General features: G+C 41.4%; 2 protein-coding genes and 2 long non-coding RNA genes across 8 annotated transcripts; 3 read left to right on the top strand and 1 right to left on the bottom strand.

Moving 5' to 3' along the window:
* The first annotated feature begins 10,321 nt into the window (after positions 1-10,321).
* si:dkey-81h8.1 (uncharacterized) lies at positions 10,322-33,127 on the top strand. Of its 4 annotated transcripts, XR_003694264.1 has the most exons (10): positions 10,322-10,642; positions 14,527-14,629; positions 15,301-15,414; positions 15,566-15,622; positions 19,962-20,099; positions 29,300-29,347; positions 29,541-29,654; positions 32,096-32,188; positions 32,445-32,640; positions 33,101-33,127. XR_003694264.1 is itself a non-coding variant. In XM_028597846.1 (9 exons), the coding sequence occupies exons 2-9, from the start codon at positions 14,534-14,536 to the stop codon at positions 32,550-32,552; spliced, it is 768 nt and encodes a 255-aa protein (XP_028453647.1). In that variant the 5' UTR covers positions 10,322-10,642; positions 14,530-14,533; the 3' UTR covers positions 32,553-33,017. The 4 variants fall into 4 exon arrangements, 3 of the variants coding, with proteins under 3 accessions (XP_028453647.1, XP_028453646.1, XP_028453648.1); XM_028597846.1 differs by lacking the exon at positions 33,101-33,127 and having other exon boundaries at positions 14,530-14,629; positions 32,445-33,017; XM_028597845.1 differs by lacking the exon at positions 33,101-33,127 and having other exon boundaries at positions 32,445-33,017.
* Positions 33,128-35,884: 2,757 nt separating this feature from the next.
* Positions 35,885-38,038, top strand: LOC114568656 (uncharacterized). 2 transcript variants are annotated; one of them, XR_003694300.1, is made up of 5 exons: positions 35,885-36,143; positions 37,057-37,121; positions 37,230-37,408; positions 37,492-37,679; positions 37,786-38,038. It is a non-coding gene; the product is annotated as an uncharacterized LOC114568656 (long non-coding RNA). The 2 variants fall into 2 exon arrangements; XR_003694301.1 differs by lacking the exon at positions 35,885-36,143 and adding an exon at positions 36,777-36,852.
* Positions 38,039-63,412: 25,374 nt separating this feature from the next.
* LOC114568244 (gamma-aminobutyric acid type B receptor subunit 1) lies at positions 63,413-166,548 on the bottom strand. The gene is made up of 18 exons (XM_028597723.1): positions 166,408-166,548; positions 143,641-143,775; positions 139,285-139,455; positions 138,452-138,553; positions 137,958-138,023; positions 137,280-137,471; positions 128,609-128,854; positions 128,437-128,500; positions 114,479-114,556; positions 102,445-102,595; positions 98,665-98,797; positions 95,228-95,344; positions 93,061-93,168; positions 86,745-86,838; positions 84,604-84,731; positions 68,850-68,978; positions 66,806-66,949; positions 63,413-64,115 (listed from the first exon to the last, which is right to left on the bottom strand). Exons 1-18 carry the CDS (start codon positions 166,531-166,533, stop codon positions 63,828-63,830), a joined length of 2,472 nt encoding a protein of 823 aa, XP_028453524.1. The 5' UTR covers positions 166,534-166,548; the 3' UTR covers positions 63,413-63,827.
* Positions 98,599-103,497, top strand: LOC114568248 (uncharacterized). The gene is made up of 3 exons (XR_003694259.1): positions 98,599-98,772; positions 102,144-102,262; positions 102,463-103,497. It is a non-coding gene; the product is annotated as an uncharacterized LOC114568248 (long non-coding RNA).
* Positions 166,549-218,011: the final 51,463 nt, after the last annotated feature.

Genomic DNA, 218,011 nt, shown 5'->3' with positions numbered 1-218,011 from the left:
GAGCACAAAGAAACAGTTTTCATCAATGTCCTTGCTGTAGTGAAAGATGCAGACTTGTGATAAAAGTCTGAAATCCAGATTTTGACAGTTCCTTGTTCAATATTGTCCAATCTGAAAATTTGGACAAAATCTCAGACTAAATCGACAATATGAAGTTTGTACTAGAGCTGCTGTGTTTGTGTCTTCTGTTTGGAAACACGTTTTGTGATGAAGAAGGGCGTGCGCCTGGGAGCACCTACGGAGACAGAGTATTACATAGATACATGGGTATGATTCCAGACAACACAGGACCAGATGGCATTGTCACCAAGGGCCTTGGGTGGGCTGTCTGGAGAATTCGCCCAAAACTCTGGAGTCAACAATCCTTTTGGTGACAGATCAGAGGGGAGCCCAGGATCTCATTTACCGCTGGCCCAATTCTCCTCACTCCCCTTGTTGGCGTTGGTGTCCTTTGCACGCCCTCTCAGAGACCTTTAGAGCAGCCACAGTTTCTCTCTCCCTCCTGTTTCTGAAACATGAAGATGGGCCGGCTGTGTGTGCTGCCTGCTCCAGCACCTGTAGGAAAAAGCCATCCTTAGCTTTTTGGTGTGTCAGCAGGGACTCCAGTCTCCCTGCTCTGTCAGAAAACCACCGCAGGAATTCAGCAGCAGTGATGCTCCATGCTCTCCGTCAGTGTCTGGTCAGATGAACTGGGTTCCTGTAGGCACTCTGCTGTAGAGCCCTGCACCGGCCAAAAACTCCAGCCCTAACCCGGCCCTGGCCCGTGGTGTTCAAGCCCTACCCGACCCCAGCCCGACAACGCCTGCAATTTTTTCAGCCCGAACCCGGCCCGACCCTAGACCAACATCAATCACTTTAAGCTCTCTCTGACGCGCGTTCTCTGACGCGCTCTGTCTCTGCTACACACGCAAACACACACACGTCACACCTTCTCCATAAACAACATGAAATCAAGGAGAGGGCCAACTTTTCCTGCTACAGATTCCCCACCGTGGTCAGAAAACACAGGGGAGACACTTTGTTTCTGTCACTATGACTCTAGAGTCACTACTCGCTCCGATCGACGGCACTCTCTCACTTCTCACTCTACCACACATTCCCCACACACACACACATGCGGCTCGACGCACACACCAGCGCAGAAGTATAAACATCAGGCCACTTACATAGGCTACGGCGAGAGCTCTGCGTGGAGCCTCCGCACAACTGTAAAACGGCCTTAAGATGGGCACAATGAGGAGAGAAGCTAAAATAAGCCCGAGTCCGACCCAAGCCCGATCTGTAAAAAAAAAAAACGGCCCGAGCCTGGCCCGAATGGGCTTAGCCTGTCGGGCTCCGTCGGGCCCCGACGGGCTTGCAGGTCTCTACTTTGCTGGGCTTGAAGTTGAAGTGTGCACATGGATCCTTGTTAGAGGTCGACCGATATGGGGTTTCCCTGGGCGATGCCGATCTGGACCTGGACCCCTTAAACAGATGAAGTCATCAGGCTGAATGACTTCATCAGCAGGAATCTGGAGGCTGCTTTCATCTGTGAATAAAATGGCTGTGACAAGCCGACGCACTGCCTTGCGAAAAGTCATATTATTGTTTTCGTTGTTGGGAAATGTCTAGGTGTGAAAATAAGGAAGAAGAAAAAATTTGATAGTTTGTCTTTGATTTGTCCATTAATTTCTCATAGAGTAGAAATGTTTCCGCTGTCATCTGTGTTTTCCAAAGTCCTTAAGACAATGGGCAAAAAGCTTTAGTCCATAACACAATAAATGATCCCAAAAAGTCATGAGTCCATTGTAAACATACAGTACAGATCATCAATTACAAAAACACAAAAAACAAAAAGAAAAAAGAAAAACTCCACAATTTTCTTTCTCAATGGGGGAATGGGCTGCGTGATTGATCTTTTACTATTACGTTAAACATTTTGCAAATTGCTATTTTTTTTTAGCAAATCAATGTCAGTCATGTGTCATTCTTTGTGCTCCATTCAACACTGAGAAGAAGATCTGTGTAGTACTCTGTGTGGCCAGCACAGAAAACTATTCAAATCCTCAACTCTCCCCCCATTCTTTTTATTTTTTAACAAAATATTTATAAACTAGGGAATAAAAATAATAAAAAAAAATAAAATCAACAAACCATAAAGAAATATCAATGGAAAAACTACTACCTTGACTCTCTCAACCCTATGATTTCTCAGAGACATCATCAGAAACACGAAAAAGAATAAAAACCAACAAAACAAAAAATAGTGGAAGAAGATTAGCTATAGTAAGATCAGAATGCTTAAAAATACAATTAATTTATCTCCATGTGCCTGTTATATATCATTTTTAGTGAAAAACAAACCAATTTTGAGTCAAGATACACAAAAATGCCAAATATATCTACCAAATTATCCATTGAAAAACCCCCTAAGAATCTTAAATTAATTTTGGTCCAATTTTAGCTAATGTTAAATTGCTTAAAGTAGCTCCATTTATTTCTCCATACTGCTAAATTTATCACCACCCCCCATTGAACTCTCTTCCCAGGTAGAATGGGGCATTCACATCGGTGAGAGTGTAACTTCAAACAAAGGCACCTTTTGTCTTGGTTTTGTGTGACTTAAAAGAATGTGTGAAAAAATTCTAACAGCTGCTGTTTTGACTTGCAATGGGCTTATCAATCACTCAGACACAATTCTACTCAATGCAAAAAAAAAAAAAAATTACAGATGATTCAAAACAAAATCTTATCACTTATCTCAACTACCTGAAACATTGGAGCAACAAACATTAATTCACAAAGACTGAGTAAATTTACATGCAATCTGTCTGCTTGTGTTAAAATGAGGTGTGAAAACCCCCATGTCTCCTAAACGGTCCTCCATTAACACAGGAGACAATCCTGTAAGAGTTTGTTTGTTGGAAGAATAACTGAGGTTTAGGAACAGGAAAATGGATTTAAAGTTAAACAAGACTAAAACTGTAAGGTATTATCCATTTCTGTCCCTATAGAACAACACTAAACATGAACAAAAAATTTAATCAAATGAAACCAATCATTTCCAATAGTCAACGTTTTAGCAGGCATCTTTGCCCCCTTGAAACACATTTTCATACATTTTTAACTGCTTAGCACATACATTCACTGCGAAACTCCATTCAAACTTTAAAATGTTCCTCGTCTTTCATACCTTCAGGGTTGGCGCCCAACTCTTCAAAGACATTCATACAGATTAATCCATTTTCTCACTGCTCCACCCTTTTCCACAAAAATCCAAACAGCCATCCAGTTAACCTTTCAATCATAAAGCATTCACAATGCAATCTCTTCAGAAATGAGCTACCTTGACGATCATGATTATCCATTATCTAGATTGTGTCTAGAATATTAATGCATTGATGCATCTGACAGCCAGCAATCACAGCATTTGCATGTTTGTTTATATAAATCACAGTATATTATGAACCATAAATAATCAATATCATAGTGTAGCCTCCCCGGCTGAAAGATGGTCTGGCTCTCTTTAACTAATGGTTCACCAAGACTTCATTTTTCCTTTGCAGTTTCAAACATGCCTTGAACACACGGCATCTAACCACTGTAAGAGCTGAGAAAACAACGAAAACTAAATACTTTTATTTTAAATCTATCCATCTTTTTTATTTTAACCACTTTTACACATATATTATTCTAAATGACCCTTTGAGTGCTTACATTGAGGGTTACTTCCCAATATTATTCACTTGTTTTTCAGAAATCAACCTTAATTATAATGAAATATTCAATTACATATAAAATGGTTCTCCTTTGAACCTTCTGTTACATCCAATATACTGTAGTAATGCATTTCTATCTCTGAACACTCTTTTATGTATACAGGCTCATTAGCCTGGTAATATTAACTGCAGGCTAATATGTTGACATGCTAGCTTTACTTACTCATCTCCAAGTCCGTAAAACTCTTAAACAGCATATCATAAAGTTACTTAAAATAAAAACAATATTAGAGGAAACAATGACCAACATTATCCCCTTATCAACCAGGTGCTAAACAAGTTAAACATAAAACGTTTTGCTTGTATGAGCTGCACACTTTGCCCGCTTGTAGGAACAAATATATACTTCCGGTTTCGATCTTTTCAAAATAAAAACGCTAATGCTGGAAATTGCTATAGACCCTTTGCACGTGACGTCACACTCTACTCCCGCGAATTATGAACGCCATGATGGACGGCGGAAGAGCTATTCTGTAGACGGACGGCAAGTCAAACCTATGAGTCAAACGAGTGTGTTCGCTGTTCTTGTTCTCACATACACAATCTGCAGAGTAATCCTCACCAACACAAGCATGTATATGTATTGCCTTTCTGTTTTAAATGACTGATAAATAATAATAATACAACTTCCTCACCCAGCTAGCTGCCGTGCTAATCAGCTGTTCCTGCTAACAGGTCCCACATAACTATCGTCGGTTATTCAGTGACCTACATATCCCAAAAAGTAAGCCGTTCCCTTGATCATTTAACTTAACACACATACAAAAAATATTGCTTAAATTAAAGACATGGCACGGAAACTAGCTTCAAAAGGGCCAAACAACTGAATTAAATGCGGGTCTGCGGAGCTCCTACCCCGGTTAGCCGACCAGCTAGCTGCAGCCAGAGCCATATCACTCTGCTAGCTTTGGACTGCTCGCTAGCTGCTGCCCATCGTGTCGAAATATCCACCGGTCAGCAGCGAATATAATCACAGGTAAGACGATGGCTAGATGTTACATTATGTGTGGTTAATTCTGATCATAGACACTCCGTGATTTACTGCATGGATTAACGTGTGATGAATTATTTCCCAGAGCTGGGATGCGTTCAGGCATCCATTAGAAAGATGCATTGGCTCAGCCAGTGAACAACGGTACGTGCCTGTAGCTAGCTTGCCCTGCTAGCTGATAGCTCTTAGCTGCTGTCCTGTGAGTGTATTCAGACAGGCTTCTGTGATAATCATCCCAATAACAATCCATGGTGGTGTGGCTATGTCCTCCAGAGGACAGGTCATGTCAGGTCTGGAAGTGAATTCCCCCCCCAAAAAAAACAGTAGTGCGGTAGTAGCTGCTAGTTGTAGCAGGAAAAGGTAAACAGTAGTGTGCCGATCGGAGCGTAGTGTGTGAAGAGGGGGAGAGAAAGGCTCTGTCTTTTAAGGTGGTGATTGTGTTAACCAGATCAGTCTGGACCTATTCTTTTCAGTCAAATACATTCATTCCTATTTTCATAACCTGGTTACAGCATACAATTTATTACTTAAAACATAAAACTTATTTTATTATTAATATCAGCACTGTTACAACTTTATTTTACTCAACAAAAATCATGATCGTCAAGGTAGCTCACCACTCACTAGGTAGAGTGTGTACCATTAAGGCTGCCCTATCATGTTTTGTTGTCATTTGTACAATATGTGTAAAGATCTGATGTTGATAGTGAACAATCAATTCTTGCATCCGTAGCTTTTGCATGCATTTAAAAGAAATTAATGTATCCCACTTGGTTTGTTAGGTTTCAAGAGAGGAAAACTATCCAGAAGACATGACAGTGAAGATGACGAGAGCGGGACAATTTCCAGTGTAATCTCCATACAGGATTTAAACTGTTATAGCTCTGAGTCTCAGTGGAAAGAAAGATGAGAACTGACTCAGAATCAAATGAAAACCTTGTTTACATTTTGAAAATGTGTGCATAACAGAAGGTTGTCATGAAGATTTGATTTCACATTGAAAATGTTTCACTAATGTTTAAAAGCTGTGTGAACGTTTAAGTCAAAGAGTATTAATAAACTATGCATTGTTTAGTAATGCTTATTCAGTACTCTTATGCATTCATCAAGTGTAAGTTAAGGTGCATATGTTCTTAACTTTACAATAAGTCTATCAAAGAGCATTCATAACTGTTTAGTTATGGTTTAGTAAGGCTTGTTCAGTATTGTTATACATTAAGTGTTATTTAAGGTGTACATGTTCTCTACTTTACAATAAGTCTACCAAAGAGCATTAATAAATGTTTATTGATAGTTAGGTAAGGCTTATTCAGTATTGTTACACATTAATTAAGTATTAGTTAAGGTGCATATGTTCTCTACTTTACAATAAGTCTACCAGAGCATTAATAACTGTTTATTGATGGTTTATTAAGGCTTATTCAGTATTGTTATTTTAATTGATGTTTACTTATTTAATTCAATTTAAATCGTTTTTTATTGCATTTATTTTATAGTGGGTACCTCTGCTTTTATTGTGTTATCTATTTACTTTGTTTTATCTTTTGTGCAGCACTTTGGAAACCTTGTGTTTGTTAAAATTGTGCTATATAAATAAAGTGGATTGGATTGGATTGTTACACATTAATTAAGTGACCATTTAAGGTTAAGTAATGCTTATATAGCATGCACAATAATGTATATAGGTTAATGTCTATATGAAGACAACGGAAGAAGCATGGAGACTATGGAGTCTTTTCCCTGATCTCACCCTCTACCAAAAGTAAGTCATATGTTGGAGGATGGACAAATAAAGTGGACAAAGGTATGTGGACAACCATGACCCGTAAATAAACAATAAAAAAAGTTTTCTCATAAATAGATGGCTTGGCCGTGAACCTCAAGACATACATGCTATCAAACATCTTTATCAACCACCTAGTAATATTAGGAAATACCTTCATCAAAATCAACTAAGGCTTTACTTAGACACTTTAGTTAGCTTTTATTTCCAGTTCAGGCTTTTTAGTACATTACCTAATGTTAAAATAGACACCTTAATTAACTGTTTTTAATAGTTAGTGAGGGCTTATTACTGCATTTACTAATGGTAAAATAGACACCTTAGTTAACTGTGATTAACAGTTAGTTAAGGCATCAACTAATGCATCAATTAATACCTTAGTTAACATGAGCATTGTTAATAAATGTTTATTAGACAATTTATTCAACCCTTAATAACGGTTAGTTAATGCTTATTAATGCATTAACTAATGCTAATTAATGTACCCTTATTGTAAAGTGTTACCTATTTAGGATATAAAAAGTCATGTAGGGTTATTTTCACCATTCTAGCCGTTGTCATGAAGTAGTTCAGATGTATTGTTCCAGTAGGTTAAATGAAATATGTAGCCATGGTAAAGCCAATGCATTTCACAATCACAACAATTACAGTGGGGCAATTTTTTGTTATATACCCTTTGTTGGCAATGACAGAGGTCAAACGTTTTTTGTAAGTCTTCACAAGGTTTTCACACACTGTTGCTGGTATTTTGGCCTATTCCTCCATGCAGATCTCCTCTAGAGCAGTGATGTTTTGGGGCTGTCGCTGGGCAACACGGACTTTCAACTCCCTCCAAAGATTTTCTATGGGGTTGAGATCTGGAGACTGGCTAGGCCACTCTAGGACCTTGAAATGCTTCTTACGAAGACACTCCTTCGTTGCCCGGGCGGTGTGTTTGGGATCATTGTCATGCTGAAAGACCCAGCCACGTTTCATCTTCAATGCCCTTGCTGATGGAAGGAGGTTTTCACTCAAAGTCTCACGATACATGGCCCCATTCATTCTTTTCTTTACACGGATCAGTCGTCCTGGTCCCTTTGCAGAAAAACAGCCCCAAAGCATGATGTTTCCACCCCCATGCTTCACAGTAGGTATGGTGTTCTTTGGATGCAACTCAGCATTCTTTCTCCTCCAAACACGACGAGTTGAGTTTTTACCAAAAAGTTCTGTTTTGGTTTCATCTGACCATATGACATTCTCCCAATCCTCTTCTGGAGCATCCAAATGCTTTCTAGCAAACTTCAGATTGGCCTGGACATGTACTGGCTTAAGCAGGGGGACACGTCTGGCACTGCAGGATTTGAGTCTACGGCAGCGTAGTGTGTTACTGATGGTAGCCTTTGTTACTTTGTTCCCAGCTCTCTGCAGGTCATTCACTAGGTCGCCCCGTGTGGTTCTGGGATTTTTGCTCACCGTTCTTGTGATCATTTTGACCCCACGGGGTGAGATCTTGCATGGATCCCCAGATTGAGGGAGATTATCAATGGTCTTGTATGTCTTCCATTTCTTAATAATTGCTCCCACAGTTGATTTCTTCACACCAAGCTGCTTACCTATTGCAGATTCAGTCTTCCCAGCCTGATGCAGGTCTACAATTTTGTTTCTGGTGTCCTTTGACAGGTCTTTGGTCTTGGCCATAGTGGCGTTTGGAGTGTGACTGTTTGAGGTTGTGGACAGGTGTCTTTTATACTGATAACAAGTTCAAACAGGTGCCATTAATACAGGTAACGAGTGGAGGACAGAGGAGCCTCTTTAAGAAGAAGTTGCAGGTCTGTGAGAGCCAGAAATCTTGCTTGTTTGTAGGTGACCAAATACTTATTTTACCGAGGAATTTACCAATTAATTCATTAAAAATCCTACAATGTGATTTTATGGATTTTTTTTTCCTCATTTTGTCTTTCATAGTTGAAGTGTACCTATGATGGAAATTACTGGTCTCTCTCATCTTTTTAAGTGGGAGAACTTGCTCAATTGGTGGCTGACTAAATACTTTTTTGCCCCACTGTATAAAAACAGAACAGTACAAATCAGACAAGACATTACAAGATCTCGTTAAAAAGAACTTCCTATCAGGATACTGTAAGTGCAGTAATAAATAAATCAATGGGTCATATAGTGCAGAAACAACAGATTATTTACTTATGAGTAGATCTTCAGTACAATGATCATTTGTGCAAGAATGTGCATGCGTGAGTCATTTTATTTATTAACTTGGGGAAGGCAATGTCAATGTAAAGGTGTCTATGTCACCCGGGCAGCGCTATTCTTTAATAGAGAAATGAATGCAATGATATATTCCTAAAAGAGGAATATATCATTGCATCCAACAATAATACAGGATGATATCCAAAAATCTATCTATATATCTAGTTGGCCTTTATGAAAATCCCTCACTGGAATGTGATGTTATTAAATGTGGATAGACTCCCTGTAAAAAACAACAACAATGCATTGATTTCCTAGTTCCACAACATGACACTGAACACAGCTGTCACAACAAGACAAAAGAAGTGCTGCTGCTGGGTCGGCACAGCGAGCTCAGTAGAGAGGCCACCCCAACACATACATGTAAGGTATGTTAGGAACCTTTAACAATGACTTTGTCCAAGGCACCACTGCTTTCCCATGAAGTAGGCTACTCTAGAGTTGAAATGTTAATATTCTGTTAAAATGTGAGTAAGCACTAGCAGCTCCCCTCCCAAGTTTAATATGTGGAAGAGTGAGGGACAGTGGTGCATTTGCCTGCATTTCACATTGCTTAGACTTTATGTCAAATGAGCTCAATCACAGTGGATAACTGACACAAAACATCACAATGTGGCTCCTTGTCCCCAATGTTCAGTACCTTCAGACAGCTTCAATATTGGTCAGTATTTGAAGGTTTCATTGTATGTCTTGTTTTAGACTCCACACTACTGCTAGACCCATGCTGTATTTGCATACACTATGATAGCCACAGCAAACCTGGTTGTCTTTTAGTGCCACCTCATGGCCAAAATCTATTTCATCAATCCCAAACGTACGACATTCAATCAAAAAGGCAGGACCCTCTGTGTGTGTGTGTGTGTTTGTGTGTGTGCATGTGAGAGTGTGTGCATGTCTGCCTACGTGTCCGGTTGTCATAAAATTTCTCAATAACATTTCATCCGATATACTTCACACTTGGCGGGTGTATTTCTGGGTACTCAATGAACTTGAAATTTGGAATTTAGAGCAGTTTGGACAGCGTTAGATATTAATAAACTGTGAATAAAACTAAGTGACCATTTTATGTTTTTTTGCTCTATTTTCCACCTGCTGAATTTTACAAAACAAGTATTGGCCACTAAAAATAAAACAACACAAAAACAACAATAATTTATATTTATAAATTATTATTAACATAATCCTGAGGGATGATTTAAAGCCTGAGTGGAGAGAACTTTACAAACCACCCTGAATAATACAAAAAGAGGAGATCTACAGTGGAGAATTCTGCATGGAATTGTTACTGGGAATGCTTTTGTTTCTCTCATCAGATCCAAATGTTAATGGGTTTTGGGTTCATGTTTCAACTATTGAGACAAACGTTCTGTCACTTTCTCTCTCTCCATAGATTATCCTCCTTGTCTTCTCTCTTCACTTAGGCTTTCTGTGTAACCCCCCCCCCACACACACACACACACACACCTCTCTCTCTGGTTGGGGCGTGTGCCAGTGTATTGAGGTCCCAAAAACCATCTGCTACTTCCCTCTGTGTGTCCTGTCACAATTCGCTGAGACTAAACTTGTATTAATAAAGCATCATTCAGTGCTAGCTGTATTAGCCTACACTTTTTTGCGAAGGTACAGTCTACGTAATAGAGCCCACCAGCCCGTTGGCTCCCCTGTCTGCAGTCGTGCATGTGAACTGCATCAGACAGCAAGTCTGCAGAACAAGTCGCAGCATCAGTGTGCTGCAGTGAAATCCAGCTCCTGAACACACCCTGCTGCAGCAGAGCACCTACACAACACCGACAGCACACCCGGCTGTAGGCGACACCGTGACCGAGCAGATCCAAAGAGACGGCTAGCTGCTAGAACACAGCGGAGGTAAGATCATCTGTTCACGGCATTTTGTCCCGCAGGAGGAATAAGGACAAGTAGCCTAACCTGGGACAGGACGAAGTGTCATTGAAAACAGCGCCGAAGAAGCGATACGTCAGCTTTCATCACAATAGTTTGTGAACTCAGTGCTGAGGAAAGAACATCATTGGAGGGCTATCCAAAAATATTCAGTTGTCCTGCACGGAACGGCCCGATCTGTTTTGCCGAGACTCCTGGAGCTGTGCCAAATCCCACTGCGGTCCCATCAGTCTGTGCTGCGGACGACAGCATGAACTGTTCTCAGTGTTCGCGATTTTAACTAGCCTACACGAAGCACTGAATGCTCTGTGTCTTTATAGAGTTTATAGAAATTGATTTAAAAAAAAAAAACAGTGTTTTTGGATGCTGCTGTCTATAGGCTATATAAAAAAGATCTGGAATACTCTCCCATACGTATACAATACTCAGCCGATAAAAATGATGGAGGCCAACACTGTAATTTTGTAGTCTCCTCAGAAATAGCAGAAGCCCTTAGTTTTGCTGACTCATGGCTGTTAATGAAATTTTCAATGAAATTGAAAGTCAGCCTTCAGGCTTTGTTCAGGAGGACATTACTTCTAGATCAGTATTGATACAATTCGATTTTATTTATAGTGTCAAATCATAATAGAAGTTCTCAGGACACTTTTCATATATACTAGACCACACTATAATTTAGACACCCAACATTCCCCCATGAGCAAGCCCTTACTTTGCAGCAACCACAATAATATACTATAAAAATAATAGAAATAAGACTACTAATAATAAGATTAGCAGTATATTTAGTATAATAATACAACCCCAAATCAGAAAAAGTTGGGACAGTATGGAAAACACAAATAAAAAAAGAAAGTAGTGATTTCTAAATGTACTTTGACTTGTATTTCATTGCAGACAATACAACAGCACATAATTTAATGTGTTCCTCATGATTTTTATTGTTTTATTTTTCAAAAAACAAAATTTCTATTTTGGTTCTTGCAACACATTTCAAAAAAAGTTGGACCAGTAAAATATTTACCACTTTGTAATGTTGCCATTCCTTTTCACAACACTTAAAAGACGTTTAGGGACTCAAGACACCAAGTGTTTCAGGTGTAATTTTGTCCCATTCTTGCTGCAAACAAGTCTTAAGGTGGGCAACAGTACGGGGTCTTCGTTGTCACATTTTGCGCTTCAAAATGCACCACACATTCTCTATTGGAGACAGGTCGGGACTGCAGGCAGGCCAGTCAAATACCCGTATCCTCTTCCTCCGCAGCCAGGACTTTGTAATGTGTGCAGAATGTGGTTTTGCATTATTTTGTTGAAATATGCATGGACGTCCCTGGAAAAGATGTCTTCTTGAAGGCAGCATATTGTGCTCCAAAATCTCTATGTACTTTTCAGCATTAATGGTGCCATCACAGAAGTGCAAGTTACCTTTGCCAAGGGCACTGACACAACCCCATACCATGACAGACCCTGGCTTTTGGACTTGTTGCTGGTAACAGTCTGGATGATCCTTTTCTTCTTTGGACCGGAGCACACGGCGTCCATTTCTCCCAAAAAATACCTGAAATACTGATTCATCTGACCACAGTACACGTTTCCACTGTGTGATGGTCCATCCCAGATGCCTCCGAGCCCAGAGAAGTTGACGGCGCTTCTGGACACTCTTAACATAGGGCTTCCTTTTGGCACAGTACAGTTTTAACTGGCATTTGTGGATGTAACTACGTATTGTGGTACTTGACAAAGGTTTGCCAAAGTAGTCCTGAGCCCATGTGGTGATATCGCTTATAGATGAATGACGATTCTTGATGCAGTGCCGCCTGAGGGATCGGAGATCACGGTTGTTCAGCTTTGGCTTGCGCCCTTTACGCACTGAAATTCCTCCACATTCCTTGAATCTTTTAATTATGTTATGCACTATTGAAGGTGAAATAAGCAAATGTCTTCCTATCTTTCTTTGAGGAACATTGTTTTTAAACATTTCAATAATTTTCTCATATATTTGTTGGCAAACTGGCGATCCTCGGCCCATCTTTGCTGCTAAAGGACTAGACCTTTCTTGAATGCTGCTTTTGTACCAAATCATAATTACAATCACCTGTTGACATCACCTGTTTCAAATCACATCATTATTTAACCAATTTACCTGATAACTAGCCCTAAATTGCTCCTGTCCCAACCTTTTTTGGAATGTGTTGCAGGTCTGAATGACAGGAAAGGATGTATATTTACAAATGAAATTAAGTTGACCAGACAAAATATGAAATATTTTGTGTTCACATTGTCTGCAATGAAATACAAGTCAAAGTACATTTAGAAAGCACTACTTTCTTTTTTTATTTGTGTTTTCCATACTGTCCCAACTTTTTCTGATTTGGGGTTGTATTAATAGAAGCAATAATAGCAGTAATTATAATAGAAACATATCTAAAAATAATAGAAGCGGAGTGGGCGTCAAGCAGGACCACGGCAGCAGGCGCAACCACGATCCAGGTGTCACCATGATCCAAGGAAACCTGCGAGGTGAGAAAGCACAAGGACTCTGGGGAAGAAGCTTAATTAGTACAGAAAAAATACCAGTGAATAATGTTGAAGCATCAATGTGACAGCTAAGCCAACTACCTGTCTCTTAGACCCTTCCCAACTAGGTTACTTAAAGAAGCTTTACCCTTGGTTAACATGATTATACTTATAGAGCATTATAGGATTATAACACGCTTTTAACTGTGTTTATTATGCATTATAGAGACAGGCTTCATAGAAAGCGTTACCATGGATTTAATCTCTAATTGTTATAATTTTATCATTAAAGAAGCTCATGAAGTCGTCACTACTCAGAGTTATAGGAATAGATGGCTCACTAGAGCTGTGACTTTCTGTCAGCCTGGCTACAGTGCTGAAAAGAAACCTGGGGTTGTTCTTATTTTCTTCTATTAATGATGCGTAAAAAGCTGCTCTGGCATTTCTGAGGGCGTTTCTATGTTTTCAGACTGTCTAGCCAGTCCAAACGAGATTCTTCCAGATTGGTGGAACGCCATTTACTTTCAAGTTTTCATGAGGTTTGTTTTAATTTATGGGTTTGGGAGTTATACCAAGGTGCTAATTTCCTTTGTTTCATCCCCTTCTTTTTGAGAGGAGGAACAGAGTCTAAAGTCGTCCGTAGCAAGGCCGCATCACCGTCTACAAAATGATCAATTTGGGAGGGACTAAAGTTAACAGGAATCCTCTGTTATATTAAGGCATGGTACTGAATTAAATGCTGTTAGAATTACTTCCATAAATGTTGCTATAGCACTATCAGATAGACATCTAGTGTAGAAACTTTTATCTAATCAATCCCCTTTAATGGCCTGAGAGCTGGAACATAGGAATTGGTCTTTTTCACAGGCCTTGGATGAAACATGTGAGCGAACATCAAGGATGACTACAACAAGCTTTTCAGTACATAATACATAGCTTATGTAAAATCCCACACTTTAAAAGAGAGTCATACAGTGACCTAATACTTCATTAAATGATATAAGAGATTTAAAATGATGTACACTTTAAGAGTGTAATATTCTAAAGAAATCAGTTACATATTCAAGGCAATGCAAATACTAAAAATAATAATTAAATGTTTAACACAAATCCCACATTAAACTAACTAGAAAAAAATGAAATAGAATAAAAACTGAAACAAAAGATGATACTTTTGTTTCACTTTTTTGCCCTACGCCATTTAAAAATTGCATTTCAATAATTTTTTTTAATCTTAACTGGTTGCAATCTTTACACAGATTTTTATCCAATTCACGATGCATCGTTACATCCCTACTCAATCCTTTTCTACATAATGTTAATTTCTCCATCAGCAGCAGGATGGCTCTTAATGACAAAGACCCGGTGGTTGCAGTGGGCACACTCTCCCCAGGCCAACTGCAGTCCCACCTCAAGATGGAGCCCAAGACTCTGGGGGTGAGCGGGAGCATTCAGAGTTTGTTAACCAAATTATTTACGATATGTCCTGTCAGTAGTGATTCAAACTCACATATGCATGCATGCATCCCTGACTTTGTATGGGACATATCATACTATAATTATGATCTCATGTGTTCAACACAGAAAAAAGTATCAGCCTGGTTTTGGGATTTGATTTAAAGGGATATTTTCGTGCATTTCTTTCAAATATTGCCATTAGGGTTGCAACGGTATGAGATTTTTAAAGTACAATAACCATCTTAGAAAATGTCACGGTCTCACGGTATACTGTATTACACAATAATAATAATAATAATAATAATAATAATAATAATTATTATTATTATTATTATTATTATCAGTTACAATGACCCTCAAAAGAAATTAAAATAAAAAGCCTTTTTTTGGTTGAACACCTTATCATAATTGAAACTTGAAACCATTTCTTTGAATGGAAGTATGCAAAATAAGTTTCCCTTTTGAATTTAATACTAAACGTTTTTCAATACCTTAAATAAGCAAATTGTATGATAACTGTACGTTTTTTTTGGCACGTTATATCCTGAAACCGGTAAATTGCTACAACCCTATTTGCCATATTTTGTATACATCTGTAGGACTTAACATGCTGATCAGCTTGTCTACCTGCTCTTTACCCCACCTCTCAGGCCATCCAGATCGTTATCGGGGCTTTGATTCTCTGTCTGAGTGCCTCTGTGCTCCAGATCCATGAGGTCCACTTTACGGGAGATGTGGCCCTCTTCCTGATTGTTGTCATACAGGTAAGTTAGAGGCCACTGAATGGGACGTTTTGCTTTCATATTTTTGTCAGCACTTTATTAAGATATAACTTGTGGGCTTAATACTTCATATTCAAATCCAACCCACAATTCCTCCTGCTTTGTCTAAGCAAGTTGTATTGTAACCCACTAGGTGACTTTGTCTGGGTCAGTGTTGGTCCACAGTGGAAGGAAACCTACTCTTTTTTGGGTAAGTATACACATCACACACAATCAGATAGATTCATACAACAAACTATAACACGTAGGCCAGGGGTCATCAACTGCATTTTTCCAAAGGCCAGAATTTTTCAAAGCAGACACTCCGGGGGCCGGACTTTTAAAAAAAAATATATACCTAATACGCCTATTCTGGTTCAATATTTTCACTTTCTTACTGAATTAATGCTATATTTTTTACATGTGAGCAAACCCCTAAAAATATGGAAACTCCATAATTATAACTGGCTCTTTAACTAGAAAAAGATCTCAGACTAGGAGGCAGTTCACTGAGGAGTGATGGTTAAAGCAGAGCCCGTCTACGGAGAGCCTGTTCACTCCCTATTAAGCCCCATTGTACCGAATTTGGTTGCAGTTCCACCAGAGCTCCACTGGGGGTGATCGCGGGCGAGTGCAAAATGAATGGGAATCTATGGAGCTAGACAGCAAAATTTGTCTCTTTTTGCCTGATTGTCTAAAGTTGAATGAACGAGAACTGATGTCCTTTTGATTTCTTACAGGTTGAGTCGTTGTTGCCCATAATACGCTAGCATTCTGCTAATGAATGCTGATTAGTCAGTGAAGGACTGTTTACGACCAGAGATCCCGCTTGATGGCATCCGAAGCGGAACCAGAATGTCAGAGCCCCTCTACGGGCATTCTCTAAAAATGTTAAAGGTGCAATATGTAATATTGTGTGTAATACTGGCAGCTAGCGGTTAAAATAGTTACTGCACTACCAATTCAAAATACTGGAGAGTCGTCTCCCCCGCCCCCTCCTGCCCAGACTCGAAGTTCACGGGGGTTGCCAGGCTGAGACCGCAGCATTCACAACAATGTAGCTGGACGCTTTTCTCACATAGCCAGACATTACTCCACAACACAGCCGAGTAGCTAACGTTAGATGCTGGCTATATTGACAGTCATAAAAGCCCGTGCTCACGTGGAGCTCTATAACCAACTAACAAACACACTTTTTCGGCTTAAAATTACAGTATGAACCGCTAAAAACACAACAACCTCACTGTCCTCTCCACACGCCAGTCAGGCACACTTCCTCGGCTTAGAATTACAATACGAAACGCTAAAAATACCACTACCTTGCCGACGGAACACACTTCATTGGCTTAGAATTACGGCAACAATCACTAAACACACTGCAAACTCATAGTCCCCTCTTTCCGATTTACAGCCCCCCTCTCGTGGCTTAAAATAACTCACCGTTGTCGGCTCCAGACGCTCAAGAGGCTACACGCTGTAAACAGCCATGGGCTTCCCGGTAACGTTAACAGTTAGCAGGGTTAGCATGGCGGCGTTAGCCAGGACCAGTCGGGATCACTTTACTGGATATGTCTCACTTGTTTTTGCGAGTAACCAACTCTGTTACTCTAGCTATATAATTCAATGTGAGTACACAAATGTTGAAATGACAAAAAATGCCCATCCCTAGTAGCTGTGATAAATTAGCGTGGAGCTAATGCTTACCGGTTCAGGAGAAAATAAGCCAACTCTGCGTCCTTTTGGGCTCTAAGCTGTCTCCATCTTTCAAATACATCTCCAATATTTACCAGGGGGTTGTTACGTCTCTGGTCACGCAACTGTTAGAAACATGCTGTTTTCTTTTTTTTTATGTCATGTAGAATCTATCTCCGTTGATCCTGTTCGTTTGAGTGTTTTACGTTTACGTTTTTACAGGTATATCTGGCAACCCGGCCTGGCTGTCAAACTGGGCCGTTGATAACAACACACAGATCAAAACATAAACATAAATTCCGTCACGGAATGTAAATTTCAAAAAGAAAAAATACTGAAATTAGCATTGTTGTCAGAAAAGATAGTATTTCAGTTTAACATGTTTCCTTAATATCTGATGAGGCATTGGTGTCATTTTTGGATTTATTACAGTACAAATATTACATATTGGACCTTTAAGGTGGACTTTTTCGCCCAAGTTCTTTTTTTGTCCATAGCAATTTTTTTTTTGGTTACTGGCACTTTTATTTGCCTAACCTGTCAGCTGTGTTGTCGATGCCTCGAGAGAAAAAAAGCAAGTGACTCAGAGTTTGCTGTAAAGCAGTATATCTGGCCGTACGATGTGTATTACGTCATTGACATTTTAAAAGGCTTTTTAGATCAAAAAAGCAACTTATCAAAAAAATCTAACACCCAGCAGTGTTATTTTCTTTGCCTTCTTTGAATGCAACATTCAAATTACTAGACAAAAAATTATATCCTGAGAAAAGTGGATTTTGAGGGGTATTGCTCCATAGACCTCAATTCATTCTGCACTTGCCCGTGAGCACCCTCATATGGAACCAGAGTGGAACTGCAACCAGTTCAGAAGCCGGAAGTTTCCAGAGAGTGGAAGTTCTCTCCTTATTAGACATTCTCTGGTTAAAGTCTGTGATTATGGAAACATGGTTGTTGTAATATGCAGTGTCCTGATTGTTGGAAAATGCTTGCAGAAAGAAAGAAAAAAAGAGGCCGAAGTGAAAAGTTGACAGGGAAAACAACAGCTTTAATAATAATATTGCTAACTGCTAGACTGCTGATAAGCAGGCTCTGCATTTGCCATGTATGCTTCATTTGCAATGAAACGATGCTGTTATAAAATAATATAACCAGTATCATCATCAAGAATGAAGAACACGAACATAACGATTGCATCATTCACGTGCATATTAAGTAGCCACATGCATCTCTTTTAGTCTTATAACGCATCCATACATTGATTGCTCCAGCAGACTGGTGTGTTTAACCAGCAGTTAAGTTCATAATAATTTGTCAAAATTTCAAGATTCAAGATAAACAGTTAGACTACAAACCGACAGCTTTTGTTTTAGCTTGTTCGTAAAAATTTGCTATTTGCAGAGTAGGCTAGAGCTGTGTTTGCATAAAACAGTGCGGGGGACAAGAGTGGACAGCCCAGACAGAGCAGATTGAAATATTGCTTCCTACATGTTTATGCCTGTAGAACAGGTGAGTGGGTATTGATATTGTACTGCGTGTTGTGTACACACACCTCTCGGGTCAGCTGTGTGTGTGGAGCATGGGCATCGCTTACAGAATCCTGGCATGTGAATAAGATGTAAATACAGGGGGCTGGGTTTGTGCTCTACCTGTGTAATGTTACCTGCTTGAAATGCTAAATACCAGAAGGGATTTTTTCCTCTTCACATTTTCTGAATTCATGATTATTCTGCGGGCGGACTGAAATCTTTGGTGGACCGGATGTGGTCCGTGGGCCGCCAGTTGACGTAGGCCTTTAGTTTTTTTTTCAACCTGGACCCTATTTTCCTATGTTTTTGTGTCCAAGTGACTGATGGGAACAACAATCTTTGAAAGTGGTTCAGTAATAAGCAAGATTGCTGGAGTCCCGAGCGGCGAAACAAGCTGCAATGTGAGTCATTGGGCAATTGTGCACCTTCAGTTTACTTCCAAAAAAGTGCTTGTATTGCCATTGACATGCTGAAATTGCTGAAACATTATGGAAAGGATCCCTGCAGAGGTTCATCTTTTTGTAAAAGAGTAAAATCCTTTTTGTTTAACATGAAACTGTGAACCCACCAGACTCTATTTAATTATATAGATTACAATTTTTATCATCGTAAAAACACAATTCATTCAAAGTCAACAGAAACAAAATCTCTGTAGGGATGCCTAGGGGCGTCGGACTGGGGGGGTGGAAAGGGGACTGAGTACCCAGGGCCCTCATGTGAGGAGGGCCCAAAAAGAGGCTAGAATGAATAGCTTTCTACAGGGCCCAAAATATTGGTAGTGTATGGTCTGGGGGTATGCTCCCCGGAGATTTTTTTTAGCCTTAATAGCCCAAATTTGGTTGCCTCTGGCACATTCTAATGCCACTATTCCATCACACACACTGATCTTAATTATTGCATTTAATGAGTTTTTCTCCCTATTTTATTTTCAGTTATTGTTAGTTTTCAGAATGCCTTTGCTAGTTTTAGTTTAGTTTCAGTTTTTCAGAAAGGTATAAACTAAGGTTTTTTAGTTTATATATATTTAATTTTAGTTTGTTTTTGTTAGGGCCGGGTATAATGTCTCAGACGTGTGTAGCTATATACACATACAAAATACATGGTTGGAGAATAGCCATGATGTTTAATGTTTCATTCATTTTTATTTTATTTTTATTAGTTTTTAACCTAGCAAAAACGTTTCAGTTTAATTTGTTTTTCTTGAAGGTTTTGTTTTTATTTAGTTTCAGTTCACTAAAAATATTTCTCACTGCTTATTTTTGTTTTAGTTTACTACAATAACCCTGGTGTTATTACATTATTCTATATGAACACCTCTGTTATCATGTGCAGGTTAAATGTGTCCTGGTTCTGCACCTCATCAGTGCTGCATTTGCCACTGCTGCCCTGGGTCTGATGTCCAAACACCTGCCCTACCGCCAGGACTCTTACCACTGTGAACACTGCCGCAGACTGGAGCTACATGCTGTGGTATTCTCTTCAAAACCTACACACTAAGGCCAGAGCTTTATATAAAATGCTATAGATAAGGGGTTAAATTGTCTTAAAAAAAATCTGTGGAGAAAGCTTTTCTGCTGTAAAAATGTAGTAAAGTCATGTTACAGTCTGATTAGGACTGACTTCCACAGCACATGACTGAATTACATCTCCAAGATAAACTTGGGTGACTATTAATAATTAGTAATATAAATTAACTAGCCTGTGATCAGTATTTAGGTTTGCTATCTGCATTGTTTATCTTTGGAAGATATGAGTCTTGCCTGGTGCAAGACTGAAACAATGTTTGCATTACAGTAATATATCCTGAACAAAAGAAACCCTCTCAGGTTATACTGTCACTTTGTTTTATCAAACTAGAAACAAGTCAGTTGAAAACAGTGTAAGTATGAAAAATATATTTCCAGTCCAGAAGTGGCTACTGTAGAGCTGCTGTCACATCATCACAGATATTTACTGGCCACTGTGATGTTGATAAAGGTAAAGGTGTAGCTCCTAACTTGCCAAGTTAGCAAAAACTCCTGAAACTAGTGTGGTCATTCTGATCTTTTGGTAATTCACAAAGCATTTGCGGCAGAACAAAAAAGGTCATCAGTCTGGGACAAGTTAGGGACACTGGCTGCTGCTTGTTACATTCACAGCTCTGAGCCCATAGTAATAACTGAAGTTAATAACTGAAGAAGACAAGGTTTTGTCAGCTAGGCAGTGACACTGTTCATAGAGATGATTTGTTCAACCACAGTACTGCTGTGCATTCAGAACGTAAGTTATGACTACAACTATGGATCTATGAGACCGAGCAATGACCGTCACCATAGTCTTACCTTGAATACTGCAATCCTTCAACCTATCCGCGAGACCTTATGTCAACAAAGTCATGTGACTGACCTTGGAAGGCTTGGCCACCATCCATAAGAGCATCCAGGTGGCTGTGCCTCTTCCTCTGGCCTAGGATGCCTCAGCCCGTTCTAAACGACAATCTTTCGGTCTCACAGATCCATAGTTATAGTCTATTTCGACCTTATCAGACCTAGTCTTATCTTACCTTGATGACTAGTACCATCAGGGTAGCGAGGAACAGAGGTCCCCATCACAACCTCGCCCCGCAGCTGGGGGTAGAACCACGTAACCCAATGGTGCAGGGGATGCCACATTCAATCTGTAGAACCTGGAAAAAGTACAGGGAGCATTTCATGTTGCTGGTGCACTGGGAACTCCTCCAAGAGCAGCCCAGGAAGCAACCTTGCCTCTGGTTCAGAGGAGGTTCTGCCCAGAATAGGCTGCAGAGATAGTATTTACAATCCAATAGGATAAACTCTGTTTAGAAACAGGGAGTCCCAACTTTTTGCCATCAAAACAAACAAATAGCTGGTTGTGAGAGTTTCTCAGAGCCTGAGTGTGTGCAATATAAGCCTTATTACCCTCACAGGACAGAGCATGTAACTTGCTAACTCTCTTGGCAGAGCACATAGCCAAGAGGAAAGCCGTTTTGTGAGACAGAAACCTAAGGTTGGCCTGTTCTACAGGTTCGTAAGGAGCTTGAGTCAAGGACTTTAGCACCAAAGGTAAATCCCATGATGGAGATATGAGAGATCTGTACGGTTGCAGTCGTTATGCTTCCTTAATGAACCAAGGGATGTCTCCCCACTGGGACACCTCCTACTGCCTAATAGAAGAGAGCTATAGCATAAGTGTACGCCTTAATAGTGTGAAGTGTTGCTATCTTCATATAATATATATTTATGAGGAGACGGTAAATCGTCTTTAGTTTGACTTTATTCCCACACGTCGTAACTTAACACACGTGAAAAACTGTTCATTTGACTTTCTGTATTACCGTACGTATGCGTACGCACTGACGTATGCTCAATCACAGATCGTAACAGGTTTATGTGACATCTCCCCCTTTTAGTTTGGGGTTTCATACATTATTAAACAAAACAACTGTATATAAGAAACATACTCTGAAATTGCCTTTTGTATGAAAATATAATATTTTCCGTATTCTCCCTTTTAAGAAACCCATGTATCAAATAAGCATAATTTATCTTATTCTACTTATCAATATTATTCTTTTCAAACTTACTGTTCAAGTAGACATTAACAGTAATACAAATGAACAAGCAAATATAAACAAAAAAACATTCTGCTCAGACCTTTCTCTTTTCCTTTAACATAACTGGTCTGTAATCATTTGTAAATGATCTCAGCTGATGGTAGAGCTTGAGGACTGTGGTCTCCTTCCCATGAGGAGTCTGGCTGGGCTTTCTTTTGCCGGCTCCGTGGCTATGTCCCTGTATGCTGGATGTCGTACTTGGATGTGAAGACCTGGAACTGCCGTGAGGCCGTTATCTGTAATCAGCTCTTCAGGTATCCCAAACCGTGTGAATATGCTCATCAGCTTACTTATAACTGCTTCACTTGTGTTCTGGGTGAGACTTAATACTTCAAGCCATCTTGAATAATAGTCAATAACAACCAGGAAATGCTTTCGTTTAAACTCACAAAGATCTGCAGCTAGTTTTTGCCAAGGGAGCTCCGGCAAAGGCGTTGTGATGAGTGGTTCCCGGCTTTGGCTTGGTTTGTGCTCATTACAGTGTGGGCATGAGGAGACTTTCTCCTTTACCGCAAGGCTAATCTTTGGCCACCAGACGGCATCATTGTATCTCTCTCTGGATTTGTTTAGGCCTTGATGCCCATGGTGGATCCTCTCCAGCATCTCAGTTCTCATTGTTTGTGGGATCACTATTTGGTTTCCCTTTTTTACCAGTCCATTATGCTCGCTAAGACTACTTCTCTCCATAAAATAGTCTAAAACTGGTTTGACAACATCTCTTTTATATCGCGGCCAGCCAGACTTAATGTATTGTCTGACCTTCTGCAGGGTTTCATCCTTCTCTCTCTCTGCCTTTATAAGCTCCAGCACTGTTTTAGGCCTTTCCAGCTCTTCGATGGCATCCACGTATGCCTGGATGTCCTCGCTCAGTTTTGTGTCGTCCACTTTTGACTCCAGGTGCCTCGACAGCACGGCAGATACTATCAGGTTCTTACTTGGGATGTACTCAGCGACAGGGTTGAACTTCATTAGGCGGATTAGAAGTCGCTGACACCTCAGTGGAGTTTTGTCTAGGACTCTGTGGTTGATGAGAGTTACCAGTGGTTTATGGTCGGTAAGTAATTTGTAGCTTTCCAGACCACACAGATATAGATAGAACTTTTCTGAAGCCCATACACTAGCAAGACACTCCTTTTCTTTTCTGCTTCATTTAGTGTACGAGAGCAGTAGGCTACTGGTTTGAGTGTGCCTCCATGATTTTACAGCAGTACTCCTCCCAATCCATAACTGGATGCATCAGCACCTACTACAGTGGGCAGTTTTGGATCAAAGTACTGAAGAACAGGTGCAGGTACCTTCTTGAAGGCTGCTTCTTGCTGCGAATCCCACACCCATGCTCCTGTTTTCTTCAACAGCTCGTTAAGGGGATGAAGGATTTGTGACAAGTCGAGTATGTATCTGCCAACATAATTCACCATACCGAGTACTCTTTTTAACTCATTCAGATTTGTAGGTGTCTCCAGGGCGGTGATGGCGGACACTCTTTCTGGGCTTTGAGTTATGCCCTCCTGACTTATAACCTGGCCCAAGAAGTGAAGGGAAGGCTGCCTGAACGTACACATCTGGTGGTTGAGTTTTAGGCCAGATGCGCGGATTGTCTCCATCACCCTTTTCAGTCGGCGGTCGTGCTCTTCCAGAGTGGCTCCGAACACAAGTATGTTGTCCATGTAAACTACCATGCCCTTGTGATCCTGCAGGAGTTCTTGCATCCTTCTTTGGAATATCTCTGGTGCGGAAATTATTCCGAATGGGAGCCGATTAAGGCATTAGTGACCATTTGGTGTTATGAAAGTTTGAACTTTCTTTGTCTAGGGCCATCTGCCAAAATCCACTGGCAGCATCCAGAGTTGTGTACACCTTACTTCCGGCCAGTTTGTGCAAGATGCTGTCTGTGGTGGCAAGATCAACTTTTCCGTTTTCAAGTTCTCATTCAGTTTAATAAGACCTACACAGATTCTTACTCTTCCAGTCGGCTTAATCACAGGCACCATTGGCGCTACCCATTCTGTGGGCTCCATCACGCGCTCTATTATCCCATTTTCTTCCATTAGCTTCAGCTCTTCTTCTACTTTAGATAGCAGTGGAATGGGTATGTGGCGAGCGGCTGCGACGCTGTATGGCTTAGCATTTTCTTTTAGGACTATTTTTATGGGGTCTCCTTTAAAGGAGAACTCTGGGCATAGTCATCTAAGATCTAAGATAAAGAGTGCCTTTGTGCCTCTTAACAGACACAAAATGCAATTAAAATGAACAGGGCCCTTACATGACAACAAGATGCATTTAGCAACTTAGCTATTGTTTAAATTCCCCTACCCTCTTATCTGCTAGCTGCCGTCTGGGATGAGTGAGTGTGTTCAGCCAGGCTCCGGTAATAATCATCACGCAGCAGTTCCATGTGTATTTGGAGCATATATATCCATTTTTGTGCTGTCGTTGGTGAATACAGTGGCGAATTGTGTGGTAGTTTCCTTAGCCAGGCTAGCAGTCCTGACCGGCATCCAGCTTCTACTCCACCCCGCCTCCCTCGCCTGCCGCACCGACAACAATCCACAGGCGCCCGCTGGTCTGGTGGAGGTCCTCCAGAGGACAGTTCATGCTTTCGCGGCGAAATTTTGAAGTTTATTCCCCCCTCAAAAATAGGTAATTGAGCACTGTAGTGGTTATGATCATATCAGTGACTATGTATCTACATGGAAACAGACCAAATTATGCTGTTTCTTGTAGCATTACAGAAGGCTGTATAGCCTTGCGCTGAAGTCCCGTGGGAATTCAGTTGTAGCAGGAAAAGGTAAACAGCAGTGTGCAGATCGGAGCGTAGTGTGTGAAAAGCGGAGGTGTTCACAAGGGAAGAAGCTTGGGGTAACGTAACTATGGCGCTAGAGCTAGCCTTCAGTAACGCTATTATACTGTACAAGAAACAGGCATCATTTGGTCTGTTTCCATGTAGTTACATAGTCACTGATGGAACCACTACAGTGCTCAATTACCTATTTTTGAGGGGGGAATAAACTTCAAAATTTCGCCGCAAAAGCATGAACTGTCCTCTGGAGGACCTCCACCAGACCAGCGGGCGCCTGTGGATTGTTGTTGCCGCGGCAGGCGAGGGAGGCGGGGTGGAGTAGAAGCTGGATGCTGGTCAGGGCTGCTAGCCTGGCTAAGGAAACTACAACACAATTCGCCACTGCAGAGATTCATATTCACCAACGACAGCACACAAAATGGATATATATGCTACAAATACACATGGAACTGCTGCGTGATGATTATTACCGGAGCCTGGCTGAACACACTCACTCATCCCAGACAGCAGCTAGCCATTAAGAGGGTAGGTGAATTTAAACAATGGCTAAGTTGCTAAATGCATGTTGTTGTCATGTAAGGGCCCTGTTCATGTTGCACAGACATTTTAATTGCATTTTGTGTCTTTTAAGAGGCACAAAGGCACTCTTTATCTTATGCCCCCATAACTGCCGTTTTAGCTGAGTGGGAGCTCTCGGCATTAGCTGCAGCATCTCCGTGTTGCTAGCACCGATTCGGCTCGTTTTTTTTTGCTATCGGCAGTACTCCTATACATATAGCAATCAAGATTAACGGAAAACTTGCCCGGAGTTCTCCTTTAAGCAGTCCTAACTCCCCAAACACACCGACTTCTTCGATGTGTTATATCAGAGCCAGGCGAACACCGACAGATCTGCTCAGTAGGTTGTCACATGTAGACTTTGCCACTATTACCCTAAAGTAACAGTCTGTTATTTTTCTCACTTTTGACTCTTGTATCTTGGCTAGGAATTGCCCCAAATGGACCACTTTTCCTTCCGGACTTTCCAGTTTAGAGGTAACTGGACTAAGTTTTGGCTCCACACTGAGGCGGCTATATGTAGCCTCATTTATTATTGTTGTGTCAGCACCAGAATCTATCTTGAAGCTAACTGGAGTAGCGGCATATCACTAGAGTTGTGTGCCATGGTGGCTCTGTATCGGTGATGACTTCATCCACTGTAGCCTCATTCTTGGTTGTAGTCTCATCTATTGAGCCTAAGAATAAGCTATCAACTTCTTCAGTCACTTCTTGTATCATTCAGGTTTTGCATTTGTTTGCAAAGTGACCAATTTTGTGGCATTTATTACATTCTCTGTCTTTAGCCGGGCATTTGTCTCCTGCATGCCTGCGCCCACATTTTCCACAGTTTTGCCTTTCATTTTCTTTTCATCCTCCTGTTGCCTCGTACTGTGTGTTTAGCCACTTACACTGGCCCAGATGTCGCTGTTCTGTTGCTTCAATAGCTAAAGTGCCTGGCCATGTCGACTGCCTTTTTTCTAAGGTTGTCATTTGTAGCTTCAATGAAAGATCTTTGTCTTTAATCCCTATGACAAGTCTATCTCTTATTTCCTCCTCCTTCTCATGAAAGTCACAGTGAGTTGCGAGTTCATACAGGTGCCTTATGTACTGTTCAACGGACTCACCCGCCTCTTGCATCCGCGAGTGGAAACGTGCTCTCTCGAAAATCACGTTCCTTTTCGGCACAAAGTGCTCGTCAAACAGCCTCAGCACATAGTCAAAATCCTGTTCCTCATCATCCTCCAAGACGAACAATTTGTACACTTGTTCAGCCTCCGGGCCCATTGAATAAATCAATGCGCTGACCTGGACATCGGCTGGCTCTTTGTTAAGCTTTGTTGCTAGTCGGTACCTGGAGAAGCGTTGTTTACAATTGGGCCAGCCCTCCGGTTTAGCGAAGTTAAGCTGCTCCGGCGCCAAATACTTTGCCCTCCTGGGCGGTTTCCTCCAGTGAAACTACGTTCCAGAGTCAGCGTGCCGTGTCGGTTCACTTCTGACACCATGTGAAGTGTTGCTATCTTCATATAATATATATATATATATATTTATGAGGAGACGGTAAATCGTCTTTAGCTCAACTTTATTCCCACACGTCGTAACTTAACACACGTGAAAAACTGTTCATTTGACTTCCTGTATTACCGTACGTACAGCAGGGAGAACCACATCCTGCAGTGGGTAGTCCTAAGGGAGGACCAGTCCGGGACTGCTGCCTGGTTTACTCCCGGAATGTAAAGTGCCCTGAGCAAAGCCGGATGCTGAAAGGCCCAAAACAGGAGTTTCTGTGCGACCTGGAGACAGAGCAGAGATCTGGTGCCTCCCTGGTGATTTATGTTATACAGACATGTCTGTCCTGAATAGAGTGGTGGAGAGCTTTTAGAGAAAGATGAACCGCCCTCAAGTCTAAAACATTGATGTGTTCGCCCCCCGCTCCAAGGGCCTTCCCAGACTGCTACCCAACCTGTTGTTACCACAGTCCTTCGGGGGAAAGTTCCTGAGGGGGAGTCCATAGAACAAAAGCGCCCTGTCCCTCTATTGACGCAAAGCTTGAAGGTTTGTAAGTTATACAAAAAGTTTCACATGCCTGTCCTGTCTGCAATGGCCAAGCCCTAAGAATTCCAAAGGAAACAACAGCTACTGTAGCTGAAATCATGCCCAGCAGCCTCTGAAACTGAATCAACCCCACCTGCCTGCCCATCTGTAATCGGTCCGGGAGGGTCAGAATGTTCATCACCCTCTGAGCAGTATGAGATGCTGACATGACATTGTGATGGAATTCAGGCAAAGACCCACAAAAACTGCTTGCTGCCTTGGCTCGAGGTTGCTTTTCTTCACATTCACTTTGAAACCTGTCCTCTGCGACTTTTTATTTTTATCACCGCAGTACGGCAGTTAACCGCAACCCCCCTACATGAGTAGCGTAAATTAGAGCGAGAATGGCAGGGTACCTTAAGTGAGTGACATCAGATGAGCTAGCGGTAATTGAGAGTAGCGTATTAGTGCAGCTGTGAGAAAAAGCGAGAGGAAAAAGAGATAGCAAAGATGATGATGTCAATATCATAGAGGTCTAGCAGCTGAGCAGAGAGAGAGCCAAAAGGGCAACTTGTGTCTCTCTCTACCAATATTTTAGGCTACAAAACGTGCATGCAGGCTGAAATTTAATTATGCGGTTTTGTCAGGGATTAAGCTATAAGCAGAAGGAAACTTTGCTAGCTGCTAGGCTAAAGTGCAATGGTAAACACTGCAGCATTAACGTTAATGTGTCCATCTCAGCTGAGAACTGAGAAATATTTTTGCCTTCTCTACCGTGCATTATATTAAACATTACCTGTAGAAATTATTCATAATAATCTGACACACAAAAGAAATCCCCCTGTCAAACTACCCACCTCATGCCAAGGTCGATGAGGTGGTGGGGCGTTTTGAGGAAGCTGGACAGGAAGCTTTCAAAGTGCAAAAACGGTGGTGTTTTTGTGGTGTACCAAAGGTAAACTAGGAGGACTTGCAGATTACATTTACACAGAATCATTAGCACAGATTTAATTTAGGATGGTACATAAAAACACATTAAAGCAGAGGAATGTAAGCATCAGCGATATTACACACCAAGTTTATTCTTCTACCGCTTCTTTTAATTTTGCTTAGTGATGCTGTTTTGACAAAAACGAATAAGTTAATAATTTGACAAAACCTCTTGTCTACTGTGAGCCTGGAAGACATTCAGGATGAATTTTGAGTGACATGAGGGCTCCTAGTGATAGATATGGTACTTTATGAATATGGCCCCAGATTTCAACATGTTGAAGATGTCTGAGATACAAAGAAAGAATGATATACATTTGGACTTGGAGGAATAATTTGAGATTTTTCTTTACAGTAGATCAGTAGACCACAGATATAGCAGTACAAAGTAGTTCTAGAAAGAAATCTGAATTATTATTAATGAGGGGAGCTAACAAATGCTTGACCTACATTATAGTTGTATATGTGGGATTAAAAAACTGATTTAACAATCTTTAATTGAATCAAGTCCCACATGCATGGGGATTATTTTCATGCAATAGAGGAGGCAGGCAATGTAGCACACCCTTAACTACCTAATCACTGATCCCTAAGTAGAACCATGTACTGTAAAAATAATTACATGAAGTCATAGTTGACACTACATGTTGTGAAAAAGCAGACTCCTTGTTTCTTTGTCTTTACTGTCCACTGCAGCAACATTGTTTCAGGAAATGCACCGGGCTGATCGAGCAAAAGTGTAAAGTAAGTGATTGACTACTGTTACAACACAATACTTTGGTCAGACAGGTTATGTTGTCTTGTTTTGTAGAGTGCATGTAGAAGACAGAAATGTCTTTAAGTGATAGACAAGATGTCTTGAGTCTTTTACACTTTTTAATTGACATATTCTTGCTGTGTTCTCATGTTATATGCTCTTGGATTTCTCTGGCCATAGCTGTTGATTGACGGGATCCTGGGGACGCTGGTGATCTTTCTGGTGCTGGAGCTGTTGATCTGCATCACTGCCATGCTGTTTGGACTCAGTGTCCTAGCTGCAGGTGGAACCCAGGTGAGTTCTGATAAAAAGTACCCAAATAATGCAGGGATAAAGCATATAAGCGTATAACTTATTTCTTACAGCTAGGGCTGGGCGATATATCGATATAAAAAATATATCGATATATTTTTAAATGAGATATGGAATTAGACCATATCGCATATATCGATATAGTTCAAATGTGATCCTTGCTCCCATAGATATATACACAGATGTCGCCTTGAGGTTCTAAACATACGTCAAAACCGCCGCCATCTTGGAACAGGGGTCCGAAGCATTCAGATCAACGCTAAAGATGCCGGACTTTTGTACTGCTTAATTATGTTCGATAGAGGAAATGAAAAGAACAAACCGCAATGAATAACATTTAACAGGTGACAATGTGTTTTATGATTATGTATGCCGCCTTCGACCAGCAATCTGAGCTCCGGCGGCAGCGGGAGGCGGAGAGCTCCGTGGCGGCCGCAGCGTCTCTTCCCGGGAAAAACACAGCTTTGCCTCGCTGCTGCAAGGGTCCCCGCTGATCCAAATCGGACCAGCCAAAGACAGAGTGGTGATCGGTAGGATCTTACACGTAGTCCAGGACGACCTGTATGTCGATATCGGCGGAAAGTTCCACTAAGTTTGCCGGCGGCAGGCGGACGGAGAGAAGCTACAGCGGGGCAGCAGAGACCGTCTGCGGCTGCAGGATCTGGAGCTCAGTGCCCGTTAAAATTACATGTAACGCATAAATACATACAGAAATAAATAGTGGAGGAATGAGCCTGGACATTTCAGTCTGTTTTAAACTTCACCTTGAAGCAGAAACTCTTAGTTCAGAAGGGTGAAGTTTCCGTTTGGACTCAGATCTGTGAACCGATCATAATAAATATTCTTTGTATTAACACATTAATTAGTTTCTTTGTTTTGTAGTCGATAGTTCATCTTTTAGTTTACTTAAGTGGAAGCAGTATCAAGTGGAAGAATGGGACTATAAACCTAGGCTTACAGGCATGAGGCATTACATTTTGAACAAAGTAGATTATATTAATATCAAAAGCTTAATTGACCTTTGGAACGAATCACAAATATGGAGCTTTGATTTCAAAAAAGGTACTCCTGTTATACAGTATTTAGGTTTACATTTTATTGTTATTTGAACAGCTGAGCATTTAATCATGAACCAGGTGAAGAAACCGGTTTATTATTTATTTGATTTTGCAACTGTTTCTATGAAACTACATGTGACATGTCATATTTGATTTTGGCTTTGACTGAACATTTGCTCTCACTTTGCGGAAAAAATATCGGGATATATATCGTATATCGATATTCAGCCAAAATATATCGGGATATGACTTTTGGTCCATATCGCCCAGCCCTACTTACAGTGTGTGTTAAGCGGCACTGAAGCAGCACAGTGTTAAAAATAACAGATTCACATTTCCTTTTTGTTTTAATGTAGCACATTCATTTAGAACAGTAAACAGTCAGTTTTCACCAGAACTCCTTTAGTACACTGTGTATGTAAGTATACTTGGCCAATTTAACTGATTCTGATTCTGATATGCGTTGTCAGACATGTTACTGTAATATGAATGGAGATTAGTTCTACTGGAGCTAAAACTCTTGTGCTGATGGAGATTGTTTTTATCTCAAAAAGCCGCATAAAAATAAAAACTTATTAGTGTTAATGAAGCTTAAGGTAAATAGGATAAGCAATGCCAGAATCAGGTTTATTGCCAAGTAGGTTGGCACATACAATTGCCTTGCTATGTGTATTTATGTTATGATGATTATATTACATGTTTTCTAGGCTTGACGATACAAGTTAATTAACTTTTTGGTCCACCAGCCAAATGGCTAGTGAATGTTTAAGTTTTACCAGCCAATAGATAACCATCATTTTGTGGCTGGTGAGTGAAGCAAATCTACCAGCTATATGCATATTTTACCAGCATTTGGCTGATAGATGGTGCTAATTTTGGACCCTGTTATAAAGTTCTAATAATTTACTGTGATTGAACGTTTTTACAATTCAATAGCTAAATAAAGATATGTTATTCATATCAATTCATGCATCACTGCATCTTGGTGATGAATGAGGTGGTTAAATACATTTCCTCAGTTCTCCTTATTCCCCAACAAATGTGTGGTGAAGTTTTTACTTACTTTACAGCCTCCATCTTCATCACTACTGAGGTGCCCCTGAGCAAGTCCCCCGAAGGCTTACAGCTCAGACTGTGCAACTCCCAGCTTTCCTTGAGTCTTTGTGCTCACTTAAATAAAAATGTAATAGAGCCAGTAAAAGTGTGTCCTGTTACTGTCAGTACTGCCGATATTGTAGTTTGACAGAAGGCTGAGATGAAACTACTACTTACCAAACATAGCAGTAAGAGCTGTGTGTGTGTGTCTGTCTGTCTGTATGTGTGTGTGTGTGTGTGTGTGTGTGTGTGTCTGTGTGTGTCATACAGGCTTCCAGCCAGAGACCTGTCTATCCACAAACGCGCCCCCCACCTGTTCCAGCCGTGCAGCAGGCTGCTCCAGCTGTAGCTGAGCCTTCTCAGGTACCACAAACACAGTCTTTGTTAGGGCCCCATTTTTATGCAGGGACATGATGCAGGGTGCTGCCTCTCACCATAACTGAGGTTATTTCCTTAGTTGCCTCATAGTTGCCTTAGTTTGCTGATTCACTGTGTGCCAAAGTAAGAGGAATCAAGAATAAATTGGCATATCTTAGCGCATCTTTTTTTTTGTTTATTACCAGGTTGATGTTTTCTGCAAAGGCATGTTCACATTTTACTGCTGTCTTTGTGTCAACAGGTGGCTGTAGTTGTGACTGAACCAGATTCAGAGCAGGTGGAGGACATCTCTACCCCACCTACTGAACCCCAGGTGGAGCCAATAGAAGCTGTGACCACAGAGCCATGAACTCAACACACACTGCTTCCTGTAGTGTAATGTCATGTCAGTCAGAGTGTAAAAACTGAAAAACTATTCCTCCAACAAGTTATCAAAGGTAGTCATCCTGTCCTTTCACTTCTGGCATACATGAACACAGGGTTAGGATTAGCACTGCAATACATACAGTGTGTTGGGGTTATGATATGGATTAATGTTACAAGCAATGTTGATGTATTCTTCAAATACTAAGATCACTAAAATAAGTATAGAGTAGAGAGAATAAGTATAGAGAAATAAAAATAACTACTAGTTATACTAGTACTAGTATACTAGGTACTCAGCTTGGATATTGTGGGGAAAGCACCGATCTTGTTCGCCTTCAAGAGTATATATTCACTTCACTAAAAGTCTGTGCACATGTTGTGTGTTGATTAGAGTGAAGACTGATTCAATATGTAACCATGTACTATTAAAGTTGTCTTGACCAAAACATATTTGACTGTTGAAATAAGATTATTTAATAAGATTTATTGTTATTGTCTGGTTATAAAAATTGTAAAGGTGCACCATTTCAGAGTGAAGCAGCGCATCCTCCAGCTGGCCAGGGAGAAGGGTCCGCTCACCTTCCGTGGACACTTCCCTGATTTTACTGCCAAGACCATAGTCCCGACTCTCCAGGTGGATCGGGTGAACGAGGCTAATGGATAACGTCTCACCAGCCTCTTGATGTCGGTCTCTTTATAGCTGCACACAGGCTAACCAATCTGGATGGTGGAGGACCGTTTCCTCTTTTTTCTTTTCTTTCTCAGATACTTATTATGTAGGCTCCTCTGTTATACATGGCTTCTCTATATGTGTCTGACGGTGGTGAGTCAGAATATTATTTATGCCCTGTCCTGTTTAAATGTGATTTTATAACGTGTTTTTAAGACGTTTATAACTATATATGGTTACTTGTAGAGCACTGGTTTGATGCACAGATAGGATGCATAATGTAGGGTGTTCAGAGAAGCGTTTTGAGAACGAGGGCTGGGTTGGTTTGTTTTTCTTTTTTTCTCTTCCTTTTCTCCACATTGTTTTTTAGTTATGTTAATATGTTTATCAGAAGGTCTTGTACACAGAGTCTTATACTGCACAGGTATCTAAGCAAATCTATGGTACGCACAATTTGGGATCATTGATATTACAGAAATTAAATTGTGCTCTTGGAATGTCCACGTGATTCAGAACCCCATTAAACATAAAAAGATTCTGAATTACTTAAAAAAAGAGAAAGTACAGATTGCATTGCTACAAGACACCCATCTAGATGACAATAAACATGTAAAGTTAAAAAGACAGAGGTGGAAGTTAGGGCTGACACATCGGGCAGATATGTAATGAATAAAGGGACACTCTTTGGTAAATGTGTATGCCCCCGGTTCGTCCCTCTGATTTCTACACCAAGGTATTTTGTTTGTTCTCTGAGTGGATTGTTACTGGACTCATAACTGTTGCCCAAAACCGTGCTTAGATCTATTAAAACTGTGCAGTCTAATATGGGGCAAGGTCGATCTCTACTTGGCTGCTGCATGGTGTGTATACTATACACTGACACTTGGAGGACCCTTCACCCTACCGATCAACAGTATACATTTTACTCAAAAGTACATAAATCATCCTTCAGGATTTACAATTTTTTTACCTCTAAAAATGCCCTTCAGAGGGTCCTTTCTTGCTCTATAGGCAATATAATTATTAGTGATCACGCACCGGTATTTTTAGTCATGTCCGGCAGGACTCAAAGCATTAGGGGCCAATGGCGCTTTCCAAACCACCTGCTTAAAAATCCCAATTTTAAAACATATCTTATTGAACAGTTTAATTATTTCATTACTGAAACAGTACCCCAGATGTACCTCCTAGTTTACTTTGGGAAACTGCTAAGGCTGTTATTCGGGTCTCTACTATATCTTTTTCAGTCAATCTTAAGAAAAAACAGAAAGCGGAACAACAGCTTCTTGAGCGGCAACTAAACAAATTGCAGAAAGAATTTAACCTTGAAGGTGCCCTGCCACACGTATTTCATTACTTTGTGGTAATGTCTGAAGTTCTACCATGGACTCTGTAACATTTTTTGTGGAAAATGTATATACCTTGTTTCAAGCCATTCTAGCGTGGTATAGAAAGCCTACAGGAAGACTCAGCTCGATTTCTGCCAGTTCTCATTAATATTCAATAAGCTAAGCTGTTTGAATCTGATTGGCTAACAGCTAGCCAATGAAAGCCTGGCTGTCAGAATCCTTGAATAGTAATGAGCTCAGGCAATATGATGTCAGACTGACCAGCTTTTGTAATTGGCCTGATTTCTCTGCTTATTTCTTTTCAGTGGCTAGAGCTGACAAAGGAGGTAGCAGTTTATTTTCACATTCACAACATAACACAAACACATATGGACCTAACATATTTCAAAAAGTAAAAATGGTTTTGTATGGCTAGCTTACTGCTCTGAATAAGTGACAAAATAACGCCAACGTGTTCCTATTTACATGTTGTGATTTGTATAGTCACAGTGTGTACAAATAACAAGGTCACATGAGACACAGCCTCATTCATATAACCGTATATAAACTGGGAACTATATTCTCAGAAAGGCGAAGCACTGCTACTTCTGCTACTTCTGTCACTTGGGCACAGTGATACGCTTGCAGCACCTGAGAAGCCCAGAGCAGCTTCGCCTTTCTGAGACTACAGTTCCCATTATGTATACGGTTAGAAGATGGCTGTATCTCATGTGACGTTGTTATCCTGTGACTATACAAATCACAACATGTAAATAGCCACCCTATGGTGTCTGACCCAATGGTCCAATGGAGGTGGAGAAATAGACACATTGACCCTGACGTGATTTGAAGGCGCAACCTTCTGATCTAAAGTCAGACGCGCTACCGTTGCGCCACAGAGTCTTAAAACCAATTAACTAAACTGGTGACAAGTCCAACACTGGTGGGGAGACATTGATCAAAAACATTGTAGCAAACAATTTGAAGATGAGTAATAATGGCCATTTTCAGGTTCATGCTTGTGTTTTGTAATATTTTTACATGTTTTAATATTCGGAAAACACTTTATTTTTCAAATATGGCTCATGGCTGCGGCAACGGTACTCTCTGTTGTAGAGCTGTAGTCTTAACATCCTTCCAAAAAAGCCCAGTCTGCTCTCATTGGTCAGTGTTTCCGGGTCTCTTCACCATTGACATCTGAAGCTTTTAAACCAAAAACTACACAACCAAGATACCCTATGCCGTCTGACCATTGTCCATTGACCATTGTCCAACGTAGCTAGAGAAACATAAATATTGACCCTGCACCCTAAAAAATGCTGGGTTATTTCATCTACCCAACCGCTGGGTTATGAAATGTTTTACCCATTATGGGTTATTTATATGGAAGTTGGGTTATTTTGTGCAACTCATGTGTTGAGTCAAAATCCATCAACCCAACATACATCGGTTGACCCAGCACTTGGGTTGTTTGTGCTTCGAACGTCATCAGATCATCACCAGAGTCCACACACCGAGCGCTTGTCACAGCAGAGAACCAGTCTGGTCATCCAACGAGGCAAATACATAATAAAAGGTTTGTGTACACTAGCTACATGTCTAATTCACATTGTCTGTGTTGCGTTACCTATTAAAGTACTATCTTTATATTGTGAGGCTAGTTGGTTAGTTTGGCTAACAACGTAGCTAGCTAACGTTAGCCATTTAGCCTTTATCATGGAAGCATGTATAGCCTACAGCTTATCCGTTTGGTCTGAATTATATTAATGAATTAATGAAACAAATTCATAATGCCCATGGGCATATGGTCATGTTTATTGAGTTCACCAGGCTAATTTGCCAGCTAGTTTCAAGCTAGCCAGGTAATTCGGCAGTTAACAAACTATCTAGCTAGCTAGCTAGCTAGATAGTTTACTAGCCAACTGGCTGTCAGTTAGTTGCTTTGCTAGCTATATTATTTTAACTGGCTGTAAATGAACGCTTTTTGTTTTTCCTTGAAGCTTTTAATGTGAAATGTGAAGGCATAACAGTGTATGACTGATTAAAGTATGTTAAAACAGTGAGATAACCTGATATGTCTGACTAAATGCATTTATGTGCATTTATTTAAGTAATGTGGTGACCCACAATAGATAAAATGGCGGCCTGGCAAACGACAAGGGCCACTTGAGTTAAGGGTTAAGAAATATATAATAAAAAGTTTGGGAACCACTGCTGTACTGTTGTACTGACACTTGTGCCCTGAAGGCTATGCTTTGAGCAGCCACAAATATTCTTGTAAAAAGGTAAAAACAATTTACATGCATGCAATTTGTCATATGAATTGTATAGGTAGAGAGGGAGGATTGTGATGCTAAATAAAATGGCTGTTATCTTCACATTGGATTACATTCTGCTATTAGTCTGCATTGCTTTTACATGGTGATATCTGAATAGTTAATACAACAGCAATTGTATCTTTGCTTAAGCTCTTTTTGTGTTTGTTTCAGATCAACGGATAGCTTTGTCATTAACACTATGACAGAGTGCCAGACCTTGTCGAAAGATTTAAAAGGTAAGAAATATGTTTTCCCATCCACAGCATATCAAGTCTGCATTGCTACTAAAGCCCTTTTCAGACATGAATTCTTATGAAATATAATTTCCTCTTTTTTTTCAATAGCTTCCACGTAATATGTCAAAGTGACTCCAATAGATGAATAGAGCCGGCCACTGGATTCCTGGAGGAAAGGCTGCGGAACGTCAGGAAGCGGCTGAGATCAACCAGCAGGTCGCAGAGCATGGCACAGACACCACCACAAACGCCAGATGATGGCGCTCTAGCAAGGGCTCTCATACCAGGTAATTATTAAACTGAAAAATGATTTGATGAAGCAAAACATCCATATTTCAGTGAATGACAACTTTCTTGTTCTTCTTTACAGACTGTACCATATCAGACGAACGTGGGTCACAGCTTAAAGAATGGTTGAGAAATAATTCTCAGCCCCTCAGCCAGATAGAGACCTACATGCCGAACACAGCAGTCTACAGGGCCAAGTGGATTAGGGACAACAATTGGACCATCGATCAGATCCTCGAAGAGTTCCCTCACCTAATGACCAAAGGCATGGTAGGTATAGGGAAATATGATCTTACATATAAGGATGCATTGTTTATAATGTTTTATTAGTGTGCCACATTGAATTGGTTTTAAAAATGTGTTTTCCATTTTATAGATTGCACAGGCATGTCCTGCATGGGGATGCTGCATCAAAGTTGTTTGAAACTTGGTCACGTGAAATGCCAGGAGGGGAGTCTAAAATGGTAAAGTTTATTCAAAGTAGAATACTTGCTTGCAAGTAGAGCTAATGGCTCTTAATAGCAGCTTTTTAATAGGAATTTGAATTTGTTCACTATAGACCTGTTGAATGTTCAGCCAGTTCATTCGTAATTGTTGTTTTGCTCTGAATTTTTTCCTACCTGAGTGATATGAACTGCACCAGTTCCACTATATTGTTGATATAATAATTTTTTTCAAAGATTCCATTATGTTGTTTTGTTTTTGTATTGTTTAAGTGTTTATTAAATAATATATGCATACATCTAGCATGTATTCTGTTCTAGGTTTGTAGTTTAACAGTTTTATTGCAATTTATTTTCTTAAATTGTACTGTAATGTGTTAGAATTAATCTGGCATATAGGTTAATTTTGCCCAGCATTCGGGTACACTATATAACAAATATGTAGTTGAATCAACCCAGAATTGTAATTAATTTGACCCAGCATTTGGGTACACTATATAACAAATATGTAGTTGAATCAACCCAAAATTATAATAAATTTTGCCCAGCATTTGGGTACACTATATAACAAATATGTAGTTGAATCAACCCAGAATTGTAATTAATTTGACCCAGCATTTGGGTACACTATATAACAAATATGTAGTTGAATCAACCCAAAATTATAATAAATTTGACCCAGCATTTGGGTACACTATATAACAAATATGTAGTTGAATCAACCCAAAATTATAATAAATTTTGCCCAGCATTTGGGTACACTATATAACAAATATGTAGTTGAATCAACCCAGAATTGTAATTAATTTGACCCAGCATTTGGGTAGAATATTTAACTCATCTGTTGGGTTAAAAATCAGCAACCCATCTTGCTGGGTCAAATTAACTACTGTTGGTCCGGTGCAATAGTGATCCAGCGGTTGGGTTATAAAACAAACCAAGTTGGGTTATTTTTAACCCATCATTTTTAAGTGTGTGACATGATTTGAACACACAACCTTCAGATCTGGAATCCTTGTGCCACAGAGTCTGAAAACCAGTTTACCAAACTGGTGACAAGTCCAACACTCTTATTTTTCATATATGGCCCATGGCTGTGGCACCTGTACTCTCTGTTGTAGAGCTGTCTCTTTAAAATCATTCTGAAAAAGCCCATTCTGCTTTCATTTGTCAGATTTTCCCGGTCTCCGTGCATTAAACGGATATTTCACTGCTGGAAAGATGAATATGTATTTAAATTAGGTCATTTATGTAGTAGAAATGTGATTTAAATTAAATTGGTGCCTTCTAGACTGAGAAAATGTGTTTTTGGCTCATGTGGATGAAAGACAACAACTCCCAGAATGCACTTGCTTCGCTTCCATATGAGGCTACGCCTACTTGTTACAGAGGGCAGTCAAGTCAAGTGGGTTTTATTGTCATTTCAACCATATACACTGTATATAGTGAAACGAAATAACGTTTCAACGTGTTTTAAAATATATAAAAATTACATTTTATAAAAACAACATTATATAAAAACGACATACGAGACAGGCTACATTTAGTGCACACACATTATAGTAATTGCACATAAAGTGCAATTACTACTTAAAGTAGAGCATTGAAGACAGACAAGGGACAGGACAGACAACAGACAACAAAGGACAGGGCATAAGTAGACTTGTAACAGAGCACTGATTGAAAGTTAGGTTCACTGTGAGGTGAAGGTAGAATATAAGATTTGTGTGGTTGAAATCACCAGCAACAATAAATAGTCCATCCAGATGTGCGCTTTGGAGCTCACTGATAGCTCCGTAAAGTTCAGCATTGGTAGTGTCAAATGTGAAAAGGCTCAGTGTATATAGTTATACTCCTGTGCGCCATTGAGTTTAACTTTTGAATGTGAATTGCTGTGCCTGTGTGTGTTAACTGATTTTGGTGTTTGCATGTTTATTTTGAGGGATTAAATATATACACCACTAGGCATTGCTGCACCCCGCCCCCTTTGTCTTACTTTGGACAGCATGGCCTGGACTAATAAGCTGATCAAAGACAGGTGCGCAAAACCATGCCTAAAGTAATGAACTGATGAAAGACAGATGTGGCAGGAACTTGGGAGCAGTGAAAAAGGGACAAACGAGAACACAGGGAAGAACACGATGAGAGAGCAGTAAAAGAGGGAGGAAGCGAACACATTTCATTGTGTGTGCGTGTGTCAGTAGCATTAGCGCTACAAGCACCACATTTCTGCACCAGTCCGTGTTAACATATGCAGCCCACCTCCATGTGTCTTACCCTACAGCGCAGCATCTGTATCTGTTCGGAAGGCTACAAGGCCTGGTAGCTGGATAGCGGAGTCCGGTACGCTGTTGTTCAGCCATGTTTCCACAAAAACAAAAACACAGCGACTGTGAACTCGCGTTGGGAGTTTCGTTGAAGTTGGATGTAGTCCAGTCTGTTTTCTAATGAGTGGACATTTGCAAGCAGGATAGATGGGACAGGTGGCCGGCTAGTGTTAGATTTCCACCTAGCTCGAACTCCTGCCCTCGTTCCGCGTTTCCGCTTTCTCGCACACCGCTTTTGATGTCTCCTTCCCCGGCTAGCTGTCTGCTAGCAGGTCAAGCTTGCATAGTGTGTCGAGCATTCCATCTGTAATAAAGTTTCCTGAATATTCTCCAATCTGTACCAATGTATCCCAGGGGTACACATGTGCAGTAGTTTGAATGCACATAATTGCAAGGTTGCTACTGAGAAAGTCTTTGCCAGACAAACATTTTACATTCTACTGCAGCAACTGCTCCGTCCGCCTCTTGTTCCTCCATCATCCACAACTGTTCCTCGCTGTATTGCAGCTCGTACAGGTAGCCACGAGCATCGGATTTGCGCACCAGATCTTCAAAATCCCCTTCTGCCATATGATCTTCAAAACTACCTTCCGTCATTATGGTTAAAGTATGAATTAATTACTCAGCTTTCTCCACACAGAGCCTGTTAGCTTAGCTTCAAGATGGCTGATTGAATTCTGGGAGTGAGGTCCCACCCCCTATGGGCGGATTGAAAACATGCATAACTAGCTGGCTGTACTATGGCTGTTGTCCATAGCCTTAGGCCAAAAATGTCATCAGACTCCGACACACAGTCGGACAAAATTTGCAATTAGCCATCAATTTTCGGAAAACGGCCCATATTTGAGCTTTTTCATAGTTGATTTCTTGCATAAAAAAGTTTCAGAAGTGAATTTTGTAATGGAATAGCAAGATCTGCGCAACCTAGATTCAGAAGACTACTTGATCTCAGGTCACTTGTTTAGCCTGTAATTTAGCATGTAAATGTTGGGGCGTGACCGTTCTCTTAATACATCCATGGACGTGACAAAGGTACAGGTCCTGGGATGCTGACATCAACTTCTAGCGTTGTTGAGATTTGCCCGGTTTCAGCGTCAGTTTCAAAATATGAGATTTTCATAGTAAAGGGGTGTCAATGGGATTTTGAGGTTTTACCTACCGTCGTTATTCAACTATGACAACGTAAAATTGGTTTTGCATTCTATCACCCCTTTAAACAAACCGTTTTGAAATAATAACTATGCTGAAAGGTTGCTGAGTAGTTTGTTGCACCAACAATACATCCAAAAACCCCGGTCTTCGATTTGTCCTCTTGCCATGTCCTAAAATAGATCCTGATAGCTGGGCTTTGGCTACAGGCTATAGACCAGACCAGCATCACTGAGGTTCTCTATGAGAGGGAAGAATCGCGCTGTCACATCAGGAGAGAAACAGCTGTTGTGTAGCGGGTTAATCAAGACTTTCACACTGATATATGAGGCTCATAAGAAACGTGAATATTCTCAGTCGGTGTGGTAAATGATGCTGGTGACAGGGTCATTGATCTACTGATAAAGGGGAAGACAGGGGACATGACGGCAATCAACCTTAGTTTATTAAGGTATCGTGAATGCTCAGGTTCAGGCAAGGTTATACAATAAACATTAGACATGTGTATAAAACAAACCATCTGTTTAACAAGAAAAAAATCCACACACATTTGTCAAAATTATGATCCAAACACACGTCAAATTGTATTGACTTCTATGGGACCGTCTGTTTTCTATCCCCCAAAAGGGGGCGTGGCCTTAAGTTTAAGTGAAGTACCCGTATGTGCCGGTTGTGCGTATGTTATCTCCTTACGCTCTCCGTCTCTGCAAAATTCGGAATGATTGAGATTTCTCTTAGCACAGCTACCAGAAGACTTACTTTCAGACAGGTTGCCCACGTCACATCTACGTCGTCAAGCTCAGTTTGCAGCTGCGCAGTAACGCTCAGCCATCACCGGAAAAGTGCTTCTAATAGCCTACTCTGGCTCCGTCCAGAGCAACGGGATCTGTTGGTCCATTTATTTTACTGTCTATGGCTACAACACACACTAGTTCACCATAATCTACAAAAGAACTACTCACATGTACCTGTTCTGCAGGTATTCCACACACCCGCCCGGCGCCTCACACCCTGGGCAACTCCGGAGAAGAAAAGAGTCCCTATCCAGGAGTATGGTTCCAGAACCGAGACTGTGCCCCACCAGATCTAACCGGTAGCGCTCCACCTCCCGCACCATTTACGGCTCCTTGGGCCTGGCTCCAGACGGGGGCCCCGGGCTTCCTCCGGGCAGGATCACTCTATCTCTTCATCGGTCACTCATAGCCTTATATTACAGCCCGGTCTCATGGCAGTTCGTGAAATGGTCACATAATTTAATCTATTGATTTGTGTACATGGACACGTTTATCTCCTTTTTTTCGTGATGGTCCACACATTTTTTTTAAAGTAATGTATTTCATTGGGAAGCACCTTTCGTGATCACAGCACGATTCATTAAGAGTGACTACAGTAACGGGTAGTATGTAAGCCCGAAAATCCGCGTAGGCATAGGGAGGGTGGTTGGGGTGGTGTTTGTGGTGGTGGATGGGTCAAACAACACAGGACTTTCACCCAGGAGACCGGGGATCATGTCCCACGTGTCACGTTTCCTAAACCCAACCTTCGCTTTCTTCTTTTCCTAAACTCAGCCGTCCCGTTGTTGTTTTCCTAAAAATTAAAAACACAATTTCATTGTTGAAGACAATACACTGAATAAAAGTTATTAAATTAATATGTACTACTACACTACTCAAGCTTATGGATTGTCAATGCCACTATAAGCATGTGGTTGTTGTTACACGTTCTGTCCACTAGAGGGACTTCTAACATTAGCCTGGCCTTTAAGGGTACCTATGTCATGGCGCATTGCATTTCTTGCACGCCACTTTGTTTACATTCATATTCCATCACGAGCACACAGCGACAAACAAAAATCAATATTGAACTCTATTCGGCTCTGTTGTAAAGGCTAATGGTGCTAGGTTAGCACAATGACATTGTGTTAAAAACCACAGCCGAAACTGATTTGTCATAAACTAAGTAAGAATATTGTTAGCCACGATGCTAATGTCACGGGGCGGAAGTGGATGTTTTTATTTGAGCATGCTTTTATTGTATTGCTGTGTTTTTATTGTTTGCTGTGGTTTTGTCTTTATATTGCATGCTTTTATTCTGAAATGTGTAGTGTTTTTAATGTTGACTTCCGCCAGTGAACATTTTAGCAGGCCTAATCAGGCTAATGACTTTCACCTGGGGGTGAGAGGGGGTTGATTGGCCCTTGTATAAAAAGGGCAGGACCTTTAGAGGAGAGAGAGGCACATGGGAAAAGGAGAGGCCATGGTGAACATGAGAGAGGCCTGAGAGCACACCAGTGAAGACGCTGAGATACAGCACTTGGAACAGGCGGTGAAGCAGACAGGAGATCAGACGAAGACACAAAGAAAAACAACCTTAGAGCGGCCTGAAGCTACAGAGACGAAACACAAACCCCGACCGCTAGCAGAAAAAAGTCTCTCCCACACACGGAAAGGACACGGAAAGGAAACTGGTTGCCAGCAGAACCCTGTGGACATTTTAAAGTCAAGACTTCCGTTCTGTTTGGACTGTCTTACTTTGATTTTTAGTTACTTGTTTTTTAAAACCTTTTTTTTTTTTTTTTAAGTAATTTTTATTGTTTTATCCTTTTGTTAAAATAAATGTGTTACTCCTCTTGTTTTGTTTTTACTCATTGTTTTGAATACACCATTTTTACTGCTCTCCCCCGGCACAAATTACCTGGTTAAATCTTTGACCTTTTAGTTTTTAATTGTTTGTAGTTTTAAAGAGGTCCTAGGCTTCCGTAGCAAAACCTAGGTGGTGTTGTCGGCCCTCTTTTACATCATTTTTATATTGGATATTTTAGCTTGAAAGTGCCTACCCCCTTTTTTTTTTTTTTACACTAATGGCATTAATAACTAAGCCAAACCCTGCTGTCACTATTTTATTGATTTATAAGCAACCTGTGTCTTGCAGATTGTCACATCACTGAGAATACAGCTAATAGAAGGTAATAAAAGGAGGCAAAGCTAACCTCTGACAGCTGTAGGGCAGCTAACATTAACTTTAGCTGTCTCCATGAAGCTCCCAGCTAAGCTCCTAGAACTCACGACGCAGTTAGGAAACAAGAACAAGCTAACTAATGATAACAAGCATTTTGGCTCGGTGGATGATGATATTAAAGTAATGTTAAAACAATTTCCCACCTTTCTTCCAATTTCCAGCTGCAGCCTGTCATTCCTCCCTGTATGTACTAATGTTACTCGGTATGTAACGTTAGCTCCGTGATGCCTTGTGTTTCTCACTCAGGCCACCAGACATGGTTCCATGCTGTGTTTAGGTTACCTCTTAATGAATGGGAAGGCTCTGAATTCTTGAAGGTGCGAACACCTTCCTATGGCCATTTTGTGACTCTTCTCTTCCTAGTAGTTTGGTGAAGAGGGCTGTGGGTTTTCCATCTAGGCCCAGATCTCTTTGTCTGTGTCCACATGTGCCACATGTGTGTCTTGTCTCCAGAGGTCAGTTTAATCTGAGGCCTTTTTGGTTAAAATCAAGTTTAACACAACTGCTGGTCCCAACACTTTCAACATGGGCCTTCCAGCCAAAGGTGTTGTCCATATATGAACACCAAGGTATATAGAAGCCGACCTGATTGATTGGTTCAGCATTTACGACCTCTGATACCCTCTGACCCATTTCACGACCCTTTTCCTCAGTTTGTGAAATGGTTGAATATGATTCAGCAAAGTATGCAAAAGTACTTGTGTCTGTGTGCAGTAGGTAGAAGTGTGCCAAAAAGGCCAAAACACATGTATGTACACATACCCATACAAAGCTATATACATCTTACTCTGTGAACAAAAACCTTGCCAACAATCCTTTTAATTTCCTGAAAAAATTCCTAAAACTAGTCAGTTCAATCCGATTCAATTCAATTTTATTTATAGTATCAAATCATAACAAGAGTTATTTCAAGACACTTTACAGATAGAGTAGGTCTAGACCACACTCTTATATACAAGACCCAACAATTCTAGTAATTCCCCCAAGAGAAAGCATTTAGTGCGACAGTGGCGAGGAAAAACTCCCTTTTAGGATGAAACCTCAGTGGTGAGAAAAACTTCCTTTAAGGGAGAAACCTCGGACAGACCCAGGCTCTTGGTAGGCAGTGTTTGACTGTGCCGGTTGGGTGTGTGATCAAGGTGGCAATACAAGTCACAATAAGCATAGCAGGGCACTGCAGGGCGTAGAGTGTACACCCTAATAGTCGAGCTTCGCGAAATTTGGTACAAACCCTCAGAGCGACATGCCGATCACAAGTTTCATGTTGATTGCTTTTACTGTGGCAGAGATATTGCAATTGCAAATTTCCCATTGAAATGCATTGAGTTATTGGCCAAAACAAATAAACGTTGCTTATAGCGCACCCTAAAGGCTGATATACGGCAAATTTGGTACAGAGCATTGTAGTGGGATGTTGAACAAGGATCTCAAGTCCTTTGCTGATAACATTTAATTCAGCAGAGATATGATAAAGTTAGTGTTTAGTAGCTAGCTAGGAAAATTTGTTTGGTCGTCAAATGCGCATATTTTAACGTGGCAAAATTCCTTGAGTAACTTTTGGTCAGGTCCATCTGGAGATGCTATCTACCAGGTTTCATGCAGATCGGTTGCACGGCCTAGGACAAGTTCGAAAAAGTTTGTTTTGCGCATTGTGAATACTGTTTTATTTTTCGTTTTTGTGGCTAATATAAATCACGATAAACGTAATTATTGTAAAGTGCAGTAATTAGTGTCTTTGTGTTCCTTTTTTATTTAAATATATATGTCTGTTCCGTCACTTTCACTGGAGGAGATAAAACTACTGAAATTGAACATAAGGCTCCATTGTAATATTTGTATATTTGCCATTCATGTTTGGGATCAGCCAATCAGCACCTTGTGTGGGTGTGCATAGAGGACATGGTAGATATTGTAAAGTGTAGTAGTTGCCATCTGTGAGTCATCATCCATGCACGTTCAGAAACACGAGTAGACTGGTGTAAATATATCTAGATATGTATTTTAGTGTGTTAAGTTTAAATTGACGATGTCCTAACATGTTTGGTTGAAATACAATAAACTAGATTAAAAGTCCGTTAGCCGCATGCTAATGCTCGTAAACAGTATTATTGTGCATAAGCATTATTGTGTTCTCACGTAATACTATTTATTATGTTTTATATTATTAGCATTTAGTAGGTTTGCTGATTGTATCCTGACAGCACTGCTGTTTAACTTGTGCATAGGCTCGGGAAGCAGGGGTGCTGGAGGTGCTGCAGCACCCCCTGTTGGTGCGGCAGCACCCCCTGTTGGCAAACTGCGATCAAGCCTGGATTACCCAATGGGATTATGGTGATAATTATCCAATCAGAATAAAATAAAAGTCTCTTGATTGTGTGTTTTATAAGTCAGTATGATGACTGTACAGGTAATGATTGGGAGAAGGCTGCATGCACTGTGTAGATTGGCTAATGATAAAGGTGGGTGGGCATAGAGCAGGTTGTTTACATCGTACTGTTTCAAAATAATTTTTCTAAAAACGAGTTGAGATTGAAAGAGTGGAATTAATTTGTAACTGATCCCCGGTCAGATTGGGTTGCATCAGCAAGTGAAAGTGTGGAAAAGGGAGAGAAAGAAGTGGCTGCTATATGTAAAATGAGAATACCGGAGGCCTAATACTCTTTTAGCCGGAGCGCCACTTTTATTGAACACATGCCGTTAGCCTGTATATTCATACAAAAACTCGCAATAATATTTGAGACTATAGATCTCACTCATGCACTGTTACCGTAAAACCCCTACTAATGAACAGGCACATAACTCAAAATTACCACATTAATTTCAGTAACCAGAATTTACCGTAAACAACATTATCAACATTAGTGAGAACATTCATTCTCCCACTGTCCCTAAACCCCTCCTTGACCGTTACTTGTCTACAGGTTAAGCCTGATGACTGGTTTGCAAACTCGTCCCGACCTGGTCACAGTCTGATTGGGAACAGGGTTTAAGGATGCTGCCTCACTCTGACTGACAGAAGCAGTCTCTAACATGGTAGCACTATCAGAGTGGGTGCCTGTCTCTGTCACCTCACAGGGCACTGCTGATGTCGGCTGCAGAACTGGCCTAGGTTGAAGGTGGCGGCCGCAGCACAGCTCCCTGTTGCGTCTTGATGACGAACGATCTTGGGGTGCTGCTGTTACCCAAGATCACTGCAGGTGAAGACCACAACTTTTTGTGATCCAACTTGGAGAATACAACATCTCCTGGCTGCAGGGCAGGCAAGGGCCTGGTTCGATTGAAGTAGTGGGCCTGTTTTGCCTTTTCCTGCCGGTCCTTTTCTTTCACAGCTGCTAAGCTAGGCCATTTTGGAGTAAGATTCTTCTCCAAAGAGGGGAGTGTGGTCCTTATACACCTCCCCATCAGCAACTCGGCTGGACTAAAGCCTGTGGTGGAGCAGGGAGTGGACCTATAGCTCATTAGAGCCATCACAGGATCTTCCTGTTTGAGGATTTTCTTAGCGATCTGCACAGCTCTCTCTGCGTCCATTACCTTGCGGGTGATGGGCGCTAAAAGTGCAATGTTTGAAGTCTAGCTGCCTGGCTAATTCTTGGAACTCTGCACTAGAGAACTGGGGACCATTATCACTCACTACTTCGTCAGAAATGCCAAACCTTGCGAAGACTTTTTAGCTTTTGGATGACTTGTCCAGCCATCGTCGAGGTCAGATGCAAAATCTCGATGAATCTGGAGTAGTAATCTGAAATCACCAGGTAGTTTTTGCGTTCCTGCTCACAGATATCAATTGCAATTCTCTTCCAGGGTCGCTCAGGCAGTGGTGTGGAGAGGAGAGGTTGTTTTTGTTGTGTTTTTTTTAGCTCACCACACTGCTGGCATGATGTCACAAGTTTATTTATCTCTGAAGAAAGTCCAGGCCACCACACAGATGAGGATGCTCGCTCTCTGCATTTAATCAGGCCCTGGTGTCCTTCATGGATTTTGAGAAGAATCTCACCTCTCATTGACTTAGGCACAACGATCCTGCTTCCTCTTAGGGCCGGGACACATCAGGCCGATTATCTGCCGTGGGACAGTCTGTCGAGGTCAGTGACTCAAATCTGTTCGGTGTGTCCCGTGTCGTCGTCCGTCTGGGAGGCTGTCGGCGTTCATTTTGGCCGACCTGACATGTTCAGTCGGCGGCAGGGCCGTCGGGACTCACCCGGAAATGACGAGCGGAATGAGGTGACTAGAGTCTCTCAAAATCTGACAAAAATCTTTTAAACTGACCTTTGTTGAGCTGATATGAAGACAGATTCAGCAACTGCATGGCCTATTTCTCGCTTAAAATGTTTCCAGAAACACGTTTCAGTGAACTATATTAGTACAATATGAGATCGGATTCTGAACGGCCGCCATGACAGTCCAGGTCGGAATTTCCGGAGAAAACAAACCCATGTGACGCGTTCGTCCAATCAGCTGCCGGCAACATTACAGATTAGCGCCGCCTGCTGTTACAGAGATGTATTACGTCTCGTCTCCTCTCGTCTTTTAGGTCTGTTCTGTGGCAGTTTTTTGGACCTCGGGGACGCAACTGATCATATCGACGGGGTTTTCTGTCAACGGTCAGCCGTCGGCTATATGTGTCTACACCATTAGAAGCAGCCCGTTGTATTCAGACAACTCTGATTTAACTTGGACATCCAACTTGCATCCATAGCCACTTTGCTTATGTGTTCAGGCCATCCTCTCCTTACGAGCGTCATGACCGACAGCAGTTCTTTGTCAGCTGCTGTTGCTGTTCTGATTTCTTCCATTTTGCTAGTAGATGCAGGAATCCCTTCCACCACACTAGCCATGTAGCACGCCACGTCATTGTGCGTGTCAGTCTCTACACCTGTGCTGGCCAGTGGGCTGCGTGACAGTGTGTCAGCAACGATGAGGGTTTTCCCTGGAGCGTACTCCGCGACTGGGTTGAATCTCATGAGCCTCATTAGCATACGCTGGCAACGCAGAGGTACGTTGTCCAGGCTGCGGCTGTTGATGAGGGGTACGATCGGCTTGTGATTCGTTACAAGTTTGAACCGCTCTAGTCCATTTAGGTATCTGTCAAACTTTTCGCACGCCCAAACGCCCGCCAGAGCTTCCTTTTCAATCTGGGCGTGGCGGGTTTCAGCATTGGTCAGACATCTGGAGCAATATGCTACAGGTTGCCACTGCTTCTCATGGAGTTGTAGTAGCACATCCCCTAGTCCATAACTGCTTGCATCAGCCGATACAGCAGTCGGTTTAGTCACGTTGTAGTAGGCAAGTACTGGTGCAGTTGTTAACAGTTCTTTAATGTGTTCAAATGCTGTTTCTTGAGCATGACTCCAGTTCCATGTATTTTTGTTCTTCAGAAGTCCCACAGTTGAGAGATTGGGGATGTATCTACCCAAGTAGTTAACCATTCCCAGTATCCTCTTCAACTCCTGCACATCTGCTGGTGGTGACAGCTGGCAGATAGCCTCCACCTTGTCAAGTCCTTAGTTAACTGCAGCTTACGTGAGACATCTTAGTCCAATATGCCGACGACAATCCTGTCGCGGATATTCTCTTCTCTGGTTGCGCCGAAGTCACAATGGTCAGAAAGCTCGTACAGAGCTCTGATAAAAGTCTCTACTTTCTCTCCTGCCCTCTGCACACGCTGGTGGAACAGTGCTCGTTCGTGAATAACATTCCGTCTTGGCACGAAATATTCATCGAACTTTGCTAGCACACAGTCAAAGTCATCTCCGCTGCCTTCCTCCTCAAACGATCTGTAGATGTTTTCCGACTCGTTTCCCATGGCGTATATGAGCTTGGTGACGGTCCTAAACCTCACAAAACGCTGCTTCCAATCCGGCCACTCTCCCGGTTAGGGAGAAGCTTGTCGGGGGATTAAATTTGGCCATAGCTCCTTCCGTTCACTTCTGACACCATGTATAATGAGAATACCGGAGGCCTAATACTCTTTTAGCCGGAGCTCCACTTTTATTGAACACATGCCGTTAGCCCGTATATTCACACGAAAACTTGCAATAACATTTGAGACTATAGCGAGATCTCACTCATGCACTGTGTTACCATAAAACCCCTACTAATGAACAGGTACATAACACATATGACACTATAAAAAATATCCCGCGAATAAATAGCTTTTTTAAAAGAGCTGAGAATGACGAAGAGGAGGATATCGAGGAGCTAGCCAACGTTAGCTTGGAAGAATCGCTGCCTTCTACCAGCTACACTCAGCCACAGCTAACGGTAGCTAACGTTAACTTTAGCATTACAGAAAAAGGTAATGGCACCTCAGGTACTATCATCTCTGAAGACGCTGCACCATGGGGACCGATTACAGAGACCGTCTGGGAGGAAATTATACCCAGAGGGATATTAGCCTTTCAGAATTGGGCGGCTAAATATCCAGCATCTCGGAGGGGGAACGAGGCTGGCGGCAGAAAGACACGCTCTCTTGAGGCACTGACCTGACACCTTCACAACGGTAAAACTGTACCACGGGAGTGGATTCTATATTGACTGTCCACCGGAGACATTTATTGCGTTGCCTGTAAAGTGCTACCAACACACAGCAACGCATTTGTAGTAGGGTTTAGCAAGCTGCGGGGCCTTGACGCTTGAAGCTTAGGGAGCTTGACTTTGAGGATTTGATCAAAGTTTGCCGGGGATGATTTCGTTTTTTAAGATCTCATCAATCACCTTTGAGTTTAGTAGGAGCTGTTTATGAAATGCCAATACATAAATAAGGAAGATAGATAGAATGTGAAATTATTATTCTTCTATTCTGTTACTGTTCTGCTTTAGTCCAACACTGTCTCGAAAAGTAAGTCTTTCACCAACCGAGATAATTATCTGCCTTTTTGCAAAGAAAAAGACAAGAAATTAGAACTTCTAAAGGTAAGAGTTATTATGCTAACTGTAAATTGACTAGGCTAATATAATTTGTTGTGACCGTGTGACCAGATAATGTATATATTTAGTTTAGTTTATTGAAATGCCATGCATATCAGACATATTGCATCATAATTTTGTGATGCTGCTATAGGCCTGCTATAGGCTTGTAGTTGTCAAGTGCAGTATATGTTGGCTTTTGCAGTTTGTGAAGTTGCCAATTGACTAAGTGACCGTTATTTTGCAACCTGCGCTCAACTGTGTTGTGTGATGGCATTGTTGTATCTTCAGTCAATCACGTTTCAGAATTACTATTGTGCTTTCTGCTTGGGTGATTTTTAGTGAATACTATATTGCCATGGTCTTGAGCCATACAATGCTTTGGTATGATTTAATTCATTGTAACATTGTCTTGTGATGTGTGAGTCAGATGGAAGTACTTGGTTTATTGAACTGGAAAGGCATACTTGATGCCTGCTCAGCTGGACTAGTCATTCATCTTCTACTTTTTTTTATTTTTTTTTTATAATTTTTTATTCAATCGTGACAGTGCATAGACAGGAAAGGGGGAGAGAAAGAGAGGGAATGATACTCAGCAAAGGGCAGCAAGAATTTGTCACATACTTTGCTGTTGGTTGTTCTGAGTTCGCTGTGCAGTACGCACCGTACAATGTAGCCTACTTCATGGAGGGGGGGAGAAGCAGAGGTAGAGTGGTCTGCGCACCCCCTGCAGAAAATGACTTCCCGCTACATTGAACTTGTGTGCTGATATTTTCGGTTCATCTGTTTTTATTGTAGAACCACACACAAAGACAATCATCTGCCTGCTGTTAATAAAAACAGCTATTTTGTATATGGGCTGGCTATGGGCGGGCTAACACTGAGGCGGACAATAGTTTGGGAAAAACAACCAGTTTTATTTTCATTCTTGCATTTCAAATAATCTGTAATATCAGATATTACAGCATATAGAAATATATTTTGAATACTGTACCACATGAAATACTGCTTGCTAATGTCAACATTATTTACAAAATTATTTACAGTCAGTGTGCATATTCTCATGTGTATGAACATCACTTACATCTTCACTGCTTAAAGACCCGACAGTTAAAATACATCATTACAGACAAACATACAGTCAGTATTTACAATTTAAAAAAAAACATAGCAGGAGCACTGCACAATGTTCTCATGGTTTATACATCTGTGCCTCATACTATAGTTATTAGTCAATTCAGAATTGCTTATGACAGCCCAAGCTTATCAAACTTATCAAACTGTGCTACCACACAGAACATGATACTGAAGTAGAAGTCAAGACAAACTCTATACCTCAGCTAGAGATTACACAATATAAGAGTTTAAGACAGTGCTTATTAAAAGGTGCTTGTGAGCATGTATTGCACACAAAGAAACATTAAAGTCACACAGCTGGACCCTCACTGAAAATGAGGAGCGACAGAAAACCCCATGCAGTTACAGGGAAATCTGATGGCAGCTTGTCGGTTTTATTCTCAAGAATAGCTAGAAACTGTGTTTATTTATAGCTGTGGAGAAGGCACAAATGATGGCCTCTGTTACTAACTAACCATGGGGGATTTGAATTCGAACACTTTTGGTCAGACATGTAAAAACAAAAATCAATGACACACTGCTGTCCTTGTAGGTCATGTGCGGTTTTAGTTCATATTGTGGTGCTGCTCATATTTGAATTTCTATTGAATTTACTTTTTTAATCTAAATTTATCTTTCAGAAATTGAAAGACTGGCCATTGGCAATCTCACTTCTATGAGAGTTCGCATGACTTGTGGAGTACCACAAGAATCAACACGTCCCCCTTCTAATCAATCTAAACATGCTCTTGATAGGGCAGATTTGATTAATAAGAACATGATAACTATATTTAATACTTAAATCTACATCTCTTTTTCATTGGCTGACTATGGTCCCCTTGACTCACATTCTCAGTGCATGCCAGAATTATCTCTTGCTGAATAAATACAAAACTGAGGTGACTGGTTTAGTGACCAAAATAAAAATCACAAAGGTTTTGATTGTTCAAAACGTTTGAGACTGTAGGTTGAAACAGTGCTGCTTTGTTTTACCTCAGTCCCCTAAAAGTACTGTCACAGAAAGAAAAGAACAGAATTGTAAATGCATTGTGTAACTTCTGTTAAATCTGTATCTATTTAAAAAAAGAAGACAAAACCTACTAAGAAAATTATTACAATTTTAAAACCTTAGACTACTCGCTGATTCACTTGGACATGAAAATAATTCAGCTCCTGGAAAACAACTTCAAACATCTTAAATATTGCATACCAACAAAATCTGACTGTATTAGCTTTTAAGTTTAAGCGTTGACAGCAGTTGACAGCTGGTCCATTGAATTTAATTTCTGGTATTTATCTGTCTTGTCCACAGAGAACGAGTAGCCTACAACCAGACACAACTGCAGCATAACATTAAACAAACCCATAAGGCGGGCGGGATAAATTAGTCTTGCGCCGGACGCAAATCTAAAATGGGTTGGTCTGAAGTAGCTAGGTGTGGTTTGGGCGTAACGTGCAATAAACCGATCAGAGTGTCATCTCACATTCCCTTTAAGAGCAGGCACGCTTGTTCCATGGCGGATTGCTATTATGACGGCGGATTTGCCTGGCGCACGTCAGCGGGAGCTGTCCGGAATGCGGCAAAGTAATAAATACCTGTCTTGACCGGGTGGCGATGTTGCTGCGGCCTCTTGGGCGCATCTCCTCAAGTCTGGAGAGGATTGCTGCAGCCATGGCTTCCAAACGCACCACCTGCTCCTGTTGTGCCCCTTCCTCCTCTCCCCACTCCATCTCCATCCACCCGCTCCACCAGGAGCACATCGCGCATTGCCACAAGTGTCCAATCCCGCCATAGTTCAACATCACGTCTCCTTAAGTCCTCTAATATTTCCTCATTTATGTCATCAACACATCCATGATTCATGGAAATGTTGTGTAAAAGACAACAAGCCACAAAGAATGCTGCGACTTTTTGAGGGCTGTACTGTAAAGTGCCTCCTGATCTATCCAAACACCTGAAGCGCATTTTCCGTAATATTTTCCTTGTAATTATGTATGTTTTGCAAAAATGGGAACTGCTGCGTCCGTGTAGATGAGAGAAGCAAAGTGTATCCGCGTTGTGCACACGCTACATTGTGGCAAAGCATGCACCCCTAAAATAGCATCTGAATAATGCGCCACTGACTTTAGACTAGGTTTTTCTTGGTCTGTGGTGTAATTGTTTTCTGAAACCTTTTTTCATCTTCGTAACATTGCCAAAATTAGGAATAACCTGTCTCAAAACGATGCTGAAAAACTAGTCCATGCATTTGTTACGTCCAGACTGGACTATTGTAATTCCCTACTGTCAGGTTGCTCAAATAAGTCTCTTAAGACTCTCCAGCTGATCTAGAATGCTGCAGCACGTGATCTCACAAGAACTAAGAAAAGAGAGCATATTTCTCCTGTATTATCTTCTCTGCACTGGCTTCCTGTTGAATCCAGGATTGAGTTTAAAATCCTTCTCTTGACCTACAAAGCTCTAAATGGTCTAGCACCATCTTATCTAGAAGAGCTCCTAATACCCTATTGTCCCACTAGAGCACTGCGCTCCCAGAATGCAGAGTTACTGGTGGTACCTAGAGTCTCTAAAAGTAGAATGGGAGCCAGAGCCTTCAGTTATCAGGCTCCTCTCCTATGGAACCAGCTCCCAATCTGGGTTCGGGGGGCAGAAACTGTAATCGCTTTCAAGAATGAACTTAAAACTCTTCTATTTGATAAAGCTTATAGTTAGGGAGTGAGGAGTTGCAGTGTTCACCTAACTGGCCCACATGCTTCTCTTCATAATTGTTAGATTAATAATACATAACAAAGTAGAGGGAGGCAGGCCAGCCAAGCCCGATCCAGCAGGGGGAGAGTTCTAAGCCCGAAAAAGCTACCTCTCCTTATGACCTGTCTCTCTTAGTTACGCTGTTATAGTTACGCTGTTATAGTTCTAGACTGCCGGGGGACTTCCTTCCTTCCTTCCTTTGACACACTGAGCTGCTCTCTCCTCTCCCTTTCTATAACTATTACTATTTGTGTGTATCCCGTCCCAGAAATGCTTGTTACTAATCCTAGCTTCTGGGGAGTTTACTCCCTGGAGTCCTTATGTTTTTTTCCCCCAGCGTATTTCCTTGGAGAACGTTGGCACCAAGATCCTGGTTCCAGCTGTCGCCGTGGTCCTGCTGCACTCCCTGCTGAGCTCAGCGGTGCCCTGCAATGTCATGCAGCTTCCTGCTGAACCCTGCAGCTTCCCGCTACATCCAGTCACTGTTCCATTATTAATGTGACTATTGACTGATTCACTGACTGTTCATCACACCCCCAACCGGCCCGTCAGACACCGCCTACCAAGAGCCTGGGTCTGTCCAAGGTTTCTTCCCAAGAGGGAGTTTTTCCTCGCCACTGTCGCACTGCTTGCTCTTGAGGGAATTACTGTAATTGTTGGGGCTTTGTAAATTATAGAGGGTGGTCTAGACCTACTCTATCTGTAAAGTGTCTCGAGATAACCTATGTTATGATTTGATACTATAAATAAAATTGAATTGAATTTAAACTGCAAAATAGCACCAGGGAACGTTTGCACCGGAACACGCCTCTTCTTTTCTCTGAACAGCCCCCTGGAGCGCAAATTCATTCCCTAATTTACCGACGTGCGTCTGTGGAGGGAAAAGTCTGCTGTGCGTCGGGTGCAATATGCGTCGGTGTACAAAGTCAATTGTGCTGGGTGCAAGATAGGGCCCAAGGTGTTTGAATTGATGCTTTTAGCATCATGTAATGCTCCTTCAGCTTTTGAGTGTGCCAGTCAAAACTCTTAATACCTGACAGATGACAGCAGTGTCCTCATCTTACTTTTCTTTTCAGCCCTATATCAAGAGGACTAAGTTCATCCACAGTGAGGGGTTTAACATGAACACACACAACTATGTACAATGACTGAGCGGTCTCTTTGAACAGAGACTAATAATGTAAAAAACCACCATCAAACATTTAACAAGAGAAGCCAAAATGACAAAACCTATTATGTTTTGGATACAGCCAGTTACTTTGTCACAAAACTGACATCATCATGTCCTTTTGACCAGCCTCTTAATACAGTACATAGCACTATCTAAACACATTAGGAGGCAATATTTTAAGGTACAGATATAATAAATGCTTAACATCTTGGTCTCCAATGGAGCCTGTAGGACCACACCCCCTATTAGCTACTGTTGCTATCTGTCAAACCTTTTTATTCTAGAACTTTAGTTTTCAATGATAACGTTAGCAGATTTACCATCACAATTCATAGTCATTTTTAAACAATGAGACTTTGATTTCACACAAGTAACCAAAAGCAGTCTTCTCAGGTTAGGTGTCTCTTTTGTCAGCTGAAATGACAACGGTCACTATCAGATTTTATGGTCGCTAGCATATTTTATTAGCCGTAAGTTGCTAAGTAACACCAACACAGTTATGGCAGAGATTCATTTTGCTTCTAGCTGACTCATTTTAAAATGAGAGCCATGTTTAAAGGGGTCCTAAATATGCACTTGAAGGCTACAGACATATCATGCTAAAAGACTGAGGCTAAAAGCTACACAATACAATAACAATCAATATTAAATTCCTTGCGCTTTCGCTCTTGTGTTTTTGGTTTTGGAAGGGAGATAAAGAAAGACACCACCCTCCAAATGATTTGCATACCAAGTATCACTCTTAATAGAGCCCAAAAAACACATGTTTATCTGTTCTAACTTAAGCAGAAAAGGTAAGCATGTTGGCTTATTACATACAGTTGTGACCTAGCCTTACATCAAGAGCAAAGAGTCATTAGTTAACTTTATTATTTGGAGGGTTTACAAGGTCATTAAAAGTCCCTGACTGGACTGGGACATCCACAGCATGGCAGCCAGACTTGGATGCAACAATATTAGAGTTTAGGCAACGTTAGCAGCTCTCTTGTGCTGTTTTAAGGAGGTTTACGCTCTAGCCCTAAAAGGTGCTTTACTTGAAATACTGAATAAAAGAGGACTTGGATTGTCTCCACATGGCTCTAACAGACCATGACCTCACTGGCTTGTTTACTTCATAGATGAGATGATGATCTATATGAACAACATACGAGAAACTCAAACATTTATTGCGTCTTGGAGTAAAACATACGACTGGAGAAGGATATGTTGATATGTAGTTGTTTAGGAACCAAAAACAGAACCAAAATTAAAATGTTGTAATGATTCCTTTGGAATCGGAATTTTGGAACTGGTTCTCGATACACAACACTAGTTATAACAAAATAACAGTAACAATAATTACATTATTATTACATGTCATTTAGCTGACACTTATATCCAAAGCGACTTACAATTAAGTGCATTCAACTGAGAAGGTCCAAACTCTAGACAACAAGTAGTAAGTGCAAGTACATTAGCTTTAAATAAGCAAAGCTACAAAGAAACGTATAAAAGTGCAGGTTCAAGAGTTTTTTTTTTGTTTTGTTTTTTATATTTTATCCGAGGTGTAGTCGGAAGAGATGTGTTTTTAGCCTTTGTCGGAAGATGGGTAGGCTTTCAGCCATCCTGATGTCGATGGGGAGCTCGTTCCACCATTTAGGAGCTAGGACAGTGAACAGTCGGGATTTGGTTGAGTGATTAGTTCTCCCTCGCTGTGAGGGGGCAGCAAGCAGTTTGGCTGATGCAGAGCGAAGTGAGCGGGTTGGGGTATATGGTTTGACCATGTCCTGGATGTAAGCTGGGGCTGATCCGTTCGTGGCCCTGTATGTAAGTACTAGTGTCTTGAAGCGGATGCGGGCAGCCACTGGTAACCAGTGAAGAGAGCGGAGGAGCGGTGTAGTGTGAGAGAATTTGGGGAGGTTGAAGACAAGTCGAGCTGCTGCGTTCTGAATGAGCTGCAGGGGTCGGAGGGCACATGCAGGCAGGCCAATCAGGAGGGAGTTGCAGTAGTCTAGACGTGAGATGACTAGAGTTGCAGTAGTCTAGACGTGAGATGACTAGAGCCTGAACCAGAACCTGAGCCGCCTTCTGCGTTAGAAGGGGACGTATCCTTCTGATGTTATGCAGCATGTATCTGCACGATCAGGTGGTTGCAGCAATGTTGGCAGTGAAGGAGAGTTGGTCGTCAAGTGTCACACCCAGGTTTCTAGCAGTCTGGGTGGGGACTACCACAGAGTTGTCGATTGTTATAGTCAGGTCCTGGGTAGGAAAGCCCTTCCCTGGAAGGAAAAGGAGCTCAGTCTTGTCAAGGTTGAGTTTCAGATGGTTAGTGGACATCCAAGAAGAGATGTCAGTTAGACAGGCCGAGATACGTGCTGCTACTTGAGTGTCAGACTCAGGAAAGGAAATAATTAGTTGGGTGTCATCTGCCTAGCTGTGATAAGAAAAGCCGTATGACTGAATGACAGACCCGAGGGAGTTGGTATACAGAGAGAAGAAGAGGGGACCCAGGACTGATCCCTGAGGAACCCCAGTTTTGAGTGGACAAGGCTCTGAGCTAGATCCTCTCCAAGTTACCCGGTAGGTTCGGTCTGACAGGTAAGATGTGAGCAATGAGAGCGCAGAGCCTGAGACACCCAGATTCTGGAGTGTCGAAATGAGGATCTAGTGGTTCACTGTGTCGAAGGCAGCAGAAAGGTCCAGAAGGATGATAATGGAAGAGAGAGAGGTTGTTTTAGCGATGGGAAGCTGCTCAGTGACAGCAAGGAGGGCGGTTTCTGTTGAGTGACCAGCCTTGAAGCCAGACTGGTGGGGATTGAGAAGGTTGTTCTGGTTGAGATAAGTAGAGAGTTGATTACAAATGGCACGCTCAAGAGTTTTAGATAGAAAGGGAAGAAGGGAGACGGGTCTATAGTTATTTACATCGAACGAGTCGAGTGTTTTTTGAGTAGTGGGGTCACTCTTGCCTCTTTGAGGGCAGTGGGAAACAGCCAGTTGACAAGGAGATGTTAATGAGTTGGGTGAGGAAAGGAAAAAGGTCAGGAGCAATGGACTGGAGAAGGTGAGAAGGGATAGGATCCAGGGGGCAGGTGGTTGAGGGGTGAAAGAGGAAAGAGTACTAGATGTGATGGATGGTAAGGTGATTTCAGAAGGTGTGGTGGAGAATGAAGAGCGTATGTCATCTATCTTTTTTACAAAGTAGTTGACAAAGTGGATTGGTAGAAGGGAGGAGGGAGGAGGTGGACTGGGGGAATCTAGCAGGTTAGAGAAGATGGAGAAAAGTTTTTTGGGGTTTGAGTAAGAGGACTCAATTTTGGTTTGATAAAATGAGCTTTTTGCTGCAGAAATAGAGGCAGCGAAGGAGGAAAGAAGAGACTGATAAGTAAGCAGATCATGTGGGTGTTTAGATTTCCGCCATTTCCTTTCCGCTGCCCATATAGTTGATCTTTCAGCACGTATCAAGTCAGATAACCACGGAGCTGGGAAGGACTTATGAGCCGGTCGTGAAGTAAGAGGGCAGAGAGAGTCGAGAGAGGAGGATAGAGTAGAGAGTACAGTGTCTGCGGCAGCGTTGGGAGGCATGAGTAAGAAAGAGTCAGATGGAGGGAGGGTAGATAGAGCACATGCCGCCAGAGAAGAAGGAGAGAGTGAACGAATATTACGGCGGACAGGTACGGTGTCTCTTGAGATATGGTTGTGAGCTTGGGAGAGTGGGAGAGAGTATGAGATGAAGAAATGGTCTGAGATATGGAGTGGAGTAACAGTGAGGTTGGATGTAGAGCAGTTTCTAGTGAATATGAGATCTAGGTGGTTACCAACTTTGTGAGTGGGTGGTGAAAGAGAGAGTGAGAGGGCAAAAGAAGAGAGAAGGTGATGTCTGGATGTTGAAGTCTCCCAGAAGTACCAGCGGAGGACCAGTTTCAGGGATGTTTAACAGAAGGACATCCAGCTCCTCCAAAAACTCCCCCAGAGGACCTGGTGGGCGGTAGATAACAATGATGTCTAGTTGTACCGGATGAGTTATGGTGACAGCATGAAGTTCAAAAGAGAGAGGAGTGAACTCTGGCAGTTGGTAGAGAGAAAATCTCCACTTGGTGTTAATGAGTAGGCCTGTACCTCCACCTCTCCCAGTGGGTCTGGGTGTGTGGGTGAAAGAGTAGGCAGAAGAGAGAGCAGCAGGGGTGGATGTGTTGGTTGGTGTAATCCAGGTCTCTGTGAGAGCAAGGAAGTCAAGGGATTGCAGAGTTGCAAAGTCAGAGATGAACTCAGTCTTGCAAGTGGCAGACTGGCAGTTCCACAGGCCACCTGCAACAAGGTGTTGTGTGTGTGTGGAACGGGTGGGATAGGTAAGAGTGGTGGGGTTGCGGAAGTCTTGCGTGGTTTGTAGTATCTCCGAGAGGACACGCGGACAGGAATGGAGAAGCAGCACATTTCCGGATAAAGACACCAAGCAATGTAAGTTGGATATGAGGTATCAGCCTACTTAACTTTCCACTTAGCCTCCCGCGAGGACTCCTGCGTAGACTCCTTTGTCTTTGTCCTCCGAGTCTTCGTCCGCTGAAGCTGCCGCTTCACGCAAATACCAATATTAAATACAAAGAGGGGACTGGTGTTGGCTAACGGTGGGAGGCCACACCCTCGCTAATCAGTCAAAGCACCTGGGAGTCGTTAGGCCCCACTCCCAAAGTCACACTTCACAATAACTAGTTTCACTTTAACAAAAACCACTAACTTTGCTCAACAACAAAACCAATTACAGCAAGAAACACAGCAGCAGCAATAGAAAGTAGAACAGTAGAAGAAGTAGCAAAAAACCCAAATAAAGTAAGTACTTAACTTAATAGCTAGCTGTCCAGTAGTCAATTCCTTCAGCAATCAAAAGCACTCTGACTTTTGGTCTGACTTTAGCTTGCTTATGTTGTCAAATCCAGGTGGGAGGCCACACCCTCGCTAATCATAGGGTGACCAGATTTCCGGGAGCTGAAACCGGGACACTTTGCGTGTGACCGTAGTGCTTGTGCACGCACACACGCTTTTTAACGTGAACATGTGCCAGCCAAGGTCAGACATAGACAGTAACTTCATTATTTTGATCATAGGCTCCTCATCTAATAATAAATGTTTTTTTTCGGTAAAATTAACAAAATTGCAGCAACAGCCTTTTTCAGTTCAGAATGAGATTTAGGTTGAGACTGTTCTAAAAAAGAACAACATAAAGAAGTGTTATTTATTGCAATAACACCAAAAGAATTAAAATGATTGAACATTTTGAGCATTAAACACTTCATTTCCTGCATTCGGGTGAATTTTTATGCACCTATTTCTACCTTTTTCTGAATCAATGTATGCTGCAAATATCGTTATGTAAAGAGAAAAATAGATTACAATCCAAATATAAAAACATAATGGAATATATTGAAGTAAGGCTAACAGGCATTATGTATTGCTTTCAAATATGTATTCTCCTTTGGATGGACTTTTCTAATTATAGCTGAGTCAGCACACATGTAGCCTAGGCATCCTTTACTCCTCCCCTCTGTTTTGCTCTTTTGTTGTTAATGTAGGCCTATTAATAAACCCCTGGACTGTAATATTTCAGATGTGTTTGAGCAATGTCCAAAACTTTGTGCACATTCAAAATACAGTATATCTGTGTTATCTGTGATTTGGAGGAGTCGTGATTTTGAGAAAAATAAAGTTATAATAGGCTATTACAAGAATAAAGTCAATATTTCAGAAATCTACCTGCACCATAGTCTGTAGTTTTACGTGTAACCTGTAGCATAGTTTTACGTGATTGCTGTAGCTCTCAGACCTTCTGACAGACACAGAGCCCTGTTTGGGTGTCTGAATGAGACAAAGAGTTTAGCTAGGGAAGTGGCCGTATGCTGCTCTACATCGGAGGTGGAAAACCGAATCTACTGCAGAAATACACGGAGCACAAACGCAACACATCTACCGCAGCATGTCGACAGCAGAGCGCATCCGTTATAACCTGAGGCTGTGCTGCATTTTACAGAGAGTGGACACTAAAAGACGCACAGGTCTTCTTCAGAGCTCCGTGTGGTTGAGTCTGAACAACAGACTGTAAACATCACGTCACAGGAACTTCAAACTAAATCATTAGTATTGCGCTCCTTAACTTTGTGTTGATGGCATCAATGTATTACACTGATTTGGCTACGATTCCTCCGAAAACTTCACCCGGCTTTCACAGCTTTTCCTCCACGTAGAGACGGTTGCTAGGTGATAGCAACAAACACAACATGGTCGGACCCTGCATGTAGCTGCCCGTTCTATTAGCCTCGGAAAAATAATCTGGAAAAAGTTACATTTGGGACTACACTCAAAACATTCTGGGCTCAAGCCCCAGCAAAATCGTCTGACGCCGCTCCTCCTAAAACCGGGACATTTTAGCGTCCCGACAGGCTTTTGTCGGGACTCGGGACATTAACTTCAAAATCGGGACTGTCCCGGTCAAACCGGGACGTATGGTCACCCTAGCGAATCAGTCAAAGCACCTGGGAGTCGTTAGGCCCCACTCCCAAAGTCACACTTCACACTAACTAGTTTCACTTTAACAAAAACCACTAACTTTGCTCAACAACAAAACCAATTACAGCAAGAAACACAGCAGCAGCAATAGAAAGTAGAACAGTACAAGAAGTAGCAAAAAACCCAAATAAAGTAAGTACTTAACTTAATAGCTAGCTGTCCAGTAGTCAATTCCTTCAGCAATCAAAAGCACTACATTTTCATTTTCACACTGCACTATAATCATAGGGCTAACTACCTTTCAGTACAAGAACAGTTCTGCTCCTTTATTTCAGTGTCTTCTCTATCAACTGATGCTAGTCTACCAACTGTGGATGCTGACTTTTTCCCAGATACCTAGCTTTAGGCTGTTAGCACAATGCCATGTAGCTAGCCGATTACATTATATATTAATGTACATTTTTATCTATATCAAAGACCCTTCTAATTGGTTTTCATTTTAAAATGAGTCAGTTGGAGTTTACAGCAAGCTAATAGATTGAATGTTAATTAGCAAAAAAATAAAATAAATAAGTCTCCCAGCGACAGTTGTGATTTCAGACGACATATTCAACAGTTGCCACAAAGGAGAAGCTGCTTTTGTCTTCTTTAATCTATAGACAAGGATTTTTTTAATTCAGAAATTAACACAAATTCCGGTGGTAAATCTGTAGTAAACTGCATTACGAGCAGTGTTACAATGGAAAGCTCGACAGGTTAGCAACTGTAGCTAAAGGGGCTAGTGCTTAGCGAACATTGTGACAGCACTTTTTTTTTCAAAATGTAGATGGCACATGATAAATCAGTGGCAGATTAGAGTCAAAATTGTACGATTACCAAGATGTGGGCGTATGTACATCCATTTTCTGAGAGAAAAGAAAAATAACATATTGATTGATCAGCTCCAAAACTGGTTATCCACCAGCCTCTGCTGATTGGTGGAATGAGTTTTGGAGTCAGCCCCTCCAACAGGTAATGATCTGGTTCTTTTTCAAATCTTTATGTAGTTATTGCTGTCCTCGCCCCTCACTTGTAGAGCAGCTGCAGCCGGCTGGTGTGGCAGTTATTTCGGCTGATCTTGCTGTCCGGCTGGTAGAGGCTGGATGAGTTGCCGAAGGACGGAGGGATGGGGTGGAGGTCAGAGATGGGGACGGGGTACCCTGGAGGAGGGGCCAGGGACCTGGGGTCACTCTGTGGAATGGCAGGAGATGAGGAGCTGTGATTCTGATTAGAGACAGTGGACCCTCTTCTCCTGGACCGCAGGGCCTGCCGCTCAGACAGCTGGTTTCTTAGCTCAGACACACGCTCTTCTTTCTGAGGGGACAAATGGGAACAACAACTTAATCTTCTCTAGGCACAAGTCCTCTAAGACTGCTGTATGGCAGGCTTATGTTTGAACTTTTTTTCAATAGTTCACAGGAGTTGTCTGGAAAAACTAGAAAAGGGGGATGAGCAAAGTCCCAGGCTAGTTTCAGACTGATTTCTAAACAAAAAAAAAATATTTGCTCACATCCAACAATTTATTTTCGAGATTTCTGCCTTCACACAATACAATAGAAGTAAATGGAATTGAATGTGTATTAACAAGAAAGTATTAACAAATTGAGTGTTTAACCCTTTGAGCTGTTCAATAAAAAAAATGGTCTGCCAGTGCTTATATTGGTATTTTTGCTTATCATGATGTAATTTCTAGGAGTATCTTCAAATGATTAATTTCCCTAAAAAAATGAATGCTAGCCGTTATATGTTTATTTTACATCGATTTAAGCAGCCACCAGTGGGAGGTCCTTTCTCTAAGGATTTAAGATCATTCTTGACCTCTGATGTAGTAGTTTGACCAAAGAACCAGATAAGTCACAGATTTGCCTCAATTGTCATCACGTGACGCAAATATGTACAGATGTGATAAGAGCTGAGCCACCTTCATCTGCTGCAAGGCTGTGAGAAGACGTTGAAAACTCTGGAAAAAGCAAGTTAGTTGTTTTTTTGCAAAAAACAACTACTTGCTTATAAACTTATCCTGCTTTTACAAACTCAGGCCAGATCAATATCTTTATTTTATGTTCTTGATAGTTTTAATGTAATCCCAATAAGAATTTACCTGTTAAAGCTATAGTGCGTGGTTTCTGTCTCCCCCATGAGCAATTCTAAGATTACAACACTGTCAGCACATTCACATAATATAAACCTTCCGTGATCGCGCACCACCCCTACCCCTTCTCCATGCAGTAAGCTAGTAGACAAGGAAGACATGGAGGATTGAAAAAACATGATGGACTCTTCAAAACAGGTACTTATGTTCACTCGAGTTTCTGTACGCAAAAGTCCCCTGACTACATTTTCTAAACATAACCATACTGAGAAATACAGAGTGAGCTGATAGTCTTAATTAGCTTTGTATCAACTCATTTGGCAATGGCTTGAATGTAATGGACATTCATTAAAGGTCCCATGGCATGAAAATTTCCCTTTATGAGGTTTTTTAAAATTAATATGAGTTCCCCCAGCCTGCCTATGGTCCCCCAGTGGCTAGAAATGGTGATAGGTATAAACCGAGCCCTGGGTATCCTGCTCTGCCTTTGAGAAAATGTAAGCTCAGATGGGCCGATCTGGAATCTTGCTCTTTATGAGGTCATAAGGAGCAAGGTTACCGCCCCTTTCTCAGCTTTTCCCGCCCAGAGAAGTTGGCCCACCCATGAGAGAGAGACATCATGGCTTTCAAATGAGAAAGTGGCAGTTGGTCCAGGCCCCACCCCCACTCTCCACCTCCATTAAAATCACGATTATTTAACACGATTACTCATTAACATTTGGATATAATGGATAGTGTCCAGGGTATAATCTGTTAGTGTCCTTTATCTCACTGAAAGAGTCTTTGGATCAGAATAAAATCTGTTTTACTACTGTGAGTTGGTTCAGCTTTAGAGATATCACACATAACGTTACGCAGCTAATCTACAGTTCCACAGACATAACACAACGTGCATCTCACATCACATGTTCACTCACTATGACCACTACTTCTGTCATTACAAAACGTGCCAAAATATCAACAATAATGTCGCGTCAGTGGGCTTATTTGCTAGCTAATCCAGCACATAGACGGCACCTTAGAGTAACGTTACGTGATTTAACGTCCCTGCTCATTTACATACAGTTTAACAACAAAACTAAATGCTGAGGGAACATTACTATGTTTTTTCATGTTGTTTTTGAGCATTATGCCTATGCACCCCCACTAAGCTGGAAAACGTTTTAAACAGTAAGTGAATACAGCGTGTCAGGAGAATACAACGTCTATAGACAGTATACTACAGGGGGGGTCAAAAGCAGAGGGACCGCAGGGTTAGCTAACGTTAGCTGTTCCTAGACAACTGAGTTAGTTTGGCCTTTTTTTGCTCACCAAACGCTGCTGCCATCTTTACTCACGCTGAATTTTTAAATTCCAGCAGATGATATGCACAGCACACGACTTGCCTCCCTGACTGGCTTCGGGAGGGGCGGATGTGCGCATGTGCGTGTCATTCAGAACACAAGACAAAATAAGAGTGTTCTTGCAAAACAGAACATGGCAAAATAATCATTTTTTCCCGATTGTACTATTTTGGTGATCGATGGGAGCCAAAATCGAAATTAAAATCGAAATTCAATTAATTGCACAGCCCTACTGGCTCTAGTGGCTGTAATTTTGCACCAAGGCAGAATTTCAGGGGAAAGAGACTTCAGATACAGTATTAGGGGAATTAGGGATTAAAAAAAACATGATGGACTCTTCAGAAGACGTAATTATCTTTGGTCAATTTTCTGTGCACGAAAGTCACCGGATGACACCATTTTAGAGTTTTGTGGAGCTGATAGGCTTAATTAGCTTTGTAACAACTTATCTGGCAATGGCTTGAATGTAACGGACATTCGTTAATATAAAACGTTATGCACTACTGCTTTAAATATAAGGAAAACAAAGAATTAAGAATCCTGTGAAAAAGAGAAAGGGCCTGGCTGACCTCCTGGATGATCTTCTGGAGCTCCTTGTTCTCTCTCTCCAGCTGTCTAGACTTCTCCTCATCATTATTATTGGTAGACGAGCCAGTCTTCATGGTCTCCTGGGCATCTGACTGCCACTCACCCCGTGTGACCAGACGCCGCATCTGAAAATCATGCACAGGTTTCCCTTACTATACCTGTCCAGAATGTTCACTAAAGGAGTTCATGATGGGTCATTTTGGATTGTGTCCTGTCAGGCTGTTCTCATGAACCATTCGTACATATAGCTCTGAAAAGTAAAGCACTGTGTATGTATTCCATGTATTTATTGCTGTATGCAACACAGTGACTGCTGCCTGCTCCACATGGGGGAAGAAGACAGGGTGGATGGCTGGGTCATAAAACACAGGGCATTCAAGCAGGGGAGTGTAGTTCCTGTCCCTTAATATGTGTGTAATACAAATATTCTGCAAACAGTGTGCAGTTGGACTACTACAGAGCGTCAAAAAGTGATATATTATTTATTTTTTTATATTCGAATAATATTTGAATATTTAATGCTCAAATGCAGTTGATGTTATAAATATGTACTATACTCCTCTTATGTATTGTCAATGCCACTACAAGCAAGTGGTTGTTGTTACACATTTTGTCCACTAGAGGGACTTATAACATTAGCCAAGAGTCCCGACCACGCGCGTCTAATGGCAGTTACACACCAAACAGATGGCCAACCGTCGGCAGAAAAGCCAGTCGGACTGATCAGTCTCCCGGAGTTGGTCCAAAAACTACCACAGAACACACCAAAGAGATGAGACGTAATACATCTCCATAACGCTAATCTGTATTGTTGCCCAAAAAATGAAAACCGGCAGCTAATTAGACGAACACGTCACATGGGTTTGTTTTCTCCGGAAATTCAAAGCCAGACTGTCATGGAGGCTTGTTCAGAATACGATCTCATATTGCACTAAAATAGTTCACTGAAACATGTTTCTGAAAACATTTTAAGTGAGAAATAGGCCAATGCAGTTGCTGAATCTGTCTTAATTTCAGATCAACAAAGGTCAGCTTAAAAGATTTTCGTCAGATTTTGAGAGACTCTAGTCACGCTCATTCCGCTTGCCATTTCTGGGTGAGTCCCAACTGCCCTGCCTCCGACTGAACATGTCAGGTCGGCCAAAATAAAGGTCGACAGCTCCTCAGATGGACGACGGCACAGAACACACTGAACAGATTTGAGTCACTGACCTCGCCAGACTGTCCAACGGCCGATTATCGGGTTAGTGTGTCAGCGCATTAAATGTGATGCTAAAGGAGACCTTTTGCGTCAATTGCAAATGCCAAAGGCACCTGACCTAATGTTGCTATTTGACAGGATGGGATTGAGTATGTGTTGCAGCTGCTCCAAGCTCCGTGCACTGTGGCCACAGAGGGAAGGCAAGCCACACAGTGCACACACTACCCACCCAAATCATAAAAATATTAGTTTAAGTTTAGAAGTGTATCTGTGGGTTACAGGGCTGTACTCAGCATGTGGTTAGCCTAGCTGAGTTTAAAGACTGGAAGCAGCATAGAAAATTCTAAAATTCTAAAATACACTTAATAAGTTGACTAATTAAAACATTGTATCTTGTTTGTTTTGCATGTCAGTGATGAACGTAAACGCAGCCAACGTATTAGGCCTCATCAGTGTTGGACCTGAGTGTGGCTGCAGCCAGGTTTAACATCTGGTTAAAGCCTGAAACCAGTGGAGGCTGTTATAGCAATACATTAACTGCCCATGGTGACAAAATGTTGAGGTGTCACATGCCGTAAAGTGTATGACCATGAACTCTCTCCTCTCTGTAAAATATTTAAAAATCAAACTGGTCTAGAGAAGAGTAAATTATTACACACAGAGTATTGATGCTGATACAGCAAGGCAGGGCCAATCTGCAATTCATTATGGGATATATCATACCAGCCTAGATTACTCAAATCCCTGATGAAAGGCAAGCCATAACATCTGAAACTTGGAGTGTTGCTGTAATCTGTAGGGAGGAGACAGTGGTTTGCTGTTACCTTGGGGACGAACAGAACCACCAGGGTGATGTAGACTGAGAAGACTATGGCCAAGGAAGCAAAGGCGAAGGAGGCGTCCTGCTGAGAGGACAGGATCATGGTGACTGGAGCTGTTATCATACACAGTACCTGAGGGAAACAGTGGAGAGAAACAACATGTTCACTTCTTTTATTACAGAAAAAGACTTGTCAGGTCTGTATGTGCTTGCACGTCAAAAAGGCAAAGCAGGTTTTTTTTTTATTTCGCCTTTATTCTTAAAATAGATGAATAATTAATGTTCCTAACAGAGTGAACTGACAGGTATCTGAGGAAAGAGCATTCTCCTCCTATTTTTATCCATTTTTCAGTTAAAGAAGGTGAATACTTATCTACAGATAACAGCTTTTAGGGTTGATAATAAATTTGACAGACAGCTTCTGGGATAAAGTGCTGGAACATTCAGAGCCTGTAAGGTGTCATTCAAATCATTTGTGTGTCAATCCATTTCTGACAGATAGTAACACGGAGACGTTGATTGCTTTCAGTTTTGACCTCCAAATAAAGTTGTAGTGGCACCTAGTTGCTTCTAATTCTTCTGTGCCACCTTTTGAAGTCAGTCTAACTACAACCAGTATTTGAAACATGAGCAAACCAAACGGTCTTCTTTTTAAATGTTTACTTATAAAACACAACATGATAGATAATTATAGAGAGCCAAATGTCCATAAACTATCAACTTGTGTCTTCTCTCTTCACTCTTCTGACGTCGCCTCTACCAACAAGCACAGTTTGTTTACAGGCCTTTCCAGAGCGTTGGTCTTGGTCTTTATCTTCACTCTTCGTACCGTTCCATTGGAGTCCGGTAACGTTTCAACTATTTTTCCCATGAGCCAGGAGTTCCGTGGGGAAGGACTGTCCACTACTAGCACATCTCCTATCATGAAGTTTTTTCTTTTTCTTCTTTCTATTTCTGGCACTCCTGAAGAAGTGGAAGGTATTCATGCGTCCAAAATAAATCCACAAGATATTGGACTTGCTTCCTTCTCTTTCTTCTGTACATGTCATCTACACTCAAAACCCCTGGAGGCATGTTCAACAGCAATAAGGTGTGTTAGAGGTTCTACGTCGTTCACATCATCTGAAACAGTTGTAAGCGGCCTACCGTTGATGATGCTTTCGTCCTCGCACATTATTGTCAGAAGACAATCATCGTTCACTGCTTGTTCTTTCAAAAGGGAGTTATGGATTTTTCGCACCTTCGAAATTTGTCTCTTCCAAACTCTCTTGATGCGAAGTGGCTGGGCTGTTGAATATCCACTTTATTCCCTTTGGCTGCAAGGCTTTTTCAATCTTGTCATTATCTAGCTGTCGAATGGCTTCTCTCAACTCTCTTTCAGCGGCCACAAAATTTGTGCCGTTGTCAGATGGTGACTTGACCTCTCCTGCACATAAAGCGACGAATTACATTAATGCAGGAGTATGTGTCGAGGCTATCTTCAACTTCGATGCAAATAAAAGTGAAACAAGTTAACATCACGGCGTACCTTTTGACTGTACCCCGGTCCCCGAGGAGGCATATCTGGTAATAGCCTATCTTCAGGCAGGTTTGCCATCTTTTGCTCACCAACCTTTCCATTAATCATGCAGCACACTGTACATTTGTTGATGTTCTGGCATGGCAGACTTGTTGAGTCTTCTGCCAACCCTTAACGTGCCATCTTGAAGAATCAGATCAAATTTGAACAGCTGACTGCTTCAACTGAGCTGTTTTGATTTATTCTCCAAACTGTTGTCTTTGACTGAATTGGATTGTTTCAGATTCTGCAGCAACCAGATTGTCCAAGGTAAGTGATTTATTTTCTGTTGTTTTGAATTTCTTCATTTGTAGTTATAACTTTGATCTTTCCTTTTCAGGGTCCTTTTCAGTTTGCCTGATCGTTCTTGATATTTCCTTTCTTTCCTATTTCAGTTTCCACAGATATTCCTTCACCTTTAAAATCCAGGCCACTGATCTTTTTAGTTTATGCCAGTCTGAGTATAGTTGATCAGTTTGTTAATTGGTTCCATTTTTTCTTCAACTTTAATCATGTTAACTGTCGGTCCCTTTTTGACTTCCGGATAATTTTGAAGGCTTTCTTTCCTTCGCACAGGCTGTTCCGACCAGTCACATTCATTGTTCAGCAAGAAGTCCGGCCCATTAATCCATGTTCCTCCTTGCAACAAACTCTTAGCTTTCAGGCCCCTGCTGGAATGATCGGCAGGATTTTCCGTTGTTCTGACGTACTTCCATTGCGATGGCTTGGTTGCTTCTTGAATCAATGAGACTCTGTCCGCAACAAAGGTTGTGAAACAAGCAGTTTTGAAACGAGCAGTTTCACTGTCAACACAGCCTAATACAATAAGCCTGTATTAGGGAAATTCATTCAACATAATTCACAGGCAAATAACAATTAAAAGTATTTTATTTGAACATTTATAACCTAACCTAACCTGGCACTGCCTCCGTTTTGGTGTCTGCTGCGGTGCACAGCGCTGTTCGGACCGTGCGGCGCTGCCTTTATTTCCTCCATAAACTCCGCTCTCAGCTACTCTGACAGTTTCTGCATGAACTTCCTCCGGGACATTTTACAGCTGGTGCACTCCTTGGAGAGGATGTGTGCAATGATTCCAGCCAGTTGTAGCATGTATAAAGTTATATGAACACGTAGACAGCTACCGGCCATCTACATGTTTCACAGAGCGAGCACCCGGTGCTTTTCTTCTGATTCAGAACAGAGTCCATCCACGCCGTAGCCTACGTTACCGACTCTGGCTTTGGCTTCGGCCCATCGGTGATGCCCACACTTGTTACTCGAGACCGCTAGTTACGTTTCTCTGACAGAGACTATGATTATTACTAAGCAACCAAGATGCATCAACCACGCAAAAGATTAAAAACAAAACCGCGAAAATCTGAGCGGTCAATACCGTGTATGGCCAAAATAGGTAAAAGTGATTGTATTTTCTTTGCCTTTTGTGTAATGTATATAGCCTAAAAAAAATTTTTAAATGAAAATACAGACTCTTTTAGGAAAAGTCAGGTACCAGCAGGATTGTATTTTTTTATTTAGCAAAGTTAGTACACACATAAATTTCAAAACGGTCAAAATGACCGTCCTGGCCGTTCTAGTGTTAAGGAACAGGCCACAGAGGGACCATCTAGCAGCATGTACACTACCGGTCAAAAGTTTGGGGTCACTTAGAAATTTCCATTCCACTCCATTCCAGACACAATACCTGCTGAGATCAGTTGTATTGTTTTTTTTAACCAGGGCAGCAGTTTTCAGATTACATTATTTGCTTACATAATTGCAAAAGGGTTCTCGACTGTTGTAGAAAGAAGTGGCTGAAGAAACACTTGAAATTCATGCTTTTTGGTCTAAACGTCATACCCAAATTAAAAGTGGTACAGCTCCCATATACTTTGACACTCAGGGGTGTGCCTGATATCATTGGAAAGGTGATTGATGTGGGTTTGTTTGTGTATTTGAGAAGTGTTGTATTTTGTAGTTTTTGGCTTTTTATTTGCACTTTTCAAATAGACATAAAAACGCACAGACATATTTGTAGAAAAGAATTCATATAAAATCCATTTTTGAGTCTTTTAGCTTCTGAATTTTTTTCTGTAGTAAGCTGAGACGTGGCTAATGCTGTGTTGTCTGTCACCTGTCAGATGTGTTTACAGCAGTGTATTTTAATAATTTTACAGATTTATAACTTGGACAGAAATAAAAAATCTCCATTCTAGCCTCTGTAACTCTGTCAGTAAGGCCTAGAATCGCCCTGACACTTGTAACAAAAACTTGAGAATGTTTCCTTTCCAATGATATCAGGCACACCCCTGAGTGTCAAAGTATATGGGAGCTGTACCACTTTTAATTTGGGTATGACGTTTAGACCAAAAAGCATGAATTTCAAGTGTTTCTTCCACCACTTCTTTCTACAACAGTCGAGAACCCTTTTGCAATTATGTAAGCACATAATGTAATCTGAAAACTGCTGCCCTGGTTAAAAAAAACAATACAACTGATCTCAGCAGGTATTGTGTCTGGAATGGAGTGGAATGGAAATTTCTAAGTGACCCCAAACTTTTGACCGGTAGTGTATGCTACTCAGCATTAATGGGCCACCTCTTTCTGAATTCCCCTATAACCGAGCCTTTGAGTTATTTTTCCAAAAGCCAAGAAAAATCAAATGCACACAGCAAGGCTGCCAACTTTGCCACTGAGGCAAATATGCAATTAGTTTCATTATGAATGGTACACTCAGGAGGAGGCCTCGGGGAAGACCCAGGACTAGAAGGAGGGATTATATCTCCAACCTGGCCTGGGAACGCGTCGGGATCCCCCAGTCGGAGCTGGTTAATGTTGCTCGGGAAAGGGAAGTTTGGGGTCCACCTGCTGGAGCTGCTCCCCCCGCGACCCGACACCCGATAAGCGGACGAAGATGGATGGATGGATGATTGGTTTCATACTATAGCCTACCTTGGTTTTTTTTCCCTATGAAGAATTTCTTGTAAAATTCATTTTCTAGACCTACAGTTCCTCAAAAATACAGTTCAATCAAAACAAAATGAAAATATGCCTCATTGTGTGTGAATATAGGTGAATAAATATATTTGTTTGTGTTGCAGCGAAGTGTCAGTTCCGTTTAATACGTAAAACATTTGGCGGCAGGGCACGGGACTGGGGGGGGGTGTTCCGACAGATCTGCCCCCACTGATGGAAAAATCCTAGAGGAAACACTGAACATTCTTAAGTGTTATGATGGTATGATGGTCTTGCTTCCATTGTTAATTGCCTTTTTCCTGCCATTTTTATGACAACACACTACTTTCTGCAGTACAATACTGTTCAAATAATGCTCATGAGGGTACGGTACCACAGTGTGTTCCAGGAATACTTTTATACAAACAGAGGGGGTTGTAAGTAATCCAGACAAGTTGGAACACCTGTGGGAATTGGTAGCACCAACTTTCAAAGCTTGATCAACCTCCATTGCTGCAGAACAGCTTGACGTTGTTAACCCATTTCTTGTTCCCTGAAAAAGGCCTTTTTGTAAAATACTGTAATGTACATTATTTTTCAGTTTTGGGTAACCTTACTGTTATTTTAACCTCAGGCAGTTTACCAATTACCTTTGTACCATTTCAAGCTATTCATTGGACTTGAACTGCTAAAATTTCAATAAAAACTAAAAAGATTGGGGTGTTCTAAAACTTTTGACCGGTAGTGCATATATCTCTGAGAAAGCTCCTTCACTTGTTTTCACAATAACAGACTGATTAAAAGAGAAAGAGGACGCCCGGATAGCTCAGTTGGTAAATATAGAGGTTTGACTCTGACCTGCGGCCCTTTCCTACATGTACCCCCTCTATCTCCCCTTTCATGTCTTCAGCTTTCCTATCAAAATAAAAATAAAAACAGACTGAAAGACATAGGGAGACAGAGGGAGAGAGGGGGAGTGTGATGGACTGAAGCGTATGCTACTCAGAGAGTGCTGGCTGACTCATTATGAATGGGTCCAGCACGGGTCGAATGCGCTTTGGCGGGTCAGCGGCGTACACCCGTTTTGTGTAGGCTATGAAATGTCTGTATCGTCACTGCGCTGCATTTTTATGAAGTATGATCCAGCTATCCAGCGATCCAGGCGTCTTACACGCTATTACTCAACGAACTGAAGTTCGTTGCATTTAATAACTTCTAATGTGTTTTTCGCCGTGGCGGCCACAATAACAGAGAGTTACCAGCAGAAACATTGGTACTAATACAGGTTTCCCTTTTCATATTTAACAATATACAGCTGTGTTAATAAGAATTAAAACTGTAGACAAATGTCAGCAGTTTGGACCGGCTGGCTTTACAGAAGGAATGGGTCATGTAACGCAACATTAAACCATATCAATATAAACAACATTGCTTCGTTCATGGAGAGGCAGCGGATGCGAGGACGTTAGGTGCACCGGTGCGACCTAGGAAATACTTAGTCGCACCCTTACAAATTTTGGTCGCATTTGCAACCAAATTGGTCCCAATCTAGAGCCCTGCAATGTATCTGAGCACTGTAATAAATAAATGTCAAGAAAATAGATCGTTGCAGTGGAACTTGAAGCTCTTGATGTAACATCTTGTCTATTTAACAGCAACAACTGCTGCGGTCATTCAAATCTGGGGATGGTGACCAGTTTGAGTGGGGCCACTCTTGACTTCCCCATGAGGAATGCACAACACTTCTCACCTTGGCTATTCTCTAGCAGCAGATAAGACAGTGCCGTATGCAACACATGCTCACATGGAAGGTAGAGAGATGACTGACATCTTTGATCCATCTTTTCCTATCTTCAGGGGGTTTTCTGCCAATGTTCTCGTCCTATCCGTAGTGTTCTTTACAAAGACCTTTCAGCAGGAGTTTAGCGGGCAAGATGACCGGAGCCAGAAAGCCAAGGGGGTGGTAGATGGAATTCACTACTGATAAATGCCTCTTCTGGTCATCAGCTTGTCTTGCAGCTTCATACTGTAGGTGAAAGTATCCGTTTCTGTGTCCCATTGTACACCGAGGGTCCTCTCGACTGGCAAAGCGTCATGCCTTATATCCAGGTCTTTCACTTCGCTGGCTCTGTGTACTTCAGGGATTGACATTAATACCTTCCTGCTATTGCTCATCCACTTTGTTAAAGCAAAGCCTCTGCTGGCACACAAAGATCTCTAGCTAAGGTCACCGCATCTTCTTCTTTAGCTACACTCTTCAGACAGTCATCTACGTAGAAGTTGTGCAGGACTGTCTGGACAGCTTCTGGAGATGCATCAGCCTTGTGATCTTCGACAGTTATTTTCAGTGCATATGAGGCAACACTTGGTGAAGAAGGGGCTCCGAAGAGGTGCACGGTCATTCGGAATTTCTCCATAGGCTCGTTCAACTTGTCGTTGGGCCACCAAAGAAAACGGAGTAGGTCTGCGTCATGTTCTGGCACCTTGACCTGATAAAACATTGACTCGATGTCCGCCATCATAGCTACTGGCTCCTCACGAAATCTTAAATGTACACCAGGTGTTGGTCAAGTCGGGTCCTTGGAGCAGCTCACTATTCAGAGACCTATCCTGAAATGAAGCTGTGCAGTCAAAGACCACACACAAATGTCTTTATTTTGGGTGATAGAATTCAGGATTCTTTGAATAAGCAAACAGGCTATGCGCTGTTCCGCCACACAACGGTTAATAGGCATTTGGAGCTTCTCATTTCTGAGTGTCAGTCCAATGCTGTAATGCCTGTTCTCAAAAATTGTCGTTTGTCTTCATGAGACATCTCCTCTCGGTCATCGTAGTTACGCTCTGGAAAATCAGTGTTATACTGTTGTTCACAATCTCCATCACAGAAATTCTGTTTACTGAAAAAGTAGGTGTTTCATTCATTGCATCATCCAGTTCCTTTCTTACAGGCCCATTCACAACCCAGCCAATGGCAGTCTTCACGGCATAATGGCCTCCATTCTCAGCATTGATAACGTGCAATGGCTCCATTGCTCTTGAACACTCCAATAAGCAGGCCTACATCCGCTTATATCCCTGGCAAACGTACTTCATTGAGAGAAGGCCACTTCTGGATATCTTACTGTTTAGGTATGTTCTCGGTGTGAACAGGTATGTTGCTATGAGTGAACACCTTAGGAACCTCTATGAACTTGGTGTCTTCCAGCCCGCACAGTTCCAGGTCTGATAGGACGAAACTGTTCATGAGCTTATGTTCACCAGGTTTGTCTTGACCCATGGTGCTAAGAAGTATTCGTGTCGGTTTCCCTTTAATGTTCAGTTTCTTTTGCACAGAAGTGCAGAACGTTGCTGTGCTTCCCGGGTTCAGAAAGGCGTATGTTTCAACACACTTGACAGCACACGTTCTGCTTCTCCGGCCCCCGTGAGGCTACCTCTTTTATTATGTGCAGAATGTCTGGATGCTCTAAAGCACATTCTTTACACTCAATTCTTCTTTTGCAGAGTTTGCCAAGATGACCTGGAACTAAGCATCCAAAACATAAGCCCTTCAGTTTTAGGAAATCCACACACTCCTTATGTGGTTGGTCTTTGATTTTGCTACATGAGGCAAGGGTGTGAAATTGCTGGCAGGACAAAAACACGGCTTCTCAAAGGCACTCACAATTTTACTTGAGTTCGCTGGATAACCTGCATTTATTGAGGCCCTTTAGTTTCAGTGGAAACATTGGTCGCGAAACTGCTTCCACAGACCTCTTTCCTTCCATGATGTTTTTCTTTTTCTTACCACTTGGGGTTGGGTGGCTGTCTGAGATATTACCAAAGAGTTTTGCTCTTTCATGTCATAAGCTTCAGCATGCTAACGTTCCTTCATTTTGTACGGTAGCTTAGACACCACTGTCCGTAGGTTGGTTGGGTTGTCCATCTCCTCTAAGAATGCAATGTCTTCCATAGTATTGCGACATCCAATCAAAAACACTGCATATGTGCTCAATGCTTTCCCATCATCAGACTTCACTTGAGGCCATTTGAGTGCTTTGTCAATGTATGCGCTGGCAATCCGTAATTCATTCCCATTGTGCTTATGAAGTAGTTGCTTCACCTCACAGTAGCCTTTGTTAGGTGTCATATGAGCACAGCTGCGAACAAGCTCTTGAGGTTCACCAGCCGTAAATTGTTCCAAGAAGTACAATTTATCTTGATGATTGTTGGTTTTCTGCTCTATTGCGTGCTCAAATGCCCTCATGAAAGATTTGTATCTTAGCGCATCACCCTTAAACACAGGAATGTCTTTTGTTGGTAGATGAGATAGCTGCTGTTGTTTTCAAGTAGCTCAGTGATTACATTGTTTTTACATAACCGCTAGTATGTCATCACCTCTGTTAGTTGAGCATTATTAGGCATAGCATTAGGCACATATTTGGAGACTGGTTGAGACTGTTTTTGTTTTCGGGAGTGTCGCGTTTGTGGTTGAACATGAATGTTCGTATTAGCTTGTTGTGGGTGCATAATGCTAGTTCTTTCCTTCACGTGTCCACCTTGTGGCTTTTGTGCTGTCGCGTAGCTACCCAAACCTTCTTCAGATCTATCATATTCTTTAAGCACCCTTAATTTGGCTTTGCTCTCAGCTAATGCAGTTTCCAGCTCTAACTCTTCCTTTTCAGCTTTGATTCTAGCTGCTTTAAACTCAAGCTGTTGCATTTTCTTTAAGGCTGCAGCACGTTCGAGCAGGGCTGCATGTTCCGCTTCCTGTTTAGCTCTTGTTGATGATACTCGTGACGCAGTTGATGTGCGACTTACTTGTGATCCACATGGGCTAGCATGTGCAACATCGCTGACCCCCACCTGTGAAACGCTGTCATTTGGCTTAACAGTTTCTTGCAAATAATCAACCACATTATTTTCTTCTTGCATACATACATTTTCCACTGGCAGTATAGGTTGCAATCCACTTTTTAGTTGTGTGTGTGTGTGTGTGTGTGTGTGTGTGTGCAGCAACTATTTTAAGAGTCAAGTCATTGTTTGATTGTCTGAGCAGTTTCCCAGAATTACTTTGGTGAGCACGTTATAACAAAACAACACAAATAAGAACCACATTCTAATAACCCACAATTATATTTCAAAACTTTTTGTTGAATGATCATTGTTAAAGGGTACCAGTTAAAGCTTTAGACAGAACCCAAGAATTATGAAAACCAAATATACAAATGACCTCCCCATTCTTCTAAAGGGTAAGCTGAATAATTTCTTGAATTAAATTTACTGTATGTATCTCATATGATTGTGGTATGTACGGGTATGGTCCATTTGGCAATGCAAGATTCATTTCTGGCATACTAACAAAGTTTTCTCCACAAGGAGAATGGGAGTGAGAGAGAGGTGGCAGGGAGAGAAGAGACAGAGAACGACATCAAATGAAACATGAGAGAGATGGATGCAAGGCTGGAAATCAATACATATTGATCAACAGTCAGTCATCTCCGTGCAAAAGATGGAAAATCGCATCCAGACTGGCAAATGGAAGCAGCAGTCTGACACCTGCAGCAGCCATGTTTTCTTTGCTGTGTCATTACTCACACACAGCAATGCGCAAACACAATCCTGCCCTCCCCTCACACATAATCTGTCCAATTCATTACACCAACCTCACTGGCACAAATGGCATTTCTGTGCACTGTGGGATTCTTGGGGGAGAGCTAACTTTTGTTTTCTACAGTTTGCAACCTGTACAGAGAAAAGTTTAAAGGATATCCATCCATCCATTCATCCATCAATCCGTCCATTCAACCATCCATCCATCATCTATTCATCCATCCATCTATCTATCCATCCATCCATCCATCCATCCGTCCATCCATTCATTCAATTATTCATCCATCCATCCATCCGTCCATCCATCCGTCTATCCATCCATCCAAGAGCAAGGCCTAAGTGCATAAGTTTGTGCACCATTCCAAGCCTCAATAGGTTCAAATAGGTCTGATGATGTGCTCCCCGGTTGTAGAAATGAATTAATCAATCAGAGCTTTGTAGACGAGATAAAGAATGGAAATGGCATTTTTCTAGTTCACTAGCTATGGAAATTATGATAAAAATGACAAAAAATTGGCCACAAATTCCTATAATGTCATAATGACAGAATCAGGTTTATTCACCAGGAGCAGCGACTATTAACGTTGGTACCGAGTTGCAACTTAGAATCAATGTGGTCCTAACACAAACACCTCCAACAATACCAATTTTGCATTAAAAGTATAAATAATAATATACCGAATGACACTTAATGACACCAGTCATAAACACTCATAAAGACACCTTCAGGTTCATGACAGGTGTCATGTCAGTCTTATGCACATCCCTTCAAATAAAGTGTTACTCTACTTTCTCCAACAGAAATAGTCCCTATGAATTATGGACTATTTCCTGCTCCAAAAGGATCATGCGACCACTTTTATGCTTTTATCCAAAACATGTAGAAGATCGAATAAATAGATCCCAGAACTAACCAACATTTGCAGAACGCAGCACTAGGATAAAACTAATTTGTTTTAGAAAGAGAGGGGATGACAGGCCACTCATTCATGGAAATCAGACCAAAGCAGGAGGAAGAGAGGAAACAGCAATAAACACAAGACACTTTACCAATTTGCATTCCACCCACTCAGTTTAGGCTTAAATTGTGTTCAGCGCATAATGGATAATCCTCAGAGATAAATTAAAATACAAAAACAGGAATAACAATCACAAAATCAGCCGTACTGGAGATGTTGCTGATTAAAAAGCCTCTGTGTGTGTGTGTGTGTGTGTGTGTGTGTGTGTGTGTGTGTGTGTGTGTGTGTGTGTGGAAAGAGAATATTCATTTCAAACCAGCAGCAGATGCCTCCCTTGTCTTTTAAATTGTCTTGCAGAACAGAATACTTTGTGATTTGTCGAGTAAAATTTGATTGCAGTGAAAGGACATCTTGTGGATACACATAAAAAAGCTCAACCATTGACTACTTTATCTGGCGGTGTGACAGAGCAAACAGGCCCAGCCAATTATAGACAGAGAGCAGTTATGTCTTTGAAAAATACTTGAGGGGAGAATGTCAGTTATTCACACTGAGCAGTTTAAACTCCTAGAGAAACCAGAGGCCTGTACTACAATGCAAGATTTGGCGTTAACGAGGTAACTTCAGGTTCAACATAGGGTTTTGTGTATCACAACGATGGTTACCGGATAAAAATGTTTTTCCTGTTTTAGGAAGCATTGAGTGTTTTGCGTTTTGCCTGTATTTTATCATTAATGGTAGATGTTTGCGATTGGTCATGCTGTGCGTCGCTGGATTGGAAAACCCTGGGTTGATTGAACTAGTTGTTAACCACCGTCGTGACACAGCTTTTGCGGTTGTTAGGTTAGGTGAAGCCGGGCAACTAAAATAAATCCAGGGCATGTTGAACTTGCTTCGTAGTACAGGCCTGGTTAGTCATACCTTTTTTGCCTATACTTTTAGAAAGACAGAACTCAAAGGCATTTTAGAAGCAGTGCAACAACTTATTAAAGCCCAACTGATAAACAGCCAATATTATGTGCTGGTTTTCACATATCACAGATATATCGTATAAAAATACCTCATGTAAATTTAGAAACTGTCTGCAGGCCATCCTCATTCACTGTTCATACATATACCTACGAAAAGTAATGTACTCTAAAAAGTACAACCCATGTATTCATTAAGATCCATACTATTTGTTAGGCAGCAACCTCTAGTGGCCATAGTAATTATAATGGGAACAAAGGAGGAAGTCAGGTGACATAGTATTAGAGCGATGAAGTCCACATAAGGGGGATTTCAGGGTGCTGGATGGCTTCACATAGTGATGTTGAACGTGACATAGTTATGTATGGAAGTACTTATTTTAAACCAAACCATGATCTCTTGTTTCCAATCCTAACCAAGTAGTTTTGGTGCCTAAACTTAACGGTCACTGTGTCACAGCGTTACATAGAACAGTTATATTTTGATTAATTCAATTCAGCGATTCAACTGTCGCAAATTAATTTCCAATATCTGAATGAAATCCTGAGAGTCTTGCTAGAGTTGTGGCGCTCCAGTCGTCTCCATCGCTTTGTGTTGGTTTTGTTTTGGTTTAGTCTTTACATAGTATGACAGTCTTTAACATTAGATGTGAGATGGTGTCAGGCTTTAGTCTTTTCAAAGTCTGTTCAAAGTCTTCTAATGTATGGTAGTTATAAGATGTCTGAAAATACATTGCAAAAGCATTGCAACGTTTTTCCACCAAGTTTATTTTTACACTGTAAAATATCCCGCTCATTACAAATCTTGGGCTCAATTCTTTAATAACCAAATTTAAGAGCTCTTTATCAAAAATGTTTGTTTACATTATGTTAAAAATGCATAAGGGCTGCGTTCCAACTGCGTCCCAGCTCCGGCGATCTGCAGCCCTCCGGAGCAGATACGCAGAGCTTCTATTTTTGCTGGACGCCGGAGAGCTCCGCAGCAATTCAGCACACGCCAGATAGTTTGGAACAGGAAGTTGAGCACAGAAGCAAAATAAAACATCCGGTTAATTTTCAAAATAAAATACACCGTGCTCACGGCGGATCATATTTTCCTGCACTAAAAAAACACAGCACAGAGTTGTTTCCCCTCTACTCCTCTGGATGGAAACAAACTGTTGTTGGTTTTGTGGTTCTATTCTACGTGAATTCGCAAGAACTTGTGGGTCCTCGTGACTACAGCTGTCAGTCATGGCCGCAGCCGTGCCGCAACAAATCTGGACCTGGTGGGTATTGACGGACGGCGGCGCACGCAGCAGACACGCAGCGGAGCCGGTCCGCAGCAGTTCTGCATCCAGTGGAAATCCGGAGTTAGACGATTATCAAAATAGTTAATCAAAATGTGTCTATACGGAAAAGGTGGAATATGTATCGGTGAGGAATTTTGACATGTGACTTTATTCCTGATGATGAGGACACATCACACCCCTGTCAGTTCAGCTCTCTGTGTTTTGGTGATGCTGTCGTCATTTAGTGCACACATCCCGGCCTGCAGAGCCCACCAGCTGGCTCCAGCCTCATTTAAGCCCACAAATTAGGCTGGAGGTGAGCCTCGCCACCAAGGACGGCAGAGCTTCATCAGCGGAGTGTGAAAGGAAAGGACAAAGTCAACGTGCCTTCTGAGAGAGGCTGCGCTGGAGAAGGATTGGAAGTGAAAGAGCAAATCTGCAGACTAACACAGAGCCTGCAGAGAGGCACGCTACTGACAAACACATTAGTCTGGCTGCCAGCAGCTACAGCACACACACACACACACACACACACACACACACACACACACACACACACACACACACACACACACACACATCAGCCTTTCCATATGTTGAACATACATAGAGAGAGAGAGAGAGAGAGAGAGAGAGAGAGAGAGAGAGAGAGAGAGAGAGAGATCACAGGCTACCCAGGCATAGAACTCAGTCCACAGGAACATTTTGTTTCCACATTCATTCCGAGATTACACTACAGTGGTGCATGGATGTATGTTCTGTGGTAGTAGTAGTGGATGAATGCTGCTCTGTTAATCCTCCTACAGTAATTCTCAGAGAACAATGAAGGTCATGGTATAAATAAAATAATATTGTATGGTGCTTAAATGTTCTCCATGATGCGTACACTGCAGGATTTCTAAGCATCTCCCAAAGCAGTGTTCGGAGAAAAGTTGAGCGTAATTTCAAAAATTCAATCTTTTCTCACTGAAGGTTGCCCTGCCTAAATGAGATTTTGATTTTGAGTTTTTTTTGAGTGAAGTGCAGTGTTCTTTTAAAGTGCCTATCTATTGAATCTATTGATTTTACACATAAAACCTCTTGGGGAGTAATTTGACCCATACTAGGGAGTAAAAGTCAGGATATCTCAGCCTCTGCATCATTGATTTTGATCACTTTTTAAATTCTTTCTCTTGTGAGAACTCCAATTTTATTAATAAAACCATACCCTTTTAATATATATAAATAAATAAAAATACTAAATTGCCTCCGGCTTATAAGGGATGTTGTCGCCTGCTAAAACCAAGCAAAGAAATAATCCTAATACTCCATCACTTGGTTACCAGTTGGTTTTAGGATTGATTTTACAAAGTACAACGTTTATGCTTGCCGGTTGGCAAGCACAAACGTTTTCTCTTCAACACAAGACCATTGTTTTCAAAGATTCCAATTGTGGAAGGCCCAAAACATAGAGGGGTTTCCAAATGTTCTGCATAGGTATGGACCAGAGCGTGTCAGCGGAGTTGAGCGGTGAGAAGTTTCCGCTCTTCGCTCACAGAGCTGTTTCTTCCCACACTCTTCCACTCAAAACCGCTCTGCACAACTTCTCGCTCTGCGCTTAACTAAGATTTCACCCCGCTCAACTCAAATTGCTGACTGCTCGCAAAAACAAAATAACTTGTGACGGTGCCCGCACTCCATCCATTCCCCCGGTGTCGGGTAACCTGACTCCGCCAGATGGATTGCTTCGCATTTGCTTGGCATATCCATCTGGGAACTTTCCGTTGGAGAACTTTTGGGAAGGGGCGGAATACTGGTTATTTGATTGGATGAACCATCTGTCTATCACCTATGTTGGGAACAGACGGGCCAAATCAACCAATCAGATCCACGAAGCGTATGAAAATACAACCACAAGCCCGCCCCTGCTGCTGCAGGCAAAGCATAGCTCGTAAGCTCAGCATGCAAGCAACATGTCGGTAAAGGATATTTGCCGTTTGTGTAACGAGAATTTAGGAATAAAAGGAACCATTTCAGGTTCACGGACCATATTCCAAAAGAAGGATCCAAGAGAAAAAAAGCATTAGCGAGCGGCTAACAGAATTAGGGCTACCGCTGGCTGATAATACTGGTTAGCTGATTGGATAAACCATCTGTCTATCACCACCTAACCCACCTCAAAACCAACACTGATTGGCCCGGTCGTTTGGCTAACGGCTCCAAATTTTCTCTGCCTCAAGATGCCAGACTGATCTGCGAGTGGAAAACTGGAGCTCGCCAGATCAGGACGGTCTCACGAGGCTAAGTGTCCGGAGCTCCAGCAGCAAAAAGTCCGCCCGATGATGCAGTAAAGTAACACAAGCCTCAGGCATGCAAGCGGCACCGGAGTGAAATTAGAGCGGGAGATAAGGTGACGTTCCAACTTTTAAAAAATGGCTTTGGCACATTCAGTACACACACATATACAACAAAGTGAACTCACAGCAACATTATAGATGGCCATGCCCACGGCTCGGTGGTCATTGATCTTCTCTGTGGAGATGGACTTGGTCTCATAGGCCAGGAAGATGCCGAGCAGCAGCAGCAAACCTTTATAACCATACACAACACCTGCAGAGAGGAGACAACATGGCCGCTGTGAGGAATAATGGAACCATTTGTACAGCTAGCAAAATTACGAATCCCACTATGGCCACGCCAAGACCCGCCCTTCAATTGCATGTATTGCCAGGCGTTCCATGCTTACGCGAGGTAACGTAAGGTCTTATCCCCTGACCAATCAGCTATCCTAATCATAACCACTCAAGGTCAAATGAAAACCAATCGAGCTGCTTCGTAAGTCTGGTCTTGGTGTGGCCATAGTGGGATTCGTAATTTTGCGTACAGCTACTAATTTCACACAGTACTATCCAAGAATCTGTATTTTTAGCCATTCGGTTAAAAATACAGTTTAGGAGTGGCACACCACTGTCCCACCTCATGGACAGTAGGGGTGTAATCCATATATCGATGCTTCCATTAATTAAATTATCAAATTATATTTTAGTTAATAAAATAAATCTAACAAATTGTGTTAAATGGGCTTATGTCCTATGTCTTATATCGATCGCAGGCCCCTGAATTGAATGAAATCGAACTTGTATCATGGCAGACTGTGATATCAGTAAATTTTAAGTATTGTTGTTCTAAGAATCAATATAATATTATATATAATGTGTGATTTACACCCCTCATGGACAGCTGAAGGATTTGGAAGCGCCAAATACGACATCAGAAGCTAAACCTTAACAACACTAGACAAACCATACAGCTAATATTACTTACTAATCCAACAACAAGAAGGCCAGCTTGGCTGCAGCCTTTTATTTCATCATGGTTTTAATGTGCTCATATTATGCTAATTTGTGAACAGTGTTTGCTGTTGGAGATGGTAAGTCCCTGTGGGTGGACTTTGGGCTTTTACACTTTGTAAACCTATAACATGCACACAAAAAAAAATATAACACAGTAAAGGAAAGTGGAAAAAGGCAAAAAGCATATTATGAGCACTTTTAATCCAGAAGTTTGGTCTTGTCCAGCTTCTTGTCCGGTCACTCTCCCTTTCTCTTCTTTGCTTCCTCTGTCAACATCCTCTTTGGTGTCTTCACCTCTGCCATGAAGACCATACACTTCTCATTGAAACCGTACTCACGCTAGCGATATGTAGCACTGAATTCATATAGTCAAACATAAAGTCATAGTTCTATTATCTTTACTGTTACTATAAGTGCCACGGCGCATCATGCCAACTGCTATCATTGTTATGAATCATATTTCTGTATATCTATATCAGTGTCTCTGTGTCCCAACTGGCAGCGGCAGAAGGCGGCCCACCAAGAGTTTGGATCTGTCCGAGGTTTCTGCCTTTAAAATGGACTTTTTTCCTCGCCACTGTCCCAAATGCTTGCTCTTGGGGGGAATTGAAATTGTTGGGTCTCTGTAAATTATAGAGTGTGGTCTAGACCTACTCTATCTGTAAAGTGTCCTGAGATAACTCATCTTGTGATTTGACACTATAAATAAAATTGAATTGAATTTTTTTCAGACCACAAAGGAGACAAGGATTAGCTAGCTAGTGCAGCTACTTCTCAGCAGCACAGCAGATGGACCTTCAGTTAGCGGCTGTAGCAACTCCATTTCAGCCAGCGCAAACCCTAGTGCCGGGGGTCTGATCCCGGACGACCCAGTCTCCCCGCATGATTATCAAACTTTCTGTTGCTGCCCTTATACAGCTTAGACTGAGCCACTTTGATCTAAAAAAGAAAAAAACATAAACGCGGTCCAAACTGAGAATGCCACGCTAGCTTCTTCTAGCTAGCGGGCGGTGTGTGGCTTAGTGCCGTATATTGTTACACACTTCTTTTGGGAGATCGTACCGCTCCCTAAAGGTCGGCGTGGGAATGAAAGAGCGCCATTCTCCTTATTACAAGTCTGTGTATGATCAAAATGATTATTAAGCTGTTTTTTCAAATGTAATAATGTTGCTTTAAAGACCCTGTAGATTACGTTCTCACAGTACTTAGTGAGAACTTAGTACTAAGTAAAAAGAACATTTTACATTTTCAAAATCATATTGTATATTACCCAGCCAGGTGTTCATCTTTTCTGAGCTGCAGTGTTCCAGTAAAGGCTGAATCAGAACATCCAGGTCTCCTTTGGGGGCTTCTCTGGTGAATTTCTGCTTTCATACAAACAACATGAAAACACAGTTGAAGAACAGCAACACACTACAACTTCAACAGTAAACACATGAGATCAAATCTATTTAAATTTAGACAAAATTCATTAACTCATGTGAGTCTATTTTAATGTCAAAATAATTGAAGAGTCAATCGACAGAAAACTAATTGTCAACTAATTTGATAACTGATTCAATCATTTATTATGCAAAATATTTCCTCGATTCCAGATTCTTAAATTTGAAGATTCTTTTTTTCATTTTGGTGGCCATATTGTGTGACATTTCATTAGACTAAATCAGTGCTTCCCAAAGTGCAGGTACTTGCAGCTGGGCCACAGCCTGGGCTATAAAAAAAACAAATCTTTAATATAGTAGATTTTGATGCAATATATTTGTGAACAGTAGGGCTGGGCATGGTTAAAAAAAGTTTTAATACCAGTACCGTACAGTGAATTAGATACTGGTTCCTGAACGATACCTTTTCAATACCATTTCATAAAGTTCATTATTATTAATATTGATGGGTCTCTGTACATTATAGTGTGGTCTAGACATACTCTCTGTAAAGTGTACTGAGATAACTTGTGTTATGATTGACACTGAATTACACATTACGGTACAATTTCTTTTTAAATTGTTCAGCTCCTTTACACCTATGTGAAGCACACCGTAGTCAAGTGTCACAATGGGGCTGCGAGGCTTGGACCCAAATGCAGAAAGCCGGCTAAGTATGTAGAGCTAGATAATTTATTAAACAAAAACAAAGTACAAACCAACAAAAAGAGTCCAGAGGCCTGTACTACAAAGCAAGATTTGGCGTTAATGAGCTAACTTCAGGTTCAGCCCAGGGCTTTCTGTACTACGAAGGTGGATTAGTTGTTATCGGGTTCAATCGCCATGATAACTCATGCTGAACAGCTAACCTGGAGCAGGTTATGTTGGAGATTAGAGATCAACCGGTGTTAAAGCACCGCCTACTGACCAATCAATACTCGATTGATAATGGCGTCACCGTTCTTAGAAGATCAGGTGGAGCTCGGTGCAAGGAGAGAGAGAGAGAGAGAGAGAGAGAGAGAGAGAGAGAGAGAGAGAGAGAGAGAGAGAGAGAGAGGTGCACTCATATAAGTTAAAACATTTAGAGACCGACAACCCTGTTAACATTCACTGATGGGTATCTTTATGAAAGATATATATTTTAAGAGGCGGGAATTACATATAGGCTATTTGTCGGCTTCTTCAGCCGTGTGTTGCCAATACGCACATCGGTGAGAATTATGTTTCGATATTTTTTTATTTTCTCTCACGATCGCTTACCAGTGCCAAGGTTTCAACTGAAATAAAAGGCTAAAGCAACGACAGTTCATAGAAAACAAAAGTGTAATTATGGTCAGATCTTGTGCCTGACTGATGGGGAAGTGACCAGTGTAGTCCAATTTATATATTATAGTGGGTATATTGGCCAGAATCTGCCTTTGGGGGAGGAGGGGGGCATATCATAGTGGGGGGGCCTGGGTGTCCTCCCCCAGGGAAGTTTTAAGCATCAACGACTTCATTGCCTGCATTCCGATACACTTTAATCAGTGGCTGTTTTTGGTACGGGCGAACTGGGCAGCCACCCGGGGCATTTTTTCATGTCATATGGGGGGCGGCACGAGAACTTAAAAAAAATTATAATAATCCTCTGCGCCGTGAAGTGGTTTTCAGTTAGCCTATCTACCATTTCACTGCAGCTGCAGGCGCCCTGCTTGCACCCCCTACTTTCACAATGAAATGGACTAGTCCGTAATGGTGCGGGCGCGAAAGATAAACACACGGTGACAGGAGAACTGGGAAGTACACAGAGACGGAGCAAGACAAGTCTAAAACTCTCTTTTATGTCAATTCTAAACGCGAAAATGAAACAAAGTTACCCAAGCGGCTCAAATAAAAGAAAAAAGCGAAAAGACAGTAGCAGCTCCCATGGCTGATGATAGTGGTGGTGGTGTCTGTCGGCGGCAGTGGCAGTTGCATGCAAAGTGAGGAGAGGGACAGAGATGAGGGGTAGAACCTGCGGTAAGCACAACTCCCCTTAAAACACTTGATAAATTGCCCCTTGATAAAACTGAGCCAAAAACTGAGTGGTGGACAAACTGTTGATGATAGCACTACAACAATAAAAGACGTAGCCATGCTTTACTGTATGATTCTGGCTTTAGTAGCCTATAAACGTTGAAAAAAAAAAAAACGACAATTGTAGCTTTTCTATCTGCATTGGCAGACAAAAACTCATGATAGACCTCTTCAAATTAAAGCACAGGGCCTCTTGAAATTTATATATATATATATATATATTCCTAAAAGGATTATTAGGAACACCTGTAAGATTTCTCGTTAATGCAATTATCTTATCAACCAATCACATGGCAGCTGCTTCAATGCATTTAGGGGTGTGGTCCAGGTCTAGACAATCTTCTGAACTCCAATCTGAATGTCAGAATGGGAAAGAAAGGTGATCTAAGCAACTTTGAGCGTGGCGTTGTTGTTGGTGTCAGACGGGCTGGTCTGAAAAAGGAAAAACATCCAGTATGCTGCAGTCCTGGGGGGAGAAAATGCCTTGTTGATGCTAGAGGTCAGAGGAGAATGGGCCGACTGATTCCAGCTGATAGAAGATGAACTTTGACTCAAATAACCACTCGTTACAAACGAGGTATGCAGCAAAGCATTTGTGAAGCCACAACACGAACAACCTTGAGGCGGATGGGCTATACCAGCAGAAGACCCCACCGGGTACCACTCATCTCCACTAAAAATAGGAAAATGAGGCTACAATTTGCACGAGCTCACCAAAATTGGACAGTTGAAGACTGTAAAAATATTGCCTGGTCTGATGAGTCTTGATTTTTGTTGAGACATTCAGATGGTAGAGTCAGAATTTGGCGTAAACAGAACGAGAACATGGATCAGTCATGCCTTGTTACCACTGGGCAGGCTGGTAGTGGGGGTGTAATGGTGTGGGGGATGTTTTTTTGGCACACTTTAGGCCCCTTAGTACCAATTGGGCATCGTTTAAATGCCACAGCCTACCTGAGCCTTGTTTCTGACCATGTCCATCCTTTTATGACCACCATGTACCCATCCTCTGATGGCTACTTCCAGCAGGATAATGCACCATGTCACAAAGCTCGAATCATTTCAAATTGGTTTCTTGAACATGACAATGAGTTCACTGTACTAAAATGGCCCCCACAATCACCAGATCTCACCCCAATAGAACATCTTTGGGATGTGGTGGAACGGGAGCTTCGTGCCCTGGACGTGCATCCCATAAATCTCCATCAACTGGAAGATGCTATCTTCTCAATATGGGCCAACATTTCTAAAGAATGCCTCCAGCACCTTGTTGAATCAATGCCACAAAGAATTAAAGGCGGTTCTGAAGGCAAAAGGGGGTCAAACACGGTCTTAGTAGGGTGTTCCTAATAATCCTTTAGGTGAGTGTATATATATATATATATATGAGAGAGAGAGAGAGAGAGAGAGAGAGAGAGAGAGCTTGTTTTATGATTCATGAAGAGTATACCGTTTTATTGTATTAATAAATGGCACTCTTTTGAAGTATTTAATGTGTCAACTCTCACTGATACTTACTTAATCATTACATGGCATTAGTAGTTTGAAGGAGTAAGCGTTGCTATACATATTTAGGGGAGCGCAAGGACGGGTGGTATTTAGAATATTTCTATATTTTATTTGTATATTATTCTTAATATTTGATATTGGTTGCTCTCTTCTCTTGTTAAATTTTTTTATGATTGTATATATTTTTGGCACAACCGGCCCTGACGTTAATGCACCAATTTACGGTAAAAATACCTTTATTCAGCCTATAGATGTTAAGAAAAACGCATGGATAACAATTCAAAATTTATCAAAAATATAATGGAAAGTAGCCTTTGTTGTTATGTGTCATTGGGCATTTTTAAGTGGGTAGCCTATATTGAAATCCTGGAGCTTACTATCATGTAGACTAGGCTACACCACTGGAAGTGATATTGATAGGATAAGTGTTGTGATTTACGTAAAACAGCATCGGCTTTTTTTGCCAGCTTTCCTTCCTGCATTTTGCCTGTAAAACCGTGTTTGTGTTCTTCATATTTATGTAGAATTATAGTTTGCTCTTCTTGTTTAAAATATGCAGATCTGGTAGATGTTTGCGATTGGTCATGCTGTGAAAACACCGCCTCTTTTATGTGAACGCACGCGCCACTGGATTGGGAAACCCTGAGTTGACTGAACTAGATGTTAACCAGTGTTGACACAGGTTATGTGGGACCGCGGTTGTTAGGGTTAGTGAAGCCGGATAACTGAAAGAAATCCAGGACATGTTGACCTTGATTCGTAGTACAGGCCTCTGAAGCAGCAGGCAAAACTAAACAACAAAAGTAATCCAGGCAGGAAACAAACACAACAGACATTGAAAACTCGAAACATAAACATAATGCTCCCACACAAGACAAAGACAACACAGAGACTAAATACACTAACAAGAAACAGGTGACACAACAGGTGAAACACATCAGGCAATCAAACAGGCGGGAAAACAAAAGACAGGAAGTAAAACAAGACAAGACTAAGGAGGAACACAGAGACTTCAAAATAAAATAGGAAACACTAACAACAGAAACTAACAATCGTGACATCAAGCCTCTCAAAATACAACACAACACATATGTGAACCCCGTTTCTCTGCGTAACGTAGAGTTTTTCCTGCATGCCTCTATTACGTGTAACTAGACAGCCAATCAAAAGCTTATTAGGGCATGTTGCATGCTTATTGGCTTAGTGACACTGATAAGATTTACTCCCTTAGGAAATAAAATGTTGTAATTAATGGTGAGGCATTTTTTGAACAGTGGATGTCATATATTTTTTGGGTAAAATTTATTTGTAAAAAGAAAGTTGCAAAAGACCTCTCTCTCTCTCGCTGCTGCACGCTGTGTGTGTGTGTGTGTGTGTGTGTGTGTGTGTGTGTGTGTGTGTGTGTGTGTGTGTGCGAGTAGATTTAGTAAGCTGACATCAAATGTATATACATGGCATTTAGGAAACCTTTATTACAACCTTGGCACGGTAAGATGTCCAGACTAGTGCAACAGTCATTTTCGTTTTTTGCGTCCTGCTGCTCCCATCGTCAGCCAGGAAATATTTTTTTTTTACTAAAGCAGTATATGAAATCAGATGTATTACCTACCACCATTTAGTTGTTTTGTGTTATTTAAGATATTTATAAAATATCTGGTCATGCCAGACATAATTATTCCACTCATTTTTTAAACAATGCAATTATCCGTTTCAACCACCAGGGGGGCAGGAGGGTCGAGACTAAGAGCTACATGGAAAAATATGCACCAAACAAGCCACTTTGAAATTTAGCTGTTTCTATAAATACAAAAGTTGGGTGACCTCTCCCCCCCCCCCACCCCCATTCCCCCTTTGGACAACATTTTTTTGGAAGACCCTCCCCTCAACAAAGAATAAAAAGACATGACCCTCCCCTATTTTCCTCCGGTGGTCCATTCCATAAATACCGAACGGTCCCTTACCATTGTCGAGCTCGCCACAACAGCCAGTTTCTGACAGAAAATAGTGTGGGTGCTCATCACACTGGTCTGGCTCTGGCATGCTCTGAGGTTTTGGTGTGGATAAAGCGACGCTCAAGCTCTGCGCTCCATCCAAAATCCTCCCGCTTGCTTGCACTTGGTTCCACTCACATGTTCTGGTGTGTGTGTGTGTGTGTATGTGTGCGTGCACGCGTGCGTGTGTGTGTGTGTCTCCCTCCCTTTGCAAAAGAGGCCTGAGAGAATCCTGTCATTCAAGAATTAAATTGGAAATAAAATAAAAAATTCCAATCCAAATGTTTAGCTTGTACGTTGTCTTGTTAGGGTCTTTTATATGCATTTTAAACATTAAAATTAACATTTGGAAGAATGGAAATTGAAATATCACTTTGATTAGATTATTTTATTTTAATATTGCCAGCTATAAGCTTGTATAACCGTCATCCTTCTACTTGCTTTATCACTTTTCCCCTAGTCAACCCAGTAATTATTATTTATACACACCAACATCTTTACAGTAGTAGATATAAGGTTCTCGGTCATGAATGCATTATATTTTAGGATTTATTTCAAATGTTCCTTTGCACAGTTGTGAATACATAACTAAATAAATAGATGAGCATACCTCCACTGTGATATGTAAAGGATCCACAATCTGCCAGATCATGAGAGACAGGATGTCGATGCTGAGCAAAACACCAACGGTTGCATAGAGTTTCCATGGTTCCAGGTGCTGCTGGGAAACAGAAGGGGTGGGGGGTTCAGGAAAAGGCACAAATCCTCTCTTTCTGGTTTTGTAAGGGAGGGATTTATGAGGCCACAAATAGACTAGCCTAAGCTGGAGGTGAAAACAATGATCACTGACTGTAGCCAATTCAATCTGCCCTTAAAGCACTGGGCCATGACAGGAAAGAGACAAAGAGGCCATACTGATCACAACGCACAGCTCCTTCCCTCAGTCAATAAATAAAGGAGTTCCTTTATGTATTCAGCTTTAAAGAGAGAAAGATTTTTTTGGGAACAGGTCCAAAACTATGAAATGTTTAGTATTAGAACAGCATTTAATCCAAGGCAATCTTGTTGAAGAAAATATTATAAAGCCTGTATTGATGCAACATCTATCTCCAAGCATTCTAGTCCTTATGAAGCATTGCAATGGCCAAGGGCCTCATAGGGGGGTGAACTGACTGAGTATCTCTGAGAAATTGCGTTCATATGGACAAATCTGAATTATTTATATCCAATGCAAATTTTTTGTGCCAACGCCACCAACCTGCATTACAAAGAGTGGGCGGTTGGGGTGGTGAATGATTCTAGAGGGGTCACCAACCTTTTCTAAACTGAGAGCTACTTCATGGGTATTGAGTCATACGAAGGGCTACCAGTTTGATACACTCTTCTGAAATAACAAATGTGCTCAGTTTGCCTTTAGTTATATCTGATTATTAATGATTAATGATGCTCATCTATGTGAAGACACTGATCATGTTAATGATTTCTCACAATAATTACCAACAATGACTTAACAAGGTGGGAAACAGATAAATATATATATATATATATATATTACATTTTTATTTTAGAACAGGCCTGAGGGCTCCTTATGTGGTCCTTGGGGGCTACCTGGTGCCCATGGGCACTGTGTTGGTGACCCGTTCTAGAGCTTGTGTCCCATCTAGTTTTAATTTCGTTAGACGAGACTAAATATTTTCGTCAACGACCTTTTTTTGATGACGAGACTGCACCAATGTCCAAAATCGCTGACTCAGCATTATTGTTGACGAAAAAAGACGAGACTAAAATTTTTTGCATAAAATAAAAAAGATAAAGATAAAATCGCTCTTTATTTTCATCTACAATCGTCTCTAGTTTTTCATCATGAGATAAAATATTCAGCTGTTACTGAGACCCGGTGCTACGGCACCGACAAGTGCCCTAACGACCGTTACCTACCGGACCGAATAGCCTGCGCTTCTCTCTGATGCTCCTAAACGGACGTTAGAGTCAACCGAAACATCGCTGCACGGGGCGCTAGTTAACACTACACTTGGCAGCAGGTAACGTTAGCCTACCGTTAGCTAGCAGTTGGATTTAACACAGTTAAAATGCTGATAACTAAACGGTGTAAAGGTTTGTCTCTATTTCCAAACACGAGACGTACGACAGTCTGCGGCTGCAGTTGTCTGAAAAACACATGTTGCGTTCACTTGAAATACGCCTCACCAGTTTCGTGCTGCATTTATTTTATTGTAAAATATACTTTCCCCAAGCAATTGTTGTTTTTGTCGTTTACTGGTGAAATAAGGAAGAGGCTCAATATTTATATAACGTTATAGCATTTATTTATTTTTATAACTATTTGACTGAAATTGTTATCAGAAATAATTTTTTTTAAACTAAAACTTTTTTGACTAAAACTTGACTAAAATGGCGAGACTTTTAGTCGACTAAAACTTGACAAAGATACCTTGAGTTCTCTTTTGACTAAAACTAGACTAAAATGACAAGACTTTTAGTCGACTAAAACTTGACAAAGATACCTTGAGTTCTCTTTTGACTAAAACTAGACTAAAATGACAAGACTTTTAGGCGACTAAAACTTGAGTAACAAAACTTTTTGGCACAAGACTAAGACTAAGACTAAATTAAAACGCTGGCGACCCTATGCAAAGTAATCTAGTACTACGCAAGGTAGGTAGGTAAGTTCAGGCAAAGAGGTCAATAACTCGTAATTGCTACTACATAACAACTTATGTGAGCGTTTTTCGGGGGAGGACAATCTCCACATTTACCTTTCTCTTGTCCTTCTTCTCATCCTTCTTGGTGAAGACGGTATGGACCCACCATATCTTGGTGAACATGCTGCCGTAGGCGAGGCTGAAACCCAGACCGAGCAGCCACAGGCGAAACTAGCAAAAAAGAAATGAATTGCATTATTAAACTGATTAATATATCAAATCAGCTCCTCAGTCATTCTCTATCATTAAGATCTGTTTGAGTTTAATAGCCTTTCAGAAAGGACCTTGAAATGAAAATAACCTCTGTAATACAGCAGTGATACCGTTACTGCCTTTACTGTGGTGGACAAGAATCAGACAACTGACAACACAAGCAAACAGAAGAGCTTAAAGACTTGAAACTACAGATTATTTTTGGGGTTTAGATTTTCTGCCTATTTTAAAGGGATTTGTTTTGGCTCTGATCTCCTTTCTACGGGAATGACACTTTCATTGGTATGGAGCCAGCAATCCACACTAGTCAATAAAGGAAATCCACCAATAGAATACAAACAACTGTTATGTAATAAAATGTTAACTTGGACTGGACTGGTTTACCAAAAGAAATGTTAATGGGTAATCCTGATTTAAAGACATTTTATGGTAAAAAGGTGTAATTTCTGTTAAAATGTAAAAATCCTGATTTCTCACTTCAAGACCACATTTAGGCTAGTTCCAGACATGTGAATCACCCCCCACATCTTCGATTCATTCAGGGATGACTAAAGTAGGTCTGGTATTGTGCTCAGTGATGGCTGTTTGTCCTGAGTGGGGGAACTTGACCAACCACAGCTTTTTAGGTTGGAATAAGAATGGGGACGTCATCTTCCAAGCTTGAACCATAGACATCAAGTTCCTAGCTAGCTATTTAGCTTCATCCATGAAAGTACCAACAGAAAAATGGCCACAAAATTGTGACATCTGTGGGTTGAGATGGGCACAGCTGTACAGGTTGTTGTAAGTAAACTTAAAGCAACAACAACTCTTAAATTAGCATTTATTTTTAAATAGTCATGATAAATGTTAGGGCTAATTGTGCTTAGCAATTGCTATCCCGACTCCCGTGTTAAGTAAAACTGACATTGGTGGCACGAATACATAGCTACTTACAGAAAATGTCTGACAAGAACACAATATAAATTTGAATAAAGTGAAAAAAAGGCAAATAATTCTGATTAATCAGGCTTCACTGTTTGACATTAATGTGCATTACCCCCTTAAATATATACAGTATGTATGACTTAGCAAACAAGCCAATTATGATTTTGAAATCATCCTCTGCAGAGCATGAATGTGCTCAACAAATCTCAGATGTTTGTGTGCATGTGATATAAGATGGGGCATTCTCTTTGGGATGAAAATAAGAAATCATCATAACAGTTTGAAACTGTATTAAAACAAAATTCTCACTTTGTACTTTATTTCTAGGAGAAACTCCTGAATTCCAAAATCAGCAGGGTGTTAGTTCAATCATCAAATTACTTTTATTTGCTTTAAAGAAATAGTTCAAAGTTTTAGGATATACACTTATTTGCTTCCTTCCACGAGTGGAATCAGAGGATCAATATGATATACAGTATGTATAGAGCCTGGCTTTGTCCAAAGTTCAAAAATACACCTGTATAAACAATCTGTTTAAAAAAAGCTTTAAATTTCCTTCAGACCTTTTCTCATTTAACAAACCAAGCAACATACAGTGGGTATGGAAAGTATTCAGACCCCTTTAAATTTTTCACTCCGTTTCATTGCAGCAATTTGCTAAAATCAAAAAAGTTAATTTCTCATTAATGTACATTCAGCACCCCATCTTGACAGAAAAAAAAAACAGAAATGTAGAAAATTTTGCAAATTTATTAAAAAAGAAATATCACATAGTACAGCCATGAGTCTTCTTGGGAATGATGAAACACGTTTTTCACACCTGGATTTGGTGATCCTCTGCCATCCTTCCTTGCAGATCCTCTCCAGTTCCGTCAGGTTGGATGGTGAACGTTGGTGGACAGCCATTTTCAGGTCTCTCCAGAGATGCTCAATTGGGTTTAGGTCAGGGCTCTGGCTGGGCCAGTCAAGAATGGTCACAGAGTTGTTCCAAAGCCACTCCTTTGTTATTTTAGCTGTGTGCTTAGGGTCATTGTCTTGTTGGAAGGTGAACCTTCGGCCCAGTCTGAGGTCCTGAGCACTCCGGATGAGGTTTTCTTCCAGGATATCTCTGTACTTGGCCGCATTCAGCTTTCCTTCAATTGCAAGCAGTCGTCCTGTCCCTGCAGCTGAAAAACACCCCCATAGCATCAGCTGCCACCACCATGTTTCACTGTTGGGATTGTATTGGGCAGGTGATGAGCAGTGCCTGGTTTTCCCCACACATACCGCTTAGAATTAACGCCAACAAGTTCAATCTTGGTCTCATCAGACCAGAGAATCTTATTTCTCATAGTCTGGGAGTCCTTCATGTGTTTTTTGGCAAACTATGTGGGCTTTCATATGTCTTGCACTGAGGAGAGGCTTCCGTCGGGCCACTCTGCCATAAAGCCCCGACTGGTGGAGGGCTGCAGTGATAGTTGCCTTTGTGGAACTTTCTCCCATCTCCCTACTGCATCTCTGGAGCTCAGCCACAGTGACCTTTGGGTTCTTCTTTACCTCTCTCACCAAGGCTCTTCTCCCACGATTGCTCAGTTCAGTTCAGGTCTAGGAAGAGTTCTGGTCGTCCCAAACTTCTTCCATTTAAGGATTATGGAGGCCACTGTGCTCTTAGGAACCTTGAGTGATGCAGAAATTCTTTTGTAACCTTGGCCAGATCTGTGCTTTGCCACAATTCTGTCTCTGAGCTCCTGGGGCAGTTCCTTCGACCTTATGATTCTCATTTGCTCTGACATGCACTGTGAGCTGTAAGGTCTTATATAGACAGGTGTGTGCCTTTCCTAATCAAGTCCAATCAGTTTAATTAAACACAGCAGGACTCCAATGAAGGAGTAGAACCATATCAAGGAGGATCAGAAGAAATGGACAGCATGTGAGTTAAATATGAGTGTCACAGCAAAGGGTCTGAATACTTATGACCATGTGATATTTCAGTTTTTCTTTTTTAATAAATTTGCAAAAATGTCTACATGTCTGTTTTTTTCTGTCAAGATGGGGTGCTGAGTGTATATTAATGAGAAATAAAATTAACTTTTTGGATTTTAGCAAATAGCTCCAATGAAACAAAGAGTGAAAAATGTAAAGTGGTCTGAATACTTTCCGTACCCACTGTATGTCTCCTTGGTGTCCTCTGCTGTGGACATTGCAGCTGTGTGCTCAATAAACAAAATATGATTGATATGATGCATTGTATGAACAATGACAATTTTTAATTGACAATAACGATAATTCTTTATTTGCAGGCCTGCTTCCCATAGTAAACTCAGTAGGTTTGAAATCAATTAATTGTGTTTGGAGCAACTTTCAAAGTGTACCTGGCAGACGACGGGGAACTGCCTCCTGTGGACATGAAGGCCATCGATGCCCAGCGGGAAGACAGCACCCAGCGCCATCATGCAGCCCACGGCAGTCATGTTGTTAAGGTAGGGCTGAGAGTTCTGAATGTACCTGTTGCAAAGGCACAAACACATACTGCATTTCTAAACATGTATCATGAACAAACAAATTGTTATTTATATAGTTCTTTTCTAGTCTTAACGACTACTCAAAGTGCTTTAACATAAATATAGGAACCATTCACACACTGATGGCCGAGGCTTCCATACAAGATGCGACCTGCTCAGAAAAACATTCACGCACATTTACACTCCAATGGCAGAGAATCTGGAGTTCAGTGTCTTGCCCAACGACACTTCGGCATGGAACTGCAGGGCCAGGAATCAAACCACCAACCTTCAATCAGTAGGCGATCGCTCGTACCACCTGAGCCACAGCCACTCCTCACAACACACAAACAATACACATACACTGTATTGAAAGGTGTTGATTATAATGGAAATAGTATAGAATACCTGTAGGGCCTGTTCATCACTGGCCACTCCAGAGCCCCCCTCCCCCCTCCACAACAACAACCGTCTCCATCCAGTAGAGACAAGTTAACATGCTGTTCAAAAGACAAAACCGCCGCAAAGCAGCCTGACCAGACTCTGTCTCGCCTTCCACACTGAAGCACTGCGCTGATCAGCTGTCTCTGCTGTTCACAGACATTTTTAACAACTCACTGGAGACACTCAGGGTAATGCCCAAATAGAGAACACTGTTGAAACAAGGCTAGTGGACAGCTATGGAGACATAGGCAGGGGAGTGTGTGGAGGTCTTCCTAGCAGAAACCCAGAATGGAACTTTTCAATCTGTCGAGCAGATCATTAGGTGGATCCTAACGAGTGGCCGGCTGACCATCAAGAGCTATCCAGCTATGGTGGGGACCACCTTGCCAGTGTCCTTGAATGAATAGGATGTGACCGGGACAAAGCACAGCATGTGGAGTGGCCTGGGGCTAAAGTGCTGATCAAGTCCTTACCACAGGGCCTAAAAAGGACTGCTTGGCAGGACATTTCCTTGGAAAGTGAGCGGAGGAGTAGCTTCACAACCTACTTCTCATCGTAGAGCTAATCTTGGTCCCGGGTGGCCAGTAGCTGAGTAGATGTTCTATATGTAGCTATATGTACGAATGGTTCATGAGAACAGCCTGGAATCAGCAATGCTCAGGGTGATCTTTGGTCACATAATAGAGAAGCTGACTATTCCATCTGGAATACCAGAAACTATGGATGAGCTAAACTGTGAAGCAGACATTAAATATCACCCGCAACTTCAGTCTGCAGTATTCAGATCTGGACTTTGAGGACTTTTTCACTCTCAATTCCACTGCTGGCCACAATAAGGTTGTGAAAAGCGAACCAGAAGTTGTTATCAATTTGTATCCAGTACCACATAATGAAAGCTACACTGAAAGTGTCACCTCAGAGTAATCCCTTGATGCTGCTTCCACAAGTGCACTGCAAGGACTGTCTTGACTCATGTGATTCATCATCTGCAAGGTCAGTCATCATGTCATCAAGCAGCAGCCCAGAAAGGAAGCCATGGCCAAACAAATTTGTCATTCCACGATTCTCTGTTATAACCGAAATGGTTCTTGAAAGAGCCAACAAAGTTTACAGAAAAGACACACTTATCAAGGCACACCCATTTCTGAAAATTTGGGGGAGCTCTTCAGGCCTCAGTGGATGGCTAACTAGCATTAAATACAAAATAGCCAACTACGGAACAAAGGTAAGAGGCTTTGGTATTCCAGATGTTAAATGCAATGCTCTGAAACATAAATACCCTAATGAGAGGAAGTCTGCATGAATGTAAAAAAAAAAGGCAAGAAGAGCAGAAGTCAATTACCTGGCTATGTATTGACATTGGACCACATTATTGAACAGGCTAGGAGAAGGACTGCAGAAGTTTGTTGCCGTTTGAATTTGAAGACGTGACATTAACGGTAATGGATAAGTGGAGATGGTGATTTCGGGGCTGTTTCATATTAAACAAAAACGATCTTCATTATTAACAAAAATGTCTATCTCTGTAGGGATCCTTTCCATAATGTTTTCAGACACTTAGAATAATATTCAGAGCCTGTCAGTGGCAGAAACAGCACTTTATGTGGACGCTAACTGACAGTGTGCATTTTCCATTGCCGCCCGATTCGTGGCTGCCGGTTACAGGGTTCTTACTCAATACTGGACCAAAGATTTAAAAAGATTTTAATATTTCAAAGATTTTTGTTCACATTAGTCACTTAGACACCATGTATAAGAAAATAGGGTCCACGTTGAAAAATACAGAAACACCTTTATTTATGCAAATTAGCACATATTAAATTAGATAATGTCTCCTTTGCATAGTTAAACATTAAAGTTTAATGGTGAAATCCCTCAGTTAAAATATTTTCCCTGTTCACCTGTAGTGTCTCCACTTACAACACATTCTCACACCCAACTCGTAAAATAAGGACGTTCGGTCAGGAGCCTTTCTCGTTCTTATTGACGTTAAAAGTCTCCTTTAGCGTCTCATGTAAACGTGCTTGGTCGCCACTATTGTCGTCCCTTAAAGCGACTCCAGCAAGCAGGGGAGGACGCCTCAAAAGCCAGGAAACGGCTGCGGGTGAAGCGCGACAATAACGGAATCGCGGAGGTTGGGTTACGGAGAAAAACAACGGGGAAAGGACTCCTCAAAAGCCGGGAAACACATGCTGGAGACGGGGAAACAAAACGCGGAGGTTGGGTGTTTAGGAGAAAAACAACAGGGAAAGGACACCTCAAAAGCCGGGAAACACACGCCGGAGACGAGGAAACAAAACGCGGAGGTTGGGTTTAGGAGAAAAACAACAGGGAAAGGACGCCTCAAAAGCCGGGAAACACAACGCCACACGCTGGGCACGAACCCGAGTCTCCTGAATGAAAGTCCGGTGTTTTACCCATCCGTCACCCCAACCAACCTCCTCATGCAGCAATTTCCCCCTACATACAACTCGCTAAATCTCATTCAACTGCGGCTCTCCCCAGTACGTTACACAAATACGCCGAAGGGTGCCTTTTTCGTCGCATCAGACACTGAAGGACACTGCCCAAACGTACTTATTTTACGAGTTCGGAATGAGAACAGGTTTCCACTTAACATGGGCTGGGGAAATTGTGGCATCACCGACTTCGGTATTTTTCAATATTTTCCACCAATCAGATCTCTTAGAACTTTAAATATGTTATAGAGGAGAATTTTATGAGACTAGATCAGTTGAAAGAGTTTCTGTTACAATTTGTGTGGGGTCATGTTGCACAATGCCTGTACTATTAGAGCTTATTGTGATTCTGGTTCTGATTCTAAGAGAGAACCGAAAACACTCTACCTCCTTGTATTGCTGTCATGACGTTTTTAACTCACCTTTCTCTCTTTGTCTCACCCCTAGTGCAACAGATGCCAAATATCGCGAGAGTATTGTCTGTCTGTCCATAAAGGCCCTACCATGTCATGAACAGTAACCTAAGCTGCATGTGTCTGAATAAGAACTAGACATCAGTTTAACAGGTAGATAAAGCAATGCTGTGTATTTCATGTCTGAAAGGGGCTTCAGTCCAACCTTTTGGCACTGGTTTAAAGAAAACACGTGTTTACCAGCTAGTCTCTAGACACTGTGTGTCTGATGTTTGGTGCAACTTTGAACTTGATCTTTATCTCGATTGATTTCTAGTAAAGGTGAGCTTTTGTACCTGACATTGCTGTTGTAGATGTTGAAGGTGAGGCAGATGATTCCCAGCAGGATTCCCAACCCAGCAAAGACAGACACGGACACAAAGATCTTCTGGGACAGGTAGCGAAACTCCTCGATGACCACTGTCTGGTCTGCAGGCGGCCCTGAGCCTAGAAAACACGGAGGAGAGGATGAGAAGGATGAAGAGACTACAGCCATGCCTCATCCGGATTTGTGATGCGTTCTGGCTGCATCGTAGTTTTGTTGTCATCCTCCGCCACGTGTGCCATACCACACCAGGAGTGTCTCAGAAATGAAGATTTGCCTGCCTGCTCGCAGATTTATTGTCTCTACAAGTAGGCTACTTGAAAGAACAATCACTTTTTTATTTAGCTAGTATCTACCTTCCACTCCAAGCACTCCTGTAACTAAACTCCATGCCTTCTCTTTTCTGGAGTTGTCCGTAAAAAGGATCTGTGATGTCGTTTTATGTTTTTCCACCTCCAAGATGAATCTTTCGTCATCCGTGGTGTTGTAGAGGAGATACAAACGATATTCAGGGGGTGTTTTGCTAAATTTACTGGATACTCTCACTGTTTCACTTCCTGCCCGGCTGCTCGAACACCCGGCAGCTCACGTGAAAATAGACCTGGTGCGTATCTTAAGTGAAGCAAAGAGCCACTTCACACACGCTTCTGTTGACGAATATCCTACATTGACTTGAATAGCCGCCATTGCTCGCTGGGGCCACGGCGCCTCCGGAACGCAGACGCGCATGATGGAAAATAGGGGTCAGCCTCCAATGTCCCATTGATGTTTGTTGTAAATCACATACAGTCACTTGGTGTGTGGCTCCATTACCAAGTTTCATTTAACGTTCAGTTCACAACCAGCACTAACAGGTACACAGACACAGTTCAGGACTGAGAAAAACACTTTCACTTCTCGGTTCATTTCATTCATTGACCTCTAATTTACATTATTCATGAGCCATTTATCGACCTTTATTAAACATTGGCATAATAGAGGTCTGTTCAATGATGCACAAGGCTCAGTCAAATGAGGTTGTACTAACGAGGAATGCATGCTCATATGTTTTAGATTTGTGTGTATAATAAAAAATGGCAATAATTTAATAAAAAATTTTAATTATCATCTGTGATATAAAAGGGTCTGGCTACTTCACACAGCATTCGGGGATGGGAGGAAAACGTGCTCTCGTTTAATGGCATTTCTTTAAACCAATCAGAATTGTCATGGGCGGTGCTAAACTCTGCACAGAGCCACTGCAAAATAGTTGTGTGAGAGAAAACTCAGATTGGACAGTCTAGCTAGCTGTCTGGATTTACCCTAAAGAGATAGTTAACGGTTAACTATCTCTGCAGGGTAAATCCAGACAGCTAGCTAGACTATCCAATGTACTCATTAATCCACCGGAGTTTAGAACGCCAACACAAAGAAAGGGGAAGGAAACGGAAAATACATGCATCCGGCGGAATTTCTTGCGGCACTGGAGGCTCTGCCCTCCTTGAAAGGCTCCAGTCAACAGGGATAATGGCTTGGAACGCACCAGAGGAGAACGAACCTAAGGACAAATAGATGTGCTAGAGGACAGCTACAAGAACTCCAGCACAAGAATAACAATGCAAGATGAATGTCTACTTTAGGCTGAGTTTAAATGAAAAATGATAAATAAAAAGTTAAACGTTACTGAGGCACAGGCAAATGTTCAGCTTAGAATTGCTAGAGGGGGGTGGTTTCTTTTCAGCACTGTAGCCAGGCTGACAGAGAGTCACAGCTCTATTGAGCCATCTATTCCTATAGCTGAGTAGTGACGACTTCATGAGCTTAATGATAAAATTATAACAGAAATAAAATTCATCAACTCTTGCCCTCAACTTCTAACGGTTTATCATTAAACGCAGGGCTACTAGAAACAGCTTATATATATATATATATATATATAGCCTTTCTCCTATTGAACTTCACCAATCAACGCAAAAGATTTCTACAACTAATATAGATAAATAGATCAATATGTCTTTATTAACAGGGTATGCACCACAGACATTTAAAGCAGTTGTGATAAAACCTCTTCTTAACAAACCCACTCTTGATCCAACTATAGACATATATCTAATCTCCCCTTTCTCTCCAAGATCCTTGAGAAGGTAGTCACTAATCAGTTATGTAACTTTCTACATAACAATAGTTTATTTGAGGACTTTCATTCGGGATTTAGAGTGCCTCATAGCACAGAGACGGCAAAATTACAAATAAATTATAAACAAACATTCATGCTATTGACTTGTGGAGGTAAAGAGATCAAAACAAATTGCTGATTCTGAGGACAGACAGGATGGACTTTTGAAACATGACATGAATAATACCATGTTGAATAAAACACCACACAGTTAGTGGTAATCTGCCCGTATGCATCTGTACGTTTGCCATTTTGACCCAGTCAGCAGCTGAGCTGTAACAGCTGTAAATGTCCTCGATCATATTGTTACCCTTAACCAGTTTATATTTTATGATCCTTACAGTTAACCGGTTATATTTGGCATGGTGAATATATACTGGATTCACACCGTATTGATATTTGTTGTTATACTTATATTTGCCCTCTATATATTTGTACTCTTTCCCACTTTCTACTGCAACTGCTGGGAATATTCTGCTACTCTCCTAACCTAGAGCAGTAATGTAATGAGATTTAGCTTCCATAAAATTTACATTCCATTTACAACATTGGCTTTGCATGGCAGAGCATGTGTGAGAATAGGAGGGTGGTGTGTGCATCAGTGTTGCCTACTTAGCTGTGCCATCAGAGCATCTGAAGCTTGAGCAGTAAAAGAAGAGCCCCAGGCAATGCAGTGGAAGATCCACTGCATCGGCATGTTTGAATGAGATGTTAATAGCAGCCATGTCGTCATGGAGTCTTAAGGTCAGAATACTAACAAGAGCTTCTTTTGCCTCACAAATGTGTTGCTATGGACGCTGCTGGATTGTATGTTTTTTATTCATACAACAGCTATTTTTGATTCAGTACAGGGAACACAACATAAAAAACTGCGAGGAAAAGACTTTTTTAAACATAAAGTGGATAAAAACCATCTGTCATCATCATCAAGCTGACCAGATCTGGAGAGACCCACTTTTGTGTATCTTAAATGCCTTCATTTGAATACAAATACAATACAAATACAAAATATTATGAATAATCTGTGATGTATTAAAGTGGATAAAGATGAGACTTTATTGATCCAGCGGTGAAATTCACAAGCTAGCTGCCAAGTCAAACTTCTGCTTTTAATTTGGTGAAAGTAACTCAAAAGTAATGCAAAAGTAGTGTAACGCATTACAATTCAGAGACAGTAATATTGTAATATAACTAATTACTCTCAAATGACAGTAACTAGTAATCTATAATGCATTACATTTCGGAAGTAACTTGCCCAGCACTGGTTGTAAAGTTATTTTAAGGTTAAATAGTTATATAATATTGCGTAAAAGCATGGATTCATTAGCGGAGGTAATGCTATTAGGGTTAGGGTTTAGTATAACTTACACAGTTAGAGATGCAACCATGTTCGTGTGGGATATGCTGGGTGGGTCATGATCGTTGACTCCAGGGAAATAAGGGGGGGGTTGTAAACTATATTTGTTACTATTTCTGTATTTGTTTACTTCTTATTCATGTTAAATGTAAGGCAAATTCCACGTAGGTGTAACTTACTGTGGCAATGAACCCCTTTTCTGATTTCTGAATTCATTGTGAGCATGTTAGCATGCAGATGTTTGCATTTAGCTCAAAGCACCACCACTGGCTGTAGACTCTTGGTTCTGTAACCTTGAAGGATACCATCATAACATTTGCAGTAGCTTATGCTAGCAAAAGTGTAAGCCACAGTTCCATGATGTACAATTTTAAGGACTACATGATTTGCCTCTCTTTACTTCTGCATTTTACATGACATTTTCCTCACCCTGTGTACAACAGCAATGCCTTGTCAATAAAGCGAAGAGTTATGCAGAAAAAAAAGTAAGGCTCCAGAATGATGCACCGTGCACGAGAGTAGGTGTAACTGTTTGCTGAAGGCAGATACAGAGTATACCTGTCCATGTGTGTCGGTTAAAGTGTGTTGGTATGTGTGTGTGTGTGAGTGAGCGAGTCCTTTGGGAAAATGTGTTCTCCAACACTTATACCTCCCCCTGCCCTTGATAGTGGAATCGGGACAGTACGTTACCATGACGACTGGCCCCATAATGGTTACCAAGGCAATATGAGAGAGGCAGCGATGCAGCAGTGGTTGCCAAGGAGACCGAAAGAATGGTGGAGGAGAAGAGAGAAGGCATGAGAGGCGTAAGAAAGAAACAAAGAGACAAGAATATAAAGAAGGGATGAGGGAAGAATGGATTGTAAAGAAAGGAAGTAGAGATGGAGGAAACAAGGCAAGAGGGAAGAAGAGAATGGGATTTGGAGGAGAGAATTAATATGAAGCCAGAGCTGTGACATATCAGCATGTAGCAACTACTCTACAACCAAGTCCTTGTCACCTTGAGGAGGCCTAATTCTGTCATGTCACCATCCTTGCTATTTTTGGAGTTCACTGCCAGGAAGGACGCTGCAGACCACCCATACTGGCAAGGAGGAAGGAGGACATCTTGACAAGTGCCTTGGGGTGACTGGCTGTCACACACATGAAACTGGCTTCTTGCACCATATTAATCAGCCCGTCCCATGTCCAAGAGCATCTGCTGACTTCCAAACGCTGTCCAGATTAGGGCTGTTCGAACAAATTTCGAAAGTCGAATATAATTTGAATAGTAAAAAAAATCAATACTATTCGAATGCTGAAATTACTATTCAAATGTGATTATTTTCATAAATAGGTTGGCTAACGTTATCTAATCTCCCTCATGTCACGTCTGATGAACAATAAGTACGGGAGTGATAAACACAAGGCATTGTGAGCTAACGTTACGTACCGTACAGGGGGGAGTGAAAGGCTGGAAATCGGAAGAAGGATGGTAAATAGTTTTAACATGACTTTAAAATCGAAATCCACCGAGCCAATGTGCTTATGTTATCACTAGTTAGCTAGCTCGTTCTGGTTTCTTTCATAGACAGTAAAAGTAATGGACAAAGCTACGCCATAGATTTGCCACGGAGAGCAATGAAGTCTATTAGAAGCACTTTTCCGGTGATGGCTAAAAGTGTTACTGCGCAGCCTCCAACTGAGCTTGACGACGTAGATGTGACATGAGCAACCTGTCTGAAAGTCTGGTAGCTGTGCCAAGAGCAATCTCAATCATTCCCAATCTTCAGAGACGGAGAACGTAGGTATATGTAAGGAGATAACATAGGCACAGGCTAATTATTGCTAACTAAAATGCTAGTTAACATTAGTAATTAAACTAAAACAGATAATGTAAGTCCAAACTGCCTGCAAGCTTCTCCTGTACTATAAGGTAATTTCTAATCTGTGCGACAGAAAGTCGCGTGGTTCTGACACAATCGTTAGCCTATTTTTATAAAAACGTCTGCTACGGGGCCATAACATGAGATACGAGGTAATGGAACCTTTTATCCATTGTTGTGTTTCTTTAGAAATAAACAACGGACAAATAAAGTCTTTTAACACTTCAGATGTAAAGTTATTTGCTGTCAAAGTGATGCCAAGATGAATGGCAGTCAATGGAATGCTAACAGCGGGTGATGGCTTGTTAGCATCAAAATGGCTCCATAGTAGGTAGGACTAGGCTTTGTGAAGGCTGGCTTACCCCCTTGGTTTCTTTACTGCGTCGCGAGTTATGGGAGCTTAGCTGGGAGTTTCATGGAGACAGCTAAAGTTAATGTTAGCTGCCCTACAGCTGTCAGAGTTAGCTTTGACTTCATATATTACCTTCTTACAGCTGTATTCTCAGTAACATGACAATCTGCAAGAAACCGATTGCTTATAAATCACTAAAATAGTAGTGGCAGCACCATTTGGCTTAGTTATCAATGCCGTTAGCATCGTGGCTAACACTATTTTTACTTTACTTTATGACAAATCATTTTGGCTGTGCTTTTTAACATGATGTCATTGTGCTTAACCGAGCACTGTTAGCCTTTATAACAGAGCCGCTTCACTAGCTTCACTTGTTAGATAATGTTTTATTGCAGAGTTCTCTGTTGATTTGTGTTTGTCGCTGTGTGTGTGGTGTAATATAATGTAAACAGAGCGGTGTGCCAGAAATGCAATGCGCCATGACGTAGATTCCCTTCAACGCTAGGCTAATGTAGGAAGTCCCTCTAGTGGACAGAACATGTAACAACAACCCCATGCTTATAGTGGCATTGACAATGCATAAGAATGAGTAGTGTTGTACATATTTAACAGGCTGCATTTGAGCATTAAATATTCAAATATTATTTGAATATAAAAAAAAAAAATGAAATTTGAATGGTAATATAGTGGAAGACTGACAGCTCTAGTCCAGATGGTCCTGACAGTCCCACTCAGAGCTGCATGAGTGCAGGGTCCAACACCAAAGACACAGGAGGTCGACATTTCCTCCGGCCCTCCCTCGGGACTTGTCATATTGGAGCAAGAGGCCACTAGGATGACCTTGCTGTCATGTTGGTTTGGTTACAAAAAATAGTCCCTGCCACACAGCCAGCATTGTATCCGTGCAGACAGTAGACGAGAGTGACGTCAAAACCTACCAGCAGACATCACAGCTTGGCTTGTAACTTCACATCTGATATGTCAACAAACAGGATGATAAAAAGCAACTCCTACACCTTAAGATAGTGAATCATACCGCACTAAAATGAATAGAACATTTTGGTTATTTAGAACTTAGGGGGGGGGACTGGTTGGACACATTGTGGTGGTCACGTTTCCTGAAGCTCTGCCAAGTGGTGTCAGAAGTTATTTAATTTCTTACTTTCTTACTACTTTAAAGTATATTTTATATTTATATATATATATATATATATATATATATATATATATATATATATATATATATATATATATATTATATAGAGTACCAGTCAAACATTTCTAATTCAAATGAATGGGAAAGTGTGTCCAAACCTTTGTCTGGTATTGTATACAATTATACGATACGATTCGATTCGATATATTTCGATACACTTACATCATTTTCTGAAAGATTTAAAGGGGACCGAGTGATTTTGGTGACATCTTGTGAGTGTTCCATTTACTTGGATTTAATTAATTGAACTGAAAACATCAATTACACAATATATGTCTCTGACTGGATAGAGAGTCTACAGCAGGGATCATCAACTACAAGAAATAAAATGAATTTATACCTAATACGCCTATTCTTGTTCGAAATTTTCACTTTCTTACTGAATTAATGCTACTATTTTTTAACATGTATTAGTGTGAGCAAACTCCTAAAAAACATGGAAACTCCATAATGATAACTGGCTCTTTAACTAGAAAAAGATCTCAGACTAGGAGGCAGTTCACTGAGGAGTGATGGTTAAAGTCTGTGATTATGGAAACATTATTGTAGTATGCAGCATCCTGATTGGTGGAAAATGCTTGCAGAAAGAAAGGCTGTTGTCAGGTAAACATGTCACTGTCAAAGAAGCTGAAGGGAAAAGTTGACGTGGAAAAGCCAAAAGCCCAGCTTTAATGATGAATGGACTGATAAGCAGGCTATGCACTCGTCATGTATGCCTCATTTGCAATGAAACGATGTTGTTGCAAAATAATACAACCATCATCATCATCACTGAATATAACGATCGCGTCATTCACGTGCATATTAAGTAGCTCCAGATTGTCCGCTCTAGCGGAGAGTTTGGTTTGTTCAGCCAGCAGTGAGGTTTACAAGAATTTGTCAAAATTTCCAGATTCACGGCAACCTAAAACAGTTAGACTACAAACCGACAGCTTTTGTTTTAGCTTGTTTGTAAAAACTCGCTATTTGCAGAGTAGAACTGTGTTTGCGTAAAACAGCGCGGAGGACTGGTAACGGTGTATCGTTCCCAGTCAGGTGCTGTGTGTTTTAACCTTTAACACACATCTCGGCTCATGCTGTGTGTGTGTTTTAACGCACACACATCTCGGATCTTGCTGTGTGTGTGTTTTAACGCACACACATCTCGGCTCAGCCGTGTGTGTGGAGCTCGGGCATCGCTGTAGGCTACAGAATCCCGGCATGTAAATAGAGATGTAAATACAGGGGGCTGGGTTTTTGCTCTAAATGCTTGAAATGATAAATAACAGAACACATTTTTTCCTCTTTACATTTTGTGAATTCATGATTATTCTGGGGGCCAGACTAAAAGCTTTGGTGGCGGGCCGCCAGTTGACGTTGGCTGCTCTACAGCGACACTAGCGGCTGGCTGACCAAATCGCTCTTCCTGCAACGTGAACGGGGGTAAACATGGGGGATTTGAATGGGACTTATGTATCGATACTCGCGGCATAAAAATCAATACTTTCTTGGGGGAAAAAATATCGATTTATATCGCAGAATCGATAAAATTGCTCTGCCTTACCCACCAAGAGCCTGGATCTGTCCGAGGATTCTGCCTGTTTAAAGGAAGTTTTTCCTTGCCACTGTCGCACCAAATGCTTGCTCTTGGAGGGAATTGTTGGGTCTTTGTAAATGTTAGATTGAGGTCTAGACCTACTCAAATGGTGCTTTTCCATTACATGGTACCTGCTCGACTCGCCTCGACTCTACTCGACTCTACTCGACTCTACTTGCCTCGACTCGCTGTGCGTCCGTTTTCCATTGCAGATTTTAGTATCGCCTCAGCGTGGCTGGTCGTCATAGCGACTGCCGTGGGCGTGGCTTAGTAGCTTGCTTTTCCCATTGACATATCCCCGCATATCCCCGACGCATTTCCTGGTTCTCCGTCTCCGTAAACAACATGATATCAAAGAGATTGTTAACGTTTACTGCTCCAGATTTCCCACCGTGGTCACATATATATGACTCTAGAGTCGCTACTCGCTTTGTTTCTCTCACATATATATGACTCTAGAGTCGCTACTCGCTGCTGAAATAATCGCCGTCACTCTCTCACTTCTCCCTCGCTCACTAGCTCCCCACACACACACATACGGCGACTTGACACACACACACCACACATGCACACACCAGCGCACCAGTATAACCATCAGGCCACTTGTATGTTACGGAGAAAGCTCTGCGTGGAGCCTCCGGCAGCAAAAAAACACCGCTGGCTAAACTATTTAAAAATGCCGTCTCTCGCTAGCAATGCAGTGATCAGTGACGCTTCTTTCCGACCAATTAGCAGCCTGCAGGGTTTCACGTCACCTTCTCGGCTCGCCTCAGCTCGCTTGGAACCTCGACTGAGCAGGTACTAAAAAAAGTACCTGTTAGCAGGTACCAGGTACTTTTTTCCGTAATGGAAAACCAAAAAAGGCGAGTAGAGTCGAGGCGAGGCGAGTAGGTACCATGTAATGGAAAAGCGGCATAAGTGTCCTGAGATAACTCTAGCTATGATTTGACAATAGCTAAGTTTCCCATCCACTTGTCAGTTCGGTAAAAAAACTTATGTGACTAAAGCTGGTGAAAGTGTGTTTCCATCCAACGGCTTTAAAGGTCCCATGGCCTGAAAATTTCACTTTATGAGTTTTTTTAACACTAATATGCGTTCCCCCAGCCTGCCTATGGTCCCCCAGTGGCTAGAAATTGCGATGGGTGTAAACCGAGTGCTGGGTATCCTGCTCTGCCTTTGAGAAAATGAAAGGAACTCCTTTATGAGGTCATAAGGAGCAAGGTTACCTCCCCTTTCTCTGCTTTGCCCGCCCAGAGAATTTAGCCCACCCATGAGAGAGAGACTTCATGGCTTTCAAACAAGCAAAGTGGCAGTTGGTCAAGGCCACACTGGCTCTAGTGACTGTAATTCTGCACCAAGGCTGAATTTCGGGAAAGAAACTTCACATACAGTATTAGGGGACCACTAAGGTCTATATAAAAGCATCCAAAGAGCACCATGTCATGGGACCTTTAAAGCGAAAAAAAACCTGTGCGTAATGACGTCACATGCGGTTTTGCATGATTTGAGACATTTTAAGGTGTTTCCATTCATTTTCGCACTGAATCGCACAACATTCAAACAACCATTTGCGAACAAAGTTTTGCTAGACAAATTGGATCGCGCCATCTACCAACAAATGATCAATATTGCACAAATTGTAATAGTGCTTATGTGCCAGCTGATAGCATGATGATCAAGCTATAATAAGAAAACAACAACGCTATCAACACATTGCTATCACGATGCAGATGCACGTAAATGCCCAACGACAAAAGAGGCGGCCTGTGGTGTGGGAACAACAGCGCTCCAAACTGTTCTGGGAGATCGTGGTTCAGAGACACTTCACGGAAACCCTTTGGTTGAAGCATTTTCGCCATTTCCCTCGTGGGTTGCTGATAAATCATGGCATTTCTTAGATTTTTGCTATCTAAAATAACCGTTATATTTTGCTCGTAAATTAAATTCAAAAAGTCTCTCGTCCCCTCGTTCTAAATCTGTCTTTGTTGACACCCGCCATGTGTGCAAACAGAGCGGAAATACTGGGCGGAAATGAACTAAAACTTCTTCTTCATTTTGTGGCGGGTTGCAACCATAAAATTACCTAAAACTTAATCACAATTCATTATTCATTCAGCAAATAGCGTTTCCATCAGCGTTTATCGCATAAGCCGTATATCGATCAAGATAAAATCCTATGAGACAGAACGTATTTCCTTTGAGTTGATCTTCATGAAATTCAATCGAATTTTACTGTTTCCGTAAGGCATTTTTCATTCGATATCACTTAATTCGGATAAAAACGTGTGGATGGAAACATAGCTACTATAAATAAAATGTAATTGAAGTCAACATGGAGGCCAGCTTAAAAACATGGAGTGACCAGCACAGTCACCAGACTTAAACCCCATTGAGCTGGTTTGGGATGAAATGGACAGAAAAGTGAAAGCAAAGCAACCTACAAGTGCCACACATGTATGGGAACTTCTGCAACAGAGTTGGGAAGAACTTTCTGAAGAATATTTGATTTCCATTGTAGAAAGAATGCCACGAGTGTATTCAGGGGTTATATCTGCCAAAGGGGGCTACTTTGATGAGTCACAAATTTAGAATACATTTTGGTTTATGAATTGATTCCATGATTTCTTTTTTAACTTAAATTGTTCATGTGTTCCATTCTTTCATTTCAGAGTACAATAACACATTGAACTGCATGAATTCCAATAAAAAACTGAAAACATTGGAGTGTTGTAAAACTTTTGAATGGTAGTGTAACTAGAGTAGTAACTCGTCACCGCGTACTTTGACATCAAAATGTGTGCCTGCTATGCAAAATGCTTAAAGGTAGGCAGGTCTCCAGTGCTCAGGGAGGGAGAAGTGACACACGCACACCACGACACACACACACACACACACACACACACACACACACACAATAACAGTACAACAGAAAACAATCTCCTCTGTACTGAATAGGTAACACGATTTCATTCCTCAAAGTCAAGGTCATGGGGCCCATTCCAGTCCTATTACTCCACCACCTAGATTGCTTTCTCCTGTTTTGTTTAGAATGTCAACTATCATCTTCTGTTTATTGTACTGCTGTCATGGCTTTGAAGGGGTTCTTATGTTTAATTAGTAAATGGAATGAAGATGTCGCTCCATAGCATTTTGGGCCCATCAGAGCCTTTAACTGTGGTTCGATTCGCTGCTCGATTGTGATTCGCTGCTGCATCACTTGGGTGTCAGCAGAAGTATTGCTCTTCTAACATGCTAAATGAAACCTGACTGATTGATTGATGAACATTTGCAGACAACCTTGTAAGTAAAAAGTGGGAGGGAGAGAGAGAGGAGAGTGCAATAAAGGAGGAAGGGAGGAGGAATTAGAGACAGAAAGGGTAAAGCTGTAGGGTCGGAGAAAACAGGAGATTAGAATGTAGAAGGAGTGCAACGGACAGTGAGAAAGAGGGAAATAAATGAGCTGAGAAGGATGAATGCCTCTTACCTATCCACTTGTCATTCCCATACCAGGACAGATTGCCTTTAGTGCTGTCGTAGTATCCAATCTTCTTATAGCTCCCTCCTGTGTATGAGAGAGAGAGAGAGAGAGAGAGAGACTAATGAATGTTTCACCAGGTAGGGTTGAGCATCCAACCTTAATATAAACCGAAATGTGTGCATTGCAGGGAGTATCTAAAACTGTCAAGTAGGGGTGGGAGATATTGACAAAAATGAATATCTCAATATTTTTTTTCAATATCTCGATATCGATATTCAGACGATATTTTTGAAATCCTTCTAGAAGTTAAAAGAAGCCCTGTTCGGAGGCTATTTTGGTGGTTCTCTTGGGAAAATGTACAAGCAAGATGAAATCATAAAAATAAACAAAGGGCTCTGTTCTGTAACATATTGCACACAACCACGTCCTTATTGGAAGCAGTCCTGGAGCTGGGACAGGGCCGGGTCAGACTAGGTTCTGATAGTCCTTCTACTTGGCTGTATAGTCCTTCTGACCGGGATTTATGCTGGGATCAGGAGTTGGATGTGATCTGACTGGCCCAGGTGAGGGAGAGGTGCAGTTCTGTGTGCTTTTTTGATGTTAGAGTATACATGGTCAGTGTTGGGCAAGTTATTTCTAAATTTAATACATTATAGATTACTAGTTACTGTCATTTGAGAGTAATTAGTTATATTACAATATTACTGTCTCTGAATTGTAATGCGTTACACTGCTTTTGCATTACTTTTGAGTTACTTTCACCAAAATAAAAGCAGAAGTTTGACTTGGCAGCTAGCTTGTGAATTTCACCACTGGATCAATAAAGTCTCATCTTTATCCACTTTAATACATCACAGATTATTCATAATATTTTGTATTATTAATATGAATATGCAAAGTAACTAAAGCTATAAAAAATAGATAAGTAAAACGTACAATAGGCAAGTAGGAGAAAATGAAAATACTCAATTAAAAGTGCCATACAGTTGTATTAAAGTACGGCATTGTTGTAAAATGTTTGTTTAAAGCACTTGAATAAGAAATTCATGTTGTTTAGTTTAAAACAGTCTAAAGGAAATTGTCAATTATAGTGTGATTAAAACTCACTAGTTACATTATTTACAGTACTTGATATACAGCTGATATGTGAAAAGGTACACAACCTTATTTGTTTAACAGTAATTTAGTTTTACTGCGAACCGTCACAGGAAGTGCTTTTATTTTGAAGTAGGCTACACAGAAGTTGTCGGTTGTGTACCTTGTGTACTCTTGCTAGCTTACTGAGATGTAACTGTTATGCATGTTGTTGATGCAACAAATACTGTCTATGGATGCAACCTATGGATGCAACATGTCCGTCAAGCTAAGTTGCTCACTTTCTTGTTTGTAAAACTGCAACTGTAATAATTATTACCGTTCATGACAGAAACATATTGAACAGTAAATGGTCACAGTAGAGGACAAGCGTTTTTGGTCGCCAAGCCATTCCACTACAGAGTTACTCTCCACGGCTGATAAACTGCAATGATTTACGTGTAAGCAGTGGTTAGATTGGCTTTTGTAGGGAGGGGGAGCCCTTATTTACGGAGAATGGTCGTCATTCAAAATCGTGCCGTAAAATGACTTAATGTGTTTTTACACCAAATGGGCTCTTTTTCCAGTATTAATGTGTAAGTTAGGGTTGATTAGTTATTCAAACAATGAGAAATACTTTACAATTCACTTTATTATTATTATTTTTTTTAACCTTTTATAGGCTAATGTTAACAGGCAGGCAATGAATTTCACCCTTGGAAAATGTATGAAATTGAACACGTTTGAAAATATTGGTTGGCAAATATGTAAACATCTTTTTAAACAAGAAAATTATGTTTATTCAAGAGAATCAGAAACCACTATTATAGCCTTTTTAACAGTGATTGGCTGGCCCAGCTTGTTAATAGCCAGTGTATGTTCATTTTAGCTTCCCGTTTGTTAGATGGCACCAACATTTGGTCTAATAATAACTGGCCTGGCAAGTCAAAGGCCAAGGTTTTGCTTCCAGATTTGTTTGGTGACTTATGATGTGGGGGTCTGGTGGTCCTCCCCCAGAATTTTTTTAGCATTAAACACTTCATTTTCTGCATTTTGGTGAATTTGTATGCATCTATTTCTACCTTTATCTTTATGTAAAGGGAAACATTAGGCTACAATCCAAATATAACAACATAATGGAAAATATTGCAGTAAGGCTGTCAGGAATTCTGTATTGCTTTCATCTATTTATTCTTCCCTTTTTTGCATCTTTTGTTGGGGAAGTAACCTCCGTAAATGTGCTTATGACAATTATTCACCTCAGTGATACATTATTCATTTAATGTATTAATAAACCTCTTGATTGTAATATTTCAGATGATTGAGCAAGATTTCTGCTCATGTCCAAAACTTTGTGCACATTCAAAATATAACTCATCCCATCTGTGCTCTCTGAGATTTGAAGGAGTCGTGATATTTTGTGAAAAAAATAAAGTTATAATATAGGCTATTACGAGAATAAAGTCACTATATTTTAGAAAATAATCTATAGGCTACCTGCACCGTAGTCTGCTGTGCATTACGTGATTGCTCTGCTGATACGGTAGATCTCAGACCTTCTGACAGACACAGAGCCCCGTTTGAAACACAGAGCCCAGTTTGAGACGTTTAGGGAAGTGGCTGTACGCTGCTAAACATCGGAGGTGGAAACCCGAAACTTATGGCAGAAATACACGAAGCTCAAACGCGACACATCTGCCGCAGCATGTCCACAGCAGAGCGCATCCATAAACCTAAAGTTGCGCAGCTTTTTACAGCGAGAGTGGACACTAAGCGACGTCCGGTTTCAGATTTGTCAGTCAACTTTTCAAAATACATTTGGGGTTACACTCAAAACATTCGGGGCTGAACCCCCGGCAAAATGTTTGGTGCTGAAGGAGACGGAGCTGAGCTCCGGCAGGGTGTGTTGTGGCCCTTAGGAGGGGGAGCTGCGCTCCGGCCCAATTTAACCTCTGCGTGTAAGCAAGCCTAAACATTAATTCCCGACATGTTTAAATCTGTCAGCGGCTTGGACACACTGCTGTCCGAGCTGACGTACAGTCACCTGTTGGGACACAGAGGTTATGAAATAGACTAATACTCACGGCTTTTTTTTGCCTGTGAACAAATGCTTCGCGGTGTTGGGAAATTCTTAAAAAATGTGGCGTTAAAATGCGTTTTAACTCGCGTTACTGAGATTGTAACGGGTATATTACCGAAATTTAATTAGTAATGCGTTATATTACTGCGTTACAGCAAAAAGGAATACATTACTGTAATTGCGTTACTTTTGTAACGCGTTACTCCCAACACTGTACATGGCCTAGTGTGTTCTTCCCTCTAGTAACACAATCTACATGCTGGGAGAAAGCTGGAGGGGAACAGACTTTAAGGACGCCTTGTAAAAGTCCCCTGTATCCTGTATCCAGGTGACCGCGCTGCAGTTTGTTCACTATAGTTAGCAGCAGGGGCGGAGCCAGACGATATAAACATTCGGGGCTTGGCCCAAACCTAGGGGGGTTTGGGGGCATGCTCCCCTGGTGGAGATATTTTCCCAATTACGTCAGCTAAATGCACTATTTTTCAGGCTGTTTGAGATAATAGAATGCCTAAAATTCTATACACTATCTACGAAAATGATGATAGTTACTCAGTAAAAAACAAAAAAACAAATCACCCAGTAGAGCCTACAACCTATTTTGTATTTAATTGTTCTCCAGCTGTAGTGAATCCAAAACACCAAAAATGTTAAGGATGACTCATTTTCACCCCTGGCAACTAAAAAGAAGCAACCTTTATCTGACTATTTAAATAAACTTTCTCATGTCTTTCTGATCTTCTTTATCACTATATTTCTCAATTAGTCTCTCTTCTTATCCCACTAATGTGCCGAGATTAGCTGTAAAACATGCCCTGAGATAACTTAGCATTTGATACAAGCTGTGTGTTTCAATTTTACAAGTGGCACATTAAAGATAATGTGATTATTACACTATAGCACTAAGAACAGAAAACCCAAACTACAACTAAAACCTGACCTTTCTGGCCTTCCTTGATGCAAAATCATCAATGATGTCATCGTATGTAATCTGCTCCCCTATTGGGTGATTGATATTGATGATGGCAAGGCCAGTGAGCTGTTCCTGGGACATGGTGACCTCAGGTATGACTTGATCAACTTCAGTTTGGAAAAGCTCCTCTCTGCTTGAGCCACAGTGACTGACAGGGACGGACTGGGACCAAAGATCTGCCCTGGCATTTTGGGCCAGAACGGCCCACCACATAAGATCACAAATAAATAAATAAATACATACATAGGTAGGTAGATAGATAGATAGATAGATAGATAGATAGATAGATAGATAGATAGATAGATTTGTATTGATCCCAAAAAAATGGGAAATACCATGCAGCAGCACAATATCAGACACACTGCACACACAGAATATAAATGAAATAATAGGATACAATATACATGAAATAATAATAGGATAGAATATAAGAACAAATAATTGAAAATATATACATGTTGGGAATAAAACTGTAAAACTGTTTAACTAGTATTGATAAAGCTGTACCCGTTCTTGCGCTCCCCTGAATATGTATACCAACTCCTAAAACTACTAACGCCATGTAATGAGTAAGCAAGAATTAGTTAGAGTTGACATATTAAATACTACAAATTGCCATTTATTAATAGACTAAAACTGTATACTCATAATAAATCATAAAACAAGCTATATATATATATATAGCTATATATATATATATATAAATAATTTCAAGAGGCCCTATGCTATAATTTGAAGATGTCTATCATGAGTTTTTGTCTGTCAATGCAGATAAAAAAAAGCATCAATTATGGGCTGTTCTTATATAGCTCTAGTCTCAACGACTACTTTAGCATTGTACAGGAACCATTCACCATTCACACACATTCATACACTGTGGCCGAGGTTGCAGTACAAAGTGCCACCTGCTCATCAGATAATCAGTCACACACATTTACACTCTGATCATCGGGGGCAACTCGGGGTTCAGTGTCTTGCCCAAGGAAACTTTGACATGGGACTGCAGGGCCAAGGATTGAACCACCAACTTTCAATTACAGTTTGAATTTCTTGGCTTTCGTTAGCTGCAACTGTCCCTTCAATCCTAGCTACCTGTGTAGCTACAAATCACGGATAGTTAGCTTCATTTTCAGCGTAATTCGAGTATATTTACAGTTTGAATTTCGTCACGCCACGTATACAACATCTAGCTAAATATCTTATAAAGCTAACAACGGTGTCCGATTTCAAGTTAATGAATATTTGTGAATTTCAGAGGAATTCTAAGAGGAGGCTGGCTAGCTCTCATTGATAGAGCTACATCCAGCAGCAGGCTCTATCGATGAGACGCACAAGCAGCGTTGATTTCCCCAATCGTTTGTTTAAATAACTCAACACATTATAATTACACACATTAAAAGATTAACTGGAACTGTGGTAAGAGATTGCTGGCGTAACAAGCTCGCTGACCGTGCTCTCACTCACATACACCGGGCATTTAGCTAGCAGGAAGAGAGGAGTTGCAGGCCCTGGAGCTCTGTCAGAGCAGCGGCGTTTGGTTGTCCTTTAGCCCAACAGACGGTGACTTTGCGCGGGTATGGAGTGCTGTGGGCTGCCAGCCGTGACGGAGCTCCAAGTACCTCATAGCAGGCTGGGGTCTCTGAAGGAAGGCAGGCCGGGCGGCAAACTCCGACACACAGTCGGACAAAATTTGCAATTAGCCATCCATTTTTGTAAAGTGGCCCATATTTGAGCTTTACATAGTTGATTTCTCGCATAAAAAAGTTTCAGAAGTGAATTTTGTAATGGAATAGCAGAGATCTGATCCTGGATTAAGAAGACTACCTGATCTCAGGTCAGTTGTGTAGCCTATGTAAATGTTGGGGCGTGACTGTTCTCTTAATACAACCATGGGCGTGACAAAGTTACAGGTCCTGGGAGGTTGACATCAACTTCCAGCTTTGTTGAGATTCGCCAGTTTTCAGCGGCAGTTTCAAAATATGAGATTTTCATAGTAAAGGGGTGTCAATAGGATTTTGAGCTTCTATGTATGTCCTATTTACCCACCGAACTGTCGTTATTCAACTATGACAGGGTAAAATCAGTTTTGCATTCGATCACCCCTTTAAGACATTCAGCTTTGGTTTTACTCAAATACAAATGTATGTTTTTGACATTCTTTTCTTTTTTTCTTCTGGGAAATCGGGAAAGACAGATGCCCTGCATCCTTGTTCTTCCGCTCTAAGAAACCAATACACTTTATGAGATATTTTATTAATGAAATCAAGGCCAGAGGGATCCCTGCAAGCCTCTTTTATATGAAAAAACTGCCCATGTGAGAAATTGTCTTCAGCTGTAGCCCATGCTGTGGTTTGCTGTAATAGCACTTTAATATCCCAGTGCAGTAGCACAGCCCAGGGGCATCAACCCTCCACCCACTGGACTCCACTCCTAATTGTCAAGTAATCATGTTAATCAGGAGAGACAAGAGAATGAAATAAAGATGAAATGTTATTATAACAGATGATATAGATATATATATATATATATATATATATATATATATATATATATATATATATATATATATATATATATATATACATATACACACACTCACCTAAAGGATTATTAAGAACACCTGCAAGATTCCTCGTTAATGCAATTATCTAATCAACCAATCACATGGCAACTGCTTCAATGCATTTAGAGGTGTCGTCCAGATCTAGACAATCTCCTGAACTCCAAAAATGAATGTCAGAATGGGAAAGAAAGGTGATCTAAGCAACTTTGAGCGTGGCATGGTTGTTGTTGCCACACAGGCTGGTTTGAGTATTTCACAATCTGCTCAGTTACTGGGACTTTCACGCACAACCATTTTTAAGGTTTACAAATAAATGGTCTGAAAAAGGAAAAACATCCAGTATGCTGCAGTCCTGGGGGTGAAATTGCCTTGTTGATGCTAGTAAACAGATGGGCCGACTGATTCCAGCAGATAGAAGCTCAATTTTGACTCAAATAACTCGTTACAACCGCAACCGGTATGCAGCAAAGCATTTGTGAAGCCACAACACGCACAACGTTGAGGCAGATGGGCTATACCAGCAGAAGACCCCACCGGGTACCACTCATCTCCACTAAAAATAGGAAAATGAGGCTGATGAGTCTCGATTTCTGTTGAGACATTCAGATGACAGAGTCAGAATTTGGCATAAACAGAATGAGGACATGGATCCGTCATGACTTGTTACCACTGTGCAGGCTGGTAGTGGGGGTGTAATGGTGTGGGGGATGTTTTCTTGGCACACTTTGGGCCCCTTAGTACCAATTGGGCATCGTTTAAATGCCACAGCCTACCTGAGCATTGTTTTTGACCATGTCCATTCCTTTATGACCACCATGTACCCATCCTCTGATGGCTACTTCCAGCAGGATAATGCACCATGTCACAAAGCTCGAATCATTTCAAAATGTTTTTTTGAACATGACAATGAGTTCACTGTACTAAAATAGCCCCCACAGTCACCAGATCTCAACCCAATAGAACATCTTTGGGATGTGGTGGAACGGGAACTTCATGCCCTGGATGTGCATCCCACAAATCTCCATCAACTGCAAGATGCTATCCTATCAATATGGGCCAACATTTCTAAAGAATGCTTCCAGCACCTTGTTGAATCAATGCCATGAAGAATTAAGGCGAAAGGGGGTCAAACACGGTATTAGTAGGGTGTTCCTAATAATCCTTTAGGTGAGTGTATATCACATATCATCTTTATATAAACTTTTTTTTTATCTTCAAGATTATTTTTGGGGCATTTTAGACCTTTATTTATATAGGAGAGCTGAATACATCAAAGGGGAGAGAGAGGGGGAACGACATGCAGCAAAGGGCCACAGGAGGGAGTTGAACATACGGCCACTGTGTTGGGGAGTAAACGTCTATATATGGGTGCCTGCTCTACCAGGTGAGCTACCCAGGCGCCTGATATGTGATATTTAAGTCTTGGCAGAAAGTCTGGTGCTTAGGTTCTAAAGGGAGACTTTTAAGTAAGGGGTGTCTGCCATGAGCAGCAGAAAAATATATCCCCCAAAATGAGGGGGCACCTAGCCTAATATTATACCGCAATAATGATTACTTACCAAGCAGTGGCCCTAATTAATCAAACAGATGGCATAATCTGCTGAAATAAAGCATAATAATGAGAATGACACTGACTATTGCAATGGCTAATGGTCAGCAGGAACCTGAACTGGCTAGAGGACAGCAATGCCCTGCTTGTAATGTATTAGAGAGGAAACAATAGGAAATATTCATATCACGAGTATGTGTCATTTACTATTATTGCGGTACAGTTAATAATGAGCTGCAAATGTTCCAAAAGTTCTGATGTGTACACTGAAAACATTTCTTTTTATATCTATGAAATTATCATTTACTATGCACTTTATTTGCAAAAAGCCAGCGATGCTAATGGTCAGCGGTGACCTGGCTAGCAACTATGAGTTTATTTAGCATGGCTAGTGTACAGGAAGACCACCACTTTTAACGTATCATTTATTTATTCATAAGACACTGGAGAGGTCAACAGTGACTTGAGAATTAGTAAGGAGTGCAGCTAAATAATAGGTGAGACAAACCACTAACCACCAGTTATATGCAATTACTTTCCCTGCTTGCTAGGGTTTTGAGTGGCTGGATGCAGAATGAATGTAACGTTAAAGGTCCCATGGCATGACAATTTCACTTTATGAGGTTGTTTAACATTAATATGCATTCCCCCAGCCTGCCTATGGTCCCCCAGTGGCTAGAAATGGTGATAAACCGAGTACTGGGTATCCTGCTCTGCCTTTGAGAAAATGAAAGCTGAGATGAGCCGATCTGGAATCTCCTCCTTATAGGTCATAAGCATCCAAAGAGCACCATGTCATGGGACCTTTAAGGGTAAATCGTGATTGACAGCAGAGTCGGCTGCATGGCAGCGATGGCGGACGCTGAAGATCGAGGCTGAAGCTTTGCCAGGTGCTGAGCTTGGCGTGCATGGATAGCTTGGCTGCCGTTAGCTGGAGACTGCATGGTGGCGATCAGTTTATTACTTGCATGAAGTGACCTAGAGTAACTTTAACAACTGCCTGAGCAGAACGAGTGGGAGATGATGTTTCTCCTCTGCTGAGGAATCAAATAATGGCAAGAGACTGGAATTTGGTCAAATGAATGTTTGTCATTTGCGAGTGAGATTTACACAGAAATGACAGTTGACAACACCGGGGGGGAGAACAGATTTAAATAGCATAACAGCCATGAACACACCACGTGCATAACAGCAGCATGACTGTACTAGAGGCAGAGAAAGAATCATTTTAAACAGAGGCAGCTGCAGGATGATAGGCTAACAATGGTTGTGTCACTGAGCTATTGGATAGATGAGATCAGCTGATAAGATAATCGACTTAAACAGGACATCAAGGAATAATGAGTGAGCATGTGTGTGGGTCATGGGTGTGGCATCACCATCTTTCTTATCTAAAATGTACCCTAATATAAATCCTCTATGTGAATGGTGTGGGGTATTTCCTGCCTCGTTGGGACACATGTTCTGGTTGTGCCCAAAGTTATCCAGTTTCTGGGACTCAATATTATATAAAACTTTATATGATATTCTGGGACACACAGTTAAACCCAACCCAGTGTTGGCTCTTACAGGACCCCTCTCTCAGCACGATGCATAACCCTTCTAGAGCGTAGATTAATTCCATTGAACTGGAAACGGGCACAACCTGCCACCTTCGTTATGTTGGTCAAAGATGTTATGCAGCACCTAAAACTGGAAAAACTCTGATATACATTGTGTGGTTCTGTTAAAACATTTTGTAAGACTTGGCAACCAAGATATATTTGATATAGTAGAAGCTAGGCAATAAATATCCCCTTGGCTCTTAGCTATGATAACTATCCCAGGTGTGATGTCAATAAGTATGTGGAGCAGCTTTGTACTTATCAAATCTGATTATCGATCGTACAGGATCTATTATGTTTATGTTATGTTTGTGTCTGTTTATATTGCTTTTGTAAAACTATTTCTGTAACATTTTATAGAATTTGTATGCAATATGTTTGTTTTTATAAAATAACAATTAATAAACGTTTAAAAAAAGAATAAGGCTAGCTTTATGCTACATTTTTAGCCACACAAAGCCAGGGGTGGCAATGTTGGTAGGTAGGTCCACCACTGTGGTCCATACTAAAATGTCTCTAAATTTTGTACAGGCTGTCATGGTCTACAGAGGATGAAACCTATTAACTTTAGTAATTCCCTGACTTTTTTTCTAGTGCTATTATAGGATTTCCAGTCTTGGTTCTTTGTGAAAAGTCTCCACAATGATTGAATGGATTTCCATGGAATTTGTCAAATATATTTAAGTCCTAAGAACATGACTTCTAATGACTTTTCTAATGATGATCCTCTCACTTTTAATTTATGATGTTGATGAAAATCTATTACAATCTCCATTCGCAATAGAAAACAGTTAGAAAAGTTAGAAAACTTTTGTCGTGCATGACTAGAACACAAACAGTTGGCAGCCTGTGTGGACACTGAAGCCAGAGTTCTATGAATTCTGGATGACAGCCAGATGTATTATCTAGGCATCAAATGGGATTGAAACACGTCTGGTGTAGACAGGAGTAAGCTAGAGGGACACACTAGCAACAATCTGACAGAGCTGACCCATATAATCCATTGTTGAGTGTTTGCTTTACTTGTTTTAAAGTTCAAACTGATTTTTAAAGAGATGTTAACAATAACATTGGCTTCATTTTTCCTTTGTTCTGGGCAAAAAGTGCTCATAAATGCTCACAAGAAAGATGTATTCTGCTTAATATGTTTCATAATATGTATCATTCTTTATGCTTAAAGAATGATTCTAAAACAGAATGGCTGGAAGATAAATGACAATGTTTGAAGCTTGCTTGCCAAATTGGAATTGGATTTTCACTGCCAAAATGAAACAGGACAGAACACGAATTTACATTTGAACAGTTCTACATTCTGCAAAGTTCAAGACAACGGGGTGCCCAACCTCAATTTACCAATCTCACATCAAACTATTTAAGTTAACTGTATCATTAAGTATTTTTGTCATCCCCATTTTGACAACACAAGATTATCCATTATGACAGGCCTGGACTGGGATGATAATTCAGGGCGTGGCCAGCTCAGGCCAATCTCCACACTTTCACAGCAGACGTATACTGTAACCATTTTGTAAAACGTGGTGGAGTGAGGAGAAGGTTGGCAGTGGAAATAACTCTGCTGTATCACACCATTTTCTACAGAAAAGGATAAGTTGTCTTAGTCACACGCATTGGGGCTTCCCTTTTGGCGTCATATTTTAAGACGCCCTTGGTTGGCATTCCAGGCGTTACTTTTTGACGCTCTGGGTCGTGATCGTGGATCGTGTGTGGGGTTACAAAACTGCACCACATGACAGAGGAGAAAGAGAGAAAACTAACTTCCACTACTGCCTTGTACTTTTCAAAGCCTAACAACTACTTACAACTGTAGACCTGCAGGCTGTAGTGAAGCCAAATAACGTTTATGTTGAGAAGCTGAAAGAGGCTTGAATGAACATTTTATTTCCACGTCTATCTTTCCCTTAGCTTACACTTGACCAAAGTACTGCCCAGGGCCAGCACGGTTGCATATTACCATCAAACAAATTGCAGCTCATCACCGCCCCTTCCCTTATGGAGTGGCAGAGGCCAGCACCAACAAAGCATATTAGCAAATCAGGCTTAATTTTTAATCAGTACCAAGAACACAGAAAGCCTCCAATAGTCACAGATGTCAGTGCTGTGAGAGAAACACAAAGCACAGACAGACTGAATGAACACAGGCTCAGTGATCAAAAGGCAGCCAGCCAACCAAAGCCTCACGCCACTACAGATAAGACACTACCGTCGCCATGTGATCACTCAGCCTCAGCCACTTCTGCGTGAAAAACACAAGTGATGCAACCATCCAACATGAAAACTCATTGGCCTGCTGGTAATTCAGAATCATATTTGGATTATTATAGAAGTTTTTGTAGGGATTTTCTAATTCCAATTAAACTTTTCAAAATGAAATTAACTTGACTTAAATTAACGTTTAGAAAGGCTAAACAGGTTGTACTGTTTCTCATCACTTTAAACTACTAATCTTGGTGAATCTTACATTTCTGAGCCACATTTGTTATTATTTGTTGTTTGTAGATTTGTGGGATTTCTCCATTGTGAGTCACTTTACATAATATATCTCTAACCAAGTGGAGACCCACATAGATCCATTTTTGTCTTTTTTTGCGGAGGGACAAAAGATCCTTAGGGACAGATAGCAAGTCAACAGTGGATGCTAAATAGGGGGAAAAAGATGTGCATAGAAGTGGTATACATTAAAGGAATACATTCGGTTCCTTTAACATATGGTCATATTTATCTTCTCAATTCTCTGTTGTTTAACCAGAGCTTGTAACATTAAGTATTTTTATGTAGTTTGGTCTTGCATTTGTGGCTGTCCTGTGTTTATGTCTTGCTGCAGAACCAATTGCCCTACTGGGACAAATAAAAGTCTAAACTAACATAATCTGAAAGCTGGAAACCTGAATATTAATTTGAGATGCAGCTCCACACTGTGTTAAGCTTTTCTAGTCATGAATCTGTAATAAACACTGTGTTTTGGTTAGGTGCATATTTAAGTGTTGAAAGTGTATAGTGTAAGAGTTGGGAACAGTATGATTAACGTATATAATGGCCATTCTCATGTTCTTTCATGACTATAAGTTGTTGCAGAAATATTTTGGTTGATACCATTTGTTACACAGATTTAGTGCAACATAAAACCCTTTGACCACTTGAGAATTAAAAATACCACATGAGGACAGGAAGACCTTGAGGAACACCATAGAAAAAATAAATGCTGTGATTTAGTTTCAAATATTTTTGACATTTAGAAATTTCTGCAAGAATTTCATTCTTTTTTGGACCTTGGATGGCAAATGTGTCTGTTGTGGAAACTGCTCAGAAAACCTTTATTTTCAGTAAACCTATGAAAGCCATACATCCTCTGAATGCCGTCAGTTTCTGTGACTATCCTAGATGTCACAACAGGTCATTTTACAAAGTGAGGTCAAGTTTAAAAAAATGGTCTCACTGCAATGAAATTGCTACAATGGGGATTAACATCATCACACGTGAATACAATTGGGCTCATTGAATCCACAAGTGTCTCAGTTGTTCAGTCAGACCCAATTTATGCAATTTAGGACTGTTTAGAGACTTCAGTATGCAGAATTATTCAAATACACCAATTGTAAAATAGGCAAAAATAACACATTTGTACAGCATGCAAAAAAAACACTCCAAAAACTGAATGGGATTAGCATAAAGTAGGCATATCTGTAAAGGGGAGACCCGTGCCCTAATTATACAGGGTGAGAGGCAGGGTACACCCGGGGCAGGTTTGCCACAGGGCTGTCAGACAGAGACAGACAACCATTCAAGCTCATTTTCCTACCTATGGGCAATTTCGAGTCGCCAATTAACTGACGCTACATGTCTATGGACAGTGGACACTGGGAGCTGCACACATGCCCACAGAAAAGCCCCAGCCAGTAAGGAGTTATTTTTCTATACTTCTTGTAGACACGCAAGAAAGAACAGTCTTGCTTTGCCAAATACATTAGCCAAATGAAATTACACTTTTTTATTTCTTATATATGTTTACAGTTTGATGGAAAGGACAAGCTCAGCGCACATTGTATCTAATAAGATGATTATTAAAATAAATTAATTTTAAGGCAGGAATATATGCTGTGACATACCTTGAAGCTGTTCAATAAGAGTCCAGGCCATTCGGGATCCTTGAGCATCAAATACAACATGACCCTGAAAGGAAAAGACAGACTTTTAATGTTTTAACAACCCCCTCCACCCCACCCCACCCCTCTCTCTCTCTCTGTGTGTCTCTTTCTCCCCTCCAGGTTTTGTACTTACTGAAACTCCTTCGAAGGAGCTGGTGTTCATGGCTCGGTAGATCTCAGCTGTGATATCCCGGTTGTTGTAGTTGAAATCTTCTAGCCGGTGACCCTTGGCCTTTAGGGGTCCCACAGTCTTGTTCAGGGCCAGGGCTAGAGCCCACACAGCATCGTAGGCCAGGGGGGCCTCCTGGAAACCGCCCGTCTCCTCTGGATTTTTACCTCCAAGTTTAGACATCAGCTGAGCTAGAAATTCCTGAGAGGTCTAGAGAGGAGAGAACATGTGCTTGGTTAAAGATGGGTGACGTTCAGGCCATTTAATCTGAACATTTGGATCATTCGGTCTGAATGTGTTGATGGAATTTAAAATCCTGTTTACTTTTTCACCTCCACACAGCTGGTGAATCACTACATAAAGTGGATGTGATTGTGGGTTTCTAAAAGTTAGAAAAGTTGGGTGCAGCCCCTCCAATTCCAATGTCAGAAAGGTTTAGGGTGTAGCGTAAAAGTAGCAATTATTTATAATTAATAATCAATGAATACCCAAAATATATGACGACAACTATCCATCCATCATCATTCGCTTAGATCGAGAGCTTCGCCTTCCGGTTCAACTCTCTTTTCACCACAACGGTGCGGTAAGAGAATGCAATACCGGGTTGCTGTCTGATTCTCTGGCCAATCTCCCGCTCCATTGTCCCCTCACTCACGAACAAGACCCCAAGGCACTTGAACTCCTTCACTTGGGGTAAGGACTCATTCCCCACCCAGAGTAGACACTCCATTGGTTTCCTGCTGAGAATCACGGCCTTAGATTTAAAGGGGCTGATCCATATACCAGCTTCTTCACACTTGGCTAGTGAGATCTAGTGAGTGCTGAAGGTTACGGACCAACAATGCCATCAGTGCTGCCTCATCTGCAAATAGCAGCCATGAGATCAAAGGCCAACCCTCACCTGGAACAAGTCCAACTTACTACTGAGGCTTGGCACATACAGGGATTGGATAACAAAGAGAAGGGACCCCCTTACGTAATACTCCCGCAGCACCTCCTGCAGTATCTCCCAGGAGACCCGGTCATACACCTTCTCCAAATCCACAAAACACATGTAGACTGGATGGGCATACTCCCAGGTCCCCTCCAGGAGCATGGCGAGTGTGAAGAGCTGGTCAATTGTTCCACGACCAGGACGGGTTCCGCATTGTTCCTCTTCAATCTGAGGTTTGACTCTTGGCCGAACCCTCCTTTCCAGCACCTTGGAGTAGACTTTACCAGGGAGGCAGAGTAGTGTAATATCCCTGTAATTGGCACATACACTCTCTGGTCCCCCACCCTGGTCTGCCACTCCTTTGGCATTGTCCACGCAATGTTGAAGAGACGTGTCATCCAAGACAGACCCTCCACACCCAAAGCTTTCAGCATTTCTGGACGGATCTCTTAAGGCACATAAGACCCTGAGACCAGGTCAAGCCAGTAGATGATAGGATGCGAACCACAGAACAATTGTGATCAGATTGTTTCATAACAAGGCCCATGTGCCTTAGTCTACTCCCTTAGAAACAATTTGACCTGTTTTCACTAAACTTTGTGGGTTTTCTTAAACCAAATGCATTGCATGCATCATCATGTGAATCTATCTTCCCAGCCTGTCAGCTCCTCTAACACCTATGTCTGAAGTGAAGATAATTATCACCTTCATTTCAGACTGTCTCATGGGGCACAGCCTTCTGAAAACCCCCTCTGTTTTAATCATGAAGAGCATCTGTCATCATTTACTACAACAATCCAAAAGAAATAGGATTTTACCTTTTATATCAAAACACACCACTGACAAACTGCAGAATGCACCCTTTCCAGTTGAAGAAAAAGTGGTCACTGCACGTGTGCACTAAGCAGACTATACATTCACCTAAAGGATAATTAGGAACACCTGTAAGATTTCTCGTTAATGCAATTATCTAATCAACCAATCACACGGTCCAGGTCTAGACAATCTCCTGAACTCCAAACTGAATGTCAGAATGGGAAAGAAAGGTGATCTTAGCAAATTGGAGTGTGGCATGGTTGTTGGTGCCAGATGGGCTGGTTTGAGTATTTCACAATCTGCTCAGTTAATGGGACTTTCACGCACAACCATTTCTAGGGTTTACAAAGAATGGTCTGAAAAAGGAAAAACATCCAGTATTCTGCAGTCCTGTGTGTGAAAATGCCTTGTTGATGCTAGAGGTCAGAGGAAAATGGGCTGAGTGATTCCAGCTGATAGAAGCTCAAATTTGATTCAAATAACCACTTGTTACAACCGATGTATACAGCAAAGCATTTGTGAAGCCACAACACAAACAACCTTGAGGCGGATGGGCTATACCAGCAGAAGACCCCACCGGGCAACACTCATCTCCACTAAAAATAGGAAAATGAGGCTACAATTTGCATGAGCTCACCAAAATTGGACAGTTCAAGACTGTAAAAATGTTGCCTGGTCTGATGAGTCTCTATTTCTGTTGAGACATTCAGATGGTAGAGTCAGAATTTGGCATAAACAGAATGAGAACATGGATCCATCATGCCTTGTTACCACTGGGCAGGCTGGTGGTGGTGGTGTAATGGTGTGGGGAATGTTTTCTTGGCACATTTTAGGCCCCTTAGTACCAATTGGGCATTGTTTAAATGCCACAGCCTACCTGAGCATTGTTTCTGACCATGTCCATTCCTTTATGACCACCATGTACCCATCCTCTGATGGCTACTTCCAGCAGGATAATGCACCATGTCACAAAGCTCGAATCATTTCAAAATGTTTTTTTGAACATTACAATGAGTTCACTGTACTAAAATAGCCCCCACAGTCACCAGATCTCAACCCAATAGAACATCTTTGGGATGTAGTGGAACGGGAGCTTCGTGCCCTGGATGTGCATCCCACAAATCTCCATCAACTGCAAGATGCTATCCTATCAATATGGGCCAACCTTTGTAAAGAATGCTTCCAGCACCTTGTTGAATCAATGCCACGAAGAATTAAGGCAGTTCTGAAGGAAAAAGGGGGTCAAACACGGTCTTAGTAGGGTGTTCCTAATAATCCTTTAGGTGAGTGTATATATATATATATATATATATATATATATATATAGAGAGAGAGAGAGAGAGAGAGAGAGAGAGAGAGCTAATAATCCTTTAGGTGATAATAATATAATAATATACCTATTCTTACAACAGCTAACAGCTCGTGGAATATATCCAATACTTTCAGAAAATACAAGTGAACCAAGCAAGGGTTAATTGTAACTTCAGTGAACAGTGTTATTCTTCACCACAGTGCTGTGTGTCTGTCTAGCAGCAGGTCCATCCATCTATCCATGGCTGTGGATGGTCATGGTTCTCAAAGGATCATGTCCAATAATTTAGTTGAACCGTCTAACATTTCTTTTTGCATTACCATCAGACAATCATGCTTTCTTCAGCTGAGGACAACAGCTTGGATTCAATGTTTGTAACAGTTTCTGGTAGTAGTCCATGCCTTTATTCCCTCTCTCTTGGACTGCTGCAGTCTGCTCTGGCCGGAGCGCCATCAAAATGTTGCTGCTAGGCTTTTAACAAACTTTGTAAAATCAGATCACATCACTCCCATTCTTGCTTCTTTGCACTGGTTTTAAAATGGCTTTTAAGGTTTTGTGTATAACTTTTGCGTTAGAGTTTTCATGGTCACGCCCCTAGTTACTGTATAGTGTTCATATTTGTCACTTGCGTCTATACAGCGAGCGACAGACGAGCATGCACACACACACACACACACACACACACACACACACACACTAACACACACACTTGAGCTCTATGTGTAATTAGAAAACAGCAGAGCAGCAGAATCGCATGATGACTGGCGTGGAGAAATGTGCTTCTGGTGGAAACAGACGTGTCCGGACATGGATTATTGTAATTCCTTATCATCAGGTTGCTCCAATAAGCCTCATAAGACTCTAGAGTTGATTCAGAATGCTGTGGCATGTGTACTGACAGATAAAGAGATCACATTTTCCCTGTGTAAGCTTGTCTACACTGGCTCCCTGTGTGTTTTAGCCCCATTTTTACCTGACAATGTGACGTATCTTCTCCGCCTTTGTTTTTTATGGGCATTTGATGCCTTTATTAGAGAACTCACAACAGAGAGATGGCAGGAAATGATGGTTGGAGCCTTAAACCCCTAAGTCACAAACACCCCGACCTTTTGGTTTTTAACTGCTGCTCTCCACAAATACCAAGCAGGGCCTGGACATGTTGGTCTGTCCAACAAGGGTTCTCCACACATATTGGTTGTCTTGCTCCATACTGTAAATGTATGTTGGTTACTGTTGTTGTGTTTTTTGTAGCAGTCCTTTGTGTCACATCTGCTTGACCAATCATTTTTGTCAACATTTCTGGTAACCTCTGAAAGTAACTGGAACTTGCATTTAGTTTCACCTACTGAGCAATGGCCAAGTTGTAGTTGCAGGAGCTTGTCCCCAAAGCACGTGGAGAACAGTGGAAACAAAAGCAGACAACATGACAATGGCTACATGCTACAGTCTGTTTAGCCCTGCAGGGGTAAAGAACTACGAGGGTGACCAGGCATTTGCCGTCTTTGCTGTATCTCCTGCCTCTTCTCATTCTCATTCTTATCTCATGGCTTTCTCCCAACTCATTAGACTTACTGTAGTTGTATGTGTCTGTATTTTATCTACTAGAAATTTCAATTTATGTTTTCTAACCTTCTGTTACTGTCTTACTGTCAAGCACAATCTGTTAAAGGAACACGCCGACTTATTGGGAATTTAGCTTATTCACCGTAACCCCCAGAGTAAGACAAGTCAATACACACCCTTCTCATCTCCGTGCGTGCTGTAACGCTGTCTGACGGTTCCAGCATTAGCTTAGCCCAGCACAGATCCTGCAGGTAACTGGTTCCAACTAGCCTACTGCTCCAAATTTTGACAAAAGTGACAAAATAACGCCTATATGTTCCTATTTACATGTTGTGATTTATAGAGTCACAGCGTGTACAAAAAATAACGTATTTTTTTTTGTACACGCTGTGACTCTATAAATCACAACATGTAAATAGGAACATGTTGGCGTTATTTTGTCACTTATTCGGAGCAGTAGGATTGCTGGAACCATTCACCTGCATGGTCTGTGCCGGCCTGATGCCGCTGGAGCCGTCAGACAGCATTACAGCACACACAGAGATGAGAAGGGTATGTATCGACTTGTCTAACTCTGGGGGTTACTGTGAATAAGCTAAATTCCCAATAAGTCAGCGTGTTCCTTTAAACATAGAACTTGCAATTAAGAAGTTGCTCACTATGGACATTTACATAACATTACATTGATATAACAAAGACTTGTGTGTCCAAATCAGCCTTTTTTCTCATACTAATAAGGAGCAATTTGTGGTTTGTGTATCTTCCTCAATGACACTTGGGCAAGAGCAGCTCTGGGATCGAACCACCAACTCTTCAATGAATGGCTATCCCACTCTACCAACTGAGCCCCACAGGCTGTTAGTACAAAGGCTAGATAAAATGCATAATTTCTTCAGTGATCAGATGTGTAGTCAGCCCATCTCACTGTCAATTCGAGCCAGAGGAAGTGTGGTTGGTGATTGGTGTATTTCATTCAGAAACAGAGCAGAAGATGAAAAGGAGAGGCAGCAATGCTGTCTGATCCTCACACAGCCAGTATCACTTCACCGTACTTTGATCAATAAGAGGCCATTCCTGCATCTCAAGTACTGCCATTTTCACTCAAACAGAACATCCAGACAACAACCCGCGGATAACGTGCTCTGAACGTTAATAAAAGTCTACCCTCTGTGTTTTATGGAGTTTTAGTATCAGCCCCATGCATACAGTGCAGTATCCTGGAAACACTACCAAGCAAGCACCTGTGCAACAAAACACTGAGCTTTTCCACCAAGTATCAGTTTAAATCTACAGATATATTCAGGTAAGGTCAAATAAAGGCTTCATACACAAGAGACACAAAATAAAAGGCAAAATAAGGAGAACACCTTCCAATGTAAGAATATCAAGTACGTAACAATAAGGGGTGTCACCCCTCCTGCCTTTTGCTATACTTTATTCAAGAAGATGAGACTCCAATTCTTTAAGGGATGAATTAAAGGGATATTTCACCGCTGGAAAGATGAATATGTATTAAATTGGGTCATTTATGTAGCAGAAATGTGAATTTGTTTTAGAAGTTGGTGCCTTCTAGACTGAGAAAAGCTAGAAAATGTATTTTTCGCTCATGTGGATGAAAGACAACAACTCCCAGAATGCACTTGCTTTGCTTCCCTACGAGGCCACTCCCAAGCCACACCTACAGACATAGACAGTGGAATTGGTTACAGAGAGGCAGTCAAATCAAGTGTGTTGTATTGTCATTTCAACCATATACACAAAACAACGTTTCACTGTGGCTCAAGTGGTGTTACACATTTAAAATATATAAAAACGACATTATATAAAAACGACATACGAAACAGGCTACATTTAGTGCAGACACATTATAGGCTCCGTAAAGTTCAGCTAACGCATTGGTAGCATTAACGCTTGGTGGGATGTAAACACAGAGTATAAACACAGCCGTGAATTCACGTGGAATCTCACGTGGGGTCTCAGTGCACTTTACAATTAAATGAATAGATATATAATAAATAATAGACAGCAACTGAACAGCAATTAAAGCAGTAATAATAAACAATACAAAACCAGCAACATAAGAGAATGAGTGAAAAAGGTTTGTGGGATGATGTGTTATGGATGGCTGTAGTATAATGAGTAGTGGTGGGTTTTCCATCTAGATTTAAAAATGTCAATTGAGTGAACATGTTGAAGTGCCCTTGGGCAGGACACTGAACCCCGAGTTGCTCCATCAGAGTGTAAATGTGTGTGAATGTTTATTTGATGAGCAGATGGCAGCCTCGGCCACCAGTGTATGAATGTGTGTGAATGGTGCCTGTACTATGTAAAAGCACTTTGAGTAGTCTATAGCGCTATATAAATATAGTCCATTCATATAAATAGGGGTATGATGAGACACTCAGCTCACGAGACAAGACACAATATTGGGCTCAGAAGAACATGATGAGACGACATTATAACACTATTTTAAAGAAAACTCCAATGAACTACATTGCTTACTTTGCAAGGTTGGATCAACCTGGCTTGTATTAGTCTGCCTGCAGTGGTGATCTGTCTATTGTATCCTGCTCTACATCATACAGTGAATGAATTGCCCCAAGCAATATCCTTATCTGTCCATTGCATTGTAGTTATGGTCGCTGGGTCAGGAATACGGACAATGAGATGTTGTTGTTCAGCCACTTTCAGTTGTCAAGGTACTGAATGGTAACTCTACAGTATTAACCAGCGGCGCAGATCAGGTGCGCCCTGCCAAGTGAGTCGGGACTGTGTGGTTATTTTCACGACCAAATGTTAGCGATTGGTTATTGCAAATCCAGAGTGGCTCTGGGCAGATCCAATAGTTTTAAACTTCAACAGCGTACCCGCCTTCGAGGAAGTTAACACTTGTCAATAGAGAGTGGCCAGACTCTCTGTACAAATGAAATGTACAAGGGTCTGGTAGGACCAGGCAAGGTGAATTTGAGGCTGTGGCCATAATGTCGGATCTTTAATCACAAAGGAGAGAGTGTAGATAGTCTTCCACAGAGGACAGTTATTGTCTGGGACTTGGGACAGATCACATATCATGTTGCTCATCACAGCCACACATAGGCTACCTGTAGGCTATTATAATTAAAAATGTGGAGCTCCAGGCCAGCCTTAGAAAAAAAAATGACGTTAGGCTAGTGTTTAGGATGGAGACAGCTGCTGTTTTTTGTGGAGCTGTGTGACAACAGATTGGGGGGATCTGTGGGTATTTTACAGTCTGATGCCGGTTGCACAAAATGTAACCAGCATATCTGCCGTGCGACAGTGACATCATCAGTCGAGTTAGAGATGCAGAGGGAACAGATAGCTGCTGCCTTCACAAGGCTGTAAAGGAAATACCTTACAGGAATGATGGCAGCAGAGAAGGAAAGTGTTGATATTTGCTTGTTTAATAACACCATTCCCAGCACCTTTTTCTTACAATGGCCCTAATAGGCCATCGTAGTGGAAGAACCATGCTAAAGATAGATAAGAAACTAAAGAAAATCTTAAGGTAGTAGGCCTACACAGCTCTTTCAGTAGCCTGGCTCCGCCCTCAATTTTCATTTTTCTTCAGTATGTGGTCTGGGTTTGCGGTATATTCAGAGGTCATGCGCTAGTTTGAGTTGTAGTTCCGTAATGGCGGCGGAGAAAGATGTGAGCTAAGCTATTGGGTCCGTTGTGGCAACACGCTGAGTTTTGTTGGTGGCCATGATGTTGTCGCCCTCCTCCCCACAGGGTTCAGGAAAATTTTTATTTTCCAGCTCGCTCCGTTACTGGTGAAGGAGTTGGCTAAGGCGAATGCTAGCAATGCTAAGCCGATGTCACGGCCAAACGTTAGCGATTGGTTATGGCAGATCCAGAGGGGCTCTGGGCAGATCCAATAGTTTTAAACTTCAACAGAGCACCTTTTTCAGTGCATTCATCATAAATTCCCAGCAGCCTCTGCAGCTGCAGATGACTCTGCTGAGCACCATTGAAGATAAAGCAGGTCTCACCAGGTTGGAGGCCCCTCGCACCGTCTCTGGGTTGAGCATGACGATCTCAGTGGTCACATGGCCCTCCACAGCTTCGCTCATCTGCTCCACAGTGCAGTTAATGGACGGGTCCTTGATTTTAAACCAGTTGTCTGCGTACCAGCCGATGAGGAACCACACATACTTCTTCCCATACAGCTTCTCCTTGTAAACCTGCAGAGGGACATGGACCAATAACGAATCAACACATACTCAAAGGAAGAACAGATAGATTCATATTTGATAAATATAAAACAGTTTTTCTTTATTTTCACTACCATGTATAAACACTTTTTTCAAATGCTAAAAAATTTAATAAAACACCCAACATTCAATGAGAGTAGAGATCCGATCATTTGTTTTACTTGCAAAGCGCGTTGCATGGAATCATCTGTTATTTTTGGGTAATTAAAAATTAGGTAATTAACAAGAAACTCATATTTCTGATATAGAAATTTTTAAAACGGGTCAAATTTGATCCGTTTTAGAAAGGAAAAGAAGGTTTTGTGCATGGTGTGCAAAAGTATTAATCAGGGGATGTGCAAAAGTTCAGAGTATACTACAATTATACCTGCCTTTGTTATTTGATGATTTTTCTTCCTCAGTCCTTTGTCTGCTTCATGTCAGCAAAGTCTGTCACAAATTAATTTAACACGTTACCTCACAGAAGACTTTCCTGGCCTCCGTCTCATAGAACAGACCAACAATAATTCTGGCATCCTGGCGCTTGAAAGTGAAAAAGAAAAGGACAAAGTCACACACAGGTTGGAGATATATGAAGAAAAAAAAACAAGTTAAAGGCCGTGCAGTCTGGATAGGGAACACAGGAGTCAACCGTGCTGTCAGCTCCTGCACCACACACAGCAGTAGACGTCCTCCATACTGGATTATAATTTATGCTGTTACCATAGTTTCTGGCCAAATTTTCTCACACACTAAAACTAGGCCGCCATGCTACCAGAGTTTGGACCATTGGGCAGCTACAGAAATGCAGCGTTGTGCTGAATAACTCCACATTCTGGGCAGGCGATGGGGAGAATGCTGCCAAGCATGCAGGAGCTCTCTGTGGTGACCAGGCCTGACTGGCCCGGCTGATTGGTGCCCAGGTGCCTGCTATATGTCAGAAGAATGGGGGTGGGGGGGGGATCTGGCACCTTAAGGTTTTTGACAGCCACAGCAGGGTCGGTGAGGAAGCTCTGACGAACGCTGATTTCAATCCCTGCTTCCTTCACCCTCTCTTCCAGATCATCCAGAGTCTGTCAAACACAGAGACAAGCACACAATAATGAGCATGCAGGAGAAGACCGAAAGAGAGAGAGACAGCAACGGAGTGGGAGATATAATGGAATGGTAGGTTACAAAAATAAATTTGAAAAACCGTAAACAGCAATTGATGTAGGAGCAAAGTAGCGAGGGGGAAGATGAGTCGGTGGTTTAGAAAGATGATGGTGGGTGCGTGGGTGATGATACCAACAGATAAAACAGCAGGTGGCAAGAGAGAGGCAGAGAGAAACCGATAAAGGGAGAGTAGACGTGACAGAAGATGGGGGAGATAAGGGAGGGGAGAGAAATGAGAAAAGTGAATGTACTTCCGGAACAAAAACCAGAGAGCACAAAGCACCTCAATGATTTTTGAACCTTAACTCAAGATAACTTGCTGAAATCTGTAAATGCTGAGTATCTCTCTTACTAGAGCCCAATGCACGCCGCTTCAACAGGCGCAGAAATCCAAAGCTTGACAGGCCTGCTGTGCCTGGTTACAGTTGCTAAGCTATGATTGGATAATTGCTGTACAAATGGATTTAGCGAAAGGTCAGATCACAGATGAGTTTGAAATATAATTACAGAGATAGGAATAAATGTAGCAGTTTCGGGTGTCATAAAAGCTGTGAGAGTATCTTTGAATGACAATGAGTGGTGTGTTGTAATTTAGTACTCTTGTATAACTTTACTACTTTTCAATACTTTAGCTAAGTACATGACTCACTGATGTAAAGACTTCGGTTGTTTGCTGAATGGTGGCAATCTTGGTCCATTTCCACTTCTGGAAGAGCTGCACCCGAGTGGGGTTGTGCAGTGTGGCAGACGGATGAGTGCGGAAGAAGGTGGGAAACCGCTGGCGATTAGACAGAGCCGGAGAGCTGGAACCATACGACAACTAAGAAACAGGGAGACACAAACAAGCATGGTAAAGCCAGGGTCTGGGGCCAGAAGAGTTAAACGGCTTCAAATTTGACAATTTTGCTTTCATATTGACACTCACTGACTTTTGTAATTTTAGACTGTTTATATTTACTCTTTGTATGAAATTTGTTGTTATTCTTTGTGTACAATAGATTTGAACAGATTTGCATACCATTTTACATGAACAACATTCTGTATTTGTAAATATTCACTTATGTACAACAATACTTATGCTCATTTTTAAATGTACGGAATTGATATGTAAAAAAAATAGTTTTCATACTGTTAACAGCAGCAGCACTTAACAGTTGTTTTTTTATTTGAATAAAATGTTTCTGAGGGATATTTTATATGAATTCAGTATGCTCATGTATCTGTTGTGCTGTTTCAGTCGCTGACCAACAAATTCATCCACAAGCTGGGGCAACATTGTTGAGAAATAAAATCTCTTCAGATATCCTATCCTCTTCAGAACATAGGGCTCATCAAATGGTACAATGATGGTACTGTGTCATTTGAGCTCCAGATAAACAATATCAGACACAAAACATGCCTGATTGTACCTGCATGTAATGTCCTCGGCTACCTGTTTTCTGAAGTTGTTGTACTCCTGTTTTCTGAAGTTGTGGTACTCCATCTACTAGCTTGATATTACTGCAGTTATGGTCAATTGATCCAAGACGGTAGAATGGAGTTTATTTGGGATGGGACATTTTATTTCGAGTAGGACAGATGAGTCAATTACCCCATCTGGGCTGGCTGACAACCATGGCTCTGTGACACTAACAACGATGCTCCTATGTGTAATACTCATGCTTTGCCCTCAAAGTGCAACCACCTCATTCTCCTTATCATAATTTGTGGCATAGTTGCCACGAAAGGAGGGGTAGAGGTGCTCTGCCATAAACTTATCAAGATTGGTGGATGCTCTAGAAGGAACATTTTTAGCTGAACTTGCAGTTATTCTCAATTTTCTTGCATTGTGCCACAAATCGGAAGAACTCTGCTCCCTTGTTTCAGATTCTAAAGTAGAAGCCTGTGCACTGCTCATTTGAACATACAACTCATAGAAACGTTTACATGTCTCACATGTGAGATCAGAACCGACATGGGTTTGATGGGGTCTTAAAAATCTTGTATCTACTGCAGTATTTGCAAGGTTACAGGGTTGCACTACTGGTTTTACACTGTAACACTGGCCCAATAGACAATGTTAGAGATGTTGGGTCTTTGTCTACATTTTTTATAAATTCTGCATGTGACATATATTGTGGGGTGTTTGGTAGTGACTAAGCACCTGACACCCTAATGCTAATTTCATCCCCTGCCCTGTGATGACTGAAGTTTATGTCCCTCAGTCGTTTCGTTCCTGACTGTCCCTGCATTCCACCTGCGCAGCTCATCTGTACATGCAAGCCCTGTCTTCCCGGTAGTAACTGCATTCTCAACCTGTAATGAGCACATTACCGTTACCAGAGTCTGATCTATATCCATTTGCCATGTGTCTCAGATTTTGTCATCACCACATCGCTAAACTAAATCGAAAAAACATTAATCGAAAGTGATCTGATCACGTTATCTTTATTAAATCACATATAAAAACAAAAGGACATTTTTTTTCTTCATACCTTCCAAAGGATAGCTGCTGCTGCTCGATCTCCCTAATCAGCAATACATGAACATCCGACAGTCTCTATCACCCCCGACTGCTGCAGCATAACCCAAGCAATAAGCTTAGGCTGGTTAGCACTTTGACTTCGTTCCAACTCTGCTTTCAAAAAGACATAGTCTCCGTGCTTCAGTAAAAAAATGCGCCCGACTTTATTACTATAGAAGTAATTGAAGGCCTTGGTGCTTTTGTAATTGCGCATCTCCTCACGATCTACACCCTCCAAAAAATAATTAATGATGTCAATATTGCTAACTCCTGGCCATAGCTTCATGTCATCCACCCAACCTGTCAATTTGGAGGGATGTGGCATTCTGATATGCCTTCACGATCTTTTGAGATTTCATCGGCGGTGTGTAGCCACCGACTACTTCCCATCTTGACCAAACAAATTATCTACTACTTTAATAACTTTAAAAATTATCAGCGTAGCCTTTACGCTAGTACTAGCATATGTAAACTTAAACCGAAAGTAGAAAACCGTTTAGTCAGTTCAGCGCACTATGAATCATGGGAAATAGAACGGGCAAAGAATAAGGTGAATAGGGTCAGTCTGCCACTTTAAAAAAAAAAAACAATGCCAGTGCTGGTTCCATGGTATCAGAATTTTGAATAGTCATCATTGAAACATTAATTGGTCATGTGACAAGAGCTGGGAAGATTGGCAGAACAGGCAGCACAGTGACAGGACTCTGATCCAATAGAAATCACAACTGTCTGATTGACAGCACTCTAGCCCAATGGATTGGAGGAGGGGGGGGGGGTCTACTCGCCCAGCCCCTGCCTCTACGAAGCTTTGTAGCCTCTTTAAGCTCATCTTTTTGATTTTCTGCCCACAAATTTAAAGTGTGGTTCCAAAATACATATTTATACTGTATGAAAAGACACTGTGGATACCTTTTAGGTAGGTTTGTTCCTCTAAATAAGAACATTTTAAATTATAAAGTAAAACAAACTTGACTAAACTACCAATGTCAAAGTTGCGTAATGTCATATTGTATTAATTCATAGGCTAGGAACCCAAGATGGTAACGATTATGACTACGAAGAAACTGTGTCAGACGCGTTTTTTTTCTTGCATGTCTCACGCACCAGATCCACCCTCATTAATCATTAATCAATAACCGTTAACTGTCTGCGAAGAGACGAGAATGGACCCATAATTAGTTTATAATATCTTAATGTTTGGTTCAATATGAATTCAATTCAGTTGTATTTATAGTATCAAATCACAACAGGAGTTGTCTCAGGAGACTTTATAGATAGAGTAGGTCTAGACCACACTATAATTTACAAAGACCCAACAAGTCCCCCAAGAGCAAGCATTTGGTGCGACAGCAGCAAGGAAAACCATTCTTTTAACAGGCAAAAACCATGGACAGACCCTTGCTCTAGTTGGGCAGAGAAAGAGAGAACACAGCAAATGTAGATCACAATTTTCCTCCAGATTGCCTGCAGCTTAAGGTAGGTTATTATGAAGTAGACAATGACAAAGAAATATGGGTCAGCATTCCCCAAAGAGCAGAATGACAATAATGCTGTACTTTGCTCTTAGCTCAGAGATGTTGGTTTGTCAGGACTATGACCTCTAGATCCATGATCTCCCTGATGTGTAACTGATCTGTCTGTTGGATGCAAGTATTTTTATAGATAGAGGCAACTGTAAGATGGCTCAATGTCTAAATCCCTACCCAATGGTTATGTAGGAAATAATAGATTTGGGACTTTGTATCATCTTATGTTAGACTGGGGAAACAAACAGGCTTATCCACCATGGCGGCCACCAAAGCGCAGCAACCCGTTGATGCCGCTGTCACTGCTACGTCACCCGGATCGTTGGTCTGATTGGTTGAAGGACTATCCAATTGTGTACAAAGTCATTTGAACTATGCCCGTTGATCACGCCTCTTGTGCAGTAGAAAATACAGAGCAGACTAATGTTCCATCTTAAAAGATTGATCTTGGTCTGGTGGTAGCCAGACTAATCTTATGTAGCTTAGGTGGAGCAAAAAACTATGTGTCCTTCATGTAATGTTGTATGTGGCGTTTTCATTTGCGGGGTTCAAATGTTCCCCCGAAACAAGTTCCTTCCTGAGACTGTTTAGCAGAGCGACCATCACTGCGTCCAGAGCTCAGCGCCCAGAGCTCAGCGCCCGGAGCTCAGCGCTGCCCAAGACATTTGTGATTGGTTTAAAGAGATGCAAACTATCCCATAATGTATAAGTGTTGTAGCTAGACCTTACTCCAGAGCGCTGTGGTGGTAGGGCTGGAAATGCAAGACTATAATTACTCTAACCTGCATGTCTTTGGACTGCGGAAGGAAGAAAACTCATACTGACACAGGGAGAACATGCAAACTCCACACAGAAAGGCCCAGGCTGCCAGCAGGGTCCAACCCTAAGCCGAGATCCATGCCGCCAAACATTTAGATTCATTTTGATTTTGTGTGTTGTTTTGAAGATCTACAAACAGAAAGGAGAAAGTTCTTACCACTATGAGGTTCCACATGCGAGCAGCCTCGGCCACCAGCGTGGACACAGAGCTGCAGCCGGGCATCAGCACCACTTTAATGGGCTCCGTGTACAGAAGGTCATAGAGCAGCTTGGTGGCCTCACCTGGATCGCACTGTGGACACAGACATAGACAGCAGGACAGTCAGCAGAAGAAACACGCTGTGCCCAGCTTCCTACAGAGGTAATCAGGGGTTAAAGTGGGCCGAAACGATCCGGATCCGTAGCAACGTGGTAACATCCAGATCCAGTGTTTTTAGCTGAGCTGAACCAGAGAGTTTTCAGTTAAAACAGATCAGTGATGCTGTTCTGCCGTCATTGTTCTCCAAGCTGGAAGTAAATGTAGTCCCGGTGTTTTTTTATGTGGACTGACTGTGTCGGACTCTGTTTAAAATTAGCCTATGCAACGTGGTAACTTAGGAGGCAATTTGGCCTTGAGTGCTCTGATTAATTGGGCATGCAAATATCACACGTCATAATTTAGTTTTAATGACCTGGATGTTTTGGAAGAAGGAAATAACGAGAGTTACAGGAGTTCATGTAAACCAATTGCTGTTGTGAAGATGGGTTATTTCGATTTGTCCTAACTAATCAGCAGTGAGGGATGTATCCATCACATCACTCATTTTCACAACAATCACAGATATATTCCCCTGAGGGGGACAGCTTCAAGCTACAGCACAATTCCTTGTGCTGTAGCTTGTTGGGACAGAGTAGGCAAAGGCCTTAAAACTACCAGGGTTTTTCCCTTTGGGGGGACACATATGAAGGGGGTGGGGGGTCTGGGGGTCGTTTATAAGACTTTATTTCCTGCATTCTGATACATTTTTAGGCACAAATTTATGGTGAAAATGTCTTTATTTATGTCAAGAAAAACACTAAATTCTGTAACTTTTCCCCAAGGAGCACATTTTGCTCCTAAGTTGAAAAATGTGTGAGTGACTTACATGAGTAGGCTAACTGCTATTACTGTTGTAGCCAATTTGTACAACAAACACACTAGAGTTTACCATCTATTATGATATCTAATGTGTTGTATTGTTTTGTTGTAAATGCAGTTCTCTTTTACCAGAGATGAGCTCATGAACATCAACCCATCGAGACAGAGCGTCTCAGACAGGGTGAATACAGGTGCAGCAGCCAGCTGTATGAGAAAAATAAAGTGTTTTTTGAACATTAAAGCATGTAAACATGTTCATATAGAAACAGAAAGTACAAGTATGAACCTGAAAACAGTATATAATAGGTCTTCTTTAGGTGACATGCATTGCTGTGTGTCTATTTTGATACAAACACTGGGGGTCACCACAATTTCTAATTCTATACATTGTGGGTTTTTAAGGACCTGCAGACACACTCTGTTAGGCATTTAAAATTGATTGGACTACATGCTTTTGGTAATACACCAATGATGTTCTGTTAGATTGTGTGTTTTTATGTTATGTAGGTGCCGTTCTGTTTGAGACATTGATTAGATGGGCAATTAGGGGCGGCTGTGGCTCAGGTGTAGAGTGGTCACCTACCAGTCGGAAGGTTGGTGGTTCAATCCCTGCAGTCCCGTGTCAAAGTGTCCTTAGACAAGACACTGAACCCCGAATTTCTCCCGATGCTGCACCATCAATGTGTGAATGTTTATCTGACAAGCACCTTGTATGGCATCCTTGGCCACCGGTGTATGAATGTGTGTGAATGGTTCCTGTAATATGTTAAAGCCTTTTGAGTAGTCGAACACAGGATGGGAGAAGATATAGCTCACCAGAGCTCACTAAATGAAGTGATTAAAAACAATGTGTATTGTAAAATACACAGTTCCTTATACAAGTGTATATAGCCACAGACAGAGCCGAGGCATCGGCAGCAGCAGCCAGGGAGGCAAGCCGAAGCACGTTCCAAGGTCACCTCAACCTGCATCCTGAGACAGCATGTTTCTGTGTAATACTGGGGAAAACATTTACACATACACACAACAACAGTGTTCCTTGCTTTCCATTTATAGCCCAAAGTCAATCAAAAATCAAAAAGCTATTTAAATGATAGTGGTGAAGGTGTGGTGGCCGTTAATCGTTTACCGGTCATGTTTGGTCATTGCGAATTTGATTGTGTTTTTTGTCATTAACATTTGTCATTGTGTTACTTACTTATATTACTCCACACAGACCACTCTCAAAGCAAAGTAGAAAATAAGTGTACAAATATACAGTTAAAACATGTTTAAAGGAGACCTATTATATACGTTTTCAGGTTTATACTTGTGTTTTGTGTTTGTACAAGAACATGTTAAGTGCTCAAAACCACTTTATTTTTCTCATACTGCCCATGGCTGCAGCACCTGTATTCACCCTCTGTATGAGACCCTCTGCTTAGAGCTGTCTCTTTAAGCCCCTCCCAAAAAAGCCCAGTCTGCTTTGATTGGTCAGTGTTTCCATATCTCCGGAGTCTCCTCAAATCTCTGCATCTGTGCTCTACTGTCGCTGCCTCTGTTCAGTCTGACCAAGGGCATAGGTTTAGTTTTAACATTGGGGGGGGGAGACACATTATAACCGTGTGGGTCATCAAAAACATTGAGCATCAAACACTTAATTTCCTGGATTCTAAGAAACAAATCCGTAAAATAACAAAAGAAGTTCTGGCAGCTCATTACCCGGACTTTGCCCCGTAATTAAAAAACTGAAATTGTGTGTTACTACAGTTAAAATACAGAACATTTTCTTTTAGGCCTGTTATATAAAATTCTCTCATGCAAAGCTCCTGTTAGTAAACTTCTGAAAACGTTGACAAAAACTGCCAAAATGTCGGAAAAGCAACAAAAAGGTTGAAAAAAGCGACAATAGCATCAGGAAAAAACTTCTATAATGGCAAAAAAAATGACCAAAACCAGGGAGACAAATCTACCTCTTCTAAATATTGCGGGGGACATATCCCCTACATCCCCCCCAAAATCTACGCCTCTGAGTCTGACTGCAACGGAGTATATAGCAGGACTTTGTACCATGAAGTTTCACCAATAAAGGCTTTAGAACCAAATATTACACAACTGGACAAGTTCCAGCAGGAATTTGAACCAAAATTGGAGAGGATTTAACATCTGCAACCAAGATTACAGCGTTAGCATATAGCTACATGTGACAGGGCATGTAATGTATACACAGTAGCGTGGCTGTGAAAATTGTATCAGAGAAAACAAAAATAAACACTGTAACCAAAACCAATAAATAAAATGGCAGCTATGATTATGGGATAAAATGTAAATCAATACAATTTTTGTATTAGGAAGCAAAGCATTAAAGTAAGGCCTTAGCTTGTCTCTCCTCTTTTATTAAATAAATCAACAGTTCTAGAAAAGTCCATACGCTAAACAAATTAATGGAACGTTTACTTCCAAAAATATGGACACCTAGAACTCCTTCCACTGATGGCCTTTTCCCCAGTTGGAGAAACAATCAACCAATCAGAGCTTTGTAGGCATGTTTAAGAATGGTGGCATCATCTTTGGGCTAGCAAAAGAATGTCTAAAGTCAGCCCCTAGTCTTGTGGATGCTCAGACAATGAGACAGAAACAGACCCAGGAAATGCAGCATATTTGTCAGCGACATTAGTGCCCATTGCTTGTTTGGAGAAAGAAAATACTCCCACACAACAAGACATGGTTATTTTGGGCAGCTGTTTTAGGTGTATCACTTTTACACAGGGATTAGTGTTGCTGCAGCAGTAGAGAAATGATTCTGTACAAGAAACAACAATTAGGAAATATAGTGCTGTAGTGGCAATGGCCACCATCTGGCTTCACCATTGCCCCTCTGTTGGTCTATTTCTGTCCTTAAAGACTTAAATGGGGATACCAGCAGGGACTGCAGCTGAACCGAGGAGCCCAACCTACACCTACACGCACACAGACACACAGACACACACACACACACACACACACACACACACACACACACATCAGTATGCACAGAGAGGTAGCTAAACCCCAAGGTTAAATTAAAATACATTTTTAATTTTAACAAAATCAATATCCTCTCCCTGTTTGCTTGGAATTGTTTAATTATTTGGCCAAAATGTAATTATCAAAAAAAGTGTTTCCAAAGAGCAGGATGTCTGGACTATAATTTGATTGGTACAGCTCCTGCTGTGAAAATACTGTGAAATGTCAACACTGATAATATGGCAATGTTATGCACAGGGGATTGCTGTGGTGCTACACCAGAATGAATGCGGCCATGCAGCAAACTTTATCAACTACTTTGCCGCAATCATGTTATCTGGCAACAGGGCAACTCGTGGTTTTAGTAGTCTACTAGTCAAGTAGGTTGTGTCTTGTATCGACGTTCGGGATATACAGATAAGATATGAGGTTTATGTCAGCAGCGCACCACAGAAGTTGACAGTTAGGCTACATTTACACTGCTGCGTTTTGGTTAAGTGGAGTTTTGAGCCAAAAGCAATCTCCGTGTACACAAGTGTTTTTATCTCCAGTAGAAAAACTAATCTCCGTTTAAACTAACACGCCCAAATCTCATATCTCATCAACATTCTGGTATACTGGGCATAAACAGGAGGCAGCATGTATACTCCACCCGTTGCTGGTAGTTGCCATGGTAACGTAAGTAGCTTATCTTGCGCTTTGTCAACATTGAGCGCATCATTGTATGCGGGCCATTCACGGAGCGTATGTGTATCTGGAAAGAGAACCGAGAAAGCAAATCAGCAATGCTGTTGCGATGACCGGCAATGTGAGCTGCTTTGAGGATGAACTGGTTTTGGGCTGAGATTAAGGTTATTCTGTGCAGGAACTACATGATTGCTGGTGAGCAAGAAAGACCTTTGTTTAGGATATCTACGACTGCTGTGTTATCAGAGTGTATGAGTATAGCTTTCCTGGACCATTTGTGCCAAGTATGGCAGCTATGATTATGGGATATAGCTTGGGCAAAGCGGATGACGGGGAAGAGGACCCTGAGTCCAGGGATTTGAACTCCGAGGGCCAAGCAGAAGCAAACCATCTCCTTCCGCCGAAACCTATGGAAGGAGCTACGTCTGTACAAACTTCAGTGTCTTCCGGTTGCGTGACAACGTCATCATAGAAAAAAGAGATGCCCTTCCAAGAAGACAGGAAATTGGACTGGTGCATCTCCATTTTACAAGCATCGTCCAGGACTACTCTGTCATGGAGAGAGGGGACCCCTGCAGCTTTAACCAGAAGAAAGGAATTAGAAAGGAATGGTCTGGCCTGGAGGATTATGCGTATGGCATAATTGAGATGGCCGAGGAGGGCTAGTAGCTGGCGCTTGGTCATCTGTCTGCCAAATGATAGATTGAGAGAAGCAGCGTGGTACGCTGAATCTTCTCTGATGGTAGGGATGCTTGAAGGAGATCAAATCCAAGGTGATGTCTAAGAACTCGATTGAAGTGCCAGGCCCACAGGTTTTCTCTTCAGAAATAGGGACACCAATTTCTGCAAAAGCTTTTGTACGGAGCCCGAAGAGGGAGGGAGATGATCGTGGAGTGGCTAAGAGAAAATCATTGAGAAGATGGAGTATGTGAGGGAGTTTATGATTGTGTGTTAGGATCCAGCACAGCGCTTCAGAGAGAGCGAGTCAAAGATCTTGGGACTGCTCTTGCAGCCGACAGTAAGGGACACAGAAAATAATGCGCTCCTTTCCAGCAAACTCCAAAGAAACGGCAGAAGTCATGGATGGATGGGCAAGGATTTGAATGTGCTGGTGATGTCTGCTTAGTGGCCTGCCAAGCGGATGAGGGTGATGGCATGGTCGATAGTTGCGTATTGTATGGAGAAATCTGGACTGGGAATGACAATGTTTAAGGGGGGGCTTGTCAAAAGGGCCTATCATGAAACCTTCCTTTATTTCTTATGCTAGCAGGGTGTCGACGGTGCGAGGTTTTGAGAGCACAGACTGAAGGTTACTGCAAAAGTGGGAAATGTTGGGTAGTATGTCTATGCCCAGGTGGAAACCATGTGTGATGCCATTAATAAGGAAGTCGATAACTAGAAACAGAGCAGCCCAAGTGATTTAAGTTGTTGCACACCATCTGAGCTCCCTGGTAGAGGATTGGTCTACCCTGTTTGTCTGTTCCCTTAGGAAAGGGAACATTAACAGATGGCTGAATGTTTGCCAGCCTGGGGGTAATGGGAGGTAGAGGTGTGGCGGATGATAGACGGTTAAGTACTGAGGAGGTTCGTGAAGCAAGGGAACGTGGGCGGGGTGGTGGAGCGCTGACTGTGCATGCTGTGGCAGGGTGGGAGGGGGCTCTACATAACTCGCAGGAGAGAGATGTACGAGCTGCAAAGATGCGGCAGTACAACTCGGAGTCAAGGACCCCCTGGCTGCAAATTACATTTGCTGCCGATAGGGTGCGTCTAGATTGCTAGGCTAATGAAAGGAATTTTGTGCAGCCTGCTGACACAGGGATGAAAAGAAGGTAGATATGACCTGTGAAAGGTCAGACACAGAGGGGCAACGAAGGCCCCATGACATCACGCGTGACAGCGCTGTTTGACCCTGATTGTGATTGTTGCCGTTGGAGATGCAGAAGAGAGGTGGAACAAATTCAATTTGTGATTGTTGTGGTGAAAGGGAACGCCTTTCCGTCTTGAGGACCCTTCGGAGGTGGGCAACGGTCTCTGATGTTGAGCTCCGTCCATAGACGAGGAGACGGCTGAAAGGACGTGGAGGGAGCAGCGCTGTGGTGTACAACCGGAGATGGCATGATGACTGTACTGAGGAGAGCGTCAGCACTGGCGGCTTCCTCGGCTTGGTTGATGTCGAACCCTCGCCGACGGCAATGGATTGAATGTAAAATAAATTATGAAGAGAACGAACCATGAACCATTCCATCTGAATTTCCTTTGTAGGGTGAATTAAAGTTTTAAGAAAATGGGACGAAATGGCTCACTGAGTGTCTATGTTTCTTTCCATGTTTGAAACAGGTCAAAAAGCGTTTCACTTCCAATTTAAAATGGGCTCGACATCATTTCATGCTGCAGTGTTTGCCAACATTAATAGCTGACAGGATTTAAACCAACCTGTTTCCTAGCAACCAGCACTTAAAACGGTCTACATCATGTCTGTGAGGGTAAAATCCAGGAGGCTGCTGAGGCATGAGCCTCACCTAATGACACTGAGTCAACAGGCTCAGCAACAAGTGGCTTGGACAACTTGGCTGCCCACTTCAGTCCTGAATCAAAGAGATTGTTTTATAAAGCAGTCCCCACCGTAATCTGGAGCTGCATTCTTTGCAGCTGACTCATTGATTAACCCTGGCATTCCGGGGAAATCTCCATCACATTCAAATGAGATACTGTAGCTGCAATATATAACCCCCCCCTCCCCCCCCCCCTTCATCATATCCTCATCCTCATCCCACTCTGAACCTTTGGGACCTTCAGCGCTGCATGGCCATTACAGACATTTAATCATCTTTTTGTCAGATCTCTGGGGAAAGCTTGAGAAATGTTCTGCTCTGTTCACTAACTGATGACGCAGTTTTCTTCTGTTGTTTTTGGCCTCTTGGGCATTGCAGCGTGCGGCGCTGGACTGTGATCAGCGGGAGATCCATCAGAGCATGTTCAGTGTGATGTGCAGCTGGCCTGGCACTGCACTGGAGTGGTTTAGAGGTCTGTGATCGATGAGTGCTCCGGCCAGCACTTCTTACATTTGGCTAGCTGCGCTCAATATGGCTTTCTCACACAGACGAGCTGAAATCATCCAGCCATCTGCTCCTGTTTGTGCAATGATACTAGGTGCATGATCGTGCCTTTTTCTTGGTGCCAAATATGTGTTTGTTTGAACTGCAGTAGTCTTGGTAACTGTTGTCATGCCGACTCCAGGCTATTGAAGTGGGGATCCAATGCAGAGCAGCTCGAACCAATCGGAGTGATGCTTTTAAAATACACCAGCCTGTCTCAGTGCATTTAACTGTTTATCTCTCTCTCTCTCTCTCTCTCTCTCTCTCCCTCTCTCTCTATATGTATATATTTATATACATATATATTTATTTATATTGTGTGTGTGTGTGTGTGTGTGTGTGTGTGTGCGTGTGTGTGTGTGTGCGTGCGTTTGTGCGTGCATGTGTGTTTGTAGAGTTCAAAATTAATATCCGGCAGTGACTTCAAAATAGAAAATCTAAAACCACGTATAACCAATTAAAAGTGAACAACATAAACATCTCTGCGCACACTGCACACAGTGATACTGAAGATGAAAGCTTCAATATTTCTCCATCTCACATAGACGAGTTCAAAGCTATTAATTAAGCTAATTAAGACAAATTGCAGGCGAAAAGTGCTGACCAGTTGTTGGAAAAAAAGCATCCTTTAGTCCCTGATATGCATTATCATTTCTTATCATATAATTTGGTGCTCTTAGGAGAAGTACAACACATAATTAACCCTAACCCTGAATCATATCAAACACTGCATGACATTATTTAACTTGGAAGTATGTCAATCAGTACTGCAGTACTGCTTCAAAGACAGCTCATATTATTGATTCAGCTTGTGACAGCTGCACCTGTGTCAGTCAGTACATTGTCATGACTCATCTGTCATGTCTCATCTTGCTTTGAAAGCTCATGTTAGCCAATAACTGATTGGCTTCCATAGAGCCCATAAGACTTGGACTTTAAAAACAATGACTCGGGACTTCACTTGGACTTGAGCCTTTTGATATTTAAAGCGTGCTTTACAAATAAATTAATTTCCGTTCATTTCCTGAATCAGCTAATGCTATTAATTCCCAGCAAGTCGATACTTCATGACAGCATCATTTCACAGATCCACTTGAACCCATTCTGATAGCCTGCAGACCGGAGAAAAGCATGAAGAAGTTAAGTTATGGCGCGTCGGAGTGTCAGTTTGAAATTATGACACCAAAAATGATTTTGTTTGTATATAGACTATATGGTGGTCAACAAAAAACAGATGTCCATTTGCAAAACACATTGTAATGTTTGGATGTCCAAGAATCGAATATAAGGTATAGATGTTATAGATGTTTAATCAGCAGCAGGGCGCAATCTACATCCACATGCAGGTAGTAAGAACAACAACAATGGTACTTCCTGTCTAACGACTAAAGTACTTCCTGTCTAATGACATACGGTTAAATTACTCACAGCACCACCTAGTGGGGTAATGTGGAATATACATGGTAAGTAAACACAACATCCCCCTTTACGTAAACAACTTTTCTTTCTCTCACGGACAGAATTAAGAAGCAAAATCCTTTAGCTATAAGGTTTCAATACCTAAGGCAGAATCAAAATATAACTTGCAACACAAACTGTTCTAATAACCTGAGGAAATTATTTTAACACAAGGCTGCTATACCTGTTCTAACAAAGGTACATTGGTATTGAAGGAATGACAAAAGATGTTTACTATGTCTTAAAGGCAATTTCCTTCAACCAAGTATCACAGTCCAAACATAATGTTAACTCTTTCTCATAATCTTTGAGCCAACCTGGTGGCTTATGTACTCTGGCAGGACGGTCTCTTGCTTCTTGGTCATTTCCTGGCTCAGCTGTATCTTCAGGACCAGTCTTAGCTTAGTTCTCAACTTTCGGCCATGCATGAGTTCAAATGGCAATGCATGAGGTGTGGCACGATATGTCTGAAGGAACATATATTAATATATATTATTCTGGAGGATTGCAGCTTGGATACAGCCTTTAAAGACTGTTGAATCTCTCTATGGCACCGTTGGAGGAGGGATGGTACAGAGACGAATGGATAAGTGTGATTCCCCGGACTTTGAGGAATGCAGAGAAAGCAGCAGTTGTAAATTGTGGCCCGTTATCCGACCACGGATTCTGGGTTACCGTAGTGGCTGAAAAGACTTCTGAGAAATCCAAGCACTGTCTCAGTAGTATCAGATGATGCAAAAGTGACTTCTAGCCACTTTGAGTAATAATCAGTGAGGGTGATTGCAAACTTGCAGTCCCATGTTGCAGTTTCAAATGGTCCAACAATATCTATTCCCAGCTTACGCCATGGGCCCTCAGGTAAGGGTACAGGCTGCAGTGGTGCCTCAAAAACTGTTGCTGACTTGTCTGACCTTTGACTCAGTGAACAGGCACAGGGCAGGTGCCAGGGCAATGAGCACATGAAGGAGACAGGCACAACTAGGCATGACCCTCGAAACACCAAGTTGTCCTTCACACTCAGTTCATGCCTAATCTTGAAGTATGGCTGAAGCACTGGATTCACTGTATACAAAGAAGAAGGCCACTTCTGGTTAATTTGCTGACGCAGAGAAGCAAGTTCGGAGCAGGAAGAGGAAGCATCTTCAAACTCACCAGCCGTCACTGAGATAGGGGCCGTTGACAACAAGGCCACCAGCTCAGGTTCCATGTCTGCAGTAAGAGGCAGAGTTAAGCGTGAGAGGCAATCAGCTGTATGGTTCAATGTTCCGGTACGGTATACAACATCATATGTGAAGCAGAGGAGATGAGCGGTAGTTGATGATATGCACTACAGGTATATGGTTGAAAATAAAGTAGCTCCTGTCAGTATGGCAAGCAGTTCCTCCATTTGAGGAAGAGGGTGACTGTCTATGATGATTGCCTTGTTGGGCTTGCGAAGATCTACACACATTCAAATTCCTCCAGCCGTCTTCTGTGTGACCAAGGAGAAGAGTCAATGCGCTCAATCACACCAGCTGAGAGGAGAAGGTTCAGCTCTTCTGACACAGCAGATTTCACTGAGAAAGGAAGGTGTCTCAGCTCTTGACGCACAGGAACAGCAATTGGTGAAATCTTCACCTGATGCATGAAGCCTATAGCACATCCTATAGTTGTTGGTGAAGCTGGATGTGTGGTCAGATGCCCCACTGACACTGTGGATGGTGGAGGAGAGGTTGATGTAGATGGTGGGTACACAGTATTGCCTTCAATGCGCAGGTGGAGAGCAGATATTAGATCCATGCCATCAGTGCAGTCCTTGAGTCCACAACATAGAAGTTGGCTGGACCTTTAACGCAATCCATATGAACGGTTGCTTGAACACGTTGTTAGGTGTTCACAAATATGTTACCAGACGAACAGAAGACTGTTGGAGAGGAGCTTCCTTGAAATGTTCCTCATAGATACATCTGGGTAAGACTGAAACTGAAGCACCAATGTCCACAGTTAATTTCACTGTCTTCACGATCTGTGCAGCTTGAATGTCCACTGTACATTGTATCTTATCAGGAGTGTCTGTTCCTTCTACAAGCAGAAGTGTATATTCAGGCACTTCAACCTCTTCCACTGAATGAGTCTGCATAGACTGGCAAATGTGTGCGAAATGTCCTTTTTTACTGCAATTCCTGCAGGTTGCTTTTGCTGCTTGACATTCACGGGAATTGGCAAGGTGTTTGTCTGAACCACAGCGGAAGCAGGTACTTGCAGAGGAAGCTGAGGTAGGTTTTGAAGCTGGTCTTGCAGTGTACCCTTGGTGCAACTTCGTAATGGTGCCCTGGCGTTGTGGTCTTTGTCTGCGCTCTGAACTTTTGGTCTGGACCACTTGTACAGGTAAGTGCTGGTCACCTGCCATAGCTTTAGCTTGCTGGGTTGCTAATTCAATTTGAGTGACTATAGTAATGGAGTCAGTTAATGTAAGTTTCTCTTTCAACAACAGTCTCTCTCTAATACGAGGGTTAGCCACATGCTCAACAAGTTGATCTTGAATCAAATAACCTCCATTTGGGAATTTGCATGTTGCGGTGAGTTGTCTTAAGCAACGTATGTATTTTATGCAATACATACAGCAATGTATTGTACTATTGTTTCATGGGCTCCTTGAACTCTTTTTTGGTGCACTGCAACCACATTAATATCAGGAGTAAAATGATTCTGCAGTGCAGTAATGGCAGTTGCTAAATTGTTTCCAGAGTCTGGTAAAGTATGGAAAATTCTCTGCCCTTCTGAGCCCAAGCAATGCAGTAATAATGCTCTTTTTCTTGCCTCTGTCCAAGTGTTTCCAGTTGCACTGATCACTAGAAGATAATTCTCAAACATCCTCACCCATGTCTTGAAAGATATTGCCATGGGTCGAAAATTACAGATGGAAATGCAACAGCTTCAAAGTTGTGCACCGTGCTCACATTTAAAAAAAGAAAAAAACTAGCTAAAATCTATCCTGACGTGGATCCTACCTGTGATAAATGTCAACGTGCCCCTGCCTCACTTTTTCATATAGACTTGGTCGGTGACTCGTCATAGCTGGGGGTGTGGCCTGTAGCAGAGTCGCCGTGGGGAAAAACAATCCTTTCCTCCTGACAGGATAACATAGTGTTAACCCTGTATGGACTACTCAAAATCACTTTTGCTGCTTGACAGTTGAAGATACAAGCTGTATTGGGTCGGATTGTCCGTTCATTATCAGTGACTGGACAAACAACCCAACGGAACGGCCAGAGGTGTCATTTCCCCAAATTTTTGAGTCTCCAGGTAAGAGACAGCTAACATTAACTGTTAGCTTATTTTAGATGATTTAATCTCACTGTATTTCAGTAATGTAATACCAGGGTCATCAAACAGTCTGTTTTTATCCTACGTTCATTAAAGCTATATTAAAGAGAAATGTGTCTAAGCATGTTAAATTAATAAATTCCATGTAATGTTAACTGTTACAGACTGTAGCAGCAACATTAGTGGTATTAACACGGGCTCCGTCTGTCTATTTGGCAGTATATAAAACTTAAAATCAGGATTTTTTTACTTAATAGAGGCGCAGAATGCCACACAGCAACTTTTCGGGATTGTACCATGCAAAAAAAAACAATCGTAAATATGACAAAGATTAAGGATTAACCACTAACAAGGTCTATGCTCATTAATTAGAATAGTTTGTTTTCCCCCACGGCATAAACGGAAATTATGTTTTAGTGGGCGTTCCCAGTAATGCCGACCAAGTCTATGTTCTGGACATGCCCTTCCCTTGCTAGCTTTTGGAATTCAGGGCCAGATGTACTAACGCTTGCACCCACTTCAGGCGATAACACTTCATTCGCAAATGTACGTACATCTGGCCCTCTGTCTTTTAAACAATCTCTGAAATTCTACAGTGCCCCATTGAACCTAACCCACTGCCGGCTATCTTCGGCATTCCCACACTCGATCTAAGGCTACATTTCTACTGCTACTTTCTGGTGTACTGGGCATAAACAGGAGGCAGCGTGTAGACTCCGCCCGATGCTGGTAGTTGCCATGGTAATGTTAGTAGCGTTAGTCTCAGAGAATGAGACGTCGTGACCGATAAGACCCAATCAGGTGGAGAAACGCTGGCATCAGTGTTGATGTTGCCAAAGGTCTCCGTTTGCAGCCGCTGAGACTGCAACTAATTTGAAAAGGGGTCAAAACTAGTTGGGTCACAGTTGTGCATGTGTGAAACGTGTTTCGTTGCCACCGGTGTAAACAGCTGTATTGATTCAAACTGAGATGCTGACGGCTGAAAAACATAAGTGAGCATTGAGTGAACTGTATTGAGATTCATTTGATAAAAAATATTAAATGTGGAAACTTTTTTTTGCGATAGCCTAAAACTAACAATACATGAGATGCAGGACAAAGTCCTGTGATTTTAAGGTCAAAGGGCTTCTGTGTACAGACAACACTAGACACTTCCTGGATTAGAAAAATTGTTGCCAGTGAACATAATCCAGGCAGCAGTTAATCCACAATGTATTTGGAAAAGGGAAGTAATAGTGTTTAATAGTGATAGTATTAGTGGTAATGCATAGTCTTTTGGCTAGCACAATTACATTACATTACATGTCATTTAGCTGACACTTTTATCCAAAGCGACTTACAATTACTATATATGTCAGAGCACGCCTCTGGAGCAACTATGGGTTAAGTGTCTTGCTCAGGGACACATTGGTTGATGTATCGCAGTGGGAATCAAACCCAGGTCTCCCAGGTTATCCACTGCGCCATCACCACCCCAAATTACGGCCCGGTAATAACATGGTAATAGTGGGGTAACTAATAACTGATAATAAAGAGGTAATAGGTAATAACATGTAATTACGAAAGTAATAACTGGGTAATACATCACAGTAATAAGATGTAATACAGAGGTAGTAAGGTGATAAGAAGGTACATAACCCTCTGCAATCTGACCAGCACCAAAACACCTTCAACCATCAAGCACTGGAGACTGGGATCTTTGTAACTCTTTGTTTATTTGACTTTGAAAGGGTGAAACTGGGAAACAAAATGACCAGTTACTTACATATTGATGAGTCACAAACATTATACAATGATAATTGTAAAAACAATTGTAATTGTAATGCAGTAGAATATACAGTAGTTAACATGTAAGCTGAAATAAAGGAAATACGTAATGTATTGTTATACAGTGTAGGTAGCACGTTTTCTTAAAAAATGCAATGAGATATGCAGGATATTTATGCAATGAAATTGTGGGAACTTGCAAAAATTGCGGTTTGATGAAAGAGAAAAAAAATTGATTCCCCCAACACCCTGCTTTTTGACGATGTTCACGTCGTGTAATTACATCACTTCATAACGTTCCCATGGCAACAGGGGAAAATGCTCTTGTGTGAAATAAGCGCAACATTTTTCAACTTTCTGCTAAGATATATGTGACTTTTTTGCAACAAAAATGCGGGGATTATGAAATCATGCAAGCCCTGCATATTTTGGGTGGGAATCTGCAATTTATGCGGCGAAAATGCGGCGTATTTGAAAAAATGCGGGCCCCATTGTATCTGGATTTGTTAAACTTCATCACTGAAAATGTTTGTTCACATATGTAGGTCGATCCAAAGAGAACCAACATCTTCTGAGTGTGCCTCCTCATGTGTGGAAAGTTCTCCTCTTTGAGAGAAGAATAGAAATCCAGCAATGATACGGACTTAAAGTTCTCTGACAGCGCTGTATCTGACTGCAGGTCAATGAGTTTGAGCTGAACATCACTAGGTGCATTGTCCACACTGCAAGTGAAGGGAGAAGAAATCATGTGCATTTCACCCTCAACTGTTTTGAAGTCTTGAAATCGCCTTGAAAACTCACCATGCAGTGCCACTAACATGGATGAGTACCTGCAGAGGTGATCGTTTGATGGTGTGGCTTCTTTCAGGGTTTGCATGTGGGTGAGAGTGTTACCCTCCAACAGGGACGTCGTTAGGCCTATTTTTGAGGGGCTGAAGCTACCCCAAAATGTTCCTAAGCCCCCCTAAATAATAATAAGAACAACAATAACAATTTGATTTATCAATAACCGTATCATTCCTATTCAGACGCAACAAAAGATATATATCCAGCTATAAAAAATAGCCGAAAAGTCGGAAGTTAGACAAAGAGTCGTGCTATCAAGATGATGCACCACACCGTCTCGTTGCATTGGTGTGAACTGGCAGCTTTCAGAGCGTTGCAGACCGGAGCGTTGCAAGTAACTGGGGGATTCATCTCGTCTTGTCGCTACTCTTTGGTCTGAGCTCGCTATGCACCCTCCCCCCCACAAACACACACACCAATACACACGCTGAAAGGAAGATTGATTACACCTAGTGATACAGAGTGAAATTGTAAGTTGTTTTAAATTACCTGCTTACCTTTAGCTACGTTTTCTTGAGGTAAAGGAAAGGGGATATTTTGGTTTGCTATGGAAAACTAAAGTCTAGCTAAAGTGAACGAGGGAAATACAAGAAATGGTTAACTTAGCAAGCTAATCACAACTCTTTATTCATTGCCAATAATATAGCCTATCTCTATAGTAGGCCTATTCTAAAACAATATCAATCCCCATACAATGTTGTTGTCACTGAAAACTAAATGTCATAGGGTCCCTGTTCATGCTATTGTACCGGTGTATCCTTCAATTCATGGAGCAGATGAGATGGATATTGGGAGATATTTCAGCAGAGAGAGAGAGAAGCAGGAGATTGGCAGAGCAGTTGATTCTGAGGGAGCCGGCGTGATCAAGGTCAGTAGTGGTCTATAGGTCTAAGGATTGTTTTGTTTTCTTCTAACAATAAGCATTTGTTGGCAGTTCTAGGTACTATGCATAGCCTAAACTAAATTATTTAATTATATTTATTATATATGCTAGCTATATTCTAACCAATTTAACTTTCTGCATTCATTGGCTGTGATAAATTAAATAAATATGTAGATGTTGCCTAAATGTAGGTTAGGCTAAAGATGAAGACATGCCCACAGATACACATGTGAAAATAAAATGAAAGCAACCCTACATACAGTAAATATATACAGTAATCGTTACTCCAAATCTTTTATTCCTTCCGCCATCGGGTTATTGTATTTAGACAGAAGCCACTTTAAATAGGATCCGTATTAATATCTTACATGATAAAGTATGCAGTGATGCCTATTATGCCTATTTTTTTCTTTTTATAGTACTGCTATTTGTCATATTTATTTACCTTTACCAACTTATTAGCTGTCTGGCCTTTGTCAGTTTTTGGACATTTTAGATGTTGTTTCATGTGACCAATTTGCATTCCAAAGTCATTAAATTAGCATCAGGGTTTTGTTTTATCTTAAAGGATAAGACAGAAGGAACAGAGTAGAAATGGAAGGCGAGGATATGTCTGTCACTTTTTACTTGTTAACATCTTGGTTTCTTGACTGGTTGTTGACATAAGTGTAGCTCTAATACAGTAACAAAAGATGTGAGCAAAGATTTTGCAAACGCAAGTTACAAATACCCTGGGGGCAAGTCTTTCAATCCTAGTGACGTCCCTGCCCTCCAACTGGCTTGAGAGAAACTGCAACTTTCTCATTAAGGCCTTCACCAGGCTGTGCATTTCATGTGCAAATAGGCCCTTGCCTTGCAGTTTCGTATTTATAGTTAATTCATTAGTACAGTCACATCAACAGCAAATGCAAGATCAGCCATCCAGTTTACATCAGAGTGCTCTGGGATGTCTTTGCCTTTCATATCACAAAACTCTCGAATCTACGCTCTCAGGTCCCATACTCTTTTAAGCACCTTGCCCAGGCTGAGCCATCTGACAGTTGTGTGGTAGCCTACAATATGTCACCATGTTCAGGTTCATGGTCCTCCAAAAGTGACACAAACTGCCTGTTTGTTGTTGTTGCTCTTGCCCTGATGAAGTTAACTGTTTTAGTTTCAACATCAATAACATGGTTCAGTTTTAGCACTGACTTACACAACACCTGCTGATGTATAATACAATGCAAAAATGCCAATTTCAGTTCTGAGTTCACTTCAGTCACTTTATCTTCCATCCGCTTCAAAAGTCAGACATTTCCTGTCAGATTCGGACAGCCATCGGTTGTACACATGCCAGTTTGCTCCATTTAAGTCCCATTTTGTCAAAACATGCATTTATCTCAGTGAACAAATCACTCCTCGTTGTCGTCCCTTTCATTGACCGCATTGCTGCCAGATTATCTGTTATCTCAAAGTCTTTCGTTATCCCACGTACAAAAGTTAGTAACTGGGCTGTGTCACGGACATCACAGCTTTCGTCCAGAGCCAAGGAAAAAAGTTTGAAATTGTCTGCTTTGCTTTGCAGCTGAATCTCCAGGTTTCCCGCTTTGTCCTCAATCCTTCTCGTTACAGTTCGCCTGGAAAGCGGCACATTCTCAAACGCCTCTTTTTTTCTCTGGGCATATTAGTGCAGCAGAGTCCACCAAACACTCTTTAATAAACTCCCTTTCAGAAAATGGCTTAATGTTTTTGGCAATTTTGTGGGATATCACAAAGCTGGTCCTGACTGCTGCATCTCTCGATGTGCAACGCTTGGTAAAAAAGCCTTGTTGCTTTTGCAGTTTAATTAGCAAAGCTGCAGATGTCCGTTCCCGCTCTTCATCAGTCAAGTTGGTGTATTTCTTTGCATGTTTAGAATTATAGTGGCAATTCAAATTATAATCCTTCAACACAGCGAACTGTTCTCCGCAAACTAAGCACACAGCTTTACCTTTGACTTCAGTAAATAAATACATAGAAGTCCATGTTTAGTTAAAAACTTGCTGCTCTGTATCGACCTTTCTTTTCTTCCCATGAGCTGACATTTTTGAGGGATAACGGCTCGTAAATACGTTCATGCTAACGTCTCTCGTGAGCTCAGTTCTCCGCAGCTCTCCGATTTCTGTTCTTCTTCTACTTCTTTTTAATTGCGACTTGCAACCAGAGAAGAAGAAGCGGCATATGTTCGCACAACAACAACAAAAAATCGCCTTCAAAATAAAAGCAATGCAGCTGTATTCCATGCATGATGTACACTTATTTACGTTTGATTGCTAACTTCCCATTGACCTCACGCAGGCCGGTTAGGGCTGCCCAAAGGGCCGGATGTGGCCCGGGGGCCGTACAATGCACAGGTCTGCTTTAAGAAGTGTAGGACCTTTGCACCATGGGACTTAGTCAGGAAGTTGAATGTGAGCAGGACAGTCTCATGTGTTCAGCATCTCTTCATACTATACGCTTCAATCTTTGACGTTCCATGCCTTTGGGAGCATTCTCGGTATGTGAAACAGATGCTGACATACTGTTCTGATATCTTTGTTAATTATTGTTTGTGACTCATCAATATGTAAGTAACTGGTCATTTTGTTTCATTTCCCAGTTTCACCCTTTCTAAGTCAAATAAACTGAGTTACGAAGATCCCAGTCTCCAGTGCTTGATGGTGGAAGGTGTTTAGCTGCTGGTCAGATTGCACAGGATTACATACATGCAGGATAAGACACATTTCATGGTAATATTAGAATAACAGAGGTGTAGAGATTACCTGGAAACTACCAGAAGCATTTCCAGGTAATCTCTGCACCGCTGGTATTCTATTATTACCATGTAATTAAATAGAAACAGGTAGTTTTGCATTTTGCAGCACTGATTCATGGTTATTACACAGAAACTACAAGAAGCATTTCCAGGTAATCTCTGCACCTCTGTTATTCCAATATTACCATGAAATGAAATAGAAACAGGCAGTTTTGCATTTTGCAGCACTGATTCATGGTTGTTACACAGAAACTGCCAGACGTGTTTCCAGGCAAGAAGTCACAAGATTAAACATATAATTTGTATTATATGTAATTTGTGTAATAAGTATTACCTTGAAACAAAAGGGAAATGTTTGGAACATAAAGGGTGGATGAATGTCAGCATTATAATATGGTTATTACGAATTTTAAATTCCAAGAAATTTTATCTAATTTGGAAGGTATTATAGTAGTATAGCTGATAGTAACCTATAATACTGTGAAAACATCAACATATATTACCCCATTATTATCATGTTATTACAATATTAATATAACTATTAGATTTACCCAGATATACATATGGTTATCATCGAACCCTTTCCTACTTATTACATTGGTAATTGCATGTTATTACATCTGTTACCTTCTTATCACCTTACTACCTCAGTATTACATCTTATTACTGTGATGTATTACCCAGTTATCACTTTCGTCATTACATGTTATTATTTATATATATTACCTCTTTATTATCACACTGTTACCCCACTATTACCATCTTCTTACCGTGCCGTAATTTGTGGTGTGCTACCGTTTTTTGAAATGTACCAGTTCTGGTTTGTACAGAGTGTGAGAGTGTTAGTGTAAGAAACAAGAACATACCAGATGTTAAATTCCATGCAGCAGCAGAACCTGGTTTTGTCACGGGTATATTTCATGTTGTTTCTAATGCACTAGATTTTGGCCAACTGGTTTTGCTTTTCAGAAACAATTGAGGCAACCCAGTGTCCCGTGACTGGTGAAACAATGATTGTCTAACTGGGGATTTCCACCGAATGCAGAACGTCTGTCAATACCCACCAGGTCCGGATTTGTTGCGTAACGGCTGCGGCCATGAATGACAGCTGAAGTCACGAGGACCCACGAGATCCCGTGAATTCAGGTAGAATAGAACCAATAACAGTTTGTTTCCATCCAGAGGAGTAGACGGGATGCAACTCTGTGCTGTGTTTTCAAGATGTAGTGCAGGGAAATATGATCTGCCGTGAGCACGGTGTATTTTATTTTGAAAATGAACCGGATGTTTTATTTTGCTTCTGTGCTCGACTTCCTGTCCCGCACTATCTGCCCTGTGCTGAATTGCTGCGGAGCTCTCCGGCATCCGGCAAAAATATAAGCTCTTTGTCTCTGCTCCGGAGGGCTGCGGAGTCGGAACGCAGGCGTTCTGCAGTCAGTGGAAATACAAACTTCGACTTTAATGGAAACCTAATGACTCCGTCGCCGTTCCGGAGCAGATTCGCAGACGTTCCGCAACCGGTGGAAATTGGGGGTAAGCCTGTGGACTTTAATAATGGTCAAGCTACTTAAAGGAGACCTATTTTAAACTGTTCTCAGGTTCATACATGTGTTTTGTGTTTGTATTAGAACATGTTTACATGCTTTGATGTTCAAAAAACACTTTATTTTCCTCATACTGCCCATGGCTGCTGCACCTGTTTCGCCCCTCTGTCTGAGACACTCTGTTGGAGCGCCTGTCTCTTTAAGGCCCCCTCCCGAAGAAGCCCAGTCTGCTCTGATTGGTCAGCGTCTCCGAATCTCCGGAGTCTTTGTATCTGTGCTCTGCTGTCTCTGTACATTCTGCTATATACTGCAACGCAAGTAGGTGCAAGTAGGACTTTGTACCATGTAACAACGCATAATGTAATAACAAAACATTATGTAATAAAACATCAACATTTATAAATAAAATAAATAAATACATGCGTACTACATTTGGTGATGTGTATTGACCAATGAAAGGAAATGCTAACCTACTGAACAAATAGTATATTTTTAAAATTAATTTTGAGTCAGCATGATTCACGCTCAAATTTATAAATAAACATGAAAGTGTTATAAAAAGTGAATGAAGACATGGTTGGTTATTACATGATGCAGCATATTACATTTTCGTTAAAAAAAAATTGCAACCCCCACATTTTGTAAGAACCGCCGCATTATGTCATAATTTATTACAAAATGCGGAGAAATGTATTACATATTGGGTTCAGGTTTTTATTACAAAATGCGGCAGATTATCACATAATGCAGGTGTTATTACATAATTAAGTATATTTATTAAATTTTTACATTTTGTTACATTATGCATTGTTATTACATAATGCGTTGTTACATACCATAAAAAATCACCAATTAAAGCTTCTAAACCAAATACTGGGAAGGAATGTGATCTGAAATTGTGGAGAAATAACATCATCGCCAGCCAAGAGTACAGGTTTCCCTGGCGTTAGCATGTAGCTACTTTACATTTGGCAGGGTATGTAATGTAAACACTGCAGTAGTGTGTCTGCCTGGGCAGATGACCAAGAGTAGAAAAAACGGTTGAAACCGGAGTGTTCAGAACAGTGTGAAATCTGAGGCTTTATCTCACAGGGATTTCTTTTAAATATGTTTACCTCATTATTTAAAGCTGAACATGTACCATTACAGATATGACAAAAATACAAAATATAGAAAAGCAAGTTGGGGCTCCTTTAAACATTTGTTCACTCTTTGCTCATCCATCGTCCTGACCTACACATCTTTAAGTCTCTACTCTTCTATTTGACTTTGTGTTTCTAATTGTGTTTCCTCGACCACATTGTCTTCTGGTCTATATTCCTGCACAGATCACATTTAAAATTATTATGATGTGTTGCTTTTATAACGTTTGGAGTTCAGGGTGAGTGCAAAACAACAGAAACAGACGAACAGGAAAGTTTCTAGGGTGAGCAGACAGGAAGCCATTAGCAGAGAGTGTGTGTGCAAGCTGTACACAGTAGCTGCTGTTCTTAAACAAACAAACAAACACACACACACACACACACGCACACACACATACACACACACACGCACACACACACACATGCTACTATACAGTAGAAGCACATTTCTCTGGGGCTGCGACCTACTTTATAACCTGAATGCTGCATTTTAAAACATACAACACACAGAGGACTGCCAATTAACCCAATGATGGCCTAACATGATGTGGAAAAGGTAATCACAGTGTTGAGATATAAATATGACCGCCACAGTCTGCTGTGTGGACTCCAAACTTTCACCTCACAAATGACATCCACACAAATAATGTAATTTTTTTAGACGTCGTAAAGTTAACTTTTTCTGTCCCTTTTGTTGTAACTAATTGTTTTATAAGTGTTAATAAATCACTATTTTCCTATAGAAGATATTTTAGATTATAGTATAAAAGTTGTTGTCAGGTTGTGAAAAAACGTGTAGAATTTACTTCTAGTAATTATGTATTATTTTTTGAAATGTTAATAAAATAAATAAATATATTATATATTTTATAACCTGGCAACCCAAAAGTTATTTTTTATGAATGGATTGTAACTGATCTCTATGAACACATAACCCAATGATTTATTAACCATTAACAAAGCGTTTAAACTTTAAACCCTTTTACAAAGGGTGCCTGCATTGATAGTAGTATGCTTTTTCTCCTTTTTAAACTCCTAATTTTGTACGACCCAAACTACAATGACTTTATTCAGTCCATACAGACATGCATTTAATGGGTTAGAAAACACTTCAATGAATGTTGCATGAATGTTGCATATCATCTTCTTTAGTGTTGTTCATCTGAATTCCTGCTACAGCATGTGCAGTCTCATGTGACCAATCCAACCAACTACTCTGATTCTGATCAACATACATTACAATGTAGTCAAGATGGAAAGAACCGAGTCAATACAGCAAGGGAAATAGACTGTGTAGTACCATAGTCTGTGAGTTACTCACCATACTGTCATAGTGTATCAGCTCCAGCTGGTACTCCGGCAATATGTCGGCCCTCTTATTGACCAGGTCCAGAGCCATCTGCGCGGCGGGGAGGCAGGCTTGTCCGCCGGGCCAGCCTCCACTCATGGGGAACAGGGCTCCGATGTAGAGCTTCTTCTTGCCTAGAGTCGGGCAGGAGCAGGAGAGGAGGACAGTGAGGGTCATGGTCAGAGAGCAGAGCCGAGCCATCGCTGTTGGATGCTGAAGGCTCAGGCAGCTTATTCCTCCAATACTGTTCAACTGTGAGTCTGCAGGCTTTACTGTGCGTGGGTCAGGAACAATGGATTCCCATGAGCGGCACAGGTGGGTTTTCCTCAGAGATGGGACCCCCGTTAGAATATTAATTTACATGAGGGGCCCAATTTTAATTTGACTGCTTGTTGTTGTTTCAAAAATAAATGCAATTATTATAAAACAATATCATCCATCTTCTGTGAACTCCTCAGCACTGCGGGAACAATTATTATCTACTCTAGCATGCCATACCCGAACGGTCTTCATGCAACTATTGAAGTGGCTGGAGTTGCTGTTTTCTAACTGAACTTGACTATGAAGCCGAGGTTGGTGATGAAGTCTAAGGAAGGCTTTAAGCTCGCAGCGCTTTCCACGGTGCTGAAACTCAACTGGCGGAGGCTCCGTGGTATTCAGCCTGAGCCTGTTCCGCAGAGATAAGATATGGCTGTGACCCTGCGTCCTCCTTCTAAACAAAGCTACACTGAGCGTGTGAGGAAACACACGAAGAGACCGGATCCTCTCGTCTTGTACCTGCCCGTCCTCATCTATCCGCCTACATACTCACGGCTCTCCTGTCCAACGTTACTATAAACACACGAGAAATGTCTGTTTTCAATAATCCAATGGGTTGTAATGGGAAAGCGCTCGATTTGGAAGCAAGGTCGAGCTCAAGATGAAAAGTGGTCGCAGCGTTGCTGGAACCCAGAGGAGGAGAGGGGAGAGAGAGACGACGGGAGGGAGATGTGTTCAGCTCGCAGTCTGAGTTACACTAAGGCTGACTGCAGCAGCAGAGGGAGAGAGAGAGGTGGGGGGAGAGAGAGAGAGCGAGAGAGGAGGAGGGATGTTCGTTTCACAAACCACTTTGAATTTGCAATCCCTTAACACAGCCCCGCTCATTTATCTCTCCTCCTCCCGCTCCACGCCCTCTCTCCCCCTCTCTCCCCTCTCTTCCCCTCTCTCCTCCACCAATGTTAATTCGCTGCCAAAAGCCGAGAGTTTCGACACAAGGTTCTGGGCTCTTTTTAGTGAGCTCTCCCTCGCTGACCCAGGGAAAACCCTGATTACTCATAAATTATACGGTATACAATACGGTATATACAAGTTATACACATACTACAAGTTATAAAAGTAGCCTAAAGCTAATACTTTAAGTGTTTTTAAGGGTGGCCCTGTAACTTGTGTAGAGAAAACTATGTAGTAAATCTATGATTGATGAGATATGAATGATTTGCAAATAAAGATAGACATAACTTTTTCAAATTCACAGTGTTCACACATGTTTTTCAGTAGGTACAAAATATAATTAAAATAGAAACTTCTGTTTTATACAGATCATATCATATTCAGATTCTGATTCAGGTAACTTTATTAGTCCCCAAGGGGCAATTCAATTCGTTACTCTTTCAAAAAACAGTATACCCTTCTGAAAAACAGTAACTAATCATTCGTTACCCTTTAAAAAAACAGTAACTACCCTTCTGAAAAACAGTAACTACCCTTCTGAAAACAGTAACTACCCTTCTGAAAACAGTAACTAATCATTCGTTACCCTTTTTAAAAAACAGTAACTAGGCTACCCTTCTAAAAAACAGTAACTACCCTTCTGAAAAACAGGAAATATCCTTCTGAAAAACAGTAACTAATCATTCGTTACCCTTTAAAAAAACAGTAACTACCCTTCTGAAAAACAGTAGCCTAACTACCCTTCTGAAAACAGTAACTAATCATTCGTTACCCTTTTCAAAAAACAGTAACTAGGCTACCCTTCTTAAAAACAGTAACTACCCTTCTGAAAAACAGTAAATATCCTTCTGAAAAACAGTAACTAATCATTCGTTACTCTTTTCAAAAACAGTAACTAATAATTAACTACCTATTTTTTGGTGTACCTGATTGTAAAGTGTTACCAAATAAACAAATAAGTATTGCAGCAGTCATAAATCCCCCTGTATACAGATGCTTCTCTCTCTCCCATCACATCCACACATTTACACATGACCCAGTCATTACACACACACACACACACACACACACACACAAACAAACAAACACACACACACACACACATTCACATACACCTGCCAGTGACGGAACAGAGCAGCGGGGTGCAACAACCAGTTTTGTTGTAGTTAAGTGTATTCATTTAACAGTCTTCTATGTTATTCATTTAACAGTCTTATAGCAGAGGGAATGAATGAGTTGGCATAGCGGTTAGTTTTCCGTATCAGCAGATAGTACCGCCGACCTGCATGATAACCAATCCATTACTAAGTACATGATTTGGTTGGCACAATATTCTGTCTGCTTTCTGGACAACTTGTGTTATCACGATCAGCAAACAACATCAACCAACTACTATTTCAAAGGTCGAGAGTGAACATGCCACAAAAAGAGGAAAAATTATCGTATCTATGCTTTAATCAGTTAAAACGTAATGTAGGAGCCATATATTGGGTTTGATTAGTCTTTTATGATCTTTCCTCTTTTTTGCGCTGTTGTGTATGTGCACGCGCTTAGTGACGTCCTTGGTTACTGTGGGTGTCACCGGGGGGTATGGTGACTGTATTGGTGTGTGTCTGTTCACGTGGAGGGGTTGGCCAGGTGTTGGGATGATGGCTGCAGGGTGAGCACGTGGAGAAACTTTCTGTTGACCGTCACCATCGTCATCTTCTGTTACGGCACTGTCTGAGGTATCTTTGCACAGCTTATGAAATGCATCAATTCAAGTAAGTGCTGTTTCTTGCTAAGCCTGCAAGAAACCGTTTGGATTAGTTTTTAAGTTTATATGCCGCAATACGTAACTCTTGCCAAAATGCAACTTAGGGTCTTTTTGTGAATATACCCGAGTTACACTTTCATTTAAAAGCATAATTAGGATGGAAACGCCACTCTTGTTTTTGGTCAAATGGCCTTTGGAATGGGAGTGCTAGGGGCACTACTATGATAGCATCAAAATCGCTATTTTTAAAATACTAAGAAGGCTTGACACAACATGAAACTTCGCTCGAAGTATCACCAGGGGCTCTTACACATGAACTCGAGCATTGAGAACATTGTTTGTGTACACAGAGTTTACTAAAAAAGGTTTTGAACAACTCACTTAAGCAGTTGTTGTTTACGCTATCCGCCATCTTTCCAGTCAAAAACAGTTGATCTCTGAATGCAACATAACAGGGAGGAGAATAATGATGGAAACCTCGTAAAGCTTAGTTCCATATAAATGCACAGATAATTCCTTGTTTTGTAGTTAGTGAAAAACAGTATTGACCTTGTAGTTGAAAAAGGAGCCTCGTACTAATAATCTAACTATCTTTTTTTGTATTTTACCAGCACAGCTAGAAGTGTTACTCTAAACATCAGCAAATGATGGGTGTTTTGGTTGTATCTTTATCTAATCTAATTTTCTATCTAATAATGACATTTCCTCCTATGGAGTCCGTTCATTCAGATTCGGAAATCAACACTTTTTGACTGGCAAGATGGCGGACAGCGTAAACAACAACTGCTAAAGTGAGTTGTTCAAAACCTTTTTTAGTAAACTCTGTGTACACAAACAATGTTCTCAATGCTTAATTTCATGTGTAGAGTCCCTGTGATACTTCGAGCAAAGTTTCATGTTGTGTCAAGAATCTTAGTCTTTTAAAATAGCAATCTTGATGCTATCATAGTAGTGCCCCTAGCACTCCCATTCAAAAGTCCATTTGACCGAAAACAAGAATACGGTAAATCTTAAAAGTGGAGTTTCCGTCCTAATTATGCTTTTAAACGAAGGTTTGACTCGGGTATATTCACAAAAAGATCCTAGGTTGCATTTTGGCGAGAGTTGCACTTTAAAATATATTATACTAAATAATATACTAAACAGTGTGTAGCATATTTATTTATATTATGACATATGTGATTATTCTATTTGTAAAATATGTATGGTTTTCCAAAAAAGTGGGACATTGTAATTCTCATAAGGTGATTACACAGTTTGTGGATAAGACCTAAGATTATGTTTCCAATCATGTGTGGCGTAAAATTGTGCCTTTTTAAATTTCATCTATTCAGTTGCTTCATTGTTGTCTTCTTCATACGTCAAATACAATCTTTTAATTCAGCAAACAACATGTCAGAGATCTTATTGAGCCACAATGAATAATGTCTGCCTCTCCCTCACATACTCCTACATTTACATGTTTCTTTATGTCTCTTCTGAGATGCTTAATGCATTCCAGTGTGTGTGTGTGTGTGTGTGTGTGTGTGTGTGTGTGTGTGTGTGTGTGTGTGTGTGCACTGCTTGTATCTTAAATAATGTATCAGCACAGTAAAGGGCTGACACCGATCCCTCTCTCTTTATTATGATTTATTTTTGTCCTTTGAGTCTGTGCTGTTCTGCTGGTGCAGTGTGATGTCTGTCTGTCTGTCTGTCTGTCTCTGTCCTATTTCCCTCTGCAGGCACAGCTCTGTACCTGACCGGCTCTCTTTTTCTTGGCTAGGTTGATATGTATGTCTCTGTGCCTCCTCCTATCTGTTTGGCCATCTATGTAGGATTACCCATGCTGCTAGAGAAGAGAGGCATATATCTCTGTCCCCCACGTCCCTCAGCTCCAGCTCCTTTCTGTCAACAAACTGTGCTGTCATTTACTGTGCCTTCAGAGTTGTTAAAGCAGGACATGAAATTGGGAAGACGACATGGTGCTATTATGCCTCTGGATCCGTTTGGAGTTTTTTTCCCTCAATGCATTTGAATAACACAGAGCTGATAAGTGATTCTGGCTTCATAAATAATTGTGTAATTTTGTAAAATGGAGCACTCATGATGAAGTGGATAAAGAGCTGCTGGTGTTCAGTGGATTCAATAATATTGCTTATAGGAGCTTATAGGATAGTTCACTCATCTACTTCTGTTCTACTTTCTTCTTGAGGTGAAGGTCATCTATGTGCTATAAACTGTACAAGGCATGAGTTTCTAAAGACTATGTTCATATACAGGGTTAAATTAAACCGCTACAGGGCTTAGTTGGGGGGCCCTTTCTAGCCCCCATACACCTAACCTCAACCCATTTGGTCCAGAGTACCGGAAACTAACAGGCATATGGAGAGCAGAGGAATATTACTCTGCCCAGGCTTGCTGGATGTCGGTGGGTTTGAGATGTTTTTAATATGTGAGCATAATACTAATTGAAGTTTTGATCTCTTAAAACTAGTTTTTCCCTTTATAAGACAGAGTCTCAGCAAAAACATTTTGTAAGAAATATAAAAGTGCCACTTTAGTTTTTCTTTATAACGTATCACTTGGAATTAGCTCATACTGGCAGCACATGATTTATGCTCAGTGCCAATGCAGAAAGCATCCAGTGTGCTTAATGCAGCAAAGCAGAAAGTGAGGGTTTGGGGGTTGGGCTGGTGGATGACAGTTACGTATCCAACCACCATTGGATTGGCTGAGAGTAACAGTTAACAGTTAAATTGTGATGTATTTGAAACTGTAACCATGATCTTTTCCTAACCTTGAGCAATTGGTTTACTTGCCTCAGCTCGACCCCCTTAATTATCAATTAGGCTCCCTTACTTTACAGAATTGTCCAATATCAATATTTGTCTGATGATAGGGTTGCTTTATTAGCACAGGCAAGAAACATTTTTATAGAACATAAAAGTTACAAAATATTCCTGCTAAACATGTTAAATCAAAGAACATGGGTGAAAAAAACATTGGTTGATTACCATATTCATTCAAAAAATGCATGAGGCAAAACAAATTATGCCGACCTTACACCAAAACACTTTTCAAGCGATTCCACTGTTGAAGACTTATTTCAGTCAAACTCAGTCCAGATTGTTTTCCCATCCCGACGTTCTGACAAAATCAAACGTGTTTTATATTATCGTAAGTCTTGGTAGTGAAGTTAAATCATGTGAACATTGTCAACAACCAATGGGTGCGCTCCCTCCGGCATAAAATAGGAAGCAGCAAACGGCAAGAGCTAAATGCTAAACAGAGAAAATTTGATTTTCAACCCTTCTGAAGCACGTCATCCTACTGGAGATTTACGGCAGATAAACACAGACCTCCGGATTCTGGAGACAATAATCTGCAGACTTTCCCTTAAATTACCAGTTAACGCTAGCGGTAGCTAGCTTGCACAAATCTAGTCTTGCAATGTGTGACCCTGCAAGATCTCCAGTCTTTACATATTATGACATTGTCATGTCTTTCACATTAGATGTGAGATGATTGTCTTTAAATGTGAGATGGTGTCAGACTCAAAGTCTGTGCAAAGACTACCAAGTGTATGGTAGGCATAAGTAGCATAAATGCAACACGTCCTCCAAACCATACAACGATATAGGGCCCACCTTAGGGCCCTCTCCTTTTTTAACTGAATTTGTAATTAATAAAATTACTAATTAATAACAAAGTCCTTGCCCCACAGACATGCTGCAGGCTGGGGCCCCTGGAGCAGTGGCTCACTATCCAGCCGTTTTTATATATTAATCACTATGTTCAGTGTAGGGGTGTATTTGGCAGTAGAGTGTTTTTACCTCCTGATTAGTTGTGCGTTATCAAGTCTTCACCACATTACTGTAAAACTAAGAAATAGTGATCACTTGCATGAATCTTTCCGTTCCGTAAATGAATTCTAATGACATTTTGAACAATGTCACAGTAAAAAAAAGTATCTGACAGGCCCAATTGTGTTAAGTAGAACACTTGATCAAACAGAGAGCTGCTGGGATGATAACTCTTCTTTCCCTCTCTCTCTTATAGCTTTCTTTGTTTTATCTTTTCTGATGTCTTCTACTCTCCTCTCTAACCAAGTTTTACATTTCTATATTTGCCCAAGCACTAAAGCCCTGCAGGGTAGCTTCCAAACAATATCATATGTGACATGTTACTATTCCTTCCTGCTGCTGTGTTCCAGTTTATTTTCAGTTACGTTCTAATCTATGTACTGTAACATGCACAGTGTGTATGCATGGCAGCACTCAGGACAGCACACGTCTAGCTGAAATCCATGACAGGCCAGCTGAATGTGTGTCAAGATCAGGTCCAAAGAAGACCAAGTCTAGACTGAGGCCAGAGCAAAACTCCATGGCAGCATGGCCGTATTGCCCAACTCCCAACAATACAGCCTGTTCTCAAAAGTTAAGCACTATAATTCGTGAGTACTCAACGTTTTATTTTTGCTGTATGCACCACATAGACTGCTTCTGTATAAGAACGTGGCTGGCCGGAAATGCGTGTCCCTTGGGAGTGTTTAATCCAAACCACGATCTTTTTCCTAAACTTAACTCATCGTTTTGGTGCCTTAACTTAACTTCTCGTCGCCGCATAACGCTCACTTTTTGTGGCCGCAAAAATGACCGGCAGCTCACAGTCACCTATTCTCAGGTAAGTGAACCACCCAGAACTGCTGAAACAACAGAGCACCATGCGAAGCACTGTAGCCAGCGTCACAGAGCTCTGTAGCGGCTAAACACAGCTACTAACTGCAGCTGATGCGACCGAGCTGTGGCGGAGGTCTGTAGCCGGCGTCACAAAGCTCTATAGCGCTTGCCGGCGTCACGTGACCAGTCAGTGTCACGTGACCTGCCGACGGTCTCCTAGTTTCATACGATATCTTACATTTTAGTGTGCATACATTTTTGTACGATATCATACAAACCCGTACATGAGAATGCGTTGAACAATACCATTAGCTCTCTTTGCATTAAGTATGTCTTCTGTCACCTCAAAGGGTTAAAATTGCCATAATAACATTCAAATAAAGAAATAAAAACCATGAAAACATCTAGAGAATAAATGTTGATTAAAGTTATAGTCCTAAATATTCCAAAAATCACAAAGCCATAAAGCTATGTGGTGTAGACACGAAAGATGCTTCCTATTGAAATACATAAGTTTGAAATTTGTGCTGAGCATCACAGAAAAAAACGGGTTAATCGTGTCCATGTACATGAATCTATAGATTAAATTTCGTGACTATTTCACAAACTGCAGTGAGACTGGGTTGGTTGGAAAGGTATTTGCCAATTTGAACAAAGAGAATATCTCTACACCTACATCTATCAGGAAAATAATTTGTGTCTGTCTTCCCTCTTACACTCATTAATCATTCAATGAAACATTCATTTCTATCCCAATTTAACAGATGCTGATTTGAATTAAGTTAATGCAGTGGAATTACATGCAAACCAGACTGGCTCTCTCTTTTTTTGTATTTCATGCACAGATGAACAATCTATCCCTACTGTCTATCAAAACTGAGTCCTGTCAGGGTTGGCTGCATGAAACCACATTGGTATGCAGCTTTCAGCCCCAGAGACCAACGTCAGCCATGGCGATAACAGTACAAAAACAACCAAAAAGCTGCTGGGAGAACAGTGCTCAAAGCTAGAGCACGGTTCTACAGCATACTGGTCACAGAGATGCTCACAAGTCTCTGAGCTCGAGTCTAAGTCAAGTCCTAAGTCGTTGAGCTCCAGTCTAAGTCTCTTGTGGTTCTAATGAGTGTTGTATCACCTGCTGTGTTCCATCCAGGCTGCTCAGAACACTGCATAGCTATATATAAGGAGTTTAAAGCATGTAATATCTTATTATCACTCATTTATCTATTATCATACAGTATCAGCTTTAATTAGTTGCTTGGTATATTATCAGCGTAAACGTGACAAAAACACCAAGAATGTTTTACTTTCAAGTTAATACTAGGATGACAGGGCCAGGGATCAAACCACCAACCTCACAATTGGCAAGCAACCACTCTACCACTGAGCCACAGCCACCACTTTTATGCTTTTGTGACATCTAAGCAAGTGACAGTCGGAGTTTACCTCCGTAGGTCAAGGCTAAAGCAACAAGCAAGCTAACATTAGCTGGCCGATGCTGAGCTAAACATGTTTGCTAACCTATCAGAATAAGTTTTGCAGGTGACTCTTTTCCTGCTTCCAGCATTAGCTACATGATTGCTGGATATACCAAACTAACTTTTCTTCACTTTCCTGGAGCACGAGCGGATAGCTGAAAGGAACATCACAACTGTTGTGTGGAATAAGGTTGGCAAAAAAAGGCCCTACGATTTTCAGTGTCTATTATTTTGCTAAGAGGAAACTCAATAAAAAGCCATTTGCCAACACAGTATTAAGTTGCTGTGAGCTGTAGCCTACATTCACCACTTCTAAAAAGAGGCAGAACATAACGTAATCTCGGATATTATTCCTTCACAGCATTGTGCAATGCGAGAAAATCTCAGAGCTGAACCGGGCAGACATAGCAGTTTTCATGAGACTCACCCTCACCCCTTATTCTATATTTTGCTATGCGGAATGGAAAAATGTACGCTTATGTACAGCATCTGACTTGTACATAGGGTTTGAGATGATAATATGCAGTAAGTGTTACTGTAACCATGAGCAGGCATCCATCTTCCTTCCACCTGAGCCCAGAGCTGCTGACTTTATTGTTGGCCTCTCCTCTTCCAAGAAGGACCTGCTGTATGAGAACAATGTCAATGACACGTGTCACACAATGTCATTAAAGTAAACTACTCTTGTTACCAGGGGTAATGAATTAAGCTGACACCTTAAGCACCAGATTGTGTAAGCTTCACAAAGCGACTTCCTAAAGACAGGAAGTGTTTTTTTTACCCCCCTGATGGATGCTCAAGCCACACATATGCAGACTGTGGCTGACATCTGTTAATGACAATAATGAAAGTGGATGGGCTTGTTACACCTGGGGGTTTTAAAGAGAGGCAGTTAGAAAGTGGTGTGTGTGAATGGAAGAGAAGGATTCTTTAAGTGCTTGCTTGTGCGATGGTCTTGATAGGACTCCAGGAGCTGCAGGCTGCATCTGATATTCATGAGCTTTCTGTCCCGGCTCAGAAGTGAGCCTTTAGGGTTGTTCTAAAATAAAGCAAAGGCTCAAAGTGACAATGAGATGAGAGGAAACATCCAGGGCATGGACTTCCAATTCCTGTCAGATAACACATTTTACTTCATTACCAATTTCACTTCATGTACTGCACTCAGAAGAAGAGGACCACCTGAAGAGCATGTAGAGCTGTAAATTCTCATTATATAGTAACATTGTAGTAATACAACTATCCTGCAATAAAAACTTCATCCAAATCCCATTCCACTAGTGAACGTGCATATCGGCAATAATCGGTTGAGCAACCACTCAACCAATTATTTCATTAAGAAGACAGAGAAGAAGAAGAATAGAGAAAAGAGTTTTACATTAACGTTTGCATCATGCCTTAGCATTAGCACTGTCGGAAAGTTGTGCCAAACGGAGGAGATTGAATATTCAGAGAAGTCAGGTTAGTTATCACAAGTACATTGTAGATTCACTGTACTCTACATGATTGCTGGATTGTCGATTGGCCAAGCTAACTAAAGTTAGCTCAGCGTTTGTCCTTTGTGTTACCTTTGGTCGGCGCACAAGTTAGGAGTTAACCTTCAGGGCTTTATTGTTATTTAAACACAAACCTTATTACACATGTAAGCCCAAAGCCTGAGCTACAGCCCCTACCTGAACAGCGTTGGTGTGTCGGCGGACATGTGAGCACTTTAGAGCAGCCGTAGTCTGACATTGCCATTGCTCCACAGCGCTTTGGAGAAAGGGCTGGCAATGCAAGACTAACTTCTACTTAATATGAATAGAACCAGGAAGAAGGCTTAGAGCTGTAATCAGGTCTTAAAAGTTAGGCCCGACAAGGCCCAAGCCCGACAGAATTTGGCCCGAGCCCGACAAGTACATTTTAATTGACAGCTTTTTAAAAGCCTGAACACGTTTACAGCCCGACATTATTCAAAAGCTCTTTTGCCTTTGGTCAAGAATGAGTCATTTATACATTTTTTAACATAATTTATTCATGACTAACATAGGCTATAGGCCACATGGAACAAAGAAATTAAATAAGTCCTCCAGAGGCCAGCCTCTGTTTCACCTCCTCAGCATCCATTTTTGCGCTAATCGAAACACATGGTAAAACTCATTTACCACGCAACCCGGAGCGCAAGCCCGAGCTCGGCCCAAGCCCATGTAAAATTAGCTCTATGGTGTTTTAAGCCCCTAACGTCTCCTTCCAGGTAGCGCTGTTACCGTTGACTTCAAGGCACCTAACCCTAACCTTAACCCTAACACCAGTGGTCCCCTTGTGCCCGTGCCCCTCGCAGCGCCAATCCCGGGCGTTGTGTTTTAACCCAAACCTAACCCAGACCATAACCATTGCTTAATCCTAGTGCCTTCCAGGCGCTGCCTGGAAAGAGACGTTGGGGGCTTAAAACACTGATAAACGTAAAATGATAGACATTAAGACCAAACCCGAACGAACCTGACCGTGCAAAGATCTTCAGCTCGAAGAAGGCTCTTAGCCTAAAAGTGACCAGTGACCATTTGTGTCCTTTTTTAAGGTAAGTGGATTTCTCCATTGGCAGCCAAAAGTGCCCAGCAAGTTTCATTAACATTTTCACATCTGCATTATATTTCAACAAAAGACTCCAGACCTCTTTTCCACTGGCATTCTGCTACTGTATGGCTCTGCGTGCATTTTTAAAGGCGGGACATCAGCAGAGGCTATAAGGCCTCTAAATTTTTTCAGGGTGCAGTGATTGGCCGCACTGGTTGCCAGGTCACTGCAGGGCACCACAATTGGCTCAAAAGGCTGCCAAGGTCACTGCAGGCAAAGACATGTGCTAGTGGAGAGGGGGAGCTAAAAATGACCATTCAACTTAGGGAAATATAACAGCTACACATTTCTCTCCAGCAACAAAAGCATGAGCCATTAAAAGACTCACTAAAGGCTTGATATTCAAACAGTTTACGAACGCAAAAATCTACCTCTTTTTGAGTGTGGAAAGAAAAAATGCTCCCATATAAAATGTTGTGAAATTGAAATTGCAAACATTTAACAATTTATGAACAACAACCAATAATAATATGCCATAATAACCACACTGTTTATCCTGTCTTTTAAATACACACGTAGGCCTATCTTATGTGCCTCAAATTTCAGTTGTTTCTTATCTTCTCAGCATTTTCCTGTTTCTACAATTCTTTTCCCTAATCAAGGTGGCGCAGCCGTTGATCACAGCAATGCCGGTCTGTGGGGGGTTCCTTTCTCCTCGTCGCCTTGCCATCCAGTGATTCTCAAATATGTGTTAGCATGTTCACTTATATAACCTACAACCATAGACTGTAAAAAATAATGGATGAAGCTTCCGGCCTGAATGCTGTTCCCTATGCTGAATCTCCTTATAGCTGCATTCTATCTCATTTCCAGCAGGGGCAACTCCTCTGGCTGCATAAAGAAGTCTGTTTCTATAGAAGTCTATGAGAAAATGAGCCTACTTCTTTCTTGATTTATTACCTCAGTAAATATTTTGATAATGAGGTTATGATCGCAATCGCTAGTTTCAAGTCTTCTTCAATACAGCATGATGTTTGTTTAGTAAATTATGCTCCCCTTCTTATTTTAAGCAGACGATAAAGCAGGGGATGCTTTAGGACCTGTCAATCAGGACAGAGGCTTGGCAATGCTAACCATGCTAACATTGTGGACATTAAATAGACTTCATCTTGTTTTTGGCTGTTGTCCGTGTTTTAATCTTAAACTTTGACCTTCTCACTGTGTTTTCACTTCAGCAACAATAACTGGAATCTTTTGGTCACCTAAAAATTTATTTATGCTCAGCATTCTGCCAACCCAGCTAGCTACCAGCGTAAGCTGGTAACTTAAGGGTAGTGGTTTTCGATACTGCAAAATTTGTAAGTAAATAAGTAAATACAGGGCCAGTATCGCCGATACTGATACGATACCGATACCTTTTAATAATTAAGGTGGATGCATCATCAAATTGCTAAATCTGAATGAATTTTCATGACCTTTAAGTGGTTTTGTGATTTTCCCTTTGGATTATTTATAAATTAAAACCCAGAACAGGATTTTCATATGCTTTTATAAATTAGTTGTGTCAACACTGTATCTTACAGCCTTTTTACAAATTATACAGCTTGCCGTTGTTTCATTTTTGGCCTGAAAATATAGTGTGTGGTGCTGGCCGCTGCCGAGCCTGGCTTGTTTGCCTGGTGCCGCTGAGTCACGTGACGGTACAATCATTACCGCCTTTGACTCTTTTCCTGCTTCCAACGTTAGCTACATGATTGCTGGATGTACCAAACCTTTTCTTCACTTTCCTGGAGCACGAGCGGATAGCTGAAAAGAACATCACAACTTTTGTGTGGAATAAGGAAAAAGGCCCTACGCTTTTCTATTATCTAATATCTTGAAACTCAATAAAAAGACATGTGCCAACATTAAATATCAAACAACAGCCAGACACTATACTTAAGTTGCTGTGAGCTGTATCTTACATTCACCACTTCTAAACAGAAGCCGAACATAATGTAATCTCGGAGATTATTCCTTCACAGGTAAATTAAGTCTACTGCTAACTTACAACACTAATACATTACCGTCGCCAAAATACCCCTACTATACCCCTATAAAATCCCCTACTTCACCGTTAACCGTCAACCCACTAAACCTGTATGGAAATTAACACCTTTGCTGGTTAGCCATCATATGTCACGAGACAACACCGTTTCTCTCTCTCTCTCTCTCTCTCTCTCTCTCTCTCTCTCTCTCTCTCTCTCTCTCTCTCTCTCTCTCTCTCTCTCTCTCTCTCTCTCTCTCTCTCTCTCTCTCTCTCTCTCTCTCTCTCTCTCTCTCTCTGCACACACATATCTACAAACAGTCCAGTTCTGGTGGTTGATTAATGCAGATATGTGCTGATTGGCTCTCATGGTTTGGGGTCCTTCTGTAAGTAATTTTGGGGTACAATCTGGTTTTGAAGAATTCTACGAGCAGCAATATCACAGGCCAAGCAATCAGCCCATTTTCAACGGGCACTGTACTAGTCCAGCTGATTTAAATAGCTCACGTTACTGTATTGTGTCAACAGTTAATTTAATTTAATATTGTATGTGGCCTTTTCTTTTGGGGGATGCAAATGTTCCACCAAAACAAGTTTGTACCTGAGTGTTTTTTTCTCCTATCCCAGAATGAATCTGTGGAGTAGCCAGACCTTACTCCATAGCGCTGTGGAGATACAACCCACCGATGCAGACACAGTCCTCGTCTTATACACAACTCTCTCTCTGTTGTTGTTGAAGCTGACAGGGAACCTGCAGGCCGGTCTTCCAGCTCCGGCTTTTCATCTCATTCACCATAGTGGGACTAACATTATGTAATGTATAGGTTTGTTTGTTAAATATTGAAAGTGTGGAAAACAGAAAATTAAGCATAACACCTTGTTCCACATGAAACCTGTCCCCACCTTCCTCATCATTTCTTAGCTGAACGCAGCCTTCTCATTTCATCAGTGTAGGAATCCTTTTATTACTCTACCTTAGAGTGCACTTTCCAAACATGTTTGCTCAATTTGACACCAAACTGCATTTGTTCATATATTTCAGAACATAAATTACATCAGCTCAGTCTCCAGCTCTCCCAATGGTCAGCAGAAATCATTTAACAGCATATAGTGCAGTGGGAGGCAAAATAAAAGCCTGAGACAACACACTGTTGCAGTCCATGATGTCATCAATCAGTTGATTCCCCTGACACAAATTATAGTGGTATAGCCGATTTTACAATAACATAGCATCAGCCCACCCCCCAACCTGCTCTGTTGGACTGTGCGGTGAAATTTGACAGGCCACACCTGCTGTTTAAACCGTCTGTCCCTCCAAATCCTGATCAGCTCTTCCACACCCTCTGTCTCCTGTTCCCTCTTTGTCTCCCAGCATTACCTCCCTCTCATCTTTGTCATGCACACATCAGCCAGCGCCTCCCGCTGCTCTCCTCTAATCAGCTCACACAGTCCAGTTTTAAACATTAACAATAAAACAGTAAACAACCGGGATTTGCTTCAAGTCAGATTCCCTCATTTAAAAAAACTAGTATCAAGCAACTCCAGCCTTTAAATCCACACTCAATCAAGACTTGAAAGCAAGTTATTAGGTGATTTGTAGTCTATATACACAACGTTTCACTTTCGGGATTGCTCCGGTACCGCCGGAAATTCCGCCGGATGACCCTCTTTCTTTGTGTTTGCATTCTAAACTCCGGTGGATTTATGAGGACTATGGTTGCTGATCCTCAAATCTCTGCAGGGTAAATCCAGACAGCTAGCTAGACTATCCAAAAAATCTTCAGACTTTCTCTTAACTTACCAGCTTATCAGCTTGGTTGGCAGAACGCTGAACAAAACATTTGTAGGCAACCAAAATGTTCCGATTAACTTTGATGCAGTGAAAACACACAATTAGAGGGTGAAAGTTTAAGATGAAAACATGGACAACAGCCAAAAACAAGTTCAGCTCGATTTTGCTCTTTTAGGGAATGATTGTAAAGGTTTACAAAGAATATGTTTAGGGCATTTCCCCTCTAACTGGTACGTTTTTGGACCGATTGGTGGGATTGCTGTGGACAACGTACAAACAAAGATACACTGGTAAGAGCTAATGAGGTTTAACCATGTATCCAGCTACTCACACAAAATACTTTAGGGTGAAATTTGTTTTGGATGGTTATTTCCTGCAGGGGCGGATCTGAACTCTTTTCAAGGCCTTACATTTACTTTTGGCCTTTTTCACCCTCTTTGGGCATATTGCTATCTTTAGGCAGCGGAACGTGATTGCACCATTGACCAACAAAAACCTGGTCTAAAGTCAATAACGCAGCATTTCATTGTTATTTTAACAGCCCATTAGTTAAATGCGCCTACGCTTGTGCACAGCGCCCACACACTATGCTTGTTACACACACAGGGACGCGCAGCAGCACACAAACATGCAAAAGATTACAATTAAAAATATTACAATGTGAAATAGTATATGATGATTTACTTCACGCACGAGCAGATCAGTTTCTTCTCCTGAAAATCTCTCCTTGCTGCTTAGCAATTCAGCCATCATAATAGCAATGTGCCAAGGTACAAACACGGCTGGCTTTTAAAGGGAATGGGAGATCACACTCTGATTGATTTATTGCATGTTACGCCCAAAACACACCTATGATTAATTAAGATAGTAAGTACAACCTTTTTGAAGCATGCACCTGGCGCACGGACCCTTTTTTCCACAGTTAAACTAGCAAAAGTGGATTTGTACACGCCCTAAACACACCTGAGCCAGGCGCTTCATGCCGTGCGCTTAGATCATTAAAATAGGGCCCTTTAAAGGAGAATGTGGCACAGACATATTAATTGCATATTGTGTCTGTTAAGAGGCACAAAGGCACTCTAAAACTTGCCCCGAGCACTGCCGTTTTAGCTCAGGGGACGCTTGTAGTACGTAGCTGCAGCTTCTCCGTGTTACCTGCACTGATTTGGGTCGGGGTTTTTTCTATCGAAAGTACTCGCGTAGCTATAGCGATCAAGATTAACGTAAAAATTGGCCGGAATTCTCCTTTAAGCGCAGATGAAAACCCTGCATTAAGTTCATGTCACCCTCTTTTTTGGCCTTGGCCCCAAACACTCACACACAGAGATGAACCTTTAACTTCTTGATTTCAGCCTCCACTGCTTTGGCGCTATGGCTAGTTGAGTATATTAACAGTCAGAAGTTCATCATTGCGGTTGATTGTGTGCTGTGGGGGCAGCAGTAGCTGACCACCATCTGACTGCCACCCTCAGTCTTCTGCAGTTGGTCTCCAGTTATTGGGATCAGTCCAGATACAGAATGTGTCATTCTCTCCTCTTCCTCATATCCCATTTTTTTCCCTTATCAACATCTCAGGTTCTCACTTACAAAAGTTTAACCTTTCACCTTCATTACACTGACTTCCCCTTATTTCTTTCACACTTGCTCATTCTGCTCTATTTCACTCCTCCACTCTCTCTATCCATCCGCTGTCTCGTTGACCCACTCACCCATTTCCATCTCCATTCCCTCCCTTCCAGCTCGTCTCTCTCCACTATCGTTCTCTCTGCTCATTCCCGTTGAATGTAATAACGTTAATGTGATCTGCAGTGCGTCCATAAAGAACACTCTAATCTCCCTGGCTCTCTGTGGGCATGCGGCTGAACCTGTTCAGCTATTTCTGGCTTCTCTATTTCTCATGGTTATGGTGACTGTGTTATCACGGAAGAGCTCATTCCTCTGCTGTAGCATGCGTCGGTTTGAATGCCACTGTTGCTATGTAGAACAGGCAAAGTAGATGAAGCTAGTCATGTGCTTAGCTTAAATTGACTAACCTTTTAGATAGAGGATGCATTTACATTTCAGTACCATAGCACTTTAATAATGTCTAAATTCTGGGACATCAATTGCAAACTCAATGCTTTATATACACTAAGGGTGTGGTCATTTGTAACACAACCCCAACCCATTGCCTGACTCCAGACCTCTGGATCACTGGCAATATCTGTGAGTTAAACAAATCTGCTGTTGTGCTCACTGACGGATGTTTCTGCTGGCCGGAGACACAACCAACCAATCAGAGCTTTGTAGGCAGGATTTAAAATGGGGATGTTTCATCCTTCAGTACATAGCTACCTACATCAATAAAAAAATAGCAACAGAGAAATGGCCATAAAAAAGACAACAAGCGTGGACGAGATGGAGACAACTGTACATGTTGTTGTAAGTCAATTTACTGAAATAACTACAGCCAGACTATCTATATGTATATATATATATATATATATATATATATATATATATATATATATATATATATATATATATATATATATATATATATATATATATATATATATATTATATATATATATATATGGGTGCTGGCACATTCTGGTACCAAACTGTTGTAACAGGATGGAAACACTATACGAAGGGGAACAGACTTTGACACAAGACCTAGACGGAGAGGAGAGGAAACATGTCTTCAAGTGAGGTGAAAATAATCTATTTTTAGTTTTACTGCTGTGACATCCCTTGTCGTGCATATGATGTGATTACCAAAAACATCTGAACCCACAGCAGTTTTGAGGAGAACCGGAACGAATTAAACAGTTTTTAATTAAAGGTAATTTACAAAGACATCGTAAAACACTGAAAGCTAATATTTTGTCACTAGCAACCTACATCTGTCCTCTGAACAAAACCGTTATTTAAGCAGAAGTCGGACGTGCGTTTTGTTTAATTCGTCCCTCCTGGCCTGGACGAATGAAACAGGCATGGCGGACGAAAGAAACATACAGTTTAAGCTATGTACACTTCCCACAACTTATGGTACATCAGATAGGTGTTATTTCCGACAGATTGCTGCAGGGCTATACGTCTTGGTGAATGTCTGTTAACAACTGTTAACTGCCGTCATCGTGAAGCGCGTATCTCGCGGTTATGGAAATACCATGCACTATTCCATTTACATAGCTAGAATAATACATGTTTCCAATTATATAATGTTTCTATAGTACAAAATGTTATTTCACTCTGTTCCTATGTGGGTAAGGCCACCGCTCATCCAAATAATTGCCTTTCATGACCCACAGTCAGTCTCCATAGGTTAACATGGCAAAACTTGACCCCCTACCTGATAGCCCCAAATAGATTTACATCTTTCTAAAACCACTTTTCCATGTCTCCCCTGCATAAGATATAGTATAAACACAGATATGTGTGCAATTACTTAGAATACATGGGGTTTACTGCCTGGCCATAGATAGGCTATTTAGCATTATAGGCATCCCTTGCAAAGAAACATGCAATGTGAAAGTCTGGGATTGGAGAGAGCACTAAATGGTCTACTGAAGAAGCATGACGTCGAACCTTTAGATGAAAAACACTCTAATAATCAAAAAAAGAAACTGCTAATGAAGTTAACTTTTGACTATCAAAAATCGTTTATTGCCTGTAAGGTTAATATGTTCTATGTTTTAAAACTGGAATATTTCATTCATGCCATGACTAACCTGAGGCTGGTTTGTTACACAGACCCTCTGAGAAGCCGTCATTGAAAACTGTTTGGAAAAGAGCAGGCACTTTAAAAGAGAGTTTGTATTTACCTTCACAAAAGTGCCCGTTTTGCAGCTGACAGGCTCAGATTAATATTCTAAGTATCCTTTTTTAAAACATAAAAACAAATCCACGAAATTGCGTTTGCTAAACCCACCAGACGCCATGTAAATAAACAGTAATTTTAGTATCGTAAAATACACTTTCAAAGTCAACAGAAACAAAATAAAACTATGAAAAGCCTTTTTGGGTCGCCTACCACTTTTCCAACCATCACAACTCTAGTTTTGGTTGAAATAAACACATAGTTTACCGATTCACATGTGAAAATATGTTGGTTCTCTACATGCTAAAAGTATTGCTTTTTCAAATGGATTCTGGTGGGTTTAGCGCTTCAGAGTTGTTTTTGGTTAAACAGAAAGGTATCAAAGAGGTTTTAAAGGTCTATCTCTGAAGGGATCCTTTCCATTATGTTGTCAGACACTTAGATCATTAATCTGAGCCTGTCAGTGGCAAAACAAGCACTTTTGTGTAGGTAAATACAAGCTGGACAATTGCCCTATTAACCCATTGCCCCATTGTAGTTTGCCGCTGCCGACTGCAGCAATCTCGCTTAATACTGGACCAATTTCAAAGATTGTTGTTCCCATCAGTCACTTAGACACAAAAACATAGGAAAATAAGGTTGAAAAAAAACAGTAGTTACTCTTTAACCTTACCTTCAGATACACCATCTGGTAGCAGCAAATATTAAATGTACACTCTGAGACCAAAGTTTTTATTCTCAAAGGAATCATCTTATGTTCAAAACGGACTCATCAAGACTGTTGTCACCGTAGTGATCATGGATGTTGACTGGCCTTGTCAGATGACCAGTCAATCAGAGTCTTAACATCTCTGAAAACATTGGAGCAGATTTTCAACTACATTTGGTGACATAATAACAGTTGTGGGTTTAGCCTTTCTCTGCCATCGCCACTGGCTGATGTGAACTGTTTGGACTGTTCTTGACTAAATGGGAACACACAAGAACACAGATTGAGAAAGGCTCACACCAAACACAGGGACTCTCACAGTTAATGTGTACAGAAAATGTCAGGGCAATCATTACTACAATAGCTGTTTGTGGCAAATAAGCACAGCTTGCATGAGTGGTGCTGCAGTCAAATTTGCCCAAATAAAGTGGCAATTTGCTTTCATCCGAAAGCACCTAAACAGTACTGCTGCAAAACAGTACCAGTCTGTCTCTAAATATGCATGGCCACTACAGTGAATTAGGGCTGAACGATTAATTGTTTTCAAATCAAAATCACAATTTGAAAGAATGTGATTAGCTAATCGTTAAGCGCGAGATCAAATGTAAATATGTAGTTCAATTTGGTGTAACATTTTTTATTTCTCTTTTTAGGGCCCGAGCGCCTACTGAAACTGAAGGAATTATTATTATTCTTTATCAGGCAAATTAATCACCTTTTTGAGGGGCTTAACATATTCAAAAAATCACCCAAATTTGCGGTCGCATCAAGTCTGGTGAAGATTTATATATTTTAAGGGTTTCGGTAATAGGCGCACAAAAATGGCTTGCTAGCGCCCCTACAAAATTACAAAAATTGAGCCCCTGCTGTACGTTTAACATAGACTAACGAAACTTGGTACACATTTGTAACCTGTCAAGCCGTACAAAAAAGCTCTGGAGCCATACCCTAAACCCAAAAGGAAGTCCCCCATTTTGAATTGAAAGTTCGAAATTACTGCAATTTTGGCCATTTCCACGTCATACTTTAATGAACGCCTCCTAGAGAGTTCATCCGATCAACTTCAAATTTGGTCTGTTTGGTCAAACATCATCCAATTTACATGAAACTTATAATGTGTGGTCTACATGTGATACTGAGCCGCCCCCTATACTTTAACCACACCCATTTACTCAGAACAGGCCCCTTTTCATAACATTTGAACCGTTTAAGATAGACCCGTATGTGAGGTATCATTGAACTCATCAGAGCGTTCCTTACACACACACACATATATATATATATATATATATATATATATATATATATATATATATATATATATGTGAAAGTATATATATATTATATATATTTGTGATAAATGTTCTGTGTTCAATGTTCCATGCTTATTATAAGAAAAACCAATAATGCTAGCAGTCCATATCTATGTTCTCATCATTGCATAAGAATATAGAGCAGTTTTGATGGTGTTTCATGTTTTATTGCTCCATGACATGTTTTATCTGTTACACAGTGAATATTAAACTTTAGCTATACTTACTTGAATTGTAATCGCAATATCTGGCAGAAAAATTGCCATTAGATTTTTTCCCAAATCATTCAGCCCTACAGTGAATGCTTCTTCATTTTGAGCACTCATTCTTGATCCCATTTAACACCAGCATGTGTAACTTGTTCCTCAGGGCAAAGTGAAGCTGCAGTCTGTACATCCCTGCTGGAAGTGAGGCAGGCCCTGCACATTGGAATGCAGCTCAAATCACAGCTGTCCTGCCCTCAGGCGAGGCACTTAACCTGCTCTGACCCTCTCAAGCCTCAGCTAGATGAGGATAGTGGCATCTGACAGGCCAATAAATCCACTATTTATAACATTAATAACAGCATCAGAGTGTGGGACAGCAGGCCAACACTTAGCTGTATTAGACATGCATTTGACAAGCAGTAAAGGTCATTCTGAACACTGGAACTCCTCATGCTTATGAGACAGGGACTTTGATAAATGAGGCTGTCACCTTTTACAGAGAGAGTTTTACTTTGTAGTAAATGTGTGAAATGACTTCATGATTTTCTAGTTCAATTATTACAATTTTGACTATGCAAGGGGCACAAGAAAAATCGTCCACAATCTGTGCTCTCACCATTTTTGCATTCCCATGATGAGTTTAACAATGATAGTTAATGTACAATTCCAAAAGAATGGCAATTGTATATGCATCTCACATGCTTGTCAGGCTGGAGTTTTTCTCTACTGCTTAAGTTATCTTCAATAGTTGTCCTATTAATTGACAAGCCCCTCCTCCATTAGTGACCATAGCTACTACAAAAAAACGATAGAAATTAGCCTTTGATTTCGACTATTGAAATTAAAAGCAAACTCAGCAATTCCCCCACTTTTTTCCTCCCTCCAGTACTTGTGAAAAAACAACAGACACGGCGCAGCTTACCAGCCAGTAGCATGCAGGTAAATACACAGGATAATGTTAGCTGCAGCTTGACTTTTCCAGACACTATGGCCATTGCTGGAGTCAGAGATGATGGAGAAAAAACAGAACTGGAAAATTCTGCTGCTTCCCTGAAGTCACTGGGTGGCAACATGTAGTCTTCCCTGTGAGTGAGTTATGGATCTGACAACTGATAGGCTATGCTTCTTTCAGCCTCCCTGCCTTACCAGCTGTTGCCAGGGGATGGCTAACATGAGCTACATTAGGTCAGCACAGACCACTGAGAGCTAAATTACAGCAGCTATCGATTGTGTTTCCCTGGTGCAGAGCTTCGCCTCCAGCTCAACAAATAAACTATAGTTATTACATGTACTATTATTACATTAGGAGGCAGAGAAATAGCTATATTTAATGGCAATATCAACAGAGAGCCGGAGAGTGAGAAGCCACTGCTAACTGCTAAACTAAAGTACCTAATAGCGTATAAACAACTGTGGGATTAAAGAGAAAGTTGTTGAAACCAGAAGAGAGCTATGAGTGCTTGAGTGAACTAGTATAATATTAAGTTTAAATGTAAAGCGCACAAGAGAGGGCGCCCATGTATAGAGGTTTACTCCTCGATGCAGGGGGCCGGGGTTTGACTCCGACCTGTGGCCCTTTGTTGCATGTCATTCCCAATCTCTCTCTCCTTTCATTTCTTCAGCTGTCCTGTCAATAAAGGCCTAAAAATGCCCAATGAATAATCTTTAAAAAAGAAAAAATATGCGATTTCCCAACCCTAGTTCACCCTCCTGAGAAAACCCATGTTGGCCACTTGTACCCACTATCTACTTCTTGCGGTGATGACTCAGCCTTCATGACCATAGGTAAGGGTAGGGGCGAAAACTGACCAGAAGCTTTGCCTTCTGGCTCAGCTCTCTTTCCATCACGGTGCAGTAAAGTGAATGCAAATCCGCCACCGCTGCTCCAATTCTCCGGCCAACCTCCGCTGTGGTGGAATTTCCAGCGTACGAATTCATGCTATGTAAATTGATACAGTGGTAGCCAGACCCATTCAGGCCAGTGTCCGACATAACCTCATAACCTTTCCAGGCAGAGTCGTTGTTCAACTTTGTGCCTCCATAGATGACGGGAAACTTAGCAGCTGCATCAATAGACAGGGCTGCTCATTCTGCCAAGGCCATAAGAAAAGTAGTGAAAAAAGTGTTGACAATTTATATATATATATAAATTATAAATTATATTCCCTACCTGGGTACTCACACCATCGGTTTCCTGCTGAGAACCATGACCTCAGATTTAGAGGGGCTAATCCCCATCCCAGCCGCTTCACACTGAAGGTTACGGAACGATGATGCCATCAGGACCACATCATCTACAAATAGCAGCGATGAAATCCCCAGCCCACTGAACCGCAACCCTTCCCCACCACAACTATGCCTTGATATTCTGTCCATGAATATCACAAATTAAACTTTATTCTTATTCGTCAGATACAGTACAATGTAGTGAAATGTAATTACTGCATTTAACCCATTCTAAGTATTAGAGGCAGTGGACAGCTATACATATAGCATCCGGAGAGCAACTTTGGGGTTCAGCGTCTTGCTCAGGGACACTTTGACATGTGGCCGTAGCCCATCAACCAATCTTGTGGTTGAGGAGCGACCACTCTACCTCTTCCTCCACAGCCATCCCAAACAGGATTGTGCGATTGTTGATTGTGTTCATTGTCAGACTATTTAATGAAAAAATAGTAATATCATCAGTATGTTGATCAATTCATCTAAACTTCCATATTGTGCAGGGTAATGATCATGTAGCCTACAGGGCCCACTAGCAGGCTACATTGTTATTCTAGCAATTCCTTTCGGTCTTTTGAGAGAGCCTCTACAATGTGTGAACAACTAGTTATTAAGTTATTATTTGCAATTTAAAAGTTTCTGTATTTTGACTTTTCTGTATATTTACTGTGTAATGTTGTGTAATACCTCAACTTTGTCTTTATGTATAACATGCTATTAAGGAACCGCAGAAAAGGTAGCCGTAGTAGCTAGGTCAGCTATTGGGAAATCCAAACAAATGTACTCTGGCCTGCTATACAATGCAGGCTAATGTGGGGTCTAGTAATCATAAATGTATATCACTTATAGTAATCAATCGATTGGTTGGCTTGCCTAGAACTCTCTAAACATGCTAATCAGCCCATCTCAATGTGTAATATTGTCTTTCCCTCTACTGAGACTGTACTGATGTTTTTTGTTGGTCCATCTCAGTCTGGAAAGATGTTCCGTACTCTTCAGGTCATCTCAAACAGTGAAGGAGATCTATTTTGACCTCACTCAGACCATCACCATGGTCTTACCTTGAATGATGCAATCCTTCAACCTATCCTCGAGACATTATATCAACAAAGTCATGTGACTGACTTTACTCGCCTCATCCGAGACAGGTAAGTTGTGTATTAAGACAAACATTTGGGACTCCGCTGTTGTCAATCCGTCCCTAAGGATTGTGTGTGGTGTTTTCCCTTTTATGCATTTCATGACAGAGAGTTGTTGCATGGTTTTGTTAACCTTTTCTCTGTTTTACTTGCGCCAATTTCTGTGGCTTGCAGTTTCGGGTAAGAGCTCTGTGTAAGTGCTTGCACTGTTTGTTCAGGTTGTTTTTTCTCTACAGGAGTAAAAACCTTTAATTGATTGAGTTCATTCCCGTTTGCTCGCTGTCCGCAGTGAGTGGGGTTTGTTAACCCGATGTGCAGAGAAATCTGTTCAGGCTTCGGCAGAGCAGCCTTCACAGGATGACGGAAGCGCAGACGTGAGCACTCTCCTGACCATAGACAAGGCCGGGGCTCGGGTACACAACATGTTCCCCGACCTTTTCATTGCCCGGTTCGGTCCTCGAGGGTTCTGATTGACCAGTGTCAATGACTGGACTCTTAGTCACAATCCTGGTTGCCATACATGGTTTTGTTGGCGGCCCTTAGGAAGACTGCCAATCCTGATTACAGGGATACCATGAATCTTGTAGATTCCGCCCTTGAACAGTCTTGGCGAACTAGGGATTGTGTCCAATGCACTTTCGGCAGAGCTGCTGTTGCCAGGTATGAGCTAAGGGACTCCCAGCCTCCGCACCAACCCGCTTCGGAGTATGGCAGGCAGCAGAATGTGGCATTCTCGCCCCCTGGTGGTGGTTACAGACAGCCATCCCAAGGGTTTCTGCCCCGCACCCTGGCCAGAGGTAGAGGAAATGCCCCCCCCAGAGATTCAGGGCCTCATGGGGGTAACCCTTAGGGGTTTGGGGGTAGCCGCCAGAACTCAGAAAAGTTTCAGACCCATGGGCACTGGCTCCGGTGTCAAACGGGTACAGACTTCAGTTTCGGCGCCGTCCCCCTCCTTTCTCGTGGATCTGCATGACCATCATCAGGGATCTGGTCCAGGCTCGGTTTTTAACAGAGAAGATTTTGATTCTTTTGCAGAAGGATGCGATCGTGAAAGTCTACCCCAGCGAACAGCTTGCTGGCTTTTATTCCATGTATTTCCTTGTTCAAGGGTTAGGGTTGTGCTGTATTCCTCTTCCATGAGGCTGTGGGAGGCGTTACGATGGGGAGACATCCCTTGTTGTCCCAATTCATTAATGGGGCGTGCAGACTGCATCCATACAGATCCCCCAGGTCTCCTTCATGGGAGCTACCCATAGTGCTGAAGGCCTTGACTCAAGCTCCTTATGAACCCATAGAACAGGCTACCCTTAGGTTTCTGTCTCACAAAACGGCTTTCCTCTTGGCTATATGCTCCGCTAAGAGGGTTGGCGAGCTGCATGCTCTATCAATTAGTGAGGATTGTTTGAGATGGAAGGCTGAAAACACTGGCGTGTCTCTCTAGCTGAATCCCTCTTTTCTGCCTAAGGTGGTTAACCCTCAGACAATTAACCAGGTGATTGAGATCAGCTCCTTTCAGCTTGATCCGGCTCTTCCACAGGGGGATGTGAGCCTGCTTACTTTATGTCCGGTGAGAGCACTAAGGGCTTATCTTGCCCGCAGTCGGGCTCTGAGAAGCTCTCACACCCAGCTCTTCATTTGTTTTCGTGGCAAGAAGTTGGGGCTCCATGTGTCTAAACAGTCTTTATCCCACTGGAATGTGAACACTGTCTCTGCAGCCTATTCTGGGCAGAATCTCCCAGTCCCAGCTAATCTGTTGGCCCACTCGACCAGAGGCATGGCTGCTTTCTGGGCTGCTCTTAGAGGAGTTCTTCTTTCAGAAATCTGTGCAGCGGCAACATGGTCTGCTATCTGTACATTTTCCAGGTTCTACAGAGTGAATGTGGCATCCCCTGCACCATTGGGTTCCGCCGTTCTCCTCTCGGCTGCGGGGCGTGGTTGTGACGGGGTGGAGTCCTCTGTTCCTCGCGACCCTGATGCTACTTGAAATCCAAGGTAAGACCGTCGGTCTGAGTGAGGTCAAAATAGATTGTAAATTAGGACTATAACTATGGATCTATGAGACCGAACGATGACCGTCACCATCTCTTGTTGCTCAGAATGGGCTGAGGCCGAGGCGTTCCAGGCAAGAGGAAGAGGCGTGGCCACCTGGATGCTCTTATGGACGGTGCCAAGCCTCCTAAGGTCAGTCACATGCCTATGCCAGGATATAATGTCTCGAGGATAGGTTGAAGGATTGCATCATTCAAGGTAAGACGTGGTGACGGTCATTGTTCAGTCTCATAGATCCATAGTTATAGTCAAAACTAACGATATTTCTTTCCGGGTTCTTCTCTATAAGGACAATCTGTGTTCATTGAAGGTGATTAATAAACCTGTAAATATATGTCAAGGTTATGGCATTGTCAAAACAGTGTGTCACATTAGTTTCTTGGCTACATGTGCTAGATGGATGGTGAAGTCATCATCATGAAACGTGAGTGTTTATTGAGTGTAGTAACAGATGTGTTGGGAGACACAGTCTTGAGAGGAGTGTCTTTACAATCGAGTGATTGCTTATTTTCATGGTGCTGGGTAGCAGTTTGAGCTAAAAATCCTCAGGCTGAAATTAATAGTGTGTACCAGTGTACTATTGAATCCAGCCGTGTCCTTTAACCTCTTCCATCATTAGCACTCAGTTAGAGCCACATAAATAATTAATGCACGTTAACTATGCTGCCACATTTAGCCTGCTGATCATTCCCCCCCTCTTCTTAATCTTGCAAACACTGATTTATTTAATAGTCTTCACTGTAGAGGGTAACACAACATATGGGGTTTTAATCTTGAAAGGGTCTTTCCCCATTCACTTTCTCATGGGAGTTGTGAAGCGCAGTCAACAACCCATCTAGTCATATACTATGCACGTATCATCATCCCCCACATGTTCATACTGTTGTTTACAGCCATAATCATCAGAGCTCATGAATGTTGGAAAATAAATCAAGCACATGAGCATATGTGTGCTGATAACTAAATTATGTAAACACGGATGCATGCTGTAATGGATCAGAAACACAACAAGCTTGAACTCAAAGCATGACACAAAGACAGTCAGGGGTCCTTGTAGTCAGTCTTAACAGGCAAACACAACCAGACAGGGGTCAGTGGAAGAATTATCAATCAGGCAAAAACAGTGGCTGGAAAGCTAGAGCGCTTAAAATCTGGATAGTCACGTGTGGAAGAAGTGGAGATAGGTCGTTGTATTTACTGCTGCGTTGATCAGGGAAATGGGAAGCACGTAAGTGGGCAGAGAAGGTTATATGGAAGAGGGTTACTGTAGGACTTGTCTGACTCACAGGATGTAGACTGTGCCTGCCATTGGCCACCTATTTCGAGCAGAATTCTTCTCTGCTTTCCTTCTGACACTAATTTCCAAGGGCAGCATCGCTGCATCGTGGGCTTAGTGTCGCCGAAGACAATTGTGAAAGGTTTAAAGAAATGGAAACAGCCAGAACATTTTGTATTACTTGGTGTGGAATCACGATGGGTTTAGCCAGACGTTTCTCCAACGCTGGCATGAAGTGTGGAGATAGGTCTGGCTATGCGAGACTACTGAGAGAGAGTGGCTGGATCGTAAACGACAGGGAGAGCACTAGCTCTGTTTATTCTGCCATACATTAATATGGCATAATAAACAAAGCCAGCAACAGTATGAATGTTAGGAGGGTTGGAGGTATGCATCACTTGTGCTTAATATATTTAGTCACCCTAAAAACGCATGTGGCCCCAGCCTGGCTCCTCCATTTGAAATGTTCTAGAACCGCCACATCCAGAAAACACAGAGCAACATTAGCATTCTGCCTTGCCCTAGTCCGCCTAACCTGTTTGAAGACATTGCCTGCCTGCTCAGAGCTGTTTTCTGGAATACTTTGCACTCCTGCTCTAAACTGAGTACTTGGAAACCTCAGCCTGCCTGCTTCCCACTGTGACTTGTCAGTTCAACTGTTGGCATACTTGCCTTAAAAAAAAAAAAAAACCTGAGTTAACTGTCCACCTGCCTTGTGTTTGCTTTTGGATCCATTCAACAGAACCTTAACAGTTGCAGCCTGGTAATAACTGAAGTCAACAAAGACAAGCATTGTCTTTGACAAGACAAGCTTTTCTTACCTGGACTATGGTTGCTGGACAGTAAGATGATGATGTCTAAAGAGATTAATGTGTGATAAGATAAAATATGTATGACTGTCCAACTCTGGCTTGGTCAAGAGTCACTGAATGTCAAAATGAGCCCATTTATGTGTACATAATACATTTAAAGCTATGGTGCGTAATTTCTGTCGCCCCCATGAGGAATTCTAAGTAATGACAACATAACTGTCGGCACGTCCACGTGATACAAGCCTTCCGTGATCGCGCACCTCCCCCCCACCCCACCTCCATGCAGTTGCTAGTAGCCAAAGAGGACACGGAGGAATAAAAAAACATGATGGACTCTTCAGAATAGGTAACTATCTTCACTCAAGTTTGTGTGTGAAAGTCGCCGGATGACACAATCTTCTAAACATAGCCATACTGAGAAATACAGAGAGAGTTGTTTGGAGCTGATAGTATTAATTAGCTTTGTAGCAACTATTTGGCAAGGGCTTGAATGTAACAGACGTTCATTAATATCATAAAGTTACGCACTAAGGTTTTAAATATTGGTATAAAACACTTCTGATTTTCTAAGGATCTGTGGAAAACTAAGCAGAAAACCAAATGTCTTTTCCTCTCACTCCCTCTCTGCCTACCCACACACACAGCTGACCTTTCCCTGGGTTGTACACAGGTATGAGGTGGAGGCGTACTGGGAGAGAGATATTGGGAGTACAGTCTTAATTAAAAGATGCTAATGTTTGCTTCTATCTGCTGGCTGCAGCTACAGCTCCAGGCCTCAACATCAAATCACTGATAAATCCTGGATTAATGCTGCTTCCAATTTAACAATCTGAGAAACACAATGCAGCATCCCGTCATCCAACTACCCACAGGACACAGTCACTGCTCCAAAACATTATGCTGCCATTCACCCTCTCCGAGTGTGACTAATGCATGAACCTCACACTGAAAAACAACACTGTTAATCAAAACCATTTGCAATCCATAAATGAAAGCAATGGTTCCAAGAGCTCTGACAGCCATACAGGCATTGTGTTGTCAAAACCTGATTTCCTGCACAGCCACACAGCAGGGAGCAATGACTGTGTGTCAAAAACACATTTTATTTGTTGTTTGCCAGGGAGCTGAAGCTAAGGACTGATCAACACATTGACCTTTTTGGCCTATTTCAAAGAAAACGGAATGTGTTCACCGAGGTGTTTCTTCATTATCTGCAGCCCTCGGTCTTCTCCCTCTTTGTAACAAGCATGTCAAAAGGACCTCTTCTGGACATCTTTTTGGAACTATTTTTTAACCATAACGAGATGTCTTGATTGGCGTTTAAACAACTGCCATTTAATGTCTCGATGTTGCTGGGTTTGGTCGTCGAGTGGACGTTTCACAATCAAAGTAAATTGTTAATCAAATGCATTTGCTTTTTCCATAGCAATAATATGGTCAATAATTCCTGGTTTGTTAGAAGAGGGTCTGACTGGACCATTATTGGCGACGCATTCTCACTCTCCCATTGCGTTTTGACGCAATGGGAGAGTGAGAATGCAACAGACGCTTGGTCATGTGTCTTTGGCCTTTGTTATTCACGGTAAAAGTCTCCTTTAGTGACGGTAATCTTGGCGTCCTTTGGCGTTCACGCTAAAAGTCTCCTTTAGCATCAGTTCTCTTGATGTCACTTTTGACGCTCTGGGTCAGGACGTACTGACTGACATGCGGCACAAGAACAGGACAGTTACTCTGGATTTCCACTGGATGCAGAACGGCTGTGGACCGGCTCCGCTGCGTGCCGTTTGCGTGCTCCGCCGTCCGTCAATACCCACCAAGTCCGGATTTGTTGCGGCATGGCTGCGGCCATGACTGGCAGCTGTAGTAACGCAAATTCACGTAGAATAGAAACACAAAACCAACAACAGTTTCCATCCAGAGGAGTAGAGGGGAAACAACTCGGTGTTGTGTTTTCAAGGTGTAGTGCAGGGAAATATGATCCGCCGTGAGCACGGCGTATTTTATTTTGAAAATTAACCGGAAGTTTTATTTTGCTTCTGTGCTCAACTTCCTGTCCCGCACTACCTGCCGTGTGCTGAATTGCTGCGGAGCTCTCCGGCGTCTGGCAAAAATAGAAGCTCTGCGTATCTGCTCCGGAGGGCTACAGATCGCCGGAGCTGGGACGGAGTCGGAACGCAGCCGTTCTGCACTCAATGGAAATACACACATTGACTTTAATGGAAACCTAATGATTCCGCCGCCGCTTCGGAGCCGTTATGCAGCCGTTACGCAGCCGTCACGCAGCCGGTGCAAATTGGGGGTTAGGTTTAGGAAAAGATGGTGGGTGGGGTTATAAAATGTGACACGCGGGACAAGAACAGGACAAGAAGCCCGGTCTCCTGGGTGAAAGTTCTGTGTTGTTTGACCCATCCACTCCAACCAACCTCCTTATGTGGCATTTTGGTCTTTCATGCTATTCTCTACCGTTGTCGCTCTTAAAGGGCAACTATTATATAGCATTTTCAGGATTATAGTTGCATTTGTGTTTGTACTTTGTGCTTTAATGTTAAAAACAAAAACACTTTATTTTTCTCATACTGCCCATGGCTTCTGCACCTGTATTCACTCTCTGTATGAGACGCCTGTCTCTTTAAGCCCTCCTCCCGAAAAAGCCCAGTCTGCTCTGATTGGCCAGCTCACTTCATGGAATCTTTCACTAGTTGAAGCCATAGACAGTATATAAGAATGAACCAACAGATCCCGTTGCTCTGGACGGAGACCAGTGAAGGATATTAGAAGCACTTTTACGGTGCTTCCAACTGAGAGAGACGAAGTAAATGTGACGTGAACAACCTGTCTGAAAGTTGTAAGTCTTCTGGTAGCTGTGCCAAGAGAAATCTCAATCCTTCCCAATCTTGCAGAGACGGAGAGCGTAGGTATATGTAAGGAGATAACATGGGCACAGGCCAATTATTGCTAACTAAAATGCTAGTTAACATCAATAATTAAACCTAAACAGCTCATGTAAGTTCAAAATGCCTGCAAGCTTCTCCTGTACTATACGGTAATTCCTCTACTAAGCAACAGTAAGATGCTTGACAAGACAAGGCCGTCCCTCAACTCCCAGCAGGAAGCAGCTACAGAGTTTAATCCATGTTCAAAAAATAACTTAAATATTATGTCCATCTTAAAATTGTTTAATATTGTGTAATTACGGAAATATACAATGTAAAACAGACTCCTTGAGGTATGTTTTGCAAATGTATGTTATTTAAACTGCTGTAAATGACATGATCTGTGGCTGTTTTTTAAACTGAAAACAATACTTCATTTATATTACAATATTAGCTAGCTAACCATGTTACACAGCAGCACCAGCCAAAATCATTCTGTATCACTGCTAGCAAATTGTGCTGATTTCCACAGATTGTTTTCTTTTGTTTCTAAATGGACTGATTGTTTCAAAATGCAACTGAAGTCATCAGCATCAGCGTAAATACATGTTTGGAGACGTTGTGCTTATATTTCCCTCACTAACATGGCCCTGCCTCTCCCTGTTGTCTAGCCATAAAAGAAATGCTGGCTGTTGATCAGGAGGAGACGGGAGGACAGTGTGTCCCCAAAGCCTGGGAGCAGAGAGGACTCAGCTGGAATCAGCTGGACTGTAATGGAAGTGCACAGAGCATCACAGTGCCTCACTCAAAACATCCACACACAATACCATTGACCAAAGATCTCCTGTTCTCTCCTTCTCTTTCAGCCCCCAACCTCACTCTAAACTTGCTCTTCTTCTTATATATATATATATATGAAGAAGAGACGCTTAGCAGTGCTGTGCCATGACCACAGATTGGACACTTTAACATGTTTGAAAGAAACCACAGCTTTGCTGCTGATATTGTCCACAGTATATCTAAATCTTCTTGTTTTATATTCCACGACTGAGGCCAGAGATGTACTGCCACCTGCTGGTACAAGTGCATCCACTTTATCTGTACATTGTTTAGGATACATGAGTCAATATTATATTGTTTTCTACAATTATGAATTTCCGGTGCAGTTTTGAATAGATTTAGAAGACTACTTCAGATATTGTTGATTATATATTCGGCACATATATTGTTATTATTATTTACAGTCTATGATTCGGCACTTCTCTATCAAATGTCAGCTGGAAAAAGTACCGTCATTCTGCAACACAATATTCCTCTCTCTCAAATTTAAATATATGCTAAAAGCTTATTTGATGAGCAAACTACTTACATTCTGTATACTGTTGCCTTCCTTCTTCTTGTATTTTTAGCAGTTGTAATTGAGCCTGTCAACAGAAACTGACACATACCTCATGCTTATTTTTTTGTTGTCGCATTAAATCATTGTGCAAGAGAACTAAACTGATATGTTATAATTGGAAAATGTATTGAATTTGTTTAATAAGCTGAAAACATAATCAGATATATGCAATTCTAAAAGATAATAATGTCATGAATACATCCATCATAGAAACAAATATCACATGTCACCTAAAGGTTTCACCTGTAGCGGTGGTTCTAAATGTTTCTGAGGAGCATCTGGACACCTTTAATCTCGCTTTGCCAGACCTTCCTCCACAGCACTGCAAAGGAGGGTCTGGCTAGTCCTCACAGCATTCCTGGATGGGAGAAAAACATGCTCTGGTTTATTGGCATTCCTTTAAACCAATCACAATTGTCTTGGGCTGGACTAAGCGTTGGATGGAGCAATGGTGCCTCTACAAAATAGCCACGGGAAGGAACTTGTTTTGGTGGAACGTGTATGTTCAAAGGTTGTTTTAGTGGTGCAACAGAAAACTCAGATTTGACGGACAGTCTAGCTAGCTGTCTGGATTTACCCTGCAGAGCTCTGAGGAGCAGTTAACCATAGTCCTCAGAAATCCACCGGAGTTTAGAATGCCAACACAAAGAAAGAGGAAGGGGACGGACATCCAGCGGAATATAATACGTCGTGGATATAGACTATCACGTGTCTAACTGACCTAATGTTTCACACTGATTGAAAAATATTATGCAGGTTATTATACTTATCTGAAACCACAACAGATAAGAAAAATATGAAGCTAAAAAGTAAAGATGAATAATGATTTACAGTGATTTTATAGTCACTAGGGTTATAAACTCCTTTTTGTTTTTCTACAACCAAACAGTCTAGATGCTCTTGATCAGTTTTGCTTCTGGTGAGATGAAGGAAGTCCTAATTTAAGAACATGCCTGCCCAAAACACATAATCCGGAGCAGCTGTTTACTGCTTGTTATTTACAGGACATTAGCAGCTGCACAGAGCCACACCTTAAGCACCTCTGCTCTGAACAAAAAGCTGGGAGGTTCATCTGGGATGGAAACAGCTCTGTCATGTTAGAAGCAGCACACTATCGCCATCATGAGGTAAGATGGGAGCACTGACACTTACTTACTAGTGTTGAGGCAAGTTTTGGTTTTAGCAATATCCACAACCACATAACTTCCATTTCCTTCATTTCATGTTCCTTTCCTTTTATCTCATGTTACAGTCAGTTACCAACAGTTTCAACATTAAAGGGGTATGCCACTGATATACTGCGGTGCTTCCATGGGGACACATTTAAAAGAGAATGGTCAAAATGAAAGAAACTGAGCCTGAAATATTCCTAGTTTTAGTCACTATTATAGGCCAAACACATGAACATTCTACACTGCCCATAATGCAACTCCACATCTTCTTTTGGAAGACAAATGAAATCCAAAGTTCAGCTAAATAATTTGAGTTACACAAATCGTCCAAAGTAGCTACAGCTGGACTCTGATTCCCTCTGTGTGTGCAGTATGAAAGCAGCATGGAGCTCAGCAGTTCTAACGAACATCCCCACTTAGATATGTACGACATAGGTTCTTATTTATAGTTCAGAGTCTGATTTCTCCCATATCACTGCAGCAACACTAACCAGGAGTATCATCTGTGATCAGAGCGCATCACGCTGTAATGCTGTTCCTCAGAGCAACTGTGTCTACTGTCTTTCCTTCTGCTTGTGCAGTAAAAGACCAACCCGTTGTCACTCCCAACACGTCAAATACTGACCCTTAAATACAAGAGTATTATGAAGAGAGACAACAGTAGAGAGTAGTATTTAAAGAGACAACAGTAGAGAGTACTATGTAGAGAGACAATGGTAGAGAGTACTTTAAAAGACCGAAAATCTGTGTAAAGAGGCAGGTTGGGGTGGTGGATGGGTCAAACAACTCAGGACATTCACCCAGGAGACTGGGATTCATGTCCTGTTCTTGTCCCGCGTGTCACTGAAACATACATTTTGTAACCCCACCCACGAATTTTTCCAAAACCTAACGTGTAAGTTAAATATACGTCCCGACCCAGAGCGTCAAAAAGTGACACAAACAGTCCCGACCAAGCGCGTCTAAATAGAGACTTTTTGCATCAATAACAAACGCCAAAGGCACCTGGCCAAGCATCACTTTTTGACGCGATGGGAGTGAAAATGTGTTGCAAAGACAGTGAAAAGGTCCGCCTGCTTTCATTGCTGAAAAAGACTGTATTCTGTGCAGTGTGTTCACGTTCTTTCATTCACTGTGATAGTGAAAGAAATGTCTGAAATGAGAGTGAGGCTTTGTTGAGTGTTGAAAAGGAGATAACAAAGACATTTTCCAACTTGTATTCTTTCTGAATAACCTCTCCCAGCATCACAAACCTGTAGAAAAAAACACAATCACAGTTCTTGTCAGTCTCCATGTGCTATCTCTGTAGCCACCACAGCCCACACGTGCAGTTTCACTTTTTGAAAAACAGGACTAGGTCATAACCTAGCATATGGCTGGATGTGTATGGTCAATGTCCTTAATTGTGGCCAAATTGTTACAGGGATAGTCAGCGATGGCGTCTATAATGTGAATATAGATATTAAATGCTCATCTATAGTGGTCCCAGTAATATTTGTTGGTTGTGTACTAAAGCAGTGACTGGAATAAATTACCAAAAAAAACCTTAACACCTTAAACCTTAAAACTGCCTTTAAAGTACTGCTGAGTGAGTTCTCACTCCATTGCATATTGGCACATTCTCACCTGCACAGCTGTCATATTTGTTTGATGATCTTTTGCACAATTCTATTTCCACAAACTATATATAGACTGCACTACATTCAGTATTTTTACTTGGACTATTGTATCTGTATTGTGTTACTGCCAGACCACTTAGACATTACCCTGTATATATAGTCTGTATATATTTATTTTATATGTATTTATATTTTGCATATTTATTGTTTAATTAACTCTATGTTGTCTCGCATGTTTATGCTTTGTCTTGGCCAGGTCATCGTTGCAAATGAGAATTTGTTCTCAATTGGCCTACCTAGTTACTTTTTTTTTTAAAGCAGCTTATCACATGACAAGGTAAATGTATGTTTAAGACAAATAATTAAGGACTGATTTAATTTAACGAATTTACCAAGGTAATCATACATTTTTTGGTGACGCTCAGGATGTTTTTTAAACTACTTTATTTAAACTGGAAGCATCTTTCGCATCTCCACTATGTTTTTATCTGCAGCAGAGAAGCTGTCACGATTTGCTATTATTTGTATTTTTAGGACATAATTGTTGCTTTTTTTATTTTATTTCGGTGGCATTTTAGGCCTTTATTTGTGACAGGACAGCTTACATATGAAAGGGGAGAGAGAGGGGGAATGACATGCAGCAAAGGGCCACAGGTCTGAATCGAACCTGCGGCCACTGTGTCGAGGGCTGAGCCTCTGTATATGGGCACGCGCCCTACTAGGTGAGCTACCCAGGCGCCCATAATTGTTGCTTTAATCAACATTTATTCACTAGATATTATCATGGTTTATATTTATTTCTTTTAATGTTATTATTTCGGTCTCATTACTAGGGAAGCGGGACTGCTTTGTTGTTTATTGATATTTGATGTTTTTAAAACTATTAATCAACATTTATTCACGAGATGTTATCATGGTTTTATTTTTGATTTTAATGTTATTTTTTCAAGGAGGCAGTTCTTTAATATTGCTTCAATGTACATTTTGAATAAGTGATTTTGTCACCAGCAACCGTGGGACAAGTTGCTCAGTAAGTTATGCACCATGGTAACGTGTACCCAACCTGTGGGGATTCTCAGGAAGTGATGTAGTAATTACCGCTCTGCAATTCTGAAAGAAAATTACATCATATGCGTAATATTGATGTATTTGTCGCATGTTGCATTTGAGAATTTATACAATAAAGATAACAATAATAATTAAATACTGTTTCATGTATTTGTACTATGTATTGTTTGCTCGGTCGGCCGGCAGCCAGCAATATGAAATGGAATGAAGCCTATTCACAGCAGACAGCACAAAAACAGGGGTGGAACGGGTCCACCCACCCATCCCGGAAGAACTACAAGTATACTAGCTTCGTAACTTGTTCTAGTCTCCATTGGGAGTTATAGTTTTAAAATACATTGGCATGTTTCTCATAATTAGAAGTTGGCCAGTGTAGAATTTTAGATACACACTGGGTCTTTTTGGGATAGGAAACACACTTGTGTCATCAGATTATTTTTTAAACTGAATCGTTACATAGGTGAAAATGGGTTCAAGATTCAGAGGTCAATATTTCTAAGCAGGAGTAATGTATCATCTTCAGACTGACATATGTTAGTCTCCAAGTTGAGACCTTTCCAACGATGTGTTTGTTTAAGTCCTATGACAAAGTTTTAATTTGTACATTTAATGGAGACCACTTAGCAGGCGATAGGCTAATTTATTGTCCCCGTAGGGATATTTGCCTAGGGCTTAAATGCTTCACACATAACACTTGACATATTGTCTTATCATACATCTGACATAGTACTTACAATAAAAAACAACATATAAACAAAGCGACATTTAGCCATACCGAAGCACATCACATATATTGTACCAGACCATATTCTCTTTGCGTGCCTGAAGAGACTGGTTTTCATTCCTCTCCACAACCTTAATGGCAGTCTTTACCTGTCAAGCAAGCTTTAAATTAAATGTTTCCAGATATTGCCATCCTTTCTGACATCCCAATAAGAAGATGCTCTGTAATACAGCCTGGTATAACATAAACCCTCTGATTCACCCTGAGTGTGTGTAGAAAGTATAATCTCATCTGTAAATGAGAACACACACTTTCAACACAGGCCTTCCAGCCAAAGGTGTGGTCCAAATGAATGCCAAGGTACATATAGGAGCAGACGTGATTGATTGGTGCATCATTTATGATCTCTGATACCCACTGACCCATGTTACGACCATTTCCTCAGTTTTTGTAATGGATGAATGAGATGGTCAGCATCGCACCACTGCACACTGCACAGGTCTCTTTTTCAGCAAAATACGCAAAAGTGCTTGTGTCTTTGTGCAGTAGGCTGAGGATAGCAGTCACCAAAAGAATGCGGAAAACGTGTCCGTGTACACGTATCAATAGATTTTGGTTTTCTACCTGCCCTGTAAAGTGACATTGAGTCTGTGAAAAGCGCTATATAAATTCAATTTATTATTATTATTATTATTATTATTATTATTATTATTATTATTATTATTAACTGCTGTGAGACTGGGTTGAAAGTTATGGGCCAACCCAATTTCTTTTGTTGCTGTAACTGTAACTGTAAAGCAGTTTGAGCACATTTTGTCAAGAAATGTTTCATATAACAGTCTTCCCTCGATGATCTTATTGTCTTATTTCACCATGAGCTATTAGAATAAATTTGGGGTGATCTAAACTATGCGGTATCTTATCAAGAAAACAAACATCGCGACTTCATCGTAACAAAAATACAAACAACATTGCAATGTGCATTGCAATTTTTTATAAAAGCTACCCTAAAATCAGGCATTTTGGGCCACAACAATCCCCCAAAAAAGCCTTGAAATCCTGGAGGGACTGATTTTCTAAGTAGGCATTTGATAGCATAACATAACTGTATCTGTATTGTGAGTAATGCATCAAATGTGTGTAATCAATCCTTTAGTAAATAATTGTTTCATAATAATGGCAGGAAGGGCACTATTAGTGTTCTAAAACTGGAAGTTACAGTGGCAGAGGGCGGTGAAGTTACTTGTGTAACTAGGAACTAGGAAAGTGATGTAAATGGAAGACTATTATTCAGGAAAAATAATTTCTTAACTGTTAACTGTTATGGCTGCAGACGTCATCAGTGACATCATTGGTCTTAAACCATACAACCTTGACACTTGCTTCACAGAAAACTTCCTGGATTGCTCGACACGCTCCGAAGTCTCGGCACAGCATGTAACATCACCAGTGAAAAGTAATGAAATGAAGAAGGAAGAGTGGGAAGAGAGAAAATGTTCTTACCTTTGTAGTGGCGGTCATCTTTGGGAACAGAAAAGAGGAGACAAAACAGATTTGGGTTTTACAACTCAGATTTAAAAGTTTGAGAATTCCTATGAGTCCAACTGAAATAGGCCTCAAACATATTTCATTTGTTCCAAGATTTGTACACTGCAAAAATACACAAGAGCCAATCATACACTGTCCTGTTCATTATTTCACATTGGCTCCTTCTGCTCTTTATATTAGCATTAGTGTACTGACGGGCCATCTAAACATGAGTGTAGACGTACAGGGAGGCTTCTACTGTTAGGACTGTGTCAGCATGTGAAATCAGGTAATTTAAATGAAAGTGACTTACAGTGACACACAGGTTTGGGCGTGTCCCACTTGCCCATCTTATTGCACTGTGTTGAGTTTCGACCCATGAGGATGAAGGAAGGCAGACAGCTGTAATGTAGCACTGTCCCCTCCACTGGGGGCCCCAGGGGCCAAGAAGACACCCGGCCATTTTCCAATGATGTCCATACCCGAGGACACAATAACACTAGAACAGGAAGACAGAGGAGGCTTTATTTTTTTCATGTTCTGAAGAGAAATCTCATACTTTGTTATAATCTGATAGTAGGGGTGTCACGATTATCCAAATACACAATAAGATTTGATTTTTTGTTTTGTGACAGCAATGCCACAAGGCAGTAGGGTACTTTGCAACAACAGTTCGATTTTTTCAAAATTAACAATGTGCAATGGAATGCACCATGATTTAAACGAGGTGTACATGAATGTAATATGGAGTCCTGTCAGAGCCTACATGCTCTACCTTCGCGGTTTGTTTCCATAACTCACTCACAGGGAAGGCAAAAATGTTGCCACACAGTGACTTCAGGGAAGCAAGAGAATTTTTTGTTGTTTCTCTGTCATCTCCTACTCCGGCAGTGGCCAGGTGGGGTGTATGGATGGAGGAGGTCGGAGAGGTGGGGCCAGGGCATGGAGGGATTTGTAGGTGAAAAGGAGGATTTTATAATTGATGCAGGACTTGATTGGGAGCCAATGAAGGTGGATGAAGGTTGGCGTGATGTGCTGCCAGGTCTTGGTGTGGGTCCCTGGCGGCAGAGTTTCGGACATACTGGAGCCTGTCCAGAGTTCTGCAGGGGACCCTAGGGAGGACTCGATTACAGTAGTCTGAATAGGAGGTAATAAAATCATGTATGAGGGTTTCTGCCACGGAGTCAGAGAGTGATGGCCGGAGTCTGGAGATGTTTTTAAGATGAAAAAAAGGCTGATTTGGTGATGCATTTGATATGACTATGGAAAGAGAGGGTGGAGTCCAGGATTACAACAAGATTGCGGACCTCAGAGGATAGGCAGATGGCACACCTGTCAACATCCAGGATGAGATCTTCAACCTTCTGGAGCAGCACCTTGGGGGCCCCAACCAAGAGCTCTGTTTTATTGCTGTTCAGTTATGCAGACAGTTTACCAAGGAGAGGGGGGGAGCTGAGTGGATGGTTTGGTGCTGATATAGAGCTGTGTATCATCGGCGTTGGAGTGGAAACTGAGACCATGTTGCCAGATGGTCTGACCAAGGGGGAGCATGTAGATGGTGAAGAGGATGGGTTCATAGCACAAAAAAATACTCGAGGAATTGCCTGCTTTTGATTTTGATAGTGGAAATCGAAAGCTCATTTATTGATTTTTTAAAATTGAAATCGTGACACCCCCATGTGATTTTATAGTGAGTTATAGCAGTTCAGTCACGTATTTTTATACGGCCACTGCAAATATGTTCAAACCTTACAAATAGTGGCTTTAATACTTTACTACTTTAAAAGAGTGCAATTGACATAGTTATGTAAAATCTTTGGAGATAGATGGTGACAGAGAAAGAGAAAAAAGGGAGTAAGGGAATGGTAGCATAGCATAACAGCAGGTCATGATGTCAGTTTAGCTTTAGAAGATAAACTAAAGGAATTACCAACCCCACCACAGGCTAAAAACAGGTACAGAAATATTAGAATATAGTAAGAACAGTGTATCACAAAGCAGGATTCACAACAAGGAGTCCAACTGTTAACCCATATAGGCACCGTGAGCGATGATCATCAGACCATCAGGTAAGAGGTAGCACATGCCTGGTGGTATCAGAATGGCCTCAAGAATACTATTACCTTGCATTTACTTGCAATATAATCTCTAGTGAATCTCTCTGTATCATAACATACACCTACTTAAATTAAGCAACATTTTAAACATCTTAATTTTCATGAAACCCTACTTTCTAAGAGTGAGATGTTCAGATGCATATGAATCACATGTCTGTGTGTTAGGTACAGAGCTGGAGTCAGGATATGGTTAACCTAACTTAACATAAAGACATAGAAGTGAACACTTACCAACACCTCTAAAGCTCACTAATTAACACGTTGTTTATTTGTTGAATCTTTAGACAAACCGAATGTCAATATGACTTAGTTGTGAACAACTAGATGCAGCAACTGTGCACAGCCTGCCAGAGTTTTGGCATCACAGTGCCAGATTTCATACAAAGTGAAAACCCAAAACTTGTACTCACTGACCATATCTGGCAACCTGCCCTATAGCCAGAGACACTGAAGAGAAGTATTGGGCAGCTGTAGGCACTGATAGCTGTTAAGAAATCGTTCTAGCATTACCACAAACCACTAATTGTCATTGAACTTTGGACAGAGCCAGGCTAGCTATTTCCCCCAGCTTCCAGTCTTTTTGCTAAGCTGGGCTAACCTCGCCCTGACTCCAGCTCTGTACTTAACACACAGACATGAGACTGATTAATTTGAACAGTTTTTCCAAAATGTTCCACTTTACCTTTGCAGTTCTTGCTAGTAAATGGTATATTTTGAATGGGTAAGTATACTGAAATAACTACTATAACTATGGATTCCATCCAGTGTCACTTCAGGCCAAGTCTTCCTTCTGTAATTTTGTTGATATGTCTTCATCAATGTTTTAGATTCATTACATGTCACTTTGCTGATGTTTTTATCCAAAGCACCTTACATACATGTATATATACACATATGTCAGAGGCCACACGCCTCTTGAGTAACTAGGGGTTAAGTGTCTTGCTCAGGAATACGTTGGTTGAGGTATTGCAGTGGGAATTGAACCCAGGTCTCCCACACCAAAGGCACGTGTCATATCCTCTGCGCCATCACCACCCCTGAGACTCATGCTGTACACCAGTGCCTGATCAGTGTTCTATTGTCATTGGGATTCAGTTAACTTATTCACTTGCCTATTAAGTACCCAAGTCCAGTCTAATCACTACTAAAGCGTGATTTATGCTTCTGCATCTATGCCATTGCTACGTATATAGGTACATGGAGACACAGACCTACGCTGGACCCTACGCCCTAGCCTGACGTGCAACTCTCGAAAAATGTAACTACACATTGCGACGCCACAGGTCGCTCGGCCGTGGCTTGGTAGCGTTGCATTTCCCCTGACTCATTTCCTGGTACTCCTCCATAAACAACATGAAATCAAGGAGAGGGTTAACTGTTCCTGCTACAGATTTCCCATCATGGCCAGAAAGCACAGGGGATACACTTTGTTTCTCTCACTATGGCACTAGAGTCACTATTCACTCCGAAGCTAATCGACGGTGACCTCACACTCCCCCCACAAACACACGTCAGCCCTAAGAGATCGGCGCAAACACCAACGCACAAGTATAAACTTCAGTACCACTTATGTAGACTACGGCGAAAGCTCGTATGGAGCCTCAGCTCAACCATAAATCAAGCTTTACTCTTGTGAGGACTAGCTTAGAAGTTTTAAGCAGGGTCATGCTCAGACTGAAGAGTCAAATTCATTTAAAAGAACAACATCTTGAGGCCATTCATGGTAGCCTGGGAGTGTTTTACTCAATTTCACCTGGACAAACATCTTACCTGCTTCATAAAGGCAGCGTAGAGCTACGTTATTTGACCTGTCATATAAAGGATAAAGGTGTATAGGTATAAATATTACATACAAAGGCCACACCCCCCTCCCCTCCGATGCTGTAACTAACTAAGTTTTACTAGGCAATTTTGCAGCACCTTTATCTTAAAGTCACAATGAAAGGGAATTTTACTACATCTTGTACAGATATGAACAGATCAATCTAAAGTGTAAATGGTATAGTGTGTACAAGGTAACCACCTAACTATATAGTATATTTTAAGAAATAAATTGTATCTTTAATGATAATGGAGAAATTCATCAGTAATTGAGGGCATGGAAACATTCTCTGCCTTGCCTTTCTCCCCTCTGAGTCATTATGCAGTGCCCAGGTCAGACCCTCGCTGATGTGGACACCAAGTGACTTGAAGCTGTCCACCCTCTCCACTGAGGAACCGTTGACATTAAGGGGACATAGTTCCTTTCCTGGTTCTTCCCAAAGTCCACTATCATCTCTTTAGTCTTGCTGACATTAATCAGTAGGTTGCTGTCCTCTACTTCTTTCAGTTAGACCTTTTCATTGTCTGTGATCAGACCCACCACAGCTGTGTGGAAGAGTTGTGTTCGCCCCCACCCTTGCCACCTGGGTTCTGCCTGTCAGGAAGTCAAGGATCCACATGCATATTCAGGTGTTTAATCCCAGGTCCGTGAGCCTTGTGGCGAGCCTGGAGGGAACTATGGTGTTAAATGCTAAACTGTTCAAAAGTTGCATAATATGATAACAGCAACTTCTCCATCTTTCCATAATGCAGTCGGACACTTATACTAATAATCTGAACCTTTGAGTGGCAAAACAGCACTTTTAGTGGCCATACAGTACATTGGTGGAGCGCAATTTGTTCTATAGAGTTACATCGCAGCCCAGAGTGTGGCTGCTTGCTGCAGGGCTCTCGCTCAATACTGGACTAATTTCAAAAAATGTTGTTCTCATTATTTACTTAGACACAAATACATGGGAAAATAGGGTCCAGGTTGAAAGATACTGAAGTTCCCTTTGTTGGTAAGTGAGAAAAAAGCATTGCTTATCACTCAGCTAATCTGATTCATCAGGACTATGTGTGGGTAGTTTAAAATAAGCCAACAAACCCACAATTATCAGATTTTATTTCATGTCAAATAATAGTTTTTAATTGGTACAACATTCTTCCAACTGAGCCCCACCCACCTCAAACTAGTGGGTGGAGCTCAGATGAAAACAATACAGACATCTCTAAAGAGAAATAACAAAAACTGTTCAAACTTTATTATTTTTATATAAGTTTTAAGTCTTGGTAGTGAAGTTAAATCCAACCCGGTCTCACTCAAAAGCGTACAAATAACATGGGTTTACACTTTGAAAAAACGTGCAATGTGTACGCCAAAATAAAATTCTTCGTGCATTATATACGTGGAGCGCTCCAATTGAAGTAAGGGAGACCGGTGCGTTTTAGATGCACGCGGCTCGTGTCACCACATTGTGTGTTATCGCGAGAACAGCGTCGAAAAAAAAAAAAAATAGTTGGGTTTAGGAAAACAATACAGGGAAAGGCTTTAGTAACACAAGAAAGTCACAAAAACACGCTAAAGCCTGGTTCAGACGGCAGGATAATTAGGCCGATTTCAGCCCCGATTCACCCCTCCCGACAATCCTAAAGATGCTCCGATTATCGTAAAATAATCTGATCAGATATTCCTGCCGTGTGTGGTATGTTAAGACTGCTCTCGTCTGCTCGGAAGGACGTCGGGACCGCTCCTCAAATCAGGGATATCGAACATGTTGGATTTATTTGGCCCGATTTCTCCTCGTGTGTGGTGTCCCCCGGGGACAAACGAGCACGCAGCCTGTGTAAAATAAATAAAGTTGATGGGCATACGTAACTACATCCACAACTGCAGTCCACCAGAGTACATGGAAACGAATATATGAACGTTTATTTCAACGGTAATTAATCTGTGTAATACGTAACGACATTTCTATGAGAAAAAAACTAATAACCTCCATATCATGATGTAGCAGTATAGTCCATGCTCGCGTTGTCTTCTTTGACCATCGCCTTTTCTTTTGATAACGGTTTTTTTTGGTTAAAAACAAACTACAAACTATCGCCACTGCATCCTCTTTGTCCGCAATGATTGTTTACTCTGAAGTCCCGTTTGATCTCGAGGGATTTTGCGAGATTTCCCGTCTGACCTGGGAATGCTCGGGAGTCAAATCGGTTCGTGTGTGATGTGTTGATTTTGCCGTGTGCTGCGCACCACACACTGTACGACCAAAACTGTTAGACCCGTGATTTTTCATCACCGTGTGTGGGGTCTCTCAGGATTGGAAAATTGTCCGACAATTTTAAAATTGTCCCATGTGAAGCAGGCTTAATAAACGGTTGGGTTTAGGGAAGAAACATTGGGGAAGGCTTAACAAAAAAAACACACAAGAAAGTCACAAAAACACGCCACATAACCATAACACGCTAATAAAAGGCTTAACAAAAAAAAAGGCTGAAAAAAGGCTGAAAATCGCCAAACGCGTGACGCAAACCCCGATCTCCCACGTGAAAGTCCTGTGTTTTACCCATCCACCACCCCAACCAACCTCCTTACACTGTCCCACGTCCCTTTAAATTATAAACGCACCGGTCTCCATTACTGTAATTGGAGCGCTCCACGTATCTACTGCACACACAATTTTACTTTGGCGTACACATTGCACGTATTTTCAAAGTGTAAACCCGTGTTATTTGTACGCTTTTGAGTGAGACTGAGCTCGTTAAATCATGTGAACAATCAAGGGGTGTGGAGCACACCCGGCATTTTAGGGCTTTATTTTGACAGGACAACTGAAGACATGAAAGGGTAGAGAGAGGGGGAACGACATGCAGCAAAGGGCAGCAGGTCGGAGTCAAACCCATGGCCGCTGCGTCGAGGAGTAAACCTTTATACGTGGGCGCATGCTCTACCAACTGAGGCACCCAAAGTCGCCAATTTTCAACCCTTCTTAAAGCCTATTTTATGGTTCTGCGGAGGCTCCACGCAGAGCTTTAGTGGCCTGAAGTTTATACTTGTGGGCTGGTGTGTGCGTCGAGCCGGCACGTGTGTGTGTGGGGAGTGTGTGGTAGAGCGAGGTAGAGAGAGACAGTGACGGTGATTAGCTTCAGAGCGAGTACCGACTCTAGAGTCATAGGCCCTCATTTATGAAACGTACGTATGACCTAAAACAGGCGTAGGACGGGCGTACGCCGATTCCTACGCAAAGCTCGGCATTTATCAATTTGAACGTGAGCGTAGGCTGTGATAAAATCTCACGTCTGGTCTGAACTCGTGTACGCAAGTTTCTTAGTCAGCGTGGCCTTGCAGTGCAGCATATAATCAGTTTAACAGGAGAAGGAGAAATCATCAGTTGATCACTTATCAGCAATGGCAGATCTGGCTCTTTTAGAAGACCTCTATGCACCGGTACGACATGCCACGGTGGAGCGCTCCATCGGATTATTTAAGGGCAGATGGCTTGCATCAGTGCGGGGGACCCTATACACGGCAGAAAAAGTCTGCAACATTATTTTAGCCTGTGGGGTTCTGCACAACATCGCGCAGGAAAACACGGTGCCATAAATGTAGTGATGGAGCCAGATGACCCGATGCCCAGAGAGCAGTGTCCAGCACAGCCCCAACTGGGGGCTATACGAAGGAGACAGGATATTATTCCTCGCTTTTAAAGGTAGCCTATAGTGTTATGTTTGGCAATGATATTCAATACAGAAACATGACGATGCACAACATTTTTATTTATTTTATTTTTCTGTCGTGAATGATTTATTTCTGCCATTGACCGAGTTATTTCGGCAAAGTAAAATAAAAGACACTGCATAAACTCCGCCACCGTGTGTTTATTTAAATATAAGTACACCTACATGTAGGCCTAAGAGATTACAATAGAAGCCTGTATATTACTATTAGGACTATAGAAAATGTGTCAAGGATCTATAAATTAAATAGGCTAAACTTCAGCTGGAGTCCGATTTACTACAGCAACACTGTTGACCGCATCAGTGATCTCTTTAGATTCCGCATTCTTTCTACAGCCTTTAATAACAGTTTTCAGGCTGCCAAAAAGTACACACGTTAGTGCATATGAACCTGAGATATCAGGGTTTCAATCTCCACCTCTGAAAAGTGCCGCTTCTCAGCTGGATTACGTCTCACTATGTTGTTAATTGTAGGGGCGAGGCCTCAAAACCGAGAATATATTGGGGCGTGATATTTAAATGACGATCGCTTCCAGCCGCTGTTACATGTGCCTCTTTGTGTGTCTTGTTTCCTTCTCTCTCTCTCTCTGTTTCCCATTCTGTCCTCCTCCCTCTGCCAGTTGCACACCTGAGAGTAACCAGTGCTCAGGTAGTTTAGTTTAGTTTATTAAGGATCCCCATTAGCTGACGCCTTGACGACCAGCTAGTCTTCCTGGGGTCCAACACTACATTTAATCAAACAATATTAAAACATTTCATAGCATATACAGAAGAAAAAAAAATTTAAGAAAATAAATAAAAACATGCAACAATATCTGCCAACAAAACTAAGTAATAAAAACAAAAATTACAAATTAAATTAAATGAAAAACAATAACAACCAAGCAAATAGAGAAATATAGGTAGAGTGGGGGAGGTGATAAGAACGCAGAGCGTGGAGAGCACAGGGAGAGTACACTGGCAGCACACCAGTGAGGAGTTTTCTCCTCATCTTCCTTTCTTCCACAAGCAGATTTGTTCTTTTCCCAACATGTAGGTGCTGGAGTTTTGTTGTTTTAGTTTATTGTTTTAGTTTGGGCTGGAGATTACCGGTAGTACAGTTATTCGTTCTTTTTGTTTGTTCTAGGATTAGTTTACCTTTTTTAGTTACTTTAGGGGGAGACGCGGGGAGCGACGACCCACTGCGAGGTTGGTCCAGCGTCTTCCCATCTTTTGTTCTTTTTGCCCGGGGTCTCCAGTCCCTTTTGTTTCTTTTTGTTTGTTACTTTTGGGAATATTTATTATTTAATAAAGCTTGTTGGATCATTGTTAACTTGGTGTTTGGCATCCTTATTTATATATATGTTGCATCCTCCATATCCTTTTGAGCCTTTGTTTGTTCCTTTTAATGGAGGCTGTAACATATTTGGGGGCTCGTCCGGGACGCGTTTTTTTTCGCATGAAAGGTATTTGTACACTTTGTGGTGTGGTGGGGCGTGGATGACTTTTGCTTTTTGCCTCAGCGTGTAACTGTGCATTTTTTCTTTTGGCGCAGTTACTTGTGTAAGTAAACTGTATCATAGTTTTGTTTCCTCTCTTTGTGTTAATTGAAGCGTGGTTTGACATGGGGGAAGTTACCATGATACTTTGTGTTGTTTGCCGTGTTTTCACATTGCCTACCTTTTTTTTGTGTGCCTTGATCTTGATTCTTGCATTCTTGGATGCCATTGGTTTTTGTGCTGCTGCTCCTTGAGTTTTTGTGTGCTGTGATAATTTTCGGGCGGTATATTTTACCAGCCCGTTATTCTCTCTCTGACTTGGCAGGGGAGGTTCTTTTTTGTGCCGTTTGCTCCTGACAATGGAGTTTAATGTTGATGACTTTGTAGCGCAACCAAGACTTCATAAGTTACATCCTTGTACAAAAGAGCATTTGGTTGTTATTGCCGATTATTTTGGTATCGCTGTGCCTAAACAGGCGAAAAAGAATGTGCTAAAGTCCGAGTTGGTGGCTGCTTTAATTGTTAAAGGGGTGTTGCCTTCTGACACCGGTGTTGCCACCATGAGTTCTCCTTCAAGGAAAGATGACGCAGAGGTACATCTCTGTTTGAAGGAGGTAGAACTTGAAATGCGTCGCTTGGCGGTAAAAGAGAAGGAGCTTGACTATAAGCTGCAATCCCGCAAAATTGAGGTTGACAGACAGCTTCATTTGAAGGAGCTTGACATGAAGGAGAGGTCTTCCCCCTCCTCACCCATGGTGTTGCATGAATTTGATATTGATAAGTGTATTCAATTGGTTCCTCCCTTTGTAGAGAGGGATGTGGATAAGTATTTCATTTTGTTTGAGCGTGTCGCAAACACTTTAAAGTGGCCTACGCATGTTTGGTCACTGCTTTTGCAATGTGTGTTCACTGGCAAGGCTCAAGACGCCTATGCATCCTTGTCACCGGAGTTGAGTCTAGATTGTTGAGGGCATATGAACTGGTGCCCAAGGCATATTGCCAAAGGTTTCGGTGGTTCAAAAAAACTGACAGACAAACTTATGTTGAGTTTGGCCGTGACGAGGAAGTTACGTTTGATCGTTGGTGCCAGTCTAAGAATGTTATTGATTTTGGTGGTTTGCGTAATCTGTTATTGCTGGAAGATTTTAAGAATTGCTTGGCAGACAAAATTTCGACTTATATTAATGAACAGAAGGTAAAACCTTTACCTTTGTAAAACCTTACTTGCCTTTTGATCGTGTTCCTGCAGCCAAACCTTATGCTCTCCTCGTAAAATCAAACTTTCAGGGAGAGATTAGGGCTGACAGTAAGAAAGTTGTGGACCCTAAAGACAGACCAGTCTGTTTTTATTGTAAAACGCGTGGCCACACCATAAGTCACTGTTTTGCCTTGAATAAACGGAATAGATCTCCAAAGGCAGAAAATCTGATGATAACAGAATCATTGCCAGAACAACATTTTTGCCCATACAACCCACTTCAGTTAAACCTGATCTTAACGTGTATGTTCCCTTTATCATGAAGGGTTTTGTGTAGCTGTCAGAGGGCGACCCCAAAGTCCCTGTTACCGTTCTGGAAGGCGTGCTGCCATTTTCAGATAAATCTTCTGTCAATTCTGAAGCTCTGGTTCAAGGCTTTGGTATGCAGTTTGTGGGCATGCCGTTGCATGCTATTCACCTTGACAATGAGTTGGTGAATGGGCATGTAGTGGTAGGAGTGCGTCCTCAATTTCAATATTGAGGGGGTGTCCTTCATTTTGGGCAACGATTTGGCTGGGGGAAAAGTGCTGTTGAATCCTGAAGTAACTGCTGTTCCCCTTTCTGAACATCCAGATGACCTGGAGCAGAGGTTCCCAGAAGTGTTTTCAGTTTGTCAGTTTGTCACTCGTGCAATTTCTATGAGACAGAAGCAAGGATTGCCTGATGACAGGGGCGAGGGGGAATTGGCTGACAGTTTCATAGCTGATTCTGACTTTCTGGCTTCTTTGTCAGCAGTCTCTTCTCCTGCTCTGTCTCTATCAGTAGTCACTCCTGTGGGGTCGGCTGTTTCCTCTCCTGATATGGAGCCTAGCTCTAAAGTATGCATGTCACGGGAGCAGCTGATTGTTGAACATACACATGATTTGTCATTAGCTTCTTGTTTTGATACTGTTGTTCCAGCGGATGAAGTTGAGAAAATGTCCACCGGTTACTTATTGAAGGGCGGTGTGCTTGTGCGTAAATGGATACCGCCGCATCTTTCCGCACAGGATGATTGGGGTGTGGTGACTCAAATTATAGTACCGAAGACTCACCGGCACGAAATCCTTAAACTCGCTCATGATAATCCGCTAGCGGGCCACTTAGGAGTGAATAAAACATATGATCGCGTGTTGCGGTGTTTTTTCTGGCCAGGATTGAAATGTGATGTGCAACAGTACTGTAAAACATGTCATTTCTGTAAACCAAATCAAACCATTCCGCCATTCCCGCTTTATCCAATTCCCGTCGTGACGGAACCATTTGAACGGGTGATTGTTGACTGTGTTGGTCCCTTGCCACGTACAAAATCGGGCAACAAGTTTCTTTTGACTATTATGTGTTCAGCAACTCTGTTTCCTGAAGCCATTCCATTGCGTAACATCACGACTAAAAATGTTGTGAAAGCACTGCTGAAATTTTGGGTGGCCTAGGATAGTACAAACTGACCAGGGTTCCAATTTCATGTCAAGAATTTTTGCACAAGTAATGAAGCAGCTTGACGTCACTCACTGTTGCTCTAGCGCATATCACCCAGAGAGTCAGGGGGCGATTGAACGATTTCATCCGACTTTAAAGTCTATGCTCCGCACTTACTGTCTTGAGTCCAGTAAGGATTGGGATGAGGGTGTCCACCTCCTCCTTTTTGCTACCCGTGAGGTGGTTCAGGAGTCCTTGGGATTTAGTCCAGCAGAGTTAGTGTTTGCACACATTGTGCGTGGCCCTCTTAAACTATTGCAGGAAAAATGGCTGGGTAACGATACATCACAAAACTTGTTTGATTTTGTCAGCAATTTTCGTTTCAGGCTTCACCGTGCTTGT

The sequence above is a fragment of the Perca flavescens genome, chromosome 14, assembly GCF_004354835.1.
Source record: "Perca flavescens isolate YP-PL-M2 chromosome 14, PFLA_1.0, whole genome shotgun sequence".
In the NCBI taxonomy this organism is placed as follows: Eukaryota; Metazoa; Chordata; class Actinopteri; order Perciformes; family Percidae; genus Perca; species Perca flavescens.
The sequence above is the reverse complement of the archived record's forward strand: the minus strand, read 5'-3'. Positions and strand labels throughout refer to the sequence as shown.

What these genes read in the sequence shown, in the direction of transcription:
- si:dkey-81h8.1 (XM_028597846.1), top strand. Translation starts at nt 14,534, where the DNA reads ATGGCTCTTAATGACAAAGACCCGGTGGTTGCAGTGGGCACACTCTCC. An exon ending in GACTGGAGCTACATGCTGTG is followed by an intron (nt 20,100 to 29,299) that starts GTATTCTCTTCA and finishes TGTCCACTGCAG; the next exon opens with CAACATTGTTTCAGGAAATG. An exon ending in CTGTAGCTGAGCCTTCTCAG is followed by an intron (nt 32,189 to 32,444) that starts GTACCACAAACA and finishes TTGTGTCAACAG; the next exon opens with GTGGCTGTAGTTGTGACTGA.
- LOC114568244 (XM_028597723.1), bottom strand. Translation starts at nt 166,533, where the DNA reads ATGAGTGGAGGCTGGCCCGGCGGACAAGCCTGCCTCCCCGCCGCGCAG. An exon ending in CCAGGAAAGTCTTCTGTGAG is followed by an intron (nt 137,472 to 137,957) that starts GTAACGTGTTAA and finishes GTCCCTCTGCAG; the next exon opens with GTTTACAAGGAGAAGCTGTA. An exon ending in TCTTATTGAACAGCTTCAAG is followed by an intron (nt 114,557 to 128,436) that starts GTATGTCACAGC and finishes TCTCATACACAG; the next exon opens with GAGGGAGCTATAAGAAGATT.